This window comes from Corvus cornix, chromosome 6, assembly GCF_000738735.6.
Source record: "Corvus cornix cornix isolate S_Up_H32 chromosome 6, ASM73873v5, whole genome shotgun sequence".
In the NCBI taxonomy this organism is placed as follows: domain Eukaryota; kingdom Metazoa; phylum Chordata; class Aves; order Passeriformes; family Corvidae; genus Corvus; species Corvus cornix.
In genome coordinates this window covers 19,962,073-20,248,468 of record NC_046336.1, presented here as the reverse complement: position 1 = coordinate 20,248,468, position 286,396 = coordinate 19,962,073, and the positions used below count along the sequence as shown (strand labels likewise).

The 286,396-nt window shown below is 43.3% G+C and overlaps 6 protein-coding genes across 29 annotated transcripts in view; 4 read left to right on the top strand and 2 right to left on the bottom strand.

The window, feature by feature from the left end:
- The first annotated feature begins 63,216 nt into the window (after positions 1–63,216).
- On the top strand, positions 63,217–138,329 carry SORBS1 (sorbin and SH3 domain containing 1). 14 transcript variants are annotated; one of them, XM_039554117.1, is made up of 37 exons: positions 63,217–63,376; positions 72,061–72,116; positions 72,966–73,031; positions 75,018–75,113; positions 78,065–78,184; positions 79,677–79,703; positions 79,867–79,982; positions 82,199–82,999; positions 83,581–83,952; positions 86,895–87,036; positions 92,041–92,070; positions 93,255–93,430; positions 94,193–94,256; positions 95,387–95,461; positions 95,785–95,847; positions 99,552–99,599; positions 99,714–99,843; positions 101,830–101,944; positions 105,145–105,228; positions 107,459–107,473; positions 107,983–108,048; positions 108,623–108,724; positions 110,059–110,108; positions 112,978–113,153; positions 114,765–116,285; positions 117,011–117,096; positions 118,648–118,815; positions 120,262–120,308; positions 121,805–121,919; positions 122,027–122,152; positions 123,195–123,389; positions 125,296–126,024; positions 127,317–127,433; positions 133,059–133,118; positions 133,747–133,937; positions 135,205–135,317; positions 136,124–138,329. In XM_039554117.1, exons 1-37 carry the CDS (start codon positions 63,345–63,347, stop codon positions 136,189–136,191), a joined length of 6,558 nt encoding a protein of 2,185 aa, XP_039410051.1. In that variant the 5' UTR covers positions 63,217–63,344; the 3' UTR covers positions 136,192–138,329. The 14 variants fall into 14 exon arrangements, with proteins under 14 accessions (XP_039410051.1, XP_039410052.1, XP_039410053.1 ...); XM_039554118.1 differs by lacking the exon at positions 82,199–82,999 and having other exon boundaries at positions 63,218–63,376; XM_039554119.1 differs by lacking the exons at positions 82,199–82,999; positions 92,041–92,070 and having other exon boundaries at positions 63,218–63,376.
- A 2,291-nt stretch (positions 138,330–140,620) lies between these two features.
- Positions 140,621–184,974, top strand: PDLIM1 (PDZ and LIM domain 1). 7 transcript variants are annotated; one of them, XM_039553578.1, is made up of 8 exons: positions 140,623–140,786; positions 152,676–152,827; positions 162,592–162,676; positions 173,502–173,560; positions 175,654–175,950; positions 179,629–179,783; positions 182,657–182,774; positions 184,425–184,974. In XM_039553578.1, exons 1-8 carry the CDS (start codon positions 140,691–140,693, stop codon positions 184,609–184,611), a joined length of 1,149 nt encoding a protein of 382 aa, XP_039409512.1. In that variant the 5' UTR covers positions 140,623–140,690; the 3' UTR covers positions 184,612–184,974. The 7 variants fall into 7 exon arrangements, with proteins under 7 accessions (XP_039409514.1, XP_039409512.1, XP_039409511.1 ...); XM_039553577.1 differs by having other exon boundaries at positions 173,499–173,560; XM_019293367.3 differs by lacking the exon at positions 140,623–140,786 and adding an exon at positions 141,796–141,892 and having other exon boundaries at positions 173,499–173,560.
- Positions 184,975–191,549: 6,575 nt separating this feature from the next.
- On the bottom strand, positions 191,550–214,244 carry HELLS (helicase, lymphoid specific). Of its 2 annotated transcripts, XM_039554148.1 has the most exons (22): positions 214,183–214,244; positions 213,967–214,088; positions 210,332–210,454; positions 208,962–209,021; positions 208,437–208,473; positions 208,259–208,323; positions 207,733–207,774; positions 206,737–206,961; positions 205,094–205,276; positions 204,697–204,840; positions 203,930–204,126; positions 203,147–203,243; positions 202,050–202,211; positions 201,393–201,535; positions 200,107–200,245; positions 198,609–198,692; positions 198,403–198,522; positions 197,945–198,061; positions 196,859–197,018; positions 194,023–194,119; positions 193,730–193,806; positions 191,550–192,092 (listed from the first exon to the last, which is right to left on the bottom strand). In XM_039554148.1, exons 1-22 carry the CDS (start codon positions 214,238–214,240, stop codon positions 191,995–191,997), a joined length of 2,550 nt encoding a protein of 849 aa, XP_039410082.1. In that variant the 5' UTR covers positions 214,241–214,244; the 3' UTR covers positions 191,550–191,994. The 2 variants fall into 2 exon arrangements, with proteins under 2 accessions (XP_039410082.1, XP_039410083.1); XM_039554149.1 differs by lacking the exons at positions 191,550–192,092; positions 193,730–193,806; positions 214,183–214,244 and adding an exon at positions 194,394–194,457 and having other exon boundaries at positions 194,029–194,119.
- A 21,029-nt stretch (positions 214,245–235,273) lies between these two features.
- LOC104697091 lies at positions 235,274–266,865 on the top strand. Of its 4 annotated transcripts, none has more exons than XM_039554056.1 (9): positions 235,274–235,456; positions 245,331–246,181; positions 253,416–253,577; positions 256,117–256,303; positions 257,119–257,273; positions 258,560–258,586; positions 260,047–260,165; positions 263,958–264,082; positions 264,592–266,865. In XM_039554056.1, exons 1-8 carry the CDS (start codon positions 235,408–235,410, stop codon positions 264,052–264,054), a joined length of 1,647 nt encoding a protein of 548 aa, XP_039409990.1. In that variant the 5' UTR covers positions 235,274–235,407; the 3' UTR covers positions 264,055–264,082; positions 264,592–266,865. The 4 variants fall into 4 exon arrangements, with proteins under 4 accessions (XP_039409990.1, XP_039409989.1, XP_039409992.1 ...); XM_039554055.1 differs by having other exon boundaries at positions 245,328–246,181; XM_039554058.1 differs by lacking the exon at positions 235,274–235,456 and adding an exon at positions 235,569–235,681.
- Positions 266,866–270,147: 3,282 nt separating this feature from the next.
- ZP4 (zona pellucida glycoprotein 4) lies at positions 270,148–275,671 on the bottom strand. The gene is made up of 12 exons (XM_019293899.3): positions 275,473–275,671; positions 275,010–275,131; positions 274,829–274,931; positions 274,114–274,269; positions 273,554–273,741; positions 273,290–273,387; positions 272,824–272,954; positions 272,439–272,628; positions 272,218–272,365; positions 270,841–270,919; positions 270,412–270,528; positions 270,148–270,290 (listed from the first exon to the last, which is right to left on the bottom strand). The coding sequence occupies exons 1-12, from the start codon at positions 275,669–275,671 to the stop codon at positions 270,148–270,150; spliced, it is 1,674 nt and encodes a 557-aa protein (XP_019149444.2).
- Positions 275,672–280,404: 4,733 nt separating this feature from the next.
- The window catches only part of LOC104697085 (cytochrome P450 2C19-like), a 6,016-nt gene continuing 24 nt past the window's right edge, over positions 280,405–286,396 (top strand). Inside the window, exons 1-9 of the mRNA XM_010411664.4 lie at positions 280,405–280,619; positions 280,955–281,117; positions 281,582–281,731; positions 282,036–282,196; positions 282,596–282,772; positions 283,282–283,423; positions 283,754–283,941; positions 285,061–285,202; positions 285,870–286,396. The exon at positions 285,870–286,396 is cut by the window's right edge and continues 24 nt beyond it. Of these exons, the coding sequence (XP_010409966.1) occupies positions 280,440–280,619; positions 280,955–281,117; positions 281,582–281,731; positions 282,036–282,196; positions 282,596–282,772; positions 283,282–283,423; positions 283,754–283,941; positions 285,061–285,202; positions 285,870–286,051 (1,485 nt within the window). The 5' untranslated portion in view covers positions 280,405–280,439 and the 3' untranslated portion in view covers positions 286,052–286,396. The remainder of the gene's footprint in view (positions 280,620–280,954; positions 281,118–281,581; positions 281,732–282,035; positions 282,197–282,595; positions 282,773–283,281; positions 283,424–283,753; positions 283,942–285,060; positions 285,203–285,869) is intronic.

Here is a 286,396-nt window from a genome sequence, read left to right as displayed (position 1 = left end):
CTTGATTGGGGCACCATTGCCCTTGTCCTCATGAAATATTTTAGCCTTTTCTGATATCATTTGACATGCAACTGTAATAAAGGCCAGTTTCTGCCACTGAATATGTGTAGAAGTTGATGCCTGTTATGTTTGTGCAGGAACACGCCACAGTGACATCTATAATTGTGCTGAACATGGTTTCCTCCATTTTATGGGAATAAAATGATGCTTGTGCATTATTAAAAAGGCCTAACAAGATTTCTGGGGAGAGATGGAGAAATGCAGTATATAATAATATTTATGTAATTAATGCCCTGGGATTTGAATGAAAAATACTGCTATTTTGCAACCATAATTTTCTGTTTCTGGCAGCCTCAGAGTAACAAGGAAACTGTAAATTGCACTTTAATGTCCCTAAGCTGTCTCTGATAGGAAAGGTTGACAATTTTGGCTGTCTTGAAACAATGATTAGCTGGGATCTAATTATGATATTAGCATAGAATCATGTTCAAGTGTAATGTCATCAGTGTGTCCTTCCAAAGATGATGTGTGGCAAGAAACTTACTTTCTTTTCTCTCCTTTTTCATTTGAGGAAAGATGAAGGAGACTCAGAAAAGTAGCCTGAGGAGAAACAAAATATGTGTATTCCTCTGACTCCCCCCTGTGCCCCCGCCTATGACCCTGTCCAGGTCAGATAACAAGTCAGGTCCCAGGCACTCTGAATGGATTAACGTCTTGAGCTTTCACTGTACTTCTCAGTGTGGACTGCCAGGTTTTTTTGAGCTGTCTGTGGTTGTGGCTACACTGCTGTCCATAACTGAGCTAGCAAAGTGGTCAGTGTCCTATTCTTGATGATTGCAGCAAAGACTGAAGGGTACATGTACCTACAACTCCCTCTTCTTGACATTCAGAAATGTAATATACAAGCATGTTGTACTGATGGAGTTGTAGCCCTTCCTGAAAACCCTATCACTTTGTAGGGGACATCATTTGTCCTTTCCATAATAGGGTTGAACTGATCATAGTACCCTTGACCTGACTTAGTTTACACTATTGTAAAACAACTGAACAAAGTTCAGACCGTCTGACCTCCAAACCCAACACCACCAAAAGTCGACGTTTCTGTGGTGCTCAAAGACTAGCAAAATAATCTTCATTCTGTAGCATGTCCCTGGTGCAGGACTCCCAGCCCTCTCCAGCAGCCTGAACATGATTTGTGTTCCTACTGTGCTCTTCTCCTGACAGCAGGGTTCATGTATGGGGAAACGAACACGAGCTGTAATGGTCTCTGTGATAGTAGCTAACAGTTTGCAGTTGTCTCCTAAGAGAGCCCTGTCCTTTGGCTTCCTTACAGAAAAGAGTATGGAAAGATGAGGGGAAGAGCTAGTTGTTGGTGACCTAGGTGGGTAGTCAGGGCTCTCTGGAAATGGGCTGTGTGGACTACAGGCTGATAGAGCCAGAGCAGCCAGCTTAGGAGAGTTGCTGTCAGGTGGGATGTAAGTTGTGGAGGTTTGTTTCAGTGGAGGATGGTATGAAATTGTAAGCAGGCTAGTCTAGAGAATCTTTACAGGTCTGAAGTTATGCCTTGTACACAGTGATTACTTTTGAAATGTTCTGTGCATTCCGGCTCAGGATATTTTTCCTTCAGACCATATTTTCAGGGGGATTGCATTCCATATAGTGATAATAGGCAGCCTAGGTCCTTTTGGTCCCAAGAGATTTTCTGGGAGAGTTTCTCAAGTGAATGATTTCCTGTCTCTTGCCCTGTTCTTCTCCAACAGAGAAGAAATTTAATGACCTCAAAGCTAATGCACTCCAGTGTCTCTGGATGGAGACAGCAACATTTTTGCCAATGCAGTTTTGGAGCATTATTCTCTCTTTCATTTCTAACATTTTTTTGGGATGCTTCTAACAGAAATCATGACCTTAGAAGCATCTGCTGGAAACTAGTCACTCCAGACACACTGGAGAGATGAATTTTGCTCTTCATGCCACAGGACCCTCCCTCTGTGAAGTTGGAGCAGTTTCCTATGTGTAAATAAATGGAGAGGATGTCATCCTCTGGCTTAATATGAACCTTTATCTGTATTGTCTTAATCAGACCACTGAAGTTCTTTTATTTATTAAACTGTCTCCTAATCAGTGGCTATTGTTATATGTCAAAAGATTGAGGAACAAGTTTTGCATGTCATTTCATATCTGAAACTTTCAAAAATTCTCTTATAGTGAAAAAAAGTTTCATTTATTTCTTTACATTATTGTATTACTGTAGTTTTTTCTTCACAAATCTCTTGCTTATATAAACTTTCTCAGTTGATTATCGTAGTGTTGTGAATATAAGGACTGGATTATTCTGGTGTATAATTAATAGGATTTGTTTAAGTGACAAATAATTGACTCTGTACTGAGGTGGACAAAAGAAGGTGTCAGTTGTTGGCATTGGTGCATTTCCATTGCATAGGATAAAGAGTCAAATCTGCAAATGTGAAATCTAGATCATGCGGGCTGTACTCTTGTGGTACATTTGTATTGAAAATTGTGTTACCTGAAACAATTTAAGGAATTATAGAAATTACAACATTTCAGGTATTAATGATATTGCATCTAATTCTTAGTAATTCTTAATAATTAAATTGATGCACCTGGTGGATAGGTGACCTGCCTGATGGATGAGGGGGAAGGCTGTGGATGTTGTCTACTTGGACTTCAGCAAAGCCTTTGACACTGTCTCTTGGAAAAGCTGGCATCCCATGGCTTGAAGAGGTGCACCCTTTGCTGGATTAAGAACTGGCTGGATGGCTGGACCCAGAGAATCATGGTGAATGGTGCTGCATCCACTTGGCAACCAGTCACTAGTGGTGTCCCCCAGGGATCTGTGTTGGGCCTAGTTGTGTTTAATATCTTTAATATTAATGATCTGAATGAGGGGACTGAGTCAACTATTAGCAAATTTGCAGATGACACCAAGTTTCAAGGGGAGTGTTGATCTGCTGAAGGGTAGGAGGGCTCTGCAGAGGGATAGATGGACAGGGCTGGATAGATGGACCTAATTCAATGATATGAGGTTTAACAAGACCAGGTGCTGGGTCTTGCACTTCGGCCACAAAAACCCACTGCAGCACTACAGGCTGGGGACAGAGTGGCTGGACATGGCCAGGCAGAAAGGGACCTGGGGGTTCTGGTCGACAGGTGACTGAATATAAGTGAGCTGTGTGCCCACATGGCCAAGAAGGCCAATGGCATCCTGGCCTGGATCAGGAATAGTGTGGCCAGAAGGACCAGGGAGGTGATTGTTCCCCTGTACTCAGCACTGGTGAGGTCCTACCTTGAGTGTTGTGTCCAGTTCTGGGCCCCTCTGTTTAGGAAGGATGTTGAGATGCTGGAGCGAGTCCAGAATCCACCACCATAAGGCTGGTGAAGGGTCTGGAACACAAGTCCTGTGAGGAGTGGCTGAGGGAGCTGGGGTTGTTTAGCCTGGAGAAAAGAAGGCTCAGGGGAGACCTTATCACTCTCTACAACTCCTTGAAAGGAGGCTGTAGCCAGGTGGGGGTCAGTCTCTTCTCCCAGGCAAACAGTGACAGGACAAGAGGACACAGCCTTAAGCTGCTCCAGGGGAGGGTTATTCTGGACGTTAGGAAGAATTTCTTCACAGAAAGAGTGATTGGGCATTGGAATGGGCTGCCCAGGGAGGCGGTGGAGTCACCATCCCTGGAGGTGTTTAAGAAAAGACTGGATGTGGCACTCAGTGCTATGGTCTAGTTGGCAAGGTGGTATTAGGTCATAGGTTGGACTTGATGATCTCAGAGGTCTTTTCCAACCTAGCTGATTTTGTGTAATTGTGCTACTGTAAGTTTAGAGCCATACTATTTAGAGGGAAGGTACTGGATGCACTATAATGAAGATTAGAAGCTTGTGTGGAATCTATAGCTAAGAGATGTATTTGAAAGTTGAAATTCTTGTGTTGGCAAGTAAAAACAGAGGAGAAGTAAAACTATGTGTTAGTATTGGTATTAGAGTATTACACTATAAACTGGTATAAAGCCATTCACTTCAGAAGGTACTCTAACTGTACTTGTTGGGAATTCAGTCTTTTGAGCCTATATGTACTCCAATTAATGCTGTTAATATCATAATAAGTTATCTTAATTACTTCTGAAAATGTTCCCTTAGTTTTCCAGATAGTACCCTGGATATGATGGGAACTTCCCCAGTCAATTTTGCCTTCCATGGGCTGATAAGAATCTGTTTATTAAAGGTATTAAATCCTCTCTTTTTATATTCATGTTCTGCTTTAGCCTTGTTTATTCACAACTGAATGCCTCTGATTATTTTAGCTGTCATGTGCTCAGTATTTGATGCTTTGCGTAGTAGAACTGGAATAAACTGATGGTGCTGTAAGATGTTCAGTGTGTACTTAAGACAATGGCCACTTAGGTGTCTCATTTCCTTAGCAATATTTTAAAGATCAATCATAGAGAACAGTGTAAGCCAAGAAAAATACAGTTGACATAGATTAGAAATTAAATATTTTTCTTCATGGTGTTTTGCTTGGACTCAGTATTTTGATAACTTGGTGCAGGCTGAACAACAACCAGAATGATTTCTTCACGTGACTGAAATTTGGATGAGCAGCAATAGAGCAATTCTTAAATATACAAGGCTAAATTTGTTGAGCCTGTTTCTTGGCCTGTGATGAGATTGCAGTAAACAGTCAGATGCTTAATACCAGTGGTAGAATTGCACATGCTTCCCTTGGGATTGGAGGGGTGGCCACTCATTTGATAAACCCCAGACAGAGGCAAAGGTATAGACTTCCAAGCAGCTGAAGCAATGGGCTCCTTTGTGTTAGGAGGATTACCAAGTTGCTGGTCTCTTTCTGAAATGATAGATTGGTATGTTTTGTTTGGTTTGGTTTTTTTCTGACAGGCAATCAATCAGTCTTAACTGAGTAGCTGTGAATGAATGAGTCATGGGATCAACTAAACCTGAAGATGAGCATTTAGACTGTAGTTTGTGGTTTTGTTTGATTGCTTAGTAATACAGCAGGGAAGGACTGGGGTAATTTTCATTTTACCTGTTGTGGGTTTGACTGGGGTTTGGAGAGAGACAGCCTGTCATGTACGTGCTGGCTGTTTATAATCTGAACGCTGTGCATTTAAACCCTGGATGGACGAGATATCTGGGAGGGAGGACTCTGAAGCTCACTGAGGCTGGATTGCCTGTATGCAAATTAAGACAAATCCTTAGCAAGGTTGCCTAGCCACTGCACAGACCTTTGCCAGGCCATGTTTCTCAACAGTTATGCCTCAGCTGAGTAAATACACCCTTCGAACAAGGACCAGATTTGACAACTGAAATAGTGTTTGTCATGCTTTCAGGCTCAAGCACAAACCAAAGCCTTAAAACATGCATCTGAGATGTCATCAGTCAGTCTTGTTTCCCAAATGAATGGGGTTTGTGTTCTGTGCTGTTGCAGCTCTTCAATCCTCTGTATCTCCTTTGTTCCATGTACATTTTTTGTTACCTTCTTGGACCTTTTTTCTTATTGCTTAGTCTTTTATACATCAGGATGAAGAGAATATTAAATTCTGGCACTCTGATGTGGTGTCATTTTCATCTTTACATGAAGTCTTTGCATGAGATTATTCAATTATTTGTATTGTGATAGTGTCTTAAACTTGTCTCAGTCGTGAATCAAGATCTGCATGGATTTTCACAAATGCGAAAGTGTGTATTGCCAATTAGAAAAAAACCCCTTACACCTACTTCGGCCTATCTTGCTTTTCATGTAGAATGAATATGAAATTCGTATAGATATGGTATAGTTCCATTGGTTTTGAAAGTAGATAATAGTGCATCTGAGAGTCAGAGCAGGCATAAGGTCTGTCTGCTTCACTAAGTTATTCAATATTGCAGCTGGAGATGGGGAGGCCATATGCAGTGTGCTGTCCCTGCATGACACAAAAGATTTCATTTGGCTGGGGCTGCCTCAAGCTGTCACAGGTGTTCTTCTTTAATTTACAATAGCTCCATTAAAATATAAATGACTGCATTTATTGCATCAGCTCTTTTTCCATCTTTGGAATACCCCAGCTAAAGTTACATTACACATAACAAATGTTCTTGCTCCCTTGAGAATTAGTTTAATTACTGATGTAGGTGGGTAAAAGATCTATTGCGTCTGAGATGTTAATTTTATCATGCTTTAATTAAGAGGTCAAGTGTGAAAGGCTGCAGAATACCTCCCACTTAAAGATGCTGAATAGAATGGTGGGGGTAGAAGGCACTGATATGATGAGGCTCTTACGGTCTGTAGGAGTATAAACTTTCCCTGTGCATCTCATTACATTGAGGCAGGCTTCTGGAAATACATGCCAATTTCTATTTGCTCATTGTGTTTTCTACCATTAAAGGCGTTTTCTGTCAGAGTCCTTGAAGCTCCAAAACAGCTAGTCTCTCCTTTCTAAGGTGATGGTCACTCCTTCGTCACTCACCACCAGTTTCCATTGGAAATGTCAGGACTGTGTTCTCTTGTCCAGTGTGTTTAAAGATGGGACTGCAAGTATCCTATGCCCCTTGTGCTCTGGCACAAGAGGGGATGTGGGGCATGTGTTCACCGGAGGACCTCAGGTGCTACCAGCTCTGAACATGCAGTTGTTTCTTGCTTATGTCTCACTGTGAGCATGGATAGATTCCATTTGGCATTTGGTTTGAAAGTCTTGTTTCTAGCTAACTCCAAAAACAAGGAAATGGACTTGGAAAGCATTCAGGGAAAAAGTGGGCAGGCAGAAGGGAGTGTCTCGTAACAAGATTAGAGAGAACTAGACAATAAGAACACTCTTCCAGCAGGGCACCTGGGACATTCTCCACTGAGCTTATGTTTGCCCCACCAGCTGGAGCAGCAATGGCATAGACAAGAGCAGTTGTTTACTGGTTAATATTTGAAGATTTTCTTGAGAGTGACTTACTGCACTTTCAGAAAGACTAAGTGACCAAGTGAAGCAGTACTGTTGCTCTCTGAGCAGCTTTAAATATGCCAGTTAATGATTTTTATTATTAAAAATAATATTTTTCATTGCTTACTGTCTATATGAATTGCTGATTCATGGAGATGTTTTGTGATGTGTGATACAGAAAGTATCTTTTCAGAAAATTTCTCCTTTTTCTTGGATTTTTTGCTGTTGTTTTTTCTGTGGTGGCCACTTTTCTTTCTTTTAAAGGATAGTAAGAGTCCAGCTATACCACTGACTTCCTCTGGTGTAATACTGGAAAAACACAGAGTTAAATATTAACGTCCACTACTGAATGTTCCCACTGAAAAAATCAGGAACATTTCCAAGCAGTGAAAGCAGACTTTCCTTTCCTGTAGTCCAATTTCGCTGCTTAACTTTTAAAACTACAGCTTGCTTGGTAATTGTAAATAGTTAAAAACTGGAAATTGGGAATCCTCTGTTTCTCAAGTGCTCTCACCCAGGCTGCTTGTCGGTTCCAGGTGATAGGGGAAGAATCTCATGCAGTGAATTAGTGCTGAAATGTGTAGTAAGTTTTTCTAAGATAAGAGACTGATTTTTTTTTTTTCTCCTTCCCTTTGTACTTTGTCTTGCAAATAGAAGTTCCATTCTTGCTCTTTTGGTCAGAAATGTCATTTTAATAAATGTTGCAGTTTGATATTGAGGATACAGTAACTCCTTAAGGCATAAAGTGTATTTAGAATTGGGGTTTCTCTTGGGTTACGAATACACATAGCTGCCTCAGTTTGTACTAGCCGAGGACCTGATCAGCTAAGGCCACAAATGCAGCATTTCCTTCTGCTGACTTGAAATGTCACCACCAGTCTCTGCTGAGATAAAAAATGTGCACAAAGGAAATAGTTTTAAGGAAGATGAGGATTCTTTCACTTTCAAGAGTCCGATGTATTTAGAACATGTTTATTCTGTCTTGCTGGTTGTGTCAGGTGTCAAGACTTCTGCCTCAGGGCACTGGGAATCCCTGCTCAAAGTGTTCTCAAGGTGTTAAAGGTCTAATCTTTGTAGAGAGCTCAGGTATCAGCTGTGGTAAAGCAGAAGCAGTAAAACCTAGAAAGGGCTAGATTGGTTAACGTAATGTTTGTAGGGTGGTATTGCTGAAGCTTCTCTCTGTATATGTAAAAATTATGCTTGATGATACAGACTTAATCCTTCAGAAGTAAAATAATGCTTTTTGTTTTAAGTCTGATTCACTTCCATTTGCGCAATAGCATCCCAAAGCAAGAGCGGTCTTGGCATTTGCATGAGGCACGTGCTTCTGCCCACCAACAGCCAGTAAGATAAGTCAATAAAAATAAGCCATGCAAGGCATGAATTGCTTCGAGATGGAAGAGACCTATTAGGCTATCTAGCCCTCCTGTGTGCCAGTGAGGAATTGCTTCAACTGGATTTGCTTTAAAGGACAGGTGAATAGCTGAGTAAAACATGGGATCACATTTTCTGTATGATATGGCTTTTATGCTTCTGGCTTTACATGTACATCTAGCTTTGAACCTCATAAGCAGCAATATTCCAGAGAATTTTTTTCCAGGCTCTTTTATTTAAAGCATAACAGTGGTCTGAACAGAAACTGTTCTGATTGCACAGATGTGCAATTTTGCTTTGTGGAGTGATTTTTACCTCATCAAAGGAGAACAAGAAGAAAGGCAAAAATCTGTGAGTATGGCTATCTATGCATGTGTGTATTTGACAGAGCAAGAGGTCTATCCGTGTTAGATCAATTGTGAGAATAAATTCTACTACTCTGCCTGGCCATGGGAGGGTATTTTACAAAGGCTACCCATTGGGAAGAGAACAAAGGCCTCGCTGTGTTGTGGCTGTGTGTGACACACTGGTAACGCTAAAGCCAGCTCCCATTTCCTATTAAAGTAGTGTCTCGCATGTTCATGAAACACAGGCAGTGATGCAGCGTGATTCAGCTCATTAGGAGCTGATGCATCTAGTTCTGACACAGAGAGAGAAAGTCTCTCTCTGTGGTCAAAAAGGCAGAAAAATGTGTTGGTGCTGGTGTTCTAAGCAGCTTCATCTGGTGATTGGACAGGGAATTGCAGGCACATTTGTTTCACTGCTTTAATTTTTTGCATTATTCCTCTTTTGTCTGTTATCGTTCTCTTCCCGGTATTTGAATAGAAAAAGAGCTCTGCGGTAAATTATGTCCATGCCCCACTTCTTTCCAGACCTGACATGTTTATATATACAAAGAATAATGGAGGAATTAAAGAGAGGACCAAAGAAGCTCAGGAATTCTTTCGTAAAGCTTGCCACATTTTTAATAAATGGGCATATAGCAGAGGGAGTGAAATCTGTTGCTCAATACCATAATAGGCAGTGCAATGCTTTTGCCTCTCTCTGTCGTCCTTAACAGACGAATTTATTTTTGGTAATGAGACATTTATCTCTTTTGCATCTATTAAAAGTCAGTTCCAGTGTCCAAAATCAGTTGGAAATAACATGAAGAAGTTTAATGGTGAAAAGTGTTTCTTTTGGATGCTTGTCACAGCTCCATCAAATCCTGGGGATCCTTTTTCACTTTGTTTTGGTGTATTTTTGCCTTGCTACAGTGTGCATTTCCAGATGATTTAGCTAGTTTTCTGAGAGCATCATATAATAGTGTGAATATTTAGATTGTGTAAAGAAGCTTAAAGAAATTACTTTTGGGACAATAATTAACATACCATCAGTTTAAAGAACTGTTTTTCAACACTTTTCTGTGTGTGGACCCTTTAGGAGTTTTTGTTAGTGGCTGATCCCTCCCCACCTGACTTTGAAAACTGTCTATTGAAAGCAGACTTTCTTTTCTTCATGGTCATCCTTGAAGCAGTCCACAAAAAACCACATATAAATAGCAGCCTAGCTGCACTCCCCTGGTGCCATAGAGAAGGAGTCCACACAGAAGTAATTGTGGTAAAATAATGCTATTAGTCAAAATATATGGGCTCTGCATGTATTTCTAGTCCTGACACAATTCAGTTAAGAAAGTATTTTCACAATTGTGGACTGAGTAATTAATGTCATACTTGTGCAGGTCAACAAGCAGACCACTTTGCTTTATCTGTCCGTAGAGAAGCTTGTGTGGGTGCTAGATGGATGGAATGGGGCTTTTGCAGGCATTTTTTAAAATACCATGGGATTTATTAGATGCCTTTCAATGGATTTTCAAACTATTGTACAGCATTCTGCAGGTGGAATGTAATTTTCTTAGCGAGATTTGAAGTGCTTGACAACTGGTGAAAAAACAACTCCCTCCTTTTAGGTTTGCAAGTATGATTCCTTTAAGGGAGCTGTCTGGTGCCTTTATGCACCTCCATTTTGTTAGCTATAAAATGTTAGCATTTTGTTAATATAAAAGAGGGGAAATGGCCAGGATATCAGAAAGGCTTGCTGATGGGAATTGACCCTGAAGCTTATTCCAAGAAGTTTATTTTCAGAAAGTGTTGATTATTCCTACTTTGAGAACCCTTTAAAGTATTTATGATTCATACCAGACACTCCTTTCAGTCTTAATTGACACCCATCTCATAAAGGCGACATAAGACTAAATACATTGATGCAAGGAATGTTTTGACTTTTCAGCTGATAAAGTGCTAGTTATAAGAACCACAACCCATCTAGTAACAGAACTACAGATAATAAACATTGAAAGGTTACTATTCCAGAGGAGTTATGTCATCTAGCTCCATGGATGAAACATCTTTTCCATGGAAGAAATTGCATCCTACATGGAAGGGATTCTCTTCTGTACTGTACAAATCCTACAATTGTCTTTACCTACCCATTTCCTTTCACTCTTCCGTTCTTGCACAGAAGTTATTCTCCTCATTTGGCTCCTGCTGTACTATAAACAATGCTATCCTTTCTTCCCCCTATCGTCCTACACCCACTTTTGAACAACTATGGTTGCTAGGATTACAGTCCTCATAAGGCTGGGGGCGGGGGGGAAGTGTCCCTTCAGCTTCCTTTAGGGATCTTCTCTTGTTCTCTGCATTACATAAGTAATTTTTTCCAAAGGCATGTTCATGCTTGTTTTAAGACTTTTCAACAGCAACACTACTGCTGTTGTGCTCCTTGATGCTCTTCCTAGCTTTTTGTTTAAAAAGGCATTGAAAGTTAGTGATTAAGTTGGGGAAAATTATTTATTCTCATTGTATACTGTGAGTAAAATCTTCAGTACTTTGCACAGGGACTGCTTTGTGATTAAAAGGGACAAGTGCTCCAAAATGGCAGAGGCAGTGACACGGCTCTACTCCATCTCCTTCCTCCCTTCTCCCTGGCACTCAGGTTTTACAGATGCGTCACGTGTACTGCGGAACCGGGCACGTGTCTTTCACAGGCAGTGTGTGGAAAATGACAGCCATCACATTGTTTCAAGTGGCACAGCAGTCATCCTTTGATGCGCCAGACTACTTTCCGCGGGCAAGAATTGGCACTGTGTTAGTCTCCTGTAGGTAGATGGATGGATATACATGCCCTTTGTTTTCTAATTAGTGTGTGCTTCTGTATAGTGTGAGCACTGGAGGAGGGGGTTGTTTGGTGTTTTTTTGTTTGTTTTAAATGTGGATCATGTTTGGCAGTATGTTTGAACTATGGAGTTCAGCTCCAGAAAGTTCTAGTGATTATTCCAGGGCTCTCACAATTTCTTATTCAGCTTTGTCAGGTACATTCTCTTTGCCAGGTCTTCTAACTGGTTTATGCTTGAATACTTAACAGGTATCGTCTGTACTTAACAGAATTATCTTCTGAGAGGTTGAACAGTGCATAAGGGAGAAGTGAAAAGCTCACAGTGAACAGTAATTAGGAAGTACAGCAAAGGGTGGTTTGGTAGTTATGAATGAGATTTCTGCATGAGATGCAGAGAAGGTTGCCCAGAATATCTCCTCCTACCTCCAGCAACTTCCAGTACTGTATCATCTTTAGTGATGGTATTTAGGACATGTATTTTTGCTGCTTCTATGTGGATACCCAAACATTTCACATTTCTAAGTAATTTAGAAAATTTGCTTGAGCCCCATTTTGCATACTCCTTAATTTAAAAGTTAATAATTCAGATACTTTACTCTCATCTTGCTCAAACTGTTTGGAAGCTGCATGGTTGCCACCTAACCAAAAAGACTATTGCATTTGCCAGAAAGGAAATATCTGCATATTTTGCCCTCACCAGATCCTTTTTCAGGGAGCGGGTGGCATCCTGGATACTGTTTCTTCAAGCTGTAAATCAGTTTAAAAGCAGAATTTCATTTTGCTGTTGCTGCCTTTCCGGCTGTTTGGAATGTAGCTGCAATGTGTGTCTGATCTTCAGGAAGCATGTGTTACTGATTGAATTTAATTGGACTTTCAAAGAATTTCTCCTCCATTGCAAACCAATGGAAAGAACAGTCCTTTGCCGCTCTGAATTAACATTAGATAAGAATGGTTCATGTCAGAGTTACTTATCTATGGCAACACCTACTATTGCTGCTATTCATAATAATGTTTGCTCCAGTATACTTAGGCTTTTGGCTGTTTTGTGGTGCATGGAAAATCCATGACTTTCCTTGAGCAATTCCTGCTGGAATTGGTATATGTGTCTTACTTACTCTTCTTGGCCTTTGACTCTACATTCTAGCAAAAACCATCCAGGACTTTATTTTTTGAAGAGGCTTGAATTTTTTTGTCTTGCTTTGTTTCTATTTCCAGAGCCATTTATTTGTGTGGCTGAAGGTAGGGCATGACTTGAGTTTAAAAGCTTTTGTGCACGTAAACAACCTGTCACATTATAGGCGACCTGTAGTCAGCATTTGCCCCTCATAAATACAGGGTAAGGGGAAAACTGTGTTTTCCATAACAGCACTAGCATTAGAGCATAAGATAGGCATTGGATAGGTCTGATCCAGAGTAAGGATCAGAGCAAGGATCAGAAACTGAGGACAGAGTGATGAGGTGTTCCTAGCCCAGTCCTTACTTCTGGGTGCCAGTAGGCAGTGAGGCATGTTGCTTTCTGAGAGGAAGGAAGAGATAGGAAAGTTGAAGAGCATTTTACTCCCCATAGCAATATTGTGACAGGGAGGGAAAAATTCTTCACTGGCTGGAGTACCAATAAGAATATATCAACACATGCATAAGTCTTGTGATTGAAAAAAGGATCAGTAGGTTAGAAAATCTTAGAATCTTAGAATGGTTTGGTTGGAAGGGACCTTGAAGTTCGCCTAGTTCTGAACCCCACACCATGGGCAGGGACACCTTCCACTGGACCAGTGGCACACCCACTGTATCCCTACATTTAGGTATCTACAGGCTGTGTTTTGGCGAGGAAGAACGCACCTGACTAAATAGTAATGGCCAAAGTTCTGAAGCAGATTTCTTTGTATATGAGAACTTTTGTATATGTATTTCTTTGTATATGAGAACTGTAGTCCTGCCTCTCACATAACTTTGAATTAAACACAGCATAGTAAAAGTAATGTTAGAACATTCATATACATCAATCAAGCTGTCATTTATGTGGCAAGCTAGGAGAATGTAGCTATTTGCAAACTTCTGTGGTATTTTTAGAAAGTTTAGCACACTCTTGAAAAAAATTCAAATATGATGAGTAGAAGTTACTCTGCATAAGTTGCATGCAGAGTGTTTTCATGTTTGTCTCTATTTTAACCTGTTACGGAATCTAGTATTTTCTTGAGACCAAGTGAGTCTGTGTTGGATGTATTAGATCAAAACATATTCCTGTCTCCAAATGCTAACAGCAGCACAGTCAGTCCTCTGGATTTCAGCAGCTAAAGTAGGTGTTGCAGAAATTTGGCACTGCTTCTCTTCACAGAATGATAAACACACATGATGTTGCCTTGGATTTCATATAGACATGGAGGCTCTTGTCTTATTAAAGCTGATTCATAGACAAATGGTGACTCTTAGCTTTAAGAGATAACAAGGCTAGTTGAACTGGATGGGCTAGAAATAATTATCACATTTTCTTGGTTACCCTAGGGTGGTGGTTTCTTTTATTTTAAACTGAGAGAGCATTTTATTGTTCTTTTTTTTTTTCCCAACAGCTGCATTAGATTATTGTATTCTGTAACACTTACTGGTTTTTCTTTCTTTTCCAGGAGGAGTCCAGAACATACCTGTAGAGCTGCAGCTTCTCTTTCTCCGAGCTCTGCCAAAGGTATATTAATGTGTGTTACACACTGTTATTCTCCTCTGTGTTCATCTAAGTTGCACTATGGAAATTTCCAGAAAAGGGACATTCAAATCTCTTGGCAGGAGATGACTACTTCCTTGATTTTTGAATGCAGTATTTCAAACACAATACAAAAGTCTTCTCTAGAGAGTTGCACTGAATCAGAACTAATTTTGAGAATTCAGGTTAATACATACAACAGTGACCATCCCTCTTGTACACTGTTGCAAGTGGTGTTGAAGTTTAGGCTGCCTGATAATAGCTAATACATGTTTCAGATGCTGAAGAGCAAGAACAGAGCTATTTAGTAGCAGGTGTGCACTAGTTTCAAAGTGTCTGTTAATTAATGATTCCCCGTATTATACTCTAACTCCTGAGCAAAAAACGTGGCATAAGGGAGGCACTGTCTCCTTCCCTTGCCAAGTCTGGGAGTCTTCCTCTCTCTCTGTAAGAATGTCTGGATTTCAAGCTGGGCACTGAATCAAGACTATACTGTTCCTCCTCAGTAGCTTGGTACCTGAAGGAGTTTTACCAGGAGAACTGCCTGACACAGAGAAAGTGGTTTCAGCAGATGTGTAACGTTTTGACCTAAAAATAGGATAAACATGGTAAATAAGAACATGATGTTCAAAGGTTCAAAGCTGTCTTTGCTGTCTAGTTGGTTGTATAACTTGGAAGAATTGAAATAGCTTTGTGGTGATAATTATTAACATATGATTGCAGAGTTAAGAGTAAAGAATAGAGTTTTTCTATAAATGTTACTGTAAAAGCCCATAATACAGCATGATATTTCTTTTTTTTTTAAACGAATGTAAGGAACCATGTAGCCTAATGATTAATTTTATACATATATATATATGCATGCAAAATTCCTGAGTAAAATTCTAATGTCAGCTTGACAGTGCCTGCCTAGTAACAGAAAGCAAAGTATGATGAGGAACAGTGGGACTCTTTTTTGGGTTTAGTGGGTTTTTTTGGGTTTTTTTCTTCCTTTTGAACAGAGGGTGGGAAGTGGTTCCTTTGAACTACAGTACCACACAAGCTTTGACTGCAATTTCTACTCCTCTCTGTACCTTCTAAGCACACACCACCCTCTTGTAGCTGGAGCTGGTGGTGGCCCGGGTTCTCAACGTGCCATAGCCAGGGAAGGAGCTTGTTTTCTCTTTCAGTGTTGCAGGAAACATAAACATTTTCTAGCTCTGCATTTGCAAAGCCAGATATTCCCTGACCCTGTGTGAACTCACAAATGCTCTTCTGCCTCCATAGACCCCTCTTTTCAGTGTGGAAGAAAGAACTGAGAATGAGTCGGAATTAATTTCCGCAAAGTTTTCCCAAGTAATTCTCAGCCACCCATGGGTTTTCCTGGAAGACTGGTATACAATAGGCCTTTGTCTCCAAATGGATTTATTTATTATTTTTTAATCTAAATGCCTAGCTTGACCCCAGTTTTAAAGGGCTTTTTAGTCCCCAAGACTTACCAGTTGATCCTTGAAACAAAGCTTTTGAAGTTATGACGCTTCTGTGAATACACAAATGCATCATAAATCTGTTCATACCAGAATGAATGCAAATTAGTCAAATCATATCTGAGTCCAGACTGGTTATAGTTTAAAGGAACCAGAGACAAAATAAAACATCCATGAAAGCAGTTTTATGGTTTCTACAGAAATACATTGCTGTGAATTAGGTCTGGATTCCTTGACAAAACTAATTCATGGGTGGAGGGCACACTTCCAGCAACTGGTTCAGAGTTCCTACAAGCTGTGAGCTCTGAATTCATCATGTAAGATTAATTGCTCAGTTTACTATTCTTTTGGATATTTATTTGGGTACTTGAAACTGTGTTCTTTAGAGGCAATATAAAATAACAAACAGATCTCCATCTTCTCCTCTTTGTTTGAAATTGGTTTGCATTAAGCATGAAGGCATTGTACACCTGTACTTGTCCAGCTCATGATGTAACAGTTAATTTAACTTGAAAATAATATTCCTCAAACAATGAGGGCTTCACCAAAAGATTTACATTCTCCTGTGAAAATCCTCTCACATGTGAGCTCTGATATTTGATGAGCTGGAAAGTTCATGAAGATTATTGCATCTTCAGGAGAAATGTTCCTGACACCAGTTACAGCAGGTAGAGAGCTGGGGACAGGTTTTGGTGCAAGTGCTGAACATTTGCGACTGAATGGGAATTTCTGTAAAAGTTCAGCTTTCAGTCATATAGGGCCAGATTTTCTAAAGTGTTTCTGTTCTGATCTTTCAGAAAAAGTCTCTGTCCTTGACTCATTTGCACCAAGCAGACTTGCTCCTCCCTGCCCCTTCCTTCAGATCTGTAATAATCATCACTTGATGAATCATGCACACTTTTCCTCCCAAGCAGATCGTAATTTACACCAAATCTGAACTCTGAAAATTGTGTTGGTTGCAGGCAAATAGATGTTGACTAGTACTGAAATCTTGTCATGCATTCACACTGAGCCATGCCATAAATCAAATCCCTCCTGATGGGAGAGAATTTTCTAGAAGTCCTTGCAAGGTGTTTCAAAGATAAACCGAGACTTTTCCTTGAGTTTCAATGCTGCTGGATAGTTGTTTATTAAGTCTTATCAGAGGAACAGAGCCACTAGCGTGACCCAGGTACAGCATAGAGCACAGAAAGCAGGAGAGAAGTCTAATTATCAAGATTTGCATGGCCTTTTAAAGATAATTTAACCAATAGTTACTAAAAATGTATATTATTTTCACTTTCCTACCAATTATTCAGTAACACAGGCAGGAACTGCGAAATTCTCTATCCAGTCATTCCAAATTACTTTTATTGCAGAACATGGAGTAGTACAAGAAGGAGAAGAAGGTTTAGAGAACAACAACAATCCTCTATTTTGATATTTTTTACTCTGATCCATTTACTACAAAGAGAAGCCCAAAACCTCTAAATTTTTCACCCTGTGACAATCTTACATAGTAGTCTATCACCTAAGTCACACCACTGTATTGTCTAGTTCCTGTCTGATCGTTGGTAATTTTTTCCAAGGTTGGAGGTTAAAACAGTGTTGTTCAGGGGGGTAATAACCCTTAAAAACAGGCAGAGAAATATTCTCAGCACTCTGGGTTCCTACACTGCATAATCCTGAACATGAGAGAAAAGATAGTTATTAGCTCATCGGTTCTACTGCCGTGCTGATGTAGCTGTGGCCCTGCAATGTACTTTTGTACTGATTGGTCCACTCGCCTTTTAAAGACTGAAGTGGTGGCATATGTTTTATACCACGGAACAAGCTGTGTAAAGTCCAACAGATTTCACTGTTATGAGATTTTTTCCTAGTAGGGTTGTCTTTTGCTTGGACTTGCTTCCACCAGATTTAGCTCTTTTTCTTTCCTAATGCACACTGCCAGTTGGAAAAACCTTCTCAATTCATCGCTTGATCAAATCTCTTTCAAGGCTAAGACATCAAGAGAACTGTTACTGAAACTGTATTAAAATTAACAGGAAAGAGAACCTGATCCTAGGATGCAGTGTTGGAAGTGGATGGCTGGATGGGCACTATCCAGAACTCCTCATTTCAGAGCCCCTACAAACACACCACAACAGTGACTCTTTATATCCTTTGATCTCATGGCAACAGGGCACACGTTAAGATTATGGGATAAGACCTGTCATCATCAGTCTCACCATTAGGAACAACCTGATACAGAAACAACAAACCCCAAAGTTTGTACACAAATTGTGGAAATTTGTGATGTGGTTTGTTTGTCTCCATGAGTTTTAGCATGAGACTCGATGGCATGTAGGTCTGACACTCCTGCCGTCCTTGTTGGATTTTCTCCATTAGCATCACCATTCATTGGCCCCAAGGCCAAGACATCATACATTCCCTGTTTGCTTGAGCAATTGCTGCTTGTGTGGTGTGCTTGTGCTGATGAATCGCTCAGTACCTCTTTGGTCCCTGAAATAAAAACTATGCATCTGGTCTGCCACTGGGTTTTTTATTTCACAATTAATTCAACACAGGACGTGATACAGTCAAGCCCACAGGAAATTCATGCCAAGACCTTTGTGAAAAGAGGACAAGACCATTCTATAGTCTTCAGCCACTATTAAGGAGAAAGCGAAGATATGAATTATTTGTTTAAAATGTTGTGACCTTGAGGGTCTGGAGATAGATAACATAGAGGAGATAAGGTACAGTGGCTGTAGCTGAAAGCAACCTCACATCCATAGTGCTAAGCTTTCAAACTCTATCCTGTTTCAAACATGGAAAGAGCAGATAAGGCCATTTCCGGTGCTACAATGGTTTGTTAGACTACTTCAGCTGTTGGATCCTTTAGCTTTGAAACTGCAGTGTCACCAAAAACCTGCATTTTTTTTTTATTCCAGAAGCTTCTGACAGTCAGCAAGGATTGTATCCAAACAGTCCACTGGGTATTAGCACACAGCTTGTTCCAGCAAATGCATTAGTACCTATTAAACATTTATACAGCAGCATAAAGTTAGACAAGGATTCACAAACATAAATAAGACCTGTTCTTTGCACTGTAGAGACACCAGTCCCAGTCCTGCCTAGATAATAACATAGGGCACAGCTGCTTACAGGAGGAAGGGTGAGAAATGTTTCAAGGAAAAGTGATTTCTGAGAAGGTGGTGACTGGAGAAGGGGATTTGCAGGTCTAGAACTAACAAATCGCAAGGTGTAAAAAGAGTGAAAATGGGAAATGAAGCAAGGTAACAAGTTTAGGAGGTAGTAAAGAATGAGAAAGAAGTTGTTAACTATGAGATAAACTTGAATATGAAATGGACAGGAATGGATAGGAGAATTTTCTCTTGCCACTGTTTAACATTCAAGTGATGTATTCAGTATGCAGAGCTGATAGGAAGTGTCTTGCAGATACTGAGGATGGGACAGAATATGATAAAGTCTGTGTCTTTAAAAGCAGTACATATAGTTTCTTTGGTCTTTCCTGATCAAAATGCAAGTGTTCCTTATTACATTTTTGTCTTTGTAGCTCTACACTTTTTTTCCATCCCTCCACCTGGGATGCTTCTTTTATTGTTTTGGTGCTTCCAGAACTGAATTTCTTTTCCCTAGATTAATATGGAATTCTTGAAACTTTTTGCAGCTTTTTTTTTTTTTTTAACAGCAATATCAAGGAATTGAAAAACAAAGAGTGGTACAGATATTTCTATCTGTTGCTTGCAATGTGTCCTATATAGGAGCTACAGGAAACAGTGCATAATGAGCTTCCAGCCAAATGGAATCTCAATAAATCTCAAAGTCTAGTGAACTGTATAGGAAGAGAGAAATACTGATGTTACAACATAAGCTGCCACTGAGCAGAGCTGTCTAGGGCACTAGATAGCCCCCCAAAAAAACAAACCAAAAGCAAAAAAAACCCCAAGAAACCACAAAAAAATCCAAAAAACCCCAAGAAACCACAAAAACCCAGCAAGCAACAAAAAAAACCCCAAACCCCCTGATGTCGTCTCTGCTCTGTAAACCCAAAACTGTCCAAGTGAAAGTGTACACTTTCTGTAGCAGTGTACACTCACTGTAGCAGTGAGATAGATGGTGTTGAGAAAGAATTGCCATCACTTGCTACTTTCCTCCTTGCTTTCTGTTGGCAGTATTGGGAGCAGCAGGACTCCACAGCGATTTTGACACAGCGAGGTTCATCATTAAAATGCATACAATTTTGCCCATCTTGCTGGGAAGCTTTTCGCCTATTAAAATGAATGAGTGCAAGTTCTTAGTAGTTCATTAAAAAAATTCATGTCAGTGCTACAAAATAAGGCAGGTTTCTGCCAGTTTTGGTTGGTGGTGCCTTGAAGTTTCATCAGATCTGGGCATAGTGAAAGACTCTGAGTACATCGTTAATTATATGTAGCAATAATGTAAACTTTTGCCTGTTTATGAAATACCAGAAAGTGAAGTGACACAGCTCAAGTCCTGGAGAGAGACTCTGGGTAAGGCAGAAAATGAAATGCAGGACTTTGCCTAGGGCTTTTCAGTGCCTACGCACCCATTTTGTTCCTGCAATAAATCTGCATGTGGCATTCAGAAAGGAAAATTTTTCTTCACCCAGTGCTACACTTAATATTCTCGGACTATTACACTTCTTTTTGCTCTCTGTCACCCCCACAGTAATTTTTAATATACAGATATCATTTGGCTGAATGCAACAGCTTTTATCAGAGCCCTTGTGGAATGTGGGCAATCACATGCTGGAGATCTACTTGCATAAAGACAGCAAATTCAGGAGTAATGCTGCCAGAAAGGGGATGTCCTGCCACCAGCTTTTGTTCTCTGACATGGTTATCAGTGAAGCGAGGGGGCTGGTCACGCTGTCCACCCTGTCGCCACTCACCAGCTCAAGGCCATCTGTGAGGGACAAGTGTCTTGGCTGCAGGACACAGAGAAACAGCACAGCCACTGGCTACTCCCTGCTCAGGGCTGAGACCAGAGTCAGGACTTTAAAGAATGAAATCCCTGTTGATAAGTATTTTGTGCACTGTCTGTGGTTTAGACAAAATCTGCATGCCTTTAGCTTCTAGTTTCAGGTTTGTAGGCGCTCAGGTTCTTCTGCTGATCTTGGCAGCTTTGGCACTGTGTGCTCGGATGCTCACCCACTCCTTGTGGCAGGGCTGGCCCTCCAGCCTATGGTATGAGGTCACTGCTCCTTTGGTACACTGATGACCGTGTTCAGGACTTGGCCTAAAGCGAGCAGGCCTGCTCAGAGAAACATAACATTGCACAGGAGGGGATGGAAATGCTGCACCCATCCCTCTCCTGCAAAACCATCTCTACATATGAGTGACTGGAAGTTGGAGTACCTTAAAATGGGTGTTACAGTACTGGTCCAGCTGGAGTTTATTGGTTTAGGTCTGATTTACAGTTAACATAAGGTGACATAAGCTTGTGAAACTGGATTGAATTGGCCTGATACGAAACCAATTTTTGAGAGATGAAGCAGAGTTATGGTAGTTTGTATTAAAGTCTACTGCCACTGCAGGCACTGGTGCCAAGGAAAGACAGATGGAGAGTGGGAAATGTCACAGAGAAGGGGGATGGGACCTGTGAAGTACCTAGAAACTTAAGATTTGTACCTGTAAATAAGACTTCAGTGGCAGCTAGAAAACAGAAGGATGATTAGAAGGGAAAGTGGCAAGTGATATGGATATTAATCCTGCTTAACAAAGTATTTCCAAGAAATAAAATTTAATCCAGAAAGAAAGCCAAAAAAATACCAAAGCCAAAGCTGATCATCTAAAGGTGAAATGGAAACTAAAGGCTGTGCCAAGGTTAAAGCTTATTTTTGTCTCCTGCCCATGTATATTATTATAGAGGAAAAAGCAGAGACTTGTTTTTTGCCTGCCCCAGAACCAAGCTGGGCAAGTTGATTAAGGAATACTTTAGGATTGATTCTGAAAGGTCAAGGAGAGAGATATTTACTTGCCTTGGAAGGGGTGGGGGTGGGGAAGAAAATAGAGAGTGAAACATGTGGAAAACATCTGGTCCAAGGAGGCATCTTAGAATTAGCTTAGGCAGGAGGGAAGGAGGAACAGCTGTGCAGCATGCAGGGACCACCAGGGCAGCAGTGATAAACAGGAGAGAAAAGGAGGCAGAGCTGGGATAAGGCTTCATCGAAATCAAAGAAATAGGCAGAGGGGGACCCAGACTGCAACTCTGTGACCAAGAGACCTCTCTAGTCTAGAATGAAAGTGAAAATTTGGACTGTCTGTGGGTAGCGCACTGCCTTTAAGATAGAGCCATCTCGGGGAAAGGAACAGGGTGCTTTGGATTTGTGCTGAAAGCAGGGCAGGTGGTAAACATGCAGGACTTTTTATCAGAAATGGTGTGTCCTTCATGGAGGGGGAGCTATCACCCTGTAATCAGGAGGAAAATTATCTACCTGGAGAACATTAAGCCAGCCAAAAAGGAATGGTGTTAAGTTAGACCTTCCTCTCTTCCTTGGGAGTCAATTCAGATGTTTGTTTCTCTGTCTTTAGAAGGGCCAAGTGCATTGCTCTGGAAGTACAAGCTTACTTGTTCCTAAACACCTGGTTTCTTGAATCTGAGTTGTTCTCTTCACTTTTACTTTGTTGCACTGAATTGTAAAAGATCTTTTAAGTTCTGTGGATTTGTGGTTTCAGGACTGGTATAAAGTGATCCAAGTCCTGGCTGCTACTGAAAGAATATGGCCTTATCCCAACTTCACCCTTACTTTGTGTTACCTCCAGTGTTGATGTGACATGATCAGGTGAACTGAGAACAAATCCAGGTAAAAACCTACCCAGCAAAGAAAAAAATGGTGTCTCACAGACAAGGGGAAGCTGCTATGTGCCCTTGTCAAACAGGAGGAATACCCAGCTGCAGCTTTCCCAGAACTGCTGATTGGTTTCTTGTATGTGACCCTGAGGCTTTTGGTACTGATAAAAGCTTTTGCATTATGTAAATCCGTGATCTGATAATATGCAGCATCTCCCAGGTCCTTTTTTTCTGGAAAGCAAATTTTCCCCACACACACATTGCTGAAATTACACTGTCCTTGTTTCGGTAGGTGTCTGACTTCATATCCTTTACATGGTGCTCATGGGAGACTGATCTAAAGCTCATTGAAAGCAGTAACTTGATACATGTTACTGATAGCAGATTTTGGATCAGAAATAAATCCATTTATTATGCCTTGGGGTTGTACTGTTTATACTCCCCAGCTCAGTTTCTGTATCCCATGGTGTATCCTTAAAGACAAGTTAAAATAAAATTCATCCCATGCAGCCCATTGCCTCTATTACCCTTGAATTTATTGGTAGTTCTTCCTATACTTAGAGGACTCCTAGAATTGATCTAATTCCTTTTTTTGGATGAAAGCATCTCAAAGTGCTTGTACAATAACTACAATTCCAGTACAGCTCTTTCTGTGGTTTTGCTACACCACCATTCCCATAATGAGACACAAGAAATTGCAGTTGTGGGATCGCTTCCTTGCAAGTTGAAAAGAACTGTCCACAGACAGGCAGAGTTATTATACTGGATTTTGGTTGGGACTAATGTCTTTTTCCAGCCTAACTCGCCTGGAGAAAGAAAACCAGCTAAACTTTCCATGAACCACATTAAAAGAAAGTTTCGCTTCCCTGGTGAGAAAAGCCACTCCCAAAGCAGAGTGCTTTCAGGGTGCGTGGGGAAGGGAGCCGAAAGGGAGTGGCTTCACAATCCAGTGAGAAGGTTGAGACTGTTGAGGTTCTGTTCAGCATCTAAGATGCTTGATCACATTTCCTCAGACGACCAGTTTTCCAAGTTAGATCAATTTCACTTTGGTTCCATACAGCATGTGCATTTTTTTTTAATGGATCCTGAGAAATGTGAACTTCCTTTGCTCAGGGTAGGTATTAAAATACCCCATGTAACTTCAGATTAAGCCTTGCAGTTTGTGACCTCAGTCAAAATGAACCTTATCTTCCATGGTCATGAAAAATGCTGGGCATGGACAACTTGCTGCTCTGTGTTGAGAAAGTGTTTATTTTTTAAAAAGATAGCACTGCTGAAGAACGTATTAGTACATGTTAGGCTGAAAATGGGAATTGAGACCTTATCCAAAAGTATTGTACTTAGGATCTAGGGTTGTGTCTGATTTCTGAGGCCCATTGATTTGCCTGCAGATGCTAGCTGAAGAGCAGTAGCCCTTTACTGCTTTTTAGGGGTTTGTGATAAGAGATCAGTCCTCATAGATGTTCACTGACAGCTTTTCAGTGATCTTTGTCTCTGTTGAAACGCAAAGCTGTTTTTCAAGGCAGACTATAGAAATGGTTTGAAAAAGTCAAGTATGGCAGAATTTGGGAATGATCCCATGAACCCCTTGGTTATGTCATAGAAACATTGGTCTAAATCCAAAGTTAATAATCTTATGTATCTTAAATTAATAATTACAGATATTAATAAAATCACTGTGAATTTTCCAGAGAGAATAGCATCACTAGTAATACGTTACATGCCATTCCAGAACCAAAATCCAAAGATTGTTGTTTTGATGCATTTGGCCATCCAGTCCATTTATAGTACAACTCCCTTATCCCTCTCAGTATTGAATTTGAAATAGTTGTGAATGTTTCCAGAAGGAAACAACTGGTGATGTAAATTGTATAACAAAATGTGGCAAAAGAAGATCTTCAGTTTTAATGTCAGGAATAACTGCATTGTGTTTCCAGAGTGAGACAGAAAGTTTTTACTTTTCAGCTTCGAAATCCCTTCCTTTCCTTGAAAAATTGTTCTCCTTTCTTCTTTTTCCTCTTCCTTGATCTAAATAGATTTGCTCTCCTTTCCTTTTCATCTCTTTGCTCCACCCAATAGAAAAGAGCATAAGGAGAAAACAGAACTGGGAGAAATTCACTGGTATCCCAAACCTGATTTATTACTTAAAAAAAAATATGTATTTTTAAAATGAGGCGATGAAAACTCTGAGGAGCTGCACAGAAAATCTTGTTGGAATTGCAGTTGCTGCAATAATTTGTTATGCTGGTTCAGCTCATAACACAGGTGTAACTCATCAACTGAGCCTGCTGAAGGTTATCCATTTGCACCTTCAAACATGATAGCAACTTTCCTGATCTGTAAAAACACTTGTGTGTGAAGGCTTTGTGCTAAGATACTTGTTCTGAGGAAAACAGCATTTATTGAATGACCATTTTCCTCTGTAACACCTTAGGGACTTCCTATCCAGCTAGTGAATTGTCAGAAGTCTGCTTATTTCGGGGGATTTTCATAAAGCTGCTTTATGAAGAGGAATGCCTTTGCATACAGAAACATCCCAGAATATGTCCCATTGGTATTGATCTCTCATTCATCTACTGAACAAAATAAATGCTTGCCACTTGGCTGTTGTTTCGATAGCCAGCATTCCACTGAGTTGCACCTACTGCACTTACTCCATCAGCCATTTCCTTAATGTCTTCTTATATGAGGTGTAGTTGCAACTAAAGGAAGATAGTAAGATTTGCTCTAAGTCCTTCTGTATTCCTCTTGATTTACCATGCAACTTTTAATTAAAAGAGGGAAAGAAGGGTAAGGAAGAGAGATCTCATCAGTTGTAGTCAAGTTTTGAAATAGGGAAGGTAAGACCGCATCTAGGAAAGGATAATTGTCCCAAAGTTACTTTTAATTGTCTTGGTTCTCTAGCAGTAGGTACCTAAGAGAGTGAAAAGGAGAAAGAGTGGACCTGTCAAGAATAGGAGACTCAGAATCAAAGCTTGCTGCCACAAATGGGTCAAAGATCAGGACCTGAAGATTATTGATTAGGGCCTGTGCAGGAGGAAAGAGAACATCTGTTCTATCTTCCTCTACTCTGCTGGGGAAGGGATGGCACTTACCCTTCAGGTTGGGTGAAGTAAGAGAGGGGATAGGAGTAAGAAGTGAACCCTTCTTTACATTTGTCTCCACCATTTTTCGACCTGTTAGCACTGAAACACTCAGAATTTTTCCAAAAGGCTATTTCAGCATAGTGTGAAGCCTTACACAGGAAACATGCAGTTTCTCAGGTAGACCAAAAAGTCTGTGATTCCTTTCTGGTGACCAAATATCTTGTACAAGCATAAGGTCTTGCCCAGCTCAGGTTTTAGAAACCAGTTTTCTCTTTGTGCAACTCTCCTGTAGCCTAAAGGATTTCTCTGTCAAAGATGGCATCAGAACTTTTTTTAACATGAAGACAGATCCTGACCAAGAGAACAGGATCAGACAATAACCTGGATTACTTAGACAAGAAGTAACTGAAAATGGGCAGCATCTGTATTTTACAATGTGGACAGAAAGCAGTAAATATTTATCTGTCCTTTCCTTCCCTTTGAAATAAACACTTAAGATTCTGCTATCATTCAGATAATCTGTTTCTATACTAACCCCTCTCTTTAAGGGAGACATCTATTTCCTATTACAACCATATAGAGGCCCTGAACTAAAATATTTTGCATGCCTTTGCAGGCCTCCAGGAAACATTAAACACACTGAGACAGACAAAAAGCTATGAAGCCCCTGTTTAAAATTAGGAGCAGTGAAGAGAAACAGAGTTTCTGTCTGCTTTTCTCAGACCTGATATGAAAAGGGTCTCAAATCAATTTACTTATTTTGCATAAAAGTATCTTGTTTCTCAGTATTAATTCAGACAAGCTGTTGTATGAGCAAGGTCAGTGAGCAGTTACCCCTTTTACCACACAATGGCCACTCTGAGAGTATTTTTAAAGTATGTCTCTTATTTTAAAAAAAGCAAACAACAAAACAACAACCTTGATTGATAATCTATTTGCTAGTTGCTACTCTAAGCCAGCTTGCCTTACACCAAAAAATGCTATTTGATAATATATGAAAAGCACATATATATTTAAAAACAGTGTGCTACAGTAAGATTTCACTACCAGCCTGCATTAGTTTTTGCAACTATAGGCAAAGAGAGAGCAGGAAATAGGAATAATAGCTGCTCAAATCATTGTGGAAAATCTCCTGTTGGTGAATAACTTTGCCCATTAAAGAAGTTACACTGGAGTAGGTGTACTGGAGTGAACAGGCAACAGTCACAAGTGCAGAGGTTTGAAAGGGTGCTGCCCTTTAGAAGTAGAAACTCACTTCAGGATGACTTTTAAGGATAATACCTAACTTCTGAATTATGGTTACCATTCAAAATTTCCAAAGAGTTGTGCTACTCTGGACTTTGATGTACATAATTAATTCCCCATCTGTGAAGTTGACCTAATAATACAGACAATTTCTCATTAAGGAGCGTTGTGAAAACGAGATAAATGAGCATATGAGAATGGGCACTGTTGTGGCTCAGAGATCCTTCTAATGTAGACTGCTGGTCTGGCAGTGGTCAGTGTCAGTGGTTTAGGGGAAGGATTAATGCAGAGGGCAAATTCAAATTGTTACCACACCTGAGATATCCACACCTTCTAGTAACTTGTGGTTGATAGCTTCCCAAGCCAAAAGTTCTAGGATTAGGACCGTTCTTTCATTTTTTTGAATTTCGTTTTTTGAGTTTGCTCACAGAGTGGACTTCCACAAGATCCTGGGCAACAAGCTCTGCAGTCCTTTTATGCATGACGTGAGAAATAACTTCCTTTTGTTTGTTTTAAAACTTCTGCCTAAAGATTGGGTTCAGTGCCCCTTAGTTCTTGTTACCAGAAGGAATGGGCTGCCATTCCCAGATTAGCATTTTTGGTGCATTTCATGATTTAATGGAACACTTTCTCATCTCCCCTCTGCCAACTCTTTCTCAGACTGAAGAATCCTTGTTTATTCAGTGTCTCCCAGCCAAACAGTTGAAGAGCTTTCATTGTTCTTACCTCCTTCCTCTGTTCTTTATCTAGATTTAACTTTGAGGTGCTAATCTCTAAGAAGCATGCTATCAATTCTAAATGTTGCTATCAGTAAGCTTGTATTTGTTGTTTGGTTGGGACTTCTTGGTGGGAAGTAATTTGAGATGAATATTACATTGTGTTAAGGCTTAAGTGTTACAAAGCACACGTGTCCTGGTACTAGAGCTTGCATGGTGGAGAGGGAGTTCTGTTAGGGATCTGTTTTCCCCTAGTGAGATGTAATGATTTTGAAAACAGAGAGCTGACTATCTACTGTTATTTTTATTAATAAGTGGAGCTAGAGCCACTTTCTTAAAGAGCAATGCAGAGGAAGAGTGAAATTCAAAAGAAAATTATTTTTCTTACTGAGACTTCAGAATGAAATGAGTTTACACCTAAGAAAGTTAATAAAAAATTGCCTGGAAATCCTCTTCCTTTCTGCAGCAGCTGTTTCCACTCTGTATTTTAATGAGTGGGCTGAACTAAAATCTTTGGGGAAGGGCTTTCCCCTCCCTCCCCCTTCTTTGGTATCCCTATGTAAAAGGCTGCACTACAGTATCATAGTCTGTGCTTCTGTTGAATGAGTAAATGCCTATGGCTGGATAGTCCAAAGGAAAGGCTACATCATGTTCTCAGCTAGTTAAGCTCCTTAATGCAATCTTTTAAAAAATTTCCTGGATATTCCTCTGATGTGATTTTGGCTGCAAGAAGTAAGTATTTAAAGCCTCAGAAGGTTTAAGACCTTTCCAATCTTTTGTAAATTTTCTGCTATAAATAACTTGTGGAGTATCTGCTGGTTTTGGAGGTAGATTCTGTTTCAATTACTTCATTTTATATTTCCTGTTAACTGTTTGTGTATGTTCTGAATGATTTTTAATTTCCTTAAAGTTGCATACTGAGATTCTTGGAGGAAAGTAACTCAAATAGTGTTGTCCATGAAGTGTAGTGGAAAGTATTGATTTCCTTTTACTGTTTAACAAAATGAGACTGACTTACCACTACCGATGTTATTTCCAAACTATTTTTTGAGTCCCCTATTTCTTGATTCATCTCTGCCCGCTGAGTGGGTTTATTTTTTTTCATTCTGGTTGTGTAGTTTTATTCAGTGTCCAATCAGTCATTCTTATGTGTGCTGAGAACATCTGCTTTGCAAGTTTCTGTGTGCTTTCACAGTAATACAATAATTTTTCTGTCTTTTATATGATTTCTCATACGAAGCAGAACTGAGAAAATGGTGAAAGCAGCGGCACTTCTTTTTCCTTCTGCACTAGATTACATTCACTAAACTCAGCAAATAGCAGAATTCCCCCTGGAGTACTGGGAAACAGCCCAAACTCACTAGTTGCATTTTGCTGGACTATTCTTGTAGTAGGCTTTTCTTTTTTTCTTCTCTTTCTCTTTTACGGTCTGTTGAAATTCTTTCTGTTGTAACTGCATTCCTGATCAATTCCATTCTCAGATAGGCATCTCTTGCCTATTAAATTTCCCCAAATGAATATCCTGAAACAAAAGTAAAAGAGATGCTATGCATAAACTGCAAATTCAAGTTGAGATTTTTTTTTTTTACTGAAACTGGAAGTAAGGTGGGCTCAATTTCAAGCCTGCTTAATAATTAAATTAATTTGTGGCTTAAATTATTGTCTTAATTTAACAGAAAGTTGAGACTGACATTAAGCCTTTAAAACTTAAAGTTTGGGTTTGATTCTAGATTTCTCAGCTGCAGCTGGAACAATTTAGGGCCAGACTCAAACTTGATGATTTGACTCAATAATTAGTAGCACATTTCAAACATTTTGAATGAGACCTAGGGTTAGGTCTTTCTTGGTTATTCTGGCATACACATGGGAGAACTTCTTTCATTTCAAAAGTTCGGTAGTCTGTGAGCATGCAGGTGCTCGGACTGCGGACAGGCATTGTGGTTGATATCAGGGCAGGTTCTTCACTGTCATTTTCCAATTTTATTCTATTCCAGTAGTCACCTGCATCAATCCTGGCAATATTCACCTCATCTGAGATTGGCATGGCAGCAAACAGCCCTTGTGGTGTGACTGCACTGGGCTTTCCTATGGCCATAAGTAACCTGTGTTGTGGAGAGAGCCCAGCAACTGCTCTGGGGTATGGGAATTCCTCCACAACCTCTGGTTTAAGAAATTAAATTTGGATTTCATTCTGGCATAGCTCCATGCTATGAACAGCCCCTCTGTTCTAGTTGGGAAAACCAAGATAAAATAAAGCAGAGAGGTTATAGTAAATCCAGGGTCATTTAGAAACCACCTTGATTTAGGTAGATTTGGGTGATAGCTGAAGATAGTATCCTTGTCTCTTTCTCATGATTGACTTCAACTTTAAAGTTTCCTTTAGGTACTCATCATATTGCTTAGCAATTTATGGTCATTCTGAAAGGCTGGAGCTACATTATATATTGTTGCACATAAAGCAGCCTGCTGCTGCTCCCAAGTGAAGAGGAGTCCCACTCTGCAGCATCTATACGTACTTTCCCAGTTCTCCCATCAGTGCCTTGAGGTAGCTGCTAATGGCCTGAGTTGGAGGAGGCTGAACAGCTCTAAACACCCTGACTCGGTTTTCTATTAAGTTTTTCCTGAATATTTTCTTGACACTTAAATGACAAAGTTTGTTATTCCACAGCTTCCTAAGGCATACAGTTCAATAGAGGCAGTCATTTAGAGGAAGAGCCAGAACCCAGAGTGTGGCTAATAGCTTTTAAAGCACCTTGTAGAGAGTTTACTGCCTCCTCAGCAGGAGAGATTTCCCTTGAGACTCCTTTGAGATGACTGAATGGTCTCCTCTTAAGTACAATATCCTCTCTATATGGCCATTGTATGTGTGTTTTGCACACCTATGGTCCGTGGCTAACAAGTGAGAGAAATAACTACATGGAGGCATAACTGGGCACAGCACCCTTGTCCAGCCTCCCCTGTGGCAGATGAAAAAGCTTTGGCAGTGAACTGGGGCTCGCTAAGAGGAGCAAGTTTAATATCTAACTCTGTGTGATCTCTAGCATTTTATGTCATCTGTCTGCATTAAATTTCCCTGCCTGTGAATGTAATGATGCTTCATTTGTCTCTACTGGCTGTGAACTAGTCTGATAAAGTGTCTAGTCTTACACACACCTAGCACATTAGGGATAGGATTTGACTGGACCTTTAGGTAATGCTGTGATAAAAATACTGAAATATGAAAACATTATTTCAGGTAACTGTTTCATCTATATTTATCCATATAAAAGGCATATGCTGAATTAAAGAACTGCTGAAATCTTTATTAGAAAAGAGTCATATCTGTCACACAGAGCATGTCTGTTTTTCTTCTCTTCAATCAATACACAGAAGTGAGAGATTTGTCTCTTATTTTTGGTTGTAATTTCTGGTAATATCTGAAGGGACGGAAGCATAGATTTATATATTGATGTCCCTCACTACACAAGCTGCAGTAATGTTTAGCACATGATCATGTGTTAATATAACTTTTAAAATTATTTTTAGATTCCATTTCAATCTGTTGACTCTGTATGTGCTGGGTTCCCCAGGACCAAGAGCACATAACTCAGGGCTGTCCTGTTGTATAAGAAATCCCACCCAGCCCCTAACTTGATTAGCTATTGAATTCCCACAGTTGTATGTTCTGAGCAAACAAGACTTGTAGGACCCACTTAATTTTCACAGAGAATAAACTCTGAAGTCTGGGGGTTTTTGTCTATATGTCATCATTTTGCCAGGTTATGAGAAGGTTTTGGCACTCAAATCTTTGCTAACCTGTTTTGCAGCTTGCTCTCGGACACCTCTTCAGAGTTTTCATCCTTACTCAGTGCCCTAATATGTTCTATGTGAGAAAATAATTCTCAGCTCTGCTGAATCTGATGCTGGGGTTAAAAAATTGAAGAAAAATTGAAGAAAAATGGGTAAACAGCAAGTTTGTGTCCTCATTAATGATTAATGGACGGAGCAAAATAGTAAAAGAGTTATAGATAGTGTTATTTAAATATATGATTTTCTACTTCATATGGAAGTGGTACTTTAAAGATTTTTTGAAATTAATGAATTTGATGAAAAATAGAATACTAATTGTCTGTAATTATATACTTTGTGGATAGTATGCATAGAAAGGCTGTCATCCATGAAGTAATAAAAAGGCATAGGTGCATTTGTCTTTCAATGTATACAGTATTCTCCTTCTTCCAAAATTATTCATGTCAGGGAGTCAGGATGCTTGGGGTAGGAGAGAAGGTGGGGTTCTTAGAAGTAAAGAAATAATTAATGATGCTGTCAGAAGTCAAACGGCACTGAGAATCACTTAGGACCTGTGTTTTTCTGTGTTGCACTTCCTAAATTATTTTGTAATTGGACAGACAAAAGCACATTTTCTGTTTGGGATCTGTATGGCTGCAAGTAGTGGCATGGATCAGATTCCGTGATGAGGGCCACAACTTGGGTTTACAGCAGTAGAACTGAGACCTGGACTAATTGCATTTGAAATCAGTTATTCTGGGTTGATAGAGCAGTAAATCTCTGCTCTTGAATAATGATGCTGTGGTGGAATTGGTATAAATGTCATCTGGAATATTCTGGGAGAGTATGAAAAATAAATATCAAAATCTGGTTGGTTTCAGGTGGAAGGGCTGAGTACTTAACACAGTAATAGAAATGTAAAGCTTTTATGGGGTATTGATCAAGTTTTTAAGTGTTTGAAAAGGAGACTGGTGGTTTAGTTCTGTTTTTCAATTGAGAAAATGAGATGCGACTCTCTAGCACAGTGATTGCAGAAGGCTGGGAATAAACCTTAGATTTCCTGAATTCCAGCTCCTCAATGAGCTCTGTGAGAATCTGAGTCCCCTGAATTATCTTCAGGGAGAAGATATCACACTGAATTGTGATTACTTAGCAACTCTCTAAATGAGAACATCCTAAAAGGTTTGAAAGGGAGCATCATCAGAAAATCTGTTTTCTAAAGGCAAATCTGGTAGTCTTCTAAAATATGGAGAAAGGGGGGAAACATATTCATTCATTCTCTTTGCATCTTACAGTATTACCAGGAGCAGGATGTTGTCCATGGTAAATTCCACATGCTTCTGGGTAGTGTCTTATCATTGTGTAAGCTTCTATACAATGTTTCCTGTATCCTGCATCTTTTCTCAGTGTTGTGTTGGATTTTTTTTTTTTTCTTTCTTCAATGTCTGTTTCTTATAGGGAAAAGGAAGACTGCTGTAATGTTCTCCCCATAAATCATGTGCTGTGAGAAGAGATGTGCTAGAGGTTTTCTTGTGATCAACGACTCTTAAAAATGGCAGAACATCACTGTTTCATGCACACTAAAGGGTTGTAAATAAGAAAGTGTTCAAAAATAACCATAGTTTTTGGCATGTACAAGAATACTTGGCAGGAAGCTTGTCTGCAGATAACACACAGGATTACTACTTTAAGTGTCGGGGTGTAGGATTTTTTTGTGTTTGTGTTGTTTTTTTGTTTGCTTTGTTGTTTTTAATAAGATCAAAAGATCTGCGGGTTTTGATGTGATAATTTGTATTCAAACAGTTTTGAAGGCACACTATGTGTAGTTAAGTTTATAGACATGTCAGAAACCTCAGATTGTGATCTCCGACACAGAAATGGCAACACATCTATCACATTTTCAGTAGCAAGGGGAAGCAGGCTGTCTCAGAGCCATTTAAATTGCTTTTATTTCATGTTTGCCAAGTTCTTCTATTCTCTGTAGGTTTTAATGGCTCAGACCTCTGGCAACTCTTCCATACATGGTTAAAGTGTAACCAGTGATGGCAGGGAGGGGGGGTAAGGGGAGGATGGAGGGAACAGCCTACTGAGCCGATAGAATTTTAAACAAACTTGGGTGGTTTTCTTGAGACAGCATTTCAGCCCCAAGTCATACACATATATTCACATGCAGGGCATTTCTCAGTCTTAATCATGCTGGAAGCTAGAGGAATTAAGTATCCATGTAGAGTGCGTGCAGTGGGTTGGTATCCAGCGAGGGTAGATAGCCTCAATGCTCCCTGCATTCAGGCCCATCTTCTTAGCCAGGATTCTTTTTGGAATTCTATTTCTGTAAGATTCCTTCAGCCTTTCTGTCTTTGTCCATCTTTTACACACATTATTGAAATGACCTGGTTGATATTACCATCTTTTAATGGTGGGAACTCTTTGCATATCTATCTTGTTCTCCCCTTAAAGTAGCTTGTCATGGACCGCACTTACTTTTGAGCAGCTTGGTAACGGGTGATCAGCATTGGATCAAATGTTGTATACCATTTCTATTTTTAAAATGTCCTTTAAAATAATTTAAAGATTTCTGTGTAACTGAGCCCTCTTCCAAGATAGAAACATATTGAGGGACTGATTTGGTCTAGTGCTCACTAATGCCAGGCAAACTGAGTTGTACTGTCTGTCACACGCCTGTTGTGTCATATTGGTCAAATAATCTGGCTGTTTTGGGTAGAATTTTCAAAAGCACATGGCAGTTATGTAAATCCATTCCTATTCAAGCTGATGGAGGCCTAATTCTTATTTCCACTAAGGCTCCATTACACTGCCTGGCAGGGTCAAGATACTTAAAACTAGGCTCTTTGCCCTACCACAGGGGTATAAAGGGATCCAATGGAAATGCAAATCTGTGACTGACAATTTTTGATTGACTTCCATGGAAGCAAGACTAAACAAACAGAATAACTTTTTAATAATTTCAACCTTGGCTTCTGTGTTTTCCTAATACAAAAATAAGCCTAGTATCATGTACCTACAAATGCAGCTAAGCTAATTTAATGTATGCCCAGCTGTTTGAAGATGTCCAGGGCTGCCTGAGTGTAAACTTGCATAATTAACTTGAACTAACTTTCTCATCAGTGAAAATTCTCTATTGTATTTTATCTCTATGAGAAATATTCCTAAATCCAAGTAATTTAGTTTAGTAAGACAATGTGTTTTTCATGAATTTAAGAGCCTCCCATGTGGTGAGGACTTCTGCTGTGCAGGACTGTATCATTGCAGGAGGGTGTTGGGTCCCGTGTTAACCATGCTGTAGGTCACAAGACTGTTGGTGGGAGCCAATTTGTTTCTCTCCCAATGCTACACGAATCTATCAGTTGTTAATGGCATTTTGTAACAGATCCTTGCAAAAGTTCAAAAGGATGTGAGGAGCACTGTCTTCTAAATGTCATGTGTATTTTGCAGACTGATAGTGAAGCATTTTGTTACCACGATGAACTGCCTTTTCTTCTCCTGTTGACATTCTAGAGCTCAAATTAATACCACACTGTATCTTAGGATCACATAGCTCAATTAATATTAAAACTGTTAACAGGAATAGGAATAAAAGTATATTTTAAGCATTATTGTTACATGAGCTGAAATAGAGGTTATATAAATTCAGAGACTACAACAGTAAGTATTCAGTTTAATTGGAACATACAGACACGTACTAACAGGTGCCTAAAAACCCTTGGCTGAAAGAGAAATCTCTGCCTGCATGAATGACTGCCTTGCTGTCAGTGGACTTGCTTAGAAAAGGCTAAAATAAAGAATGCAACATGGTTATTCTGTGCAAATGGGGAGTTGCCTTGTGACACAGGGTTTTTGCCATCTCTTTAAATAGATGAGTACGGTGCAAAAAAGATCATGGTCTAAAATCTTACTTCAGGAAACAGCTCATTCCGTTTCCAGTCTGTAATGTTGTCTCTGGATTTATATGATCAATAATGTGCATAAATCTTTCATGGACATAATCTATATTTCTTTCTCTTGGTGTTGTATTTTTTTATCTCTCGACATCAGAATCTGTCAACAGGATCCACCAGAACAGCTTACTAAATACAGCTGATATTGACTGTTCCTGGAATGCAACCTGATTTTACAATTAGTTAAGGCTACCTTGGGTTTGTTAGCACAGGAGCAGTAAAACAGGTTGGAAATGAGTAAATCTGCACTTCTCCGGTAACTATGTAGCCAGCTGAGAGGATTCCGTACCATCTCTGGTGTCCAGTGCAGCATATGTTAAGCAGCTTATGTTTAAATGCATTACACTGTATTGGCGACACTATTACAATTTGTACAGCTGTCCAGATCTCCCCATACTCCAAAGTTGTTGTACCCAGAGACCACCAGTGATCAATGACAATCCTTCGGACTATGGTGGCAGCCAAGGTGCAGATTTTTTCCTCTGCGGAATATGGACCCTAACACAGCTTTTATGAGATGGGCCCTAACCTCATCTCTGTCAGAGCAGAGAGGGGTGCCAGGATTTTAGTTAATTTGAATGCACAGCCCCCATGGAAACTTTGGGAAGGTGAAAGGGTGACTCTGTTATGAAACTGCTGTTTTACTGTTCCAGACTTTCCACTTTCGCCAAGGAACTGTGCTGTTTGCCATTTTGTTAGTTATCTTAATGCCACAGGATCCTAAACTTTCCGGCATAGCCTGGTCTGTATTTTAAGTACAGCCATATGTCCAGTCTGGAACTGACCCCTTTAGCTGTGGTATTTCCCCCAAATATGGTTGGCTTCAGACAATCTCACTGCCAACACAAACCACAACTTTAAAATGCACACATTTAAGTCTATTACAAGCTGATGCTACCCAGCTATGTATACACTGTTTTGATGGGAGAAGAAATCTGCATGCTTGTCACTGCCAGTTGTTCCCTTTCATTTTGTAAAGTATTAAGCATCACCATGCAGCAGGGAATGAGAATAGCCCTGCAAATGGGGGCTGCTGCCTGTGTGCTGTGATCCACGTCTAGCTAGATGTCATGATCTTGGCTATTGCCACCTGAGGCTGTGACAGAGATTTTATTGCTGTGATTCCTAGGGGAAACTCACGCCTGTTAAAAACCCCTAGGTTTCCAGGCTCTTTCCATAATAAGTAGAAAAAGAAAAGCACTGCCATGTGGTGATTTGTTCCAGCTTATGTGTTCGTTGTAGGGCAGGATTATTTGTCCCCTCAAAGCCGTTGTCGCTCACCATTGACTACAGAGGCAACTGTCTAGATGCCTGACATTTTAGTAATTCCAGTTAGATGAAGTGGATCCTGCCATTACTATTTGTCTCTCGTTTGTTCATGTGAAATGTCCATGTTTAGAATCAATAGCATCTTGAATGAGGGTTTATGAAGGTCCTCTATGTGTACGTGCTGATTCGCAAGCCACACTTCAGCAACATGGAGGTTTTTTTGAGGATTCCCACTGTGGGAAAGCAATGAGTAGCTGGTCAGGTTTGGAAATAGAAAGTACTGGGTCATGAAGAGATAATGAAACTACAGCTTTCTGCAAGATCTAAAATTTCTGAGTATTTAAAAACATTAGATTTTTTGTGTTACAAATGCTTCGAGTGCATCTTCAGTGGTTACTTAGAGCTGAGTGGGATTTCACCTTTTAGCGCGTGTAAAGTTGTTAATTAGGAAGGGGCTGTTCTGCTCTGAACACATTACATTGTTGCGAAAACTTAACATTAGGAATTTTCAAAGAATAGAAGTATCCAGAGCAAGCTGGGGTAAACTTAAATCTATTTAGTAAGGTCCAATGGGACTTGCATAACTGGTGTCCTTGTTCAGAAGCCTGTAATTTGCAGCTGTTTACATCCTTAAAGTTACAGTACTACTTAATTCTGTTCAGTGAAAGACATCATGGACCCAGAGCTAAATAGTTGCAGAGGTGAATTCTTGTTTTCCAGCTTTTTGAAACCTGTACCTGCTGGTATCCAAGCCATACTGTGTTTTCCTTAACATAGAATGTCAGGAGACCCAGTTTATCATTCCATCAGGAGGGCTGGTGTTCTGTTTTTATTAATTTATTGGGGGGTGGGAAGAAGGAGTTGTAGTAAAATACTGTGTCCTTGTCTAGTAGCAGTGGTGGATTTCACTCTGTTGCCTGCTGAATTACTTCACTGGTGTGACCTGAGCTGTTTCCTAGTAGGGCCTGTTTGGATGGAAGGTGCTTCCATGCGTGTATGATGAGTTCCTCTTCACGAGACACTGGGCAGATAACTTGTTTCACACGGTCCAATAAAACTATGATATAGAGGTGACTTCTGCTCACTCCTGGACTGGCTTCAAGATCCTATTGTCATAGAGAAGTTATTGTGTAGAGAGCGATTCTCTTCAGAGTCATCTAATTTCTTCATTATGTTGTTTATGTGCTCCTCTAGGCACACTTGTGGAGTGTGTCTGTTGAAGGGAGTCAACACTTCTCTGTATAAGCATATTAATTAACTCCTATTATCTTTATTGTAGACATGAAACCCCAAATCGCTTTGCTTATTTAGAGAAGCAGAGCCTGGAGAGGGTTTGCTGTGTTATTAGGGATGCTCTTTGTCATTCCAGGAGTCTATTGACAATTGAGTGCCCTGTAGACTCAGTTCACTGGGCCACTTGTGGTTTCCTTTGGGACTTGAGACAAAGCATCCTGCTGGTGCTTCAAATTTCTCCCCTGACAGAGAAGGACAGCTTTTGCTTAGTCACAGCAAGAGGGACTTTTCAGCTTAGAGTTGCTATGAAGTTGTTGACATGACATATGTTACAGAAATATATCATTTTGTTATGACTGAAATGCAGCATTGCCCTTCTCCTTGTAATAATCTTTAAGAAAAGAGTTCCAGGACTTCAGCACTTACAGCAGTTCTCTTACCACATCTCTATGCAAGTTCTTGCTATTTGTAACAAAATAGTTTCCATTTGTCATGACAGACTATTTCTAAGCTTTGCTCATTAGTTAGGACTGGAATATATCACTTTATTTGTTTCTGTGGATGCTTTCATCCGAAACCAAGTCCAGATGTAGCGGGTTGGCAGTAGATCAGGTTGAGCTACCCGAGGTTTTGCTGAGACTAAATAAGGCTTAAATATTTTCATTCTGTTTCCTCTTCACCTTACTTATCATGCTGGCATTGACAGAAGCAAGGCTGCTTTCCTGAGTGCTGATCACCCTTCTGCATCGTCACTAAGTGCTGTTAGCAGTGTTTAAAATACAAGACACTTGTTGATGCAAGAGAGAGACAGGGGTTTGAATAGCTAATGCTTCTTGTTTTGGCAAGCCTATTAAGATGTCAAGTGGCTCCTACAGTGGACAGGATTCTGAGACCTGCAGTAGCACAGTCCTGACAATTGGAACTGGCAGCCAGCCCTGAAGGTGACAGTGCACTCAGTCTGTTTTCACAGTGCTTCTTCTCACAGGTCTATATCTGGTAATAGGCTGCCTGCCGCTGGCAATTTGCATGGCGATCCCTACTAATTGCCAACAGTGTTTTCACCTGTCAGGAACAATTCCTAATCAAACACTGCCTCTCTGCAGCTCTGGGCAATTGTCATGTGTGTTACAGGATGTAGTATAGTGTATGGTCATTGGTAAATCACAGCATTGTCCTGACTTTTGCCTTCTGCATCCCGAAGAATGCTGGTAGAAGGCAACTTGCTGCAAGATGCTGCAACATGGCTGTTTTTCTGTGTGCAGGAGCCAAGAGTGAGCAATCGTTTACACTTGGAGTGGAGTGTGTCACAAAATACTGCTTCAGGGCTGCTGATGGCATCAAAAGGGCCTCACGGTGAGGCAATTAACTTTAGGTCACCCTCTCAGAATAAAAGACACAACGTCCAACCCCTCCAACTAAGGTCTTGGAGCAATGTGGGCTTTATGGAAAGTGCTGTTCTAATTTTCAGCAGCTGAGTTAGTGAAACAGCATGACTTGGCATCTATGGCACCAGTTATAGAAGAGGCTGGGGAAGGATATTGCTTGCCAAATATGCAAAGCATTTGTGTGATTTACTTCAGCAAAGACGTGAAATACATCCTACTCAGTCTGAGCTAAGGAGGAACCCTGGGGCTAGGAAAGCACAGAGTTCTGAATGGCAAATGGAGAGTGGAAAAGCTGTGAACTCCCAAGGAGATGCCTATTGCCAGCCTGTGGTGGTGACAGACCTACCTCTGGATCAAACTCCTAGGGCAGTTCTCTATGTGACACAGTGGGATGATAAGCTTTGGTAGAAGATGAAAATGAGCTTAGGCTCCTGTTTCAGAAGAGCTCCTGTGGTGTTTTGTGGAACATGGAGTGCTGTTGAAACTTCCAACTTGTAATTAACTGCAGATACTATTTTAATTACCAGTATCAAATCTGTTGAATCATCTATGTATGTACTTTTGACTTCTGAAAGCTCTAAATTAGAATTGTCCTTTGCTTGTCTGGGGTTAGGCTTCCTGAATGCTTTGCCATGAATTATGCAGATGATGAGGAGAATAAAACAGGCCAGAGTACATCCAAATTTGGTTCACCAAAGATACCAGAGTAGAAGTTGTTTGCATCGTAGAATTTTGTCTCCTTCCAGGAAATGCATGTACCAGAGACCTCAGTGAATCAGTCAGTCTTCTATGGAAGATCTCATTCTGTACAACTGAGATAACTCACTCTGAGATATGTAATCTAAACTGCATTAAAATATGTTAAGTCACCTTCCTCTTCACAAAGTACATGCAGCATTCCTCTTTCCTTCTTGCTACATTATGATTTTCTGCTAGCAAAACAAGAGAGGATTAATTTGTACAATGTTAGGTCATGAGAAGAACATTTAATGGGTACACTGTGACAGAAATGTGTGCATTCTGTGAATGTAAGTTATGGAAAAACTGCACCTTCTGGACACAAATCACTCCACCTTCCTCAATCTCTAAAAAGAAAGAGCAGGATCCCAGTGCGTGGATATAACTGCACTGACACAACCTTGGTAAAGTTAGTAATGGATCATATTTCATACCAGTTCCTCAGCAGATCAACTTTCATTTCATCAGCTCCCCCCTTTTTTGAGGGCCTTGGTCTTATCCCTGGCTGCTGCTTTATTGCTTTTGAAATGGGGCTCAAGGATTCACATACATAAAAATGCCTTGAAATCAATGGATGCTTTACCATAGAGCATGCCGTGTTCATCTCCTGCACACAAAAGATTTATTGTCACTACATCATCAACAAGACAAAGAGGTGTGATAATTGCTAGCTCAAGGGGCTGTGGAAATCTGTGGGCCTGGTTAAGAAATTCTACCAGCGGGGAGGTGACTTTGGGGTGAAGCTAAGGCTCAACAGACAGAGTGTTCAGGTAGTTACCTCCATGGCATGCATGTGTGTGGATGGTCTAAGCAACTTCTAACTGTTACAGAGCCTCCTAAGACTATTCTGTTTGACCCTCACTTCAAAAAAACACAAGAAGTGTCTGGTTCAATAAAAGGTGGGAAATGAAGATAAAATTTTTAATTACTGTGAAAATTCATTCAGCTTCTTTTGACATGTAATACAGCTGGAACTCTGTAATGTATGTGAGCTATGGGGAATCTAGAATGAAATAGTTCTTCTTTTAAACTTTGAGCTTGTTTCAGAAGTACATTGCAATGAGCACACATTTCAAATGACAGCATAACAGTTCATCACAGTCACCTTCACTTCAAACAGGCCTCACAGATTTTAGCTGTCAAGAAACAAACAACTGAGCCTGGAATACTTTGTGCCTCTTGATACTGATCTTTGGAATTGGGATATCTTCCTAATTCATTCCATTCCTGTCATGATGGGAGCAGTTCTGTTTACTCTAATTACTGGGAAATGTGATGAAAGTGCTGGCTTATGCTTGCTGAGAACAGGAGTACAGTGCAGTGGAAGTTCCCAAGATCCTGGCTTAGCAATTGGACACTGCGTGTCTTTGTTAGTGTTTGAACATCTGTTCAGTGAGTAACCCCCAAGACAAGTGAGTACCTTGCTCTTTTCAGGACAAAAGTAATAAAGTTTGAACAACTTGTTGAAAATGTTTTGGCCCAGCATTGTTATAGATAGCTGAGCTGTGCTCTAATCAAGCCAAGTCCTTTGTTATCTGAATGGGTGGATAGAAAAAAAAATTTCTCTTATTATAGCCAAATACAAAGCAGATGAGTTACTGGTCTTCTGAAACGTGGATCACTTTTACTGTGAAGTCAGGTTCCAAAGGTCTTTTCAGCCCTTACCATCCAGAGGAAATTGTCTGCTTGAGCCAAAGCATTCTCTGCTTCTGAATGCACATCCAAGCTCTACTTAGCAGCCCCTTTGCTAGGGTAGGTGAGCTGCTTACATGGGGAGTGTCTGCTAAATCCTAAGCCAGTGTTAAAAAAGAGCAGGTGTGATAGATGATGGATGGGTGAAGGGACACTTGATTTTCCACAGAACTGATTTGATCTCTCCAGTGAAGTTCCATGAAGTCCAGGTTAAATTTCAGTTCCTGGGTCTGAAGGGGAAGAGGCTCTGTGTAAAATCTGTCACAAGGTTAATAGAAAATTCATCTAACCAAGATGTAGTCTCATAAATGGCAACACTATCTGAGGCTGAAGTTTTGACTTGTATTAAATGTATAAATATTTGCAGAGACATCAGTAAGAGTAGCTAGAATCTTATGCAGCACTGAATAAGAAACAAGTTGAGTTTGATCTGGATATGTAATGCCAAATAAGTTACTCATGTGCTTTTCTCAGGTTTTAATACTTTTCTGATTTTTAAATGTGAAAAAATGGAGTAATGTCATCTCAGGACCATTTTAAATATCACCTGAGTATTGGATAATCTTGTCTTAGTCACTCTTCCGAATAGTATCCCTTTTCCATTTCAAAATTCTGCAACCATATTTGACAGCTCTGTCTGTGCTATCCTGGACGTCTTTGCTGCTCTCATCAAGCATGTGCCTTAGTTGTGTCTTGGCACCAGTTTGTAATCTGCCATATCTTTTGTCTCTGTTTTTTTTTCATGATAAGTCTGAAGAGTTTATAGTTCATTTGAGTTTTTGTGAGGTGTCCTCATCTCTTAGATATTTAATGACCATATTAGGGAACCTCTGAAAGCCCAGAGAATCTAGTTTATAGGATTAATTCTGAAAGTTTAGTATGATAACAGAATTTGAAAAACAACTTGACTTGATGGCCTTGCATTTTATGCAAAGCTGTAAACAAGAGGAGAGTAATCAAAGCTTAGCTTGTTCACGGATATGAACTTTACTATTATCTCATGGGAAAGACAAGAAAAGGCCACTTATTCAGATTCAAGGATAGCATCTATTTTGGCAACTAACTCTTGGAGTAGGTACAAAGATACATAGGTCATGCTGTCGTTGTACCCTTTGACCATGTAAAATGTAAGGGGCCAACATGCCAGTGTAGGACAAGGAAGCATTGATGTTCATGTAGACAGAGAAATTCTAAGGGATGTTCTGTACAACCTGAGCAGATGTGCTCTGTTCTTAACTGTTACCATTATATCCCACGTTTTATGTGATATTTAGCTATGAAATATATGTCTCTCTGCATTTTGATAGAAACCCAATGAATAGAAGGACTTTTAATGCAATAGCAAGGTTGTCATGTGTAATCTGTTACTAGGTGTGTGGATTTTTAAATAGTACCGGGATCTTTCTGTGCCATTTTGGGTTTTTTATTTCTTCTGAGTTTTTGATAATGTTTTTCAAACTTATTTTCTGTAGGCACAAAGAAGCCTGAGGTTCTTAAATATTTATATGGTCCACTAATTAAAAAGAAAAATCAATTATTAGCCCTTTATGGTGGATGGCTATACCTACTCTACAAGAGGATGGAGCCATTGAAGCCCTTCTGCAGTGGAAGCACAGTGCTCACTTTTGCAGAAAAAGCAGGTAGTCATTGGCTCTGAGGCATGATGTCCAGCCTGGGCATTCACATGCAATAGAAAGGGCCTTTAAGGGGAAGTCAGCCTGTATGAGTGTAAGAAGCAAACACTGCCTAGACCATGTGTAGATTTATGCAGGAAATACCCACATGAAACACTTAATTGATCTCAACTGGGACTGACAGCAGCCTTCCTTGTGCCCAGGAGCATGGTGCTGCCATAGCCAGTTAGCAGCTAGCTCAGAGCTTGCTCACGAGTCTTTGTATAACCCTGCACTGTGCAGAGTAGGCATTCCCAGAACATTGGTTTTTTGTTTAGTTGAAACCTAAGATTCCTGGTTACTGCATGAGATGCAGATTTTGCAGAAAAACCCAGCTATTGTGGGAATCACAGTCAAAGCACAAGAGTTGGCATGGCTGCACCTTCTGCATTCAGTCCACATTTGACCTGCTATGGGTTAGTATGCCCTGACCTCACAGGGAAGGAAACCCTCCTGCGAGGCAGGATCGAATTCTGTTTCATGCCTGCTGCAGAATAAACTGTGAAGGAGCTGGACCAAGGAGAACTACTGCTTTATGCCACTTTTTGCTGAGCTCAACACCCCATTCTCATGTTTCTCTGGCTGACCGAGGCGCATCCTCCTGCATCAGGGGAGGACAAAATTTCCAATCAAGTATGTTCATGAAAGACAGATGGGAAAGCAAGTGTGAGGATTCAACTCTTCCTCCTCTTGAGCTGTTGAAATTACGCTGGACACCACAGTCTCGGTGATAAGAGGCCGAAGAGAACCTCTGATTTTGTTCAGGTTGAGCTTTTTCCAGCTGTGCCAAACACCTGGCAGGATGCAGCAGCAGTCTGACATGTTTGCTGCTCTGACTCTGTGTGCACAGACAGAAGTGACTGAACCCTGCTGAGGGATCCTCAACTGAACGCCTTGTCCCAGCACCTAGAGAACTCATGTGATGGTCAGAGGAAGGCAGCGACTCCTGAGAAACATCACCAAGTATTTAGAAAATCATTCTGCTTTGCAGTATTTCAGCTTTTTTACTTTCCCCTCCTTTGTCCTTTGTATTGTAGGCCTTTGTCTAAAGTAGGATCTGTATTTCCCAAGAGTGAATGGCTGGAGGACAGTGTGAAGTCCTGTGTTCTATGTTCGTGGTATTGCCACTTCAGATGTTCTTGAATCAGAATGTGGGTTCCCCCATCCCAAATTAAGCTATCTCTGTTTATTATGTAAGAATAGACATTAGAACTACTTTTCGTTGCCTTCTGGTTCTGGTCTTTCCTGGTTCTCCCAAGTTTTTTTTCCTCACCATGAATTTTGTATTTTGGGGGTTGTTTTTTTATTTGTCTTACATGAAAGCTGAGAGTGTCATGCAATGTCTCTTTTCTATCAGGTGTGGCTTTATGGAAACATCACACATTGTAGGAGCTGACAACAGCATACTAGATGTGCAGGGCCCAAGGGTGTATCAGACTGGGAGGTGGCACTTTGTGCTGTACCCATTCTTAACTAACTGGGAGATTGAATATGGTTTAGAGCAGCTCTGTTGAGGGCAATTCTGAATGAGTTCAAGCTTCAAGAGTTCCTCAGGAGAGTTTTGGTTAAAGACTGAATGTTGTTACTTGACTAGAGCTATGTGTGAAGAATTCATATTTTTGCAGTGACATTTTGGAATTATTTCAGTTATTGGAAGAGTGGATTTTAAAAATCTGGGCTGTTTTTTAGCATGGGGGCTTTGTTGAAAACAGGGTGGCTTTTAAAGCCATTATATGAGAAATGAATCTGTCAAATCTTGTGGACTTCAGGGAGGTCTGAGTATGAAGACCAAAGATGAAGTTTTTCGGTGCTCATCTTCATTCACAAGAGCAGGCTGAGTCACAGCTAGGGCAGACTTTAGGGGAAGGATGCTTGAGCTAAAGTAAGCTGCTTGCTGCTGTGCTCATTAGCTTTCCAGCTCACTAGAGGAGTAGAATTACCAGTCCTTCTACCAGACAAAGCTGCAGCCTTGCTCACTGGCATTGGCACATCCCAAAGCTATTGAGAATCCAAACCCATGGCTTGAGCATCCATCACACACAAAACCATGTAAGGGCCAAATAGGAATTTTACAGCCTGTTTAATTCCAACGATGATTCAGAAAGAGCAGACCTTGCCTGCAGGCACAAGTACAGGGCTGCAAATGGAAGAGAGAGGTGCCTTTGGGCTGATTATTCTTGTAACTCTGCATGTAGCTCTGCCAGCTGTAGCTATTATATATGTTAATATAATTGTCTAATCATTTTTGAAAGCCGGTAAAGATATTTCACTACAGTGTTCCCTTCTTGCCCTGTGGTAATGAATTTTTCAGGCTGATTTTCATGCCACCTTTTAAAATTTATTTTTATAAAAGAATATCTATTACACCTAGTGCCTTCTTCTGGCATGGAGTAGGATAAATCCATGCATCCCGATTTTGCTTCACAATTACTCATTCATTACTTGACTTGCAGCCTGAAATTAATCAGCTTTTCTTCTATGCTTCCATCTTTTTCAGCTATATATTCCTTTAATCCTTCTTTGTAACCTCAATGTATGTTTGTCACTTTTAAGGATTGATTTAATTCAATTGTCTAATCTTACAAGGTTCCTTGGTATTTAATTATACATTGGCTAATGAGTCAGGTTTTCTGGGCTGCTGCTTCAAGAGTCTGCCTGATTCTTACTGTGGCTTTTGCTTAGATCATTATGAATCCCAGCCCAGCTAATGGTGTGGTCCCTGGACTTCCACAGTTTCCACATACCTGGTTCAGGCTGCTCCTTCCATTATTCCCTTCTTGTGCTTAAGACAAGGAGGAATTGTCTTTCATCATGTTTGTAAGACCCTGCCACCCTAGACAGGGTGGTGCATTGTCCAGCAGAAGTAGCAGCCTTGAGATTGTCTCCTGTGTTCTCCCTTCAGGATCCTGTAGTAGTACCCTGCAGTGTGAAGTAGCTGTGACTTGTCATGCTCTGGCCCAAATGCTGACTCTCTGAGAGCTGCTGTTTGATCAGGGTTAGACTCTTAGAAACGTCTGTCTGAGCAGATGTTTCTTTGTGAGTTGTTTTCATCCATTTTAAGGATGCCTGACTATTAGCATTGCCACAATCATACCTGATGTAACTTTGCCAGCTACTTGGTCACTTGTACTGTTCAAGCACAAAATACAGAGCTGGAAGGGAATCTGATGAGAATTTTGCCCACAGCAGTTACAATCAGTTTTCTTCTGTTATGTATAAAGACATCAAAACAATGTGAGGTTTAAAGAAATATGAAACATTAATTTTTTCTTTAGAACAGGAAGTATTCTTTTCCTATAGACCTGATCAAGAGTCTTTTGCCCTTCATTTTGCCAAGAATAGACCATGCTTTCAGGGTCTGAGTCTAATTTCTGAATTACAAGAGCAACAAAAAGAACTCAATTTTTAAAGTCTCAGCAGAAAAATAAAATAAGCATGTGTGCAAACACGGGGGCAGTGGTGTGTAAGCACACTGGCAGACGGGGATAGAAGCAAGAAATGTCATGAGACACACTTGCAGTTTCATTGCAACATGGAGCCAAGGTGTAGAGAAAGCAGAGGGGCCTATCACATCAATTATGCAGCTCGTGGACTGTGTGTCTTGTAGCTTTTCTGTGAACTGATAGTGACCCCGTACAGTGCATTGTTCCTTTTCTCCTTTCCATCTGTTCAGTATATCAGCTTCTCAGATCACTAGAAGCCTGCTATTGATTTTTAGATGTGTCCTAAGTTTGCCATAAATTTTATATAGTGACCTCATACTGCCAGAAAACAGAACTGACACACCTTCACCCCAAAGTATACTCTTAAATAAGTGGTAGATGTTTGCAAATCATGACAATCTATTTCTAGCCCTCTGGGAATGCCTGAGCTGAAAGAGAATCACCACCACCATGGTAGTTATTGATCCCTGCAAGGCAGATCTTTCTTTCCATGGGAGATTTCAGCCACTTTACTCTTTGTTCTCTATATTTTGGTATATGTTCATCTCTATTTTGTTATATGCATGGCAGCACCAGTAACAGTTGTGTCTGTCTTTGCCCAGCATGTTGTGATTTCATTTGCAGGCAATGCAGTTCCTGTGTTAGATCAGACAGATTCTGCTCTGGCAATGGTACATCTGCCTGACATGCCCCATTGCTCCTGCAATCTATGGCTGAATCTTCTTTGTCATTCCACTGTTTCTTTTTTCATTTCCATCTGTTTGTCGTTCCAGAGTTTCTTGAATAATGGAGACACAGTGATTGCTTTTGAGATGTGTCATAAGCTTGTCATAAGCATTTTCTTTCCTTTAGTAGTCCCCTTTGCCAGGCAGTGCAGTTGGAGGATACAGTAAGGGGAATTGACAAGTTATTCCAGCTGTTCAGCTGAAGCAAATGCCAGTGGCTTTTTTGCATGTTTCCCTGCTTGCTCTCCACATTGATTTTCTATTATTCTTGGCAAAAATAGGGAGGCCTCTTTTTTTAGCCACTGGAATTTAAGGGGAACCTCATTGCTTGAAGTGTTAGACCACGAGAGATTAGGAAGATGTGGAAAACAAGTGCTTTTACTTTAAAGGATTACTGATATAAAATCTAAGGCAAGAAACTTTCTCCTGTTCTCAATTTTGCATGCTTCACCCTTTCTGTGTTCATTGAGGTAAAATTCATTACCATAGTTGTTAGCTGTGAAAAATTATATTCACTATGGAGTTAACTTACATGGCTGGATTTAAAGTCCCAGCTTTATCTACAACTTCCTAATGTTTGCTTCAAGCTGTGATAAAGATCTTATAACGTAGGGCTCCAAGTGGTTTGCAGAGACATCAGATAGAAATAAAATGCTGTCTTCTGGTGTGGCATCTTGAGACACAGAGGGATGATACACATACAAAAGGCACCTGCTTTCCACGGGAGTGTTGGGTGCTGGCTGTAGCCCTGAGGGGTCAGAGCACAGCAGTGCTGTGACCAGACAAGGGTGGGATCCCTGCAGCCCCGGAGTGACGGCTGCTGGCCCCCTCGCCGTGCAGAGCACGTCTCTCCTTCCGGTGAGTATGCCTCACAGCGAGTGGAGAGCTACAGTCTGAGGGAAGCATTTTCATCCTTGTACAAAGCCCTTCATGAGTGGCATTGCAGGGTGAGAAGTCTTTCCCTGCTTTCTCTTTCTCTCTCCCTTCCCTGCTGGTGTTTCATTTTTCTAGTCAATTTTGTAGTTCTCAGCCTCTTTGAACCAAACATGGTGAGCGTGAGATCTCGGTGAGATTTTGTTGCATTATTTTTCCCTCTCCCTGGAATGAAGGGCTATTGTTTCCTCCTAGAGAAGTGTAATCAATGCAGTGCCTGTAGGCCAGGTCACTGTTCGACCCTTTCCCTTGGTCACTGACCCACATTTCATTCAAACACATTGGTAAATAGTGGCACTTCTTATGTCTCTGAGATTTATGTAACAGACAGGAAAAGATTAGAATTGGAGATATCTCTTACTATTTTGGGGCCCTGGGCTGCCAGCCAGTTTTACTTCTAGAGAAGCAAGTGTGTGGTTTTGTGAGTATGAAGGTGTGACTCATTCTCCTCCTTGACATACTTTAGAACATGCACTGAGTGATGATTTACATGGGGATGCATTGAGGCTCTGCTTGAACTGACAGCACTTGGTGCACTTTAATCTTACATGTGGATAGAGGAAATGAGTTAATCTGCAGTTAAATATAGAGGTGGTGAAAGAGTTGGGAAGGGGAGGGGTTGACTCTAATCTCACTTAGGTTGGGGTCAGTCAAGAGTAACCTCTGTATCTGGATGGTATTACTCTGGGGTAAGTCATATCTCACCTCTCTGGAGCTGACAATATTAGCTAATGGAAAACGGTGACAAAGTGAGAATGTGCCCTGAGCTCTAGCATCGCTGTAGGCTTGTTCTTTCTGATCACCATCTACATGTTGGTGACACCTTTTTTTTTTTTTCCTTTCAAGAGGTAATGAGTGAATTGTAGGGGTAAGCAAATGTGTGTTGCTGAAATTACATCTTAAGGTTCAAATCTGAGAGCAGATCAGTGTTCATCTACAAGCTTGGTTCTCTGTGATTGTTCCTTTGTATGTTTGTTTTCTGTTTATTCCTGACCTCAGTTTCAAGCTGGGGATGTAGAAGAATTGAGAAGCAGGGATGCCTGTTCTGCAGATACCCACTTCTCTCTCCCTTTGTGTGCAGATGTGTCCTTAAACTCTGTGTTAGACTGAGAGCTGCCATTTTATCATTCTCTCCAGCTTCCTGCATGCCTAAATGGATATTTTTTGGGGGGAAGCCTGCATTAATGGTTTGTATGTATTAGCTGCTTCTGGGCAGTTTTTCTTCTGCAAAATGCTGCTGGAATGCTGCCTGCTGGTATGTCCAAGCAGAATGAGCCACACCTGAGCAAACAGGGGTGCTTTGCACCAGGCTGGCCCTGCTGCCTGTGCCATGGAGGTGTATGCTGCCTGCACTGTGTTGGGCAAGGGGTGAAATGGATTTTGCTGTCTCATTTGGACAGGTAAAAGCAGTCTTTCGGGCATGGACTGAACAAACCTGAAAGAGGAATTTTGGCAGCCCAGCTCAAGCTAATCTATTATGTGCTGACAGTGTTTTCTCAACAGAGTTGAACCCAAGTAGTCCATGTAAGGAATTTGCATTTGGCGGTCACATACTATATAGGTCATATTTATTGAGCAGTGGGTGAAGAAAGCCACTGGTTTACATAAGCTCACTAAAAAGAAAGGTCTATCAGGCAAAAGAGTTCATTTTTATATTGGAGAAAATCTAAGCCAATCTTGAGAAATCAAGATCTACCCTGGAATGTATTTTTGCCTCTTTTGTTGACTTCACTGAAAATGACATGCTTTAGCAGGATTTGGCCTTGCATGTAGATTAGTAACAGCATCACTGTTGTCTTTAGTGTTTCTGTTGGCCCAAAGCAATATTCTTTGAGCCATTCTAGTCCATAGGGACAGCCTGAACTCTGGCCATCTGTCCCTAAGCAGTCCATATTCATAGTGTATTAGGCAGTTTGTTTTATAAAATCTAAGAAACTATCCAAAACCCAAGGATATTAGACATGGTTTATCAGTAAGTTTAATGGTGATGATTATGATTATTATTAATTTTAGTTAGCAAAAATATTTTCAGAATTTGATCTTTGCTGCACTTAGCTGAGGACGGCATTTTTGTTGTATTTGATACTTATTAAGCTAGAACTTTCATGATGGAGTGGCTCAGGTAAGAAATTTTCAAAAGATCTGTTGATATCTCTTCTTAGCTGAATGACAAGCCTTACAACTTCCAGAGTGGAAGAGCATAGCTATATCTGAGACCAAGGACAAGCATCGACTTAGCAAACAGTTGCTCAGGTTGAAGACAGTGACCCTTGTCTTCCCTTCCACACTGCTTCTTGTTGCTTTACCAGTACTGGTGGTTGGCTTGACTTGCAGCTTTGCCAGCTGAAGGGTGCATGTGAGCACTGTGTGATCAGCATTGAGAAAATAGATCAGCTTAATTTATCATCACTGATTGTTCAGTTTAACTTGGTGGATTCAGCCTTCTGTGGATTATGAAGTGCTCACTTGGACACCTCTGCTACAAGCTCTGTAGGGAGTTGTAACCTCCAGCAGGTGGTATGGTGACAAGCAGTTTTCAGTGAAAACACTTTCAAAAGGTGGGTGTCAATTTTCAGCCTTAGAGGCAGTATAGACCATGAAACGAGCATTGTGCTAGGAAAGCTGGAGTCACAGTTTGTTCCTGGCACTGATTCTGGTGCGATCAGGTCAAATCACTCCTCATCCGTGCATCTTTTTCCCCTTCATGTGTCTTGTCCATTTAAATTTCTTGAAAAGGGGATGCCTGTTCTTATGTGGACAATGGCAAAATACAATATTTTTATCCTGCTAGTCTTACTGAGCTGCTTGAATTTGTTGTTTTCTAAATGGCCTTTAGATCTGTGTATTGTTTGTTGATCTTAGTTTCCAACTCTTTGCTTTTCCATTGCAAAGCTTGTCCCACACTGATGTGTTTGATTATGTTTTCATTGCCATTGTACTTGCTTTGATTTTGCAGCTCAGTGCCCAAAGCACAGGGCGCTGTACAAACAACATGATAAAGTCAAGCAGGGTCAGCCCCTTTCTCTTTTTACCTTGAAAACAATGTGAAACTCCTATGTTTCTTTTGCTTGGCACCTCCAGTTCTTGAGCTGGAGGCTGTGTGTGTGTGCTGCCCTCCTGTTGTGTTCAGGTGTGAGATCACTTGGAGAGTGTTTTCCACTGCTGCCTAAGGGGGTACTGGAAGCTGTTCTGTCTGCTTGGTTGTGTGTGAGCTCAGGCTGTGAAGTGTGGAAAATTACTGCAAGAATAGCAGCATGCTGTGCTGATGTTTGTGTCTACAGTGGGTTAGTTGGGACTGGGTATCGTTACCAGGGCTCCTAAGTGTATTCATAGACTTATCCTGCTGGATCATGCCTGGCCACTGTCTGCAACAAGAAATTTTCTCGTATATCTCACCTCTCCTTTTTGCTTTTGGCAGCATTCCTTTCTCCATAGAGATGTGGTTTGAATGTGGCCTGTGTCCAGCCCTTTTAAGGTGTGCCTGACTGTTGATCTGAAAAAGGGAGGAGCAAGAGAGCTTGATTCTGCACTATTGTAGTATTGTCAGCCAATGTATCAGTCCTTAGAATGGAATAAAAAAGCCTCCAGAAACATCCATTTCTGGATGGACCTTGTTACTTTTGTACTTTAGGCTCATCCCCGTGGTGTTCCTGCCTTTCCCTTCCCATGTCATTCTGAAAGCCTCTTATACCAGATTTGGGTACCAAGACAGACTAAGGCTGTAGCTCCATGCATCAGAACTACACAGTCTGCAGTTTGCTCTAAGCCACAGTAATTTATTTGTCTCTAAACTCAAGATGTCCCTAGAGTTAGGGAAACCCTTAGTTATAAAAATTACAGGGGGAAAAAAAAAAAGAAGGATGAAAACTCTAAACTCTGCAGGGTAACCTCCTTATCAACAGTGTGGTGAGAAAAATTTTTGGTTTGGTGTGGTTTTGTGGTGGTTTTTTGTTTTCTTCTCCATTTGCTTGATTTGCTCACCTGCTGCATTCATTCAGAGTTTCCATGTGGAAGTTGCTTTTTGTAGTTCGCTGAGGAGCTCAGTTACCATTGGTGCTGGTTGCTGGCTTCTTGTGCAGGCAGAATTCAAGTACCTTTTGTATTATTAGAAATTCTTTCATCAGAATTTTCCTTTATGGTGGAAATCAAAATCTTAAAAACAGATAAAGCCAAAACACAGCTGAGTACTAACATAATTAAAATTAAAACATGCTGAAAACTTCTTGGTGGTGTCCTTTCTCTCTGACACTCTCAGCTCCCTAATTATGCTGCTGTTGACAGAAAGTGAAGTTTGTCTCTAACAGCAGTGGGTATAAAGTTTGTCTAAACTGAATCTTTCTGTGAGTCCTGCATTGATTTTTCAGCAAAAATAGCTTCTTATGGTCCTCCAGGAGCTAAAGTGGGGCGTATTTCCAAGGGGAAAGTTTTGGTGTCGCTTCTAGACTGGGGCACAGACCAGTTATGACCTGCCTCTGTATTCTCTTGTCTTGCTGAGCTCCCTGGCTACATGCCAGGTTGGAGCCTTGCTTGTAACAATTCTCAGCACCAGAGAAGTTTCTGTTGGTTGCATTTTGTGCCATTTACTCTCTTCTCCCCCTCTCAATCTTGCTTTTAGTCCTTGTGATAACAGCTCTCTGCTTTGGGTGGCTTTTGGTAGTTGGGACTCTGGCCAGCTTCAGCCTTTTGCCAACTCACAAGGACAAGGCAGGTTGGGAAAGCAAACAAACTGCAGTTAATGCCAGCAGGGCAGCTTCTTGTGTTGCAGGAAAACCTTACCACTGGAATATTAACTCTCTCTTGGTGCATACTCTGGACATCTTTATAGGAAATTTTCTTTCCAGTACTAGCAATACGCCTTTCAAATGTGTGTGCTTTCACTGATCCCTTTCTACTTGTTGGAGATGGAGAAGCTATTAGACATCCTGGACAGAAAACTCTAATTTGTTTCAGCTTGTGTTTTCGTAGGACTATTATAGTTTTATTGAAAACTGTCCTGGTTCTTCTAGGCTCATTGCTTGGGATCTTCATGGGTCTTGAATGTAGTCTTGAGGCTTGTAAAAACATCATATTATTGGAGCTCTGTAAGCATGGTCTGAGATGGCTCCTGTGCAAGGTCCTTGATACTCCTTATGAGTGCTTTTATCTCTGAGCTTCACCTTCTGCTTTCTCTATGTCGTGTTTATGCCCCATGTGTACTGCCATGAGACTATCTAACTGGTGAGGCTTACTGGCTGACAGGCTGGTTGTACAAGGCCCTTGGAGGTCCTGGTCTTCCATTGCTTGTTGAAAGAAATGTGACTTCACTCCCCTCAAAGCTTGAATAAAACACACATGCCTAACCAGCATAGGCATCAAACTTTGCTAGCTGGTCTCCTCAACTTCTTCTTAAAGTTGTTGAATACAGAGAAGTATGAAGAAGGTAGTGTAGAGAAAGGTTACATTGCCCTCTGGAAGAACTGCTCTCTCCACTCAGTACAGCAGGAGCTCAGGGTGACCGAGTAGTTCAGCCCGATAAATGACATGATTAAAGATGAGGGCTGTCAATACTTACCTTGTAAGTCAAACTGCAGAGGCATCTCGCTACAGCAGACTGCTGTTAATGTTACTGAGTGAAACAATAAAGGTGCACAGCCATCTATCAAATCTATGTCATGTCTTACCATTTAGACTTAATATTTGACTGGAGTTAAATAATTTCATTTAGTAACCATCAATGCATGCAAAAAACCATTAATGTTTTTCTGTGTGAATTCTGCCTCTATGTCTGTCTAGCTGTGTATCCTAACTAAGGAATTTGTCTGAAGACAACCTAATGTGTATGTTTCTTAATATACATACATACTGCCCTTCCTTCTGAGGGTTTTCATTCCTGGCAGTGGGGAGTTACATTTCATGGCCGTTGTTACTCCTAGTTCCCAACCCAGGCTCTGTATCAGATGAGCCTATTCACACACCAGGGATAGCAGCATAGATATGTGTTTACTTCTTTTTTTTGCATTTTGCAAACTAGTATACTAAACGAAATCAACAGCAATTTACATTGGTAAACAGACTGTAGGTTGTAAGGAGGCATGAATATTTGTGCTATTCAGCTTTCCTTGCTGCTTGAGGGGGAATCTCTAACAGAAAGGCAGGAAAACGGATGTGGTTTTAGCCTTCCCTAGAGACAACGGTAAACATTGGTTCTCACACAGAGGATGCTAGGATGCGGATCTGAGCAGAGTGATGTTTGTATTAACTATGCTATGCTTCCTACATGGTAAGCAGAGGTAATTGTTTCATCTAAAAGTAGCATTATTTCTGTGAATGACTTACTGCTTTGGTACAGCCTTCTCTGTAAATGTGTTGGACAGCAGGACTAACAGCACCAATAAGCATTTTCTTTCTCTTTGACTTATGTAGGTATGAGCTGTTATGTAGCAGTTGCATGTGAAGAGAAGACAGAGTGCAAGTCGTCGTCAGAAGATCCTGTCCTAAGCTGGGCCTGAAGAGTTCATCCAGCTGACTGCCGTGAGTAGCCTGAGAGGGAGGGGAAGGGGCACATCACTGGGAGACCTCCTGACCTGAGGCACCAAAATCACACTGGAAGAGCTTATCCTGACTTGAGGCACTAAAATCTCATCCATCTCTATCACTTGCAGTGAAGGAGTTTTCATCCTAGCATCAGCCTAGCTGGGTTGTGCAGCAGAAAGCTATATGGTGGCAAGAGTATCACTATATTACAGAGGCTTTTTTGGTATGTGAGCCAGTCAAAAGCTCCAGTTCTTGAAAGACAGTCAAGCTCCAAATCACTTTTTTTGTGATTCATGGATGCATTAGATAAAACATAGTAGTCCCAGAGAGGATTAATTTCACCTTTGCCACTGTCAGATGTGTTCCTATCTGAGTTTGTGACATAATGTTTGCTATCTGCATTTGTTCCATCCTCCCTGTTTATTATCTGCATTTGTGACATCCTTTTCTGTTTATTTTGATGCTAGTGCCAGTAAATATTCTGTGCCTTGTTCTAGGTTAGAAACAGATGGAGGTAGTGGGATCTTGGAATTTCCCCTTAGGATGACTCTTCTGGGGAGCCTCTTTGTGATCAGGAAGGCAAAGGTCAAAACAGCAGTTACCAAAGACTGAATTTCTGGCTTCACAGAAATGCCACATACAATTCTTTTTGGCTACATCTTTCTTTGTTTCTAAAAAGGCTTAAAGCATCAGGGGAAAATTCTATGCTCTCTTTCCTCTTCCCTTTTCTCTGCTACAGTGGTCTTAAATTGCAGCTTCATAAATGATTATGTCAAGTCCTTTCCTGTATAACATTGTACCGTATGTTTGTCTCTATGCCAGAGTCACATCCATACTGACATTATGATTCTCAAGGGTTGCCTATGTCTATCTCCTTCGGGGATATACAACCCTTCCAGTGAGGCTGCATCGGCCTCTTGTATGCTGAACATGCAGAGCCTGTTGTTAGCCTGATGGTGCTGTCTTTTATGAATTAGTTCTCTCTAAGGAATTAAAGTTCAAGCTGTTGGAGAGGAAGCTGGAGAAACTTTTGGGATGTATCAAGCCAAATTTTATGTCATTCTTCTACTACTGCCTTATAAGCAAAATCACATTGACCCCACTGTTGAACTGGCACAATGGGCTATTTTACACCCGGCCTGAATATGATCCTGTACTCTGGCTGCAAAAGGGACAGAAGCTTCCTCTCCTCAGTTTGACTGCCTTAGAGGGAAGAGAATGTGATTCTTGGTTCTCTTCCAGGCAGAAAGATGCAGTCAGGCATTGATCTGGAAAAAGAGTGTCTCCAAGAAGCCTTGATTCTCATAGACATGCCTGGGAGTCACTGTGCCTCATGCTTGTGCTATGGCTGACCTATGTCATTGGTCAAGTGATGACATTTGCATTTCTTTCTTCCCTTATTCTTGATGCCTGGTCAGTCCTACTGGCTGTCATGTGACATCAAGGCATGGCACATCTGTTCTTCAGGGCGTTCATAGCATTGAGTACCAGGGCCTGAATAGCCCATATAGGAATTTGGAGGAGAACAATTTACTCTTAACCCCTATTCCAGCTTAGGTGGAGCTCTAAATGGCCCTTTTTACATTACCTTTTTTATATGAGAGAAAAATGCATACTACATCAATGCATCAATGTATTGATCGGCAATGCATACTGTAGATCAACTATTTCCTTCAGACTTTTAGTGCAGACATCTGTCACTTACTGGAAACAAAACAGTTCCAGGCCTGTCAAGATGGACCAAAGGCACAGAAGGGGAAGGAAAATATCTAGTCAGTGCACCAAGAAACAAAGTTAATCTGTGAAAGCACAGTGGGTGTATATTGACTGAGTCTTTTGCTGTCGTAAGTGAAGGAGTCAAAGCGAGGAAAATGCTACAGTAGGTCCAAGGCTCAATAACTGAGAAACAGTGCCCTTAATGTACACACAGACCTGTTGGAGAGTTGCTAAAGAGTTTATATTCTTACTGATGGCCAGATTTCCCAGAGCCTGCTGGTCAATAGCTGATGCCTTACTCAGTTCTGGAATTTGTTGCTTCGGGTGAATACTGAAGGTTATTCAGACAGGCTGCTGTCAGGTGTAACAAGTTTTCTTTTCACAACTTTCCCTTGGGTCAGAGCAGAATGTCTTCTAGAGGAAGGTGTTGCCCAGAATGTAATTTTGGTTCCAGCTGGTTGGTCACACCACCTCCACACTGGCTCTGCTCATCTGAGACTGTAAAAGAGGTTTAAGTGATGCAGCACTGTGCCAGAAACCAGAGCAGTAACAGTGAGAGTGAGTTTAAAGAAAGCAGGAAAATGGAGTTTTCATTTTTTCCGTTGAATTTTTTGGGAACAGATGGAGAGTCGATGAGGCAGAGATTCTGGAAGGGACAGTGTGTTTCAAACGTTTTCCTTAATGTCTTCCCAATCTGCTCATGCATTCATATCTCTTGCCTGTTTGGCACAGGGCAGTTAGTTAAGGATGTGAATATTTCAACACCCCCAGGCTTCCAGAGGTGGATGTTCCCCATGGCCTGTTTAGCTGTGGTTTTTGGGCTATGGAACTTTTGATGTAAAGGGTCGTGGGAGCAGCTCATGGCCTGATGGGCAATGTCTTTGTTTACTTTGTTCCAAGTCACTGAAGTGAAGGATCTGGGCTTTCTGGACAGACAATGACCCTGGAACATCTTAATTGAGCACTGTACAGATCCTATTAGGATCAGTCCTGCGTCTTCTAAATGGCCAATGTGTTTTCTTAGGGTTTTGGGGATTTTTTTGTGTTTTGTTGTTGTTTTTTTGGGGGGGGGTTGGTTTTTTTTGGGAGGTTTTTTTCTTGGTTTGCTTGTTTTGTTTTTTGGGGTTTTTTTACATCTGGTTAGAGGCCAAGAAGAATCTAATCAGAGCCCAGCAGTGCACTGAGCAGCAGTCATTATCATTACTTAGTCATCCAGTTGCTGTTTCTTTGCTCTGACGAGAAATGTTTGTGTGGTGGGAGCCAGGGAATGAAGGATGATCATCTTTTCTCTTCTTCTCTTGGAGAGGTTCAAGCACTTTTCCTCTCAATACGCCTGTACCAAAGTGTTGTCCTTTGAAGACAGATTTAAAGTAAGTAAGGCCTTCAAAACTCTGTGTACAGCCATGGTTTATGGGAGAGAAATCAAAAAGAAGGGGGAATTTAAACTGTTATTAACTCCTAAAGGAAATGACTTTCGGCTGTGAACTGTGAAATATGATTACTCTCTCATTAGCTTTCATAGTTACAAATGTAACTGGTTAATAATTCCAGCCAGCTGGCCAAGTTAGAATCCAAATTTCTCCTCAACCTCGTGTTTTGGGCTGGATTTTTGCTTATTAATGACATACACAGCAAATACATTGGACAGAACTGCTGGGGCTTAGTTTCTATGAATGCCCAGGCTTGTCTACTGGAAGACATGTTGCTTCTTTTGGCTCTGCAGTTCTGTTCCTGGACAACAGAAGATCAGTTGTGGATAGCCTGATTTGATAATCATTTGTCTTTAGCACTTAGGGTGCAGGGAAAAGCATTGCAGGAATATACTGAGATGGAGAGAGTCATGTTTGAATTTTCTTTGCTGCTTCAACAAGTTCCCTTCTTTACTGCAGTCCTGTATCTCCTTTTTTTACCCTCAGCAACTTAGCAAGTCACTGTCATTGGAAGAGGCAGTAAACTCAGGTGCTGGCACAGAGATTATGCTAATATCTGAGTATTTTGGGTCTAAAGAAAAATTAGAGAATTTTACAAAAATCAGCTTCCCTTCGTGTCATATACGAGGTGATTTTTGTCCTGATGGTACCTTAAGGTTAATTTAAATTCTACAGCACAAAGGTTAAGAGCAGTGGTAAACAGCTGGTGCCTTTACAGAAGCTTTTCATATTGATTGGGGTGTGTTCTGTTACCTTCACGGTTAGCAGTGCCTTTCATTGACTGAGGTGCTGGTTGGATCAGTAAGCATGGCTCTGGCCTAAACTAAATTTATGAAGTGCCTTTGATCTTTTGTAGTAGAGGAACAAAGCCTGGGTCTCCTGCCACAAGCAATCCAGCGATCATTGAGTGTAATCCTTGTGTCCCACACCCCAGTTTGGCACATATGCCACAAATCCCAGCATGCAAGTTTTGCTTCCATTTTGCCTGAGTGTAAGTGGCAGCACAGGGTAGAGAAGGCTGGAGATGCTTATGTGTAGGTGAGGATGCATGCTTTGTCAATTGCATTCTGTAATGGCCATTAATTTCCTTAGGACTTTCCTCAAAGTAAACATAGCTGAGCCCCAAGTTTTTCCCTGTAGTGTTGCAGTTAGCTGGTCCTGAATTCCACAAAACTGCTTGGACCAGGGTCAGCAATTTCAGTGTAGAGGAGCAAGGTTATACTTTCTTTTATGCATGAGAGTTAAAATAGGTCAGCAGATCAGTAGGAGGTGGGAAAAAGTGCTACTCAGGTGCCTGCTAAACAGCTGATCACTCCCAGCTTGTGCTGGTATAAGACAGTGTGTCCAGATCCTGTGAAGTTCTGCAGTCAGAAGACAAAAAAGCAGCAGGTGCCATGCCTCTCACTGAAGTCTCCCTTAAGATGCTGTAGATCCTGAGTGCAGGTAAACTGTGATCCAACCAGGCTGTATTTCATTCTGTTTTAAATGAGGGATCACCAGTCTCCAGTACAGGCCTTATTTTCAGCAGCCAAAAGGGACACCAGGACAGTTATTCAGTCTTCAGCAAGGAAGACAAATTCTGCATTTGCTTTTCTTACCCATTTGAGAAAATTTTCTAGCACTTTGTCTTGTGTTCTGTACTCTTCTCTCTTAGCAGGTTATGAGCTTTCAGTGGATTAATTAATACCTTATTGTTACAAGAACCTCTTGCTGGCCCTTAACTTCTGTCCTGAAGACTCGCTCCTACTGACAGATTAAGTTCCTATCTAGAGCTCTTGAAAGACCTGTATATGTCTTTCATGGAATTTTGCTCAGTCTCTGGTGACAGTCTGAACCCCTCATGCCATACAGACTCAGCTGGAAGTGCTTCCCGAGTCCTTGTGCAGTTGGAGGGAGCAGCCTGGCAGGTTGTAGGGGCTGCTGATGGCAGTATTTCATTCTGTGGTGGTGCTGCTTCCCGTGGATTTCAGCTGGGCAGGACTGAGCTGCAGAATTCAGGCTCAGGGCAAGGGGATGCGGGTGTTGGGACCTTTGGGGCAAGGTAGGGCTTATCTTTTATAGCAGGGAGGGTGATGTAAAACCGTCCTAACCAGAACCTGGGTGGTTGTTTTGTAACAAAGGAGGAGCTCCAGCCCAGCTGGATGAGGATGTTGGGTGAATGAGTTTGTGCTCATTGACAGTACTGGGTGGAACTCTGGCAGCAACGTGTTATTTTGGCTGAGTTTTGTTTTGCAATTCAAACCCTGGAACTGAACTAAAAGCACTAATGTGATGTAAGTTTGCTTGCCTTCCTCCTCCGTCTGCAGAATGAAGTAACTTCAATCACTTTTGTTTAGCATTTCCCAGTCTATCAAAAGTACCTCCTTTTCTAAACTGCATGTCACAGCACCTCCACCTTCTTCTGGTAGCTGGAAAGCCTAGTCCCATAGCATATTGGGGTGGTGTAAAAGAACTAGTATAGCTGTGTGACATTTATCAAAATAAAAAAGCTGTATGGATTGTGCAACAAAACTTTCCAGGGTAGCTTATAACAGGGAAAATTATTTCCGCCAATGAAAGCGGGTTTGTCCAGTGGCTACTAGAGCAGGCATCCAGAACATCCTAGAACTGTCATCTGCTTCTGTTATGCCAATGACTTCTTTTGTTGAGAAAATTAATTTGTTCCTTTTGCTATTTCCTTCAGCCACCGTGGTGAAGTTATCTTTCACAAAGATATGGTCTTATGGGGAGAAACACAGCAGAGATTCTGCAGCAGCAGATGCCAGGAAAATTGCAGTGCACAGTACATTAGTACAGTGGGTTGGTTGATGGCAAAACAGCAACACTTCATAAAGCTTTTTATCCTGCACTCAAGGTTGACTTTAGAAACAACCAAACTCTGTGGCCCCGCAGCCAAGCAAAGCTTGCTGCTTTTCACCCAAGTGGAACTCCCTGAAAATTCAGTTTTCCATTCAAGTGGTGTTCTGTAGCAGAAACTCCTCCCTCCTTGCCAAACTGTTTGAAGGTTCTCTAAGCTGGTTTCTGCAAAGACCAGAAATGTTTCATACCCCATCTTGATCCAACCATCCTAACTTTGGACCTGAGCTGACTTCTGGATCCTTCCTTACTTTTCCTCTCCTTAGGTGCCATGCTTTCATTCACTAGCTGTTCTTTTTACAGTATGTTTTTTTAATCACAGTCATTTTTATTACCTGAAGACAAACTATCAGGGGCTTGTTTATAAGCCCGTTATACAGCGAATAGGGCTTCCAACTGACATGCTCTCATGTGGTCCAGGCTCCACAACAGACTTGAAGGAGATCAAGGAGGTTGTCTTTGGGTTGTGAGGGGTATCTCCTGTTGCATACTGTGTAAACTGTGTTTCCTATTGTGTAAATGTTTCAAGTAATTGGAGTGATGACTGCACAGCTTACTTTGGACGATGTGGGGGTTTTTGTTGGCTTTTCTGGTTTGTTTTTGAGAGCCACATGGGGTTAGGGTTTTTTGGTTGATTGGTTTGCATTTTTTTTGTAAAGAGGAGAGTAGGATCTGACCACTGAAAACATATTGTTTTCCATCATCCTTTATTCTCACTGTTGATATGTCTGAAACCAAACCCAAACCAAAACACGCCTCAAATGTAAAGGGACTAGAATCTAAACCTAGATCCAGGCCTGAATTTTGCTAATAGTGTCTGGTATCTGCTGTGGTAGATGAAATCAAAAGCCAAGGTACAAGCTCCCCAACATTAGTCTTTGGGACGTGGTAGTAAATGTGGGCTCCAGAGCCCTTTGTTTACTCTAATTAGAACTACCAGTGCCATGTTCACACTGAGGTTTGGGATTGGTCTTAAATGAAGTAAAATAGAGCAACGTTTCCCGGCCATTTTTGGCTCCTTAGCCAATATACCAAGTTAGAGTTGTGCTTGTTTTGATTTACAATTAAATGCCTTGTTTGGTGGGAGGTAAGTATTGGGATGCTAAAGGATGTATAGGGGAGGAAAAAGTAAAGCTTGTGCTGCTGACCAAACCTCAGTCAGCATTCGACAGCGCATCAGTACGGGTTTATATGTGTGCAGGTATTTGGAGACCTTCGTTCTGTGTCCTTTGCTAGCGTTTTACTGAAAGAATTGGTAGTGTAAGCTTTGACCCACAAAGTCAACTTCGCTCTATGCCCTTCTGCAATCAGCAGACTCTTGCCATCTGTGTTGCTTTCTAGGTATCATTTGAATGCTGAGATGCTTGTCTTGCAATTATTTTCTGTACATTTTATCAGTCTGTAAGTTTGGCAGCAGATCAATGCCTGTACATGTGTATTTGAGGAATCAAAATCCAGAGACAGGCTGCAAATAGAGACACACTGGAGTTTCAGTCATGAAAGCCAGTGCTGGTGACAAAGGATAGTACCGAGAGACTTGGGGGCCTCCTTCTAATTATTTCCACTATTCAACTACCACTTGGTCTTGCATGAGCCAGCCTCCAAGGTCTGAGTTGAGGAAGTCTTGGTCCCAGTTATTTGTGTTGTAGACATTGGCTGTGGAAGGAAGGGTGATTCTGTGCTGCAATTCGCCTTCCTCACCATCGGGCTGCCCAGGCCTGGGGATGTGTGTGTATACCCTTGCTCTCCTAAAAGCTGGCACTGCCTCCGCTCCAGGGCAAGTTTTAGGTCGCCTAAAGGGAAGCCAAGCTGCACTGTGGTGGGGACACTTCACTCTAGGGACACCCTAGCACAGCTGATGGCTCAGAAGCTTCTTTGATGCCTGTTACGATGCTCGTGGAGTGGGCGTAATATGTAATAGCCATGCAAGCAGTTAAGTTTCCTCTTACGTCATGTCAGGTATTTATGCTATAAATCTTAACTGCCAAGAGCAGAAACTTTAGCTGCCCCTTCAGCTCCTAACCATTGAAATAGGATCTGCCATGTCTAGTGCTAATGAAAATTTTCCTTCCTTGACAAGTAGATGCTGCCTGATTTAGAAAAAAAGCAGAAAAGTGCTTTTTCAAGTACTTTCCCTGTAATTTAACATCCCTTCAAGGTCTTTCTGTCACTTCTCAAGTGCATCCCATACTAATGCTACCCTGGAGTGTCACTGCCAACCTTTTTCTCTTTCCCTTCCCCAGCTCCAGAGCTGCAGGAAGAGACAGTGTCCTTCGTGATGACAGTGGCAGGGGAGTGACAGGCAGGCTGGGTGGGGGTGGCTGTTGGTGCGCAAGCCTAGTGACAGGATGGGGTGACTAAGAACCAGCTGGCTAATTAAAGCACAGCAGTAGGAGGAGCGAAGTATTTAAGGGTGCCAGAGAGAAAGAGAGATGCCTCCACGAATTTCTTGTTACACTTCAGCAGCCAAGTGAGTGGGCAACACAGTGAAAGGTTTTCTTAACTCTTTCGTGCCTCTCATGGAGTGAAATCAAGAGACTAAGAAAATGGCTCCATTGACTGAAAAGCCTGAATCGAGGTAAGGACACCAGTATGGTTTTTAGTCACAGTTAGTCACATCTACCTCTGCTAGAGCTGCTGTAGCTGAACTCCCAGGACTTTATATGACTCTGGCATATGCTAATATACACTGAGTGGTTAGGTCTGGTGGGGCAGTGCACACTGATTTTCAGAATGCTGCTTTCATCTGGATAGGTATTTCCAGTTGCTGATTGAAAAGAGGCAATGTCAAGAGAGGCACCACATGGGTTTGTGTTCTCATTAAGGAAAATGGGCATGTCCTTGCCTCCTTACCCTAGTGACTGGATCTTTCTCCTAATTATTTTTATGGGAAGGGGAGATTCAGTGGAGTTCCTGAGTGCTGATTCTGAGGCAGTTACTAAGAGGAAAGTGAAGAGAATGGATGAAGTGGAAGTCTCAGTGATATATGAATTTGTCTCCTGAGGCTGGAGGAGTCAGAGAGAAGTGAAGATGAGGACTGGCTTCTGGAATGTAACTTTCTGCTATTTCTGGAGACACTTGGAATGTCAGACTGTTGCTTCACCCATCAGTTTGGTTTTCTGCAAGTGTTTTCAGTAGTGAGTAGAGAAGCAATCACTGTGTCCTTCCTTCTAGCATGTAGGTGACTCTAGAGGTAGCACAGTCCAGCAGGACTAGCAAGCCAGCACTCCAGCCTGAATTCCCTGGCAGGCACAAGTTCGTAGTCTGGCCTTGGATGTGTGACAGTGGCTAGCCTTCTGAGTTTTGCTGAGACCATTTTGTGTCTGATATCCAGGCAGATGAATCAGTCCCCTGGCAATTTTTCTAGCATAGCAATACTTCCAGGTTGGCAAAGGCTAAAGAAAATGATCCTGTCTCATTTCAGCTGACTTTCAACTGGGCTTGTCAGAGGTGTGCTGGAAGTATTGTATGCCTGGCTCCCCATGTGCTTTGGTTAGACTTAGCTCTATGTGGTTCTCTTGAGGTTGTTGCAGTTGTGTGTAAATGAGACTAACTCTCAAACTGATTTTTCTTATTCTGAAACCATAAAAAACCAACCTGTAAGATGGATACCTGTAAGGCCCTGTTACACTATGACAGAACAGCTGGTTTTGGATGTTGCGTAGAATAGAGGCCCGTATCTTCCATCTCTGTATAAAATAAGACTATCACTTACATGTCTTGGAAAGTATTAGCTGTTGCTTAGGGAGTGTTTGTACAGAGCTTCTGAACAGCTAATGCTAGGAGAGGTCATAATTAAAAATTAACATTTGCTGTGGTTGCCACAGTGAGCACTCACTCGGGCCTGTGCAATTCCTCTGCCTTACACAACTGGGAATCTCAGGATGTGTCTGGGATGGTATAAGGTGGTCTGTAGCATTAAAGTATCTATAGTATCTGGTTTATATATCAAAGGTGTATCAGAGTCTTTGCTCTACCCTAATTTTTGTAAAATGTTTGTAAACTGGATTTGAACTTTGAGACATTAGTCATTCTCTAATCAGTGTATCTGCTTAATTTAATGCAACTTCCTCTTATTTACTACTTTATTGTTTGAGAGTGCGTGATAGAGGTGAAGACAGCCTTTGTAGTCTTTGTTATACAAAATCATGCAAGAGAAGCTGCTGGATGTTGTTTAGATGATCTAATTGATTTGTATTTATAGAATGCCATTCACTGTAGTAAATGCAATGCAGTGTTTGTGTCCCTCAATCCTGCAGTCAGCTGAATGGATTCATTGTTATACATAATTAGGGCTTCTGGAATTTGGGTCTGTTTATTTACAGCAATTGTTCTGAGAGGCATAAGTGGCCCCATATCAGAGGTGTACAGAGAGTGAGGTGCAGTACCCACAGCACCCCAGCTGCACAGCTCTTACAAGTACTCTCACAGCAGTTTGAACTCCATGAATCCTCCATTTCTTCCAGCTGAAGTATAAAACCAGCATCCTCTTGGCTAGGTGTGGTCATTGCAGATTGAAAGATTTTCCTATTGCAACAAAGGTAAATCAGGTGTCATGGAAATAATTAACCCTTTACCTGTAAATAAATTCCAGTTTCAGTAGTTGTGTGCTCCTTGCTCCAGTTCCTGTGTGAATCTCAGTTAAGTGTCCTGAACAGTCCCAGGTTGTGATATGCTGTTAAGTCATTTACAGCCTTCCCTGGAGCTGACAGCCTCAGAGCTGTGCCCAGTGAGCTCCCTTTTATAGGATGTAAATCAGCGTGTTTGTAAAGTTCTTCCATCTATGAGGTGTGATCATATATATTGCAGATAAATTTGAGCAGAAATCTCAACTTCTGCTGCTGTCACATGGTGTGCTTTGTGTCTTCTGCTAAGATGGATATGAGATTTTATTTAAAATGTCCTGGAAAAAATTGGTTTTCTTTCTGGAGTTTCAAAATGTCCGTGTGAGTTGCTTGGTCATATGGGTGTGGCAGAAAGGCATTTGTTTCTTCAGCTGACACCCATGAGACATGGGCCAGGGCTACTGTCACCATATCTCAGCTGTCAAATACTAAAGACAGAGGGTAGTCATGACAGCCTCAGGAGGAAGTCAAAGCCCAGTTACAATGTATTTAGAGTCTATTGTCAGGAGAAGAAATGTTTTTGACTGTAAGGCAGGGATATGAGCAGTTACTTATCCAGGGGGAATTGGTGGCACACCGCATGTCGAGTCTGCTCTGAGCCAGACAACCTTCTGGATGGCTGTTTTTCAAGCCCTGAGTCTGCAGCAGAGCAGGAGGCTGATGGCTCAAGCAAGAGCCACCTTTCACCCCTACAGTCCTCCAGGTATAAGTCAGTGTTGCTTAATGAAGCTTTAGCGGCTGGTGTGAAATTATTCCTGTCTGTTTCTTTGCCAGGAGGTTCCTACAGGCATCAAATCACTATCTGAACTAGCACTAATCATGGAATTCATTTTAGTATACAGGTCAGAGTTAGAATGGACAAAATGAACTGATGTACCTTTTAAACCTTGCTGTTCAGCTGTTGGGCATGTCGGCTGTAGGCTTCGCTCGCTGGCTTTGTGACATTAAGTGGAATTTAGACTTTGGCCTGCCGACCTTTTAAAGTCTTCCACTGTTTGCCAGATTTTAATGAGATGGGTGACAACATGCTGGCCAATTTCTGGAAATGCTTGTTTATGGGCTTGCAAAAGGAAGATTCAGAGGTGCAATTGTTTTCTAAAAATTCATGGATAGGGGTGAGTGCAAGGAGGAAGAGCTGCTTAAACAGAAAAACTGTGTTGGCGCAAAACAATTTAGCTGTAGCTGTTCATGAATTTAATTTAGGTTGCAAATGAGGAACAGCATTCATGCCATAAGAGGAATGCGTTCTGGAGCAGGCTTCCAGGAAGAGCAGTGGAGGTGGGAAACTTTAGCAGTTTTAAGCTGGAATGTGAAGTGTTCTTGCACAGGATTGTATGACAGAGTTGCCTGCAATAGCATGGGAGTAGGCTGGATGACCCAGGAGATTCTTTTCTGTCCCCTGCTCCACAAGTGGTGACCTTGAACTGAGTTAACTCAGGTTGCAGTAAACTTTGTTTACTCTGAAGTTGATGACTTGTAAGATGACTTAGTTCAAGAGCATCTCTGAATTCTTAAAGCCACATCTCCTAGTTTACGTTTCCTTTTTAACTTTTATTATTGAGAGAGGCACATTCCTCATATATTGCACGAAAGCTGGCACCTATGTCCCAGAAAACCTAATTTTGCCCATTAGGAAGGCAACAGATGAACACTATATTTAAAGAAAAAAAGGAAGCAGTACTGCATTTGAAATGTGCTGTGTTGTTTGTTTATTGTAACAGCTGTAAGTTCAATTATTTATAAGAGCACTTTATCCAAGCTGGTGTGTAATGAAGCCATTTGTTTCATTTAGTGAGCTTTCAGTGCTCTCTCAGCTGTCTTAGCACTTGCTGAAGAGTGCGTGGAGGCTGTTGCCTTGTACAGAATTCTATGTGCACTACTTGCTTACTCATAGTCTTTTCATGACATTTATTCTTAGGAGCATAATGCCTTCTGAAGGAATAACAGGATGTTCTTTAACCCTTAAAATAAAAATGACAGACAACATATTTCAGTATTCCAGAATAAAAGAATAATGATAGTTGAAGAGAGAGCTGATTGCCTGGGTTAACCTGGGCTGCCTGCTCTATTCTAGTTATTTTTTTTCTTGTCACATTTTATGTGATGCAAGGTGAGAAGTGCACAGAACATGTGTTTTCCAGCAAGTTCCTTTAAGCAGAGGAACCTGCTGGTGGGAGGCACTGGCTGCAGTGCAGCTCTTTGCCTGCTTTCCAGATTTGGGACTCCACATTGCTGACATGGCTCATTGAGAAGAACATTTGGGTCAGGGACACTGATGGCATTGTGAGAAAGGGACTGAGCTGGGGTGAAACAAATGAGTGTTGTCAGTGATGTGTAAGACCTGACCAGGTGAAAAGCAAGTTTTGTGATTGCTAATCATACTTTCAGTCTGAAAGCTTACCATTTTTCTGAAAGCCTCAACTCCTACTTTATATTAGTATAAATAAGAATTTGATTTTTCATTTAAATGCAGCCACAAAGCACTTAATTGTATATATAGAGAGAAAACTTTGAAAATGTGAAAAACCTGAAACTGATAAAATAAAGGAGGAGTCTAAATCTCAGGAATATAAGGGACCAGCACAATAAGTTTTGAATGTTCATCTCATGTCTAGCAATTGTTTTAAAATCCTATGTGAGTCACCGGAGCTGTCAGTAATAACAAGGGAAGAAAGGAAAGGAAGTTACTTTTCCCCACATTCACATTAGACCACCAAAAATAACCACTGCATTCGACTCTTAGCTGAGATACCAGTGACTTAAGAGCATGTGTCCTTGCTCAGAACTACTAATGAGCTGTTTGTTACCCCCTGCCTTTGTAGGGGGTGTATTCAAACCTTTAGAGCATGTGAGATAATCCAGACAGGCTGTACAGAAGTAGTTGCCACTTATCTGCATTCCTCCTAAACAGGCTTCTGAATGCACTGCTCTCTTTTCCACACCAAGTAGGGAAGGGACTGCAGCCTTGGTGAAATGTGCTGGGGGTGAAAGGCAGGAAGGAAAAGTTAAACATCCGTCTAGAGGTAGGACTGAACTGACAAGGAGTTGGTGGATGTTACGTATGGACATTGGCATGTTCAGGGTTACAGTTGCTGGCTCATGGCCTGAGGTATTCGTTACTTTTCATTGTGTTTTGCATGTGTGCAGCTTTGAAGCCTTTGTTGCTATGTCTGTCACATTTCAGGAGAGGTACTAATTCCAGTCTGGCAAGGACACACTGGTTAGCTGGTTGGAGCAGGGGGCAAGAAGGAGACACATGGTTGTTTTGCTTTGGAGTACTTTTTCTAGTCTTTTTCTTTTTTCTTTTGCCTGATCTGGCAGTAGCGAGTTCTCTGTTTTTAATACTGACATGAGGGACCTCATTCTTGGTTCCCTTTGAAATGCTCTCTTCTGAAGTACTGCTGTGCATACTGTGTGTGTCTACAGGAATGGCTTGGTCATGTCTACAGAAAGTTCTTGAGGGCAAGTGGGAGCAACAAATAATTCCAGACCCACCTGTTTCCAGGGATAGCCTGTCTGCCCAACCTGACAGGGACTAATTTGTCTAAGGATGTGCCATCCAAATGTTCATAGCACACTGGCTTACAGCATGTACCTTCCCAGCTTACAGGGCAATACTTTGCTGCACCGGCGCTGTGGAGCCAGATGTGTTATCTGTCTGGACTGTCCAGCTGATCCCAAGAGCAGCCTTAGGACTGAGATAGGCCTAACAGGACTTCAGTATGTGGTTTGGGTCAAGTATGTGGAAGACAGGTAGAATAGCTCTGTCTGATGCAATAAGGTGCCAAAGCATGTTCTCAACTCCAAACATGCGCCATAATTTTGTCGATCTAAACAGGAGTTATTTCTACTTGCATGCAGCAGATCTGTGTACAGATTCTCAGCTGATCAAAATCAACTTTCAAATGGAGTTTCTGGAGTTAGACCAACGCAGGGGCTCAGGATTGGTTACTCTCACCCTGACCATGTTGAATCCATTCTGTGTATGGGAGTGTGCGCTAAACGTGAGTTTGAGTGCTTGAAGGAAGCTGATTCATAAGTGGACTCTGGATGCTTGTTATTTTAATTGAATTCTATAATTGCTAGTAAGTGTGGGGATATGTAATTTTTCCAGATTCAATCTAGAGCTAATGAGTTTGTGCACATCTTCCATTTAATTTTAGCAATCTTCTTTAATTATCACTTCATTTTTATCCTCAAATCGCTTTTTTGTAAAAAGTAACTTGATCTATTAATGCTAAATAATTATGTTTCTTTTTGGTGTGAATTCTTTCCTAAATGCTTTTCTTAAAGCAGTGAACGTCAGTGTTTCACACTGTAAGCAATGTCGAGACTTGAATCAAAAAGACATCACTGAAATCAGTTTTATGGCAGTTGTGATGTCACTGTTTCCAAACAAATGAGACTGTTTAAAAAGGGTGAAGCATGTGGTCACGAGTTTAATCGCTCAGATACTGCTGTTGTGGAAGGGGACATGTTGCTCTGGCACAGCAGCAGTGGACCCTGCCTTTGCCCCTTATAGCCAGTAAATCCTCTTTCCTCTCCTGAAAAGGTAATACACTGAATTATTTTTTCCCACTCCTTTTTAATCTTGTGTACCAGAGGAAAGCATTGCAACCTCTTGGGGATGCTTGGAGTGGAAGAAATTTTGTGTTGACTTGCATGAATCCCATGGAAAAGGCCAATGCTGAGTTAAAACATCTGGGATCAGCTTCAGAGAGAGGTTGATCCTGAAGCTGAACTGAGATTTACTACAGTATTGCCCCTTCTTGTGGTTTTCTCCTGGCCCTGTGGAGGGACTGGTATTTATCCCAGTGAGTTTAACATGTAACATTTTTCTGTGTGTAGAAGAGCATGATATTGCTACAAATCTCCTTTAGCTGGATAACATATAATTTTAGACTGTTTCTTTCTGATTTGCTTGAACTAAGGAATCTTTCTGGAATGGAAAAGTATGGAGATCAGAAAGACCACTATTACTAAATACATTTGTCTACATTTTCAGGCTGTGTTAACCATTACTATTTCAGAGACTCACTTCTAATATGAAATGGTAGAAACAAAAAGCAGGTACTGTGTGGGCAGGCAAAATCGGGCAGCAAACCTTAAACTGGACTCAGTTTTTGTTGTTGACTGGTTTTATACTGCACTCCCCACTCTACATTGTATTTTACTAGGATCAACTTGTAGTTAGGCTGAATCCTGCTGAGCCTTCATGAACCCACCATGTATACTTATGTGGGTATTTTAGTGAAGAAAATATTTAAATAATTAAGTGTTGGCAGCTGTTCCTAGGGTGGCTTGCTGGGAAGCCCAGATATTGTCTCATTTTATAGACTCTTCTGTTACTATACTTGCTTGTTGAGTTTTCTTTCCTTTTGAGTGTCTGCTGAACATGCTTATTATATTCTGGCTGGCATGAAACAAATGCTGGTTAAGAAAGGGGATGCTTGAGGCAGGAGAACAAATTCAATTCCCTGAAGGGAATTTCCACCTCTTACAATGTTCCACTGCTGCCTCCAGTTCATGTAAAAGGAAAAGTATCTCCAACTCTGTTGTTTAGTTTCTTGTTTCCCCAAGCAATTTTCCCTGTACTTCTCAGATTGGGGTTCTTGTTTATGCATGATTTTGTGATTTCAGATGCATATTTCTATTTGTGTCATGAAAGCTGTTAATGGTCTGGAGCGACACTGGATCTCACTTTCTTTGGGGCTAATTTTTTCGGGGGGGAGAGGTGAAGATTGAAACACAAAATTAACAGTCTTTTAATTCAACCTAGGACCTTTAGAGAGTTGAGATATCTTGTCAAACACAGACTTTTTCTGTAGAAATGCTCTTTGGCTATTCAAACCAACATCTGTGACATTGAAACCTGTTTGCTGCAGGTGTCAAGTCCCACAGGAGTGAGGACAAATAGGCCTCACAGTTGTCCTCCACAGACTGGGATCACCATGAAAACTGACTTTTTCTTCTGATCCCCATCTGGTGTTTTTTCTCTTGGGTTGGCAGTTTCACTGCTTTTGGTACCAGGAGAATTAAAGCTTCCAGTTTTCACGTTTTACTTACTGGAGTCTGATCCTGAAGATACCAGCGGCATTGCATGACTGGAAATGATTGGTGCAGAAGTTCATATGCATTTTGACAAGTGCATCTCCTCTGTATTGTTGTATCTTTCAAAGGAGAGACCAGCTTTGGAATGAGCAACAGAGTGCCTTGAAATATGGAAAAGATCTAATTTGAAGGTTTTTGTTTAAAGCTTTTAGTGTCACTTTGATTTTTTTTTTTTATTCTCTTGAAAGGTGATGCACATTTTATATATTAGAAACTAGCCAGTCTTGCACTTTGCCCTTTATAGACCCTTAGACTTAAGTGAGTATCTTTCAGTTTCATATTGAAGATTAGTCTTGAAGTCTGGAAGTAGTGCTTGTATTGGTGGAAATAATCTTTAATTTCTGATAATTATCAGCAAAAAATATACTGGTGCTTGACATGAATCCACTTGACATTTGAAAGTAATTTTTTTTAAGAAACGGTGACTGTTACCTTGGCTCTTGTGTTGAATGTTCAGCATTGTGTCTAGTGCTGTCTGGGTAGACATGAAACATTATGTAATCATTCTGCTTTTCACTTTAAACAGACATAAACAAAATCCAGAAGTGAAAAAGGCAAGTCCCTCTGCCACAATGAGCTCTGGTAAGTCTGTGTTGTTTTCTACTTGCACTCACTGGCCTTCCTTGTTATTACTAGTAATATTCCTGTCTGTTTCTGATGCAATTATTCACATTTGTTGCTGGAATTTGGCCCATAATGGTCAAAAAATAGCTAGAAACATCTTGAACTGGAGTAGGTCACTTTAGCTTATTTCAGTTTGGAATATAAGAATTCATAATTACTGATAACCTGAAGAAATTATCTGAATTTGATATATTTTAGTAGACATGAATACATAGTTTGACATCTGGATCAGAAAAATCACCTGTTCAAAGAAAACCAAGGGATCAGGAAATGGGAGCTGGTTGGGAAGAGGAAAACTTCTGGGCTTGTCTGGGTTACGGGCTAAATCTGAGTGAAAAATAAAGCAGATGCTAGGCTCGAAGTGCCATATATAAGATCTGTAGAATAATATTCCCACTTAATTTTAGCATCTTAGCAAGTCTCAACTGGAGTATCATGTCCTGGTTGGGGCACCACATTTTGAGAAAAATGTGAACTATTTGAAGAGAGTCCAGAGAAACATGACCTGGGAATTCAGTGTAATCGCTGATAAGCTTCCAAGCTGGGAAGCACTGGAACAGGTTGCATTAGGGTGATGCTGGAAGTTTGGAAAAACTCATTAGGCAAACATTTCTTGGCAGTGACAGAGGTAGATTTGTTTCTTTCATGGTTCAGAAATAGGGCTTTAGATGACCTTTGGAGCTCCTTTCTAGCACTGTCTCCTGTGTTTCTCTGAGTTCACAAGAGCCAGTTTTATTCATGTCAGCTGAAGACATGACAGATTTGAAAAAATCTTTCTTGAAAACCACTTCTTCATTTGTCTTTCAGAACATGAACAAATCGATGTTACAAAAACTGTTGTCAATGGGCTGAGCAGCAATGGACAAGAAAAAGGTGGGTTAAGAGCTCCAGAGACACCTCCACAGCTCCCCCCGCATGTCAGCCGGTGATGTGCTTGATTTTCCCGGAAATTCACTACAGCGGGGGCTTCCAAATTTAGTTCACTTGGCGACTGACACAAGAAAAGCCTTGTACTGCACCATGCTAGTAGAAGCAGCATTTCTTAGCTCAACAAGTGTTCTTTGTCTCTTTAAAGTGGCAGGCTGGACTTGCCTCTTTGTATATTTTTAGTGCTGTTTTGAGGAAAGCTGTGCACTGCTTGTGGTACTTGTGAGCACCTGCGAATCGGTATCTTAGTGAGTTGAAACAGCATGGGTTTGTGGGTGCCTGTGTGTGAACTGTGTTAATGTCAGGGAGAGGTGAAGGTTTGAGTCTGGGATTAAAGGGCAGGAACTAACCATTTAGGCGATGAAAAGAAATCTAAACAAACCAGTCTTCATGTTAACATCAGCAGGTTTGCAGTGTGCTTTATAGCTTTCAGTTTAGTATAGTGACTGTGTCTGTTTTGGCAGGGTGATAGTATGTGGGTATGGGTTGCTTTTCTGTTGGTTTAATTTCCTTTCTTTTCCTTTGATGCCTTTTTATAGTGGTTAGTATTTTGACTGCATTGTGGATGGATGAATTCAGTCAGTTTCAAAGCAGAACAGAATCAGGATTGTTTCCTAAACCACAGGATGTTTGATTTGGGATCTGTTGTATTCGTAGGGTCTCTGCTCAGGAAGAAGTATAGAAAGCAGGGTTTGATTTGGGTTCCTCTTTTATAAAAAAAAAAAAATTAAACAATCCTATCAAATTAAAAACTAATGATTTTATGAGGCTTGAAAAAATTCTGTCAAGCTTTTTGCCCATTTTTTTGCTTGAGACTCCTTTTCTAGGTTGTGAAGTCTGTGCTTTCCAGTTTTGCCGGGTATCAGAAAGATCTGCCACAAGAGGGGGTGTACACACCACCCTGATGTCAGTGCCTCCCTCAAGCTGGCCCAGTGCTCAGTGTTAGTCTGTAAAGCATTAGAAATGTGGTTCCTCTTACTCCTGATTTTACAGGCATGAAAGAGATGGCATGGAATATGAGGAGACATCTGTCATTTTCCAGCTAATAATACATAGAGGAAGCAGGTTTTAAAGAAGAAAATCCTGGCTCTGCAGAAATCAAGAACACTGGTAGAAATTATTCTGGTAGAGTCATGATATACAAGATGTTTATCTTGACAGCTCCTGTTGAGCTTCCCCTCTGAATAGTACTGCCGTTTTCACAACGACCCCTCTTTGTACCCATTGATTTGAACAGTTTTGTAACAATTGCTAGAATTTTGCATAGTGCTATATATGGTTTTCTCCAATGTTACCACATTTAGTATAATTAGTGTGCTAGCTGATGAAGTCCGGTAGAAATCTCTTCAATTTACTGTTTATATGGATGGATTTTTTTTCTGAAGTAGCTATATGGATGCTACCCTTTGGCATGGGACCTTTTTCAAGATTATTTCACTTCCTTCTGTTGTTGCACTTGTAAAAAATAGTGATAAAATTCAGAATTCATGTAATGTAGCTAGTTTAGTGTTCTTCTCTCAACCTTTAAGTATTTGGGTTTTTTTGCTTTATTTTGTTTTACTGAACCATATTAATGTCTTACTTAACAGTTTTATTTTTGCATGTAGTGTACCTGAGTTTAAACGATTACACTAAAATTTTTCGGTGGCTTCTAAAAGCTAATGCTTCCAGATTCTTTTTCCTGCACCATAGTGGCAATCAGCAGTTAGTCCATTCAATAAGCCGTTCTGTATGCTGCATAAAACAGACACATCCTGAATTAGGGCAAACGAATGGATATTTTTAACGGTTGCATCATTGCTCTCTAGACTGCTTTTGTATTTGAAATTTCCTGCTATTGTGTCTCCAAGTACGTTAGAGAATTTTGTGGCATGCTTCCCAAATTCTGTTCTTTCCTTTTTGGATGTGCCATTTACACTTTTGTGTTTGCAGCTGTTGATGTCCCTTTATGTACACGTTCTATTTCTGCCGTTAAAATAATCCCTGTGAAGAAAGTGAAAAGTTCTCCTCACCTAGTGCTGCCTACAGGTATCTTCTTCCTTCCTCCCCTGCCATGCATTAGTTAGTGATCATTTTCTCTCTGCTTCACCCATATGCTGTGGCTAATTCTCAGCTTCATGTTCCTCTCACTCCTCCCAGAGCTGCAGATTTCATCAGTAGGTAATGCAGTTAACTCTTGATGGCACCATACACTGTTCTCAATTATGCTGCTCTTCTGCAGACATGACTGTGTCTACTTGAATCTGGGATCATTGTAAGCTCTTTTACTAATGCTTGATTGTGAAAAATATTATTATTATAGACTCATTTTGAACCAAACTCCTGAAGAACCAAAGAATGTTTCCTGCGTATCATTGGTCTTTATGAAAACAAATGGTTCAAGCATAGTTCAACATTGGTGGCATGGTTTTGTTTTTCTGTACAGGCACTGAATTTAATCCACATGTGAAGAAGTAAGGATGTTAGGCTGTCATGCCCTCCCCAAGCACATGCTTCCCCACTAGAAGTACAAGATTATTCTTGTACTTTGCTGGATTTGGACAGTCAGAGTAGTGTAGCTGATACCTCTTGTCTCTCCTAATCTGTCACACATGTACTTTGTTGGACTAGTACAGTGCTAATGTCCTGTTTATTACTATCTGCTGGATTTCTATACTGAGAGATTCAGATTCTTGTTTTCTGTCATTTCACCTAAATTGTGAGGGAATTCATCACTCTAGGCATTTTTTTTTCAGCTCCCAAGGTGAGATTGTCTGGCAAGATTTTATTTTCAAATATTTTCAAAGCATTTTAATTTTTTTGAGTTCAGAGCATTTTTTTTCTGGCTCTTATTCTTTTGGTTCAGTATGCAGGTTTAACCTCTTGTATGGAAAATAAAAAGAATGCATTGATTCCCAAATTTGATTCTCCTCCCATATAATGAAGAGTGTTTTTACATGTCACACATGTTGAGCTCTGTTTCCATTTCTCTCCAGTGCCTGTGAAGCAAATGTAGGCATGGGGTTGTAGGAGGGCAGCTACCCTGCACTCTTTGTGGATGTTTATATCAGGCCCAGTAACTCCCAACATCGTGTCCGTGCTTTACAGTTACAGCACTCTTAGAACTGGAGTCTCGGAGCTTAAATCTTTGTCCTGTGGTTTGAAAGTGAGTCCATAGAGTCCTTGGGCTGTATGTTGTGCCATGTGGATGGGAATGATAGCCAGAACTGCACTCTTGGGCAAAAGGAATCCTGACCCTACATGAATCATGCAAAAATCAGTCAGAGAAGTCGACTTCTATTTCACCAGGAATGTGGGTGACCTTAAGTTGTGATCAGTTGTGGTATATTTAAGGATCAAACAGCTTTTGATACATCTGGGTGGAAAGTCTTTCCCCTCACAGAGGCTGCCTCAATTAGCTAAAGGCTAAACTATAGGAAAGTATCCTCTGACTTCTTACTTACTCCATCTTTTTTGTAGTCCTAAGTACGGGTCTGAAACTGTACTTTTTGTGAAATCCCTGAAGCATTGGAAGCCCATGTAAAGGCTTGAACAGTGGAGATGCCAGCACAGAGGGCTTTCAGTGAGAGCAAGGAGTTTGGCATTCATTGAATTTTTCATCTTACTGCTGTTGTCCATCTGGCATATTGATTTTTCTCCATATTGTGGCCACACTGGCCATGGTTTGCAACCTTAGCCAAGGTGTTACCATGGTCTGTAAGCACTGTACTGGTATGGATTTGATGGGGCATTACCTTGCTGAAATCAGCCAGGGAATACTGATCTGCACAGATGTGGGCTGTTGCCTGGACAATAAACAACAGCCTTTGCCCCCTCCGTCCAGTCTGAAAGCATAATTTTTGTTACAATAGCAGTTCCTAGAGAGGAGCTGCATCCTTCCCCATGCAGAGATAGCATGATCCTCAACCCATAAAAATAAAAATTATTGTGTTGTCCCTTGTGTAATGCATGCACTCAGTACCTCTTCACGCTCCCTGTGCAGTCATGGTAGGGCTGGTATTTCTACGTAGGTAAGTGAAGTCTGATGGCAGCTGCAGGGCCACTAATGGTGCATGAGGAGAGGAGGTGATGTGTCCTTCTATGGAAGTAGCCTAGAGAAACAAGACACTTTTTAGGCTTATTATTTCCAGAGGTATCTTAAAGGAGACAACTCTCCAGAAGCATTTTAAGTAGGGGGAGAAAGATAGACAGCTTTGAAGTACTGGCTTGTTACTACTTAATAGGATGACAGGAGGAGAAAACCCAAATCATGGACTGAAATACACAAAGGTAAGCCTGCACAGAAGTTGTGCTGAACTGTGCCTCAGCAAGGATGCTGGCACGATCTGGTATCTGGCTCACAGGTTGATCTGAATAGGCATATGTTAAATCTCCTTCTGATTTTCAGGATTTGGCTTCCTGTGTCAGAAGGTGCAACACTGCCATGCAATGAGGAGATGGCAGGGCGGTGGCTTGCAGTGCCTTGCTTTTAAATGGTATTCAGCATCATTACAAGATTTTACCTTCCAGTGGTCATAAGTATTTCTTTTTTCCCCCCCTCTTTCAGTGCTCCACAAAAGGCATTTTTAAGCTTTGGCACACAAAGCGTGTGCATTATGCCACTGGGACATCCCTATAGAAGAGCCACAGATGTAATGGTAGATTGTCCTTGCTAGCACAATGTCTCTGTACAAAGTAGAACAAAAAAAGCAAATGGACCTGTGATATTTGGTTCAAACACTCATTTTTTCCCCCTACTTTCTTCGCTCTGTTGCACCAACTCAGAACTTAACTGCTGCATTCATTGATTACATGAATAAAAAACTGCTTTTATTTCTCAATGCTTTAAATACAGAGCTATTCTTCATCTGCACAAACATTACTAGATTGATTCACCTGGAGGCAGCCATGCTAAAATTACTCTAGAGCTCTGATGGCTCCTGATAGCTTTGCATCATCCCTTTCTATGTGTTTCTTCTGTGCATGTGCATTTCCTGTAGAAATGGATCCCACGAAAGTCTGCAGTGGAAAAGGAGCTGTAACCCTCCGGGCAACTCCATCCTATGAAGGGAATCGGAATATCACTTCACCATGTCCTCAGGATGTTGAGCAACCTGAAAGTAAGTGGTAGAAGGTTAACTGGAATCTTTTACTCATAGTAATCTCAAGACAGGTCAGTCCAGGGTCTTGAGCTTACTTTATAACTATGGTTTAAAGCCCAGAATTCCAGAGCATAGTTGGAAACCTCTTGCAAGGACCAGACCAGTAGAGACTGACTCCTAGTGCAGGTTTCATGACCACTCAGTTATTGACTTAAGTTTGTCAGGAGCACCAAAACTCTCAGTTCTTTTCTTTCTTCCCCTCCCCCCACCGGTGCCCCCGGCTTGCCTATGTCACCTCCTTTTATCCCAGGCATGAGGTGGAGCAGAAAGAAGCTGAGGGTGCTACTGGCACTGCAGCATTCAGCTGGGTTGTCAAGGAAGCGGGGATAGCGTCCCCCAGACAGACAGCGCTGCCAGAGAGCTCTGCCGTCTTTCAATAGCAGACGTGTAATTACTTAATTGTAGGAGACAGGCAAAGCATAACAAACCTGGCCAGTGTCGTGGGTCTGGCAAAGAGAATGAAATCCCAAAGGCAAGATGCCGTTAAGGGGGAGGGGGTAAAACTTGCTCTTGAAAGCAAAGCATACATCGTTTCTGACTGTATTGTTCAAGAAAGGGCAATTCCATTAATTCTAGCCCTAATGTGCCACTTTCGGCTCTGTCTTCTCCCGTTCTGCTCCACCCGTGACCTACCCTCTCTTTATGCTTGCCTTTCTCTGTTTCTTCACTCCTACCCCCTACTGTTGCCTCTCTCCTTTCTGTTGATGGCTTCATAAATTTCTAACAGCTTGAATGGCAATAGGCCCATTGCTATGGAAATCAGCTCATTAATACTTCTTTTGCTTACTCTCTCAATCACTTCATGAAATGTACTTTGGAGCTGCAAGTGATTTTGCATATAACTTAAACAGCAAAATAGGTACAGGGTGGGGAGGAGCCCAGTGGGAAGTGGGTAAATATGTGATGAGACCGCTGCACATAGCTGCAGGGACTGTGTTGTAAAGTGGTGTTATATCTTATAGCTCCCTTCATGCACTAAGTCTGCAAAACTTGATCTATTTGTTGGTAATCCTTTAGCTCAGTCACATATAGTGATATTGTTAAGGATAGATATGTCTTTATAATCTGAATACAGGGTCCCTACATTTCCAGTAATTTGTGGTGTCTGGATGTCAAGCTGCAGCTTTAGAAAGTAGCTAGCTGGGCAGCCTTTTTGCCTCTGAAATAAGAATGTCAGTGAACAATTGTTTCTTCATTGCTCTGAATGAATTGCCTTGTGTTTACAAAGGTCAGAAACAAGGAGGACATCATGTTTAGGGTTGGTCTCTATGGTAATTACACAGCCCTGTCAGAAAGCATTTTATGTGTGAAATGAAGTAGCTTGACTCTTAACTTCAATTGATACATGTTTTCTGGAAATGTAATGGTTTATTTTTTTCCCCCTTTCTTTTCCTCTATGCCTATCCTCCACCCCTATCTTCTCTGTCCCTCCTTTCTGTGAAACACTTAGGTCTGGAGCCAGAAAACTCAGAAACAGGTATAAACATTGGCTACTTCTGTTGCTTTATTGGAATTATTTCTTGTTGCCTGGGGGAAAAAAAGAGAAAGAAGGGAAAAAAGGAAGAAAAGAGTCCCCTCCTTTCACTTATCCTGCAGCTGGAGGGAATCCTTTGTGATGTGAGTTTTCTTTCCCCTCGCAGATGATTGGAGGTCATCGTCTAACACTGATGCCAATGGGGATGCCCAACCATCATCTTTGGCTGCCAAGGGTTACAGGAGTGTGCGTCCAAACCTTTCTTCCGACAGCAAGCCACAGGTAAGTCTTTCTTCTGTGACCCTGAGGGTGATCATCTGGGTTCAAGCACTGGATTCATGATCAGGAGTCTTGGGTTGAACTCCAAACTTGGCTGCAGATGGGTAAGTTGCTGTGCCTCAGCTTTTTCTGCGTTTAAAATGGGGGTGACACTGATGTCAGCAAAGTGTTGTGGAGCTCGTGTATTCAGGCACACCACAGCATTTCCTGGGTGAACAAAGGAGGAGGACAATGCAAGAAGAAAGGTGAAGTAATCATCTATAATTATTTTGTATTTTATGTTGGTTTATTTCCTAGAAATTGCTGCAGGCTGAAATCAGAGTTGCACCCGACATTAAAAATAAAATATTGGGAAATGCCTTTCAGTTTTAACACTGTAACTGATAGACTGCGACCAGGGAAAGGTTATTTGTACCTGAAGCTAAATTGTTGAAGTCAATCTGCTAAGAGAAGTGCAATGTCATCCTTTTTTTTTTTTTTTTTTGGGGACTCAGTCTGCACAGAAGCAGTCTGAAAGCTGGTAAGGAAACCCTTCATTGGAAACTGAATTATTGTGAGGAACAGAGTCCCTTTAAAGCCCAATCCCCTATCAGTGTGACTGCTCCCATCATCAGGATCCCTTTAGCAATGATACAGACCAGGCACCTTAGGTGAAAGTGGAAGACGGAACAGCTCCAATGAAGGTGTGGGAAGGAGCAGCACCCTAAAGAGAGACCCATTTCTGCTCAATACTTACAGCTGTCCTGTAGTCCTTTCCTGATCTTGTTGATGAACAGAGAGAGCACTGGTGCACATAATACTTGTTACAGAAATCCCCAGAACTACTGTTCACGCTGAGCTGAAATGGAAGAAACTCCAAAAGGAGTTCGGAGGCAGAAGCCCTTCAGAACAGCACTTACCAACCCACTTATCCACTCCCTTGTGCTTCAGGGAAGGGAGGGAAGGGCAGAGGAGCGGCATGAGGGCAGCAGATTTAGGAACAGCAGCTGTAATTTTATGAAACTTTTCTACATCTATATCCATGTAACAAGAGTAAGTGCTTGCCACAACTTGTCATATGTGGATGACTTTTAAAGGACATCTCTTTCCAGATTTGAATGTTGCAAGCATCTTCATTCTCTGGTTTCAGCATTTTTAGAAATAGTTTAGGCAGCCTTTGCCCATAAAGATATGAAAACAGGGTGTGGTAAAACCTACTTTCACAGTCTCCAAAGGGTTAATTTGCAAAAATGCAGGGAGCTGCTGTTTGCCAGGTAGGTATTCTCTTCTTTCCAGTAGATCATAGTTTTCAGCTACTGGCAACAAAGCAATAAATAAAATGAAACCTCTGTATTGTTATTTTATCTCAAAACAGTTTGGCTTTCAGAAAAAATTCACTGTAATTGGAGTTGCAGTAGGCAGGCAATTTAGAATTAGCAAGCTATATGTTGCCAAGTACCAAAACCAGTAAAGCTTTTCTTATTATTTACTAAAAGCAGGATTTCTCTGTTGGTGATCTTGATTCTGGAGGCAAATTCTGATGATCTCAGTTCCTCAAGAAACATGAATTATTCTGCTCTTCCTGAAAGCATTTTCAGGATAGAAAAATCCTAAAGAGAATTGAAGAGCTGGCCTTTAGAATGAAGAAATGTTGACTTTTTACTTAGCCAGCTGTGGTAGGCTACAGCACTCGCATGATGTCTGCTTTTGTTAGCACTGGTGAAACTTGGCAATGTTCACTTTTCAGCAGTGCACTCAACATGCAGAGATGGCCTAGAGCTCTGAATTTGGCTTTGCAGTTCAAATGTCCCCAGTGCTGGGAAGTGTTTAGTTACGCAAGCATGAGCCTGAATTTAGTTTGCTATGATGTTAAATCTTGACTGAGGCTTTCCCAGGGGCATGGTGGGTGTTGCTGTGCAAGCCTCTTAAAACAATACAGTAGTGAGAATTATTGAGTGCAGAGAGAGAAACATGTAGGCAGGGACTTGAGGGCTGGGTTAAGTTTGTGTGCTGCAGTGAGCTGTGCTAAGAAAGAACGTGTGAGACAGTGTATGTGAGTGAGTTCTGCACTGGCCTTCCAGATACTGTATTTGCTTTTTATTCTTGCTGTATTAAAACCTGCTTAACCCAAGTCTAATGATCAAATTCATTCTCAGAATTTAATTTTTTTTCCTTCCTTTTTCCTTTCATTTGATGCTGCTTCCTTTCTCCTTCCTACTTTCTTGACTCTGCCTGATCAGGCCCTTGCTCCTCCCCGTCCTCCTCTTCCCAAAGAGGAAAGCTTTGCATGGCGTCCTCGCACTGACACTAAAGCGACCAACCTGTTGCCAGTGCCCATCATGGACTGTGTGTACCTGAATACACCGAAGCCTTATATGCAGCGTGCATCACCAAACACCAGTGCACGCTGTTATTTGTCATCACCTACCCCCTATGGCACCAGTGGGAAGCAAGGCTTGCCGGCAGGGCATTCTCCCTCTTCAGACCCCAAAGATGAGGTGCATGCTGGGCAGCCACTCTTGGAAAGTCACTCCTCATTGGGTGCATCATCCATGCAACGCAGCCCTGACAGGGCAGATCCCAGTAGTAAGTCTGGAATGAATTCCAGTCATGAGACGAAGGCGGATAAAAAGGTCACCAAACTATATGTAGCTTGTTTATCTAACAGCACTTGCTCGGGCGCATCTCAAAATTCCACTGGCACCACACATGACCCAGCAGCCAGCACCAGTTTGGGCGCTGAGCTCATTCAGGCACCAGCCACCAACATTGTTTCCTCTGTAACAGACACTGAAAAGTCTCTTCCTGCTGCTCCTCCTCCTCCTATTCCTCCCAGGCCGTACTTTTACATTGTCCTCAGCAAAGATGCAGTTAGTTGTGGTGCGGGCCAGCCCTCCCGGACTCAGTCATCACCTCCGCAAGCTGTGAGGGACAGAGTGCTCGAGCCCCAGAGCACAACTGCCACAGAGGACAGGATGAGAAAAGAGCCTTACCTTACTCAGCAGCGACAGCCACCATACAAGGCAATGGGACGCAGCATGGTACATGTTTTCTCCATAACCTTGTTTTCTTCCAGCCGAGCAAACAGTTCTTTAATTCATTACAATGTTCCTTTAATGCTTTATTCTCCTCCAACCTAATTTCTCAGCACTTGTTGTGCTACCCTGAGTCTTGTGGTCTTCTACTTGATAATGTTTAACACCCCATGTGTGTCCCCTCAACGTTGATCTGTGTGTTTGTGTGTGTGTGTGGTGTTTGTAGGGAGTTGGGTTGGGCTGTTGAGGATCTGTTTTAGTGAGATGTGAAGGAAGCAAACTCTGTAATATGTAATGGTTAGAGCTTTTCAAGTGATGGTAAATGCTGAGCTGTTCTTTGGTTTGATTTAGCCTCACTACACAGGACTGGAGAAGAGGGGTGGTGAGGGTGAATGAAGATTTTTGTGAAAACATGTTGTGTTCACAGAGGCCAGGGCTGCAAGCAGAAGTAGTATGTCTCTTTAAGGAAAGATGATCTGCTGGGGCTTTGTATCATTTTGGGTACATTCCTTGCATGACACAATATGGCTGCATTAGACTAAAGTACGGATCTCCCCCAATACATAACAACACCTTGTTTCCTACAGGATGCCACTGCCACCACCTCAGCTCAGCCTGGAGTTATAGTAGTCCCCCTCCTCCAGGTTAATCCAGACAGACAACAAGAAGGCAGCTCCAGCACTCCACCACCGCCTCTGGTTCCTTTTGGGCAAGGCTCCGTATTCCCTGAGATTGTTTCTCCTGGCTCACCCTTGACTTTTCCAACTCTAGACGATTTCATTCCCCCACATCTCCAGAAGGGCTCCCACCATAACCAAGCACCCTCCACATCTGGCACATTACCCTCTGTTTACCCGAAACTGCCATTCTTCTCATCACCACCTTCACTTGTCCCTCCAGTCACAGGGGCTTTGCACAGGGGCTTGAAGCCTGAAATCACTGGAGTCGTCTCACATACAGTAAGCTTGCCAAGTACCCTCCTCGCCCTTTTCCTAAATTTGTATTCCTGGATTAAAATTACTTTCTCCTTGCAATACTAAACTTGAGGGAGGAGTGATGACTCACTCCCTGCCAGCAGCATGACAACTGAAACCCTCTTTGCATCCTGTGCTAGTGCATGCAGTTTGCCTGCCTTGTGCAGCTTTGAACTTTCTTTTGACTTCTCACAACATTTGACTGTCTCCCTTTGTGCCTGTTCTGCTGGGTGATGTACACCTTAAGGGTCTTCACAGGATTTGCTCAGAATAATGAACTCTGCATAAACGGGATAGCTGCAACTAACTGATCTCTTCAGGCTCTTTTTATAGCATCCTTAATTGTGTTTGAATAACATTTAAAGCAGAAAACAGCAGACCAGTTAAAGGTTAGGGCTGGCTTTCTGTTCCATTTGGAGCCACATGACCATATGGTCTCCACACAAATCCCTGATAAAATCAGTGTAAGATTGCTGCCAGTATCCAATGACCTACAAGTTATAAGATCAGTTACTGTACTAAGAGTCTTCCAAGCATGGAGTTGCTATGCGGTAGATTAGGCAGAGAGTGTCTCTTCATTTTGGAATTGCTCATCTTTTAAAATTTTGAATAATTCAGTCCACAGGAGTTTGAACTTGGAATTTACGGTGTTCTTCTTGGGTTAGGTTTTGTTTCTCTTTAAGCTCATCACTTATTTTAAAAAGTCCTTAGGGACAAGGAGGAAAAGTATCTCTCAGTTAAAATTGCAGAGCAGGCAAAAACTACCCTACCCTCCTCATACTGAAAGTCTTACAGCCACTTTTTTTTATGCTTGCTTGTCAGGACAAGGAAGAAGTTCACCAGAAACTGGATTCTCTTGTGATGATGCTTGCTCTGCCCTTTGACTCTATAGGGATCTAGCAAACAGGCACGTGGGCTGGGGGAAAGAAAAATAACAACCAAGGATGACATTTTCAAAAGTTCTCAGCATTGGCCTTTCAACTTTTATTAAAATTGGTAGGGTTTTTATTGTAGAGAGCAGTGAATGAAAGTTTGGATTTGTTGTTTTGGTTTTACTTTGTTTTTTGTTTGTTTGGTGTTCTTTGTTTGTGTTTTGGATGGTTTTTTGGGTTGTTTTGTGGTTTGGTTTTTTTTTAATGGAGCCTATGTGCAGACTCTAGAAAAAAAATCAGGAGGTATCCAAGTCATAGAGGAGCAGTGGAAATTTTGTTGTACCTGACTTTCTTAAGATGAGAGTTTTGAAACATTTTTGGACATGCTCACTTCAGGCATGTGGTCACAGAGCTGTTTTCCACAATGGTTTACATGGTCTTTGTTCACCCTCTTTGGTGACTTCTCTGGGGCTGCTGAGCCTATCCTGATCCAGCATTCCTTTTCTTTGAGGGATTCTTATTTGTGTTTTAGTTATCAAAGTGAAGCTCACAGCATTTTCTCACACTTTTCCCTGACTCTTCCTCCTTTTCTCTAATCGTATTGTTATTGTTGTTACCGCAGTCAGAAAGATGGGGCTGGGTCTCTCTCGGGTCTGTTTCTGAAGACCATTGGTTCTTTTCTGTCCCCATGAAATATCTATGGCCTGACCAGCTGCTGCTTGAAGCAAGATCACCTTTATCCAACAGAACAAAATTGTTCTTCCCCATTTCCCCTCAAGGTTGGAGAGGCTGTAGGTGCTTGTTCTGGTTATGGCCAATTGTCACTATGATTTGTCTGTGAGCTCTGTTGCCAGGCCTCACTTTGGCCCCTGTTCAGTCCCCTGCCTGATGCTCTTTCATCTGATTCTGGTGTGCATGAAGGGCACTGAGTTGCAGTTGCACTTATGCAGAAAATCTGGAAGCAGGGATTTTTCTGGAGCAATATTCTGTGCATATTTGGGGTTTTTTTAATAGTGATGAAAATTCCCTTGACTAGTCAGCTGATTTTACAGATCCCTGGCTTGCAGCTTTTGAGTCTGACAGTGGAGCAGCAGGAATACAGGAATTTAGTTTGCTGTCCCATATTCTCTTTGTTTGGATGCTCAGTCCCCATTAAAGATAATTGTGTGTCCAAATTCCTTAAGATGCTTTGAAAAATCTCAGTCTAAACTGATGCACACACAGTCTTTAGTCGTCATCCCTTCTTTATCTTAGCCACCTTACCACCACCAAAAGTCCAGTTTCCATGGACTGAGGTTTTTCAAACGTGAGCTAGTTTTCAAAGTCTCTCTGCTGACACAGCCTGTATTTCTACAGAGCAGCCAGAGCTGTGGTGGTATCAGAGGTGGCTTTGAAATAAGCAAATACTGCACCTGGATGCTTTAGGAGAGCAAGAGCAGCTTGCTATCTGTGCTCCAGTGGCAAAGCCGTCTTCCTTACTAGAGTCCTACTTTTTACCCTCTGTCAGTTTTGGAGCTTTTTTATGTCATTACTTTAATCAGGTAGGTATCACACTGTCTCCTGAGTGATGGTGCTAACTTAATTCCTTAGGACTTTTCTTACCAAACCAGCTGCAGTAATACTGTTTCACTCCAGAACTGCATGAGTTTTGCATGTCTGACTTGCTGTGAAAGGAATACTCTTGGATCAAATGTTTGTATGTGGATGTATCAGGGGAAAGATGTCTGCATCTTCCCCCCAACCAGATTTGCTCATTTCTGACACCTTGTGTTTGCTCCAAAGAGTCTGCTAGATGAACTTAGTGCCCTATTTTGGGGTTGGAGCTGTGAAACCCAACACCAAGTAACTATAGTACTGCCTTAGCAAACTAATTTCATTAACAATGGGCAGGGTATGTACAAGGAGCCAGGTAATACTTGTGCTTATGCCTTTTTTACTAAAATTTGCTATGATTATGCTTCTCATTCAGCCTAAAATGTTAGGGGTTTTTTTCCAGATTTTCCCAGTGTAGCAGCCTTCTGCACGCTGCTAATGATGTGTTGCTCTTCTTTTCAGGACCCAGGTCCTGTGCTAAATGAAGTGCCCCAGCCTGGCACTGACTATCCAACCTCCATCACTTCCATCAGCAAGTCTGCCTCTGCCTATCCTTCTACCACAATCGTCAATCCCACTATTGTCCTCTTGCAGCACAATCGAGGTAAGGAGACTTGCATATAGATAATTGTGGCTCAAAATGAGCAAACGACATGTTAGGCTACAAGGAACTGGAGAATGTGTGTGCTGTGGATAATTAGGTCCAGACTACTAAGAGCTAACAAAATTGTCTCAAAAAAGTCTTAGTGACTGGAACATACAACAGGCAAGTGAAAGTGGTATGTTTTTTCTAATTAAAACCCGTGGATCAGAAGCTCTTTGAGGCTGGGGAGAGGTTTTTAACTGGGCTGTGGACATATGAATAAGCTGGGTATTGCAAGGTAACAGCTGTCAGGTGTCTTGCTGTGGTGAAAAGGGTGTATGCTCCCACATATCTGTAGACACAAAGAAACTTGAGGTAGCTTGAAAAGGTAATATGCTACTTCTCAGCTACTGCAGTGTGAAAGCAGCTGTATTTTCTGTTACAGATCTCTGTGGGAGAGATTTGACCTTGAATTCGTAGCATGATTTGCCCAATAGTAAATAATCTGCTTGCCCACGAGTTTGATCTTGGCAATTTGTTCCACTATCAGTAACTGGATCAACTCAAACACATACTGCAGTAATCCTTGAGCTCTGGATTTGCATATGAGCAAAACAGCCTTGTTTGAGAACTCCCAGTAATCAAAGCCTTTCTCACAGAGCCTGAATGGATAGTTCCATCTCTTTACCTCTGGGTTTGGAGGGAACCTTCGCTTGTCCTTTTTAGTTCTCCTGATGGCTGGCATTACCACAGCTTCCCAGTTCCTTGTGCATCACCAAAGACTGTAGCTTGTAACAGGCCACAGAGATGCAGTCCAGTTTGCCTTGATTTCTAGTGGGCTTGGGAAACTCCAGGAATCTAGCCACTAGTGCTATGGCTTACCTTTTGCAAAGAAAAAAAATAAAATCAGATAATAGGGTCAAGGCCTGAACTCTCATTCTGTAGCCATTTTAATTACAGCATTGATGTGCTCCTTTGCAGTCCTTCATGAGATTCTTGTCAGTGCCTTTTAAAAATAGGCTTCAGTCTTTGATCCTGAAGATAGTGTTCTCACTGTAGCCCACCAGATTAAAAGGGTAATGAGTGGATTATCTCCTCCTTTTTGCTAGCATCTGAAGCAGCTTTGCTTATGTGCTCCTGAATGAGGATGTCTGGATTCCTCAGCTGCATCAAGAGGAGAAAATATGATTTGAGGCAGCCTTTTTAAATCTCAAAGCTTTTTGTTGACTTTCTCGAGATGGTATATGCTTCTGGTCATTTTTTTTCATCAAATTTGGAGTATTTCAGTGTATACAACACAAGGATATTTTCTCTCTATAGACTTTAAGAGCACGAGAGACCAAGTTGTATAATGTGATGATAACATTCACACTGGCTCTGGGAGAACTGATGTGAAATTATTCTATTTACTAATTACCTTCATGGTTTTGTCCTGTCTGAATATTGCTTTTGGCTATTAGCACTCATGATACTTTACCCTGATAGACTGAAGAGCCTTCTCTCATCATGTTTTTTTGTGATACAGATCATGGCTGGATATGCAATTTGATCATGTCTGTGAAGTATATCATTCTAATCCCTGTTTTTCAGTCTGTATTAGTCAAACTTGTAATTTACATGTATCATGTTGGTTTGACAAGGCATCTTAGTCGCAAATTTGTATTGATTGACACTGTTTGTGTCCGACCATGTATTTATTAGAAGATCCCATGTAAATCATTTTTATGGCATTATTGCTGACTTGACAGACAGATGTCCCAACCATCAGACTAATGTTTTTCAAAGGTTGTCACAACATTTGCTTTCTTCCTTGTCCTGTAGAGTTTCCTATGTGTTCCAAGACATACTGAGGATGAATGGTCCAGTCTCCATAACTGCTCTCTTTAGAGCAGAGAACTATTCTAAAACTCTTAACTGTGGTTTATATGAACATGCTCATTTTTGTCTGACCTCAGTTGTTCTTCAGCATAGTCCTTAGTTACTGTTGTAGTGGAAAATATTTCTCCATCAGGCAAAGTGAGACATCATACTTCTTTTTTTCTGCTTTTTTTTTTTTCAAATGCAGAATGGAAATAGTAATCAGATGTGTCATCTTTCCTGCCCTTTTATTAACAGTTCCATCGTGCCTATTTTGTAAAAGAACAAGATCATTGCTAGGTTTCTGTTTATTCTTCTTGTGCCTCAAACCTATTCTTGAGTCTGAGACATTCTGTTAATGCTTTTATTCCACTGTAATTTTCTTTCATTTCCCAGCATATGTTGCCTTCTTGTAGGTGTACATTTCCCATCTTTTTATGTGTTGAGGGTTTCCTGCAGTTCCTTATGCTTCCATTCCTATCTAGGATTTATCCCAGCATAGCATTAAAATTTCGATCTGCTAACTTAGTATTCTTGAATGGTTCTCAGATCTTAATTATCTATTGAATTTCTGTCCTGGCTGACATGATTCATATTTGGTTTCATATTTATGAACCTTATCTGCTCAAAACTAGGTTGCTCTCATGGCAAATAACAAATTGTTACTAGGTTATGGTCCACCTTCCCCTGAATGGTTGATTATGTTTGGTACTGAAATCAATTCCTTCATGTCAACATGATGTTTAGTAAAAATTCCTTTTGTATGCTCTGAAATACCCTGTAAATTAGAAATTTCAAGGTCTTTTTAATGCAGGAAGTCTGAGGTCTCTAGTAGTTTAGTCTTCCAGATGGATAATGTGACTTTCTTTCTCGTCAGTGGATTATTGATTGCTTTTTAGGGAGTTAGTTCTCTTATTCTCTGAAGGGACTGTTGTACCAGACATCTCCTGCTTATTACTATTACTTCTTACTATTTTGTGCTTTATTTGCTAGTTCATTGATCTGCATTTAAGACCCTTTGGTTTGGAACTATCAGAGACTTAGAAGCGGATAATGGCATTTGAAACACGGAAAGTACATTATATCCTTTTTTGTCTGCTTGATCTCAGTAAGTTGTGGTGAAAGATCTCAGATGTTCTTCTCCTGGATTTCAGTAATATCAACTGAATAAAACTCGTAAGCAAGTCATTTCAGATCCTCTTGTTTATTTCTAGCAAATTTTCTTTTCAATGCCTTTATTTTGCACTAAACGTGTTCTCAAATACTTGGTTCTCCTTCCCTTTTTTTTTTTTTTTTACTGGTTTCAAATCTTAGTCTCCTCCAGTGCTACCTCTTCTGGGGGACCTCCGAAGGCATCTGTAATCATTCCTTCACTGTTCCCAGCAGTTTTATCCCTCGGCTTGACCCTTTCTCTGAGAAGCCTGCAAGTTTTTGGCCTTTTCTTACAGTCCCAGAACACAAGATATCAAGGGTGAAAGCCTCAGTTAGCTGGTGTGTGTCAGGGGCTACAGTCTGGCTCAGGTCAAGCACGAGAGTGAAACAGCAGACACCTCCTGCTGCTTCTGCTTCTATCCATCAGCTGCTCCCTTTCCTACACAGGGATACAAGAGAAAAGGAGATATTCCCTTCATGTAAAAAGTACATTTGGGTTCTTTCATGAAAAGTCTATTAATTCATGGTATTCTCTCCTCTGTGGAAAAGAGGAAAAAACTCTCAGGCATTGACTCCTTAAGCTACATGTTCTTGTCAAAAGAGCTCAGTGATTCAGCACAGTTCTCCTCTGCGAAACGATGGCTGAAGCTGAGACCATTCTCATTTACATTTTTCCTCCCAAGTTTCAGAGATGGCCATTGTTGCATTTCTCACTTGCAGTTTCTCATAGTACAGCAACCTGTTCCAGGAGGCCTGCTTACCCTGCAGCAGGTGGTTCCCATCTATTCTTCTGGCTCAGAGTGCTGACTCTTCCTCTTATCCGGTGCATGGAGGGTTTTTTTTCCTGTGTTGGCAGCTATTGTGTGAGCATGATGAACAGGAGCAGCCTGCCATCAGTGGTCAGCAGAGCAGAGAGCTGGGGCTAAAGAGCAAAGTTCAGAGGTATTGATCAGGGAGCTACACTGAGGAGAAATACCAGTCTCCCTTGCTGAGAAGATCCACTTAGTACAAATATCTAGTGAAGGTGGGTTCCTCTAGAAAACAGCACATACCTGGAGGTTTGTTACTACTGCAGACTTGCTTGGCGAGTGTTCTGTGCCACCCGAAAGCACACTTATTTCCCGTGCAGGCATTGCATGGCATGGTTTATCATTAATATATAACAGGTGTGTTTAATATATTAAAGTTTTTTAATCTTTGCTCTAACAATATGAGCTTTCAAAAGTGTTTGTACTTTTTATGTCATTAAAGTGTTTTATTCTTTTCAAATGGCTTTCATGCTTTAAGGAAAACAGTTAATTGCTAGGGAGTAAAAAAAGCAGAGAACAGAGCTAAGCATTCTTGGTTTATTCCCAGCTGTGATTTGGGTAAGTCATTTGGGCGTCCTTTTAGAAAGCACTAACTTGAGGGTGGTCAAACCTGCTGAGAGATACCACAAATATCCCAGTCTGGGAACTCATTAATGAAAAGCCTCTAACCAAGGGGACCGTTTTGAGAATCAAAGCCTTCAAGCTGTGTCTGTGCACAAATCACTGAATCTGTGGCTCAGTAATATGTGATGAGATTCAGCAAACACCCACAATGACTCGATCATTTCTTATATCCTTTTGAAATGCTACAGCAGTATTATTTCAAAATGTACTTTATGGTAATGATAACAGAGTTAGGTGTCAAGTTGCTTGACTCCGAATTTTTACTGGTTTTCAAATTGTCTCCTGTCCAATGTATCATTCTCCGATGTTATGAAAAAAATGAAAATTTAAATAAAAGTGCTCTTTTCAAATGTGTTGGTCACTGCATCATGAGATTTATGTTACTCCATGAGGCTGCTGTGTGGAGAAGGGACTGTGGGCTGTCACTGTGGCAGGGTATTTGAAAACAGATTCTCTCCAGCAGCTGCTATCATTCTACAGCGTATTTCTTGCCTGTCAGAAATGCAGCACCAGAGCACTTGCTGTTTATGTCTCACACATTTGTTCTGTATTTCTTTTTGTTTTGTTTCTTCCTTTACCACAGAACAGCAAAAAAGGCTTAGTAGCCTGGCAGGTATGATGTGAAAGGTCTACTACTCCCCAGCTGCTGCCTCTGCTGGAGCAAAGCTGCTGCTTTGATAGCTTGTGGGGTACCTTTAGCAAACACACTGCCCAGGAACTGCAAAGAAATGTACCAAACAACTAAATTACTCATCTGTTTGTCCTAAGTCATAAAATTTACCAACCTTTTAAACACAAATCCTTCAGTACTGAGTTTTGCAGGGCATAGTTGTGTTTGCTCAAGGTGCCAACAGATCAATGCTATGCACGAGCCTTTCCTCCACTGTCTGCCCCTATCAGATTTCTACACTTTTAATGGCTTTGGGCAGGATGGTAATGTGCATGTGAATAAACATGTCTTTCTCTCTTCAATGCATGCAGTGATGTAAAAATTATCGGATTTGCAAAAGTCTTGATGAGGCAGACTAAAATTGCAGGTGTTTCCTCTCCAGGAAATCCACATAGAAAAAGTCCTTGACTAAGGGTTGCTGTGCTACAGCTCTGCAGAGCAGAGTAGAGCTTCAGAGCAACCTGAAGTCCCTTGGTGATGCCTGCTGCTACCTCTGGGTGTCAGTTGGGCAGTGTCAAGGAATTCCAGTTCAGAAGCAAGGCAATCTGAAGAAATTAGTTACTTCCCTCCATCTTTATGCAGACTGCTGTACAATCATGTCCTATGTGTGCTTAAACAACATTTGTTGTTTACACACTCTGATTAAAGCATGGAAATGAATTGGAAACATCATATACTGTCTGCAACAAATGGAATTGTCAGACAGGTGAATGCAAGCTGTTAAAAAGTAGTGCACCACTACCACATACCATGCGCCTTCAGGCTGAAATCAGCAGAAAATGATGTACGGGAGACTGTATCACTGGTGCTTTTTGATGAAGACTGACATTGTAGAGTTACTAATTAGTTAAAAGGAACAATTCTTGATACCAAAATACTCCACTGTCTTATATGACAGCTGAGACTGTCGTGAGATGTGTGATGGTAACCTGAGAGATGCTTGCCTGCTTTGGCTGGCATCAGGCATTTTCTTGGGAGATTTCCTTCAGTCTAGCTGCTAAGCACAGCCAGCAGTGACACAGTCTGTCTCATCAACTACTTGCTAGGATTTTTGCCTTAAAAGAGCGGAATATGGTGATGTTGTGAAATGCTGGGATGAGGTAAAAATCCCCCATTGTCCTTTCCAGATTCAGTGCCAGACAGATTAGTTCCTGATAAAGTTGATTCAGCACTTCTACGGGACAAGCCGGTTCAGGAGACAGTGCCAAGTGAGAAGAGGGCGGTGGAAGAAAAGAGAAGCACTGTCAAGAGCCCTCACCACATGGCTGATACTTCTGTCGATGATATTGGGATTCCACTGAGGGTAAGACAACACTGAGCATGTGGTTGATGCGAAAAACCTGAGCTAGGTTCTGCCTACCTTAGGACTGAGGGAACTCACTACAGCTGCAGAGATTTAAGGGAAGATTAAATTCTAGTTCCAATATATTTTATGATGAATTATTCCATTTGCTATGACCCGTTTCAGCTGCCTCCAGGAAAAGAAAATTAAAAATTAGTATTTCTTCTCACAGTATCTGAAAATTATGTTTTCTGCTCCTCTGTTTCCTTCCCATCTAGCAGCTAAAGGAGAGTTTTGTCTCATTTTAGCCATCTTAGAGGCAGATACCTCTTTTATATGTGGTTACGTTCATTCAGTGTTCAGAGGAAATTATGAAAAGAATTATTAACCTGTTCTTACCCCTAGTGTCTGGAATGACTTAAACACTCAATGTTTCTAACTGTCCACTGAATACTTAGGAAATTGATATGTATGACTAAAATAGGCAACATGTTTAATTTTAGATGTCAAACCAGATTAATATGCAAAACATTTCATACAATCTGCAGTTCTACAGAGGTTACAGCCTGCCTCTGCAAAGCTTGTTCATTATTAGTTACTTGAGTGAAACCTCATATGAGATGATATACCTGAGTGAAATAATTCATATTTTGGAATATTAATATCATACAGCTTTCACATAGCAGAGTGTAATTTTTTTTCAATGCTGGAAGATTTGGAATAACTTTGAAGGCTGGTAAAACCATTGTTGATTATTTCTACGTATATTTATTTTTCCAATAGAATACAGACAGATCAAAGGACTGGTACAAGACGATGTTCAAACAGATCCACAAGCTAAACAGAGGTACTGTAGCACAGATGGGTTTTTTTTACTTTAAAAGAACCACCTTGATGACATTTTGTTTCATTCATATGAAGAATTGTACTGAGTGTTAAATAAAAGCATTTTATGTTAATTAGTGTTTGCTCTGCACCACAGAACTCAACCAATGTATTTGAAATCTTTGAAGTCAATGGTGAGAGAACAGTGAAGTCCAAAGAAAGGTCTGAGTTGTTCTGAAAGGTGAACACGAAATCAAGTATACTATTTGAGACCAGAAAAGCCAATAATAATTTCATACTTGGAGAAAATAGGTCCCTGAACTCCAATTTTACCAGCTAACCCAACCCACACACTTTTAAAATACAGTAGGTTATCCCTGAAACATCTCTGTGCATAAGAGAAAACTTTTTATACTGTTAAGCTTTAGTATCTGCACAACAAAGCATGATTTGAAGTTCACTGAAACCAGTGGAAAGGTTTCCACTAATTTTTGGTGAATTCAAAATCTGAACTCTGCTTTTTCAAAACCCCTATCTTTCTCCTTTAAAAACCTAGAATTGTGGTGAGGACTTCCAAACGTTCTAGTGGTGCACTCTCAAGGGATTCCCACCTTGGCGCACTTCTATGCCTGACTGCTGATACATTCACATTTTTCTTCTGTGTGAGAAATGGCTGCAGTAGCATTTGCAAACTGAACCTTCTGAACAGCCTGACACGCAGGCAAGCGCAGCTCAGATCTGTGCTTCTGTAGCAAAATGTGGAGCATGCCAAACTGGAGCTGTATTTGCTGCTGCAGGCGCTGTCCTGATGAGCTTTATGCATAGATAAATGCTGTGCTGTAGCGGATGGAATGAGGAGGGGTTGAACTATTTCCTAATCCTGCTGCTCCTAACAGAGGTTCTTTAGCTCAGTTTGAGCCCATGCTCAGATGGAGGAGATGAGTTCGGTCCCCTTGGCTTCCAGGATCTCTCACAAGGCCCAGACATGCAAGGCAGCAATGAACAAAGACGCATTCTAGGTTGTGTCAAGCTAGAACATCAGCACGAGAGGGACTGTTCTGCAGTCAGCTTGAATGGATTCTTGGCTCGCCCTTCTTCCCCGTTAAATCTGTCCTCTCTGTTCTTTTTTGCAAATCATGTTCCTCTCCTTAGACAATCCTGAAGAAAACCCTTATTGCCCTACCTACATATTTCCTGAACTTCCTGAAATCCAGCAAAAAACTGAAGGTACCAGAAGTTCAGTCAGAGTATCTGTTGTCTTGTGCTTTGAGTTAACTGTACTGTAGTGCCCTAATAGTAACTAGATTCAGGTTCTAGCTCTCTGTTACACTGCCTGGAAATTCAGTTATGCCCAGCATACCTTCGTGTGTGATGCATAAAATAACTAAACCTTTGCTAATCTATTAATCTTTTTTTAAAGTCTGATACCATCTATCCTAGTGTTATTAAAGTAGGGAATAAAATCATATGGTGATAGAAGTTGGGGGATGAAGCATAACCTCCACTTCCTTGTGGATAGTCTCAAAATCCACTGCTTTTCTCTGCTGCAGAAGACAATCCTTATTCTCCTACATACCAGTTTCCTGCGTCTACTCCTAGTCCTATCTCTGAAGGTAATAATAAAGGTCCATGTATATTTATCTGCACAAATGCTGCCTTATCCCTTTATTTTCTTCCCGGAGTTTTTTCTAGTTGCTGAGCATTATGCTGCCTCATAATGATTTGCTGCACTCTAAGCCTTGCCTTGACTGTATGATGCCTTTTTGGTTTTGCAGTGCTCCTCTGCCTTTGTAACTAGTATTTGACTAATGCTGCAAACTTGGGGTTTGCTTGGTTTTATGCGCTTATCAGTTGCGTGTGCAGTGATTATTTAACATGTCTAGATTGCTGACTTTTACATGTAAAGATATGGTTTAACTGAGATTTCTCCCCCTCCTTTCAAATCAATAAATTTTATTAATTATTTGCTTCTGGTTTTTAACATTAACATAGTATTAGGGCCAGATCCAGAATGTCACTGAAGCATATTGGTAAAAAGGCTGCTTGCTTCAGTGGGTTTTGGATCAGTCCCTCAGTGTAGTCTTTTAAAATAAAAATAACTTGGTAACATAGGTTCAGGGCTGGTCTTAGGTGCACTTGGCATATCTAGGCAAGGACAGAGTTTGGTCTCATCAGCACATCTTGCTACTTGAAATAACACTCTCTTTACCTTATCTCTTCATTTGCTCAGCAGATTCACTTAAACTTTGTATTCAAATCAGAATACTTTGCAGTCATATTTCAGGCATGGTGAAATAGCATCTGTTGCAGTGATAATTGTGTGACTGTGCAAAATACTTATATATGAGAAATACTGGAATCTGCTGCACACATTGGATGTACAGACATCTACCTGATTGGGAAGTTGTTGGTGACAGCCTTGTTGACCTGGTGCTTTGGTGACACTTTAGATCCTGCAATTTAGGAACTTGCCTACTTAGCCTGTGCCTCAAGCCAACCCTGGTGAGACTATTAATTAACCATTTTATTTAATGTTTGTTGTAAACATCTGGTGGGTATTGTGTAAGAAGAAAGCATGCAATATGAGCTGAGATGCTTGAAGAAGGCAAGGAAACGTAAGGTGCATTTCATTGTTAAAATGAATGTGGATGAAGTGTCATACAGGTATCTAAGACACTTGATAACTTCCTGGTGAAACATACTAGGTGAAGGGTCCTGCCTTGCAAATCATAATGTAGGGTAAGTTATTTTCTCTTGGCAGAATGGTATGTGGGTATGGGTGAGAGAGAAACAGTTTCAGTAACTAATGGATAAAAGAGTTTTACAGAGAATATTTCATTGTTCATAATGAGGTTTGAAAATCTATTTTACTCATCTGGACTAACATAGTTTGCAAACCCAATGATGATAATATATTAAAGAGTCTGTTTTCCCATAAATGTTTCCTATGCATTTAGAAATGTGCATATGAAAGTAATTTGCTGGTTTATATAGTTGAAATTTTATTGGACCAAACACTAATTTTTATTCTCAATATATTGGGATACATTGCTCTAATATTTGCTTGGATTCTTTTCTTGAGAAGAAATACAAAATATTTGATGTTGAGTTGGAGGGGTTGGAGTACATGTGTCACCCCAAGACACGTGTTTAGAAAACATTTCAAAGATAGGTACTCAGTGGCAGTGTTTATATAGAGATGGGTTGGAGCCTCACTTTCATACAATTAATGTCAGAATGGATTGATGCATAAGATCTCCTAGAAACATCAGGATTTGTGCTCTCTTCAAAAATATATTCAGAGTTTCTAGAAACATACAGAATGTGTGCAATCCATGAAATGGAACCCAACCCTGCAGATTCTCTACCATCTAGAGGGAAACAGTCTCTCTTCTTTAAAGGAATCAGATTTTGAAGTTACAAGCTTGTGATTTTCTGCTCTGTGAAGAAGAGTCCCATAGATAGAATGCAGCTTTGAGAAACAGATGTTGTTTTAATGCTCAATGCTGATTTACTCTTTAACATTATCAAATCGTTCCAGATTTCTGTGTTTCAGTATTTCTTATGTAAAAAGGAAAGAAATGTAGACACTCTTCTTTATAAGATACTCAGAGACAAAACATACCTATTCTCCTCATTATTGTAGATATTAGAATATAAGAAATTGGAAAATAGCAATTATCTGAAGTGAATTTTTTATTGTATGGTTTTCTTGTTTGAATGATGAGCTATAATGAATATTGATATTTCTCATCAAGTAAGTAAATAAAACTATTTCTTATTGCTTACCAGCACTAAATAAGATTATTAGAGGTGAATGGCTGTGAAGGTAGTTCTAGACATTTATTCATCTGTATTTTTAGGGACTGCTGAGAGTTTTATGATTTACCAAGTGTTTTTCTATCTGAATAAACCAAATATATATTTAAGAATAACGTCATTTTTGTCAGCAATTCAGTGTAATATATTTGGTTTGTGTCATTAAGGTTTAAAATACGGAAATTGGCCTGAAAATTGACCTTTGCTTTTTCTTAACCTGAAGGTTATGATAAGCATACCAAGAATCAATAATCATCTTTTTGGAACTTTAACCTTCTAATTCATTCACCAAGAGAACTAAAGCAGATAGGCTAGAAGTTTAGACTTCCCTGAGTCTTCCTGAAAGGCTTGATGAAGGCTTGACTGCAACTTCAGGTCAGCTGTGTTAGCCAGGTTGTTTTTTTCCACCAGATGAGATTGGCTGTAGTATCTGATCGGTGTCCTTGAGAGAAAATTTGGAAATTGTTTCAACCTGTTGATTGGCATCACTAAATTCACATAACACTTTCTTTAAAGAGTTTTTTAATCTAGTTTATTCTAGCTTCGTCTTCTTTGTTTTTCTGTCTTTTTCTCTGTCACATTTAGTAGCTTCCTTGCAGAGGTGTTAGTAATACTTTTGCTTACAAATCCCTTTGCAGTCACAGCATCACAGAATATGCTGAGTTGGAAGGGACCCACAAGGATTATCAAAGTCCAACTCCTGGCCCTGCACAGGACATTCCCAAGAGTCACATAATGCCTGAGAGCATTGTCCAAACATTTCCTGAGCTCTGTCAGGCTGGTGCTGTGACCAATTCCCTGGGGAGCTGTTCCAGTGCCCAATCACCCTCTGGGTGAAGAAGATTTTTCTTATATCCAACCTAAATCTCCCCTGACTGAACTTGATCGGTGTCTGCCCCTCCTCTTCCCCTTACAAGGAAGTTGTAACTGCAGTGAGGTTTCCCCTCAGTCTCCTCCTGTCCAGGCTGAACAGACCAAGTGACTTCAGCTGCTCTTCATACGGCTTCCCCTCAAGGGCCTTCACCACCTTCATTGCCCTCCTTTGGATGCTGTCTAATAGCTAAATACAAAAATCATATGTGATTGGCAGCAGGACTCCTCAGCTCAATTATTGTGTTTAGCACCTAATGAGTTATTTTAATCATAGACTATGGCTTTTGGATTCTCTATCTCTCAGCTTTTGATAAAGTGGATCTATTAACCCTTGATATAGAGGAGTTTTATGATAAAAAGGGATTATTTTCGAAAGTTCTTTGAGAGCCTTGAGAAAGGTATTAGTGTAAGTAGTATATTAATATTTATATCTAATCTAGGAAATATTTTCAAATGCAATTTAAACCTCATTGGAATTTTATTTTTTAGGATACTCTCCCTGAGGTAAGTATTGGGCATATCACTCAAATTATTGTCAATGCATTAGTAGAAGAAATTAAAGGGTCTCTCCTGCTTCTTCTTCGGGGATTTCTCAACTCCCTTGCAAAATGCTTTTGTCTTTCAGATGAAGATTCTGATTCATACTCTCCTCGTTATTCCTATTCTGAGGACAGTAAGTAATTCACATTTCTTGTTTAATTTGTCAAACAGAAAGGGCATGTAAAGCATGTATTTATTTGTCTCCTATCCAGTTCACCAATATTCCTATATGTGATTTATCCTACAGGCAGAACCCAGCTTTCTGTTCCCCGCTCCAAGAGTGAGATGGACAATATTGATTCAGAGAAGGTTGTGAAGAGGTCTGCCACTTTGCCACTGCCAAACCGTACTTCATCACTGAAATCAAGCCCAGAAAGGTGACCTGAACTAAGTTGTATATGGATCAGTTCTGGAAGAATATCTGAAAGCTGCCAATGGGAAGGGGATAAAAGTGGAAGCCTTAGGTCCACAACTCCAGTTAAACTCTTTTGGAAGTTGAATGTGTAGTTTTTGCTCTGAGTCTTTTACTAGGCAGCAGTGAACTCCTTCATTGTCACAGCCCAGTCCCTCATTCTGTCTGTCTTTTTTATGAGGCCTCACACAGTCTGTTGCATAGTCTCCTGCCTGGGTGAGGAGTGTTTCCTTGGGTATCGTGTCTATACAGTGCCTACCACATAGGCACAGTGGAGACTCTTGGCTCAGTGTGACACTGTAAAGGCCTCAGAATACAAACAAGTAGTGATAATTATAGAGAAGCAAAATTTAGATTTGTGTTGAACCTTGGTAAAAAACTTTGTTACGTTTTCCATCTCTGAGCAGTCTTACCCATGTGAACTTTATTGGAAGTAGGTTCTAGTCAGCAGTGTCATTTCTGATCTTTAGGATTACTTCCCTCCTCATTTTTTGCTTTATTACCATGTATTTTAAACCTCTTTGTAACAGTAAAAATGCATTTACCAAATGAAGGAAAAGCAGAATGACCAAAGAATATTTTATGTCCTGCTGAATTTTCCCAGCTCTTGAACTGCTCCTCCCTCCTTTACCACCTTCTACATGCTCTTAGTGTTTTTCACTTGCTGCCTCAAATGAGCAATGCTGTAATTTGAGATTGATGCTTTAGCGAGCATCTGAGGTCACTGGATCAGGAGACAAAGTTTATTGATAGAATGTGTCTTCCTTATGTAGGAATTGAAGGCATTCGTGTATTTGTTCTCTGAGAAAACTCTTGCAACTGAAAGGATTACCATAATTAATGCTTCCTATTATCTAGTGGCAAGCCAGTGCCTCACCAGAATTTTCTCTGTGGTTGAAGTCTTAAGCAATCAAGTTATTCTGGACAGCAAAGTTCATTCTTGTTGAAATTTGTACACTGTTTGTATGCCAATCATTTTGACTGTCATCTTGCCTTACTTTAGATAGAAAAAAAAATTAAATTGGTCGTCTCTGTCTCTCCTCAGCCAGTGGAGAGAGTTTAGGCAGCTCAGTGGTTTGTTTCTACCCTAACCAGATCAGAAGGGTAAGGGAGAGGAAACCTGGAGCAGCAGTTTCAGATAGATGCTTCACTTTTGTTTGGTGAATTCTGCGTGAGATCAATCAACATACACATTGCCCATCAAAGAGAACATGCCAAGAGCAAAATCAGAATTAGTTCATCATCTTAAAAGGGCTGCTTTCTGGGCTTTTTGGAGAGCATTTGTTATTCTGCATGAGGTGTTTGATTATACCAATTTTCAGAGCAGCAGGACCTTGTAGGATATGGACCCTGAATGTTTTGTGGCTGTTGTTGTTTGAACTGTGCTGGTATAGGCATTGCACAAAATAGTGATTTGGATATGTTAATGGACTGTTCTTAGCCATCTTAAGATAGAGCAGCCTGAGATAATTCTTTCATGTCTCTAGGAGAAACCTCCTCTTGGAATCCAGAGTGCCCTCAGAATCCAGAGCAGTGGTAGTCAGGTAATCAGTGATGTGGCTAAAAGGCAGAAGTTTAGCAAAAGGAATTTAACCTACGTTCTGCCCAAAGTTGGGACATGTTCATATTTGTGAGTTAAGCCCATCATTAAGCTGTTTCCAGTGAGGAAAGATACAGAAGCCTGGAAGTTTACTGAAAGTTCTTAGAATAACCCCCCTCTGCTCCAATTGTTTCAGCAGCTGAGCTGTATCAAACTCTGCCTGCAACAGATAAACAAGTAGGTGTCCAGACCCCAATCTGAACTGTTCCTCTTGTAGCAGTCTCCTTTCCTGGGTTAAGGAAAAGTACCCTGATTAAACCATGATTAATGGGGTAAAGCATCTGTCAAAATGGAGTGTTTGTCTCCAAAGAAACCACAGTATTTTGGGTTAATTGATTTTTGTTTCCTCAGGACTGACTGGGAGCCTCCAGACAAGAAGGTGGACACCAGAAAATACCGTGCAGAACCCAGGAGCATTTATGACTATCAGCCAGGGAAGTCCTCCGTTCTGAACAACGAAAAGATGGTAATGTTTGATTTATCCTAGTTTGTGGCTTTATCCTGTGATTATGAAATACTCTCTAAATGCTGGTGTGGTTCTATTTGGATGGGATTCCTTATGCTTACATTGCAGTGCTCATGTGATGTATTTTGAAAACTGTTCTGCATAACTTCCTAACATTTTTGTTCTCTCTAAAGCAAGGTGCAGGGGGATTGAGAGGCTTCTTTCCTTTTGGACATGTTGTTTTCCGTGTTAAGTATGGATCACTAACCCTAGTTTTTAATCCATGTTTGACACTGTGACCTGTTCAGCAGCTGTTTTGCCAGCTGTACTTTTTCTAGGGCACAGCATTAGCTGATGCAGGAGGGTTGAAGGCATTATGCAACAGAGAAGGCAGGTTCAGTTTCTATGTTCCTCTGATGCTTTAAACACTGAACTAGTTTTTAGAGTGCCTTTAGTGTGCCTCCATGGATGCCTCTGAGGTGCGCATTAGGATATGGCCATCTTCCCTGGGCTGCTTTTTTCCTCAGCTGGATCTCACCACTTCTGTGGCAGAGGTGGCAGGACTGAATGTGAGCTCCCCAGCTATGGTGGAATGTAACCTGCAGTATTAAGTGAGCTGTTACCAATTTCAGTCGTTGGTTTTCAGTTAGTAAGTAATTTCAATTAGTAAGCAGTGCTGTGAATTGTGACAGCTGGGGACATACGAAAGTCTCTTTCTGCAGCCTTGGCTGAGAATACTTGACAAGGGACCAGGCAGAGAGATGATGCTAACCTCATCAGCTGGTCCTGTATAAATCACCACAGGTGTCCTTCCATGGTGCACATGTGACACTGAAACTGCTAGAAAATACTGAACGATGTCAGTACTGTATAACAAACGATAGTGCATAAAGATATAATTGTTCTATAAAGGCATTAATTTGAAGGATTCAATTAGAAATGCGAATTGCAGTGAGTTTCCAAATGTAAACTGGACTTTGTGCCTTAACAGCTCAGACATTGATCCATGCATGGAGTAGATAAAGGAATGCTCCTGAAAAACCTGCCAAGGATTTTACACAAGAGTGAATAGCAATTTAAATCAATAGAAATGTAAGAATCAAGTCTGTTGTGGGACCTGATGCTTCTCCTTAGTATTTTGGTGGGTTTTCTTTTTTCCTTCCAAGTGTAATCAAGGTCCATCACTTTTTGAAGATCCTGCAACCAACTTCTTTTCACACCCGTGTCCCTTCACTGACTTCAACAAGGTTGCTCCTGATGGGAGCACGATCCTAGTGCCTATTGCAATGGGCGGTGGATGACTCCCTCTTGATACTACTGGGCGTTGGCTCAGCCCATTAGAGAAGTGCCAGTGAGGAGTGGTTTGAACATGGTATGACACCTCCATTCCTGCAGTCCATCCTGGAGCCAGATTTCTGCTGACTTAAACATCAATTTTGTCTCACGGTAAACAGACAAGATTAAAACCTGTGGCAAAAGGCCGGCTTCATCTGTGTACTTAAACATTTGCAAAAGGTCTGTCATCACCAGTGGCACTGTCTACGTGTTCAGGCTTCATCAGGTACTAAATTGAGCTGTGGAATCAGAGTCTAAAAGCCACAAGCAGAACCATCATCAGCATAATTGGAAAAGATTGTATGTACAGAACTCATCAAAACCAAGACAGAAGTGATAGCTGTGTTACTTCCAATGTTATTTTAAGAGCTTTAATTTAAAGCCACAGACCAGAGAAGAAAGGTCTTGAAGTAGTAGCTTCACAGTCTCCATCAGTCTCATTAAATATAACAGTGATATAGTGGTTAGTGACTACATCTTTCAGGGAGGTGCCAGAGTTTTGAGTATCTCCTGGTAATCACACCTACAGCTGTGACTATCAGAATCCCAACCCGAAACCATTTCAGAGCAATGAATAGCTTCCTGTTGACATCAGTGGACATTGTTTTAAAGTAAACACAGTTATATAAGATGAGTGCTTTTAGTTGGAATGCAGTAAATAAAAAATAGATGTATTGATTCTTTCGTGCCTTTAAGAAATAGTCAAATCATTCTCCAGGCCATCAGGCATTAAACATGATGTAACTATTTATCTTGCATTGCCTCTCATTCAGCATTGATCCTGAGCTCTTTTCCTAGAGCTTTTTTTTTGTGATGCTAATGGCTATGGCAGCATCTGGGACATCCAAGTCCAGCACTGTTGTCAACTGCCTCAGTAACCCCACCACAAAACGATTTCCCTGAGGATACTGTGCGTCTGTGTGGCTCCTTCCTCCTTGTGATGGAGCACTTGGGATCACACTGGCACAGCAGACATAACGTGTTTATATTTTTAATGCACTGAGATCCTCTCTGTCTTATACTAGGTATATTGAAATGCAAGAATTAGCTAGATATCTTTTGGGGATTGGTACCTCAGAAGCTTTAGCAATGGACTTTTATTCTCTTACCTCATTATCAGTATTTTCAAACAGCTACAACTATTTCAGTTTTTTTTTTGCATTGAAACAGATGGTATGAATGACAGGGAATTTCCTTTTCAGCTGTACTGTTTTCTGTCCTGTCTGATTTTCCTTCATTATAGTTTTGTCTGATACTCTAACATTTATTTGTGAAGAAACATGTAATATTGTCGCTCTATCCATCTTTCAGAGATCTTTCAGGGTGCACTCTCTCTGACATGTGTCTTGTATGATTTAGAAAACCACCTTCCGCTCTGTTTGCAGTGTATAGAACAGGGTTTCTCACATGTTCATGTGCTGTTAAAGATGCAGTATTTGAATCAGGTCTCACTGAGTCTCTCTTTCTTTTTTTTTAACCAATTGAAGATTAATAAAAGTAAAGTTCATGCAGCTTTGGACTTGATGGAAGTGTCTGACTGTACGACAGAGGGACTGCTTGACTACCAGCTCTTCCATTCAGTCTCTCTGTGACTCTGGGCAAGCTGCATAATCTCTCTCTCTCTACGTGGGTCTCCTGACCTGTAAAATGCAATTCATTCATATTCATGTTGCTCACAATGATGCTACTAGGCTTAGCTGATGTTTGCAAAGCAGTTCATGGCCTTTATGAGAGACATGCTATAGAAATTCCAAATTATAAGACTAAATATCTACATTTTAGAATGGAAGTCATGAGATCTGCATCTCTAACAGTCCCTTTCCGTGTATTCTTTGCATAATGTTATCCTTCTCTTTCTTCCATTCCCCTATCACCAATTCCTTTAGACTCGGGATATAAGCCCAGAAGAGATAGATTTAAAGAATGAACCTTGGTATAAATTCTTTTCGGAATTGGAGTTTGGGAAACCGGTAAGTTTGATAGTTGCAATGACCAATGAAGTCAACCTGCCTTTTTTTTTTTTTTTTTTTTTTTTTTTTTTTTTTTTTTTTTTATGATTGTCACATCTCTTTCCTAGGCCCTAAATCTGAAACAGCTGCCTTACTCATTTAAAGATGTGATTGTACATAATGTCATCCTGGTACTAATATAAAGCAGCTGTTCTATGGCCACTTTTAGTGTTTTGAAGCCATTTACAAACATTCCCCACCTTCCAGCACTATGTATCAACAAGGTAATATTTTTTCACACACCATAGTTCAAACTGCATTTTTGTTGTTGCTGTTAGAAATAATATCTTGTTGTCATTCTTAAAAGTCCTTATTCAAAGCCATTATTCTCCCTCTGCCTGACAAGATCTAGGATGGCTGATAGGTAGCTTTAAGTCAAGGAGAATTATTTATTCCTGTCCCTGGCTTGTAAACTGTAGGTCAGTGATTTCTAGCAGTCCCTAAACAGATCATGACCCTGTTTCCTGCTTATTTCCTTATGCATGTAGCTGCCCATTGCATAAAATGGGGAGCATTAGTCTGTGTTGGACAGCCCTTGCCCTTCCCTGAAACCAAAGGAGTCTGAGAACAATGTTCTTTCTTTTCAAATGGAGTTGTGTTGCTATGTGTGGAAAGAAGGAAAAAAAAAAAGCCTTGATTTCCTCTCTGGAAGAAGATGAACTAAAGCTTAATTATTCAATAGGACAAAGAACATTTTGATGGAGGGAACACATCAGTGGTCATGGCTACTGGAAAAAAATGTGACTTTAAAGCATGTAATGGACTGGTTCTTACTGATTAAAGACTGTTAACTTAGTTATTAAATACTGTTTAATAAGCTACTGTTACTTCACCAGAGGGTCAGTATCAGCCTCTCACATGTATTCAAGCATAGTGATGGTTTGTCATTTCTGCTTTCCCCTTGAGGTCAGTAGTCAAATGCCCATGCACACAATTTTTGAGTGCTGCTGAGATTCCATGTGTGTACAACAAAACAGAAATATGTTTTAAGGTTTAGTACTGTCTTCAAAGGCAACTGCACATGGACACTAGAGACCAAGTTTCCTTTAAATCTAGTCTTTGTTCTGACAGAAGTGACAAAGTTCCTCTGCACAGAATGTAGCTACCTGGAGTTGTGTGCTCAGTCTGATCACATCATACAAATAGCATAATTTTTGCTGAAAAACAAGCATGTACAGTGGTTGAGTAGTCCAGTCTTTCATAGAAAACTATGGACCTTCCATCCTAAGCTAAAGAAGGAGTTTCAGCAGTGGTTTGAGATGACCCCTCCTAATGTTTAGGCAGTAAAAGTCAGATAAATCTCACCTCACTGAGGTTGTAAGTGTTGTCAGTATAAGGATTTGACTCCTTAAAATTTGCCGTGAGTTATCCACAGTGTCATGTTTCCACAGTGAGAAGAAACCTGTTTATCTTTGCTGCCGTGTAATTAATAGCCATCTGCTTTTGCAATGAGTGAAGGTTTGTCATCTCTGTGGTCCTTTGAGTTAGTGTGAGTTAATGGAAAAATGTGTCAAAGAAAGGAGACCATTTATGCCCTTGGTTCTTTCTACATATGGGGGTATACCTGTTCTTTAAAAGTGTGGATTTGTGCTTTTAGTCATGGAGCCTTGGCCTCATTCCAGAAGAGGGTATCTCAGGGCAATCTGTCTCGTGTTCAGCAGAGCATCTGTTCTGGTGACAAGTTCCCGACCTTGCTCAGGGCACTTTTGTTAAGTGCTGCTCTCTTATGGCTTGCCTTGAACTTGGTCCAGTTCCAAAGCTGTGCAGCTCCCCAAGAACTATGCCAGTTCCTGAATGCGGAACTCCATAAACAGTGCTTTGGTGTCCGGCACTTGAATTCAGGATGCCATCTCAGACTTTTATAGCTGGCAAAGCCTTCTCTGAGCTTCATTGCCACAGCCCAAAGAACATGCTTTTTGTAGCTTTGCTCACTCCAGTCATGGGAGTCCAGTCCGGTCTTTCACTCTGAATAATCCTGCCTGATATTTACATGTGCATCCAAACAGAAAAAAATCCATTTTGAAATCGGCACTTTCAGCTGTAGGATGAACTTTAAATAACCAGTTCCCAAACTTTCTTGTGTCCCACTCTGTCCACCAAAAATCCCCACAAACCAACGCCCAAACCAGTAACATAAAAAATAACAACTCTGCATTCTCATTGCCCCACAATGCCACCTCTGGAAAATCAGCCATTTGTTCACATGGTATGTATTCATACTCTGATGGGTGTGAGAAAGATTTTCCCTTTTCTTTATCAAAGAACATTGTTTTACCTTTTCCTTTTGAAAAGAAGAATGAGCAAAACAAATGCTTTTTATGACTGTGTGGTTTCCCCCCCCATTTTGTTTTTTTGGTTTTTTTTTTTTAAGAATGCTTTAACCAATATCTGTGGGCTCCCTCTAGAGAGTCCAAAATCCCTTAGAGCACCGTGCAAAAAAAAATTTCTGAAAGCATTACTGAAAACAGTCCCTTCCACACTGCATGTATATTCCCTTTTGCCCCCCATGATTTCTTGATATTTATGCTATAGCAGATTTATCCCTCCTTCTCTCTCTCTTTCTCTGTTGTGGTTTGTTGTTATTTTATAATTTCTTTTCAGTGTTGATGCAAATTCCCTGTTGTATTTCCCCTCTGTTCTAATCCAATTTCCATATTCTCTGTGATGTCTTTCCTTATCTTCATTTCCTCATTTCCTTCCTCTGCTTTCCATCAGCCTCCAAAAAAGATTTGGGATTATACTCCTGGAGATTGCTCTATCCTTACTAGAGAGGATAGAAAGGTAATTGTGTCTCACATACGTTGTACTACAGCATCTAGTGCGTATATATGTGTGTATGTGGTTTTCTTTTTTTTTTTCTTGTAGCATTGCTTGGGTTTTGTGTGCTTGTGAGTGATTTTTTTTTTTTTTAATTGGGCTTGAGCTCATTAGCCTAACAATTAAGTAGCTGGTAAATTCATTAAATAAACAGTTCTTAAATCATAATCAGCCATAATTTAGAGTGGTTGTTTTGCTATCTTGACTTGCAATGATAATTATACTAACAGCATATTGCATATTGTTACAGTATCTTTTTTTTTTTTTTCTTTACAGGTGGGTTTTATAACTTTATGGTTTGTAGAAATAGATTCTAGCAGGCCTGTGCATCTCTTGATTTGAATGTTAATTGCCTAAAACTATTTCCTCTATAATGATTGAAACATGATTATTACTAGTGATTTTCTGTGTATTGTCCATACCACCTTCCTCTTTTTTCAATTAAAAGGCTCTCTTTTTTTTTTCAAAATTAACATTCCTTTGGTTTCCCCTAACCCTAAGCATTGTTTTCCCATTCTTCTTCTCCTTCTTTAACCAGAGTGATCTAGAAAAAGACCTCTACCTCTACCAGACTGAGTTAGAGGCAGATTTAGAAAAAATGGAGAAGCTTTATAAAGCACCACATAAAAAGCCACAGAAGGTATTTCCTATTCTTTTCATGCTGCCAATCCCTGTTTCCAAACTCTCTGCTCTATTCACTGCTGGATGATTATTAAATGAGGTTGGGATAAATAATGGTTCTGAGTGTTCTGACTGCATGGCTTGCTGTGTTGCTGTCAGAAATAATAGAATGTGATGCTGAGAATCCAGCTTGAAATCCATTTCAGATACAATGATTTCCTCTCTCACCCACCACCACATTCGCTTTCAGCTGCCCCCACCCCCATCCCAGTCCCTGTTTCAGGTTTAGAGTTCAGTGTCTGCAAAAAAACCCCCTATTTTTCACATGAATAGGCAGCAGCAGCAATCAGCTTAAAATTCTTGGTTGGCATGTCACGTCATCATCTCGTGCCTTTCAAGCGTGTTGCCATCTACTCTCCCTTCATACAAGCCCCGCTCTCTGCTTGGAGCGCACGCCTACCCAAGATTTTGGATATTCCCGAGAGATTTTACACAATTTTCCTTATGCTGCACCTTGCCATGGCCTTCTAGGGCAGGTCAGCTGCTGCTGCTTCAAGAGTCTGCAGGACTCGAACCATGAAATCATAGATTAATTGGTAACACGCCATTTTTTCTTTTTTTTTCTGTTGCTGATTTTTTTTGAAGCTGCGGCATTTCACCAGGACTTGGAAAAGCTGCTTTTTCAAATCCAAGATTTGTTTTTTTGTCCTAGATAGAAATCCTCACATAGATGAGGGGACACCAAATAGAGAATTGCCTCTAAAATTGCCTTCAGTTTTTAAATAACGTGTCTAAGAAGCGTTAGATGGATTTAAAGCAAGCGGCTAAGAACTGGCTTTTGCTATTGAACCTGTGCAGCTGGCATTGCTTCTCTTAAGTAAGGAAACTGAACTGAAACGTTGCTTTTCTTTTTAGAGCTTTGATATTTTTTGAACGCTGAGGAATGTATTGTGCTGCAGAAATGTAATACACCTTTAAAGCAAAGGCGGGCAGTGACCGGTTGGGGGAAAGCTTGGGGAAATAATTATGAGCATGTGTCTCCTGGTCATGGCCCAGCTGGTTATCTCTTCTTGCTTTTGGCTTTATTCACAATGACTCATTTGCAGACAAAAGAATAGGCACTGCGAAAAGGCATCGGCTGTGCTAAAAACCTGTCACTGCCCTGAAGGAACTCATGAAAATTGTTGCTTTTCTGCAAAGACATTGACAGCTTAAATTGCGTTTAGATTTAAACCTCAATGTCTCTTATAGGCTAATATTCAAGCAATAAATGGAAAATTACTTAAGCAAGCCTTTTTCTTTCTCCTCACATGTAAGGGCTTATCAATGACTCCTTTGTTTGGACTTTTGCAGAATACAGCAGGTGTTACTCCTCTGGAAACTTCCACAGACCATTCTTCCTAGTAAGTTTTTCAATTGCTTGTTGATGTCTCTTTTACAATCTGAGGTCATGTAGGACAGGGTTTTGGGCGTTGGACATGGGTTGGCTGTTTGGGAGATGGATATAGACATATGCATGTACCGTAAGAATTATATGCATGCTTTAGGTGAGTCCTGGTACAATGTCTGCTTTTTGATCCAGAATGAATTTTGAAGTGATTACATGAGTGATGGTATTGTTTAAATAAGATTTGCTGATTGTGCTAGGCAGTGGCTTTAAAAAAAAAGAGACCTTTAACTTCATCTGATGAATTTTGCAAATTGGCTGTGTCTTCATGCAAGTAACATTATTGTGTGGAATAAAAAAAAAATTGTTTGTTACACGTGTGATAGATTGGCTCCTGCTAGATATTCCGTGTTATGTGCACCAGATTAGATGGATGCAGTTGATGAAAGGCAGTAATTTTCCAGCCTACAGGAAGGGAACAGTGGTAGGAGTAACAATATTTCTCAAAGATTAATTGGGCACCGCTTTTTCAGCGGAATATGTAATAAACAGTATATTCTGTGTAAATGAGCTGTACATGGAGTTGGTTTGTTTTAAAAGAGGAACACAAAAAAATCCAGAGCAAGATGCTGAGCTGTGTTGAGTTACTTTAGTCATCCTGAGTTATTTGAGCCTCAGAGCCAGCCCCTAATGTGAGCCTGCTGCTCCTTGTAATTGTACTGAATACTCAATGTTGTCCATAGGCACAGTGATCCCCTCTATGAGGATGGTTCGTTAAAAAAGGCAGGTTCTCCTCCAGATGCCCACTGATACCACGTGTGTTCCCTGCCCCTATGGGGGCCTTAGAGGTCTCCTGTACTTCTTTCAACTCAATTCCCTTCTGTGTTCATTCTGCTGGCAAACCCACACAACTGCTGCAACTGTTTTGTTTTGGAAGGAAGGAATAAAATCTCTGAGATTAGCATAAATATCTTATATTTGCAAGCAGCTGGTAAGATTTCTGCCCATAGCAGCACTGTCTGTGCCACACAAAGCATTCAGGGATGCCAATGGCTGATCCAGTGGAGAGGAAGCAAGCTCGGTATGCTGGGAATAGGACACAAGAGTGAGGCCCAGTGGAGCTGCACGTTCTTCCCTGCCTTGCCGTTAGAGAGCAGAGAGAAAAAATATCTGGACTTTACTGTCTTCTTTTTTTTGCAGTGTTGCTCTCTCTTCATTCACCTGATCTTGCAGACTGCTTTGGCCCTAATGCAGTACTGCTTGCTGGTCTGAATAAGAGAGCAGCTAGTAAAAGGATTCTGCCAATAGCCTCCTCTATCTCTCCCAGGTTTATTCTCAAAGGAGGATTGTTTTAACCCTTTGTTTTTTAACAACTAGGCTAACAACTAACCTCAGGGCAGTCATTATTCCCTGCAGCAACCGGCTGGGGTTCCTCAGGTACCTGACAAAGAATGCACTCTTTATCAAAGAGATAACCCTGATAAAAAATAGCTTTGTAGCTATGGGTCTGTTTGGGCTTTGTCTAGGTTGAAAAAGTGACAGTATTCTCTTTCTCTTTTGTGGTGCTTTTCAGGAGCCTCCAGAAAGTAATTTATGGGACTGCACATGATCTGGTTTTCCTTGTCCGGAAATGAAAATAATCTTTGTGATCCAGACATTGTGTAATTCCACCTCCATAGCCAGTCCTCTGATGTGTTTAAAGCTTTCTTTTTACCCCAGAGCATCTATCCAAAATAAACAGATGCATGTACAAATTTATCTACAACAACCAGATACAATCACAAACATTTCCAAATTCTCATAAATTTGAATCACTCTTGGACATCAGGATGTCAAATATTTCTATGAATTGGAAAATCTGTATATTTTTATTTTTTCAAATTTTCCAGCAGTCGTGCTTTGGCCCCAGAATAGCTTTATGTGAGACTCCATCTTATTCTGCAGAGCCTGGTTGAGCACAAGAACTGGTATCAGATGAGCTTAGCTTTTAGGAAAACAGTCTGCCTGATTGCTTAGTAAGTTTTTTGCACCTGGAAAGGCCATTTATACCATGGCATTGTCAGTTATTCTTTTAGAGAGAAAACAGGGAAATCTAGAAATCAGATGTGTGAACATACTTGTGCTTAGGTTCATACTTGTGCTTAGGACTAGAAAAGGGATTTGCAATAAATTTCCAGTCTTTAAAAGCCTAAGAAATTAAAATTGTACTAATTTTAACAGTATTCTGTTTATATATATGCATGGTAGACCTACAGTCCAGGATTTTTTTATTCCCTGTAGTAGAAGCCTTGGGCAAAGCTGAACAGAACTGTGCATCTGGGAATTTCTTTGGCAATTAAAACAGTATAGAATCTGTAGCCCTATACTATTGCTTCTCTGCACGGTCCCTCACTGGTGGGCTTCAGAAACTGCTCAGGGAATCTTGAACTACAGTGTTGGCTGGGGGGCTGAACTGGATGAGATGACCTCCTGAGCAGCTGTGCTTTGTAAGCATGGGACAGGTATGGCTGGTGTTTAAGGAGAGAGAACTGGAAGCTAGAAGGTTTTGTGTAATTTCAACTAGCCAGTGAATTTCATTGTATCTGCAAAGAATTAATGTATCAGCTCTGTGACTGTTATCTTATCTGTAAAATAGAGGAGTGCTCTGTCGCTGCCCATTTCTGGGAGGACTAAGCCTGCAGATTTCTTGCAAGTGGAGGATGCTTTGGTAGTGCCAAACCCAGAACATTATTGCAGTGTATTGATAACCTCTTCATTCAGCACCAGTTCTTCATATACAGTCTATTCTCTGTTCACAAGTGTGGTTTTCTCTTACTTTACATGAAGCTCTCAGCAAACAGGAGTAACCTCCTGGTGTCCCTCCCCGTTTTTTTTGTGTATTCCAGCTCCACCTATTCACCCAACTACCATGCAGTGAAGAGGGAGTCAGAGTTAGCTCTGGGGGACCCTGCTGCCTTGGAGAATGAAAGGCAGATTTACAAGAGTGTGCTGGAAGGTGGAGATATCCCATTCCAGGGGTTGAGTGGTCTCAAGCGACCTTCGAGCTCTGCTTCCACAAAAGGTAGGTGGTTAGAGCACTAACCTCTTCTCCATTCTGCACAGTGTTAAAAGCCAGGTGATATGGGGTGAACTGTTGCAAGGTTTAGAGTCCTATTCAAGCCAGTTGAGATTTATGCTGTCCTTCCTCTTTCCTATTCCCAGTGTTCTCTCCTTTTTCCTCTCAGACCACACTGGCCAATATTTTTCATGATGCCTTTAACTGATCCAGGTTCCTCTTCTCAAGAGAGACCAGCTCCCTCCATCCAGCACCTCAGCCACACCCCACACCCTCATGTTCTTCCTCAAGGCTGCTTAGGCTGGCCTTGCTATCCATCTGCTCCAACTGCCTTGCCATTCTAGAGCCCTTCCCTGCCTTTTCTGTTCTTCCCGCAGCAGTATCTTAGCAGGCCACACCAGTCTGCTGGCCTGGCTACCCCGGTGTAGCTGGTACCACACAGCCTCCTGCCTGCCAGGGCTGTGCAGAGAATGCACTGACACTGAACCCACTCACACTGAACCAGCAATTGCTGGCTGAACCAGCCCTGCAGGCTCCAGGAATGTGAGCCAGAAGAGACTGATCTCCTCCTCTTCCCTACCCCTATTGCAGACTCTCTAAAAGAGGCAAGGAAGAGCATGACTCCCGTCGGGGAATTGTACTGGGGAATGTATCTCTGAGCCAACTTCAACCTAAAAATGGCTTGAGATGGGGAGAGGACTGGAGAAGGAATGTGCTGGGTTTCTGAACTGCTCTCCCTAAAAATAGTACATCACACCAGAAAGGTCTCTCTGTCTCCATCTTCCAGCTGTTTTTCAGCATTTTGTCAGGCCTGTAGGGCAGGGAGTCAAACTGGATCTGAACAAAAAAAATCTGTTCAAACAGTTATTATTCCCCAAACTGCAATTGAACCTGAATGGTTATTTTGACATTTGAATTTGAACTCAAATCAGAAACAGACCTAAAAACTGCAGTCTAAGCTGAAACCAGACTTAATATTTAATCCTATTTTAAAAAAAATATGATGTCCTGGTCTGACTCCTTGTATTTTAAAGCAACCATGGCCAACCACATTGTCTGAAGGGCACTCAGCTTATTCCTAGTATGGGGAATCTCTAAGCAGGCATCTCTTGGGCAAGGTCAGCTGTGTTGTGTGCTTGTGCTAGCACAGTCAGCCTCTGAGTGTTTTCTCCCTCCCAGGAATAAACTGTTTGGCAAGCACTGTGCTGAGACAATAGTAGGTGTGATTACAGGCTTGGTATTAAGCCATTTTGCAATGTTAGTGCCTCTGCATTCTTGCTGACACCCTGATCCTGCCCAGAGTTCAGCTGCTCTTTTCCATGGTGCCACAGCTTCCCTGGAAGCTCATGATGCTTAGCACTTTTTAGGAGGGTACCTTAAAAGTGCTCCAGATTTGCTTCTGGCCAAGCCTCTCATTTTAGAAACGTTAGCAGCACTTCACCTATTCCTGTAAGCGTGGCTTGTTTTGCAATTTCTTCCTGCTTTTTTATATGTTTTGGAATTTTGTTTCTTTAAGGTGCATTTTATGAAATCCAAGCATGTTCTTTCTCCTTTCTCAATAGCTTTCTAGCACTTAAGCTAACAGGTTGTATTTATTTTATTCTGCATGCTTACCAGTGGATCGTAAAGGTGGGAATGCTCATATGACTGCACCCTCTTCAGTTAATAGCCGAACCTTTAACACTAGTCATACCGGTATGTTAGGTCACGCATGTAAACATAAGAAGCCCTTATCAGCTGCCAAAGCCTGCATTACTGAAATCCTCCCTTCTAAATTCAAACCCAAACTAGCAGCTCCAGCTGTTCTTGTGCAAGACAAGACGGGTATCTTGCTGTCTCATGAGAAAGCTCAAAGCTGCGAAAACCTTCGTAGCTCCACTGCCTTGCTTGATAATAAAAAGGCTTTCATGGTAGACATAGGGGAAAGCATAGAAAACATCTTGATGAAGTCGAAGCAAGAGTATGCCATCAAATCCGGCAGTACCATGAGCCTGCAGGAGTATGGCACCAACTCTAGGAAAGGCTGCTTGTTCCCTGCCTCCAGAAAGAGTGGTATGGAGTTTACAATGCTCTATAAAGACATGCACCAGATCAACCGGTCCAGGATCCATTTGGACACAGTCTCCTCCTGCAGCGTGAAGGATATTGCATCTCAGTTTGAGAATGAAGCAAAGGACAGGATGGAGCACAGTCTTAGTCGAGAGGATTCAGAGCAGATCCCCAAAGACACCGTTTCCTCCCGTATCAGTGCCTTTGAGCAGCTGATCCAGAGATCCCGATCAATGCCCTCACTTGACTTTTCTATTGGGCTAAACAAACCTACCACTTCTCTTCAGTCTAAAACTTTGCTGAGTGCTGCATACTCTGCAGAGATTCTTCTGGATTTGTCAAAAGCACACCAAGAAGAGAAGGATGTTGCCAGCTTTGCAGATAAATCCTCCCGCTCCTGCAGCAATGTGGAGGACACGGCTTCAGATGTAAGTGATGTCATCCCTATGGACACACTTTCAGCTTGCACTGATGAGATAGATCTTCTCTCCAATGCCTCCAATGACAGTGGCAGCAGCAGCAGCAACCTCAATGGGCCTCAGAAGCATAAAATAAACAGATGCAAAGGCGCATGCCCAGCTTCCTACACCAGGTTCACTACCATCCGAAGGCATGAACAGCAGCAGGCCTCCAGGAACCCTGATTCCAAAGGAGATGTCTATGGGGATAGGCACATGCTCCCCAGAAATGTCTACCTAATGAGCCCACTCCCGTTCCGATTGAAAAAGCCCTTCCAACACAAATCCTGCAGAACTCCACCCCCAGACTGCCTGGCAAGCCTGGCAGTGCCCAGCCCTGACAACCCTGACGACCCCATACAGCTGCAGGGGAGTGTAGGAAACAAGAGTCACCACTCCCAGCACCAACCTTGCTCCAGAAGCGGGCCTCTTGCTCCCAGGCGCCGGTCCTCCTTTGACGTTGTGGAGAGGCTTAGCTACTTCCCCACCATGGGATCTAGCCGGGATAGCTTCGCAGGCCAGGCTGGCACTCCTGACTCCTTAAACAATGGGAACCCTGTTTCATATGCCCTCTATCACAGCCTGGACACAAACAACAACCCGCAAAGTGAACTTGGGACGTACCTAGGAGGTGGTTTTTGTGTTCTTTACCAGTGTCCCTTTATTTGTCTTCTTTCTTCCATTCTCCTCCTCTTTTCTTCCACAACCCTTGCATTTTTACGTCCCACCTTTACATCCCCTGACTCTCTGGTTTTTTCCCCCTAGTGTGTCTAATGTCCTTTGCGTGTCTTGCTGAGCAGTTTTGTTCAGGGCTTGTTAACAGCTGCACTTCTGAGAAACGATTTCCGCTGCGTTTCTAATCACATCAGGTTCAGTTTCTCTGGAGCAGCTCTGGGGATGCAAGAATCTCAACATGAGATATTTCTAGTCCTGTATCATTTACACACGTGGGAATTATAAGCCAAACGCAGATGATTTGCTTTAAGGAGTAGTTTCTCAAGGTCTAGTTGTGTGTGTATGCGTGTGTGTGTGTATTAAACTTTTCTCAACAGTAAAATGCCAAATCATACTTTGATGGCACTTTGATTCTTCACAAAGTCCTTCTATGTCTTTACACTTTCCTGTATCATTATTTTCTCCCTGTTCTTGGATCTTTGTTCACATGTACAGCCCAAAAGGGAAAAAAATGAAAATGGATAAATTATCAACATCTGATTGGCAATTTGGTCAATGGCAATTGAGAATCCTTACTGTCATAACGGAAACAAAGTGTTTAAAAATACCTATTTTTTTCCTTTCTGGTTATGCTAGGTAAATCCATGTGTATTTTAACTTCCTTATGTTGTTTTGAAGTAGATTCAGAATCACCAAGGCATTTTGCACCAGTTGATTACATGGAAACTCCAGAAGAAATTATCCGCAGGCGGCATGATGATAAAGAGGTAATGCCCTCCTTTACGACCTAATAACAGTAGTAGCAGCTCCACATACGAGCAATACAGCATTTAGCCTTATGTAAGGGCGTCTTGTATGTCCATGGCTATGTGTCCTGGAAGTTAGAGTAGCAAGCAGTAACTAGTATGTTTTACTTTCAATACTCTCTGCCACTGATTTGCTGTATAATGTGTATAGTCCAGTTCAGCTTGTTTCAAATAAACCTGATAGTTCTTATCAGTTGCACAAAATTATGTATAGGGACTTTAAATAATATAAGAAGTTTGGGAATGTATGGGAGATGTGGTATAACACCCCAGTACTTGCAGAAAAAGATTGGTAATCTGTAATTGTTCTTTATGCAAGCCACTTGAGTCAGTATTAATCAAACTAGTGAAAACAGTATTTTTCCTGTGGGGGTCCTCAAGTCTTGAGCAGCAAGTGTAAAATGTTTTAAGCTATCAGAAAGTGGGAGGTTTTCCCCCAGTGCAAACTAGAATTCTTTATGGTGTCTGAAGTTTTTGTTGACAGAATGCAGCAGTCCTTTCTGAAATGACTGGGCAACACTGGGACAAGCTGAAATAATAGGAAAGCCATATAGACTTTTCAGCACTGAGTGTATTCAAGCTGGGTTAAAGAAGTTATAAAATGATTGCTTTCCTGGAAGATGGAATTAATTTCCCCTGCCTGGGAGGAAAAAAAGTTTTACTTTTAGTGTTAATGTTCGGAGTTCAGATAATGTTTATGTGTGCTCTGAAATATGGTAAAATCTGCTCTTAATTCCTATGTGAAAAATGTTTTTTTGCTGTCTTCTCCTGTGAAAGTTAGTACTTTCCCCACTTCCAAAAATCCAGCATGAAAACTTGTGTAAGATCAAAAACCTGAATTCAGTAAGACTTTCTGGTTTCAAATTAATTGCCACATAGCTGAACTCTTCAGCTTAAAGTCAGCCCCAGAAGGTGAAAGAATCCTTCTGCCCTCATACACAAGAATGCATGTTTCCATTAATGTGCCAGAGACTTTAGAAATCCAAATTAATTCTTAGATGTTTATTTACTTTATTTTACAAAGTGTGTTACATGAGCCCAAAAGAAATACGGGAGAACCTGAATGGGGTTAGGCACTCTCCCAAGCTCCTTGCAAGGCTTAGGAGAATTTGGTGCCTCGGAACTTACCAGTGGGGCTGATTCAGGTCTCTTGGAAGTCAATGAGAGAAACTCCTTTTCGGTTGAAGGGGATTTGGAGCAGCTCTGCATTATCAGCAATCTTCTTAGAAGCTCCTAGGACCTGCCCAAAACTTAGAAGAAGTCCTCATTGACTTCCATCAGCTTTGGATCAGATCCTCTGTATGAGCTGGATTTCAATTATGCCATAATGATGATGTACCTTCTGTGTAAAACGAAAGGGCATTGTGTAGTTAGTAGAAACAGTATTTGATACTGAACTGTAAAGCCCCAGCTATTTGCAGGGACCTCAGGAATTTTAAGTCACATTTATGGCAGCTTTTGAATGCCTTTAACTAGATGATTTACTGCCCATTTTATGCAATTTTATGGCAGAAACTTTTAGAGGACCAGAGACGGCTTAAACGTGAGCAAGAAGAAGCTGATATTGCCGCTAGAAGGCACACAGGGGTTATTCCAACGCACCATCAGTTTATCACTAATGAGCGCTTTGGGGATCTCCTAAATGTAGACGATACAGCAAAGAGGAAATCTGGGTCAGAGGTCTGTTTCAGTTACCTCAGTCTGCTGCTTGACCCAAAGCAATAATTGCCTCTCACAATGTTGCGCTTTAGGCCGACATTAGCTCTTCAGAGAATGTCGTTTGTTGTTTTTTTTTCCACCTTCCCCTTTCCCATTCCGGCTTCATTTAGATCTGCTTTGACTCTTATGCCTGGTAGATTAATTGATATCTCTATACCAAGCTGCATATATTAAAGCATGCCTGCTGAGAATTGCTGGTGCACACCTGTGATGCATGCCTTTAAATATCAGCTACATAGTCAATCAAAGGCCTTCTACATCTTTTGCATCATATTGCTACATTGTCTTCTTGTCTGTGCCTTATGCTTAGAAACTTCATGTCTTGATCCTGACCATGCGGCTATCACATAGGTTTTTTTAGAAAGACATTGTTTCTTCTCTTGAAAAATGCTTAATGTCCTTTAGAAACAATCAGAAAACAGTCTGAGCATGTTTCACTGTGTACAACCTGGTTGGACTTTCTGAAAGAGACAAAGGAGGAGGTACATATTTTTCCCAGGAGCCCAAGGCACTTTTCTGGAGCGCTGGATGCTAGTCCAGGTGTTGTGGCCAAATGCCTTTCCTGCCTCACATGGATTGCTGCTGAGCTCTTGACAGCCACTCTGTTTCCCCAGAGGTGCTGCACTGTGGTGCACCACCACTGTGGTGGTGGGTGAGGTGCTCACCATGTGGATGGAGTACACCTGTCTGCCCTTCAGTTTCAAATGCTCTAGAGCCTCATGAATGCGACTGCTTCTTATTTTATGCTCTGTTACCAAAATGACTTTAAAATTGTCTGAATAGTTTGTGGCCATTAGAAAATCAGCCAAGTAAACCTTTAGAGCCTAGGCCTGCTGTCAACATCCATTTTGGCTCTTTAGCCACTGAAGACTTTTTTTTAGGTATGTCCTTAATTTATTCGTATTTCCTCTTCACCTTTGTCTCTTTCTTACCAATTGATACAGAGTACATGGGTCACATTGCAGTATTCAGCAGGGCCAGGTAATAATCAATAAGAGCCACATCAAATAATATCCTACTGTTTTTCCCAGCTAATAAATTTTGCTTTTCCATTCAAATGTCAAGAGAAATTTGGTCCTGGAGCCCCAGTAACTGTAGTTACTGGAGCAGCTTTCATTCATCAGGGTTAGTCACATTTAAAAGTTGACTGCTGTTAAATCCATTTCCTGTAGAGCTCCTAATTACGGCTATACCAGAAGTTGGCACTTTTGTGTCCTGGTGGGAGATGCCCACGCAGCATATGTGGACTGTAATACCAGTTGCACACAAGCTTGTAGCAGAATACCTGCATACAATTTCCTCCCCATGCTAATGTTAGCTGTAGAAGAGTTTGGGTGATTTTCCCCAGCAGAGGGTTGAAAACCTAATTATTATTTTAATATATTGATTTTCTTTTTTGATCTTCAGATGAGACCTGCTAGAGCCAAGTTTGACTTTAAAGCACAGACGCTAAAGTGAGTACAGCTTGTTACTCCTACCTGGAGTGTTCTTCCTCTGCTTTTTCCCCTAGGATGCAGCATTTTTGAAGTGTCATGTACTTGGATTCATGTTTTGGGATGTCTTTCCAGCGACTCAAAGCAAAATTGTCCATAGTAAGTCAGGGAAAAGTAACATGAACCTTGCAGGTCACAGCATCTAAAAGACCTTTAGGAAAATGTTTTCTTTCTCAGTGCATCTCTATCCCACATGATTTTTAGGACAAACTTGCATTCTTAACTGCAACAAGTGAGTGCTCTACCCGGCAGGTGGGTGGAGCCACAGGAGAAGAACATCCTTTTCACTGTACAAAGCATAGCCCAAGGGCAGAAGGGACTTAAACAGATACCTAGCTTTAAGCGTGTGGGCCCCTGACTCAGGATTTTCCTGATTCAGAACATGTGAGCGTGCAGAGTGGTCGCTGCTCTCCTGGCATCTATGGATACATCAGCGGATATTTCAGATGTCATTGTTGTACCTCCAAGCCCTGTTGTGGTCCTTTGCGTGAATCCCGCGACACTACTTGTTCTTTTTGGGAAAGACTGCTATGAAGAGAAGGCCTGGAAAGCCTCTTTCTCTGCATGAGCCTGGAGAAGCTCTCGTTTTAACATTGCTAGGGAGGGAAGAAAGAATTCAGTGAAGGACCTGTTGGCTTTTGTCTCAAGTGCTAATGTCCTGAGAATATTTTTTATATGTTCTATAGGTGATGATTTGTAATAATTTAAATAGGCTCTCCCCAGCAACTATAATAAAACTGAGGCAGGTTAGGTGTAGCTGTTTTGTCCCTTGAGTAGAATATACCAGGGTGCCAGACAAAAGTGAAGCAGAGCTTGTAAAAATTGTCTTAGAAAAGGCTGTGTTGTTTATCTTCCTCTGGGGACCCAAGTAGTAAGTTTATGAGCCTAGTGCAAGCTGGCCACAGTTCTTCAAGCTGCAGACATTAATAATTTTAGCACTAAAGCCTGTCGATGGAAATTCCAATTTTTAGCCCAGTTGAGGTCAGTAGTTGCACAACCACAGGCTGACCATCAGTGCAATCACTGCAGGATCAACAGCACCATGTGAGGACGCTCTGCTAATCAGCAAACTAGCTCACATTAAAATCATGTGTCTCTTCGGAAGGCACTTGTGACATGATTGTTTCAAAACAGGAATTGAGGGCTGCTCATCCTATCCAACATGGAAAGTTGGCAGTGTCATATTTGGCTTGAGTTTGACCCCATTGCTTCTGGAGCGTATGTGGTTATTAGAGCACTCACAGGCCAACTTTTTTGACAGGATGCCCAAAGAGCAAGAGAGGTCTTGCACATCACAATATGAACAGAGTAATCCTCAACATTAGCTTGTGCTTTGGGTGGAGCATGATGTGTATCAACATGCTGATGCAGACCTTGGTACCTAGGGATTGCTGGACAGAAAAAGAGCAGGTCTGTTCTCTGGTGAAGTTCTGATGGAGTGCTTGTGTTGTTAACAGGGAACTTCCTCTGCAAAAAGGAGATATTGTTTACATTTACAAGCAGATTGACCAGAACTGGTTTGAAGGTGAACACCATGGCAGAGTTGGCATCTTCCCACGATCATACATAGAGGTAGCTGCTTTCCTTGCAGGTGTTCTCTTTGTCCACTCCCTTTCTGCCAGAGACCAGTTTATGGGCTTTGTGTGTGAGACTTAGCTGATTCTGTTTGTTCATTCTAGCTCCTTCCACCAGCTGAGAAGGCTCAACCCAAAAAGCCATTACCATTGCAAGTATTGGAATATGGAGATGCTATTGCTAAATTCAACTTCAATGGAGATACCCAAGTGGAAATGTCCTTCAGAAAGGTAGGACTTCTGTTGTGCTGATGAATTGAATCCAGACATGATGATGTTTTTTAGGTCTAGTAACTTGCAATTTCCAAATGAAAGCTCCAATAAGATGAGCTCTGTATTCAGGAAGGATTCCTCTTCATCACCTATGTTTTTAATCCGCAGTCATTATGCAGTGCATTGCAGTTATTGTTGCAGGTAGGCTAAATCAAAAAGTGCCAATTGCTTCCTTAGGTCTAATTGAGGAGATACTTTGAGCACAAGTGCTGGAAACCTGGCTCTGCAAGGCAAATTAGATACTTGGTGACAGGTCTCTCCAGATTGATTAGATTCAGTGGAGGTGCACACAGTTACATGATAATGGTGATTTAGAAGAGAAGGAAACTGGATTCACCTTCCCCATACTACAAGCCAAACCACTGAGCAAGCTAAATTCTGTGGTATTGAAGTGACTGGCTAGACCTGACTGCAGAGTGAAGGTAGGGGAACGGGTTGTGTAATGGCTGTTCAGAGCAAAGTCAGCTACATTTAGATTAAGTAGCAGAATTTCTCCATCTCAACCAGCTTTCTGTTTTGCTGCTCAGATTAGATCTTCTCTGTCTTCTCTTTTAATTATATATGAAGGCGAGGCTTGCAGTGTATATTAAGGATCTGGAAGTCACTTTATTTGTTAGCAAAACAGGAGAGACCATAGGGAGACCTAGGTTAAACTGCAGACCTGTGCATACTTTCTGTACACCTCATACCCCTGAGAGTCTCGTGGTCAGCCTGAAACTTCTGGTTTCCATTTTTAACTGGCTTTAGCAAGTAGGGTCTTGAAAATGTGAGCATAACTGAGTCTGCAGACAGACCAAGTCAGCACCAGAAGATCTGCAATTTTTTCCTTCTCTGAACTGAAAAACATAATTCTCACCCAGAGTTTAGGGTTAGGATAATTGGAAGTAGGCTGAGAACCACCAATTATTTTAGGTTGGCTGCAGCAAGATTAAAAATGTAATCTGCTTTGGAATGATGAAACGTGTTAAAATCAGAGCTACATTGCTATTCCATCCCACAGGGTGAGAGGATCACGTTGATTCGACGAGTGGATGAGAACTGGTATGAAGGAAGAATCTCTGGCACCAGTCGCCAAGGCATCTTCCCTGTCACTTACGTGGAGGTGCTCAAACGGCCAGTGGTCAAGAATGCCATTGACTATCCTGACCCACCAGTGTCCCTCTCCCCCAGCCGCAGCGTGACAGCTTCACCACAGGTATTGGGACTAGACGCAGCCAGGTTCAGCACCTTATAAAACAGAGGGATATTGCCATTCTTGTGCAAGAAGCAATAGCTGGAAAAAAACTTTATTTAAGACTAGAATTTTGTGCCATAAAAGCCACATGCTCCCTTGCAGTAAGCTGCAACTGCAGGAAAAGGTGATGTTTCGTTTACCTGAAAGGTTAATGAGCAGATCATTTGGGGATTTGGAGACTCAGCATTTTATCTCTGATGTGTAGCTTGAATCCAGGCCAGGTTGAAAGGGCTGCAATTCACAGCCATGTAATTAAATTTCACTGCCGGAGATGGAATGAATTGGTGATCCAGCTTCTCCTGAATATGTGTTTACACTTCACACACCTTTTCTGTGATGAGGGGAATTTTATATTATGACTATTAGAAATGTGTCATAGACTGCTGTAGTCTGTAAGAGTCATTATGTTGATCCCAGTCAGCTTGAATTAAGCTGTATATCTGCCCCTGTATGATCTAACTCATGACCAAGGTTTTTGGAGACAGGGTCAGGAGAACAGCCTGTATTATTTGAAACTGGTGCTAAAGGAACTCAGGTTTTGAGCACAGGTCAGTCTGGAATCTTCCATGAATATTAGATTCACTATAAACCATACTGCAGTTCAAAGCAGAAATCAAAATGGCCCCAGGTAACTGTATGGGGATCCCAGAATGTTTGCCATGGCAAACTTATCAGGGAGATAGTGAGTCTCTAAATCCCTTTGTTTTGCTCCCATCCTGCAAATACTCATGCCAGAAGAAGGTCAGCATACATGTCTGGGTCATGGCTGTGAGGTTCTGGTGCATCTCCCTCTCAATCGTGGGACCAAAACAAGACCAAGATTGCAAGAAACATAAGTGGAGAATTGGGATTGGGAGGAAGGGATACAGATATGATACCGAAAGGATGGGGAAAAAAACGCCATGACTCATGCCTGTTGTCTCTCTGGATCTTTCCTAAAAGGAGTGTTTTTAGTCTTAGTCACTGTGTAAAGAGGAAAAACTTGTTGCTTGTTTGGGATTCTCAGTCAGAGTGGACCTCAGCTGAGCTTTTCTGTGAGGTTGGCAGCCTCTCCATAGCTGTAGCCTATCTTCCACAAGCTCCCTGCAAGCTTCTCCCTTTGATGGAAGGGATCATATCCACCTTTTTTTTGTTTCCTTTGCTATTCTTTTGATTCCTCCCCTAATAAGTCAGTACTCCCCCTAGTTTTTTGCCTGACTTGGCTGAGGACTGAGAAACAGTCTGACCAGTGCTAATGTAGCTGTTCTCTCCATGCTGCTGGTGGTAAAAGCTAAGGGCAGGACTTGGTAGTGTGTTCTGCCCTTATAAACACAGGACCTATTTTAATCACCTGAAGAGCAAACAGCCACAGCTGACTTTTTTGATCCCTTTCTCCTGCACAGCTTCCACAGTGCATGTTTCCCAAGGAGCAGGCATTGCTCATGCTAGAGTTGGATAAAGTCAAAGTTCATTGCAGCAGCACATTCTGGCTGGATCCACAGTGTGAACTGCTGGGGCCCCAGCTATTGCTGCCAGGTTGGTCAAATGCTGCATTCTGTCATCATGATGGTGGCTTCACCTGTTCCCTGAGGGACTTAGAGCTTATGGTATGAAGTCACAGGTCTTCCACAAGGTGTTTCGTGTCTGGAGAAGGCTGGAGAAGAGTATTAGCAGCACAGATACAGGCTGGACTCTGTGGTTGGAGTAGCTGTGGACAGCATGTTCTCCAACACAGCACACCATCCGTAGAAAACTTACGCATGTGGTCACAGATCTGCTTCTCTCCACACTTGCTCTCCCTCCTTTTACTTTTGCTTGGTTTTGTATTTCCTTTGTTATTTTTTTGTTCACTTCTTTCTTTTTCTCTCCTGCTTTTGTCTCCTTCAAGTCTCCCAGCTCTGAGCTGCTCCATACTCCAACTCCTCCGCCTTTGCCTTTTGCGCGCCGCGCTTTGTCTCCAGAGGTGCAGGCGGTCACATCCGAGTGGATTGCTCTGACCGTGGGAGTGTCTCCCAGCACCACTCCTGCCATAACTCCTCCATTGCCTCCTCTGCCTGAAGCCTCCCTCTCTCACACTGACTATCTCTCGCCTTCTGCTGCAGCCAGCCCTTCCCCCACAGTCAGCCTCCACCATTCTCATCTCTCTGGCTCCTCGACTCCCAGGTCCATTAAATCCCCATTGCCCTCTTCCTCATCCAGACCTCAATCCTCTGCCCACAGTTTCTACCAGGCCACTCCACAAAGTGAAGAAAAGTTTGTTGACTCCCCTCCTCCCAGCATGGCCTACTCTAACTCCTCGCGCTGGGCAGTGGAGAGCCCCGAAAGCATCCTCGCAGAGCAGCGTGACACCACTGCCAGCCAAGCCTGGCTCCAAAAGACAGGAGAGGGCAGCAGCCACCCCGAGCAGAGTGCTCATGCTGTCCCCAAGATCTCTGCTGAGCGCTGCCTGAAACCATCCCAACTAGACATGCGTGCGAGCCCAGAAAGGAGACCTGTGGGTTCCTCTGAGGACAACCAGTTGTGTCAGGAGCTAATGGCTATTGTTCAGGGAGGTAAAACAGAGAAAAGAGACGTGAGGAAAGGTGATCTGGGAAAGTTTCAAAGCGGGGAAAAGAAGGTACTTCTCCTGCATGTGTGTGTGCTGCTCTGAATCGCTGATTTTTGTTTAACTGGTGGGTTGAGGTTTGTGCTGCTCTGCTGGCAAAGCAGAGCCAGTGGCTGCCACATGTCATTTTGATGATCCTAAGACATTCTTTCAGGGGTCACTAGTGGCATTCACTTGATAGCAGATCAAAAAGTTTTAGAAGGGGCTCAAGAGCAGTGTAGAGAAAATTATTTTAGAATAGACAACACAGGACTGACACAATCAGTCACATCTAGTGAGGTGATTGTCCCTGATAGTGTCTATTACCAGATGTGTCAGATGAAAGCATCACACAGGCCCCACTGTGTAGAATACAGACTATTTCATGCTAATCAGAGATTTTACAGTGTGCAGTGGATCATTGGTTATAGAATTTGTTTTGCTAAAGCCAAGGACCAAAAAGCATTTTACACATCAGCCTGGCTCCTAGAATCACAAAAGGTGTCCCTGTTCATCCTGGAGCCTGTGGTTTAGTGAACCTTAGTCTGGGATGTACCTGACTAAGGGAGTCTTGATTGTTATCTATGTATTGAGAGGAAGTTATTACCTTCGCATTTCTAAAATTACGTGAAAGGCTCTAGCCACAAATGAGAATTAGACCTAGTGATGCTTTCCCCCAAGAGTTTTTTAGTTATATATAGCTGTATGTTACAGTTAGAGGAAACACAGAAGGAACTCTCCAGTAGCTTCTGCAACATATCTTCTGCCCTCAGTCTTTGTATAGGATACATGCCTTACTTTGCAGCTCTCTGTTGCCTTGGGGCCCGTTGTAGGGTACAGCTAGTCCAATTACATTACAGCACCCCAATGCGTGGAAGTTTGGAGAATTTGAAATCATAGAATTATAAGTACTGTCTTGGATGCACTGCAATAGCCTCCATGACATACCCCAACATCTAGCCAATATTAAATACTGAGAAAACAGGGTTTCCAAGATGACATGTTTCACACTGGGAAAACTTACGACAAATAATTTGATTTCTGCTTGAATCATAACCAGAAGTCTACTGGGAGCTGTGTAAAGGCTGTACTGTTTACCATCTAGATATATTTTTAGTAGCATTTTTTAGACTTAACCTGCATGTTTAAAACAGAGTGAGGTGGTCAGCTCAGACAAACCAAGTGGAAACTGCACTTGTCTTTGCATGGAATTACTGTTGCTCTGTGTGCTTCAAATTTACTGCATAGTAGATGCTCTTATCACTAGCAGTAATGGTGCCAAGAGAGTGTGTGCCAAGCTGACCAATTTTTCTTTTCTTCAAAAGACTGCAGACTCAAAAGTATTCTCTTCATCTGCTCCTCTTTCTTCCTCTACCCTCTCTTCCTCTACTGTCACAACACAGCCACCTCCCAGACTTACACGCAGAGTCAATAAGCCACAGGTAATCATCTTTGTTGATTACTCTTCCATTACTTAGAGTTGTTTCCATGCCATGCTATTGTTTTGTCATATGCTTATTTAGCCATTCATCGATTACACAGGTGAGATAATTTTCCTCTAATTTAGGATTTTTATTAAAAAAAGAAAATTACTTCCAGGCTGTGCAGAAGGGCAGGTATGGGCGAAATCTTCAGCTGCTGCAAATCTGCATAGATCAAGTCTAGGTTTCTGCTTGTTTGTACCAGCTGAGGATCTGTTTATCAGTTCCTCCAAAAGATTAACTCAGGGCTTACTTAGTTCTGACCTTGAGCTCCTACAGCTTGATTGCGTTATAATGCAGTGTCAGTGGCCTTCTCAGTAGGAATGGTATAGCACAAGAAAATTTGGTTCAGGTATTGTTTAACTGCCTGAGATAGGGATTCAGGGTTTGAGCATCTCAGAGCTGGGGATAAGGCATACACAACTTTGTATCCACAATGGCAGTGGCCTGCTCTGATCTCAGGGAGGATTCTAAGCTCTATTGCTGCGAGCTACAAACGTTTTTAAAGAGGGATGCAGTAGTGTCTGTGCAGCACTGTGTCTGGGGTGCCCAGGGTGTGGGAAAGAGCAATGCTTACATCTGCTGGTGCCTCATCAGTCCTTCAAGGCAGCTTCCACAAGATGGCAATATTTGAAACAGTAAGTTCATAATTAGCAAAAACTGGACTGAATTTGTAGTGATGGGTATTGGGGAAGCAATCTTTGGCTTGATCAGTGAACCAGGCAAGTTGCTCATGCAGGGTGAATGTGGGAAGTAGTTGCCAATGTCACTTACTTTCTTGATTAGATTGAGAGAGAGAGAGCTTAAACCCTGAGATTTTCCTATTACCTTTCCTCATTTTCTTCCACTTGTCAGCTTGCACAACTTTCTACGAAACAACCATCTCCTGCTTCCCTTTCACTTTCAATATCTGTGTCCAATAGAATACATATTCTGCTTCATGTTAAAAATCCACCGAAGTTTCCTGTGTTGGCCTTTCTCCTGAGCTCTGACCTGCTTGGTCCTGCTGGTGCTTGCACTGAATATATGTGATCCAAAAGAGCAGGAGGAAAGAGCCACGTTTAGGCAAAGATGTTTCTCTCCAGTGATGATTAGCACACAGTTCTATTTTGGGTGTTCCACCTAGCTGTAATAAGACCCTGTGGCCTTTCTTTGGAGTCAAAGACAAGTCAATATTTATATTTTATATGCCTTGACAATCAGAGCATATTGTCAGTATCAAGTTAAAACTGTGTGACATTAGCAGTAGTCTTGACATCCTTTCCAGCTCTAGGTCTACAGTTGTTTAGGGAGCAGGAGTGGTATTTGTATGTGCAAATGACTTCTCATTATCTGTGTGACCCATACAGAGGCTGAGTTTCAGCAGAACTTCAGGTAATACCCTGGAGGCTTTTCAAAAATCTGTACCTCTCAACTGATTTTAATCAAATGAGAAAAGCACTTAGCAGACATGGAAATGAGACATTACATTTGGGTTTTCTTTCCATTAGTGTCTATCCCTGGTGTTTGAGGTACTTTATGATTTTAAATTTTAGTTTTCTTTCTCATTATAGAGAACCTGTCCAGACATGAAATCCTGACCCAGGGTTATTTGCAGGTCTAAGACCCCTTTGGTATAGGACTGGTGTAAGGACTGTGTTCTTGCCTGTTCCATCAAGTAAAAATATAAATTGCATTGGTTCTTTAAACTGTTCTGAGGTTCCCTTTTGTTTGCTTTCACAGTCCAAACTAAAAAGAAAAAAGAGTTACCTCACAGCATGTGAAGATTATTTCAAGTATAACTTACAGATAACTTGTTTCGATATTCTAGTAAAATATGTTATTAAGGAGTAAGATGATCTATCAAATTAATTTATTTCAGGGAACCTGCAGGAATTTTCTAGTCTAATTCCTGTTCTACTCTGAGATCCTATTAGCGCAGTGTGACAGTCAGCAGTGGTGCCAGCAAGCGTGAGCAGTGCAGTAGCTTTGGCCCTGGGGCTGGACTGTGGCTGGGGAAGGCAGGATTGGCTGCACAAGGGTCCCTGTATCCCCAACAGGAGGGATGTTGGTGGGGACCCATCTGCTCCTTTGCACGTGTACAAAACCACTCCGGCAGAGTGGTAATTTCACCTGCTTTTGGCTGGTAGAGGGGAGAGTGTATGAGGTGGATGTTCAGACCCCATGTTCTCCAGCACAGACCAAATACCTTTAGCATGTTCCTTGCTTTGCACCATGTTCAAGGTAAACTTTCACCCCTCCAGTGGTTTTCTGTTGCTCCACAGATTCAGCACAGCAATGTTTCTGCTGAGTGCTTGCTGTCCAAGGCAGAGCTGCCCAGCCTGAAGCAGGCATTGGGACCTGCTTCCCAAGAGAAATGCATTTTTCTGCTGTAGACATGCCCTTCTGATCCAGGGTCCAGGGAGTCTTTCCACTGACTATGACAGCCTTCAGGTTAGGCTGCAGCCTTTTCAGTGTCCTTTGTGAGAGCTCTTCAGCCAGATCTCCAATCGCTTTCACCAGAGCTGGGCTTGGTGTGTGCAGGGTTTTTCCTTTTGTTTTGCCTGGGCTGGCGAGGCCTCCCTGCTCTTTGCATTCTTTGCATTCACATGTGGGAGCATCACTGCTGATGAGTGCCCTCCTCTGAGGGAACACCAATTTGTCTGTCTGTCTCGTGTGTCTATTAGTCTGTTCTGTTTAGCTTCATCTTTGCTAATGTAGCTCTTTAACTCCCACCCGAAATGGATGGAAGATGCATAAACAAGAGCTGCAATGGATAGATGCACTGATGACCTTGAACTTTACAAGGAGCAGGGAGAGCACTGTTGAGCAGTCCCAGCATCTTTCTTCCTAACATTTAAAACCTGCCTTAGGGCTTTTCTAGGCTCTTAATGTAAAACCTTTTTCTCGTAATTTTTCAAACTTGTGATGCTCTTTAGATCCCTCCCCAGAGTCCGTATGAGGTGGAAACACTGGCCGGCTGTACTTTAGGACTGACTGTACTGCATATTTGTATATACACTCTGTAGACATGGAGACATAGAGACTTAGCACTTGCTTAAGTTTATTCACTTAGTCTTAACAAGGCACATAGTGTGGCTGAGCAGGTGGAGGTTGAGATGCCCTCATGTGTTATGAATACTTGGTCACTTTTGGAGTCTTCAGCAGTAACAGGGCTGGCTCAGTGTTTTGGGGGAAGTCTTTTATACTTTGGAGCTGTGCCAAACACTTCCCAATTCCTCAGCCTCCTCTGGCACAAGGGAACCACCACTGTAGGTAGTACATGGACTGTCTAAACCCACATTTGAAGAGCATTTGGACATATAACGCTTTTTTTCCCTTTAACCTCTTCCTTCCCTGAAAGAATAATGTAGTGTTTGGTTGGTTGATTAAAAAAAAAATTTCAAAAGTCACATAGATCATGCTATCAGGGTCACTTGTTTACATCAGTGGGGTGGTACATTTACAGCCTAAAACTATGGGATTTGATCTGGTCAGGTTTTCATCCTGTTTAACTAATACTGCATAGTTGCTTACTGTGGAGTGTTTCACCACCTCACTGCAGGGCTCTGCTGTAGACCTGGGAGTTAGTGCTTTGGTAGGAGCTGCCAGGATCTCTAGAGCAGAGGCCAGAGGGGATCCACTTAGTCATGTGTCTTGTCAGGAACTGGAAGCTATCGGAGGGCAGGGGACTGCTTGGCCTTTGCCCTTGCCCAGCTGCCTCATGGAAGTCCCTATGAGTATCCTGCCAGGAAAGGGAATGTGACCAGGGTTCTGATGCTGCGCCTCCTGGTAATACACATTAAAAAGCCTGCACTGTGGAATATTCAGAGGCAGTGTCAATTTTTTTTAGCTTTCAAATAACTAATTTAATTCGTAGTTATTAATGCTTTTAGGAGGAAAAACTGCTCAGGGAGGTCACAAGTAATCAATGGGAAGTGGACCATGTGGTCTTAGGAGCTCATGGAGCAATTTCAGCAGTCAATTTATTGGTATGGAACAGAGAAGCACTTCCTTGAATTAAAAAAAAAAACCAAAAAAACATTCTTACAGCTGCCTCAATATTAACTTTAAATTTTTTATTTTTTAATTTGCCTTTCAGGGCTGATGATAGGCAGGAGGGAGTTCCAGAAATCCTTTGAGGATTTCAGGCTCCACAGTAAATGCTTTGAATGCAAATTCCACTGCAAATAGTACATTGAACTTACATTTAAATTTCTTTCTATAGAAATATACATAGTAACAGAGCATTGTTTCATAGGGCAGTGATCCCCAATTCCAGCACCAGACAGTAGAGCTGACTACAAAGGAGTTTCTGTGGGGCTTGGTTGGCCTAGAGTGGGTCACAGTCCTTGAGAAAAAAGTTGGTTTGCTTTAATACAGTGATGAGCACAGCTCCAGGGATTCAAGATGTGGTTCAGTGGAGCTTTGAGCTGAATGAGCTCATCACCCTGCACTTCTCCAAAGTCTTTGAGCATGCTTGTGCTGAAGGTGTCACAGACCTCTCTACTCTCTGCTTCTGCTCTGTCTCAGTGTGTCATGAGAAAGCAAGCTTTTTACTGGAGGGCACTGCTGAGGTGAATAAAGAGGAGGACAAAAAGCTTAAACTTGAGGCCTTTGAAATTTAGTTTCAAAATTGTGTTGAATGATCACAGAGCACGGCCATGCTCTGTATTTCATCCAATCCACTTTGCCAAGCAGCCCTGCAGGCAGTACACTAGCTCAGACATTCCATTTGCTCACAGCATGCACCTTGCTTTCAGTAGGTGTTTGAATATGTCAAAATGTGCAAAACCAGGCTGTGGATACCTGTGTATCACTTTTTCAGTGATCTTCCCCTTCCCCATAAAACCTCCAGCCTCAAACACCGATTTCCCTTTATGTGTCCTGGGACACAGTCCCTGTGAAGAGTTTTGACTGGGGAGTGAGTCAGGGCAGAGTCCAGCAGCTTCACTGGTGGTGGTGTTTGGAGCTGGGTTTTCCAGTCAGGACCTCCTCTGTCCTGAAGCTCTGCCTTGTTGTGGGAATTAATAGAACATTTCATATGCTTGCTTGGTACAGGGTAGAGTGATTTTGCTGGGGCGACATGGCATTGTGCCTTCGGAGGACCTGAGCTGTTGGTTTTTTTTAAAAAAGGAAAGCAAGTTGCTTTTCTCTTCATTGTCAGTCATTGAGGATTTTTCTAAAAGCAGCAGCAGATGCCTTCCAGCATGCTTTTGACCTTCCAGTTTTGATCCTCTCAAGTACATGTTCCTGTCCATGTTCCTTTTCCCCTACAGGAATGCAGTTTTCCTATACTATTGTACCATTTCTGGCTGTAGCAGTGTCCATAATCTTCCACTCTGATTCACTCCCCTAAGCTTCTGTTTTGCTGTCACCTTTCCCTTGCAGCATTCTGTGTGCTGCAGTGCTGTTGTGTTACTGTAGCCTCAATGTCTCTTGTGAAGATGAAGGATCTTGCTGTCCAAAGAGTATGGTGTTGGGGTGGGGAGGGGAAGAGTTGTTAATTTTCTTTTGTTGTCTGCACTCCATTTACATTTTTTAAATTCTGACCAATATAACATCTGCTAAAATGTCTTCCTTATCATTTGCTTGGTGATCACACAGCCTTCCCACCATTCATTGAGAGCTGGACCAGATCTCACAGAGTCTGAAAAGAGCTATGTGGTAAGGCCCCTGTTTAACTCAGATGTGTAGTCCTAGACACTCTTCACCCAGACAGTAACAGCTCAGTAGAAATAAAATGCCAGCACTATTTTTAGTTGCAAAGTAGGTACGTATTTATCCCTTTGCATATATTGTTTGTTTGCAACAGAAGGGGAATTTAACAATTAGAAAAACTGTCACAGCCAATGAGAAGTTGGGCTAATTGTGCTGCCAGACCCTGGGTATAAGTTAAATGAAGCCAAATGCATGAATGGAGCAGGCCAACCTCACCTTGCATTCTTGAACTGACTTCATAGTGTTTGGAATGGTGCCACTGCATAACTAATTGCAACGTCTTATGCTGCTGCTTTTAAAAATATGTGTAAATGTATTTGTTACAAATCTTCAAACTAAATGCCAAATTCTTCTGTATCTTGCCTGTTTTTCCATGCTTACACCTGGATCCCTTCTGCACTCCACTACCTGGATATTTACCTGGATCTACAACTCTTCTTTTGTTTTTGTTTTTTTACCGGACTTACATGCTGCAACTGGAATGTCCCATCTCTTCTTATCTGTATTTCCCCTCCCTTCCCCCTGTTGACTGTCCTTTGGGTGTTCTTGGATGTCAATGCTGCCTACCACACAGGAAGCTGTTTGCAATGAAATCATAAACATTGCAGAAAAGTCTGTTCATTACTGCAGTACTATTTCTCAGCCTCTTGACTCTCGCCACAAGGTGACCTCTAATGACCATAAATCATCTCTCATCATTTCTCAGCAACCTCAAGCACAGCAGCAAGGAGCCAGCCCTGAGCGAAGTCAAACACCACGAGACATGTAAGTCCTTTTGGTTCCCATCTCTTCCAGGGGCCTTACTTCTGACTGGTGGTGAAGATAGGGAGGTAAGAGACCTCTCAGTGTTTCAGAAGGTGAATTAGAATTATGTGAAAATGTCAGCTTTGCTTTAAAGAACAAAAATAGCCACATATCATCATAATGAGTTTCAGACTGTGCCCTTTCTGTCTGTATAGCACCTGAAGCAATGACTTCATGATCCAGGGCTGGGTCACCATTACAGAGACTGTCTTGGTGTATTTGTATCTTGAAGCTGGTAACAAGTTAATATCCACTGACTATACCTGATCATATGACATGGATCAATGTGTTCAATCCTGTTCTTAGCTTCTCACAGTACAGTGAGAGCCCAACACCGATGCCACTCGGTGCATTGCTGACCAGTTCCACAGGTGAATTGGTAGCTGAGAAACCAAGGCTGAGATTTTCAAAGCTGTTCAGTGGAGCTGCCACTAAGCTTGGTGAGACCTTACACTGATGGTTCTGAGAATAGCAGCCCGCACTGCGTGCTGGGCTGGAGCATCAGCTCACAGCAGTTGGCTTCTGAAAGGAGCCTTTGCTTTCTCTTTATGCAGAATGGGAAGTCTCACATCAGCTCTATTTTCATGCTCCATAGGCAGGGGACCCAAGCCTCCCTAGATTTGCCCAAAGATTGTTTCCACTCCCTGAGGATCCTTTCTAATGAATACAGGGTGCCTGTGGTACAAGTGACATCTCAGGGCAGGATTCAGCCTTGGGTTTTGTTTCCACTGTACCTCCTCAGCCATGATTTATCCAGCAACCTTAGTGCAGGAGTAGGCAGTATCTTTTTCTGAAGTCCTTTGCTCTGCCATTTGGTCAATTATGGCTCTGCCTGTGTGCATGGGCAAGGGAACAGTTGTCTCATTTAGCCCAGGAATGAGTGTATCCAGGTTTTGGCTTGCACTCAATAGGGCGTCTGCAATGGTATGTTCTCTAGGTGCTACATTAGGAAGAACCTGGTTGGTTGTCTGTGCAGACAACTACATGGCAGAAAGGGAGCAGAAGCTCTCCATATATCCCACACAATATAGGCATGACATTTTTTACTACCGTGACCTTTTGATAATAGCGAATTCAATGTAGTTGGCTTCCACCTCTCAAAAGGAAAACACAGGTTCAGATTGCATTGGACAATATGTAATAGGAATTAAGGGATGGGAAACATCTCCTCCTGAAGGGGTGTCAAAGAAATCCAATGGCTAACATGTAGTATCTTTCTGGTTTTTAGAGTTAGCTACCAAGCCCTCTACAGCTACACTCCTCAGAATGATGATGAGCTGGAACTGAGGGACGGTGACATTGTCGATGTCATGGAGAAATGTGATGATGGCTGGTTTGTAGGTGAGTGTGACACTTACCTGTCAGCAGAGCTTTTGGGGATGAGCAGTTTTGCAGAGTGTCTGGAAGTTGCCTTCATTTGTGGGGTCAAAATGGTGAAAAAAATTGACTCAAATTTTTCCAAAATTTCCCATCTTTTCCCACCAAGAACATTAAAATTAGGCTGCAGGGTGGTGGAGCTTTGTTTTCCTTGCTAGGTCTCTAGTACTTCCTTCTTTATCTTCTTAGTACCTCCATTGTTGTCTTTGTCCTGAACCTTCTTGCTCACACAGGTTGCAGAGCAACAGGGGGAACCAAGAAAAACTGGATTTCTGTAGTATTTCCAAAGCTGAGGGAGCCATGACTAGTTACAGAAAGTGGCAAGTAACGAGGTGAAGGCAACACACGGATAGGAGTTGCAATCCATGAAAATCCAGCCTCAAGTGCATGTTTAGCAAAATCCTTTACCTTCAAGGAGTGCAAGTCTGGACAGTGTTCTCCATCTCAACATTTCAAATCTAGGTTTGCTATCTCTTCTTAAGGGAGATTAGCTCATTTACACTGAGAGGAGCTTGACTTCCAACCTATAGGCCCAGGAGCTTTCATCAGCACCTTATTAATTGTTAAAGGGGAAGACCAAAGATGATTAATAGCAGAATTAGTTGTGATCTGGTCTGTACCAAAAGGCTCTTTGATTAGGGCTCCTATTTAGTACTAGGAATCAATGTCTGCAGGCCAAAGAGGTTGCCACCTGTACCTTTTTAAATCCTGGAGCCTTCCTTGCATGTCTCCATCTTACTCTGTCTTCCTTGTGTTTTATTTTGCAACAGGTACATCCAGAAGAACAAGGCAATTTGGCACCTTCCCAGGCAACTACGTGAAGCTTCTTTACCTGTAAAATAACAGTGATCCCACCATGACAATGATGGGATTCCTTTCCAGATGGTGTTTTTAAACAATGAAGAAACAGACAATTTATGAATGTAATAGACAAGAGGTGAGAAGTGTTAGGAGGATGTGATTATGTGGTACACTATTGAGTTGAATGTGTAAGCCCTGCTTCCATGGAGTCAGGGTGTGATTTGTTTGCTGAAGAAGAGACAGTTTCTAGTTTACAGTGCTGCCTTTGTGTATTCCTCTCCCTTCCCCAGCAAGAGTTTTGATGATAATCTTAATTTGTACGGAGTACTTACCTCTGAGAAGGCTTCAGGGAAGCACATGGTATAGGTTTTATTTGTGTGTTGAGATAGGATAGTGCTTTGGGGCAGTACTCAGCCCTGCAGCTGCTCACGTTTGTTGGAACAGTTCAGGAGGCCAGGCTTGCTGCCCAGTTTCTGCCTTGCTGAAGACTCACTTTTCTCTGCCTTCCAGTTCCATAGAAAACCCCTCCTTCATGTCATGCATCTTAAGACCCAGCAGAGGCAAAGGACAGCTGATACAATTAAACTGCAGAGCTCTGTGTGGAAAAGGAGTTTGGGACTGGTGGTTTAATCCAGAGAGGTCAGCCAAAGCATAATGCAAATGTGCAAAAATCCCAAACCCTTGAAGAACGTATTACCAATCTCTGCAGGGTTTTTTCTTTTGTGCAGAGTGTGTGTGCGTGAGTGTATTGTGTGCATCAAAATAAACTGAGTCCTGTTTTTTTAAAGAGAAATCAGCCTAGCTTTGACATTTTTCTGCACAAAGAATAGAACCAATAAACAGAACATCCGTGAGGGCGAATCCTGTTTATGTGTCCTACGGCTGTTCACTTTCTCTGCTCCTCCTGCCCTGTTGCTGGCCCTAAAGGATCATACACCTTTTGCAGTATATGCTTTGGGATGAAGACTTTACTTCTTTCCCAGCATTAAATCTTAGAGGCTCTGATAAATCTGAGCAATGTATCACTGAGGGTGCCTTTTTTTTTCATTTTGGTTTCAGTGTTGATTGTAGGTCTCAAATAAATACATGCATTTTGGCTGCCTCTTAGTCATACAAAAAAGTCTAATCATTTTGGAAAGCTGTTCCCAGCAGTTATTACCAGTTACATAAATTTGTATTTCCTTAAGGGGAAAAAAAAAAACTACCATGGCTTGGCTGTATGTTTGCCTGTAAATCCACTATGAATACTCTTTTGATAGACTTTTTGTTATTAAGGAAAAGCATAAACAATACCAGTTCTATCAGACTCTGCTTCCTACAGTTACCGTACAAATAGCAAAGGGTTAGATTGCTATTTTGTCATAAGCCGTATTTAATAATATAAAATGCCTATTTTTATGCTGATGCTTTTATACAGATTTATTAAGAGTAAACTACAACTAACTGTTAGCACGACTTGCAATGTTTTGATAAACTAGCCATGCTCCTGGGTTTGAAATCAAGTAGGCTTGTCTTCCGTCTCAGCGGAAGAGAAGACTCTGTGTCTCAGAAGTTTGACTGTAAATATGTATATTTAACTTTGTACAGACAATGTACTTACCTTGTATAGAGAAATAATTTAAACACATTGAATGAAGGGAGGGACAAAAAGGCAGTTGTGAAAGGTTGGGATTTTTTTTCACTTTTATTTAAGTGATGGAATTCCATGTATGTTCACATAAAGAGTTTTAGCACAAAATATTCATTATGAAAGGGTTTCAGATATGACACAAAGCACCACTGTTTATTTTCTGCAGAAGATATCTTGATTCCTGCATCTTATTTATGGGGTTGTTGTTCTGCTTTGGGTTTGCCCTCCAGTTATTTGCAACAATGTTTAGGTCTGTTGCTAAGATTGGGTAACACCAAATAAATCTATCCAGCAAAGTAACATGTTGATATTGATTGTATATAACATACTCATTTAAAGGTTAATTTTCTGTTCTTGCTCTTGCCAGTTTAAGTTAAACACACACACACACATAACACACGTATCCACACAAACTGCAACTTACTTTGTGTTGATTTTTTGTTTCTTATTGCAGTGGATTACTATTTGACAATTAATAAATGGAATTATTGAATTACTATTGTGTTTCTTGTACAAATTATTAAATAAAATCTACTCTGGTTGTTCCTGTAGCAATGCACTTTTATACTAGTGCCCTGCTGTGGCTGCCTTTGTATCCATACTGACCTGTGCGTGTTTGCCATGGGCTTTCCCACTGTCCTGCACCTGAGCATCCTGCTTGTGATTTGGCTTGAGCTCACCAGTTTTCCTTCCTGAGCTGTAGGCTGGCTGTGACTTTTGCTTAAACAAACCAAGGTGTAGAAGCAGAGGAAAAGCTGGTTTTCACACAGATCTTGCTGTAACATGGTGACAGGGTACAGTTGCTGTGGCATGCACAGGAGTGTACTTGGGAGGTCAGGAGTACCCCCCAGCCCACTGGTTCACAAAGGCTCTGTGTGACCTCAGATGAGAAGACCACCCAGGTTAAGCCAGACAAGAAACTCCAAATGCCAACCTGTGTAGGAAGGGGTGTCGGTTGATGTTGAACTTACATGCCATGTGCATTTTTAACTCTGACTTGGGTCAAAAGCTTAAAGACACTGCCTTCTGGTAGCTGCACCCTGACATGGTGCAGGTATGGCTACAGCATTAACTCATGGGGCTTGTGCAAGGTCTGTGGTGATCATGTCATGTCTCCCAGCCCTGCAGCAATACACCTATCTGGGACTTTTTGGGTGTGCCTTGTGTAAGGGAACAGTCCCTGAAGGAGTAGAGTGAGGGAAGTGCTGAGCTGCCTGGGTGGGCTCACTGGGGCCCAGTAACATACGAGTACCCAAAAAATGCATCCTGCACCTCCACACGTTTGTCTCCTGCATGGTGCCTGTGCAGATCTGTGCTCACCTTGAAGATCGGTATTTCGCAAGGAGTTTTAACTTCTTGGAGACCTCCATCTCAGACTAAGCCAGAACTGGGCAACAGATTCAAACTGTGTGCTGATGCAACCAGATGGCCAAGCAGATAGATAAACGTCATGGCTGCACTCAATGATTTTAGGAAGTCAAACTATAAACAAGCCAATCCTAAAACCAAACTACCAGGACAGCAAAAGCCTCAAGCTATTTTACATGTTTTTAGCACACAGATACAAGCCCTTTTTTGTTTCACAAGTCACTTTGTATAAAAGCCAAAGGGCAGCCTGATCATGGCTTTGCTGCAATGACAAGCACTGCTTGCCTTTGCTTTACAGCAGCCTGGACAGGGAGGGGAGAAACTCATCTGTATCTGCTGAACACTGGTATTTACTGATGTCACTCTCTAACCGAATCTAAGGTAAGGAAACTAGAGGTGCTAGTGACTGCAGAAGCTGGGCAAGCAGAGAGGAGAAGATGACCCAGCAGTGTGCAACAGCCCTCTGGAAATCCCACACACCCTGGGGCAGATGAGCTCTCGGTGTCACTCTCTTCACTGCCATGAGATGTGTAATGATGTGGTGGAAGAACTACTTCTCTTTGCTAGAGATGAGATTAATAGTCTGGACGCATGGACCCTGGAAAGAAATAGCCTGTGAAAAGACAAACTAATGCAGGAAAAAGGGTGCAGCCACAAAAGGGAATTGCAGAAGCAAGCTGTGCCTTGTGATGGGATCATTTGTGGCCGTGTCTTGTAGGACCAGTACCTGGGTGACCTGCATCATCCCTGTTTGCTGCCTGCTCCATGCTCCCCTGCTGTGGCTGAATCCCAGCTTCAGCTGCAGCTTGCTGCTGTTCTGCTTATGGGTGAGTTGTATTCATAACTAAATAAGCAGCAGTGCTTGCACGCCAGTTGTAAATACCAGTGCCGTTGCTGTGACCAACCTCTCCCACTCGTCCACCACCAGATTACTGAGGGCTTAACGTGCAACTGGAAGAACTGTATTTCCTGAATCACAGCTAAGAAGGTTGGCTGAAAAAGCTGTATAGAAGAATTCCTTTTGTTGGTGGTACCGTGCTTAAGGGGCTAGAGATTAACAAAACGCTACCTAAATCAGTGAACATGGGATAAATTAGCAGAAAGGTAATACCCTTCCCAGGCTCCGCCCTCACTCATCAGATCCTGGCGAGGAAACTGCAGGGCTTATTTCCATCGCCCCCATTAGGTTTCGGAGTTAACATTGCTCTAGACTGGAGAGTATTTGCCTGGGAGATGCCACATCGGGGCACTCCTACGTGCGGCTGCCTGCCGGACGCTTGTCCTGCCTGCCAGCAGGGAGCGGGCGAGGGGGCGTCGCGATTCCCGACCCCGCCAGCCGCCCTCCCTCCGGAGGGCCTGACCCCGAAGCGCGGTGGAGCGGCTTCCTACCCGGGAAGGCTGCGGGGAGCGGGCGCTGCTGCCCCCGGGGCGGGCCGGGAGCCGGGGCGGGGCCGGGGGCGGGCCGGGCCGGGCCGAGCCGAGCCCGGCCGGTGCGGGCGGTGAGGCGGTTGGGGCCAGCGGCGAGGTGCAGCGCGCACATGGGGACGCACCGCATCGTGCTCTCGGGCCCCGGGCCCTGGGGCTTCCGCCTGGTGGGCGGCCGCGACTTCGAGCAGCCCCTCGCCATCTCCCGGGTAGGGTGGGCGGCGGCGGGCGGTGCTGGGGGCGGCCGGGGTCGACTCGGGCTGGCAGGTGGCACAACGGCAAAGCCGGGGCGGGGGATGGGGTTGTCTTTTTCTCCCCCGTTTTTTAGTTTGTTTGGGTTTTTTATGTTTCTGGAGAAATCAGTGGTGGCCCACGCAGCCCCTTCACCCGTAGTAGACCAGGGTCTTTGCTCCCCACCGAACCTCCCTCCTCAGGCTGTCCATAGGGACCCTGCAGGCAGCAGGAATCCCCTCAGCCCCTGGTTCGGGTTTGGCAGCCCACCCTGTGGGAACCCGTCTCACCGAGGTGGCTTGAATGCTCGTCCGCCTTTGCTTGCCATGTATAGTTAAGAGCCTTTGTTAACAGAAGCCGTGTTAAGGTGTGTTTATTGCCTCTGCCCGTCTCTGTTCAAAGTCCTTCTTGCCCCCCCTTAAAAAGAAATTAGTTAGGAAATGACAAAAATTTTGCATCGAAACAATTTTAGCGTTGTACATGAATTTTCCCTCCTCTGCTGTAGCGTTTGTCTGTAAGACGCCGGTGCTCACTGCCTCACTGTCCTGTCCACGTCCCCACCTGCACCCCAGGTGCTCGGCCCGGCCGGGAGCTGGGCCCTGCCCCGCCGCGCCCTGCAGGCCCCCGGAACCACGGGCTCGTGTGTGGGGCCTGAACCCCAAACTCTGTCCCTGCACGGCTTTGCGTGGGGTGCACTGCACAGAGCCTTGTCGGCGCTGGCTGCAGGCCTCTTCCAAGGGAAGGGGAATGAAAGAATTGCTCCTCTTTCCAGCAATCCCTCTGCTAAACAAGAGGCACCCAGCGAGCTGCTGGCAGCCGTGGGCTCTGGCGTCTGCCACCACTGCACAATTTTTAAGTGCCTGCATGCCCCAGGTGAGGAAGGGCTGTGGGAAGTGGAATATATCAGAACTTGAACTTACATGAACTGCCTTTAAAGAAGACCAGCATGGTCAGGCTTGTGAATTTTTATAAATGCCTCCTGCCACGGGGTCTCACTGCCTGAAGGAGCCCGGGTGCCACGGAGGAAGCTGCCAGCTGCAGGAAGGGCAGAGCTCACAAGTGCTGATAAATCCACAGAGAGGGGGTGAGCTACTAGTTTTCTGTGTAATCTCTTTCAATTACAGTAATAATGCCTCATTTTTCTAAAGAATTTTTGGACATAAAAGCAGCTTTACTGTAAGGGAAGTGATATTTACTTCATTGTTATGGTAATTACCATTTCCTTCCAGCAAAAGACTCTCAGGCAGAAGGGTGTCTAAAGCCCTACCTCACTGCTCTTACCTCTTCTTGGTCGCCTTTGTCAATGCTTATAGGCACATACCAAGGGACATAGATCAGCAAAGCGGCAAAAATAACCACCTCATGAGAAATTGCGACCCTGGAGACTAAAATGTAATAAAATAGCCTCTCTGATGGTGGTGACGTAAGTGCTGACAATTAGCAGCTCTTATCAGGGCTTTCTCTTGTGGCCCCTCTGACACTTTTAATTTCCCCTCCCAGACTTCAAGTCATTAATCTTTCCTGTGGTTTGCTCGTAAGGCTCCTGGATTTGTCTCCTGGGCATGGGAGTGAAGTTCTTGGCAAGTCTTCCCTTTACCATGTAAAAAAAGATCTGATCCAGTTTTGACCTGTTTTAAAGAGTCTGATCCTTCTTGTGTGATGACTTTACAGGGCTGTAACTTTGGTATTCTTGCTTATTTCATTTGATACCTGTGTTTTTACCAGAGACCTTTCTGGGCACGGAGCCCTCCTTCCCTCACAGGATGGGATGAGCTCTGGCCGTAGGACTGACATCTGCCAGGGGTTGTGAGGGCCTTGGTCCCACTGTGATATGGGATAGGGGAGCTACCTGAGGGCAATGAGAGGGTGGGGAGGCTGTAACCCATGATAAGAGCATCACCCTGGGAGCATGGGAGGTTGCAGCTCTTCCCTCCTCAGCACTTGTGTGTTTGCTTTGTGCTGCAAGCAGGTAGGAGGTGGGCGGGTGCACGGATGTGCTCATGAGGAACACTGTTAGTGGGGGAGCACAGGGCTGGGCTGTCTGCCCTGGGTGTGGGGAGCAGCATCATCCTGCCACTGCCACTGAGAGCGCTGTGATTTGGGTGTGCTGTGTGTGGGGTAAGTGCCCTCCCATGTAGCCAGTGGAGCTTGTCTCAGAGATGCACTGATGCGGTCACCGTGCTGCTCCATGTGCTGGCATGGTGGGACACCAGGAGAGACATCCATCCACTCGTGGACCTGAACAAGGTGTCTTGCAGCTCTCTTTGAACCAGGTGCCTAAATTTGGCCTGCATTGCCTGCCAGAAGCTCAGGTTTGGCTTCTGGCACCATCATCCTCATGGTGTTAAGCTTTAGAGCTTATCTTGGTATTTATGGCTCTCATCACCATTGTACCTCAGCTCCTTGCTAGTGGCTTTTGGCTTCTCAAGCTCCCCTGTCAGTTGGGGAGCAGCTGTACTTAAATGTAGTCGTGTCGGTGGGAGGCAGCACGGTTGGAATTGTTCTCTGGAGGAAGTCATTGAAGCTTGGTGTTGCTGTCCTGGGTCTCCAACAAGGATGAGGAGCGCTGGGGTCATGTGCATGGCAGCCACCAGAGCAGCCTGGCCGAGGCCTTCTGTCTGACAGGGACTGCATGCTACCAATGTCTGGTTGTGCCTTGGAGGAGCAGCAGAAGAAAGATTGTGGCATTTCCACAGCTGCTCTTACCTTGTCTTTTGTCACTGCCGTACCTCACTTTCCACTTGAAATATGTGTTCAAAACTGCTTCAGCCTCAAATACATCACAAGTGTCTTGTTGTGAGAACACTTCTGGTTTCTTGGTTGTGTTGGACCAGTCTTCCCTGATGAGAGCTGAGTATGGGGATTTCACAAGTGCTGCTCATGAGACTTTCTGGTGGAGTTTCCCATCTCTTTAGAGGGATGCTTCACAGATGTTTCTGGCTTACATTTCTTTTTAAAACTGCAGGGTTCTTGTGGATGCTTTATTGCAGTCTTTGTTCAGAAAAAACCCCAAACTTCTGTTGATCAGTGTAATGAACTCTGGGCCAAAGCCTGCTGGATTGCCCTACAGGAGTAGGAAAGGCCCTTGTCTTTACTGCTCTTTGGGTGATACTCTGCAGTGAGTCAGTGGGGTAGAATTTGAGAAAAGTTCTTTCTGAGATGTGAATGAACACAATAAATAGAGAATAATAGTTTCTGTAGAGCTGACCTATGCACAGGGTAGTTCCCAGTTAAATCCCATTGAGGATGGGGGAGCTGATGGAGGAAGCAAGCAGCACGTTGTTCAAGGAGATGCTGAAGTGGAGCTGTCTGAAAAGCTGTGCAGTTGACAGACCCCATCCCCCTCCATTCCTCAGGTAACGTGAGCTGTTGCCTGTTTGATTGCATTCGATTTTGATAAACATTGAGGCGTTTTATTTCCAGTCAAATACATGGAACTGTCTGATAAACCTTGTTATTGAGATGAATTTTGGTTTGTGGTAGTGATCTTGAGCAAATGACCCAAAATATGCGCAGAGTAGAACAGAGCTTTGCTGTTTTGTCATGTCAAAAACCTCCCAGCCCCATTAAGGAGGGGTGTCTCTCTGAGTCTGTAAAACTGGACATTTTCTTATAAAACCAATTTTCCAGCAAAAAAAATGGTTTTAAGACAGACAAGTTATGCAAATACATCAAAAAGATGAAATCCCAACATGATGCTTGTTGCTGATTTCAACCACTGTAACATGAATTCATCCCTGCTTACTCTGATGTTTTATCTATTCATGGTATTTTAAAAACTCAGAATTTATATAAAATATGGAATTGGATCATAGTTGGGTGTTTGAGTGTGTTGGTTTTCTTTTTAAGCATGGCCCTCTGAACCAGCTTTATAAACTTAAAGCTTGATTTAGCGGTAAAACTGGACTTGATGGTCTGAAATCAAGCATGGGACTGAATCCTGTGGTGTGAAAAGAAATCAGGTTTAGCTTTGGTACTGGCTGATGTCCTTACCCTGTCAGCCAGTCACCCTTGTAGGAAGCAGCTGAGCAAGGCATCCCGGAGCCGATGTTGAGGGAGAGCCCTGCTGGTAGGGGACACCCTGCGAATGGGCATCTCTTGATGGGGCGGGGGGAGACTGTCCTCCCTTTGGCACAAGTGACTGCCCTGGGAGCTGGGCTCCAGCCTCTTCCCCAGGTGGAAAGAGACTCTGGCTGCAGGTTATTTTTCTGAGACGTGAAGGGAGCTGGGGCTTTCTGGGCAGCCCTCTGCTCCCAGAGTGGAATTAGAATGCCTTCCCTCTGCCAAAGGAAACATGGGGTGTGGTGGATGTGATAGGATTTAGGGTTGGGCTGGCTTTTCCTCTGCCTTGGCTGGTCCCCACCGTGCATACCTATGACAGCAGTTCCTCTGCCGCACAGTCCAGCTCTTGTGCCCGTGACTGCAAATCCCAGCATTGTGCTTGGGTCTTGTTCTGAGGCTGGCTGGGCAGGGGCAGGCAGCTGGGGAAAGCTGCTGGGCTTTATAGGAAGGCGAAGGCGGCTTTATGTTTCCTGCTCAGATTTTACCTGGCTGCGGGTGGGGTGGGGGCTGTGGCAGCCCCAGCCCTGCTGTGCCATGCCAGGCAGAGCTGCTCCAGAACTACTCAGCTGATAAGGGCTTGTGGAACACATTAGTGTCACATGCCAAGAGCTTCTGGCCTTGCAGAAGTGGCTGGGCTGGTGTTCAGAGGACGTCAGGTTGCCTTGTGCCTTTGCTTGGAGGGAGTCCTGTCTGCTGTGTCAGAGCACACCAGGTGTGAAGAGCAGAGGTTATACCCCTACAGACTTTGAAATCCACGTCAATCCTGGCAGTTTCCTGAGCAGCTGCTGGAAAAGCCTGTGCTTCAAAGGTACAAATGGCTGCTGAGAAGAGGAAAAAGACTTTTCTGATCTCCCTGACTGCCAGGGTTTGGATGAGAGGAAATAATCCTTAATTGTAGCAAGGGCAAAGCAGCAGAATTTTCTCAGGGTAAAGGCAGAGTGCTTTGGGGCACAAGACAGGTTTCATCTTTTCCAGTCCAGTTTCCTGAGTCTGGGGAGCACTTTTGCCTTGAAAATAACTTTTACAGTTATTGGGATACTAATCAAATGCCTTCTACCAGAGTTACATGCAGGAGCAATACTCTTGTCTTTCCTAGGAGCCAGGGTTGTATTTTCCTCAGTTCACATATTCAGACTAATTTGTCGTTGGTTATGTAGCAGCTTGATGTCACCCAAACTTTGGAGATCCCTTTTCTCTGTGCCTCTTCTTTGCAACCAGTATAATCCCTTTTGATGACATCTGACCCACCTTTTTGTGGACAAGTTCCCCAAAGAACCTAAAGAGAGAACTCTACATTTGGAGTGAATGTACCAGCCTCAGCATTATGTGAGAGCTTTGAGCCCTAGGACTTTACGTGACAAAAGTAAATGTTGGACGTTTTGGGAGAAAGAAAGTTCATTTTGTTCCCTGATCTGCTTGTTCCCGGATGTCAAGTTATGTATGGCTGCAGGCTCCTTGGTACCTTCCACCCTCAAAAATCACTTTGTTCCTCAAGAAATGTATTTGGTATGTAGAATGAGTTGCATTTGAAGGGTGCAGCATCAAAATAAAAGGAGGAATTTTTTTTTTTTTTCAGTATAAACAGAAATTATAGGAGCCCTTAACTGCATAAATAATTGATGTTGTTCTGGACTACAGTATCTTAGATGGTTGCTGATTACTGCATGTGTTGATTTACTTAGTGGATGAAATGAACCATCAGGAAAGGCTCAGCTGTTTTTGAGGTCTTGTAAAAAATCTCTTGTTTGTTTGTTTTGATATGGGGCATGTTGCAAAAGAAGCTGTGAGACTGAGTAACTCCTCGACCACCATTTGAGCATCTGTGAGCAAATCCTCTCTCTCACCTATGCCTGTTTATACCATCTGGCTGAGGTCAGCCCTCTCTGTGCAGTATCTGATGCCTTCTACTGTCTAGGTTAACAAAGCTCCTCTGGCATGAAGGCAGGCAGGAGGGTGAGGGCTGGGCTGCCAAAGGAGCTTGTGCTCTGGAAGCCCAGACCCCACTGGGGTGGGCTGATGCTCAGGGGTTTCACCGGCCAGAGGTATGACCTGCTTCTCCTTTTTGTCTCCTGGTGATGGTGTGATCTGGGCCAGCACAGAGCAGCCAGTGAGATTTGGGCTGCAGCCTTGTCCGACTGTAATGGTGCAGAGAATGGGAGCAGTGTTGAAGGGAGCTCTCCTGGAGCCAGCTGTAAGGAACTGACATATCATTCCCGCTCCCCTAAAGAGAAGGGGTGGGGAACGTGCTTGTCTGAATTTTCTCACACCCTCTGATCTCTGCTGACCCGGCTGCATGCTTTTGCTGGGAGAAACTTTGACTGCTTAGCATAGTACTCCAGCGCTGAGGACATTACTCATGGTAAAAGAGCAGTGTGTGTGGGTGGGGAGGATTAAACTGAATGTCAGAGATGTCTGGTTGTCACTGGTGGCCTTGGAAGTATGTTGCTTCATGTCTGTCCTTTCCAGCAATGACCCAGCTGGGTTTTCCTCTCAAACAGACGTAGGTGCAGTTTCTCTAGATCTTTTTCTTGGCTGATGCTAATTTTCTTGTTTGTTATCTCTTCATCACTTCTTGCAGTGTGTGTTTAGGTGTGGAGTGATGGGTGATGCCGGAGGCTGTAGGGTCTGTGAGAAACTGTGAAGAGCTGACAGAGTGAGCATGTAGGGTGCCGGAATGGGTGAGGGGAGAAGGCCGGAAAAAAATTGAGTGAATTTTAGACCCACCCAGCTATCTTGACTCACATGGAGGTGAGTTATGCTGCTTTTCATAAAAAGGCTTCCCACCCTTCCTCCCTCTCATTTGCTGTGGGCAGCAGCTTCCCTCAATATACCCACTGCTTCCTCTTGTATCCTTGCCTGCAGAGGGAAAAAAGGCACCGTATATCCCTGTCCAGGGACTGCAAAGCTTGTTAGGTAGCATGTATGGAGGGGATTGCATCAAATGTAAAATGTGGTTGTGTTTGGCAAGCTCTGGGACAAACAAAAGTTTTATAAAGAGGTCCTGGGAGCTGAATAAGCAGCCAAATGTTTCTCCCGCTGCTAAATCAAAGTGTTTTCTATTGTAAATGCACTTGCCCAAAGACTGTCTGAAGACTTGATACTTCATAGCTCTTTGCTGGCTGGCCATCAGTGCAAGGAAACAATAGCAAGCAAGCTGCCTGGGAGATGGTCATCTGAGCTTTGCAAAGTCCTGGTGGTGTTGGCAAAGTGGAGCCCAAAGTGTGTGTGCAAGGGGGCACATGTGCACAAAGTTTCACTTTGTAGTGTAAGAAAGTAAGGTAGTTTCTTATTCTATCCCAACCAATCCTGAATCTGTGGGACCTCTTTTAAAAAAAGGGGTTGAAGCCTATAACTGGTCTAAACTGTTATCTACTACACTGAGTTTTGCGTGAATAAAGAGTGCACAATCAAACCCATGAATTGTGGGGATTATTTGTTTCTTCCGTATGCTGGCACGTGTGTCAGAGCTGGTATCAAGGACATAGTTTGATGTGTCTGGTTTTAAGTATCTAGATTGTTTCTACAGTAGCCCAGATTTCTTACACAGAACACCAGCCAAAGAGAGCATCACCATAAGCACACTCTGGGACCTATTTTGGACACAGTATAAATCAGTTCTGCTCCGCGTGTCTCAGAATTGTCTGTTCAACAGCAAAATGGCCTAATGGCAGTGTTACCCAATCACCTGGGAGCAATCACCTTGAGGTAGGGCATGGCTCCTTTCCAAAGGAAGCCCTTGGACATGATGTTACAAGGTGTGCAGAGCTTTATTCACCCGACCATGGTGTCTCTGGAACTGGGAGGTTCCTGGTGCCTTGTGAGTCTGCCCATGTCCCCATCTGCTCAACCCCAGTGGAGGAAGCCCAAGCCAGTCAGGGAGCTCTTTTGAAGGACACAAGAGAATATGCATTTGCACGAGCTGTGACTTGTGCAAGGTTGTGTTTGCCCATTTTGTTCTTGCAGTGTCTTTCTGCCCTTCTCGGCTTTCCGTGCAGAAGTGCAGCTTTATCTGCTCAGTTCTGTGTCACCCACCTGTACAAGGTGTGCAAGACACTGCCTGCTGGCCCCTTGGCTCCTGCTGGTCTCTGCTCCATGCTCAGTCAAGAGGAAAGGGTAAGGAGGCAAAGCTGGGGCAAAGCTTTAGATCATCTGAGAGCAGGAGCAAAGCAGTTTCAGGTGCAAAATTTACTGGATGCCTGCTAGTCTGAAGCTTTTGTTCCTTTTCGGATTCCTTTTGTGTAAGCTGGCTGGTAGCTGCCATTGCTCTGAGCACCTCTGCCTGCTTTTCCCCCAGCCACATGCCTGCCCCTGCTGCTTCCCATGGACCAGGCAGGGATGTGACAAAAATAAAAACAGGAAAATGTCTTCCCACTGGCAGACATTTTCTTCTCTGTGCTCCTCACTTAATAACAGAAACGCCTTTTGCTTGATAGCACTGACATAAGCCCAGACCTTACTGGGAGGGGGGAAGGGAACATTATTAGTAGCTATAAATCATCCTATAAAGATGGGGGATGGGTTCCCTCTGTACCTTGCCCTTGTGTAGACATGTTTGCTGTGAACGGTCCTGGCAGGCAGTCTGAGCTGGATGTTGCAGGCAGCAGTTTGTGGAAGGTTGCATTTCAGGGCAAGTTATTTCCAGACCTGAAGCAGCTGGATTTTAAGACATGTTTACTTTTGGCAGATACACTTCTCTTTTTTATTACTGTGCATCCTTGTAGCTTGTCCTTAGGGGAGAGGGTTATGTGGTACCTGAGTGGATGTAATAGCCCTTGTGCTACTGGTGGCTCTTACCTAATGGAGAAGAGCACTCACACTTCAAATTCCTGTGAAGTGGACGCAGAAGGGAACTGACACCACAAGCACTGGCAATGCACTGAGATGTCACTGTGAATGCCGGTTGCTCTTCCTGGTGGCTCGTGGGGGTTCTTCAGGAGGCTTCAGTATTTCAGTGTCCCTGGCTGCTGTGGCTTAGCTGTTCCTGGTGATACAGGATCATTTCTACCAGCCTATCACATATTGTGTAATTATCAGTCTTGAAATGCAAGCTGTATGGCTGAGTCTTCAGCAGTGTTCCAGTGCTGGCATTAATCCACTGTTGTTCCTGACCCTTTGGCAGCTTGTCTGATTGAAAATGAATCATGGTAACAGTGTACTGAGCTTGGTGTTCCTTACAGGGCTGAGTAATGTGCCTCTCTCCCTCCTTTGGTAGCAGAGGAAATAAAGGCCCCAAGAAACCAAGTGACTCAGTTAAGGTCCAGAGGCCAGGAGAGGACCCACACTGTGTTTCCTGCAGGCTCCTTTTGTTTTAATTATATCCTTAGGGATATGTCTTATGGTTTTTATAAGGACAGCTCCCAAATCTGATGGGACTATAGGCAACTTTCAGTGCTCAGGATTTCTTCAGAGCTGTAAACTGTCCCTGTGTGCTGGTTTTGGCTGGGGTAGAATTGTTCACAGTGGCTGGTAAGGGGCGGTGTTTTGGATTTGTGCTGAGCACAGGGTTGATAATACAGAGACGTTTTTGTTATTGCTGAGCAGGGCTTACACAGAGCCAAGGCCTTTTCTGCTTTTTGCACTGCCATGCTGGTGAGGAGTCTGGGTCCAGCCGGGACAGATGACCTGAACTGGCCAAAGGGATGTTCCAAACCAGATAACATCATAGTCAGCATGTGAAACAGGGGAAAGAAGGAGGAAGGGGAGATGTTTGGAGGGATGGTGTTTGTCTTCCCAAGTAACCATTATGCATGATGGGGCCCTGCTCTCCTGGGGGATGGCTGAACACCTGCCTGCCCATGGGAAAGAAGTGAATTAATTTCTTGTTTTGCTTTGCTTGTGTGTGTGGCTTTTGCTTTCCCTATTCAACTGTCTATCTCAACTCAGGAGTTTTTTCGCTTCAACTCTCCCAATTCTCTCCCTGGCCCTGCAGGTGGGGGAGTGAGTGAGCAGCAGCGTGGGGCTTGGCTGCTGGCTGGGTTTGAACCACGACACCCTGTCATAAGGTTTACCGGAGGTACTCTCAAGGCAACGAATCCAGTGGAGTGGCTGCAGATTGCACTCAGTGGCCTCGATAGGTCACCAATCGGCTGCAGCTTGGCAAGTGATGATCTTCACATTTAAATCAGATTTTCTTTATCCATCTGGTGCTTTGTCTGGTGTTTTCATCAGCACTTCCTCTCTCAGTTCAGAGACTGTTTACAGCATTCAAAGTGGTGTGCAGGTAGACATTCATTATTGGCTGACCCATCTGAAGCTCTTTGGATTAATGTTGAGCACCTTGGTCTGTGATCCACGGCTGTGTCCTTCCTTTTTCCATGAAACACTTTCCTAGTAGAGAGGTGAAAAAAGAAAAACATCTTGTGATCTTTCTTCTGGATGGGGAAAATAGCCCACTACAGCTGTGACGAGATGTGCTGAACAGCCTTAGTTTTGGCCCGGGGAAAACAGTGATTGCTGCTAATGTGTGACACCCCTAGAAGGGGAGTGTTTCCCTGAGGGCAATGATTTGCCAACCAAACCCTAGTAAGGAGGGATCTCTAAATCTTGTGAAAGATACTTATGTCTGAAAGGTCTGCTGGGTTTGCTCAGCTGCTTTCCGGCATGCTGAAACCTAGCATGAATGTGTAGAATGAATACCAGTTGCAATGGACTCATAAATGAGGTATGTCTCAGCTGCGAGGCATGTTTTAATCTGTACTCATGTCTGGGAGCAGTCCACCCTTCTCATTTCCTGGGCCTATTAAATAATGGACGAAAGCCCATAGAAGTCATTACACTCCTTTCACAAACTCATTAAAACTGCACAAAATCTTATGTAGTGTTTGCAAAGCCACAAACATGACATTATTCGCCCTCTGCCCAGGCAATAATTTTGGCCCAAAGAGGTCTCAGTTGTTAAGAGGACACCTCTTTAAAAGACGTAGGGCAAAATGAACAAGCCATTTAGTTGATTTATTTGAAAATGCCAAGTTTTAGCTGGAACCTTTTTCATGAGGAGTGTCATACTGACAGCATTGCTGCATAGCGTCTTCTGTCTGGGATCACATGGAGAGGAAAGGGAGATGCAATATGGCAGAAGGTATCAAGGTGAGCTGTGGTCAGTTGGGAGGGTTGGGGCTTCTACTTTTTCAGACACTATTGGCAGCTTGTGGTTTAAAGATGAAGTTTCTGATGCCTTTCTCCCTTCCAATATGCTTGTTAGATCATGCACTGCCTTGGGATTGATCTTGCTGAAGTCAGTAAATGTGTGTTGCACCTGTTCCTGGGCAAAACCAGATTATTACAACTAAAGAAGCAATCCAAAATCTTGAGTCCAAACCTTTCCTTCAAGGAAGGAAACAAATGAGATTGTGATGCAGGCAAAGGTGTTTGTGATTGGCATTGATTGTATTGCAATGACTCTGATACTCTTTTCTGTCACCTCTGTTCTTAGAGACTTGGACTTCTTTCTGTCTGTCCTCAGCATCTTCTGTTTCAGAGAGCACTTCTTTGTCCAGGAAAGAACAGATTTACTTTCTGTATGATCTTGCCCTCCAGCATGAGAATTGTCTTGAGTGAAAATACTATTTTTGTTATTTACCTGTTGTCCTTTCTCCAGATTTCTATCTGTGAGTGCCAAAACAAAATCCCCTGTCTAAAAGACCTAGATAGATTTCTGCTGAGAATTTACTTTCGTTAATTTTAACTTCTTTGCTTCCAGGTACCAGTCAGAAAAAACACAACTTCTCCAACTGTTTTTCAAATGCTGCTATGGAAATCTCCTCCCTGGAAAGTCCATTCACTCTTTTTGTTTTGTTTTCTCTTAGGTGACTCCAGGCAGCAAAGCTGCAATAGCCAACTTGTGTATAGGAGACCAGATCATAGCCATTGATGGAGTGAACACAGATAACATGACACACCTTGAGGCACAAAACAAAATCAAGGCTTGCACAGATGAACTCACTCTGACAGTCAGCAGGTACGTAGCTGAGCAAGACTGGGCTGGAGAGAGGGAGGGTTGCAGGGTGGGCAGTAGCTGTGTTTTGGTTTGACAGTAGGCCTCTCTGGCTGGTTTAATTTGACCTCTCAGTGCTTTGTCTGGCAGGTGCTGGCTAGCAAGAGGGAACTGCATTTCATCCTTTAATCCTGATGCTGCTTGCATTTGCTGCACTTTGACCTTATGAAAACAACTTTCCAAGTGAGGAATTGGCTGATAATTTATGCCAGTCTGTCAGCTTATTCTGTGGCTCCTGACAGCAAGAAACCAAAGATGGTCTCATGAAGACTTCACTCATAGCAGAGAAGGTGCAACCAGAGATGACCTTCCTTCCTGTTGCGCTCATTTAGCAGTTAAACTATACATTTACGTGTTATTCTGAGTGATTAATTGCCTGGCTTCTGCCATGCACGGACTCAGAAATGTTGTGCATTTTGAAGCCTCTTGATCAAACAGCCCTGTCAGTCTTAAACAGTGACGACCCAGGGTGCAACAAAGTTTCATCTTAGGCATCAGTCTCTTCAAGTCCTGAAAAACTAAAGGAGGGTGACAGCTGAGACACAATTTCTGTCACTAGTGTAGAGCACAGGCTGGCTTCAGCCTTCCCACCATGTTGAACTGCAGAGCAGTGGACAACTTCATTCCTTTCCCTAGCCGTGCTTTGTTCTTGGGCCATCTTTGTACAGAGAGGAAATGGAGATGGGAAGGCAGGACTCTGCTTTGCATTGACCTGTTGCTACTTAAAAGAACAGGAGCCTGATTTTTTTGAAGGTGCTGGGGATTATCCTTCCTTTTGATGTGAATTGCAGCTGCAGGTACCGCCACTTTTCAAAGTCAGATGGTAGATGCATTGTGGCATTTCTGGTTGCTCTGGAGCAAGTTTTTCCTGTGCCTGCTTTCCCTCAGAGTGATCATCCATCAATTTCAGGGCAGATGCAGGGGAACTGCTTTCAAAAGGAGTGCAAAAGTATGTCTTAAATGATACAGTGGTTCAGTTGTTCAGGGCCTTTCTGATAAACAGAAATCTTTACCATAGCTCAGACAATGCCAGGAGTTCAGCAGGCATATCCCAGTTTAGGAAGAAGCGATGGGTCTTGGCCAAAAAAAAAAGCCTGATGGTTCATTAAGGGAATTCACAGATGGAAGAATGGAGCACAGTGCAGGCAGTGTGAATGGGCAGTGAGCATTGCAGCAGCCTGTTAACCCCAGAGTTTCTCATACTGGCCTTGAACTTAGCAGCATGCAATCTTCCTGCAAAGGAGTGTTCCTTTTCCTCTCCAAAATCCAGCTGCTTGACTTGGCAAACGAGTGCCATGTGGTTCTGGCTGGGAAAGAGGAAGGGAGGCAAGGACTCTTTCAGCCTGCAGGCAAGTTCACTCTTACAGATCATTGAGTCTGTAAAATGTGTTTGCTAATGTTAACTACAAAGTCGTTAAGTTTATAGCTACCCTCTGCACGTTTCATTGCCTTGGGTGTGGAAGCTGTCCAGGGAGAGATTTCTAGCTGGATCTACAGCTGTATAAAACTGTGCAGGGGCTTTGAGTTTACAAAGCTCCTTCAAGACCCCCTTTTAATGAGGTAGCATGAGTGTGTGTTGGATGCTTCTGCTGCTGTTCTGATCACTGAGTTCTGCTGACAGAAGGCCAAGAAGGGTGTCAAAACTGCAAGGAAGTGAAAGCAGTGATCTCACTTCTTACCACTTTAGGGTTTGATGCAACTATCCATTGCTTTGTGTAAAATCTGTGTGCATCATCATGTGTTGTCTTTCCTGGTTGTACTCTGTTGAGAATATTTTATCCCTAATGCCCAGTGTCTCCTTCTAGGCCCCCATAACTGTGTTGGTCTAAATGCAGCTGGACTCAGTGGTCAGAAGTGCTACATAGTCTTTATTGCTGAGGCAGGAGCACTTCTTTACTTTGCAATCTAAGGCCTTAAAATGAAAAGCCCTAAGAGGATGCCTAGAGAGGTGACAGAGAAAGACCTGGAGCCATGCTTCATCTTCCTGCTCAACTTAAGGTAGAGGAAATGGGTGAGGAAAGCAGACTATGGGGTAGTTGTGAGCCATCCTCTGTGAAGAAGGGAAGGGCATTGCCACAGAGGTGGAGAGGTTGGAAGGCTCTTGGGGAAAATGAGTGCCACCTGGCCAAATGGTATGGCTTGGGCTTCCTGGGCCTTGGTGGGCACAACTGTCGCTAAGGCTTGACCATACAGTTGTTAAGGAGGGCTCACAATACATTCAGGTCAGAGCTGGAAGTTTTTTCTCTGTCAAAGTAGCTCTGTAAGTAGTTGGTTGAGTATGAAAAGGAATGTATATCATGTACACTTCAACACCACCAAACCTTGGGTCTGGTCTCCACGCTGTGCAGTTGTAGCTTGTTAGCTGAATTGGTTGTACCAAGGAGCTGTGCTGGCACAGATCATTGCTCTGACAGAGTAGCACCTCTGTGGGTTGGAACATCACAAACTGGTGTGAGCATGTCCCAGCTGTGCTAGGTTTTCTGGCGTGAGAAGTCTTCCAGTCCTTTTCTACTCACCATCAGAGAGATGTCTTGTGAAAGCATAAATCCTTAGTGATTTTTAAATTCCTAGCTGATGAATTTTTAATGATTACTCATTTAAATGTTTATCCATGCTAAATATTCTCTGACCTGCATTCAGTGTGGCAGCAAGGTTGTGCCAGGTGGGATTTCATATACAGGTCTGAGCTCACACCAGGTGTTTCAGTTTCACCAAAAGATCAACACCATTGTGACAGTGGAGACTTCTTTTGTGTCTGTGCTGTAAATGTGATGAGTCTATGTGGCTTGAAGAGTCTAGTGAGTGAATTAGTACAAGAAAAATCTTTAAAGGATGGAGGTGTCTCTGCTGCAGAAAGCCTTTAAGCTGCAAATAGCTGGAGGCTCTGAGAGTGTTTCATAGCAGTATTATGCTTGTCTTTTTCATGTGCTCTTCTGTGAACCAAAACACACTTTGTACATGTGTGTTCTTCAAACAGGCAACTGTCTTCTCTTTTAATGATAGCCAAGTAGTTAAGATGTCTTCATGTTTTGCTTACTAATGATTATTTAAGAGAAGTGTAAATATAGAGAATGGAAAGGACCTAAACACTTCTGGTAAAGGAAATGCTGTTTGCTCTGTATGCTTGATTGTGTATATCAACAGCATTCCAATGTTTCCTGTTTCGCTATTTTTCTTAGCGATGGTAGCAGTCCAAAAATATTTCAGATCAGATTGTAGGCAGGAAATCTAGTCTAACACAAGTCGCCATTAAAAATGTATCGGCTTTCTAGGTGAAGAAAACATGCCTGGTCTGCTTTTTCACCCAAAAGGGAAAACCTCTTAATTTCCTAGGGTTTAAAACCCGGCCACAAATTGCTTTCTCTGGATACTCTTTTCTAAGTGGCGCTGCTAGGTCCTTTGCTATTAGATTTGTGAACAGAGTTTGAAAGGTCTGTCTTCTGCCTCGAAAGTGGGTGTTCAACACTCTTGCCGTATATAACGAATTCCCACTGAACTCACTGTGTCTAGCAGCTCCCGCTCTTTTCTGAGCCTCTGGTTGTTTATTCATTTTGCTTTTTGTTTCAAGAGAAATGTAGTTTCCAAGAAACCAAAGTAAAGGTTCCATTATTGTCTTCAGCAGTATAAAATCAAGCTCAAGACAGAGTGCTTCAGTCAACTCAAGCCCACCTGGTTGCTGAACTGAGAAATTCACAGGGAGATTTTTGTCTCTCCATAGGAAAAATGAAGTTTTGAATCTTTGAGAAGTGCTACTCTTCTTTTTCCTGGTGTTTTGTTGTTTTTTTGGTTTTTTTTCAAATTAGGGTGTGAACATCACTGCGCTGACATATTAGGGTTGAGCAAAGCCTCGCCTGGGGCTGCTCTCCATTAGTGGGTGTAAGCAGCAAGATGTGTCCAACAGATTGGAGAAAGCTATCAACTTTCTTTGGGAATTTATTTGAGTAAGATGCTTCCCCTGACAGAGAACATTCAAAGAAAAGAAGGTACAGGAGGAACAAATGCTACCACAAAATTTACATAATAGTCAAAAGATCCAGGCATCACCCATGTCAGTGAAAGTGCTCATGATGAATTTGACACACAGTTCTGTTGTAGCTGCAGATGTACAAAAGCAGATAAATATTCATTGCAGCACAGGTGAAAATTACTTCTAAAACAAATGCCTCTTTGCCTGTGGCTATAGTCACCAGATGGGTGGTAGAACTGTGCAGCCCTCAGCAAATCAAAGGTAAAGTGTATATGTAGGTGTTTTTTCAGCAAAGAAAGTGTTCCTATAGTGAGTCCTTCCCTTTATGTCTGGAGGCAGTTTGGGGGTGGTAGAGGGGAATATCTGTGAAAAAGGGTTGCAAACGTGTAATCTCTTGTTCTGCTCCTACTGTCATTTTCCTCAAATTTCAAGCTGCTTTTTTGCCACTCTGCTGCCAGCTTATAATACATTAGTGCACCTTCTTTGTTTGCAATAGTCTTTTAATTTGCTGAAAGTGCTGCCAAGGAGCGAAGCTATGTATTTGTTCTTTGAAAAGTGCTAAGATCAGGGAAGTCAGATCTGCTACCAGGACCTGTTAAATGGATTGTCAGAAAGGATTATGTGTAGATGCTTATGAAGAAGAGGAGGGCACATGTATGATGTCCTCTACATTTTATGTGGTAGGTTTGGTTGCACTCTTGCTTGCTCCATGTGTTCCCAGGTCTGAGCTATGGGGAATAGTTGCACAAAGCCACAATAGGCTTGGATTTCTGTTCTAGGAAGTTGGTGGAATCCGTTGACTCATTTAGGTTTGCTTTTTTGCTTTCCTGCCAAGAAGAGTTTTCCAGTTCTGTCATCTTACTAATAATTCCTTTGGCCCTGGGAAAAGCCAGCTGCTCAATGTGCAGCTATATAAGGCCATGCAGGTTGCCTGGCCCTCCGTGGCCGCTCCCAACCTCTCCATGGCTGGTGTGGTGCTTCCAGCCCTTGTGGGTGCATGCCAGCAGCTTTTACTAACAAGTGACACATTCAAAGTAATTTTGGCAAATCAAGATTGGTATTTGTTGTGATTTTACAGCCTCTTTGGCGGGGCAGTAGCAGTTAACTCTGCAGCTGGCTAGTGCAAGAACAGTGTGAGTTTGAGCAGTCAGGTGTGTCTTAGCCTTTGTAGCTGTCATGAACCTGCTCCAGATAAGCTTCTGTTGTTTCGTCTGTGTAACTGGAGTTGCGTTTTTGGTTCTCGTGGTTGTATAAAGAGATAGCTGAAACACAAGAGGGCCATGCATGGAGAAATGCATTTGGGGCCTCCTGTCTCTAGGAAGTTGTGACTGTCATTGCTGTTTGAATTGACAAGAGGCTGTATGCAGCCTGAGTACAGTTTTGCTTACCAAACTGAATATGTCCATTAATGAATGGTTGTTAAAAGTGACTATTCATGTTTAAAGCTAAGGGCCTGTATTTCACAGCTGTTGTAGCTAAAAGGCTCATTAAAAGGTACCTTCCTGGTAGCCTGAGAGCTCTTGTAGTTAGTTTCTAAACATTATTAAAATGCCTGTCTAAAACTCTGGTGAGAGGATTGCGAAAGATAAATTCTTTAGGTCTTTCCTCATTTTCAGCTCAAAAACTTTTGTGCTGCACAAGAAACTTTTCAGTCTTTTGGGGTTTATTTCCTACTTTGGTATCTTAGTTGTGTCTATCCCAGTGTTTGAAATGAGAATGTAGATGTGCCTTTCTTCTTTATGGAAATTACACAGTTCTTGGCACAAAGAATTAGACCCTCATTTTCCACCTCTGAATTTTCCCTTGAAGCTGTGGATTCCCTTGAATCAATGCTTTTGCATGCAAAGCACTGATAGCAAAATCCAGGCTCTTGTAATGTTTATGTTACATCATGTTCAAGCCAAGCTGCTTGAAAAGTGTTGTTTCACAAATACCTTTCCAGATTCCTGCCTTGACTTGCATACAGTTTCCTTCCTTCTTTTCCTACCAGTACCTCTGCATCCAAACTAGCATCAGAGAAATTTCTTTCTAATCTTGGGTCTTGGTTTCTGCCTGTATGAAACAGGAGACGCATGGCTCATTCCCTGGCGCTGTCTTGGTTACTCTATCCTGTAGTAAGGAAACAGCATGGAAATGTAAACTGCAAACATGATGAAGTTTGTATATACATGTACATGCAATTAACTTGCCTGACCCTCATTTTCAGGCTTGTTTGTGTCATGTTTTTGTCTCCTGCACCATTTGAGTGTTGCTCTTTGATGGAGTCTCATTTGAAAGAATATGCATTAGAAACTATATTATAAAATAAATATTTATCAGTTTATCATGAATCTCTGAGATCTGACAAGGATGCCAAAGCCTCTGGCTTTCACCAGACAGGGTGGGATTCCCCAGCAGGCTGTTGGACATCCAGCCCCTCCACCAGTGGAGAGGCAGGTCTGGCAGCCCTGCTAGCATGGCCGTGCTTGGTGGCAGGGGTACAGCCTTGCCGAGGGGAGCATGGAGGTGGTTTTTTGGCTGGAGGCCTTCTCCCTCAAATTTGGGGAAAAAATCCTCCAAAAAGCCATTACCAGTAGCAGCCTGGTGTGGACTGAGGGTACTGTTACCAAAGCTGGCTTTAGCTGTCTACTGTGACACCTGTTCCCTACTTTGTAAAACTAAGATATGAAAACATACAGATAGATCCAAATATGGTGAGTCTAATCTGCCCTGCTGTCTGTGCCTGGTGCCCACACTTCCCAGTGCTGCAGAAGGTAAGCCCTGGGCCACTAGTGGGGCATAAGGTGAACTTTTAGGTGCTCTTTTTCTTCCTCCTGCCACAGTTCAGTAGAATTACAGGCATTGACACAAGAAGCAGAGCCAGGAAACCCTTGCTGAGAGCTGGGACCATAGTGGTCCTACCTAACACCCACCGACCATGGGCTCCACGTGTGGTGGATGGCAGTGGGATGGGGCATGGGCCTCGAAGGGTCTGCTGGGTAAAGCCAGGGAGAGCAAAGCTGTGTCCTTTTCCGCTTCGCTGGGGCCATAAATGGGCTGCTGAGAGTGGCTGAGGGGCTCTGCTGCAGCTGTTGTGAAGACAAGGGAAAGCTTTATCCTCCCTGCCTTAGAGGGACAGATGCATGGCCTATTTAACATTTCTGTTTGGATAACTTTTAGACTGGATTGACAGTAAAGCTTGGAGTGACCTTGCTGCTTCCATTTATATCCAGTGACAGAGTAGAATGGCAGCAGTCTGGGGAACAAACTTGAGCTATTTGCCTTGCTTATAAATAAAGGTGAAAAATCTGCTCAAAACCACCTGTGGGCTGCAGTAGTTGGCCATAATTGCCTCCCCTCCACTGAAGACTAATGTGCTGTGTCACCAGCACCTCAAATGCATTGAGTGAGGGGCAGTGGGATGAAAACAAGTGCCTGAGGGGAAGTTTCTGTTCTGTCTTCATTCACTGGCCTGCTCTAGGCTTAAATTTTTCAGTCTGAATAAAGCCTTCTGGTGCTTCTGAAAGCTGATAGTAAACTGAAGTAAAAGAAAATGCTACCTCAAAAGTTCTTCGATCACTGCTGTGAGAACTGGCACAGGGATGCCTCATGCTAGAAGTCAGCTGAAGTGTTTAATGCTCTCTGAGCTGCTCTTTCATCTCCAGCCAATGTCCCTTTGCTTATAGCCTGGCTGGCTGGGTGTCTCATTTCCATATATTTTGCTGTGTCCCCTGTTTTTCCAGAGGAGATGAAACTTGGTCATACATGATCTCCAAACATTTTCAAGGAATAAGGCTTTGGTCAACAGGCTTTGGTCAACAGGCTGCTCCCCTATGTGCAAACAGTCTTCAGGTGTGGAAAATACAGCTGTCCAAGAAATGGGTGTGTGAGGCTTGATAGCCATAATCTGGGTGGTATTGTTGGTTCCTCATCATGGGTTGCCAGAATCAAGGAGAGAACGGTTGTTTTTTATTCACCTGAGACATGCTGGACATCCAGTAACAGCAGCTGTTGTGACAAGACGATGATCAGATTGGTGTGGATCTGATACCATGCAGCTGTTACAGTCATACTTGTCCGTGTGTGCCTCAGTTTGCCAGACAGCAGCATTTGAGTGGCATAGGTTGTCAGGTATCAGCTGGGCTTGCACGATGCAATAACCAAGAGTCAAAGGTTTGCTGTACCTGAATACCCATAAAGGACATCCGGTGTGAGCTGTGTGTTTGTACTTTTCCTGTGAAAGGAGGTACAGCGCAGCGCACTTCATTCAAGTTTCTTCTCTCTAAAGTCCACAGTGCAATAAAGGGAATAGCAGGTCAATAAAACTCTTCCTCTTCCCTGACTGAGAATGCTGCCTCCCATCTCCTCCCATTGAGTTGCACTCCGAATGCAAATATTAAAATACTATTTATGCAGAAAATATCTGGGATGTATGTGTGCATCTCAGCTAAGTTTGGGCTGTTTAAAAAATGTTATGACTTTGGAGGGCCTTTAGAGGAATGGTGCAGACTGGACTGAATATGTGTGGATAGCTCTGTTTCTCCATCCTTTGTCAGTTTTAGAAGCCTTTTATTTTTCTAGTCTCTTTCTCCTTCTTTAACTGGAAAATCTCTTTCAGTTAATTCTCAGTGGAAGCATTCCTGTTTTGCTAACTAAGTACTTAAATTATAGCTAGTCCTTGACCCACAAATACCTAGGAAGTACATCTATCTGCAGTTGCAGATTCCAGAAAGGACTCCTGTCAACAGCACAGGACATGGTTTTCAGACCTCATCCTGAGAGTTTATCGGCCATCTGTTTGCTGCATGATGCGATGTTTAGCACTGAACAGCAGTTTTCATTCAACGGTACTGCAGTCACTCATTCACTACTATTAAAAAATTTGGGAAAAGTGGCACTGTTTGGTCCATCTGAGATGCTAACTACTGTCTGTACTTCTGAGAAATGTAGGTACCATATGTTTCCCACAAGGTATTTCAAGCAAATCCAAGCACTCCACTTCTTCCTCACCACTTGTTTGTCATTCTTTGGGACACAGCAAAATTCCACAATGATGATGGTAAAATCAGTTGGTTTTAGTTGTAGATCTTGACTTGTGTTTCAGACTGCTGTGAGTAATTGGGGCAGACCACAGGTCAGTAAAGGTTATGTAGACATTCTCTGTCACATGATTTTGTCTCAGTTCTTAGTCCCATTGTAGGCTGGGATTTTTTTTTTCATCGTTCCCAAAAGCTTCTGTTTATTCAACATCTATATTACTATAAATAAGAAGAAAATTCTGGAGACCCAAATGTAAGAAATATTTCTAGCTTATCTCCAGGACAGTCCAACCCCAAGAACAAAATGTTCTCTGTATAGTCAATACAGACAACAATCATTCCTTTTCCTGGCTATCCATAAAAGCTGAAACAATCTGAATTGTCCCACTTAATTAAGGGATCTGCTTCTAAGGGATATCTCTAGCTTCTGCTTTTGGGTAACCGCCAGCTTGACAGCCTGGGTGGGAGCCCATGCCTGTTGTGTTGCCTGCGGGGTCACAAAGGATAAGCCAGGGCAGTCACTGCTGAGATCTTGTCTTGCTCCAAGGACCTCATTCATATCTAAGCCACCTATGTTGTGTACCTAAAATGAGGCTGTGAAGATTGCTCCTGATGTGGATTGTGCTATATGTACAAGAGACTGTGGAAATGTTTGAGAAATTGATGAACTTTGAGTCTTTTAATAACAATAACAGTGCTCACTGATGGAAACAGATTAACTACTCAAAATTTTTATGTTGCAGAACGGAGGCAAAAGTCTGGTCACCACTTGTAAATGAGGAGGGAAAGACGCATCCTTATAAGATGAATCTGGCCTCTGAGCCACAGGTAAGTACTGGAATAACTGTCTGCTCTTGTTCCTGCTTACTCCTGTGAGAGAAGTTCCTGGCCTGATCCTCCAAGGAGCTGAGCATGTGCCACTCTGTGAATCATGTTGGGGATAGCATCATGCCCCATACTATCAAGAGGTCATACGGCCCTTGGAGGCCTTGAGAGACAGACTCCCTCATGGTGAGAAGCCTGCTGCTGTGGAGAGCTAATCAGGTACCATGCCAAAGGTAACCTGCTTGGGTCAGAGGTGTCTCCTACCATCGGCATGCTCACACCTACCACAGGGCACAGACAGCACTGTAGAGGTGTGGCTCAGGAAATCATTGCTACTGTGCTAAGCCAGTTGATTTTCATAGAGAGAAAAGTCTTGAGGGGTGAGGAATTTTATTCACTCTTACAGTGTTTTCTGTTGGTTTGGATTTTTTAATTTTACTCAGCAATCCCTTAGCAGTCTAGCTGTGGAGAAAGTGGAAGAGAAATACACCAGCATCTTACATTGTTATCTGTATGGCAGATCATGCAGCCTCTGTCTAGGAAGTTGGGTTTGTAACCTGTTGGCAGCCTGGCTTCATTGGTCTGCTGCCTCTGTCAAGTAAACGTAGTAATAAGAGTGATCTGTGCAAGGGCACTGCCAGGGCTAGATTTACTGCAAAAAATCTAAAATAACTACACTAAAATCAGTGGCATTCCTCTGGATTTTCACTGGGGGAATGACATGACCCCAGTGGATTCTGGCCCTAGCATGCAAGCCATGTGAGTCTTTCTAGCAAAATAAGTAGACTGTAGAACTAGTTTGACCCTGCAATTAATTAAGCATTAATATGGCTGTTTCAGTTGGAAAGGACCTGAGACTAAAGCAGCACATGTGCAGCAACACCCTGCCCAGACCTTGGCCTGGGATCTGTCCATGTTCTCTTTCATGTCAAGCTTCTCTGTGTTGCTTGGCCCTAGAATTCAGTACGGCATTCTCCAGGTATTTCATAACTCTGCCAAGGCACACTGTGAGACTGAGCCATTTGGACTTGGTTTGAGCTGGAGCCATGTGGTGACACCTGTCTGTGACACTGTTGAGCTGAGGTCTGGTCTGTCTTCTGCTGCTCAGATTTTGGAAAGGCTCTGTTTCAACCTTGGGACTTGGGCGCTGTCTCTTGCCAAAGGAGCGGGGCAGAGTCTGCACTGAGGCTTTGCTGCAAGGATGCAGAGAGCTGTCTTTTAATTCAGCAGGACACACAATCCTAGAGATCAATTTCCCAATGCAGCCATTAGCAAGAATTTAGCTAAATGCCACAAAATTAAACATAGGGCACAATACATGCCTTAAGCAGGATTTTAAAGTAGCTCACTAATTTTAGTTAACTGCATCAAGAAGCCTACTGCTGCAGCCCCCTGTCACTCACTGCCCCACCACACTTTTCTTCTCAGTCCAGCCTGGATAGATGGTCAGGATTTAGCAGTAATGCTGGTGGTGGAGCACATCCTCTCCTAAATCCTAACCTCAGTCTTAGTCCTGGTTCTAGCTCTGGCCTTTGTATAGATATCATGATACTGCTAGTTTGTAACCATAGTACAACTGAATTTATTGGTAGCAACCTTAAACTGACTTGAGCAGGAGAACTTGATGTACAACTGAGTGTGGAAAATTTGTGTTACAGAGTTTATCTCTGAGCAGTGACCATTGTCTTAATCTTGTGCTAAGAATCAGCGGTTGCCTGAAAATTAGGCTTTGACCCCTTCGATGGCTGATGCTAGAAGAGTTATTTCCTGGTGTAAAAGGAACATATAAACTCACAGAAGTCTTGCCTTTTCTTATTCCCTTCCTTTAAAATAAAGCAGATTAAATCATTTGCAGTTGCCTATGTGAGTGGGGCTTGCTGCTGTTCAGAGCACTGGGCTTAACTTCAAAGGGCTTTGCTTGCTGCATACTCAAATGGGAGTTCAGCAGTGTGAGGGGAGACGTATCATGTCTCCAAACCACAAGCTCCTGTTTACTCTTACAGCATAACAGTGCCTGAACATCCTAATCTGCTGTGCCAAAGTGTCATGAACACCATCAAGTTGTAAGGTTGCGGGGTTTTTTGTTTGGTGGGTTGTTTGGGGTTTTTTTCCCATTTCCTTTTTCAGCAGCTGACTGCAGCAAGTAAGTTTTGTAGCAAGGTCTTTCTGCTTGGAGCATGAAATCAGAAGAGCATGCTGATTCCTGCCGGAGCTGTGGCAAGTGTTGGCTAAGTCACTCTGGAGCTGTGTCTTTGCAGCATCATCAGGGGTTTTGGCCAAGCCTGCTTCAAAGCAGCAGTAGCAGAGTGCAGAAGATTATGTGTGTATGTATACCAACATGGCAAACGGCTATGAATTTTACCACAAAGATGCTGATCTCATTTTTCCAGCAGGACTGGTTGAAGCTGTGAGTAGAGCTGAATCTTCGAAGGCAGTGCTGAGCTGTTCAGGTTTTTTTACTTGCTGGCCAGTGAAAACAGTATATTTGCTTTTCTTGGCAACAGTCTAGTGCAGAACACTTATTAATTCACTTACCAAAGAAAATAGGATGTGCTGAGTCCAAGTGGTTTGTTTAAGTCTTGATCCAGGGTCCTCTGACAATGGTTCTCATTGGCTTTGCACATAGCCCTTTGAATGCAGACATAAAATCATACATGTGAATAGCCTTACTTCAAGCTCAAAAAAAAAAAAAATCTTTAAAACCCTTGCTGTAGAAATTGACTTATTCAGATATATTACCATCTTTCTTAGAATTAGTTTGTTAGATGTTGCCTCTCCTACCTTTGGTATCTTCGAAATTTTTCATGCTTCTCCACCTTCATTTCATCTTCCTATTTGATTGATGTAGCTACTACAAAAAATCTTGCAAAATAACTTAATTTTCAGTTTTTCTCAGGAACTAGTGCTTAAGAGCTTGTCTGTGATTAGCTACATATTTTAAGATCCCTGCTTAAGGATTTTTTACCCCATTTGTAATGGACTATTTGTTTACTGCTGTAATCCATTTGGAGGCTGGTATTTGGTGACATACTGCATCATGCCTGTGGAAGTGTTTTCCCTTACTTGGAATGTAAGTTCAAGATACTTTTATTTGCCTTTGGAAAATAAAAAGGCATTCTACAACCTCCCATGCATTCCCCGAAGTCCTGAGTCCAAAGACTGACTTCATTGTCTAAGCTGATCTTTGCCCATGAAAGAGCTGCAGTCTTACTATTATTTCATTGCCATTATCCTTATCCTTCTAAATTAATTTAAACTGAGGCAAGAGTGATGACAAAATTCCATTTCATCAAAAGGTGCAGCAGCTTGTCGGTGGTGATGGCTCAGCAGCTGACCTAGCTTTGTTTTGGTGCCCATGGCAACATTAGAGGAAGGAAATGACAGTCTTCTTAGCATATTTACTCAGTTATTTCACTTGCACTTCTAACCCAGATCCTAAGGGTGATTGCTCAGTGGCATTTTCCCATCAAGAGCTTTTCCTCACAACAGTGGGAAAGACTAAAATAACATGTCTGCCTCTCCCTTCTGCTTAATGTCTCTTGAGAAAAGCAATCACAGCAAGAGAGAACAAGTTACTTGGTGACTAAGGTAGCTGTAAGGCTTATGATACTGACCAGAGGCCAGCCTAACTTCGAGTCAGCCATGCTCTCTGGTGATCTTGGGCCAGGCAGTAAGATCAGTACCTATGTGCAGGGCTGTATTGCCCCTTGGTACAATAAAACTATATCCTCTGACAGTGCTAGGCCTTGTCAGACCTGGGTTCTGTCTTGTTTTTCTGTTTGTTTGAGTATTTTTGTCTTGTTTTGGGGTGGTTTTTTTTGTAAGACACAGATGCCAGTGGGGTCCAGGTCTCAGTTTTTGCTGAGTGAGCTAATGTAGGGAAAGAGCTGAGAGAGTCCACCTTCAAGGGCAGTCAACACCAGGACTGTCTCCAAAAACTTGTCCATCTCCCTGAAGGCTATATACCTCCTTGCAATAAGGCACAAATATTAACATCACACCTTGAGAATGTCATTGAAAATTCTTGGTTTGAGGTGGATAGTTCAGCTCTTCTTAATCACAAGAAGTAAGAGCTTTCAAATATAAGGATTTTTTATTTAATAGAAATAACCTTCAGACAGAGGTTAGCAGCTGGAGGAGCTCTGAGGGTGAATCAGGGTATTTTTAGGATGAGAGAAACAGACCAGCCAATTCTGTCTTCCTTCTTAAAAGTGCCTGTCCTGTGCTCATCCTTTTCCTTGCAGAGTGATGTCATTGTTTCCGTCTTGTGTATTTTATTTCCTTGGATACGAAGCAGGCGGGGGCTATAGAAGCTGGGTGTGTGACTGGCTTGGCCTTTGATAAGGCTGTGCATGTGTGGGCAATGCATGAAGCAATAGGTATATAAAGTAACAACACTGTTTGAGACTGGGAGCTGTGCTGGCATATCGTGACCTGCTGGTTTTGGTTAAAAGGTGTTACTGCATGGGAGTGGAATGTGTCAGGGATGTGGAGAGAGAGGATGTGGGAAGCCAGTCTTGTTGTTTTACACCCCTACAATAACAAAACCCCAAACCCTTCCTAATTTTTAATCAGATTTCAAAGCATTGCAAAAGATCTTTCCATAGCTGAAAAACCCCAAACAATAACAGAGAGAGAGCTGAAAGTAAAGGCACTTCTTAATACTTGTGATTGCAGCTGATGAAACATAGCATGGGGTAGAGTTTGCCGTAAAGATGTCCTCTCCTGAGCTGTTGCTGCGTGTTTGGCACGAGTGGCCTCCCCCAGACACGTCAGCTGGTCTTGAGTACAGCCTTTGCTCCCTGGATGACTTTGCAAAGGCAAGGATGGAGCTGGGGGGGTTTGCCTGCTGGTCTCTGCTCTCCTCCACTGCCCACAGCACCACAGTGCTCTCACTCTCTGGTTTGGTCAGGGGCCCGTTTTCTTAGAGCTGAGTAAACATTTGTACTGAGAAATGTTTAATCTTGTTTCCTTTTGGCATGGCTCTCGAGGTGTGCAGTCCAGCATCGCCTGCCCTGAGCTTCTGGGCTGTGACTTGGGATGCAAAAACATCCCATGTTTCTGAGGCCCCGTGAGGCAGCGAGTTTTGCTGGCTCACTTGGCTGCATGGGGCTGTGGGGGCTTTGCTTTTCCCTGCAGTGTCTGGGTGCTGATTTTTTAAATTGTTTTTTTTAGTTTGGGACATGAGGTCAGAGTGAATCCCCTGACTCCAAGAGCAGGAGCTTTAGGAAATAACTCTGCTGGCCAGTCTCTAAATCACTACTGCACACCTGAAACTAGTTTTTGGCTTCAAGCAGCCCCCTGCTCCATGTTTGACCTCTCTTTCCTCCAGAGATTGAAGAGAGGTCACCTGGGAAGGGGCAGGGGGCAGGCAGGGGAGTGAGGGTGCTGTAGTGTGGTGGCAGCGGGGGATTAGCCAGCACCTATGAGGGCCCAGCCCAGCTGGATGCCTTCAGGCCATGCTGTGGGGAGAGGAAAACCCCACTTACGGGAGAGGCTGTCTGACCCCTCACATCTTGGTTTAGTTTATTTAGTGAGTACAAAAAGCCTCCAGATTTTTCCTGTTTCTGGTGGTAGTGAGGTCAGTGCAGGCCTTGCACAGGATGGCCTCGGCCACGTCACTGCAGGGTGGAAGGGACCCAAGAACCCACCCTCACCCCAGTCTGCTCCGAGCCTGCTCAAGGGCATAAGGCCATGGAGGTGTCCGGATGGCTTTATGCCACTGGTGCATAGGATGAGTCCCAGCTCAGCTGATAGAGGTGGCTCATCCTGGTCTGGCTGTCTGCTTCACTGACAGCGGGGAATTTCCCTGGAGTCGCATGCCCTGATCAAACAGGTCCAGTTGGTGAGGGGGAAGCCCGTGCCACAAGCCACTGGCTGGCTCCAGACACAGAAGTGACAGCTGATGTAGCTGTGGGGATTTCACAGCCTGGATGTCAGCATCACTGAGGACGGCCTCATATGAGAGGGAGGAAAGGGCCATTGTTTTCCCAGATAACTCCCCATGACGCAGCCTGCAGCTGGTGCAGTAGGAAATGCTGATATGCTTCCTGCCCTGGTACAGGGATGTTTTCCCCATCCTCACAGCATGGCACCTTTGCTGGCAGCTCTGTGCTGGGAGGACAGTGGTGGGACCCCCTTAGCACCCAGCTAGAGTGGCCCTGTTGCAGCTCCTGCAACACACAGCTGTGTCCCATCTGCCCCTGGAGAGGGCTACTGCCACTAACACCAACACCCAGAAAACTCACCTGGCAGAAGATGTGCATATCTGACGTGAAGCTAGGGTCCTACAAACGTTGTTTGTCTTTGGGATTGAAAAATAGCTTTTTCTGTGAGATGGGGACATTTGCAGTGGGAGCATGTGGGGTTGTGCTCCAAAGCCACTTGGAGCTTGTTCTTATAGATGGTGTAGTTTCAGGTAGGGAGGGGTCTGTTGAAGGAATGGCTTCATTTTCAAAGTGAAGCCGGAGTTCGGAATCAGCTGGCAGAGAAGTCTGTGCAGCTGCTAATCTAGTTTAGCTTGGTCTAGTCACTCTGCTGGTTCCTCTGGAAACATAACCCCTGCAAAGGAAGGAGGGGAGCAAGGCTGATGTCCGTGCAGACAAAGCAGTTGAAGTATCATGGTATCAGTTTATAGTGGTAAAATACTGCTCTTGAATATCCTACCTGGTGGCTTGTGAGCTTCCGTACCCCAGCTTCAGACCAAAATAACCACTGCTGGTATCCCTGCTCGCTGCTGACAGGGCTGGTATAAGGGGACTGAGGAAGTGCCACAGCTTGCAGGGAGAGTGAGGCAAGTGCTTCCAGTTCTGCCTGCAGGTGCCAACAGAAGGTATCTCTGAAGAGATCTAACATTGGTCACACTCCTCTGTACTACTCTCAAAGAAAGAGTAGGTCATGTCCTGACTAGATAAGATCATGCCCTTTTAGCTGATTGCCAGTTCTTCCTTTGCAAACAGACCATTGCTTACTGCTCTAGCAGTCTGTGCTCCAGCCAGGGATGCTGTTTAATGCTACTTGCCCCCTTTTCCTTGTGTTGGTCCTGGGATTGCCACAGCCTTAGAGATGCTGCAAACCCTAGGCATCTCAAATGCATAAACCAGGTGCTGTCCCCACATATATGCACAGTACAACTGGGTTTTTGCATTAGCATTTTCCACTTGCCTGTTGGTAGACAGGTTTTTGGGAGTGTCACTTACCTGATTTTTTTCTAGTATTGAGTGAGAGACTATCACATAAACACAACTCCATGATCAGGGGCTTTAACAAAACTGCTGCACAGCACAGGCCCTAGATTGGCAGTTTGGGAAAATCCCTAGATAAATGTATTTGACAGTGAGAACATGTTATCTTTTGATCTTGGGATCATGAAGGCACTTGTTCTTTGCAAATTCCTTCCACAGCTCGAGCAGAAAGAACAGCTTGGCGTAACAGGAAGTGCTGGAGAATTTGGATTGTCCAAATGCCCTTTATACTGTTAGTGCTCTTGTAATACTTGTCTGTAGACACTTGGGTTTTTCACCTTCTGTGCTGTTCTCCAGATGGGATTTTTCTAATCTTCAGACATCAGCTTCTGCACCAATTTCTCTATTTAACTGTTATAAACTCCCTTATAGTCAGTGACCTCTCTACACCTGAGAGCTCCTGAAGATGTCCCAACACTTTGGAAAGCTGGACTTACGGTCTTGGTGTTACTGCACAGCAGAAAACCTACCTGGTGGCCAAAAGTAGGACAAAAGGTCCTATGTGGATTCTGTGCCGGAGTGTGTGGCAGTTCTTGGAGTCAAGGTACTAATGTGATGTCAGTCTCTCTTCTCCATGTAGCTGCCCTATTTTCTCAACACTTGCAGGAAATTAAGGATCCTTGAGGCCTCCATCACTGTTCAAACTAATTTGGGCTTGGCTGACACATTCAAAGATTCAACATGCCCATGTGCATGTTGGCTATGTAATTGAGACACCTTACTTTCTTAGGAAGCCAGAGTTAAAAAAAGCCAAACCAAACTGTAAATTACTTCCCTTTCTCTAATTCTTGGTTAATGCTTAAGTGTTTCCTCAATGCATGTTGTGACATGATTTCAACTTTGAGCCTATTTGACCTAAGAATATAACTTCCTTAGCCTAAACCTTTTGCCTCAGTCTTTCATGAAGCTGACTATTTATGTGCACATCTGTAACCCTCTCCCACTCATGGCCTCTGCATGGTGGTCTAGCATGTGTTTTTAGTGCTGATATAAGATAACTGTTCCCCATGGTTTGATATACAGGCTAAAGTAAATTTTTTTTTTGCTAAAATCCATGGGTTTGCCATGGGAAAGACTATTTTCACAAGTCCTGTTATGTGGTTTGAATGAGATTGCAACAAAGGGAGATTAGCTAATTACTCCAGGGTCTTTTTTCCTTTGGTATGTGGGAAAGCTTCATGGCTAACATCCATACATATTGGCCAGAAAGCCATGGGAGAGCAGCCTTGTCACTCTGCACCTGAACATCTTGATTCAAATGATTTCAAATGACTTGTAATTCATGAGGGCCTTTGGATCCACGCCACTCTTCTCCAAGGCGTCCTATGCTCTGCTTGATGCCATAAATAGCATTTGAATGCCATGAAGTGAGATGACTCCCACCTGTCAGTCTGGGAAGGCTGGCCAGCTGCCTAAGGAAGTCTGGAGACAAAAAAGTGATTTAAAGAAAGATCTGTAGGGGGATTTAAGTCATACTTTTTTCTAATGAGTGTTTATCCTGTAACTATATCAAACAACTGCTGTGAGATGTTCGTAGGGCAGTAAAAGCTCACATCATTGCTGTAGGGAGTCAGTGCCTATATAGAGTAGGAGTGAGAACTAGGTGTGTTAATTAGAGCTGGGACCCATGGGCCCAGCATGCCGAGAAGTGCCCCGTTTCATCCTGTGCCATTGGCTGTTAGCTGTGTATTGAAGCCATGCCCAATCTCTACAGCTGGCTGAAACATTTCAAAAATCATGGTTTGGTGCCATCTCTTAGCCTTCGATATCTCAGCCAGCCCTGTGGCTGTTAGTCCTTTCTTATGCCTGCTCTAGTGAGGCTCCATTATACTTTATCCTTACTTTGGTCAAGCATCTTCTCTGGGGAGAAATAAGCCCTGGATGTTATCTCTGCCACAAGGCTGCTAATTCCCAGGTGATGGGGCTTAGAAATGTCCTCATTTTTGTTAGCACTGCCTGTGGTTAAGGAGAGTCTTAGCTCGAGTCTTACTTGACTTGGAATTGCCCCTGTTCTTATTAGATTGTAGCCTGTGTTTCTAAGTGTACTCTCCTACTGCTGGAAGCCTCCAGTTTGCAGCAAACCCAGAACATCTGAGTGATATCTTGTACTTCTGACACTGAAGAAGTTGCTAAAAGTTAGCTGTCACTGCCTGTGGACGATCTTTTGTAATAACAATGGTCATCTTCACACCTTTGTTGTGGGAATTTTGTTGGCAATTGAATCTTGGACCCAGACTGGCAGGGAATCTGAATCATTTATTCAAAGGAGTGAGTTGGTTTTATACACCTTTCCAAGGCACAGTATTTCTTTATATGGCATGACCTATCTTGTGTTGCCACATCAGTAACACATTTCCTAAATGTCCTTTTATGGGGTGATCACTCGCTGTTCACTTGTCCGTCAGCTCCCGGCAGGCTCCTCTCTGGGGGGGTCTGCCTTGTGACACCTCCTCCCCCCAGGGTCCGGTGGAGACAAGCCTCTGTGTGCCTCCATGTGCTCCTTTGTGCTGCCATGTGCCTCTGCAGGCAGGTTTTATAGCTCACAACCCAGTTTTACCTTATAATTCCCCATAAATTTCTTCTTCAGAAATTCCAAAGTTGTTCATCAAAGACAGCTGTGAACCCCAGTCTTAACTGAAGGAGCAGAGATGCTCCAGAGCCCTTGTAGTAATGACAAATTCCTTCTTTTTGGGTTGTCTTATCTAAAGGAAGCCAGACTTTCAGATGTCATTGAGAAGTGCTCCTCTTTCTGCCTCTCATCTTCACTTTTCCACAGAAATTAACCCTCTCAGGAATTGCAAGGAATGCTTAGAATCTGTAGTCTTGGATGAGAAGGTCGGTCCCGTAGCTTACCATAGGCTTGCAGGAGCTCCCAGGTGTGTGGCACCTTGAGCTAATAGCTCTGGCAGTGTTTCTGAGCTCTTATGTTCCCAGTGTGTCAACTCTGAAATGTCCTGAAGGTCATCCTGAAGCCATCCAGGATAGGCACTCACGACACATGGAGGATGCTCACTTGCTTTGGTGGTCGTGGTCACCTGCTCCTCAGCTGAGACCACACATGAAGGCCACCACTGTAGTGGCTGTGGGGCTGCCCTGTCACATCCACCTGCATGTCTGAGCACCTCTGATTGTTGCCTCTGCTCCTTTGCATGCAGGAAATAAGGCACATAGGAAGTGCACACAATCGGAGTGCAGTGCCCTTCACTGCTGCCACAGCTTCTGCCCCCAGGGTGATCACTGCTCAGTACAACAGCCCGGCAGGCCTCTACTCCTCAGAGAACATCCAGACCTTCAACAGTGCGGTGGAGACAAAAACAGCACCTGGGGCCCTGGAGCCTACCAAGCCGTAAGTACCTCCTTCGCCTCCCCTCCCTCCCTGGGCCTCCAGGGAAAGGCTTCAGGAGACATGAGTTCACTGCGAGGGTACCTGTTTGTTAAACCAAGAAAAGTTCTCTTTCAGGACAAGGGAAGTAGAAGAGGCACGAGCGTGAATGGTGTTCCCAGGGACAGGGTTCGGAGGAGTGGGGAACGTTTCATGAGGTGCAGATATGAAATTAATGCTGTTGTGTTTCTTTGTTTAGCAGAGACCGACGCAGTTTCCGCGTGCGTTGAGCATGACCTACCAGCCTGCTGGTCTGAACAGGTGCCTGATAGCTTGTTACAAGCACTCCCTAAAGTTAGGGTTTTGTGCCAGCTTCACTGCAATGCTGGGCAGGAAAGGCACCAGCTAGTGCAGGAGGCACACCTGTCCCTGTTTTCAGCTGGCCTGGGATTCACAGACAGGCTGAGCCTCAGTTTGGCTGTTTCTGTATTTTATTATCAAACTTTGCTTTTCACAGGAGTTTTGAAACATAGCTGAAACATTCATTGCTGTGTGAGGGGTTTTATGTATGAGATTGGAAAGGGTCCCAACCTTAAAAGGGCCTGTTCATTTTTGTGTTTGCAGCTGAGCCTCACCAAAGACATTATTTTACCCTAGAATTTCAAAGTTCCCCTTTTTTCATTGGAGATAATAAACTAGGAGCTATCTGAAAGCTTTCTGGCTGTGGCTGTAATGGTCAGGTTGCTTAACTGCCCTAAGTCTCTGTATAGCAGTATCAAACTGCTTTGGCTGTTTTTATAATAAAAGCTGGAAGACCAGTGCTTTTGGTAATACTTGGCTAAATTTCTGACTTGTGAATGGGGAAACAAAAGTAACTTCAGCCTCTGCTGTTGCAGGGTACAAAGACCTGGAATTGTGGTTTAACACAAGCCTGGAAACTTTCTCGTGAGTGAAACCTCAAGCTCAATGCAAGCTCCTTGCATTGGCAGCCATGTCTGCAGCATGGTCCTTTCTAGGCAGTTACAGTGCTGCAGCTGGTAGACGAGCTGACAGATTGTTCCTCATTTGCTTCTGGTAGACTCAGCAGCCTCCTTCAGGGTCTGGGCAAAAGCAGAGCAAGGACAAGGAAAATCTGACTTTGCATTAACCTGATGGGACCAGGTTAATGCAGGTCTGGCAGTCAGACACCATCTTTGGTCTAGTCTGGAGTCCCCTCCGTGTGAGAGCACTCCCTGGAAGCCAGGTAGATTTGGCTGGAAAATTGTAGCTGATCCCTTTCTCTTGCTGGGATCAGCAAAGAGGTGGGTTCCTTCTAGGGCTGTGGCTCACTCTGCTCCTCCTAGCAGGAAGGTCCATTGCCAGCCCTGCTCCATCTTGGATACATGGCATCTCTTTCATCTTCTCCTTGCTGAAACACAGCAAGTGGCAAAGGAATGCTGGGGAAACTGTGGATGAGGCCTTTGATGCTAATATGCTTTTGTTTACAGAGTCATCAAAAGCAATTAAATTACTGCTGGTTTTCAGTGGGAGCCAGAGACCTCAGCTTGCCATTAAAAACTCACTGTAGTCTCCCCAGTGCACAAGCACAGGATGTGTAGGTTCTCCCTTCACACACCTTTCCGGCTGCCTTTAAATTCCTGCCCATCTGTTTTGCTGAGTTATTTGGTACATGGCTGACCTTGCTCTGGGTTTACTTGACATTTATCTGCATCCCCATCCTGAACCCTGCAGATACACAGCCTATCTGAACCCAGCACCTGATCCTGCCACTGCACATGGTGACATGACTGGAGACCTAGTCTGTGCTTCATCCTTAGAGGGTGTATGGTGTAAATGCAGGGCTGTAGTACATAAAGAAATAAAGGCAAATATCTCCACTGGATGTGATGTCACAAAGCAGGTGGGGAGGGAGAAGCGCCACTGCTGAGCACATCTGGTTTGGGATGGGAGGTGAGATTTCTCCTCAGTAGGATGCCCAGGCTAGCTTTGAGAAGAGCAGCAGTGAAGGTGGCATTTCTTGTCTGGACAGTGGGACCACAAGTGTGTGCACAGGGAGTTAGCGTATAATGAAACCCCTGCTGCCATTTCTTCATTGCTTTTACAGCCCATGCATTTGCTTATCAGTAGAGTGCTTGATTTTTAGTTTTTGTGTGGACACCCCTGGAGTGTGAGACCAGAGGCACAGCGTTAGCCAGAAGCCTTTAATGTAAAGTTGTGTATTCAGTGGTGTGTCCTTCAGACAGTATTCTGCAGCTGCTTGATGGCTTGAAATATTTGGCTTTGTCCTTCATTAATTTCTTTCTTCTTTCCTTTCTTCCTCCTCTGCATTTTCCCCTCAATTTGGCAATGTAAACCCCAAACAAACCTTAAACAACCCCGCCTCACACTGCCCATGTGGCTGCGTGGGCTGGCAGCCGCCTGTGGCCGGGGGGTGCGATGCAGGCTCCCATCGCCTCCGTGTATGACCCTCTGCAGAGCTCCGAGCCGCGGCGCAGGCACAGCAGCGCCTCCAGCCCCAGCCAGCTCCGAGTGGGGCCCGAGCAGCTGAAGCACGCGGCCCAGGTCTGCCCCAACAGCCCTGTGGAAGTGGAGGTGCCGGGACTCAAAGTGCTGCACGTGCAGTTCAATTCTCCCCTGCAGCTCTATTCGCAGAGCAACATCATGGACACCCTGCAGGGGCAGATCTCTTCTGTTAGCCCTGATTTCCCCAGGTAACCTGCCCACAACCTCTGCAGCCAGCTCAGCACATCTGCTCATCCGCATTTCGGTGTCCACGAGTCCCTCGTCCTCGTCTGTGGCTCATGGCATTGTCCGGTCACAAGAAAACAGCATTTACATTTCACCCTTCCAATGTTAGTGCATGACTCTTCACAAGAGCTTTCTCTGCCTCGTGTCTGTGCCCAACACCGTGGGGAACACCCAAACGTGTTTTTAGCCTGTCAGTATGTCCATTGCCCCCTGCACACCCATACAGCGGGACCTGACAGCAGCTGGTGGCTTTTCTGGAGGAGCTACCTGCAGCAGATGGCTTTGCTAAGGGTAGGAGAGCACTTTATCCTGAAAGCTGGTGTTTTTCCTGCACTTGAAATGGCTTTTGTTGTTTGTGACTGACAGGTGCTGCCAGTCTTTGTTCTTTTGTTTCACTGGCCATGGGTGTGTGCTGAGCTTGTTTCATTTCAGGCTGAAGCAGGTACCCATGGTCTCCATCTCTGGCTGACAGCACTCATGAGTTTGGAGCAGCCTGGCAGGCACCAGGCACATGGAGGGACAGTCTCTGTTCCCACCCCTGCCCACTTGTCTGCAGAGGTTCCTGCAGCACAGGCTACCTCTGCACGAAGGAGTGGAGGATGCTCAACATGCTCTGAGGTCTGTAGACGTGTGGTGAGCCTCAGCATCGCAAGGCCTGGGTCCTGTTTGATGTCTTTGTGGTACTTGGGAACCCCTGGCCCGTGCCTCTAAGTGACAGCCTCTGGGTTTTACAGGGAGGACCTCAGTGTCAGGATGGGTGAAACAGAAAGCACATTTATCTGTCTCGCAGGAGGGGTCTAGTCAAGAATGAATTGTGAACCTTCTCCTATGTGACCAAGCAGCTTGCAGGTGTGTGACTTGTGGTCCAGGCACTGGTCAATCCCAGGGCCTCCATGGGACAGAAAAGGACACAGCCAGATTTCATGGCTCCTGGACTGCTCACAGTTCCCTTCTGGGAACCATGTGCTTCAAAGCAGAAAATCTGGTGTCCTCACCCCTGCACCCACACAGCCAAGCTTTGCCATGTGCCAGCAGCCAAGACATATCGGGAGGCTGAGGATTTACTCCTGCCTTGTTACTCAGTGCAGTTACTTTCTGTAAGTCACTGCTCTGGCTTGTAGTCAGTGCCATGTGTACCAGAAGTGGTCACACTGCCAGCTCTCTGTGCTGGCCTGGAGAGCTGAGAGTGCTCACAATGGAGCCTGAGACACCAGCAATTGTTTCATAGCAAAAGGGAGTGCTCCAAGCACTGGGCCTTCCTGTAGCCTTGAGATCCTTGTAAACTTTGCAAAATGGGCTGGCATAAAATAGTAAAATATCATTAGTAAAAAATAAACTCTGCTTTCTGAAAATTCTGTGTAATGCTATGTCTTTATGGTTTTTATTACCATCTTCTCGGCAATATTTAAGGCTCAGTGATCCAGTGTTATTCAGTGTTGCAAGTTGCCCATGGTAGCAGCAATGAGATCCAGTAATGTGTGTGTAAGACCCAATAAAAGTAGTTGGGGTTGTTCCCTACAAAGTTTCTACATGAGGGCTCTCGAGTGCATGGTAAAGGACTCCAGTTGCTGGTGATTGCTGCAGATGAAGTACTTGTGTAACAGGAGGTGCCAAAAACCAGCTAGCATACAGAGACTCACCATCTTGCAGATAGAATTTCTGTGCCTGTGGCCTTGCATTTTCAAAAGATACACATGCTTTCTGGTGATGTTTTTTAATTTAAGCAGCATAGCCTTCTGCCCTGAGGTGTTCTACTCCACTGGTACAAATTCAGGTTTGATGCTTTTTACAGTCTTTTGGAAGTCTTGTATGTGCAAGTGTACGTATAGGGTGCATACCTGGGAGGGCTGATCTGTATGTTTCACACTGCCACAATGCATGGTTGAAATGTGATGGCTTTCTTTGACTCTAGTGCTTTTTAAGATGATGTAGCCTTTGCTTTTTGGATGCATGTTATTGAAACATTCTTAGTATGCAATCTGCAATGAAAGGCTTCTTGCATAATGTTTTTATGGGTGGATAGAGCAGTGGAGTATTGAGTTTACATGAGATGAATGTGATGTGGAGCATGGGACATCTTCTGTCTAATAGAAGGCACATAATTATTTTATTTTGGGTTCAGTAACTGAGATTCGGGCTTCAAAGGTTCAACTGCTTGCATGTCTAATGTGCTTCCTGCTCCACTGAAAATTGCTAAAGATGGAAGCATTTTATGAAATTCTTTTTATGGAAATAGCATTTTATAACTCATGTGATGATTTTACTTCTGATGCTTGAAAAGTTTATTATGTAGAGTAACTCCCGGATGACTCAATTGCTCATTGGCATGGAAAGTATGCAGTTGCCTCCTCAAGAAAAAGATTTCCCTCTGCAATTTAGTCTGAACCTCAGGATGTTTATGTACTTTTCATGCAATCACAGAGTGCAGGAATGGTGAAACTGAGTAGACCATTTACAAGACTGCATTATACAATTGAGCCATCAGAGGAGATTTGTCAGCTATTTCATTTTATTGTATATGTTTTACTGCAGCTACAGAACACAAGGCAGGCAGGAACTCCCTGTGTCCTTTAGTCCATCCCTTAGTCCAGCATTTGGCAATTTAAACCATTGATTTAAATAATTCCCACTGTATATTTGTCCAAACTATTTTCAAATCCTTTAGTTTGGAGGTTGCTCACCTGTCCATGATAATCTCCTCTGGTATTTCAGTGTCAATAGACATTGGAAAGCTTTTCCCAAGGGATATTCTAAATATCCTCCTGGAGTTTAAGCCTATCCTCTACGCACTGGATGTGGAGAATATCCTAGGTACTGCCTCCAGACTCTTTTTTTTATGCCCAAAGACCCTTCCAGTGGCACAATGACCCTGCACTGTAAAAAGCTGCCCCTGAAGCACCTTGGGCTCTAAGTCGAGGTGAGGGGTGGCAGCAGCACCTCGGGGCAGCTGCACTGAGGGCTTAGCCTTAGCAGGCAGAAATCTCTGTCCTTGACCTGCTCATTAACCTTAGTGAAGTACTGTAAATGGGCTGTGCCTCAGAGCCTCCACCTATGAAATGGAAATAGTAATACTCACTTGGAAACCAGACTAAATTACTGCCAATCAGGGAATCTTCTAGTTAGATCCTACAGCTGTTACCTTGTGAAGGTGACATTTACAAGCAATTCATAAAGTACTTGCAAAGATTTCTTTTTAATGGAATAAACTTTACTTAGTTTGGGATTCACCGTAGTGTAAGGTAGTTTATGCATGCAGGGAACATGCGTGGATGGCACAGCTACCACGTGGGATTGCCATCCCAGCACATGAATTCTTTATCTTCCTATTAACAGAGCAGTGATTTCCCAGGCAGAAGGTTTTAGTTGCTGGAGTGTATGGTAGTTGTGGAGCAGGGAGAACCCTTGGGCGACCGGCTGGGGGCAATCGGCGAGCAGCTGCTGGCAGTGGCGTGCACAGACAGCCCAGCGTGCCAATCCCAGCCGGAGCACATCCAGCACCTCCACGTTCATGACCTCTTGTCGTGCATGTGCTTTGCACGTTCATTCTTCAGTCATATGATGCATTCTGAAAGGTTTGCTGGAGGGATTGGCTTTAGTTTCATCTGTTTAACAAGCGTATTTATTCTCTTTTCCTTCCTCAGTTTAGATCAGCATAACCAGACTCCAGGCAACATTGCCATAGACAAACAATCTGAGGTTTACAAGATGCTGCAGGAGAATCAAGAGTCAAATGAGCCACCCAGACAGTCTGCTTCGTTTCTTGTGTTGCAGGAGATCTTGGAGTCAGAGGAGAAAGGTGAGTACTTACTGCACACCCGATCTGAGTGCACTCTCTGCTCTGCCATTCTTTGGGCTGAGTAGCATTTAAAACTTTATTTTCCTTTTAGCTGTTGATTGTTCAAGGTAATGTGTAGGTGGTTTCTACAAAAACCTACAGACCCTGTCACTAATTTGATTCCTTAATATTCTCTCACTGATTAGTTTCAGTGTCTCTGGGCCCATATCATTGCTTAATCATTGAGTGCTCCAGAAATAAACCCTTGCAACACTGAGTGATCAAAAAGGAATTTTAAAAGTCACAAAACCTTCTATAGTTTCTGAAGTTTTACCCCCTTTAAAATAATATTCACTGATTAAAGACCATCTTAGATTCAAGACTTTGGATGTTATCACAAGATACTGCTCTTCAGGGAGTTCTAGTGCTTCTGAACTCCATCCCCCTACGCAAGAAAAAGTATCCACTTGTGCAGCTGAATGTAAAAATACAGAAGCTGGGTTAGAGTGAGCAGTTCATAGCTTTTAACCTCTGAAAATTCGCTCTTCTTGGCATTCTTGATCTGACATCTGAACTTGTGCGGTTCAGAGCTATAGACTTAAAGATAAAAAGGCCAATTAACTTACTGGGGGCTAAATAGTGCTCTTTTCTCCCCTTAAATAAAATAAAATAAACAAATGAATGGGAAAAGAATTCCAAGAATGACCTTTTTTTGTCCTTAGGCCAGTTGAGACTGTCTTTTGTGTTATTAGTTTGGCAGTGGTGCATTCAGTTTAATCCAAAAAAAGCCTGGTGCTGAGATACCACAAAGAGAAACAGATCAGCCAAATGCTGGTAGGTCTGAGGGATCTGTAGGGAAACAGCAAAATGAAGGAAATAAGGAAACAATAGGAAGAAAGAAACCAGGATCGTGGAGTCTTTAATATGCTGTTAAAATACCTACCTGAAAGCATCTTTTAAATATTGAGTGTTTGCAGCTTGCCCTCAGGGTTCAGCTCCTGCATGGAAGGAGTAGCCAGGACTTCTCACGAAGCCAAGGTCCTCCCCTGTGCTTAGTAGTGGTGAAGAAGATAAGAAGCAAAAGCCTCTCTGTTTTATCTTTCTTTGAAGATTTGCAGCATTGTTGGGATTCTCTGGCACAAGGTTTGCCTGTCCTATCACGGGCCGGCTGGGATAGGCTCTGGCATTATTCCACAGTGGGCTGATAATGCCCCATGGCCCAGCCTGTGTGCTCCGGCCAGCATCAAACACACGCTGCTGCGAGTCAGATCATTCCGTGTGATAAATGGCACATTGGATGGCGGCTTCTCCCAGCCTGGCTCCAGGCAATGGCTTGTGAATGGCAGCTGTGAGCCATCCCCAGCTGGGACAAGGCCCTTGGGGCATCACTGACTGGGCTTCGCTGACTCACACTGGCTGAGAGCCTGGGCCAGACGCAGCGGCCGAGTGTGGGTGTCTGGAAGCACCGCGGCTTGTCTTTTAAGACCGGACCTTGTACTCAAAAGTGGAGTGTTCCACTGGGTGGAACATGCCATGTTTCCTGTGGGTGTTTGATTAAGAGAGATTTTAAAACGTGCTGTCAATGTTGCTGATAAGAGCAAAGTGCTGGTTGAGGCAGAGGGAATGAACAGAAGTCATAGGGAAGAGTCTGAAAATGTGATTGCTGCTGCTTGCTTCCCAGTGAGGGTCACTTGCAGCAGCTCTTGGAGGGCAGGTGCTTCTTGCTGTGTTCGGAGGGTTAGGGAACTTGCACCTCTGGACCAGCATCTGCACGGAGCTGAGTACAAACCTCTGAGCTGAAGGCTGCCCTAAAGGCAAACCAGTGCAGCATCACCTGCCCCACAGCTGAGGTAGGCATTTCCTCCCTTTTCCTTCAGCTCTTCTATCACTGACGCTGCCCTGGGCTGTGGTGAGTTCCTGACCTTGCTGGTCACCAGGGTGTGTCTTTGGAGGGTGTTTCTACCGCTTCACTGGGAATGCCCATTGTAAGTGTGCTCTTGGTTTGACACTGGTCAGAAGGGTTTCATCAGTGTCCCTCACAGTCCAAGGTGTTTCTGACAAAATATCATGGGAGTCTCAGCAGCCTTCTTCCCTTGTTAACTGTGGAACCCCTTGGAAAAGTCATATAGGTAAGATTAGTCCCATCATTGGTGTCATTTTGTAAAAGGCTCCTTTTTCCCTGCAGATATTTAAAGGCTTGCCTCATATTCCACATCTAGGATCCACTGCTGGTTTAGGCATCCAGGTCAGCACTCCTGTGAAGACCCTGCAGGAATTCCCTGCCCCAGAGAAGTTACAATAGGGAGATACCTGGAGCATGCTGTGCAACAGCAGGGGAGTGCAAGGTTATCCCCAGTGTCCCAGGGCTCTGCAAGAAGGAGTTTGTTAACCAGATCTTCCAGGAGTCTTGGGAAAACCAGCTCCACTGTAAAACAGACAGCAGACTGGAAAAGGACTTTGTCAGTCCTCTCTAGCCTGCCAGGACACCCACCTCTTTCTGAGCTCAAATCTGGGAATCAGCTTGACCCTAAGTGTGCGATCAGGACACATCAGGCAGACTCCAGTGCCGCCAAGGCTGGGGCTTTGCTTTGCTTTGTGCATCTGTGCATGTGAGACACATCAGCTGAAGTCTGATGGGCTTTTAAGATGAGCAGATACTCTCATCTGACTGCCCACCAACTCAGGCCCTCACATTTCCAGGGCCAGGTTCAGCTGTGTCCCTCCTCTCCTTCCTCCCCACACATCCCTAAATCCCTGCCCACTTTCTATGCATGAATCCCCACCTCAGAGCTGGGGTTAAAGAATGTCATGCCCCCAGCAGAGCATCTGCTTGGGAGGAACAGCCTCGAGCCACGCATCTCACATGCTCTGAAGCACTCTCCTTCCACCCCCAGGGGACCCTACCAAACCGTCTGGATTTAGGAGCGTCAAAGCCCCTACCACAAAGGTGGCCTCATCGATTGGGAATGCCCAGAAGCTGCCCATGTGCGACAAGTGTGGATCTGGCATTGTGTAAGTAAGCCTGTCCCTGGGGTTGCAGGTGAGCAGCCCATGCCTGTGCCAGGGGCTGAGGTACTGCACCCAAACAACTTCACCTACCCACACCCAGTGCAGCCAGGAGACTCGAGGCACATTTATTCTCACCAGCTTTAATAACACTAACTTTGCAATTCCCTGCAGTGAGGCAGGAGTTTGCATCTACAGATCTGTATCAGTGGAAACCAGAGCAAGTCCCTGTGAGACAAACCTTGAGGCAGTTGTTGCTGCAGTGTTTTGCTTCTTACCTGAAATCCATTTACAGCATTTGGAAACAAAATGACCTTTCCATTCAGGGCCTGTGTATTTAATGCATTTCCTGTCTCAGTGCTCCCAGGTGTGGCATGGAGACTTGCCTTGGTGGTCAGAGGCGGTGGGGACTGCAGAGCTGCATTCTGGTCCCCACTCTCCTGTAAGACCTTACACCTCCACTGTGTCTATGCAGATGGTTTTTTTGTCTTTATTAAAGTGGGTAAAATCCAACTCCAGCAGACCTGGGGTTTGGGTTTGATAGAGAGCTGCTGCACCCTAAGTGTGACCACATGAGGCACCCGACCCATGTCTTTGAGTTGATCAGTTTTTCAACCTCAAATTCTTCCCTGCAGCCCCCTTAACTTAACAGTTTACTACACAGCAGTCAAGTACTGGTAGCCAAACCTGCATTGTCATGGCAGAATTCTGATTTCTCAGATGCTGCCCACCACAGGCTATCAGATTGTTGCTGAGACCCAATACACTGTGACTGCATGGTCCTGGCATGCCGGAGCATCTGGACCAGCAGAGATTACAGTAGAGGCAATCCATACCCTGTAAAATATGAATCAGAGACAAACCCTGTAATTATTCTACCAGCTGAGTAGGTCTGGAGAGAAAGCACAAGGCCTTGAATAGCACTCAAAACTAATGAATTACAGAAAATAGAGACGGCTGCTGGAACAAAATAATACTGGAAAATTGTTGTGTTGGGGCTGATGGTAGTTAACAAATTGCTGTGTCATTTTTGTAGTTTTCGTAGTCATCTGTTGGGTTAAGCTGTGAAGTCTTCCAGTAAGAGCTGGCCCACATTTGGCTGGATCTGTTCACTGCAGCTCCCGAGCAGCTGTGTCCGAGATGAAAACCAGGATTTGGTCTCTGTGCTTCTCCCACATGGACCTGGCATATCAGTCACTAGCAAAAAGGGCAGTGCTGGCTGTGCAGCCTTCATCCCTGCAGTTCTCCATTTGTGTTGCCATCCACTTGGTTTGTACCTGGATTTTGCTCCCCCAGATGGTCAAGCTACTGCCTGCCATTTGATCCTGGGCATTTGAATGCTGTTGTGCCATCTGCAGCCACCAGCTAAAGATGCCATCACAGTAATTCTTGCCACCACAGGTGGCTGTCCCTGTGAAACTTATGCAGATCAATGCTGGGAAACTCTTTCTAGAGAAGAGTTGCTATGCCAGCACATGCTGGGCTTCTAAAAGCGCTGTTAACATCTGCCTGACCAGAGGTAGGGCCTGTACTTTGACTCGTCAGGAGCAGAAGAAAACTTCACCTTCAGGACTGGTGTGGGTCTGGGCTGAGCGGGAGGTGGCTGGGGAGAGGGAGACAGTGGTGGGCACTGAGGGGTGCTGGTTCCTTCCCCAGAGGGATGTTTGTGAAGATCCGGGACAAGCAGCGCCATCCTGAGTGCTACGTGTGCAGCGACTGTGGCACCAATCTCAAGCAGAAAGGACACTTCTTTGTGGAAGACCAAATCTACTGCGAGAGGCATGCACGGGAACGGGTGATTCCCCCGGAGGGCTACGAGGTGGTCACCGTCTTCCCAAACTAAACCATGCTGCTCACAAAGCCAGTGTGGATGGGTTATTCTCTGCTGATTTTCCTTGGAGAGCATTATCCCTACCCCCTGCAGAATCTTGTTTGCAGTAAGGAATGCTAGGCATGGCTTTGAATTTCCTTGTCATTATTAATCTTCCATCTGTTCACATGAGATGTCACTGATGTCACTAATTGTTCAACATTCTTTTAATCCTCTCACTGTTTTTTTTTTTTAATACACAATTTTTTTTTTCCTTCATTGTGGTGTCAATCACACAGGAAAATCAGAGGCCAAAGTCAGATTACAACTTTTCTGTGTTCCAGTTATTTGCCATCTGTTTGCCTTCAATAAATGGGGTGAATCCACAAGGCAGAAGTGTCTGCTTTCTGCTGTTTTCCTTGTGCACTGGACTGGGGATCCCTGGGCAGCAGAAGAGGTGCCCAGTCCATGGCTCTGTTTATCCTGGACAATAGTGGGAAGGATTTAAAAAGTTGAGTCAGACTGGTCCTACTGCCAGCTGAGCTGTGAGCAGCTGCATGCTGGCACCCAGCAAGGGGCAGCTGAGCACAGCCAAGCCTCAGAACAGACTGGTGGCCTGTCCCCCGTGCAAGGCAGCCGAGAGCTGCCTCCTCTGTGTCCAGCACTGCTTCATGATGGGACTGGGCACATCAGTGTTTCCTGCTACTGCATCACCCCAGATGCGCCTTTGTTCCACACAGTCACAAACTGAGCTCTATGAGAAAAATGATCACTTGATGCTTGCTGGAAACCAGGGAATCCTAGAGCGAAGGTCTGAGTGGCCACGGTCCCTGTTCTGGCTCCCCCTGGGGGAAGCACATGTGGCTGCCCAAGGCATCACCCTGCTCCTAGTGCTGCTGCTGTGCACAGCTGCTGGAGGGTGCCTTTGGGGTGATGTGGAGAGGGGGGCACATACCCCTTGTGCCCTGGACAAGGGGCTGATGGTGCCTGAGCAGAACCTCCACCCATGTAGAGAGGAGGCCTGCAGTGGTTATTTCTCTCACATCTCTAAATGAGATGCTGGCTGTTCTTAATGGTGTAAAAATAAACGGATTCTAAGATGTGTCATCTTTCCTTTAAAATGAATTGCCAATGGTTGAAATCAGCAGGGTGGGTTTGTAGCTGCACACAGCACTCTCTGGCCAGCACAGGGCCCCTGGAGTTAGTGGGTGCATCTGCAACAGCTACAGGACAGCATCATGTCCCTGCCCTGCAAAGTCCTGTGTGTGTTCAGCAGTGCTGTCTGTACTGCTGCGCCCTGTGTTTCCTTCACCACAGCACAGCTGCCTTGCAAAAATAAAACCAACAGAAGACAAATAAAGCAAAATATCCAAGCTCAAACACAACCCCAAACCCAATCCTCATCTGAGGTAAAGCTGACCTGTCACCATGGCTCTAAGCCTCCCACTGTTCAGATAAACTGTGCAGCTTTTGGGCAGGTTGGGGAGAGGACTAATTCACCAACCCAGCTAAATTTAGTTCATCCCCTCAGGCTCCTTCTATGGGCAGAGGCAAGCAAGGCTGCCATAGCTCAACCAGCATTTGTTTGGCTCATCCCTGGGAAGCGCTTGCCTTCTCTGTGCCACTGGCACACATCAACACACACCTGCACAAACTCCAGATAGGTAGCACAAGCAGCTTTATTTTCCAGGGTAAGAGGGGAGGGTTTTTTGGCCTGCTGGGATGACATCTCCCCTCACTGCTGCTAAAGGGGGTTTATTCTCTCCCCTCCACAGCACACTTCCCTAGGGAAAGGCTGTCTTCTGCTGTGCTGCTGTGCTGGACTGCACAAAAAGCCAGTGCAGTGGTGGGAAGCACAGACCTGCAGGGGTGGAGTGACCCTGTAGGCACAAACTGCTCTGGCTGCATTGTGAACCAAGTCTCCTGTCCTGCTGTGGGACTGTGGCAGCTCCATGCCACCCACTGTCTCAGCAGGCTGGGGGCTCACGGCTCCCCCAGGAAAATGCCGGCTGCCAAGGCCATCTGGAACACCATGTCCCGGCCCGGAGCCTGGGCTGAGCCCTCCAGTGCCTGCAGTCACTACATTCTTTTGTACACAAATGTCTGTCAGCAAAACAGCGCTCGTCCCAGAAAACCTCATGATTTGCTCTTGTGATGGGGGCGAGGGCATTCAAGCCTGGCCCATGCCTGGCCCTGCCCTCCCACCCAGCACCGCACTGCAAACAGGTGACAAGCCCTTCTTTGTGCAGGGCCACGAGCTCTGTCACTGGCCTGAGCTCCTGCAGCCAGGCTGGCAGCACAGCTGGGAAAACTGTGTGCGGCTTGACACAGGAGTTGGGGACTACAAAAGATTTGTGCAGTAGTCTGGGTGTGTAGGTTTCTAACATGGATCCCAGAGCTGATCCAATTTATTATGTGGGAACAGGTTAGCTGAGGAAGTTCACATTCGTTACTTGAGGACTTCGATCGTTCTCTGCTGTATCTGGCTGAGAAAAGGAATGTAATAATCTTTTATGATGCAGGGCAAAATATTTGACAACTGCAGTGTTCACTGTAGTCTGACTTTCTAGTTTCCTCAGGAGTTTAACAGTTGGCATCTGCAGTCTGTCAACAATAACAAAATAGGTTAAATAGGGTCACCCATGACTTGCAACCACACTGAGCTGCCTGCTATAGAAATTATGTAAGGAACACATAAAAGGTTCCTATGTGAAGCGTGTCAGGCAGTTGGTGAGTGGGTGAGCATCCTGCCAGAGGGACTGTCTCACAAAGGTGGGCAGCACAGCACAAGGCACAATCTGTCATTTTTAACACTGATTACTTCAGTTTCCATTTGCAATCCCTCCCTGCCACTGCCACACATCCCCTTTCTCCTTGTGCAGTGGAGTCCGTGCCTTCTGCTCCCTGATGGGTCGTGGGAGCCCCCTCCTCAGGCACAGCCACAGCAGGAGTTGCAGGCCATGGCAGGCTGGAGAAGAGGGCTGGTGTGGGACGCAGTAGCAGAGCTCCCTCCACAGCTGAACAGGAATCACTATTTTTAAAACTCTTTACACAGTTAAAAAGACCCTGCTGGTGGCAGTGACTTGAGTGAGCTGGCCCCCCAGAGATAAAGCTGACAGAAGATGGTTAAAAAACCCAACACTATCATCAAGACAGACCTTTCTTATTTTCGTCTTCTCACAGGCCACACCATCACTGTGCCAATAAAACAGCACTGAGCAGCGTGGCCAGTTGCTCCAGCTCACACATTTAAGTTGCATTTGCTAATGGCTCAGATTTTTGTCAAGGTAGAGTCTTGGTAGTTCAAACATCATCTCTGCTAAGGCAGGTTAATAAGAGTACCCGAATGATGGCATGTGCAGAGTGCATTTCAGTGCTGGTGAAATGCCATTAAATAGATTCTAACGTGTGAAATTAAGTTTACCACACATTATCTTGTCATCACCTGGAAAAACTTGAGAAAAAGAAAACCTGCAAAAAGACACACAGTAGCAACACACTACCAAGTGAAGACCACTTCTTTCTGTCCAGACATTTGGTCTCAGCACTCAGATATCCGCGAACACCAACAATAGAACAAGAGCTGGATCTATCTGGATGCCGCAGGGGACAGAAGCGCTGCTTCCAAGCCACCAGAACAGATCTATTGTACCAGGGTATCTCACCCCCCCAAGATCTTATCTGTTGTAACAGATCAGATAAATAGGACAAGCTGTTTTGTAGTGAGTTATGTTGGCACCACGGAGTTAGGTTAACACTGGCCTGGCATCTCCCAACTGCCAATAAACATCTTGCTGTCAAAGTGAGATCTGGAAAGATAAGCTGGATTTCTGACTGACAGGCACCTCACTTTATATATAGAAGTGACTTTATATGTAGAAGTGACTATAGAAGTGACACCAAACTTTCACAAAGCAGAAATCTATACATTTCCCTGGAAATCTGTGGAGTTTCTCCCATGAGCAGGGATGCTGCTTCGCAGTTACTGCTCGGGGGGTAAGTGAATGACTCTGTGCACATTTATTGTCATTTTGTGTATAAATTACATTTCACTCCTCATCAATACTATTTCTTGTGCCAGCTTTAATATAGGTACCTTGATATCATGCACCATGTTATGCTGTAATCTACTACCAGTCCTTTAGTTTTATACTGTGGAGTAATTCTGATTAAGATCTTCTGTCTGTTATCTTGCCTGTTTAATAAATAGTTAATTTTTATAACTAGATCTGTCACTAGAACTCACAGGCAAGAGTGACTCCTTAAACTGTTGCCAAAATCTGAGGCTAAGGCAGGGCCTGTCTGAAGCTCCTACTCCTTCTGTGACATCTATGCTTCAAGAATTTGTCTTGTATCCACTGAAATATTTTCTCTATGGACAATCGAGGGAACATTATTTCATGCAGAGCAATTTAAAACTGTCAGCACCAGCCACCCCTTTGCCCCGAGCATCCTCACATTGTCATTCCTGCATTTCCTTGTGGTCTCTTCCCCACGTATCTGTAGGAACAGGCTGGAAGGAAGGCTGCGTTCTGAAACACCAGCACCCTTCAGAGCACACCCCACTCTGCCTGTAGGCACTCAGTGCTCAAATGCTGGACTGCTCCTTCAGAGCTTGGGTGTACAGCAAGTGCACTCATTCTCTTGCCTGCAGGAAGAAGAAATGCAAAATCATACTAAGAAGGTACCATGCTTCTTTTAATCAGTGACATTTGTAGTACTTTTGGAGCCAAAAAATAATAGGGATGAAGAGATGGGGCTCCTCCGTGGCAACAAGCAAAAAATATGCATTGCTTCCACTTTCTGAAGGTGGGCTAGAAAAGCAGCCACAGCTCTGCCAAGTCTCTAAATAACATCAAGCCCCACACACATAAACAGTGATCATTTCCCCAATGCTACCATTAGCATTAATGCTAGTTCATGCATTTTTAGGAAAGCAGCAATTATTAAATCCTACTTGTGCTGGCTCTGGGGTAGAAACTCTTATTTTGCACCATATCACCCTGTAAAAGGCAGGTTAAGCAGGGTAGATCAGTCTTCAAAAGTCACGTAGCCTGTGTGGGAGCAGCTGTCACTTATTAAATCTTTAACAAGATTAGGTTGAGATAAGGACAGTTGAATAGGGAAAGCAAAAGCCACACACACAAGCAAAGCAAAACAAGAAATTAATTCACTTCTTTCCCATGGACAGGCAGGTGTTCAGCCATCCCCCAGGAGAGCAGGGCCCCATCATGCATAATGGTTACTTGGGAAGACAAACACCATCACTCCAAACATCTCCCCTTCCTCCTTCTTTCCCCTGTTTCACATGCTGACTATGATGTTATCTGGTTTGGAACATCCCTTTGGCCAGTTCAGGTCATCTGTCCCGGCTGGACCCAGACTCCTCACCAGCATGGCAGTGCAAAAAGCAGAAAAGGCCTTGGCTCTGTGTAAGCCCTGCTCAGCAATTACAAAAATGTCTCTGTATTATCAACCCTGTGCTCAGCACAAATCCAAAACACCGCCCCTTACCAGCCACTGTGAACAATTCTACCCCAGCCAAAACCAGCACAATAATGTATTCTTAAATCGTGTAGTAGATCTTCACTAAAATTAAAGGATGCATGAAGGAGACTAGCACAGTGCGTGAATGTAACGTGAAGACAGCACACGCTGGACTTTGTGTTACTCAGGCTAATAAGTAACTGAACAGAAAAATTAGAAACTTTTGTCTTCAGCAATTACCAACAAAACGGATCTTTCACCAGGCAAAGGTCAAAGCCAGCCTACTCATTAACAGATTTATCTGTTCCCTTAGAGGGAAGCATAAATATCTCTTGCTACTGTAAGATAGCTTTCTCTACATCAGGCCAACAGAGTAATAATGATCATAAAGTGAATGAAAACGGGCTTCTGAAGTCTGAGTAGGCAGAGGGTTTTTTTCCATGTCATCTATGCCATGTTAACTAGCACGACTGCTAGTGACAGCTCCAGCTGCAATTCCATGACTCAGCTTTTAAATGACACCTAAATGGCATTTCCACAAACCAAAGCTGAAGGTTTAAAAGCTGCCTGATTCATCCAGCGCTGTGTTCAGTTCTGGGCCCCTTGCTACAAGGACACTGAGGTGCTGGAGTGTGTCCAGAGAAGGGCAATGAAGGCAGCTAAGGGTTCTGGAAAGTGCAGAATGTCTCTGTGGGTGCGTGAAAGCCAAGGAGTACTTTCTGGGAATGGAAGGACAAAAAAGAGGTGAAGAATATTACCTGTATATTTAACCTATAGGAGTTAGCTGTCAGCAAGAGTTTTCAACTTTAAAGCGTAAAAGCATTGGGACTTTTGAGACTGAGTCCAACCATTAGCATGGCACTCCTGGATCCACCACTAAATCATGCTTCCAAGTGCCATATCCACATCTTTTAAATACCTGCAGGGATGGCGACTCCATCACTTCCCTGGGGAGCCCGTTCCAGTGCTTGACTTCTCTGGTGAAGAAATTTCCTAATATGCAATCTCAACCTTTCCTAGCGCAACTTGAGGCTGTTTCCTCTTGTCCTATTGTTACTTAGGAGGAGACCAACACCTAGTTACAACCTCCTTTCATGTAGTGGTAGAGTGATAAGGTCTCCCTTCTCCAGGCTAAACACCCTCAGCCCCCTCAGTCATTCCCAAGACTTCTGCTTCAGACTCTTCAACAGCTTTGTAGCTCCCCGCACCTGCTTCAAATGGGCAACTCAGCTGCACAGGGTAATCTCAGTCAGTACAGAAGTCATGTCTGCACCAGAAAGATTAAGGCTATTTTAGGCTCACTGCTTTTTGGTTTCTGGTTTTTTTTGGTTTGGTTTGTGTGTGGGTGTTTTTCTGTTGTTGTGTGGGGTTAGTTTGTTTTTCTTTAAATGTATGACACTGGCTAATGTGCTAAATAAGTAGGAAAGTGTGAATTAATGGACACAGATTGGCTTCGCTTACTTAAGAAGCCAAAATCCACAGAGTTTTAAAAACAAACCAGATATTTATTTAACCAAAATACTTTGCAGAAGTTGAAAACAGAAGCTACACAAATGGCTTTAACAAAGGCGCACATTCTCCCCCTCCCAAATAAAACTATAATTGACACCATATTTAAAAAAAATAACAACCAAAAAACGGTGGTTTAGGACTTCCACAGGAAGATTTTTTTAACAAGTTTGCCAGTTTATACCACTGAGCACAACAACTAGCTGCAAATGTGAAACATACTCATTTTCTTAGTTCTCTATGAAAGCCTACTAAAGCTTAAACTATCACCTGCACTATACTCTAGAACATGTTAAAATTCACTGGAATAACACAAGGGATTTGAACAAGGCCTTAAGGAAAGTCAGCATCAAGGACCAGTAAGCATTAAGTGACATCTCTGGAAGATCTGTAAGACTACTTAGAGGCCACATTTGCATATTAAAACACACATTCTGCATTGGACTCTGATGACTCTTCTAGGACTTTGAACACACCCATTTTTTCCTTTTTCATTTTTTCAGAGGTCTTCATTTGATCTAAGATTAAAACAAATCAAACGTCAACAATAACATGTAGTAGAAAACAGATGTGGAAAACAAGCTGACATTTGGAGAACAAGTTGATAATACCATTTTGCTCCTTCATCAACAGTTGGCTACTAGAAGTTTGTGTTTGAAAATATTTTTCAGTTGTATTCTTTTAGAAAAAAATGTCAACATCTCTGGCTAAATGTGAAGGGAGAAAAACGGTTCTAAAAGCTGCCTGAACTAGTCTCATTCCCTGAGAAAAATACACAGAAAACCTTTTTAGTCAAGTTACCAGGAGAAACATAAAGTTACAGCTCTGATAAGTAATATTCTTTCCAAATATTCAAAGACCTGCAACTTGTTTTCCTGGCACTTGCAATCACTTTGTTGCCCTTCCAGTGAATATTAAGCTAATGAAAAAGTATTATCTTTATATAAATGTAATAATTATGGCTTACCAGGGTGGGAGCTGGCATTTCGCTTTCCAAAGCATTAACTGCAGTTAGCTATAGCAAATATTCAGTACATGATGCTGGACTAATATCTTTGTATTAACATTTTTTGACAACTTTATTGTATCAATTTTGCTTATCATAGCAAAGAAGAAAAAAAGCAACCACAAAAATATGATGCACACTAAGAACACAAAATAAACAGCACCTTCTTCAACTTGAAAAGAGGAATCAGATTGTTTCAACAGTCTAAGCATGTAAAGATATAGTTACTATATTACCCATGCATCAAGAATAATTCTCTATATAATCAGTCAGTCAACTGAAATAAGCAGTTTTACAGAACAATGCCTTAAATTTTTTTTCCTAAATTATCTAAAATGCAGCAAAAGTTTCCTACGGCAAATTCATTTTACACAAACTACACACAGCACACTTATTTAAGGCTAAAATTTTTACTTCTAAATTCTGTAATGACTGGGGTTTTTTTCCTGTATCTATGCTTGGAGTCTTGTTCTGCTAAAGATGCTGAGGGAAACACGGCAGACTAAATCTACTGATCACACAAAAGCATTCTAAATCTATGAACTGGACAAGAATTTTTCCTCTCAGGAAAGTTAAGGGGTTTTTTTTTTAATAATATCTTGGCCTGATCAAGCACTAGAATTTGCAGACAACCTCAAAAAAGAGTTGTGGTTTGGTTGGGGTTTTTTTGCTAAATAACCATGGCAACTCTGAAAAGCTTGATTTATTTCCCCCAAATGTTAGACTTGACTTCTTTCCCCAAAAAATGTTAGATAATGTTAGACAAATGTATTTTGAATTGTAACAATATCAAAATATGTTTGGAATAAATCTTTCCTGAGGATAATTTCTATTTTGATCAATTACAGCAACTCTCCTTGAAAGCTGCTTTGCAGAACACCTCCTAATCTATGCTTGTGGTTCACAGTATGCTCAGGGCATGCCATGCCTGAATGTGGTTCTCTGGAATACTTTTGTCTAAGTTCTGTTATTTCTTCTCCAGCAAACCACATTGAAAATGTCAGCAAGGGGAATAAAGGGTCCTTTGTCAGATGAACAACACAGCTGTAGGGAAGTGAAGCTATGGCAGCTTTCTACATACAAAGACACTTTACAAAATATGAATTTACTGTTGAACAGAATAAAGAAAACATAAAAACTCAGACTTACCAATAAGATCACTTCTATCCAAAAGTAACTCTAGATCTTTATCACTGATTACTTTTTCTTTAGATCCTTTAACCTCCCTGTTAAAGAAGAAATAATCTCTCAATACAGATAAAAGCATGTCCGTATTGCATAATTGCATAATTGCATAGTTTTCCCACGTAGCAGAATCCCTAGGACATTCTTTCCTCTATGCAGATCCACATACCACTTCGTAAGACAAGAGAGCTCTTGAGAGCTGCTTGCAAGTTACAAGTTATAAACTCATGGTCCAAGAAAATATGAAATCTGCATACCTCTCATAGTCTCTGGATTTCAGCAATTCTATTAATTCCTGAGGGTCCAGGCAGCTTTTTGACTGTGCTAGACCAGATTTTCCACCTTTAAACTGATCTGTAGAAAGAATAAATTTTAAGAAAGCACACAGAGACTGGAACAAATTACTCTTGAATACCAAAACTAATGCTATGTTTCACTGTTTTAGCCTCAGATAAACACACCTTACACTAATAGTGACAAACTCAGAGGTACATGAGGCTTTGCATGCAGGCCTTTCTATAATGTGTATGTATGTAGATATGTATGTAGTATGCAGAAGAACTGATTGAAACACCAATTCAACATGCACACACGCACAAAGAGCAGAAAAGCCATTAGTTCTACTTACTGTAAAAACATTGTAAATAAAGTTAGATGGTGGATGCTGAAGTTTGTTCCCTTTGTATTGTAAGCTGGTTAAAACAAAGTAAGTACTATTAACCACGAGACAGGAAATATGTGAAAGATGTGTGGTTTGCAGAGAGAGCAGCCTCAGTTTAATGAAATACAGACATGACAAAATAATACCCCTGACACAGGCTGCTTTTTTGAGACTATGCTAGCACCTATTTACAGCAAATCTGGATGTCAGTCCAAGTATAAAAAACATTATACAAGATTATTACCTAACCAAAGCTGAGCATGGATGAAGTCAAATTCAGTCTTGCACGTTTCAAGGAGACTGGCAAAGACTTGCCATTCTGTGCCAAGTTTCCTCAGTTTTTATCATGAACACATGTACCCATTTTATTAATGTGTCTTCACTGATTCCTTTCATCACACTGCTCTTCTTTCCTGTATCTTGGTATCAGAAATCCTCCCTACATCTTTTCCCATCTCCCTTCAAGAACTCTTGAGTTTATGTGTGAAGTGCAAATCAGATTCAAGTTCCAGAGTGGTCTGAGCTATAGGACTCTTTCCCCCATTAACATCTACAGCAGTGACACACAGGCTAGGCTGCAGGTCTTTTCATGCATTATTAGTGATGCTGTCTCTCCCTTTTAGCTTTCAGAGTTTCACAAACCATATGGTATTAAATTAGTGCTGTGCAGGTCTCAAGTTGCCATAATAGTGACACAAAGAAAAATACAGTTTCCTAAGCAAATTTCTTCAATGTAACAGAAGCACAAGATGGAAAGCCAATTAAAAAAAAAAAAAAATCATTATTTTGTAAACAATTCCAGTTCTTAAGCTCCAGCCTTTGTACTGTATATATACACCCTACACAGTTAGTTTTGTGATACTGCTTCCTCATTTACTTCTCCAAAGTTCCAGCACTCTTTAGATATTCAAGGTAACAGGATCCATAACATCAGCTTTACACTTACACAATGAATCCAGAAGTTCCTGAAGGGACACCCCTACCTAAACTGCAAGATTTACATGTGATACACCAATAGATGCCAAGATAAATATTGAACTCATTGCAAAACTGAAGGCATTGACATTTAGCTTCCTTCAGTACAAGGAGTCCCAGGCACCAGTGCTACCTTAGCACATGGCACTCATCTCTTAGAGACCACTTCGTGCTCATCTTGCTGCTTGGGTTTTAACTTCAGTTTGGACCATAATCAAATCATTAAAAAAACCAAGCCAAACCAAACAAGTATATTGGTCAATAACATGCCTACAAAGAGGCAGTCCTGGCAGTCCCACCAAGACAACAGTGGCAAAGAGATGACAAAGAAAAAGGCTAATGCTAGTGATGCCTTTTCCTGGTCTTAAAAATCAAGAGTCAAACATGGTTAAAGAGGAAAAAGGGGTTTTACCTTGGTATTTATTTTAAGGATCCTTAGGTGCACACGTCCAGGTCGAATGCACTGAAATGCATACCATAATGCACCCCCAAAAGATCTGGTATAACATTACAGGTCTTACTAATTAGCATATCTATCCAAAATTCCCCAATGAGAGGCTTGAATGAGCGCCCCCCCCTCAAGGAGCCTTCCCCTGGATGGTTCTATCTTAGTTTACAGAATGTGTTCTGGAGAGGACCTTGGGGTCTGGGGCACCCTAACCCCTACCTACGAACCTTCTAAAATGTTTCATCTCCTAGCTGAACAAACAAGTCCAAGAATGTAGGCAAAAAGCACTAAGAATACAGAAGTTGTAAAAAGGTACAACAGGGGTATAAAAGGAAAGGCAAAAATCTTCATGGCATCACTAGGATAAAGTAATTATCAAAGATTAGTTAACATCATCCAGAACCAGAGGCAAACCTCAGTTTAGGCTTGACAAGCAGTGCACTGTGCAGCAGACAGTTACGGGGGGGGGCCTTTTTGCCCCTTTATCCCCTCATGAAAAGGCTTTTTTTCCCCACAATATGAGGATACAAGAATGATGAGTAGTTTTTAACCTCCTTTGAAGCTTAATATAAAACTAGTTATCATTCAGAAACCACGTTATAAAAATTGCAATTCTTCAAGTAAGCTTAATGTTTGGAAATTGCTATATATAAGGAGCTACAGTCCAAATGTCACAAACAGAATAAGCTACAGAAGCAAAGCAGGATTCCTATAGGATCTGTACAAGAAAAATTCATCCCCAAAAGGGACACTTCAAAGCAATTACATTCTAAAAATTTCTGAGCATGACCAGCTATATAATCAAGAACACCACAAGAATCACCATTGTTCTGCACATAAACCCAAGGACTATTGTTCTCTTCAGGACTGGCTAATTGTTCAAACAGGACTTGTCTTCTGTGGTTATAACATACTGGACAGAGGCGAACAGGATACTGGAATTTGTTACAGCTTGAGATTTAAAGAGGTGACACATGTTGACACGAAGTCCTAAGAGAAAGATACTAACTTTTGTGGATAATCAGCTTCTCCAGCTTCCTCTTGGCAGCAGCTCTCTCCACAATCTTCTGGTCAATAGTATTGGCTGTCACAAGACGATAAACAACTACTGGCTTTGTCTGACCAATTCTGTGACACCTGTCTTGGGCCTGCAAGTCTGACTGGGGGTTCTGAGCAGATAAAGAAATGAATTAGTAACAATTTAGTTACGCCATTATCCTTTTTTTAAAGGACATACCACACACAACATTTTTAATGGGGAGCTCAAAGTCAGTGCAGAAGCAGAAGAGACATGGTATAATAGAACTCTATCACTCTTGACTCTTAAGCCTATCCACAAGAAGCTCTGCTGCTATAGCTGCACAGGGAGAGAAACCCAACCGGCCTGGACTGCTTCTGCACCATGTGCTGCAGTTTTCTACAGATAGACATGGTTAATATGACAGATTTAGGTGAGAATTTTAGTTGTAGGTTTCTTTGTGTTGAATTTTGTGTTGGGTTTCTTTGTTTGAGGATAAGAAAGTGTTTTAAAAGTTTTCAGCCATTTCTGAAGCTGCTTTAGCTCTTCTGAAGCTGAAAACAGCAGCACTGTCTACTAAAATAATGTGAAGATGCAGAGGTCCCTCAGTCATTTCTTTCCATACCTCTCTTTTTCCTAGCCTCCAGACTTACAGGAGCAGCAGAATCCTAGCTAGCTAAAACACATGTGGCAAGTCACAGAGGAAATTCAAGGAGCTGGTACTAATATGGCAGCTGCTGTAAACAGGGAACCTGTAAAAGGTCCAGCAACACTCATATTTAAGTAATAAAAAGAAGGAAATGTATCGACAACAGAAAAAAACCTCCTGCTTTTGGTAGCTCAGGGCCAAACTCAGAAACCAACTCTAATGTTGTATTCAGTAACTCAGGACTTTTCAAATGAGGCTGTATTATTTCACATACAAAATGAATGCACACACTACCATTACTTTCATGTAACACTTCATTAAAGTTATAGAAATGATCTATACAATAATGGGTCCATAAATGGTTATCAAAAGCAGCAAGAGAAAGCATTTTTGACATGTATCACTAGGTTAACAATCTGTCAACATACCCAGTCACTGTCATAGATGATAACTGTGTCTGCCGCAGTTAAGTTAATGCCCAAGCCTCCAGCTCTCGTACTCACTAAGAATAGGAAGACTTCAGGGTCAGTATTGAATTGACGCATCTGGAAGAGAATTCATCTATTAGAAAAAGTAGATGGACCAAACATAACATTGCTAATGTTTTATTTTGAGAGCCCTGTTTAAAAAGATAAACACAGAAAATACAACACAGGCTGTCAGAGGTTTTAAGAAGCACTGCATTTTAGGCATACCTCAAGGCAACGGTTAGCAGCACACTTTGCTGCTTCAGTATTTCTGAGCCGCAGTTACTAAGGCAGAAGACAGTTTTCAACATAGAGGTGTTTTGCCTATTAAAGGCAAAATGCTGTGCAAAATCATATCCCAGTGTCACAGCAGAAGCAGAATTTGCAAACATGCTCGTAGGGCATGTCCATCTACTTACATTTTCTTCTCTCTCTGAGTAGGACATAGAGCCATCCAATCGACTAAATTTGAAGTCTCTCAGGTAACAGTAATCCATCAAAATGTCAAGCATCATAGTCATTTGTGAGAACAACAAGACCTACAAAACCAGAAAGACTCCTTAATAACATTTTTTGTTCATAAGGAGATGACTGTATCTCACCCCTCCAAAACCTTCAGCTTTACCTTATGTCCTCTCTTTTTAAGTTCTGGAAGCATTCGGTCCAAGAGTAGAAACTTGCCTGAATTCTTTACTAAATCTTCATCAACCTTGGAACAGGGAAAAGGGGATCATATATTAGGAGGGAAAGAGACCAGTGGTTTCCCCAACTCAGAAGCATCAACAAAAGCCGTCTGAGATCTCACTGAAACAAGCGTGCACCATTTTCTTAACTAAAAGCTGTCATATTGGAAGTAATGTTAATTTTAGCACACAGCACTGAATCACTTAAATCATGATGAAACTAAATCGAACCCCACCATTTCATATGCCCAAATAATTATTTTTAAAAACTAATTAGTTTTCACTCCATTTCTGGAAGGAGAAACCCTCATGTTGTTAACTTTTCCTCATGGAATAGTGCTGCTGTTTCTTTCCCACCTTGTGATTAAGACACAAGGCTTCCACCTACTGGACACAAAGAGGCATCGCTGAACAAGTTACTACACATCAGCCAAGTGGTAAAAGTTCACAGCAAGTTTTCACACTGCTGCCTTAAACCCCTCTTCAAGAGAGCTTGTTAGATCTAATTCTTGCCATGGGCTGAGGGCAGGGATATAGAAACTTCTACGGTCTGAAACATACAGCAGCCACCTTGGTAATTATGAATACATTTTCCTGAGCAAGTACTAACTCCTGCAGGTGGTGTCAGTTGTCAAACAGTCTCCATTTTCTACACGCTAACTAATTTTCCTCATCTCCCTGACTGGGGAATCTGCTTTTTATGCACTGACTTTACACTGATACACTTCAAAAGCTTACTCTGGAGTACAGCAGGCTCTGTTATCACTCACAAAATAGGAAACATGACTACACATACCTACAAACCTACATCTACACTTAGAATGTACAAGCAACTTCCAGGTCTTCAAGATTCTTTCAATTCAAATTAGTTCATACTTTCCTATATTTCCATCTGCTTTGTGTAGATTGAACTACCAGCTGGTCTTTGTGATATAATTTGGATTTTTTCCCTTTTGAGGAAGAATGCTGTATTCTCTGAGCAGACGGCTCTGCTGTACTTGGTTCTTCAACAACTCACACTTCAATGTTACCACTGCACCTCCTGCAATGTGCACAATTTATCTCATGAACAGTTCACCAAGGTTAGCATTTGTTCCAAAAAATAACCCTTGTGAGGAGACCCTGAGGCAGCCCCTAAAGCACCTGGAGTCAATGGAAGCCGGCAACTGTTTGAGTAACTCTCCACCAGCGGAAGGGCATTGTCACAATGATGACCATCACAGCATCACCATGCAAAGACTGAATGGGCACAGCAGCTGAGCAGGTCCCTGCAACTGCTGCTGCAGGAAGTTTCAAATAATGATTCAGTATACTGCTGGAATTCAACAGGAGGCATATGCCAAATACATTGAAAAGGTCATTCTTTACTGCCATCAGCTCACAGTCTATTGCTTTTTAATGGCTGGAATAAATTTTCTCTAATGCTTTTAAAATATGTACCTTGAATTGTTGTGTAGCAGGATCCAAAGGATATTCAATAAGATAGGGGTGATTACAACACTTCCTCAATAACATCATAATATTCTGCAGTTTAAGGTTCACCTCAGAATCCATAGGAATGCTCACTTCTACCACTGGCCTTGAAAAGACACAACACCTTATTAGTACTGAAAGTGTCCCCGTATTATGCTACAAATATTTAAGAGAAAAAAACCCTACAAAAAAAGCAAGCAGTAGAGTCACATGCTGTGACATCTCAAAATCCCTTATAGTTTGTAAAGCTATTACCAGACAAAATTTCTTAAAGAGTGCCACACTTGGCAACGAGGGCACAACCGTTTGCCGTTACTGATTTAAAATATAAAGGGCAGTCAGTAATAATTAGAAGTAGAATTTAACTTGTGCAAGTCACCATCAGAAAAGGGGACAGCAGCAAGACCTCTCCAGACCACATGGTCAGATTTCCTGTGGAGCAACACCCAAGATGTTCCAGAATCAGCTCTCTGCCTATCCCAATTTGGCCACATCACAGGAATCACAATGAATACAGCTATTTAGTTCTTCCACATGTAAGTACTGTGTCCAACATAAGGGATCCATGCATACCATAAAACTAACACAAACATGTATTTGTTCTTGCAGGCTACACTGAAATACAATAAAAATCTAACAAAATAAACACATTTCAGCCTGAAGATACTCCTTATGCACAAGGGACTTTCAACCAATTTAGAGCCATCAACAGAAGGAAGAAGTGGAGGACATTTGGAGTGACATTGTTTGTCTTCCAAGCAACTGTTATGCATGATGGGGCCCTTCTCTCCTGCGGATGGCTGAACATCTGCCTGCCCATGGGAAGCAGTGAATTAATTCCTTGTTTTGCTTTGCTTGCATGTGCAGCTTTTGCCTTCCCTATTAAACTGTTTTTATGTCAAACCGCAGGTTTTCCAGCTTTTACCCTTCTGATTCTCTCCCTAGTCCTGCTGGTGGAGCTGAGAGCGAGCAGCTGTGTGGTGCTTGCCTGCTGCCTGAGGTTAAACCACAACAGTGTCCTGAAGTTAACTATAACTCTAATGAGCCAGTCAGTGATGGTACAACCTAATCACTGCTATTACGGCTCAGTGAATACCAGGTAAAATCAAAGAAACAAACCATAAAGCTACATGGATAGTGAATAACTAAATGCCATTCTTCCTGATCAATTTCAGTAAGCAAAGCTCTGGAAGCAAACTAAGAGGGAGATAAACAGTACAACAAGAAAAAAAAATATCTTTCAAGGCAGGCACCTCTCTTTTTCTACTTCCTCTTGCATTTTGCTGATTAATTTTTCCAAGTCATCAGGTGAACCATTATGTTCTTCACAATAATCAACCACTTTCCGACTACGGCGTTTTGGTCGGCCTGTAGAGCTCAACTCAACTACTTCTTCCTGTGGGAAATGAGAACATTGCCATCAACAGCAGCCAGCTTCAGAATCAAAGGCCTGTGCTGATCCAAGAATTCTCAAAACAGAAAAGAGGCCTCAGTGATGTGCATCATGCAACACTTATCTAGATTCAGCAGCTTAAATTTTGGCTATGTAGAATACGCAGCCAAATTGAAACGGTCTGCAATTGTAGATTATGAAAGTTTCTGTTTGATTTACAAAGCTACATTAATACCTTACTGATTCTAAGCTGAAACTGTCAACTCTAGGAAAACAGTGTTCTTTCCCCCAAAAGCTACAAGTAATCAAGAACATATTTATACTTATATTGTTCTAGTTCTGTGCCACAGGTCTATCACAGTAACTGGCACTGTTATAGTAGATAACAAATAGATCAGACTACAAATTTAAGCAAAAAACCAGGTTTAGTTACAACGGTAGTGAAGCAATACCAATGTGGTTTTGCACACAAGCTATTAATAGCAAGCACATTTCTAACATCCTTATCAGTAGATACCTCATTATTTCCAAGCAGTTTCCTAATGGTGCGATTGACAATGGCAGTATAGAAAGTTTCCTGCTTCTTTGCCAGTGGTGCATACACCACAACTTCTCGTTTAGGAGGAACCTCAAGAGCAACATCCGATTTCAGCCTTCTCAGTAAGAAAGGTGTCAGAATCTGAAATGGTGAGCAGATGTCACAATTACTCAAAGCTGTCAACACAGCTAGTTTAAAAAAAAGAAAACAGGACAGCAACACAGACACATGCCTGCTGTAATACTATTTTGCCAATTTAAAGCAAGAGAGTTAATTTGCACATATATTTAGTTTTTTAATATGGATGCCAACTCCAAAAGTTTCACGCACATGCTAGTACTAACGTGTTGAAACAACATATCCACTGACATTTTAAAAATTTTAAAATGCTTGGTAGGGGTGCAGTAGTAACTACATTACAGACCCTTCTTACAAATTCCAGTAACTGAAAGTAATCTTATTACAAAACTGCTCATTTTGTTATATTTCTTAAATCAAGTTTTTCTGAAAATGCCCAAAACCTTTAACCAAAGTAAGTAAATTGTCATCAACAATTATACATAGAAGATACAGTTTAGATCCCTCACCAGCAGCTTATAATGAAAAAATGATAGGTCTGTAAGCATTTACCTCCACACACTCTTAAAAAAAAGAGCTCTAAGTAAAAATTTGAAGACAGGCATATTATATAACTAGTTTATCAAAAGGTATTTTGTTCAGCACCTGAAAGTTCCACAAGTTCTCTCCACGTTATCTTTGAGCAAAATAAATACACCAATAAAATCTCTTGGTGAGATGAAGTCTGTAACTGCAATTAAGTTTAACTAAACTCAATTCAGTTCCAAGAATAAAAATGAGTCGCTATCAAAGAGATAACATTTTCCCTTTACCATTTGTAAGTGCTGTAAAGATTGAAAAAAAACACCCCACAAGTCTAAGGAAGTCCAGAAGTGCCACAATAAAAACCTCAGACCAGAATTCGGCATCACAAACAAGATTTTGACATGTTTCACAACACTAATGGTCCATGTTACAACTAAACCATGAAAAATACAAAATGAAGGATAAATGAAAACCTGATGCAGCATATGCAAGATGTTTTGCTCCCTTTCTTTAGCAATAATATCTTCAGCAGTTTCTGTAATGCTGGTAATATCAAACCAGGATTCAAAGCTATAAAAACAAAGCAAGGAAAAACATAGCTTACTTCATAGCTATTATTCTTCATTATTTTAGTATCTATTCTTCTCTTATCCTGTGATTTTAAAAAAAATAAAGCACTCACATTCATCATGAATGGAAGATGTACAGGAGGAATTTCTGAAATATACCTGTCAATTCAGATGCTTAAGGTTTTAAGTGGTTTGTAAAAATACTTGTACTAGTTGGAATATTCATTATTGTCTATTATATTCCATCTAGGTTATAACATTTTCAAAAAATTAGTCTAAAGACTGTTTTGGCAATGCTCTTCCACCTGACTCCCTACTGCTGCAGAAAAGGATCTGTGGGTCCTGTGCCTGCCAGCCTCACACAGCTTTATCCAGCACCTTTGACAATTTCAAAGCAGCACCCAGCATTTGTGGTATGACAAACATCTCTCACCGCAAATGTTCACGTCTTAGCTCAGAGCTGAGCTTCCACTATCCAGGGAGATGACAATTAATTCCTTCCTTTCCAAAACAACTTAGTGTGAGGCAAGACACATTTCAAAGCCCTTACCACCAAATAATCATACTGAATTACAACCATGCCATAAAACGGCTCTTCACATGCTGATAAGTTTAATTATTAAAGAGTCATAATAACAGTCAAACAGAACAAACAGAAATAGTTTCCACGATCAGATTGCAACCTACCTTTTCAAATCATCAAACACATCTGGTAAAAGGAAGTTAAGCAATGACCAAAGCTCTGCCAAGTTGTTTTGCAGAGGAGTACCAGTCAACAGGAGTTTATTGTCTGCATTAAATCGTTTCAATTCTCTGATAAGGCGGCAATTCATATTTTTAATCCTGTGACCTTCATCTACTATCAGGTATTTCCAGTAGCAGCTCTACAAAAATAAAGGTTATTTCAGTAAATTTTCGCTTTATTCCATCAAAACAGATGTCACATTAAATAAGAAGCACTAATAAGACTGGCTGATATTGCCTGTTACAAAGGTTCTATTTACTGTTTTTCACTTTGCCAGACTAATAGAGCTGAGCCCAAACAGTTAATGTCATACATCTGCTTCATGGTGACTGCCTTTTAGAAAGCTTAGGTGGTTAAAATAAAACTTCTACAAGAAGCTCATCTTGCTGAAACAACCATTGTGATGTTAACCACAGTATTTACACACCAAGTATAGTTTTTACTCCAAGCATCCTTAACCACCATCTACAGAAAGGCAACAAAAAGAGCAGGTATGCTGTAACTATCTGCTTTTAGAATAATGTTCTGTTTGAAGAACTTAAGCATTGAATTGCGGAGCTACTACTACCAAGGAAACAGAGTGAATGCCAATATACATGCTGCAGTATGAAACTGTATAGGCAGCATGTGGGTTTTTTTACTGTGTTCAAAAGCACTGCTATCAGTGCTGAGGCACCACACAGTCCTAGGGCTAAGAGAACTCAGATACCTGCAGGGCATTTCTGTCTCGCATTGCTATTTCAAAGGAAGTAATGACCACAGGATGGATTTGGAGTGATCCTTGTCTTCTGTGAATTTTATGAACCAGTTTACGACGTTCCTGCTGAGCTCCATGATAGAGCATTAGTGGAATCTGTAAAAAAAGAGGTTACAAGTCAGGACAACAATGCCCATTTTAACCTAATGGGAAGAGAGTAGAAATATTGAGATCTCTTACAAGAAGGCTGTAAATACATAGCAAGTCACGGTACAGCTCATAGTAACCACATAAACAACTACAATTAAAATGATGCTCTATATAGAAAGTTTCAAGGCAAAGAATTAGAATAGAAATTAAACCATTTGTGCTTTTAAACCTAAGGAAGAAAAGTCTTCATTTCTTTTACCTCCGGAGTAAATCTCTTGAATTCAGACATCCAATTTGGAAGAGTAGACAAGGGACCACATACTAAGAATGGACCAGGGACTCCTCGCTCCACCATCAGTGCTATTGTTGCAATACACTGGATTGTCTTCCCTAGCCCCATTTCATCAGCTAAAATGCCATTAATACCATTTTCCCAAAGCATCTGCATATGCAAAAGAAAAAAAAAAAAAGTAAATGCAAAATAATCAACACAGATTTGGAAACACAAAGACATTTAGGAATGTAACAGCCATGGAAACTCTCTACTAGGCCCATTTTATACTACAGATGAAGATGATTCTCCCTATTATAAAAGTAAATACAAGCATCTTGTAAATGCTGGATATTCTCATGTAGATGTATCCCTTCCTAGCCAACTAAGCACCTGACTAGGGCACAAAAACCAGACCAGTATCAAAGGAAAGTATGTAACTTAGTGTTGCATCAGAAGGCACTTTACCTGCAAGCACAGCTCACATTATCCAAGGTTTTACTTGTCCCAGCACCAAAAAATTCACTTAGCTCCGCTCTCTAAAAGACCAAATGACTGTGCTGACATTTCAGTTTTATCTATTCAAGGAGCTGCTGTAGGCATGGAGCTTCTGTAGCTACCTCACCACAAGAAAAAGGTGCACTTCCTGGCCAACACAGCCACCTGCTCCAGCCAAAGCTCTTTGTGCAGACACTGCCTACTCTGACAAATGACAGAGCAACCTCTCACAAAAGAGCAGAAAGGAAGACAGAGAAGTGCTCTTTGGCCACTCTCTACTATTCATAAAGGTACATAAAAAGGTTATTATAACTGAGGGCCCAACTAAGAAAGCTGGTTTTCCCTCCCAAGGAGGCGTGTCTTCACTAGGCACTTCCCAGGAACAGAAGTGAGTGAGCAAGTTTAAGGGCACTCACTTGAGGGATGAGTCTAAGCATGTTGAAACAGACTACGTATGCTTGTAGGGAGGAAAAACAGAAAGAAAAAAATCTAAGAATTATGAGATAAGTAGCAAAATTAAAATTAGTTTTGACTCTTACAATTTTTGTAATTTTGTAATTCAGCTTGCATGCTGAAACAGGTAGAAGTTAAAAATATATGTGGGTAGTTTTGATGGCAAGTTCCTATAGTTTTTTATTTCAGAGGCTAAAGACATAACATTTTTAACACATTGTGTTAATATTACTAGTTAAGACTCCAAGATACAGAGAATTAACTCATCTGTGTCAAGCCTGCAAAGGTAACAGATCTTTGAATACCTATGGGCTAGGTATTGAAGCCCTTGAGAGAGAAAAATCAGACTGTCCCTCAGTAGGATGTGCAGTCCTTCTGCTTTCACAAACTCTTTGTAAGGAGAGGTTGAACAAGAAAACAGATGGAAAAAGGGAAGATGGAGAACACAAGCCAGAAAGTCTAAAGGCTTAGAAACACCAATATCCTTCCCATACTGAAGTATTTTATCTGCTGTTTGACAATTTTTTTGTAACACCAGATTCTTGTACCATGAGAGATCATAAAGAACTCTCTCTCCTCTTCACCTTCTCCATACCAACTACAATCACAGGCTTCTAGTATCTCGTCATCTCCATGCCTGTTTCACCAGCAATTCTGATCAAATTCAATTGCATCCATACCCTTAGCCACTCCATGCCTTCCACTTGGTACCACCTCATTACACCACCAGTAAAAATCTTTGGCTGCTGAAAAGGCACTGGTTGTCCATTAAATTTTCGCACTGGATCAAGAAATTGCTTGGCACTGTGTCGTACAGCTTGACACAATCTGTCCTTAATGACGCTATTTGAGTCTCCATTTTTCTGCAGGTCTTCTGGATGCAGGTTGTCAGCAGAGCTTTCATCCTATAGAAGGAAGGTCAAGGAACATGTGACAAGTGGAATGCACATCAAAGCCTGCTAAGACATACTTCCTCCCAGTTTACACCAGCCTTAATGTGCAGTGAAGTAACTCAGTCTCTGACACTAAGACTTCTTTTGAGTTAACTGTCAACTCAAGAGTAGACTTTATAGATTCTTTTCTCCTTTAGAATTCAAGGGCAGCAACAGCTATTGAAGCTATCTGGCTTATAAATTTCTACCCATAAAAGTAAGCAGACTTAAAACCTTCCTCACAGAAGCTGGCATTGAATGCAGCTATTTCTCTTCCGTAAGCTGAAGGGCTTTCCCTTCTGTAAGCTGTACCAATGTCGGGAAGCAATTCACACTGTCCATGTAGCTCTTGAACTACAGTACAAGCAAAAAAGAGACCTCACCTGTCATCTCCACACTTGAATGCTTAAAAATTACTGTCTTAAGGTCTTAAACACCAACACAGATGTTTTTTAATAAATACCTATTTCCTTTATTTCTGAAACTACTAGCATTCTATAAAGTATAAATACCTTCAAATTCAGTTTTTAAAAAAATAAACTAAAAGTTTTCACCTTGGATTTCTGAAATAAGTATTTAAGTGCATTCACTTATGCCACCTTTCTAACCTTTAATTCAGAACTTCAATAACTAGCAAAGATGTTTATTTACAGGTAAAGTTTAGAGATACACTACAAAGTATAAAAAGCCCTCCCTTCCGCTGGGCTTAGCGCTCTTAAACTGCAATAATTTGTGTCAACATACCTGATTTTCCACTTTACTTTTTTTTGCCACTGATAATATTTCCTGGAAACAAATGGGAAAAAAACATGCTTATGTGCTTTTCAACCTTAAAGACTACTGTAATTCGTATTTCACGTAATCGCTTCATTTATCTTTCAATCTAGACATACTTTAAGAAGCTTTCCATACAACATCCTTAATCATACAAGTGACTCTAAAACAAGATCACAAACCACATATTATATTTCAATTACAAAGGGTAGCTGAAAATTCAACTGGCAATGTAGACTCTTCACAGCTTGCCTCCCTAAAGACTTAAAAAAACAAAAAGAGTATCCAGCCTCTACAGCTGTGACAAAACTGCTTGTTACATAGATCTTTGCTGGAAGAAAGTCCTATCTCACAGACAGACTACTGATGGCTGATAATCTCTGATACCAGGGTATAAGAATGGAGTGTTTTAAAATATAGATGTCACAGAAATTGGCTCACCCATTAAAAGTTGTGTTACAAAAATCCAGACAACCTATTTATAGTTAAGGCCTACCTCTTTGGACATAATTTCTGATATGTTGTATGTCCCATCTTCTCTCCCTCTCTTCTTTTTTGCACCTGTAAGATATTGAGTTTATACAATGTATCAAACATTAAGGAATTCAAGTACTGAAGTACTTGAAAAAAGTACTGAAACCAGTACTGAAAAAAGGCAAAGCCTAGTACATTACCTGCTTTCTCCTCTTTGCCATCAACTGGATTTTGACCCTAGAAAATGAACATAGGAAGAGGTTCATCATCTTATGCATCTCTAACTATCATGACACAGATAAAAAGATGTAATCAGACTCCAACCATTACCTTTGAAAGCTTCTTGAAACACTTCTACTATTAAACAGTTTTCAAAAACACAGGGAAAAAATTCCTGCTTATTTTTTCTTGTTATTTATTCACTATATTGGCTGAATAAGCAATCATTGCTAAATGAAAAAATTCCTCAAGACAAATTGAAACCATTTTCTCTAATAATGATTAGTCAAAAACATCCCCTAAAGATGACTGCCATGGTATGCAATTTTTAAGCACTTTCAAACAGTCCTACTGCAGTTAAAATAAATATAGTACATGAGATAGATCCTGCAAGTCAAATACTGGATAATCAAACTTACTTATTTTACTTACCTTGATCAAAACGAACATTGTAATTTCTCAGACTTTTATCCAGAAAGCTGCATAAAGTAGCTACTTAAACTTACCTTGGCAGATTTTAACATCATCTCTCTCTTTTTTTCTAACTTCTCCTTCCTTCTCTGCTCCTAAACAAAATAAAAACCACACATGCAGTTCTTATCTTTCCATAACACCCACAAGAATACTATCCACTACAGAAGTGATAGATTATGTTGCTAATACTGAGTTCTACGTACTCTATAGACTTTGTTTTTGCAACCCCACTAAGTCTGTTCTGATGTAGTTTAAAACAATAAAGCAAAATTTGGACAAGAAAGTACAACTGCTCTGAATTGCGTGTCAGTAAATACTTCAAATACTTAAATACAGTAATTTAGAAAGATTTGAACGAAAATATTCCCAATTGCAAACTCCTGAAGATTACATCTACTGCAGTAAGTTTTCCACTTATCCAACTTATACATACTACATATTCACTGCAGAACAGACAGCAATGTATATAGCCTAGAATGCCTTTAACAAAGAAGTGCTTTCATGTATTGAAGAACTCAAGATTTTCATTCTATCTACTATTTTGACTTGCTGGAAGCAGAGGGATCCTGAAGGAAGACATAAGAGACCTTGGTATTTATCAGATGGAACAAGATTTAATAGTGAAATACGCATTCTAGCAATACAATAACCATGAATTCAAGCTGATGGTTCAACTAGAGAAGTATTTTGGAAAGGAGGTTCCTGCAGTCCATCAGTGACCCTTTTTGGGGAATGTTGTTGTCCTTAATCTTTTCCTGCTCTTCCCTCTCTCTCAAGCATAAACTCTTACAAGCTTACCCTTAAAGATACAGTTAAGGAAGTCAAGATAAAGCTAGGCATTAACTCAGCAGCCCATGGATAAAAAAAAAAGAGAACATATAACACTGTTTTATGGAAGCTCTTGTTTGGGAACAACATGGCCTCAGATCACTGTAATTTATTGATTTGTTTGAGGGAGGCCTAAGTTAGCATCTTGAAGGTACATCTCATCCTCAGCTTTCAGTTAGTAACACAAATAGGTTACTCAGCTTCCTACTTGTCAGTTCTTTGCACCTTCTATCCTCCTTCCACGTTTTCTAGCTCCCTTAAACTTCAGTTCTTATTTGAAATACTTTTTTTTCCTTGCACTCAGGCCAAAAGAATTGTAAAGGCATCAGTGCCACCTTTACACTGTGACTTTAAATTATAGTTCATGTTCTTCCATGTCTAATTCATCTTTTAATTTATAGAACAAATTCTGAATACTATGTAAAGCATCACTTCACTCATGTGCAGTAGGTCCAGCAGATTTTAATGTTACTAATGCAATCTTAAAAACACTTTTACTTTGAACAACTGGATGGAGAAAAACCCAAACAGACAGCACCTTAAGAATCCCCACTGCAGAAAAGAATACACCTACCTCTAGCTGCTGCTGTTCCATTTTGGTTAGCAAGAATTTGGAATAGATGTTGCTTTTTTCAAGCAAATGTTGAAGCCTCTTATAGCGCATTTCACTTGATTCCCTGTCCCAAGAAGTGCGAGCCTGGCCGACAAAGAGAGATGTCAAGCATTTACAGATATAGCTGTGGTTATACTAAAGAACTGCTCCTTGTGTTAAACACATTAACTCAGAAGTGTCTCATACACAGACCCTTTTCCTTCCAGCCATCCTACATCTATGATTTGTGAGTGTATGGACTCACATGTAGCTGTGTGAGTAGCTGCAAGATCAAAGTAACTGAGGGTTGCATTCACTTGCTTATGCACCATACACACCTTCAGTATAGTATCACGTGGCATTCAAGGGCTCAAGGATGCCTCAACTCTAATTCATAGATTTAGAGCAAAATGAAATCTCAGTTTATTTGTAGTCTGCAAAATTTGTGAGGAAAAAAACCCTGACGAATTTCAGCACAGCTTCCCTAGCATTATTATATTCCTTCATGTACATTTACACCAAGTTAGTTTCTCATGAAGAACGAGATATACAGACAGCTAGGAAACCATCATGCACAGTTCACAGAGCTCAAGTCAATTCCCAATATGAAAACAGTAACTTCTGCTCACTTTGCTTACAAAATCCACCCATGCTTTTCACAGTAACTGCTGCTGAATTAGTCAGGACTGTACATTCAGAAGTTTGCAAATTACTCTTTAAAACTCAGATCAAGATACCCCAAAAAAGTAAAAAAACAGTAATTCTGCATTCATCTAACACTGCCTGTAAAACAAGTCACAGAATCATTTAGTTTGGAAAAGACCCAAGATCATCGAGTCCAACCATTAACCAGCACTGCCAAGTTACCACTAAACCAAGGATGCCTCGAAATGTGACATCTATGCACTTGTTGAGTGCTGCTTCCACACCTCCCCAGGCAGCCTATATCAGTGCTTGATCATTTCAGTGAAGAATATTTTCCCGTGAATTAAGTTTCCTCTTGTCTTGTTGCTCTTTACCTGGAAGAAGAGACAGACCCCCCCACCTGTCTACAGTAGTTGTAGAGTGAAAAGCTTTCAATTAGCATCTGCAAGAGAAACCCTAGAGAGACAAGATGCAGAGCTTTACAAGATGCTTATCTATGTCATTGTCTTCAGAAGAAACACAGGGGAAGGGCAGCTAAGACACAGAAAGACAAGGCACTCTTCTGAAACTAAATACACTAATAGGCAGGGAAATGGGATATTTCCTGAATCATGGGACAAACTGTGAGACACTGAAAAGGTGAAGAATGTCTGTCCCCCCAAAAATCAAACCTTGATTTTCTCCAAGTAATTCCAATCAGGTAGCGATCACACTTTGTTCTTTTATGAGAGGAAGATGAAGATCTATCTTCACAATTTCTCTAGAGAAGATTGCATTCTCATGATTTGCTTCTGCTCTCCTCAATCCAGGTTTTTACCTTCAGATGACAAGTACCTGAGCTCAGAAAGATCAACTCTTGATGGCAATGCCAAGAGAAAATGTAATTAACACTAACCTACTTTTTCAGCAAATTGCTATTGTTCACTTTTTTTTTGGAGTGAACACAGCACTCTTAATTGGTCAAACTGAAGGACTGTTGTCTTGACCAACTGCAAAAATTTCAAGTGGAAAACAGGAAACTCAAAGATGAACAGCACTGAACGCTAATGATACCTCCTCTGTCTTTTGACTCAAGCCTTCAACCCTCATGAAAGTGTTTTTTTCCCCTTTTTGACTGAAAAGGTCAAATATTTGCTACTCTTTGTCACCACTCTACATTCACACATATTTGCACAGTGGTATTTCTCCATTAACCCTCGAAAAGAACTGGCAACTCCTTTGCTGTACAAATCACCTGGCAGGGGGTTTGCCGAAGTGACAAGCATAAGAAACACCGAAGCTGCCCCCAGTAAGCCTGTGCTCACTACAGGAGTAAATCCCCTTGGTCTGACAGGCCCCAGACTGCACAGGGAAAAGGTAATAAAGCACACAGGACAATGGAGCGATGCCCTTACTAGAGGTAGTTCCATGGATTCTCAAGAAACGGAGAACACAAAAAACCACCACATCACAGCATTGTTACAGAAGTGGTTGTTGTGAAAGAAATTAAAATTCTAAGTCTTTTTCTCAATAGTTCCTGTGCAATGAGAAAATTTGCTCTACAAGGATTTCCTCCTTACCTTCCAAAAGTATTACCTCCAAATTTTTAGTTCCTAGTCTGATCAAGGAATACCTGAAGTTCAGACAGGCTACATCACCACTTACTGTTTGCAACAAAGAATATTATGAGACTTCTGGGAGAATTAGTATTTTCTAACTACAGTATTACAAAATAATGCATCCTTAAGACACAGTTATAAATCCCAACTTGTCTCAGAGAAAGGAAAAAGGGTCATCACAGTTAGCTCCAGGTGTTAGAGACTGGCATTTTTCATGCCATTAGAATAATGCTTCAATTTTTAAGACAGGGGAAAAAAAAAAACTCACTCTCCTGATTTCTCAATTATATTGAGTAATAACACTAGTTCCCTGAACTACATCTCTAAGATCCCCTCCAACCTAAACCATTCTATGATTCCTTAGAATACAATCCCCAAAGAGCATTTAAGAGAACAGTTCTTTCAAGCTGGTATTTCCTTATGTCTGAAACACAATGCAAATTATTATGCTATCAGAATACTATATAAGGGATCAGCACAGTTCTAGCAGCACCATGCTTTCATGTTCTCACTCCAAAACATACTGGTTAGTATCAACCAATGCTTAACATTAACGTTTGAAAACATTCTCAGCAAAAGGGAAATGAAGCATAGTAATGATTACACCACTTGCGGTGGGGAGGTACCATTTCCCTGAAGCAGTCTTTATTTCCTGTAACATAGGCAAGCCGAGGTATGCAAACCAAACATCGACTCCCAGCTTGATCACATGTACGCTTCTCCTGGCAGCAAAGCCAGGTCACAGGCAGCTCCTGCACAACCGTGTGCAGGGAAGAGCAGGAGTGCAGACCAAGATACTGACTGACATAAACCTGCTCCTTTTTAGCTGGGCTTTTTCAGCTACACTACTTCATCAATTCTGCATAAACTATACCTGCTACTGAAAGAAGGTTATCTCTGGAAAGGATCTGCAGAACTCTACTCAGGCGTTTGTGTGGTGAGGCTTTTTTAACCAAAGAGGGAAAGAAGTGTTAGGTATACTTAGAGAAACAAAACCAGAAAAGTTTTGTCTTTAACGTTTCAGACAGAAATTCAGAAAAATGTGAACTTTGAAATCAGCTCACTTTAAAGGCGTTATACCTTATATTTTTAGGCTCAGAACGACAAAAGCAAAGAGGTAATATTCTCACTGCAAATTTCAAGGCGTATCTTGCTAAGTGCAAGAGTTCACCGCTAGCCTTGAAAAACAAAAAGAAAAATCAAAGCCCCCAGTGGATGATCAAAAGGCGCTTATGCACCGCTGCACGGCCTTCAGCAACCCCTCACGTTTGTTTGTTTTGAAACCCAAGGAGCTGCACGGCCCCCAGACAAACCCCGCCGCCCGCGGGGACCCCTGCCGCCGAGCGGGGCCGGCCACCCCGAGCCGCCCCTCACCTTCTCCAGCATCTGCCGCTCCTGCTCCAGCCCCGCCGCCTCCAGCTGCTCCTCTTCCTGCAGCATGGCCGGCGTGATCACCGCCGCCTCTGCCTGCTCCCCCATCTCGGCTCCCAGCGGTTCTGCAACGAGCCCACGGTTACTCACGGTTAATCGCGGCCATCCCCGGCCGTGCCCCGCGCCCACCCCCGGCCGTGCCCCGTGCCCGCCCCTCACCGCCGCCACCACCGCCGCCGCCGCTGCCGCTGCCGCTGCCCGAGTTGCGGGCGGGCATTGCCCCGCCGCGACCCCGCTCCCGCGCGCGCCGCCTCACCGCCCGCCTCGCGAGAACAAAAACCGCGCGCCGCCCAAGCCGCGCGAGAAGTGGCGCCGTTCTCGCGAGGCCGCCGCCCCGCTCCCGGGCCCGGCGAGGCCATCTTGGCTGCTGGCAGGTTCCTGGCACAGGCGGGGCGCGGCCGGAGCCGCCGGGAGCCGCCGGGAGCCGCCGGGCCCCTTGGAATGGGCGGCCCGGGGAGCTGGTGGAGTCGCTCTCCCTGCAGCTGCTTATGGAAAGACTAGATGCGGCACTTGTTGCCATGGGCTAGCTGCCAGGGTGGTTGGTATTCAGTCACAGGTTGGACTCGATGATCCCAGAGGTCTTTTCCAGCTTGATGGATTCTGCGGTTCTGTCCCGCTCCCCTCTGCCGGTGCCCGTCGCTGCAGCGGCACCTGGAGAGCGGGACATGGCACGGGCTCGTCGGCTCCAGAAAGGGCTTGAGGACTTCTCTGGACACTGCTGCCTGTGCCACGAGAGGGCAGCGGAACGCTGGAAACCCGGACAGGAGTGCATGTGCCCCAGCCGACGGAAAACCCTCTTTCCAAACACAGGCACTACGTTAAAATAAGTATTTCCAGTGTTCAGAGCACAATCACTTTCGCTCCACCTAAATAACACACAACCTGTCAAAATACCAGGGCTTATCGCCTCAGATGCGGTGCTAGTGATTGTCTACGCCTGTTTGTCAAACGAATCACTATTTTAAACCTGCTCCACACATATGCCGACCTGTGCCAGGAGGAGACCCGGAAAGGGGGAGGAAAGAAGAAGGAGAAGGACAAACAAATCTAGTAATAACTGAGGTGGATGGCATTCTTCTCATTCCCAAAGCCTGACAAGCCGATTCTGGATAATGTGGTTTATGAAAAAGTGATTCTGTTCTCCGAGGCATAGTTCAGAGGTTAACCGGAGATGGTTCTGCATCCCTTTGAGGGAGTGTTAGCAGGGAGTAAAGTAATTAATCCGCAATAAAGTTATTTTATAGGCATGGTGACAATCAAATGCACCTTTTTCAAGCCTCTGTTTCACTTGCAAATATTCTCAAGACATCATAGTGAATAAACAAAAAACCCCCCCTTATTTTCTATGGCACCCTTCATTCTGTAAAACTGAAAGTACTTTCCAAACTATACCATTAAAGTAGAAAAATCAAGTAAATGACAACTAAAAGGCATCCAAGCTGGAATATGGTGGTGGCTGTAGTGGTTCTCAACCACTGCAGGCAGGAAGCAGGGATGAAGATGCAACTAGAATTTAAGAAGCACTTCAGAAAATTGCAAAGATTTTGTCTGAGATATGAATGCTAACACTTCTACTACTTTAACAAAAAAACACCATAAGGTCTTGCCTTCCCAGAAATTGTTCTTATCCAAAGAAAAGAAACCTCTCAGTAAAATACATAATAGAATACAAATGTTCCATCTAACTCCTGTGTCCATACACGTTATTTTGTAACATCATTTAAAACATTTTTAGAACTGTGAGACACAGATACTCCTTACCTCAGATTATCACTTAAATGATATGGCTTTGTTCCAGCCATTTCCTGCTCTGCCCAACACCTTGTCTGCAAGCAGTTTGGGATGGGATTTGCCTGTGGGTAGTGGCATGGCTCCCTGTGGGTGGCTCAGCATCACGATTGCCATTCATTTTTGCAGGGAAAGGCTGTGTTGCTCTGTAGGGATGCTGATCCTCCCTCCCATCACAGCTTCTGTGGCTGCATCCACGTCTATGTGCCCATGGACGACCCCGCTATGCCCTGCAGCAGGAGAGGGGCTCTGTGAGCTTCTAGGAGACTACTTATTTGCCTCTGTGTTGTAATTTAGGTCTAGAATATTATTTTCCCGCTTTATTGGTAAAAGTCATCAGGAAAAAAATTATTGAATGGTAATTAGCCATCTCTTTGGTGACATTCTTATATCCAACACCCACAAAACATGATGCAGTGAAAGCGTTGTAAAACATGCCTTTAAAAAAAATATTTCAGATAAATGCTACCAGATCAATCGGTTGTGGTTGAAACCTGTTGGACACATACCATTGTCTGTTTTTTAACATCCCACAGACAGACAGACACATAGAAGGAGAGTGTGCAAAAGATTCATGTCCAGTCTTTCAGACAAGGGCAATTAGCCTGGCTTAGCACCCGTGAGTAAGGTGATGTCGACAAACATCCTTCTCCAGATCCACCAGATCCCACTACTGTGGACTGAGTATGTGCTGCTTGTCACTGCTCCTCTCCAACAGCTCTCAAGACTGAGACATCAGTATTTGGTATTAAAAGCCTGAGGTAACAAGGGGAATAAGGCAGTGCTTATGTAAATTGTTCATGGGGTAGGTTCTTAGGAATTTGAAATAGGGCTAGTTCTCCAGCAAAGGATATTGAATGGACAGAGCTGAGAGCACCTTCCACAAGTGTAGCAAGATCCAAAAATTTATATGTCTCCATGGCATATATCTTCATTCACTGCTTAGCCCAAGCAAAGAAGTTGTAACATGTAGCTTCCATCCAGAAGCAATTGATTTTACCTCATTAGTCAGTGACTTATTACTGCAGTGCAGAAAGTCACCGGTCCATCTACTTTTGTTTCAGAAGATGAAAGTCCCTTGTAACACACCTGGACACTGCTATAGTCTAACACAAGGTGCAGAGAAAGATGAACTTAGTGGCACAGAGGGGGCTGGGGGAAATTACAGTGCAAGAGAGCAGATAAGAGTTAGAAAAATGCAGACTGTAAACAAAGGTGTTTCTGTTCTCAGGTTGGCCAAGTGGCTGCTGCTAAGTCACAGTAACCCTGGGCTGTCACCTTTGAATTTTACTTGTCACTCTGGTATGCAATACAAGAATGTGTGTTGTTTCATCATGCTCCTTGCCTTCGCAGGTTACCTAATTAATTTATAACAAACTATAAAAGTAGTTCCTTGTACTAATTGCCCTGTCTGCTGGATGACCAAAGAGGAAGCTGGGTCTTTGAAACAAGATGGTTTTCTTTAGATGAGAAAAGTGAGACATACAAATTCAGGCTATTTTGTCCTTGTCTTATTCCTTCACAATATATGTACAAAGCTTTCCTACTTCTAATAAAATGAGAAAGTCTCCAAAGCACTCCAGCAGATAGCAGTAGCATCCCTGACATTTCCTCACTGATGTTCAAATTTAAATGTTTTTTTTCTCTTTTTTCCATTCTTGTTGTTGTTTGTTTGTTTGTTTCCTTAAGAATTAAAAACTGCTAAAACACAGCCAAGGAGACTGGTTGTTCTTCCTCATAGTAACAAACATTCTTGTTATGACTAAAAGAAATACTGTAGCAGGATTCTATTCTCCATCCACAAGCACAACCTTCAGGTGGTCAGAAATTCCAGAGATCAACTCCAGTGGATTGGCAAGTTTAACTAAAACTCCTATAACTAAAAGTTATAGATCAAGCTGGGAGATGTGTAGGAAAAAAGTAGGGAAGTGTCTGGGGTCTCAGCAAGTAACCAGCATGCTGTATATACAATAACACTAGATGGCTGCACAGTCTCCAAGAAACTTCTGTTGACTGCAAGTCTGATTTTGCAGCTTGTGCACCTGAAATACACACGGTGAGACATGTTGATCAGCAGAGTGTTTTGTGTGCCAGCCCCTCTCTGTTAGAAGGCAATCGAGTTCTCTGAGCTGGCAGGCAGCGCTGCAGGAATGGCATTTGCTGACAGCTGGACTTAAGCATCCCACCAAGTAACATGAATATCACACTATGGTGGGGCAGCCGTCCTCCAGATTTGCTATGTCCCTATCACCGGGAGCTGAACCACATGTGAAGCAACTCCTGAGACGACTCATTTCCAACCTGGCCTTTTGAGAAATCTGATACCCCATAACTGCCAGGCAAAGGGTGAGGTATGCAGAGGGAGGCAGAAACCTCTGTGGCCATCCAGCTTTAATCAGCCATATTTGTTTGTTTACAAGGCCATCTAAATAATACCACCCACCATTCTGTTCATCAACATCCCAAAGATTTCCAGCATACAGCTCTCAGGTTTCTAGCTCCTGCTGCAGCATGCAGCCCAGACCAGACAGAGCAGGATTAAGGTTGTCAGGGAAAAGGATAGATAGCATGATGTTACGCTTCAGCAGGTAATCAGTTCTCTTGGGGGGCAGGATCCTTCCTTAAAAGATGCTGTGAAAGTGACAAAATAATTACCACATAAGTCTGACAGTTTCAGTGAGCCCTTAAACTGTGTTTGAATACACAACTTTTATTCATATATTACGTGAAAGATTACTTGTGTTTTCTCACCATGACCATGTCTGGATGTTTCAGCATCTCTGCTTGCAACTGACTATACAACATCTGCTAAGAAACGACAGTTTTAGCCAGCTCATCACCTAGTCCAAATCTTTCAAGCATAATTTCTGTCAGCAGTGTGTTCCCTGGCTTACATTTGTGTAACTGTCACAAAATCCCCTTCTAGTTCCTCTGCCCATAATTGTTTGGCTTTTTGCAATGATTTGTGCCTGTGCATCCACACAGGCACCAACTTTCTGCACAATGAGAAACAGTAGTCACCCTAATATCTTCGGCTTCAAAATTACATTCTGCTCCCATTTGGCATGTATACATACAAGGATCAGAGCTTAGATCTTGTTTCCAGGCACCCCAGGAAGGTAAGGTAGAACCAAACCCTGGAAGGCACCTAACCATGTTGCACAAAGCTCCTGCCTGGTACGTAAACCACTTCTTTGCTTATGGCTGCAAGAAGTTAAAATGTTACAGCTGAGGCCGAGAGGAAGAGCACAGAAATTCTTCTGTGCTTCAGTTTGCTACCTGCCCATCACTCTTGCCAATTTGCCAGTAAAGCCTGGAGATCCTAACATCCCTCCAAGTGCAATCTGTGACCCACTGGATATTGGGAATTCACAAGCTAAGGGATCTGGAAAAGCTGACCACAGGATGCAGCTTTGCATGTGCTGCACAGCAACCCACAGAGGTGTGAGCTCAGGGAGTCCTCACCTAGGTTTGAACATGCCAACTCCCTGCTTCTCCCCACAGTCAGAGTCAGCTCCAACCAGGAATGATTACATTTTTGAGTGTCACATGAGACAATGGCCTCTAAGTCATGGTGAAAAAAAAACCCTCTTGTGAAATTTTTGCTGGCAGGCAAAGGAAGAGCACAAACATCTATGAGCTCAATGTATACGAAACATGCATGTTGAAATCTTACTACAGGTTGAGAGCACAGAGTGGGGAGACATATATGTACAGGCAAACCCCAGCACTTATGACATACAAGAGTGATCGAAGCACCGCAATGTTCACAAAACTCTGTCCATGGGTAATAAATCAGCTCCTTTTGTGGCTTTTGATCACAGGGATTCAGCTGGATCCGATGACAGCTGGTTTGCATGAGATAATCAGTCTTGTCTTTTGGTAACTCCTTCAGAACTGGGCTAGCTACAATATTTATCACCAGCTAATGTTTTTTACTCATTTCACTGTCATTAAAAATATCAGGAAATGCTGAACCATTTGCAAACCCATGGTTTAACCCCAGCAAACAGAAGGCCAGATTCACATTCACACTGCCTTCTCAAAGGCTTCTAGAACTACAGCCATGGTGGTGAGGGATGTCAGTGACATTAAGAATTTTTTTTTTCCCAGGGACAGTCAACACCATTAATAAGCTTAGATTGTCTCCAGAGGAATCTACTTCGTACAAGGTTTGCCTGCAATTGTACTTACTAACGTGATTTATTTGTGTTTTGCAATATAGGACCAAAAATTCACTTAGTTCACAGCAAGCAGACAGCACAGTTACTATCTCACTTAAAATCCCATTCCTTCTGATTCCTCCATGCTTAGTTTTTGCTGACTTATAGGCCACTTCCACTATGCAAGAGTATGTTGATCTTCAGCAACAGGCAACAGCATACACAGACACAGAGTCTCCAGCCTGGTAAGTCTAGCATGTGTCAGAGATGTGGGATCAGGCAGCCACAAATGGCTCCCTGCAACCTTGGTGGGGTGGAGAGCCCAGCCCTTAATACGTGCTTTTACCATATCTGCTGAGAAGTGAAACTCCCTTCCTTCACACTCACCACAGCACAAAGGTATTTTGAATCCTACAAAAGGCATGCCAAAAATCATATTTTTTCCATCAACAGAGAAAATGAGGAATGTCTGTATCTGATCTGTTGAGCTCAAAGGGGGAGATGATTAATCACCAGCAAGGGAGGATAACGTAGATGGCAAGTCAGCATCTCTAAGTATTTTGTTTTTCCTCCTCTCCTCCCTTTCTCCTTTTAAAATGAATTTTAAGAGATTGTTTACAGTAGAGTCCCCTCTGCATGCTTTGGCATCTTGTCTGAAGTCAGCAAATCACATCCTTTCTGCCAGCATTCGAAAACACTGGTCTAGAAAACAGACTGTACCTTAAAGACAAACCAAGAAGTACAGTGTTTCAGGAGTAGCTGTAGGTGAGGCCTTGGAGAGGGACTGAGATGGCCCATTAAGGGTAAGTGGATGGAATCCCAACCTCAATGAACCCACTGAGTATTTTGCCCCATCAGACTATATTCTTTCCTCACCAAATTTCTATCAAAATTCTCAGGATTTCACCAGAAATTTTTTGCACCTCTAGAGTCTGCTGTTGATGAAATCTTCTTTTGTGATCCAGTCAGGCTGTACAGTCCAAGAATGAATGACTCAACATAAGGGATGAGCAGAAGGCAAGCCATGGTAAGTGGTAGCCTAGTGATGCTCTGCTTTTTTAACCCCCAAGGCACAGAAAGTATTACAGTAAAAACCACATATGGAAATAACACAGGATAAACTACACTATGCTGGTGGACATACTGCACTTGGATTTAAATGTCAAACTGAAGTTTTTATGCAACTACAGTCATTAAGAGTCACATAGTATTCACTAAATAACAGAGTCGTTAATGTTTGCACCCAGACAAAAGTCTTGCTCAGATCAGTTCCTGCCCTATGGTTTCAGTTGGACACACTGTTTTCCATTTTGTCTTAAACTCTTGACTGGAAGTGAGGTATTTCCTTTAATACTGTTATATTGAGACCAAGATCTACGTCATTTATAAAGAATTCCAGATTCACAGGGAATGGGAAACACTATAAAAGTGTGAAAGGGCAGCCTTTTCCTCTTTCTTTTAGGTAAGAGAAGAGGCAAAACCCACTAAAGCATCTTTCAGAAGATTTTATGCTGTGGCTTTGATCCTGAACAGGCAGAAATAGTAACACAGCCAGTGATTTTCCTCCAAAGGAAGGTTTTTAAGTGGTTTTGATGAAAAGTGTACATACAGCTGGTTCTCTGGTACAAACCTGTTCTTTAACCTTAGTGCTGGGTACATGGGGAGAGCACCCACATGCATTTAATTAATACAGACATCGCAGAAGGGAGTAGTGCTGGGTAAGTAGTGGTCCACTATTGATCAAGGGAGCTCACCCTCTGTGGTGCATCCTAGGGTGCTGTGCAATGTAACACAGGAACTGCAGGGCTAGCACTGACCTTTCTCTCTTCCAGAAACACTAAACATTCGCCCTAGGACCTAAGCAGGAATCACCAGGAGCCATGAACAATTGGGACACTACTGGGCAAGTCATATGAGTGCAGCTCATCAGTCACTATAGTACTGCTCATGTGGAAACACCCTCACATCAGTAAATCTGGCTTACAGCAAAAAGACAAAGAAATCTGAGCACTGGGGACTGACATAAGTAGGTGCCAGTAGGAGGGTTCAGGACATATTGTGCAAACTATTTGTAAAGACATGTTTCTGGCATTCTGAGTCCATAAATAATGTTTGTGAAAAGGTATTAGGTACCTTCCCCAAGGGCTGCTAGAAAAAAGGAATAAGCAGACCAGAAGGAGCTTAGGCACATTCCAGTTTGGGGAGGAGAAAGAGGCTGCAAAGACAACTCTAGCAGACTTATTATGGTACCTTTATGAAACATTTGCCTTTTTTACCCAGAGGGCAGGGGTGAGGGAAATATGATTCCTTGCTCTGACAATAGTGGAGATCGAATGCTGTATCTGGATGGACTGCACTCTCTTCTCTTGGAGCCACTCCTGCAAAGGTGTCCTAAGCCAGACTGACAGCAGCCAGAGGGGGTTCTGGCAGCTGCTCATACCCCAAGGAAATGGCAGGCATATGAACTGATGTCATCAAACTTAGGAAAAAGTGGAGAATGAGGAAAATACTTGGATTTGCACAAACAAATCTTACCTTGCTCCATTCTTATTTATAAGGTTGATCCAGGACAAAACATTACCTCTTCAACCCAAACAAAGCAGCACCATGCAGAGAGCACTGCAAGGCTGCTGATGTCCTTGCTGTGATCCCGCTGGGGCTTCGAAGTGCACTCACAGTTTAAAGAAATGGATTGCGATGATAAAAGAGAATTATCTTTGCTTTACCCTCATATGCTTAGTAAACTCCCATGAAAACTTAGCAAATTCCCCCTGCTGCTTCCCCAAATGTCTGTGCCTCAGGCCCAAACTCAGTTATTCCTTTAATCCTGTGCAGGAGATGCAAGATCAAAGTTGGTGGGACTTTGTTTCATTGTAGCTGTTCCCAGCACCATCCATGGAATTCAGACAGCTGCTGGTTTTCATTCCTCAGCCATGGGCTAGCCAGATCTGACAATTCAGTGTTAACCCTTGGTTTTGGCACGAATTACGAACTGGAACCTTGTCTCCTCAAAACTCCCCTGCTCTGCAACAGATGATTCACCTTCACTGTGGTACCCCATGGAACAAATTCTTCACTGGTGTTTTTTTCATGGGTACCAAAATTCCAGTGCAGAGGAGGGACCCCTGTGCAATCTAGAATCTTCTGAGATGGAAGGTGATCTCTAACTATTCATTATATTACCTCTGGGAGAGGGTGAAAAGAATTGAAAACATGAAACATTTACTGGAAAAAACAAGACCAGCCCTGTATTTAATCAAAACATTTTGTTTTGTTTCACTTGTAATTATTTCCATCCAGTGAAAAAATACTTTAACAAAGAAAATGACAGTTCCCTTCTGTGGGCAAACAAAATAAGAAGTCATGTCAGTTCCCGTACAATGCTACAGTGAAGGTGACATATTTTAAATGCTGTGATGAAATTGTCTTTACTTGTATGGCAGTAGTACAGAACACATCAATTTAGGTTTAACGATCTATTTTCAGGGTTTGTTAGGGTAGTGGTGAGAAAACCAAAGATTTATGGGGAAAAAAGCTGAAGTGACACTTTATTTCCCCTGAAACTCATGAGAATGTGAATATGAACATTGACTACACCCACATGGCTGACTGGGGGCAGAGGTTCCAAATAGATGAAGACCAACCTGAGAGCCCAGGGCATTATCGCCATTGCCAGCTATGCTGGTACCTTGCATTTTTTTTTATTGGAAACCCTCGTTTTCACATGGTGGAAAGAGGTAAACAGGAAAAAAAAAATTACCCATTCCTGTAGAAGACACACTCTTACACTCAAATGACTGTCCCAAAATCAAGGCAATAAATTGCAGGTACCTTGGTTGTAGTTTGTTGAGATCTCATGCCAGGCAAAGGCTCTCTGTATGTTTGTTTTAATTATCATGTTCCTGAAGAAGGTAACAGTTTATGCAGGTTTACTACAATGCCTTACTGTCCTCCCTTCCCTGTGCCTCAGGTACCTGAACTTCGTATTCCCCAGGGAATAGTGGAAATAACCTTGGAGACTTCTGCTTCAAAACATATTGAGATCTACTGGTGAAACAGCAGTAGAAAAATATTGTCACTTCCATATGCTGGGACTTTTTTTCCCCAGAGCTCTCAGACATTGAGCATCACAGCTGCATTTTCCTGCCTAGAGAAGGCCAACCATTTTCTCTTCAACATTGGCTGACTATCAGTGCCCAAGTGAAAGGGAGGCTGTAAGTCATGGACATCACTATTTGCTTTTAAGTGATTTTTCACCCAAGAACATTATGCTGGTTTCTGCACTGTCTTGGTGTAAGTCCTGCTTCCTGGCACTGTCTCTGCACCTCACCCATCCAACTCAACAGGTATATTTTCATACCCTCTAGCAACAGATACTTTGTGGAGGACTTAGTGTCTTCCAAGTGTGGTTTAATACTAATTAATGCAGGCTCCTTGCCATTTTCTCCTCCAACTCAAAACTGAGAGCACACCAATCACATATATTTTTCAGCAGCACATCATCTGACTGAGATAAAAATATCCCACTGAGATCCATGTGCATGGCCCTTTGCTGCAGCACAAACAGAATTCAGCTGCCTCCTTCTCAACAGGTGCGACATTTTAGGACCCACCTGACATTGACTTAAACCCCTGTTAGTGTGTTTTGCAGCAGAGAGCATGGCTAGTTTGTGTAGTGGTGGGGGGGTCTGAATCTCTTTGTGGGGAGAGAGTAGAGGTTGTCCAAGATGTACCTACTCAACACAGGAAGAGATGTCTGGGAAGCACTACTATAAGAATCAGGAGGCTGGTCTGCCGGGTGGCTTGTGGGACGGACCGAGAACAGGGATGTAAAGCTCTCCCTTGCAGGAGACCAGCATCTTAATAACAGAGGAAGGAAGATTATTCCTTTCTTTTTGTGAGAAGAAAGCAGGGTGCCCAGGTCTTCACCAAAATACCAGGATGAAATCACAAATTTTATCTGCGATACTTAAACCTGCTGGTACCAAACCTCATATGACTCACGGAGAGCTCCACCTCCTCCTCCCTCTGGGTATTACTGACATTGCAAAATCTTTTGTTCACCACAATTCTTTCCACATAATATTTTCTGTGCCAGCAGAGAAGTCTGATCTAGTCTGGGAGGCCAACACCATCCTTCTAGAGCTTTCAGCTACAAGTATGATGGCTTGCAAGAAACCAGCAGTTAAAACTGATCAATTAACAATAAAAGTTTATATCTATGACAAAGAATATCCTAAAAAAATCACAGTCAGCTACTAACCAAACTCTCTATCTTGTCTACTAAACTAAACTAAGCTTGTCTAGCTTTGTCTGTCTTATATCCCTTTTTCTCCACCCACGGCTTTAAAGATTACCTCTCTTTCTCCTAGAGCTTTCTCAAAGTATTAATGAGCTACCCAATCCAAGTCTGTATTAAATATCTGAAAATATTCAGTTGTTCAGATATAGGGCTTGGGTTATGTTCATGTATCAAAACTACCAGGTCATTAGCTCTCATGTATTGGGATCATGCGTGAGTTAGAAAATCATTCGTACATGTGCCATGACAGATTTTCTCTAATTCCCTTTTTCTGAATTCTGATGGTTGTGAGTCATTGCAGGCAGGAACTTATATAGCCAGAAAGGTTAAATATAAATATATCAATCTATTGTCCAAGAGAGAGACTAGCATATGAAGAGAAAGGCCAGGGATGTTCAGAGTTAAGGAATATTTCTATTCCAAGTGGACAAACACGTAATGCTACCTGCTAGTCTTGCTGATAAGAATGCGCAGACACTTCGGTTAGTGCTGGAGCCAGGAACGTTACACCAGATCTGATGTGGAGTGAGGGTGCACTGCTGTGGCTGCTCTGCCCTCAGCACTCAGGAACACCCCAGCCACCCAGTACAGCTCAGCAGCTTCCCAGCATAACCACTTGTGATCCCCTGAGCTTTTTTCTGTGCTGTGGAATTACACTGCTCCATCTTTTCAAAAAGCAAGAGTTCTCCATTAAAAAACCCCCTCTACAATATGATCCTGTAGATCTGTTCTGTCTTCACAGGAATATCCACAGCATCTTAGAGATTTCCACTGACTTTCACCTTTGCTTGGGCCAAGTCACCTACAAATACAAGGACAATGACAAAGGCTTGCTATTTCTGAGGTTCCTGGTGGCCAGGATGAGTGACTGCTGGCAGTACACTGTCTCCTGTTCCTGGCATCAGGGACAGCTGAAAGGACACTAGTCAGGGTATCTGCTTCATCCATAAGAGTAACAGGGACATCCCTCAGTGCAGCAGTTCCCTGTTGTTTCAGCTGTAGGTCCCAAACCTGCCTTCAGCTTGGGGAAACAGGGAGACAGTGGAAAGGGGCACTCCTGGTTTCCCCACACCCCCTCCTTTTCCCTGCTCATTCCCTTACTGAATCCACCCCCAGCCTTATCACATTCCCTCCATTCCTCTCATCGCCCTCTGATCTTGCCTCTGAAACGCTGAGCCTGTGCTGCTGCTGTGCACTGGCTTCCAGATCCCCTCGCTCAGACCTGTGCCATGGGGTTCCTGGCCACTGCAGTGGGAGGGGTGGGGGAACCCTCACCTCCCACTCTTTGTCTTCTGCCACAGCTCTAAAAAATATGTATTCGCTCCCTTATCCACCTCTGCTCTGTGCAGCACCACACAAACCCCCCTTATTCTTGATGCTATCTATTTACAATAACTCAGTTTCCATAAAATCTCCTCCACTTATTCCTCACTGAAGCACTCTTATCTTGCAAACCTGACTTGACAGCAGGCAGTTTGGTGTTTATATGAAAAAAGGGTTTGGCTTTTAAAACAGTTCAGCAGCCACAAACAGAGCTAGGTCTTCAGAACAGCTTAGCCTGCACTTTTGGGCACTAACAAAGAAGCCAGCTCTTCCAAGAGGACTCTTTGTTATGGTGTGCTTTGAAAATATTACTTTAAATATCCCTTGAACAGATGTGTAGCCTTTCTGAAAAGTCAGACTGTAGCTTGGTGCCTCCCTGGAAGCCAAGCTCACGTGAAATCTGCTCTGCAGCCCTTTGCATCTCTACTGAGCCCTTCACTGGTTTCCTGCTGCCTCCTCAACCTGCACGGTGCAGGTTATCAGGGCAAGGATAGGGCTCGCCCCTGATGATTTTGACGGACTGGAACTTGATTGATTCAGTTTGCAAACTTGGGACAATACTTTGTTGTGTCTTTGCCTGTTCCTCTACATTGAAACTATGCTGGGAGCAAGCATATTGTGCTACCAAACTTTAGTCCACCAAACTTCAAAGTTGGTCATCTGGAGGTCAGTATTTTTTTTTTTTTTTTTTTAAAGAGCACTACCAAGAACTCGTGGAAGATACCAAAGAAAGCCCTCTTTGTACAAAACCACAAAAAATCATATGCCCATTATTTTTACTTGGCATGGAAACTCGTGTGTCAGTTCAATTGTATTGGCTTTCAAAAAGAATAGTTGTGCAGTGACTGTTCTGGTGTACAACAGTTTAGTGACATCTGTCCTCCATCCCATGAGTCAGGGAGCACCGCAAAGTCATGAAATGATCTACCACAAACCTCCTGTTTTTTCAGGATACGGAAATATCTCCCAAGCGCTGTATATAGACTATGGATTCATCATGAGCCAACCTGGAAATTTCAGTCTGAGCAGCAGTCTTAAATTAGTAAGTGCAGGGAAGTCTGCAGTAAAACAGCAGACTGTCTCCAGTCATCCCACACTAAACAACCCTACAAACAGAAGTAGAATTTTATAGATAAAAGCAAAAATAGCACTGCTAAGATAAAAATCACAAAGGTCCCAACCCCTGAAAGTCCTTGGTAGTATGTAATTTTTTACAGTGGGCTTAGATCAGATCTGAACAGAGGGAATATGAATATATCACTGGCATTTGCCATCTGGACCTAGAAGAGCCCTGCTGTGGAGTTGGTTTGGAGGGGAAGAAATGTCTCTTCATGATGAACTTGCTTTAGTTACTCTGGGCAGCCATGGTCACTTTCTGCTCATAGAAATAGTTTAATACAGTTTTGCAACTTTAATGTTCAAGCAGCTTTACAAAAGGGAAACAGTTTACTTCCTTTTTTTCAGGTAGGGAGATGAAAAGCACAGAGCACTGAACCAATGTGCTGAGGAGGCAGAGCACCTCAGTGCTGGTGCCATATCTGAGCTCCTGTGCCCATTCTGTCACATGAAGAGGTGCCAGATGTGGGGACACACAGCAGCAGTCACTTGCTGCTGCACACAGGCATACACAAACTGTGGTGTAAGATACACAGTCATGTTACCAACCTCAGTTCACAAACAGTGGAGCCACAGATATCCTCCGGGATGTCCAGAGGAAATACACACCCAGGAACTGGATATCAGAGTTGTACACAAATGAAAGAGCATTGATTTGGCTTCAGCAAGAGATTTTTTAAATAACAGGTTTGCAGAAACACATGCTATTGGTAAAGTACGTCCTGAGGTCATCCAGACAGGTCCTTGACTACTGAACCTATCTGCTCATCAAGGACAGTTGTTTTAAACATTTTTCAGCCTGGGAAGGCCCTGTATACTTTACCAGTGGAGGTCAGGTCTCATACAGGGCACTTAAATCTGCTAACAGTCAGCCTGCTTTCCTCAGTTACTCCTCCCCAGTACTGGAGCAGCCAGATCCACAGGAACTGACAACCGCTGCTCAAGGCCAAGCTTACAGTATCTTCTTTTAGTGAGATCCCATGTGGCAATTCTTAGTGCTTCTGTTGAATCCTGGGAGAAGTGAGCTCCATCATTTCACTAAATGGGGGAAATCCAAGCTCACGTACTGCATGTCAACAGTTTTCTGTTCCCATATATTTTTTTTTTAGAAAGTGTACAACAGTGTATACCCCCTCCAAGCAGGAAACAGTAAACTCTGTAATCAAACTGTGAAAGTGCAATTATGAGTGCAATTAAGGTGAAATATAGCTCTATTGAAGTTGGTGGGAGTTTTACTATTAACTAAAGTTTCACCTCTGTGTTTCGGGTGGATAGTTATCCTGTTCAAGCAAAGAAGCCATTATTTAATCAAAATGACATTTATAATGCAGTATTACTATCATATTCAAACATTCTGGACATGCTTACTTTAATCAGTTCTAATTAAATTGTTATACAGGAAAAAGATTTCGTTCTACTGATGAGTGCACATATATTCAGGGGAAAAGCAATGCAAATTGTCCAGGATCTCATTAAGTGCTTTTTGTACTTCTTTAAACTCTGGTGATGTTTTAGCAAGTCACATCTAACTCTTCTGTTGTACTTAGTTTTACAAGTGTCCTCATGACAAAGCAGAACATGAAAATACTCCATCCTTCCAGAGTGACCCTGATCATGACTTGTCCTTTGTCAGGGCCACAGAAGCAACCCCCTGGCACCCCCAGGACACCAAAATCCCAGCAGAAAAGTAAGGCACCTCCTCCTCAGAAGCTTCCTTCCTTCCTTCCTTCCTAGGGGGTTGCCACTGCTCCTCAAGTACCTCTACTACTTTTCCTGCTGCCCACCAGCTCTCTAGCATCACTCCCCTCTTCTCCTCCACTCGCACTTGACTGCCTCACCAGTGTGTGGCCCCAAGGTGCTCACCACTTCTCTGCTGCCCATCCTGCCCCAAACCAGGCACCGTCCTCTCTTGGCTGAGACCTGGTGCATACTGACTCAGACAGCTGACCTAAAACCACTGTTGGAGAGGGGTGCAGGGGTGAGGAACTGCTGATGGGAACTGCTCTGTGCCTGCATTGCCACCATTCAACCTGCAGCATCACAGAAGGAAAACAGAGGGTTTGGGTTGTGCCATAACCCAGAAAGCAGCCAGCACAGCACAGTACAATGCAGCTCAGCCCACCTTCAGAAGGTGTTGATGAGGTATGCCAGCTTGTCCCATGGCTGAGAAAGGTGTGGACCCTGAGGGCAGGTAGTCCGCAGGAAAGCAGAAAGGGGAGCGGTCCTTGCTCTGGAGGCCTAGAGAGCAGTGACAGGGTTTAAGCACTTCTAACAGCTTTTGAAGTTGGCCCTTCAGCCCAACTCAGTGAGCACAAAGGTGCTTCCATTGCACACCAGAGGAAGTAATGTGCCTGGCAAGCCACTGGCCCTGACTTCCCAGGGCAGTGTTCTGGGCGGCTGCTTCCCATGTGGTTCACCAGGGCTTCTTTCACAGCAGGGTGGAGTGGGGACCACAGACCTGCTCCAGGATCCAAGCACACCAGGCATTTGAGCCTTCTCTGCTCTGAAAAGGCTGGTGGACACACCAACAAGCAGAACTAGTACTGAGCTAGGTGGCAGCTTTTTCTCCTGCTCTGTTTGGGGAATTGCCTGGGGCAGCAGCATCCATAAGAGAAGCAGAGAAGATGCAAAAGGGTTTTGCTTGTACAGACAGGGTTTGCTCATTTTGAGTATTAAGTGTTAATAAGTGTGAATTGAGTATATCAGATGCCCTGAAGGAAGAACAAAAACTGAAATGTATTTAAGACAAGTGTCTGGAACAAGACACAAGATTTGCAGGAGTTAACACATTACCTCTAACAGAGTCAAGAGCTGCTCACTACCCAAGAAGCTATTTTTTGCACCATAAGTGCACTGCAGTGAAACAGCTTCCTCTTATGTGACCCCAAACCTTCACCTGGACAAGCTGTACACATGCAGGCCACTGCCAAGTTAGCAAGAGAACCATTTCACAGGAAGCTGGAGTCTTCTGGAAACTTCCGTTTACAGGAATGCAAATGTCATGCAATTCCTCTTGGAACCCACACCTCTTTTTTTCCCCTTGACCTGTTCCTCCTGTGAGGGGCTGCTGGCTGAGGCAGCATGGGCTCCCCTGAGCCATGCCCACAGGCACCCTGCCTGGCACCAGGCTCTGCAAGGCAACAGCCCCACGCTGCCTCCAGACTGACACCCTCATGCAGAAGGTGCTGCAAGTCCTCGCTTACATGACATTAATACTGTGCTGCTGGTATGGCTGATCAGGCAAAGGCAGCTAAAACCCAAAAAAGAGAAAAACCCCATACAGTCATCCACCGGGGACAGGTCCAAACCAACCCTGATGGATGCTGCACAGAACATATCCTCCCTGTCATTTCTCTGCGGCTGGGGAGCGCCCCCATAACACAGCATTAAATACACCCCTTTTCCCACACTGTCACACAGATATCCAGTGTCCCTCTGCCTGCTACATCCCAAAACCTTGCTTGTACCAGAGTGAAAGAAAAGATATTTAAGTCAAAAAGGTGATTGCATTGCACAGAGTCCTTTTGTGCCACACTGCAGGTGTACAAACCAAACCAGGAGGTAATCAAGCAATCTGTCCAGATCCAGCCTTTAACTAAGGGATCAGGGAATGGGATGGAAAACAAGGTCCAATATATATGTATGATGAAAAGTTGACAGTTATTTCATTGTGTGCTTCAGTGTGAAAACCACAGTGACAGTAATACTGGAATGTGTTTTTCGTCACCACAAATACTTCACACCAGGTGGAGAGACTTCTTACATGCATGAGAAATCCTGTGCTTTGGGGGCTGCACAACTTAAAGAAGATGGGCCCTGAAACTACTTGCAAAAATCCTGTTCTCCCAGACAAGCTGTGGCAGAAGGAGGTGAAGTTATTTTCATGTGGGGCATGCCTAAAGCCAAACAGCAGAGGAACACCTCTCCCAGCCAGGAGAGCTCACCTGTGCAGAGCTGCATCTGCTCAGGGATCTGTCCTGCTACTGCATAATTTGGCTCCTGGGGAGTTTTTTGAAACAAGGCTCACATTTGACAGGCATCCTCCTTTGCAGCTGCAGAGCATCTCAATGGACACTGTAACAGTCATTTTAATGGAAGATCTGGGATTGCACAGTAGTAATTGGAGCATGAGGGAACAACACAATGGCCCAAAGAACACAAGAGTTTTAGGAGTCACCACTAAATACATCTCTCTTGCTTTACAGGTGCCTAACTTAGGAACTGTAGTACAAACAGACCTTGCCCAACCCCCTCAGCCACCCGCCTTGGCGTGAGTAGCTGCCTGTGAGCTTGTGCCTGACTTCTCCACAGTAGGGAAGTACCCTCTGCTCTGAAGATGCTTCCCACAAGCTCCAAGTTGACAAAGATGACAAGAAACATAGGATGCAGCTGTACACCCAAGGGATCCAGAGACACGACAACTTTCCACACTTGTGGACTTCTTTGGGTGGAGAGTTTTCTCATGACTGAGGAAATTGATGCATCCATCAAAAACGAAGCTGGTGCTGACTAAGAGGTTTTTCCTCTTCCTGTTACATCCTCTGCAGCTCAAGAGGGAATTTCCTGCCCAGTTAAGATTTGGAGAACCCATCCCACACTCTCAGCACATGGGTGAATGGGAAGGAGACCCAGCACAAGGACTGGCAGCTGCAGGAAAAGGGCAGATGTAGTGTGGGCCAAAAGCCACAGGGCACCTGGTGACGTGGCCCCAGCTCATTTCTCTGCCTGGCTGGTTCCTCCCTAGCCTTGTGCTCTGCCCCAGGACAGCAATGTACAGCTCAACCCCAGCACCCCACGCTCCCCTCACTAACGAGATGGACTTTAAGGAAAAGGAGTCAATCTTCCTCAAAACTCCCAATTAAGTGGTGAGATCTGGCAACACTTTCACTGCCAGATGAGATGAAACTGCAGGATAGAGGCATCTTTCCTTTCTTGTTGTACTACAGCAGCAACTGGGCTCAATATACACAAGTAATATGACCTTTCCCATGTCAAGGGTGTTCACAAGGTTTAGACAAAAGCACATTCATAATCAGTTTCCCTTTTCTGCACTTTTTTCTAGCTCGGACACCAAAACCAAGCATCACTTTCGTTTCTTGCCTGTTGGCTGTTTTTGATGAGGGCTGGAATTGGCGGTGTCCACCCTTTGGAAGGTTTCACTGCTGTTCATAATATAAACAAAATGGTAATATCTCCCGTCAGGTAGATGCATTTACACTGGCACAAAAGCCCTAAGCATGCTAATGCTTTTTCCTGATTCAGTGCTAAGCTATTCAAGTGTAAAACATCTTGATGCTAATATAGCAAATAAACCTGAGTTGAAAAAATACATAAAAAACAGTCATGCTACTAAAACTTTTCAAGAGTAGACAAAAATAATCACAGACAACAACTAACAACAGCTTTCTGGAGCCCTTTAGACTCTGAACATTGTCATATATTGTGTCAACACAGGGCATTTCCAATTTAATTATCAGTTTCATACACACACTCTTGTGAGAGTACCTAGAGCATTAAAGTCTTGTGCTCATTGCCAGGCATTTTCATTCCATGTTTGCCCTAGCCCAGGGCTAGAGTACTTGTCTTGTACACATTCCAGGGGATATTTTATTCTTGTTCAAAAGCTTACTGTCAGTGGGTTGTTTTATTTATTATGTTTGGTAACACAGTCATTTCTGTTGGCCTCAAGCATTTGTTGAACACAAGGGGGTAAACCAAGCTTAGAAACAGCCAGCTTGAGACTCCTTAGGAACTTAGATTTCTGACAGCATCAAACACTTTGCTTACTACAAATTAGATACTTTTCAGAACACTTTGGGTTGCAGCTATTTACAAACATCAGCATTGTAGCTTTTCTTCTTCTCCAAACTAGTTATTAAAAAAAAAGAGCCTCCAGGTAGTATAGGAGTGTGCTCAGCAGTGTACAAAACAATGGAGCTTAATGGCAAGAAGAAAGGAGAGCGCAATGGTGTATGGGCAGCAGAGCTGAAGGTGAGAGGCTGATACTTTGTCCCCAGAATTCCCTTGGCTGTGCTGTTGAATTCATGCTAAGGCATCTGTAACAAGTCTCTTGCTGCTCTAATAATTTAAGTCTGTGCACTGCAGCTGGGAGCCGAGAGGGGAGCCTGAGCTGGTTGCATGGGTACAGCACAGCAGCATGTCACACACCAAGCACACAGCACTAACCACAGCACCGTCTCAGTGCAGGAAACAGGAACCTCCTTCAGAACCTACAGCTTTCCTTCTCACCAGGCCAAAGAAGAACCTGGCTCTGTCCACACAACAAACCACACTCTTTGGTTTCCCAGAAAAACAGGAATAGGCACTGGGTGCAGTGAGTACCTGGAGTGTTTCAAGGAAATCAGATGCAGCCCAAAAAAACTCTGTCTCACAGCAGTGGGAGGAAAGGGGGGAGCAGTAAAATCCTCCCAGCCTGGGGAGAAAGGATGTCTTTTGTTGGATGACACAAATTTGGGAGCAATTAATAATTAAATACAAGAGCAATGTGGTGGGAAAAGGGGCCAGTTAGACACCCTATCTTTAAATTGTGGCTGGTGCCAATCAGCAAACTCCAGTGACCGCTATACCAAAAAGTGAATTCACTTTAGTTGATACTTGGCCTGAAGTGTGTGTTGCAGAGGCACAGGAGGGCTGGCACCTGCAGAGCAATGGAGCAGCTGGACTGATCTCCCCTGACAGCTCACCTCTCACTCAGTTTCTCATTGCATTTGTAGCACCACTGGCTCTGTGATCTCCTTGGGGCCACTGATCCTATGGACAGCTGAAGCCCACTGAATTAGGCCGGTTTAACCGGTGGAGCAGCACATTTTCTTCTGAGAGTGCTCATGTCAGCAGAAGTCTGGATGGGGGAGCCATACAGGGACTGGTGCTCTCTTAGCAAGCAGAGACCCCGCTTGTTGTAGGGAACTTGTACTCTTCAAACCTAGCCTAGGAGTAACTTCCCACACGTTTCCCAGGACAACACTCCAGTGGGCTCAACTGTGCCTAGGGCATCCCAGAACACTTCACGCGAGTTCACTCCAGTTGGGTGAAACTGCGAATCTGCCCATGGGAGTTTTCACCCAGGACAGTCCTGACACTTCGTTCTTACCCTTCTTACCCATAGTCTGCATCGCCAGTGACAACCAAGGCAGTTTTGCATTGTAAACACATAACATGCAATTTAAATAAAGAATAAGAAAAAACCTGAAAAGAAAAAAAAAAACCCCAAACAACCAACAAACCCACTCTACTCTCCTACTCTCTCTCGTCCCCGCCCTAAACATTCCAGCCTTCCCTGCAACTAGAGAGGGGAGTTGTTTATTGATATTATGCAAGTGCTGAAATATTTTTCTTTTTCTTCTCTCCTGTCCTTTTTTCCCTCTCTCCCCCTCTCTGCTCCAGGGGTTGCAAAGGTAGTTCAAACCCCTCCAGTCATCTAGGCTTATCAGCCACAGGAGATACATTCCTCTGGGCTGCTCCCTTTATAAGTCACTGCTGGCCGGGCGCCCGCCCGCCGGTCCGCAGCCTCCGCGCCGGCAGCGCTGCCCGCTCCGCGCTGCCCCCGCCATGCCCTAGCCCGGGCCCGGGCCCGCTCGCCGGGGGACGCGCAGCAGCTCGGGGAGGGTCGGCAGCGATGGCACCCCCGTCCCCGTGCCCCGCCCGCCCCTGAGGGCGGCTGCTGCCGCCGGGATGTTCGGCTGGCATCGGAGCTTCACCCTGGGAGCGCCCTGGAAGAGAGGTGAGTCCGCCGCCCCCCCGGGGCCAGCCGGCGGCTGCCAACACCTCCCCAAACCCGCACCCCCGCCACCCCCTTCCTTCCCCTCCGCGGCCGCGCAGACGATACTTAGGACAAGCCCATCCCGGCCCGCCCTGCTCCCGGGCCCCTCCGGACGGGCACCGCGCCGCTGCCGCCCCGGCCCCATGCTGCGCTCGCTGCTCTCCGGCTGCCTCTGTCCCCTCGCAGGTAAGGCTGCCAGAAGCGCGTCCCCTCTCGCTTCAGCCTCCGGCCCGTCAGCCCCGGGGCCGGCGGGGACAAAGACCGTGCTTTAGGAACCGGTTTGATTTCCTCTTAAAATGGACTTATTTCGCCTTGGTAAGCGTGGCAAAGCTTGGGAGAGAGAAGCAGGGGAGACGGGAGCACTGTGGCTCCGAGCGATCCGTGCTGCCCAGGGACCGGCACCCACCGGAGCGGCTGCTCCCGGCATCGCGCGGGTCCGGCACCACCGTGAGGCGGGTCGGGGCTGCCCTCCGCCCGTCACGGCGCGGGCGATGGACATCGCCTTGCTTCCTAGGCTACTGCATCCCCATCCTGCAGGGATTGTCTCGGGTTCGAAGTGTTTTACTTGCTCCCTCCTGTGCAGATGAGGTGACTCTGGCTGTGGTCCTGCAGTTGATCACCTGTAACTTTTTAAGCCTGTTGTGCAAACAAATTTTGTGGTCTCAGTATCCCTTTTTCAGGCATAATGGGGTCACTGTTTTATTCCTTAGCCAGAGCTGCAGGATCAGCTGCAGGATCACAAGCCCCATGTAGCAGAATTCTCTTAGCATCCCTGTTTACCGCTTAGCTTGGTTTGTGGCAGTTGTAAACGAGATCGGCAGGTTCTGTCTCATTGGCATCACTGCACTGGGCTGGTTTGCTTGGCATGGAGCTGGCTACAGAGAGGGTTTGTCAGAGTGTAAATGTAGTGTGCAGTGCAACAGCAGGACGGTAAAAATGTTGCAAAACACTGTATTTCGGGTGATTATACCTGCTGGGGTCCTGATTTTGCATCCCTATGCCAAACTCCTGTCTCCTTGGATTGCTTGCAGCAATTGTTCCCATCAGAGCTGCCACATTCTTGAGCATCCACTCAGGTACTCTCTGCTTGGATTGTGCTTCCCAGCTATCCTGGTCTGGGGCAGCTACTTAGAGCTCAGTGTGAGCTGGAGTCTCTCTGAGGTGCCCTAGCAGGTAACTGCTGGGCACTGTTGCCAGCAAGGCTGCTGAAGCAGGTTTCTCTGCCTGGGTTCAGTCTGGAAGCTGCTACCCAACAATACAAAGGGCTCTAGAGCAATGCTGCTGTGAGAACATGCCAGTATCTCCATAAGATGTGAAGGGTGGTTGAGGAGTCTTTTACAGTATGGTGGAAACTGGTCCTTTTTGCCCTGGATGTAATTTGACCATGAGCATGTTTCCTCCATGATATATAGTGCAAACCTGATGACAGGGTTAGGAGGCAAAAAGAAGCTTGCTCTTCCACATGGAAGTGTCTCTCACCACCCAGACACAGCAGAATTTTAATGGGGTAGGTGAAAGCTTTGGTGGGGGAACACTTATACAGAGCACCAAGGGATCAAAAAGATGTTCAGCTAGAATTTCTCCAAATAAGAAACAGCACTCTCTAATCACCTCAGCTAAAAAAGGCACCAAATATTATATGCGTCCTGATTTGGACCCCATCTCTATTCAGAAAGAGCATTCTTGGCTCTTTCTTGAAATCTTTGTGGCAGGGACTTAAAAGTTGCACCTCCAACAGCAACTTAAGATAGAGAATATAAACTAGAAAAAAAAAGGTTTGTTCAAGTGGCAGCTCAGTAACAGGGATTTAGGCTGGATGTTGCCTTCCTCCTCCCTGAGGGGGCTGTTAAAGCAGAAGTATCAGGGTGGCAAGGACCTCCTGTACCTGCAGGTTCAGTTTACTGCAGTTACAGAATCACTCTGCATCACCACCATCTCCTCATCATTTCACCAAGGGCCCTGTGTGGCCCCAGCAAGTGCAACAACCCCAAAAACCATCACCATTCTCACTGCAACTATAAAAGATTTCAGACACACAAGGGTATGGTTACACCTGTCCAGTGCTACCTTGTTGGAGCAGAAGCAGCTCTCCAGGGTTTTGCCAAGGGACAGCAGTGACTGCTCAAGGAGAATGTATTAACACTGACCTTTCTAACACAATTCTCGAGTTCCTTTGGCTCCAGTTGAAGCACTGGTGTCTAAACGGCCTTGGTCTTTGGGGCTATTGAACAGTTGTTTATCCAAGCTTATTATAGGCAATAAAACCTGAATTACTACATACCTGTCATCCCTGGGGGGCATGTTACATCCTTCCAAAGGGCCTCCTGTCTCCTAGTTAATTTCTGGCTGAATAATTCTCTCTAATATAAGGCAGCCTGCAGATCAGATGTACAAGGAAAAGATCAAAATTAGACAGTTTTTGCCAATGTGTGATATATTTGTTTCTACTGTTTTAATTTTCTGCTCAAACACATCAGTGAGCTCTGTGCTAAATAATCTTTTGCTGTTATACAGGGCTGCTCATGAAAGCACTGTTGCCTTTATGTAAGATTTTGAACCTTTCTCCTGGAGGAACACATGGGAATTTCAAAGGAGAAGGATTTGCAGGTCTTTAGTGACAGCTGTCATCTCCCTGACAAAAAATCTCACAAATAAGCCCACAGGTGATTGTAGGAGCTGAACTTCTTCCCTCCCCCAGCCACCATGACTAGTTACTTTGCAGAGCTGGGCACTGATCCTTGTTCACCGAAATTATCCTTGGCCTGGTTTTCCCACTGGATCATAGATACAAAGAAATAAGTTGCAGGGTAAATGCAGAGATGAGTGGGAGCAGCGCTTTTGCTGGTGCTATGCACAGGGTCAGGTGTTGGTCTAAAAACTGGTGACTGGCAGCCTACACAAGTAACTGATAAACCAGGTGGTCTGAGGGGGACCTGCTGTGCCCCGGGACTTTCTGCCAGAGGTCACTAATCTATCAGACCTGTCGTTTGGTTTCGAAAACTTCACAGGTCACTTGGAATGAATAGGAGCAAGCTGTAAAAGTGTCAAGTGGCCTCTCTACTTGGAAATCCATTTCCTCTTTACTTCACCCAACTATATCAATCAGTAAACAATCAATCTCCCTCTCATTCCTCCTCAAATGCTTGAAAAGAGCTATAATTATCTCCTCTTTTTAAAAACGTGACTACTAAAGCAATTAATGTCTCCTCAGTCAGAGTCCTTGAACCCTGTTATCTCTCGGCATCTACTTTATATGGACTTACCATTACCAGCTGCAGCTGTGGGACCTGTAACATTTCTGGTCACATTATATTACCAAACTAGGATCCTAAGGAACTTCACATGCTTAACTATCATTGAGACTAGAGACCACCTTGGAGCCAAAAGATCTAAGTACTTTGTGCTTTTTGTTCAAGGACTATCTGAAATCTCAGCTTTGTCATAACTATTCCTTTGCATTCAACATTTTGAGCAAATCAATTTGTATATGTACATTCGTGAAATCCACATGCATTTCACTTCTCCAGTTGAATAAATTGAAGTTTCGAGAATCGGGTCTCATCATACAAATATTGTTACAGCATGGGAGCATGTGAATTTTTCAGTCACAGCTCCAGTAAAAAAACCCCAAAACAACAAGCAAACCAAGCAAAACAAAACAACAACCCCTCCCACCTTTCCTATGGCAGTGATTTTCAAATCTTCAAAAGTTTCTGCTGTTGTAGATAATTGTAACTGGTGCATTGAAGATACCAGACCCTGCGATAAGCTTTCCATATCAGTTTTTCAGCTCATGATTGTCCTAATTATTTAGGAGAAGCCTTGCGCAGATTGGGCAGCCCAAGATCCAGCAGCACACTCAGCTTGCATTGCTTGAAAAGCATTGGGAAGGCAGACAGTTTGCAGACTTTTGGTGACAAGCAGCACCTCTGCCATTGCCAGGACTGGGATCAACAAAGCACCAGGTAGTCGGGAGATCCCCACCCCGTGGAAATCCATGGCAAAGCCATGTGGAGATAGATTTTTCTCACAGAGGGTTACTCATTTTTTGGGGTGGGGACTTTTTTTGGGTTTTGGGTTGGTTTGGGTTTTTTGAAAGCGTAAGAGTAATTCAATCCTTGTGAGCACTGAGGTCCTGTCCATGCAGCGCCTGCCTGAGCCCACAGGGCTATGCAAGGGACAGCTCTTTCCCAGCCAGGGAGGTGACACGGCTCCCGCAGGCTCTCCGTGGGGGCTGCTGAGGAGGTGCCAGCACAGCCCCAGCGCCCAGCCCCACCTCTCAGCACACAAGGGGGAAAAGTCATCAGCAAAAAATGCCTATTGTTTCAGAAAGGAAGTGACCCCTTCTCTCTTAAATGCTGGGAAATTGAGACCTCATCATTGGTGAGAAAAAACCCCACCTCTTCGAAATGAAAGGGAAATACCACCTGAGCCGTACTGCCAGCAGTGCTAGAGAATGTGGCACAGTGACAGAACTAAGGCAGTTTTTTTGTAAGGGAAGGAAGGAAAATGAGGGAATGCAAGGACTGAATGGGAGAGGCAGCCTTTCATTTCTAGGTCATGTGTTTGACTCCAGTGCATTACTCACTACTACCTAATAATTCTTCAAAAGGCAAAAATGACCTCTTAGTCTGTTACTTGGAGGCCACAGCCACATCACAGAACCAGTCCTGCATGGTAGGGTTTAATCCTTGGCACAGCTGGAGCCAAGGGGAGTTACTAGGCAGGCTGTGTCCTCTACAGGATGCTGAAAAACCTTTTCTGGCACTTTGCATGTGTACCTCGCTCCTGCACTCAGGGCTAAGTAGATTGGTAGGAGTGATGTGTTTGACTTTGGTCTTCCTTTGCAGGGCAGCTGTGCAAAGTCCCTGCTACTCCAGCAACCCAAGTCATTGGTGATGCCCTTTATTTTTGGCGGCACAGTAAATTTGGAAAGTACTGGCCTTATGAACTGCAGTGTGCAGGATGTTCCATGTGCAGGATGTGGCAGAGAGTAGTGGGGAGAGGAATAGATTCTCTAAGTAACTCTGAGCTGTTCACCCTGCACAAGCCTGCCAGCACCACCCACTGTAGATGGGTTTGCTGTGCACATGGACCTTGCAGCAGTTCTGGGGACAAGCAGAAGACTGCCATGGCTCTAACTCTCCTATCCTTTGTAAGATAGTGGCAGATGGAGACAGGCAAAGCTTTGGCTCCAGTTGTGCCATGTTTAACAGAGATTCTCCCAATGCCAAGTAGCCTACAAATCAGGATGAACATTTTGAGGAGACAGGTGGGCAGAGACTGGAAGGGAGGAGAACAAGAAAAGGCAGTGCTGGTATGGCATGTCTCTCTACCGCCAGTAGCAACACTCATTCCACTGCCAGCCTGGCCTCTTCCTGTCCACCAGTGCTTCCATTAGTTGCATACATGAGAAGACCATGTGCTAGGATACTTAAGTCAGTGCATCAGAGGCCAAGGACCCTCTCAGGGATGTAGCAGAGCTTAACAGGTCTTGTGCTGAAGGAATTGCCAGTGAAACACACCTTTGAGCCACAGGCATAGATGCAGAAAAGAAAAAAAAAATCAAACATGGGTTTCTGTACTTTGGAGCACAGGGATTTGGATATAGACTTTGGCTTGGTTTACTAGAAAGGTGGGAGCTTTTGCTGGAATTGGGCTTGAGCAGGACTGGAAATGCATAGGAGTTTTGCCTGGGCAGTTGTTTGAGTTCATCTCATGCATCCAACTTACTTGGGATAAAGAAATTGCTTGAAAGTAATTTTATGTTTAGGTATCTGCTCTCCTTCTCCTGTTCAGAGATCTCTGTACTAATACACCAGGCTGAGTCCTGGCAGCTGCTAGTTATTGTGCAACTGGAAAAATGCAGTTGGACTGAAAAGTCCCAAGAAAGGGAAGCCTTGGGACAGGAGCTGATGGGAGGGTATTTACCTTTGAAAGATTTAAGTTTCTCTATTAGGCTATGCTAACTGCAACATAGAAATATCCTAGAAAACAATTCAGAAATGATGCAAAGTTCTAGAGACTTAGGTGGGACACATCCATTCCGTTCACTCCCTACTAGTTACCTTCAGGTATTAGCTAGTTCACTGTCACCACCTCCTTGTGAGCTAGGAACCAGTCTGATTCTCCAGCTTTACAGGAACAGGAAACCCATCTTCCCAAGGCTACACATGATCACTTACCATCACTTACAGGCATGGATTTCAATCCAGGGAACTCTGTTCATCTCTAGGGTGATTACAGAGCCATATAACTCTTTGAGAGAGCTATTAGGCAAGTAGCACAAGCTAACCTGAGACAATGTTTGGCTTGGGCACACATGTTGAAGATGTTTCAGGAACCTGTACTGATTCTGAAGCACACACACGAAACTCCACTCCTTCCCTGGCTGCCACACCAGCGTACCAGCCAGCTTCCTAAAAGCTACAGCATTTGCTACCTTACCCCCACCCCGGAGGGATGTAGTAAATCAGTCCAGGGGAAAAGAAACAAAAAACAACAACAAAAATCTTGGCTGAATTCCCAGGAACAGCAGTGTGAAATCTGGCTGGCCTCCAGCGCAAGTAAATACATCTTACCATTGTTAATGCCACCGTTCAGGTCTCTGAAGTTCTTCACACCTCCTTTCAGAAGTGTCTGTGCGGGAGTGTTTGTAACCATACCCCTGCAGCACGCTCCCTCCAGTACCAGGCAGGAGCTATCTTACTTCCTTGCTTTACTCAGGGCCCCTGGTATTGCTGAACAAAGCACTTAGAGGCCAAGCCCTCAGCGAAAATTAGCTGACACAGTTCTGTTAAGGGCCCTGGAAATAAGTTAATTTATAGCAGCTGAGGGTCTGGGTCACTTTTTTTTTGTAATTGCGCAGATGAGCTTTAATTGCACCATTCTGATGTTTGTTAGCAGTATGCTTGAAAGAGCTGAGTGGTTTTGTATGCCTCTTTTGAGATCTGTAGCAGGAACAATCTGCTTGTTGGAAGCCCCACGGTTTAGATTCTATAATCCAGCTAACAGGAAGAAGAGAGACTGTTCTGTCAGTGAGGTGCAGCAAGAATAACTTGAGTTTCAGGTCACTGCCTTAATCACTGGAGGTCTTTCTGCTGTAGCACAGATGACTTCACTGACCACAGGAAAGTATTATTGAATGAATGAGGACGAGATACCTAAGTGTGTTGCAAAATCCTGTTGTCCTTTGCCACTATTCTGATCTTGTGGTAGGGGGATGATAACATTTTGCATCATCACGGGGTGTTGGAAGAATAAATCAGAAATGCTCAAACACTGTGGTTAGCAGGACCTGATAGTGCTGACAGCAATGGTTTGCAGCCTAGAACAGATAAACAATTTTTGTGAAACATGTTGCTAGTGATCACAGTAAGGGGAGAGCAAAGAACTGTTGTTGGCATCAAGGCAGCCATCCCACAGAGGGTCAAAGATTTCATCTTATTTCCTACTTTTTCTACTCTAGCCAAACCTTCTTGTTCACATTGCAGCTTTTGTAGTCATAAAAGATACGCATTAAAGCATCTGACATCTCCTTCTGTAAGTAGCAAGACCTCATTTTAATATGCTGCTTCCTGATTTTAGACAAAGAAATATTTGTGTAGGCCAGGGTGAAACCAGTTAAGCAAGAAAAAAAAGGGGCAGATTGAAAGAAGTGAGAGAATCTCCAGTCAAAGGAAAGCATGGCATGATTAATAAGTGAAAGCAATCAGTCTGTGGCAAGGAACTATCATTGCATATAGTAATTCCTGGTAAGAGTGACAGCTGTATGGTTTGTTCTTAAAAATAATTGCAGGAATGCAACTGCTCTCCTCCTGACTCTCAGTGGGTTTTTTGGCCAGCTGGGGTAGTGATGCCATCAGAAGAGCCTGTAAGCCTTGTACTTTTCATGAAGATGCAAAGTTTTGTCTCTCGATGCCAAGAGGTGTTTGCAGCTGAGCAGGTAGATCCTCTTGACTCCAAATCAAAGTGACTCAGTTCCACCTCCTCCTTCCAAGACCTGGCACACAGCTTCCTCTTACAGCTGGTGTTTTGCTGTGTGTGAAGCTGCAGACCAGCCACCCTGTTCCCTCTCCTCAGTTCAGGGTTCCTCATGCTTATCCCAAAAGTGGAAGAATAACAACACAGCCCAGCACAGGCAGCTCCTGAAGAGCTTTCCAGGGCAATGTCTTTTTCTTGCTCCCTACCACAGGAACATCCTGGTGTTGTATTGCTGAGGTCTGGCACTGACTGTCCCAAACATGGCTCTTTGCACTGGGAAGATGCCTGTGAATCCCACTAAGGGAGGCACTGCAATTCTGTATATGATAAACAAATCTTATATAAGGGGTATTAGCGCTATGTGCCACAAAAAGCCCATCAGATTATTTATCATTCACTGCCCTTTATGAAAATCCAGTATAAAATATTAAATCAGTGGGTGTCTGTGAACAGCAAAGAGCATGTTTCAGTGGTATCCCAGGAAATTCTCAAGATCAAATGAAGGGAATTCAAATAAAGTAGAAAATGATCCATGTAAGAGTTAGCTTGGCCTTAATGAGTAAAAGTCTCCCTTGTCTGAGTGCATTGCAGAAAGCAAGCTGGAGGAGATAAAGCTGGAAAATGGGTTATTTCTGAAATTCAGAGCTTCTTGGGTTACTGTGAAGGAGAACTGCACAGCAGGGCTCTCCATGATCCACCACTGGTGGGGTGGATCCCAGGCTTTCCTGCCTACCTAGGGACAGTTACATCTCTGGGAGCGAGTTTGCGAAGGTGCTGATGGTTTGATTCAGGCAAAAAGAAATAGAAGAGGGGAATTAAGTAGAAAGTAAGACATCCAGAAAAGTGCATGCATTGTAGCCCTCTGAGGTGCTCTGGGTCAGGCACTAAATAAGGGAGGAAATACCAGAGAAACTGAAGTTTTGTTCTGCATCAATTCCCTGTTCCAAATCCACAAACATATGTATTTGGAACTGAGATTTGTAGTTTGCTAAAGGGTAGATGCAGAACTTTCACACTGGCTCTCATACCATCGTGATCCAGAAGTCTGCACTATGAAATATTATAGTCAGAAAAACAGTAAGAAAAACCTGGGGGCAGATCTTTGCCTGCTGAAGATCAGCCTTTGATCCAGAGACTGTTCTATCACATTACTGTGTAAAATAATTGTGATTTGAAAACAAGTCCTCTTTGTCCATGTGCAAAAAGCTCTTGAACAAGACTGCCCCCATCTCTTCTGTCTTTATGAATAAGGTAAGAGTTCACTTAAAAATATTATTTCATAGCTAAAACCATAAGAAAAAGATCTACAGTGCCTTATTTGCTTTTCTTATCAGAACTTGATTTTTGTCACCTGTATGTGAGCAGAGAATACTGGAGAAAATACAAAAGAGTTTGCAAATTGCTTGTTGCCACCGAAAATTCACTTAAGCCCATTGAAAGACTGATTTTATTTTGCTCTTTTTTCTGCTGGTTCAGAATACATTTAATCAGAGAAAATATTTGAGCCTTAAATTAATGTCTATCGGGCTGAAAGAACATGTACATCTCTCCATCTATATGCAGGTAATTACTAAAACGTCATCTGGCTACGTTTGTTGTTTTCTACCTATCTACCAAATCAGAACTGTGCTTTTATGGGCCCCCCTGAAGGACTCTGAGGCTATGAAACACACGGCTTTTGTTGCAGCAAAGCCGACAAGAAAGCTTCATATAGCTCAAGGAAAACAAATTAGGGCTGTCCCCCTCTACCGCCTTGGTACAGGCAGTTTTACATTCCACATCCCTCAGGGGATGCATTAGACACTGCGTTTTGTAGCCTCCTGTGACCTTCTACTTGTTTTCTTTTAAGCAGGTAAGAAGAGCCCACCTGCTGAGGACAAAGTTGTGTTAACACACATGAAGATACTGAGCAATGAAGGAATTCAAAACCCAGGGTTAATCCCAGATGCTCCAGCTGACACAGCCTGCACAGAAGAGTCCCATCTTCCCAGTACCAGTCTCCCACCAGACTGCCTGGGAAGTCCAGATGCAGCAGCTGCACCAGCAGATCCAGACTATGTGGATGGCCTGGCAAGCACTGACTATGTAGCCACCCTGCCTGACCTCAGTGCCTTCGAGTCCAAGTGCCGGCTTCACAGATTCTCCAAATTTGAATCTGAGGACTCGGGGGTTGAGTTGCCAAGTGGTGCTAATTCCCCATCAACGCCGACGGGCTCAGAGAAGAGCTTTGTCCTTCCCAGCAGAGACTCGTTTTGTGACTCAGGCGTGCTTAGCACTTCTTCTTCTCCTGAAATTGACCATCAGTTAATGAGAACATGTAAAGAACATGCCAGAAAAGTCAGCCTCCAAGATCCAGAGAGCAAAAAGCAAGCTGATTACTACAGTCAGGAGGCAGATGCTGTACAGGATCCTACAGCTTCCCTTGAAGACTTCATCGTCCCTCAGGAAGAAAGTCCTGATGAACATTTTGACCAGGGAGACAAGCAGTGTCCAGAAAAGGAACCTACCCCAGAGATGGACCTTTTCAGGGAAAGCACTCTTTCCACCCCAGGTCCCATAGAAGAGCCAAAGACAATTGCTGACAACTTCCCAGAGAATTTTGGCAGCATGCAAGACCTTCAGATCCATGAACATCAGCTGAAGAAGTACCCCACAAGTGACAGTCTGGATGAATACATGGATGAATGCTGTAGACTGAGTGAGGTGAGAAACACCCAGACTGAATCTTAAATCTAGGCCTGTCCAAACACCCCAGTTAGTGTTCAAGTCCTGTTTGTCACAAACTAAACACATCTGAGTGAGTTTAGAGTATCTCCCCTGAAACTGTTTTAAGCAGTAAAAAATGGTAATTGATTTTCAAGATTTCTTTTCATACCAGTAAAATTCTGAAGTAATTTGTAAAAATCAGGTCTGGGTGAGGATAACAAATTACTCATGGAGATCTGGTGTTCCAAAAAGCCCTAGATTAGAGCATGGACTTGATTCTGGTCTCAAAATGAAGATTATGAAGTTAGTCATCATCCTCTGATATGCGGGGTAGGGGTCAGAACATAGGTTTATTTTCAAGACCAGGTTATTCTTGTCTCTGGGAACAGCTGGCCTGCTTTTCGGGCCCTGAAATTTGTAAAGAACTTGTCTAAGGGATAATTCATTTCTGTCCAGGACTGTTGTGTCCTGTTAACTGTCTCAAATAATGCATAAGCAGGAAGCTAATTCACATATTCAGATTTTTGTTGGGCTGGAGTTAAGAGTTGCCATTTTAACTTGGCAACATAGCTGTGAAGGCCCAAACTGCAAAGACCTAATTTCAGCAGGAGGTCCCACTCCATACTCCATCTCTTCCCCCTTGCTGGGTACCCTGCGCCACTGTCAAGAGAATAAAAAGCCCTTCTGTGCACCTTCTCCCATAGCGGGTGCTGGTAAGCACTCCCCCCAGTTCTTTACCTGAAGCCTCATGCTGCTGAAGTGCAGACAGATCACTGCCTTGCCTGCACACTGCAGTGGATTCCAGGAACCAGCAAAGCAAAGATCTCAGTGGGGAGCTGATTCTTGACAGAGACAGACCAAAGAACCCCATGAGCAAAGGGAAAGGAGAAGGGCAGACTAGGTGAAGAGGGTCACACAAACACACAAAAGCATCAAATGGTGCCTAGTGGGGGTTTCTTTTTGGGGCGTTCATTGTGGTAATAGTGATGAATTGGAATTGGAGATGGGTGGGAGGAAGGCAAGTAACAAGTGATGTGTGCTGTGCATATAATTTAACCATGACCTTGCTGCCCTGAACAATCGGGCGCTGGACTTCCTCTGCAGCATGCCAAACCCTCTTGAGCAGTGAGGAAGGTCAGAGATGTCCCCTCTCTGTTAACATTCCATATCAAAGCAATACAAGCAACACATGATCCATCTGAGCAGTGTTTTCTTCCCCAGAGCTGTCTCACACATGGCAGAAGACATATGTCTATTTTGCACAGATCCCAAACAGACCTGGCCATGTGGCAGAGAGTTCAAGAAAGGATCAGAGCAGCAGAATCTGATAATAAGGAGACTTCATAAAAAGGTACCTAAATTCTCTGTTGCACTCTGGAGAGTTTGCAGGCAGATTTGGTTTTGTCTGACAGCTCTGTATGCCCATGAAATTCCTTTAAATCCTTGGTGAAATGAAGCCTCAGTTTCCCAAAGCAGAGCATTTAAATAAACAAGAGAATAAATTAGAAAGAAGCTGAAGAGGAAATGAAGCTCTTGGTGGCTTATCTCCCCTCCTTTTTAATATCCTCACTGGCTGAGTGCTAAAGCTCTGTGCCCTAGAGCACTTTTCTGTCTTTGTTTTTTGAGCTGTATAAATACAGCTGTGACCTAGATGCTGGGGAAGTTTGCCCCTCTTCACAGCACACTTCCAGGCTGCTGTATCTCAAGAGCAGCACTCCTCAAACTGCTGGGATGCCAGGTAGCAGCAAAGTTGACTGGGACAAGAAATGCTCATGGGCTGCTGCACAGCCCTGCAGCTGCTGCTGCTCTGTGTGCTTCAGAGCACCAGGACAGCCTCTGGTAGTTGCAGAGCCTTCTGCCCTCACCAAATCTGCACCAGGCTGACCTGTCCTCACTGTCATGCAACAGAGACCTGTTCAGAAGTGATGTACAGATCATCCTCTGGTCATCATACAGCTGACAGATGCATCTTGGTTCATCCCATCTGAGGCTCTGCTCCAGGCTTTCTCTGTGGTTTTCACATTTGCCTGTAACCTGTCCAAGACACAACGTGGTACTTAAAAACCAATCTCTGCTATGGCCTGTTGTCTTCTGAGGGACTCAGATACCCCTGGAAATGAATCAGTGTGTTGTCTAAAAGAAAGCAGGCCAGCACAGCATATTCCCACCCTGCTTGGCAAGAACATGGCAAACCAAATTGCTCCATCAAATCAATTCCTGCTGCATTAATGTTGATAGAAATGCAAGAGTGCTTACACTGGCTTATAATTAATGCTAGGTGGAAGCATTATTTAATTATAGGTGACACCTTCTTCCTCAGTTTTGTTGATGGTTTTGGGAGCTTTCAAGTAACAGAAGAGCAGTTGAGTTTCCCCAGCCCAGCTGGCTGTGGCGATGCCAACTGTGCTTATTGGCTCACCACAGCCAAACAGGGACTCAGTCTCTGGATGAAGCTGTCCCTTGATGCCCTCCTGACCATCCCTTGCTGTTGAGGCCACTTCCAAGAGAACATGAAGGAAAATGCTGAAAAAGAGAGACTGGAAATGACTGAATGTTTTGACCATTTGGATTCAGTTGGTGAATGGCTTTGGCTGAAAATATACATCAAATCATTTCAGTCCAGCACTTTTAGACAAAGCTTTCTGATCTTTTGTTTTGAACTGTTGTTATTTTGAAATTTGCCTACATTTTGAAAGATGAAAGAAAATGGAAGCTGTCAAACAACAAGAGAAAGAACTTTGAAGCCTAAATAAAAGCATTTCCTTTTAAGCTTGAAGATACATAGCTTTTGATGCTTTTGCCTTACAAACACTTCCTCACACTCCATAAAGTTTACATTTAAAGTCAGCCCAGCCCATATGGCTAGAAGAAGAAAGAGGGTGAGAGCACTGTCATCATTAAATGAAAAAATAAATCGTTATTCATGCAGTGCTATTTATCCTGGGCCAAAGCAGTCAAAATGTTTCTCTACAGAGTGGTACTGTTCAGGGCAAGGATAGGGCTACCTGTGATGGTCAGCTCCATAGCCTGTGCCAGAGGAAACCAGAAGCTATCAGCAAGCACAGCCCCTCCTGGACAGCAGGGTGGAGCCGTCAGAAATACACAGCACGATCCCTCTCTTTCCTGTTATTCACAAGCCTTTTGGTGCTGTCAGCTGCCAGTGACAAATGCTTCCCGCTCAGCCTGTGGCATCACCAATTGGTTGCTCTGAGCCCGTGATGGGAGGTTTGTAATTATGTTCCCTGTCCAGTGGCGCAGTGACCGTGCTGCCTGTACTGGCCATGCTCACATGGCAAGAGCATGCAGTGAGGGATGTATGGCAGGATGGAGCATAGTATAACCCAAAATTATATAACCCAAAACTATCCACAAGAAAAGCGAAGAGCATTGTGTGAAGCACAGAAACCTAAGGCAATGCAAGATACATCAGTGAGCATTTGTCTGAACGAAGAAAAGCTGCCCCTGCAAACTGCCCGTCATCTTCAGCTCCTGCTGCCAGGTCTAGTACAGGACAGTTCTCCATTGAGCCCGACTGTAGAAAAGCACATCACTTGCATCCAAGCAACAGATAATGGCTGAAATGAGGCAGGACAAAGTGATAACTAGATGATCAGACATGCAGATTTTGATTATACATCGGTTGGACTAGAGGCTTGAAAGCAACTCTCATTCTTGCAGCTCCCACTGAACTTCAAATCTTTGTACTGCTCAGATGCTGCAGTGAGCACAATGTTCCCCAGAGACAAGAGCTCAGGCTCCCGCCTTTGTGAGCTGGCTAGCCTCAGAGGAAAAATGTGATTTACACCAATCAAAATATTGACTAGAGAGCTCTTGATAAGCCAAAGCTCCCAGTGCAGATGCTGATCCTGTATTTTTAAGCTTCCTAAGAAATCTGTGGGCCAGCACAACTGTCATGGTTTATTGCCAGGGACACAAATACTGAAAACCTGTCCCCAAAACTTAGTCAAGTGAGCACTGACAAGGACAGAGATCCCTCTTTAGTTACACAGTCAATGTAGTGCACCTTAACTCCTCACGGTCAGACAAACGTAATGTGAGTAACTGAGCATAGCATAGCTGGGAGCCTTTAACTCTGTTTCTTCCAGATGAGGGTCTGGCTCATTCTCATGTACCTAAAAGCAAAATCTGGCACCTATTATATATTACATTCTTACTTTCCTAGAGAAGCTTTAACCATTTGATTCATAAATTGTCTGTATGATCCTTCACATCTTCACCTTACAGAAAAGTAGGCAAGATGTTTTTCCTTCTTCATAGGCTTTATCAACTCAAAAATGGGCACACAGCTTTTGTTCCAAAACTATTTGACAATTCCCATGTGGAGAATAGGACAAATTTCAGTCATGAAGCTTCAACTGGGAGGACAGAGAATGGGAGAAAATGTAAAATGTTTGCAGTTTTCCTGTGGTTGCTCACTCATCACTACTTGCATAAAACTGTCTCACAGGTGCTGAGAGGAAAATATTTAGACCAGAACAAGACAGACCAGAGTCTATGCTGCACTTGGCAACACCAAATGATAGCCAGGGTTCTTCAGGTATTTCCAGTCTATAAAAAGCCAAAGTCCTTGAAGGGTTCCTAGAGTGACCCTCTCTGTGCAATTGTTTTGGGGGCAACCAGCTAAATTACAGCTAAATACAAATGTTCTGTATAGAACACCTGCCATCTCTGCGCAATCCTGATGCTAACAGGCCCTGTGGAGGGTGAGCAGGGTGAAGCACACCCCTAAAAATTTTTACCATTGCATTCTGTCCACAGAGGAGGCTGGCCCAGCAGGAATGTGCCGGCACCGGAGGCTTTGCCTGACTTGTTCTTTCTGAGATCACTTCAGTAAAATGCAGATTAATTTGCTATTAAATAGCCCAAACTGCCCTAAGCAGCCTCTGAAGGCTGGCTGTGAAACAGGGATCTTCAGCATATTGAGTCCAACCTTCAGTCTGGTTTAGGTCCTTCTACAGGGGTAGATCCACCTTGCCCCAAGACCTGGAGCAACTACTCTACACATTTTCCCTCTCATTTTCTGGGCACCTGTATTTACTCTCAGGACTTAGAGGTTCTCTCTAACTTTTGCTAAAAGCCAGATTTTCTCCATGCTTGTCCCGAACACACACCTTTGCTTTCCAGTGCCTTCAGCCCTAGACACAGAGCACAGAAAATCAAGGCCTCTCCTTCTCTTCTCCTCCCCCTGCCCGTTTTGCCCTACAAACCCAGCAGCCATGGACATGAAGCAGGACCGTACAACATTAAGCACAGAACAAATATGGAACAAAAAGAGGGTCTCTAACTGAAAGAGGTCACAGTCTCTTCTTTGTTCTTTTTCTCCAATCTAAGTTAGACCCAAATGTTTTACTTCATCCTATTCTCCAAGACCTCCTCTGTCCCTTGTAGCCTCCCCTTGTGTTTCCATAGCTATAAATGGCTTGGATTTGGCTCAGTGTCTCCTTAGGGCAGTACAGACAAGCCACCAGTCATGCAGTAGCATACTGGCAGGAAGGGGAGTTGCTAGATGTGCAAAAAGAGGATACAGTGTGGCAGAAAGCCTGTATTTTCTGACTATCCATTGGAACAGTGTACAAAAAATGACTGTTCATTTTGGGACAGCTCAAAATGGCCAAATTTTCAGAAGGCAATACCCATGTACTTTCTGAAAATTATGCTTCTGAAGCTGGGCACGCTCAAATCCCTGGTTGCTTTCAGATGTGTTGGTTATAGTGCTTTTGATTCAAGCTTTTCCCACCACATACCACATAGGTTTTGTTCTCCCTTTGGGTCCTGGGGCTGTGCCCCTTACCACTGCACAGCCCTAGTAAGTACTCAGTTTTATGGCTGAGTAACTTTTGTCTTGCCACCACTTCTTGCAGGCTCTCCTTGAGAGGAAAATAAAAGTCATGAAATGAATGACTGGTTGACTTGGAGTCAACAACCTCTGTCCCAACTTCAGACACAAAAGCATCTGGATTTAATAATACCTGTTTATAAATAACGTTGTATCATCATTTGTTTAAAAAGAAGTAAATCCTAATGTTGATTATTTTTGAACACACCATGAGCTTTCTGACATAATGAAAAGACAGGAAGAGTCCCAGGGCTGGCATTTCCCCAAAAATGTAGATTGTTGTGGGAAAGGAGACAGAGTAAGCTTCCTGCTTTTGTAGAGGGAACTTATTTTTTGAAGTAAGATAAACTTAGAGCACTGCTTTTGTAAAGATCGAGGCTTATTTTACTCACTGATATCACACGCACATCAGCAGGCAGCGCCAAGGTGGAAGTGAGCCCCTGCATGTGTTTGTTAGCAGCACGTTCAACACAGTCTGATCACGGCACAGGGGAGGACACTCGCTGTGCATGGGGAAGTCCTGGCACCAGAGACGGTGAGGTGCAGAGCAGGAGGCTGGGAAGCATCGTAGCTTTTCTTCTGCCATAGGATTACTTTGTGTCTCCAGCACTGCCCTTGGCTGAGCAGCAGTGAGACGCTGGCAGGTCCTGGGTGAAGAGAAATAGGTGGTAGAGATTATCCTTCCACAGCCAGACAACAAAGTTGATCCTGCAGACTTTCTTCAGGCATCTCTTCAAGACTGAGAAAGCAGCAGCAGGGATGTAAGCTGGGATCTACTAAAGACTAGAAGAAAGATGTTCTTTCACTTTGGCAGCTTGATTCAAGTACGTTTCTCTCATAGACACACCAGTGATGAGGGTCTGAGTACAGCACACAAAGTGTACCCCCAAGTTGGTCACAACTCAGCACATTAATGCTACCTGCAGATATGTGCCTTTGGGTAGGAGCCGAGCTCAGCTTCCATACACAGGAGTGTACTCTGCACAAAGGACTGTGGGCTTAGTGAGCCATAATAACCCCAGCCATCTATAGCATACAGTAGAACCATATTTGTTTGTAAGGCTTCTGCGGCCAGGAAAGGACAAAAATTAGCCTGGGAGGTGGAACTAGAAACAGGCTGTCATGAGGTTTTCCTCTGCATCAACCTGTGATCAGTCAGAAGAATCCCTGTGACAGTGGAAATCGCTGAGTAATCAAGAAAAGAGCTTCAGCAAGTGATGCTGTAGCTCAAATCTGTGGTAAGACCAAAGCCCCTTGCAAGAGGAGGCCTGACTTTATCACAGCACATGACTGTAAGGAGCGTGTAGGGCTCTCAGCTCCTAGTAAGAATTGCTCTGTTGTTACTCCATGGTCCAAGATGCATTGTCATTGCAGGTGAACCAAAGTAACAGCAAAGCCCTGGGATCTGGTCTGGGATACCTGGAACACATCTGCCAACTGATTGAGAAGATTGGGCAGCTTCAGGAGCACAACCTACGTCTCCAAAAACAAGTGTGCAGCTTACAGAAAGAGCAGAAGATGAGTCAGATAAAAGAGGTAAGCAGACACCCATAGTATCTTCCATTGAGTAATAGAGTAATGTATCTTGAGTAATAAATTCAAGGCCCAAACAGAAATTTCTGTGTGAGGGAAGATGCCCATTTACCACATCCAACACCCACCTGGTATGGGTACTCCGGTCTTCAGGGAGGCCTCACCCACGACAATGGGTTTAGTTTCCTGAGGCTGGGCTTGAGTTTCTGTTCTTCCATTTGGTTTCCCAGATGTGCTTGCTTCTGTTGAGTTAAAAAGCATCCCTCTCACCTCATGCAATGGCCTGCTCTAAGTCAGTAACTTTTTCTTCTCTACAGCTGTAAACTTCCCAAGAACACATCTCTCCTCAGTGCTGTCAAAACAAAATCCACAGAGCTCCTTAGCAATTGTATTTAGAATTATAAGATCTTTCATTTCCTTCTGGTTTCAAACTTTCAAAATCCCAGAATTCCTCACAAAACAGACACAAGGGGAAAGAGAAGCAGTGATACCATGACGCGGCTCCATGCTTTTTTTCCCTTCCTGTGCTCCTGAGCTGCCAGCTGAAGAATCTCTGACATGAAACATTTCAGTGTTCCCATTTGTCATTTTTATCAGCCAGAGCTAGCTGGAAAATTTGACTGAAATTTGCAAATAATTTCAGGGTCTTCCTAGCATTTCTTTCAGCATTTTTTAGCCCCTGCATATTTTGTTAAGCTCTACCCCACCTCTTCTTCAGCAATCACACCAGATTTCCATCTTTTTTCCTCCCCTGCTTTTTGTTTATTTTATCACTCCCCAAAGGAACAGAAAGGGTTTGTCACACTCAGCTATTTCTTCCCAGACGTGCTGTGGCGACTCTTTTATTCTCCCGATAGCGTCACTGTTCCCCTGGTGCTGCTCTCCCACCTGCTGGGACTGGATCTGCAGTAGGTGACCGACTCCTCCTTAGAGCCAAACCCAAGTTGTGAGTCACGTTGCAGAGCAGAGTAGCTTGTCATTTCCATGTGCCCATCTCTCACTAGAGGAATGCAGCCTCCTACATAGAGCCTGGGAATTGTTAACACATTTCCTGAAGCTTTACAACTGTGAGTCATTGCTTGAAGTAACTCTTCCAAGCTGCAAACTCATCTGGTGTACATGCCCCCTCCCCAGCTCCCACTGAAATGAAAGGCACTGTGCTTTCATTTAAATATTTGAAACTTTGATCTTTTTGGTACTTCTGAAGATCTCTCAGCAGTGTCTTCTCAGATGCATTTGTCTCATACTGTTCAGTGGGGAATTGGATCCTCAGATGTAACATTCAGCACTTGCAGTGTAGTCTACAAAACTGGGCGCTCTCAGGTATCCTGTGGTGCCTGCATCTCCAATATGTGAGCCATATAGGAAATGGCTCATCACCATTTTTTCTTCTGAACAGCCCCTCTGAACAGAAGAGGAATGCTGCTACCCCATTTGCCATGAAACGTGAAGATTGCCATCCACAATTTGGAGGGTGTCCAAAGGCTCCTTTACAAACCGTCACCATAGACTACGAGCATGGAAAGGTTTCCATGTCCCAGACATGGCTAGGGAAGACACAGCCCCCGAAACAGAGATGGCTTAGCATGGTATAAAGAGCTGGCTATGAGGGTTGTAGATAACCAGTGCTCCTGATGCTGTTCTTGAGAGATGCATAGACATCACCACTGAAATGATAGCTTTCGTCCTGGGACACAAAGGGAGCACTGCTGCTCCACATCCTTTGCTTTACAGGGAAATCTATAATAGCATGTGTCAAAACCAGCATGTTTCATCAGATTTGCAAAGCATCTGCCAAAGGTATAGGTAATGCAAAGTTCCACACTGCTGTGACAACGTATTTCAGATGAGAAGTGACATTGAAACTCTAAATTGCTTGGGGGTCTCCAGAGGTGCTAAACCAGTGTTGGCCTGTCCTGGTTCCAATACCAATGAACAGTCTGGTTCCCTTCCTGCTTCAGCTGGATAAAGCTCTCCTTCCTTCCTGCCCTACTAAACTCTTCTGCAACATGGTTGTGCAAGGTAGAAAATCTCCCCTTCCTCACCCCACCAGCAACAGCAGAAGTACACTGGCTGACGTACCACATACAGTCAATCTGGCTGGTAACACACAAGAAAACGATGGCATCCCATCAATAAAAATACAAGATATTGTTGTCTGTGTATGCTCCAAAACAAATAACATCTTAAAATATGAGTCATTGTTATAGCTGATCTGTTTGTTTACACTAATGCCTTAACTGAGCAGCTCTCTGTTTAGAAATTTGTACTCAATTCCTTCTGGGAAACAAACTGAAAAGATGCTGAGTATTGAGTGATATAAGTTAAATGTTAATGAAGCCATGAGAGCTCTGTATTACTAACTACAGGCTGTTCAGCCTTTTAGAGAATTAAATAATTTGTCCAGGTTCTGCTGGGCCCCAGGACAAGGACAGACATCCCCGGGCTGGAATGTTTACAATTTCTCTGTACCATCGCACCACCCATTACCTTGGGCTGTTGCAGCCTGAGAGCCTGTATACTTTCTTTTTGTCTGGTGTAGGAGTACCTTCTGCAACATTGCTCCTGTGGAGCTGCCAGTATCTTCCTTAACCCATATCAAGACATGAAAACAAGTTTTGCTGGGAGGAGCAGACCTCACAGCCTCTTGGTTCAGACTGGAAACGCTTCTGATCTTTCCATCATCCCAGAAATAGGAGCAAACACCGAGAAGCTGAGCAACTGCAATGGTGAGTTCAAATACCTCTAACCTGCCCTCCCGTTTGCCACCACTTGGTCAAACAAGCTGACCAGCCACTTTCTTTTCCCCAGGAAAGACAGCTGGGGACAGAGCAAGGTTTTAATAGAACTAAACCCTAGCTGAAATCCAAGAGAAGCAATTTAAAATGCTCTGTCTCTACCTAGGATTGTAACACTGGCTGCTTCATGTGTGTGAGTTGGGGTTTTTGCTTTGCAGCTGTGTCTGTAAAGATTAGGACAAATGCATTATATAATAGCTCTATTGGAAACTTAGCATGCCTGAATGGGACCATCAGTGGAGACCCCCTCCCCCACGCAACGTAGGATTTGATCTAAGATGGAAAGCCTTATGCCTGTTGTTAGTCTTCTACCCTCTCAAGTAGGCACAGAACACATTCCTGGAGGATGACTTATTCCATAGACCAAGTGGAAATAAGCCCCAGCTGTAAAGCTTGGATCCAGAAACCAACTTTTCCAGAAGGCTGAGAAACACTGGGCTCAGCCTACTGATGATAAAGCCAGATGAAAGGTCTGGATCCAATGTTAGATGTGAACTGGCTCACTAAATGAGACTGATTAGTTTGTTTCAAACCTTGGACTTAAGCCTGTTTCTAATACCTGGTGAACCACAGAACAACTTCCTAGCAGGATTGAGTCAGAGCCTTTGGGATCACATGGGGTCTTAACCCATCTTTAGGTCCTTAGGGTTCTCATCCCATCTGAAGTCGTAACTTGCTGACAGCACTGCCCAGAGACCATCCTAGCAGGACACTGCTAAGAAATAAGTCCTTGCATTTCATTGCAGGAAGTGAGAGATACCCGGAATCAGGAAAGAGCCAGCCAATGGTAGGGCTCAGGAAGTCATCAAACAATAGGAACAACAAGGAGAATGAGTTCAGAGAAGTTGGGAGTATGGCTGAGGGACAGGCTTTTCTGTCAAAGGACCCTGCAGTAAAAAAGGTGAGTGATAAGCTTGGAGCCAGACTCTGAGTGGAACCCGTGGGAGAAGCAGAGAGAAGTTCTGCTCAGGCAGATCAGAGCGAGGTGCCAGGAGAGCAAGCCAACCCTGTCTGCAGCTGAGCGGAGCTGGGCCAGCGAGGGTCAGGGGGGTCTGTGTCTCTCTGCTCCCAACCTTAAATGAAGAAGGACTATGCCTTTATGCCAAGAAAGGCACAAATGGATCACTGGTGCAGGGGAGAGGAGCACTGCAGTCAGCAGCATGGGGTTTAGTCCTCACCAACTCCAAATAACTCATTGTGTGGAATCTGTCATAAGTATCTCCACTACAGATGCTAGTGAGATTAAACCAAGCATTCACTCCCACTTACAAAAATTTTAGTGGATCAATCCTTAGCTGGCCACACTTAATTACCAGACTGGCAGCATATCAATGTAATTAGCTCCAGTCCTCAAAGCGTGTTCCAGGGAATATGTTTCAGCAAATCTGTACCACTGGAGGCCAAGGGAGCAAGGATGAATGCTTTCCTCTCCCTTTCTTTCCCACTGTTTGTGTCTGCCTCAGCACTTTCATGTTCCGGTGGGGATCAGAAGTGCTGAAATGCCAGAGCAGAGACTAATCAGAGTATTCCCAGCCCAACAGGAAAGAGGAAGGAGTAGGTCTCTCACGGGAAAGACTCACTTCTCTTTGAAATTCTGAAAGAATTTAACTTCTCATGAAATTTCCACCCCAAAGTTGCAAATAGGTCAGAAACACTTCAGTGAACTTCAGAACCCAAATTAAGGCTGAGTCGTGAAAGGTGCTCCATGCTCTGCCTTGTGTCCGGCCAGCTTCCAGATTATTTTAAGCACATGGGAAGTTCTGATGACTTCACAGGACCGTAGAACCAAGATCCATGCTCTTTAAACTGAATCCTCATCCTCTCTTGTTAAATCACACCTTAGTATTGTTACTTACTATTGGATTTTGTACCCTGAACATGAAATGCTCCATTTATTCCTACAGTGCCGGTACTGTATGGGAATTCTGTCCATTACACTCATCCCCAGGCTACTAGGTATGATACACACGAACTGGCAGTTTAAATACAAAAGAGAGGCAAGAGGTGGAAGGAGAAAGAAGGGATTATCACATGTGTGAGGGACTGAGTCTAAAGAGATAAAGGACTCGACCAAGGCTATGGGTACATTCCGAGGCAGAGCTGCGAACAAAGCCTAGTCTGTTGCAAACTCTGGGAAATGGTCTCGCTGTCTTGTTATTTATCAATGTAATTGTCTTTTGTTTTTAGGCTCTGGACGTCAGCAAGAACATCTCGGTATGTACTGCCTTTGCAGAATATATCTAACTTGTGTCTACATTATCACAGAGTAAGCCCGTGTAGTGCATAGCACCGTATGAACAAAAGAGGTTTGCTCACCCCCGAAGTTTACTCTCATGGAGGACAGGAGCATCAGCTCCTCAGGCTGTCTGCGGTATCAGCAGTGCTTGCTTGTCTGAGACAACACCAGCATAACGAAGGACTAACTGCTGAGGCCTCAAACCCCTTCCACAGCACACATTAATCCTAGCTGTAAACACAGAGGTTTGCTATTTCCATGAGTTAACAGTCTCGCTTACAGGCAATTAACTCAATAGCACTGAATCAGGTGTTGCAGTTCTCAGCTGAGCCACGACCTTATCTGAAGTTTTGAACTGAAAACTTTTCCGATATCCCCAAGAACAATTGCAGTAGGCATTGCTGGGGCTTGTAAGTGTGGCTGGGCAGCTGCCAGCTTGTGCTCTCAAGGTGGCCACAACTCCTGTAGTAATGGCTCTGCTGGTGGCACACCAGCGCCAGCACACAGGGAGAAGGAACCTCCGGACAGGGCAGAACAATGTCAGGAACGTGACAATGGTCTGAAAACTTCACTGAAATGGGAATAATTTCTCTCCATTGTGCTAGTTCTGGGACATGATAATTTTTGTTCTGTTCCCCAGGTTTTCCAGTCATAATTTTAGGAAATTTAAAACAATATAGGAAAAAAAACCCATTAAATTTTTTGATTCACAGCTTCATTTAGTTAGGGGTCCAGATAGCCGGTCCTGGAGAGAACAAACATTAGAGATGCCTCCTGAGACTCCCTGACCTCCTGATAATCTCTATTAGCATTTCAAATGTAAGGGCCCAATAGCTGTAGCTTGCGGACGTGACCGGGAAACAAAGGCTTGATCTCTTCTAATTCATGGTCCACAAAAGTTACCACCTTAAAAAAAGCTGATACCAATGCACCTGGCCTAATAGAAAGGATAAGAGAGTCAAAGTGCTTTTTTGGGCTTTGTTGTAAAGGCCCCCCCACCCCCGCGCGCATGTGAGTAGGTAGGAAACCAAACCGATCTTCTCCTTTAGTACAGCATAACAATAGGGTAAAACGTGCCCTTAGGCAGCTACTCAGCATTCACCAGTGAGGTGTCCTCACTCTCTGAAATCCTAAGGTCAGAAAGAACAGCAGTCCTAGGCAGAGAAATGTTACCAAACAAAATACAAAAAAAGATAGTATTAACTCACAGTTCATCAATCCTGTCTCCTTGTGTCCTGTACAGGCACAGGCTGGCCACTGGGCATCATTGCACAGTGTTGAAAATTCTTTTGTGGGCCCTGACCCCTATCTGTCTGAAATAAAGAAACTTTCCTCCTCCCACCACCCTGGAGTACCCCAAAGTATCATATGTCGGCCAGGTGACTTGCCAGCAACTTGCCTCTGGTCCTTTAAGTTGTGGTTTCTTTTTGCTCCCTAGGGTGAGAGCCATGCTTGGAGGAAAATGAGAGATCTTATGAGGAAGACACGGTTGACAAACCAGAACAAGTTGGGGCTGTCCTCTGCTGCTCTGAAGAGGTCCTGCCCACAGTTGTATAGGTGAGACTATGCTGTGGGAGATTTTCACTTAGTGTTGAGAGGAGGTGGTAGAAGGTTTACCTCTGGTTGTTGCTGCCTGGAGAAGACCACTCCTTACCTTATTTCCATTGCATATGCTGCTCCTGACTAGCAGCAGCATTTGCTTCCTTAGTACCCAGATGCTCCCAACTGGATGTTACCTGTGGAAACATTAGGGTCCCTATAGCAAGGCGCTTCTCCCCAGCAGGGCAAGGGGATGATGACAATTAGCCAGAGCCGTTCTATAGCCTAATTATTTGTCTTTCTGCTCCCTCCAAAGCATTGCAGTCAGGATTTATGCTCTCCTTTGTCTGCTTTCCCACCTTTCATCCAGTGGGGCAGTAACCATATTGTAGCTGATGTGTGTTGGGATGGGACAGTCAGGATCAGCTGGACAGTTTTTGTCAGAGGAAGAAGAGATGAAGTTTGCTGAATGTGTGCTCATGGGTGGGACCTGTTAGTTGCTGTAGATGAATGTTTGGGTCAAACATGAAGTCTTATTTCTATTAAGTGATCCATGCTGCTCCCTTGGGCAAGTCTGTCTACCAGGCTGGTTATAGCCTTGCCTCTGAGCTAAACCGTGCTGTGCACATCTATCTGACAGTGCTGCCAGCTACCCCTTGCACAGATATTCCCTGTGCACTTGCCAAATCCTCCCAGCTAGTGTGGTGAATTTGGAGTGTTTTGTGTATATAATCAGGTAACAGGAAGAGCCTGGGTATCTTAGTCACCAAAGCTGGAGCATTAGATGGAGCTGTGCACCTCCCTGGATGTTTTTTCAGCTGAGGTCTCAGTAACCTTGAGCAGAACAGCTCAAATGTGCTTAAGCCCTCCTCCGGTTTTAGAGGGGGTGATGGTGGGGAAACAACGTTTAAGCACTCAGGAATGTCCTATTGTTCCCCTTGAAACAGCCTGTACCTACCTTACAAAATCCATAAGGGAACTGGGAATCTTGTAATTACAGCTGGAAAAAAACCTGTCTGTAATACATGGAGTGATTTTTCCAGCTGGGAAAGTTTGGTTGGGGCCCAAGTACATGTAACAGGAGAGCTTCCTCCTATTGTTTGGGAAACTGAAAGAAACACAAAGCAGAGAGAGATCAAACAGTTCCATCTAAAATAGATGGTGAACCAGCTGGGGAAAAAATACAAACTCCTGTGAGCCTTCCTGCTAAACCTTAATAGAACCAGCACTTTTATTTGGGTTTCAGAGAAGTTCTGTCTCTCTAACCCTCTGTTTGCCCCATCTCTGTAGCGCAGAGGACAGCACCAGCACTCCCTGCATGAGAATTGAAGGCTAGGTCCTCAGCTGCTTAAATTAATGTGTTTCCAATGAAGGGTCAGCCCAATAGCTCCTAGCAGAAATTCTAGCTCCCTAGAAATCAGTCTCCTAGAATGGACAACTGTCGTGGAAATGCTGTACAATGAGGTGCCAAACGGACAATTTTTTGCCTGGCTGTATCCAGGCATCTTCAGAGCTCTTGCACATTGATTTTTGTAGGCTGTTTTCTGTAGCTGATGAATGGCCTTTTCTTCTACTAACTTTCTTCTCCTGTACATTTACATAAACCCCTTGCCTCTACTCATGCACCTTATCTCCCTCCATTTCCTTTTCTCCTGCATTCTAGCTCTTATTCCCCAGCCCTATATGTATTTGATCTTGCTCTTTTACCCCAAACCCAGCAATAGCAGTGTACCAACCCTGTCCTTTTCACCGGTGCCTGGAAAACTTGGGCACCTTCTTCATATGGCAGTTTGGATATGCAGTTGCCCTCAGGCTCCTATGAAGTAAAAAGTTAAGCTTAGTGGATCAACGACAGACCAGCAAATGCTGCTGGACAGTAACACAGACCCTTCCTGCAGCAGTACCAGAATGGTAAAGCAAAAAAGTCTCACTCATCTGCAACTCTTGGCAAAGCAAACCTTGAAGCCCTGCTACTCACAGCATTTAAAGCCACTGTCTTTGTTATAATTTATGAAACATGTTTGTCCTGGTTCCTGGTCCTGTTTGTACATGCAGACATACGGAGTTGGCTGGCTTTTGCTTACCCAGGCTTTCTTGGGCTCCAGGTCTTGCACTGGAACAGGCTGGAGCCTGGTGCCCTGTATTAGCATACAGCTCTGAAGGAAGCAGAGATTTGTTGCTTTTGACACCCAGTCCCACTTGAGTCATTTGGGCAATTAGAGAAAGTCTCTTTGTTTTTGTAACTAGGTCAAAGCAAAACCCCTTTCATGCTCCCACTCTCTGTATGATGAATGATCTGCTCCAGGGTGGTTGTTTTGCTTTTCTTTTCTGACTTTTTTTTTTTTTAACATCCACAAAAGAATTCTCATAGCAGAGAGAACTTGGTTCTTCTTCCAGCAGGAGAGAGGGGAGGCCTGCCAAGGTAAACAGACTGGCACAAGACTCAGTGGTTTGTCATACATTGTTCTAAACAGGCTCAGGTTTTCATTTCATTTTCTTTTTCCTGCTAATACATTTGCTCCTGCAAAGCAACATCTATTCTGTGCAAAGGACCAGAACAAACTGATGACTGACTTCATTATGGTGTTATGAACTTAGGCAGCACATGGTCCTCCACTTTCCAGGGCAGGATCTAATGTAGGAAGCTTTGGGCAATCCCCTCCTGACATTCCTGTGCAGATATACCCACCTGGGTGTCTATGGGAGCTGCAGCTTTAATGCAGATGCACGGGCATGAATTAACCTCAAATACAGTATTTTTCATGATAAAGATGATAGTTTCAGTTTGAAGCCACCACAAGCTTGCTGCTGTATGACGCCTACTTTGTGGTTAGGGTGACATAAGCTAGGAAGGACAGTGCAGTTCTAACATTACAAAACCCCATCTTCAATATTGTATAGTAAAGCCTGAAAAAGGCCCGAGAACCTCAGACCCAGGTCTGAATGCTGCTTCCACATGGAATATTAATACTAAGGTATTCTCAACACTGTGCTCAGGGTTGAGAAACCACCAAAGAATTAAAGAACGTCAAGGCAGAAGTTTGGCCAGTCCATTGTAAAAGAACTAAGAGCAGAACAAAACAAAAATGTACAACATTTAGAAAAAAACCTGAAAACAGTAGTTTGCAAAATAAAGAGTCTGCACCACATTAGTCAGGACTTTGAGTTGAAAATTTTTCAAATCAAAGATTTGAAGTAAATAGCTATGAGCTATTTATTTTCTGTAAATATCTTTCAAATATTGCTTTAAACCCCCCCAAAAACAAACTACAGCTTTTCTTTCTTAAACAGAACCTATTTCAAAGATGTGTTTAGAAAGTATTTCAAAAGGTTTGTTATGTCTCTCATAAGTCCTGGAGGCCTGAGCTAAGTAAATTCAACCAAACAGGATGTATTATACTCATTTCAATCATATGTAATACATAACAAACAAAAACTTAAGCTGGAGACAGTCTACAGCAGCTAGCTTAGTGTTGCTCTTCAAAGCACTTCATTTCCTAGTTACTATTTTAGGCCAGAAATTTTAAGCTCCCTGTGACATTCAACCATAAGTCTATCCCCCAGCTTCCAGCTAAGCAGAAAATACTGGTTACTCTGAACAAAATGATGTTTGTGTCCATCCGTTACAGTGTGGCTCTCTCTTTTTGGATGCTGCTACAAATATTTGGACAGCATCTGTTATGGAATCTCAGACTGGAGAGGGGGAAGCTGCATTGGATATAGATACATATACACAGCATATTAATGTTAAAAACACAGCCATGCATTCTGGCCCCTGTCAACTTCAGATGTATTTTTCCATTTGTTAAGGCCAGATATTATGTCTTCAGAACTGAGGAAAACTGAGAGGAACTCCATGATTGTTCTGGGACAAAATACAAAGAATGAAAACGTGTGGCCTTTCTGATAACCTGAGTCAAATGGAGCAAAGTAAAGTAAGTACAGCAGTGTGTGTTTCTTTGTGGGTTGGCTTGGGGTTTTTCACTTCTTCTTGGCACAAAAATGAGGCAGTCCTGTTCCTTCATCCAGACACACTCCAGCATGCAAAGACAGCAACATGTCCAATTTTTGAAGTTCAAATGATGTGGATTAATGCCTACTGAGGACTGGCCCATATAACTTCATTTTAATAGTCACCCAGCTTTTGATTTGTTGGGTTATTTTTACTTTAACCCACAATTTTAAAGGCAACCGTAGTCATACAGGCTACATCACAGCCTTTTTACAAAACGTAAACGGCAGTAAATTCATTTATCTGCAGTTGGTTGAAAGACTTCCAAATAATAAGCCAGTGAGATGTCTTGGGAAAGAAACAATCTGTCCATAATAAAGACTAAAAGAAAACCAGCCTCAGCTTCATCTTCCCACCTTCCCAACTCAGCCCACAGGCTAAATGCAGAGAAACTCTCTCTAATCTCACATTCACTGCATGTTTCTGTTTCAGAAAGTCAAGGCAAGAACACCAAAGGACACAAAATCAAGAATCCCAGGGTCACTCTGTGCAATCTACATCCTACAGTTGTCAACAGAGCAACTCTGAATTGAGGTTTGGAAGGGAAAGAAGTGCAAGACCTGGAGCCCAAGAAAGCCTGGGTAAGCAAAAGCCAGCCAACTCCGTATGTCTGCATGTACAAACAGGAAGGGAAAGAAGGAATGTTGAGAAGGGTCTGTGAGCAGATACATGCTCAGCTATGTACGGCTTCACTCCCGAATCTGAAACGTACTTTAAAAAGTCTAGCCACAGATGAAAATTGCTGAAAATCTTGGAACACAACCAACAGAGACTTTTAAGATTTGGAAATTCTTCCTCCTCTCTGGGTTAGGAACAGAATTACCTGAAACACTGAAACTTTTAAACTATCATTACTTTTTGGGGACTTCTCCAGCTGAACTAAACATTAGCTTTATGGGGCACAGCATCATCTAGAGGAGTGCCAGGGACTCCTTGCCCTGGACAGAGGTGGCTGTTGAAAGGACAGCCTCCTCCATCTGGGGGACATAAACTGCAGTCTTTGTTTGTCCCCAGCACAGCTCCTCCCTTCAGAGCAGCCTATGGACAGCTGTGCCATTTCACTGGAATCCAACAGGAAAACAAAGTGTGTAAAGCTAAGGTCATTCCTGAATCCATCATTAGCTTCCTGTCCTGTGGGCCTGCTCCTTCTGCAGAGGCCCCTGGACTCCAGTGCTACGCTGCCCAGAAGCTGGCGTTGTATACCCTCATTGTAGAGAGCAGAGCAAGCAGCACTGCAGGAATCAGCCTTTCAAGAGACTGGAGGGGGGCATCTAGGGCAGCCTCTGCCCTACAGGGCAGCCCAGCCACTGTGTAACCAATCTTCTCTTTTTTGAGGGGGGACAGGATACCATGCTTGAATTCCTACTTTTAAGTTCCATTTAAGTGCTCTGTCCGTGCAGGTGGGGGCCTGAGGCTGTAGGTGGGGCACTCACGTTGCTGTTTGGCTCCACCTGCGCTCTCTACTGGGAAAAGGTGAGAAGGAGAGCAAGGCTGCAAGGGAAAGTAATTCAAATATATCCTTTATAAACTGGTGCTCTTTGGGATACACTAACAACTGTGTAACATTATGACTGTGCATGGTGGCTGCTTTATTGCCACATGTCCACTGCTTCCTGACTCAAGGAACAGGCAGTGCATGCTTCTGAACATCCCATGGTTGCCACGGTCTCTGCACACTAGCTCATATTGGTACTAGCAAAGTAATTAATACACATGGAGTAAAGATTTAAGTAAACTAACATTGCCACTTGATAAAGGATTATCCTACCCTATAAATTACAATATAATTACAAATCAAGTAATTGCTCTGTAAAAATCTCTCCCCAACCCCAACGTGCCTGAGAACCAAGATTTGACAAGCTGACAGGAATGATCAACTTCAGCAAGCTTAGTCTTTCAGTAACAGATGCTTCTCCCTTGTTCATCCACATCAGCTGGAGCCACTGGAGTCCTCCAAACCAGAGCAGGATCGTTTCTGGGATTCGGAGCATCTCAGCCCTGCCATTCCAGGGCCAGTATAGTTTGCAGGGATGAATGAGGACAGTAGCCCAGGCCAGGTTCTCAAAGTACTCAGAAGGGTTGCTGCTGCTGTTACTTAGCATCTCAAAAAACCTACAAACACAATGACCAACCCCCACAAGCCGAACCCAAATCTCCATTAAAAAGAAAAGGCTGTGCTGACGCAAGGTTAGCACCCTAAAGTAGCTGCTGTGTTTAGTGTTTCAGCTCTAGCTGCTGCTGCAGGACTTGGTTAGTCACTGTATATCTTGCTAGCTTCATCCAAAGCTAGAAAGATTTATGACTTGATTATTCTGTGAATAGTCTGTATATCTCCATAAATACAGGGGACAAAAATCCTGCATTAACTTACATCCTCCATTATCCCTCCAGCTTTTTTACAGAGACTGTACAGAATGTGAATCAGTGCTAACTGAAGTTTAAGTGTTTTAAGACATAGCATAATGAACTGGTATTTTCTACAACCCCCTCTATTCCTGTTAGAAGTTTGTTGGGTGTTTTGTGTTTGCTTTTTTTTTACTAAGATAAACTAGCACTCTTCTTTATTACAGCATTATATTAAATATGTTCATGTATTTTCAGAAATAAATGTATTTATAATGTGTAACATACTGTATAGTTCTCTACTCCAGGATCCATTGTAATACAAGCATAAGAAATTTAATAAAAGTATTACTATTATGATAATTGTTTTCAGATATTTTACTAATGAACACCTGGCTCATAGTATAGCAGCTGCCATACCTTTAGGGTGTCAGGTGAGCATAGCTAGTCAAAAGGAATTGCTACCTCCAAGGTTTTAAAGAGCTTCTTTAGCTTTGGCAAAGCAGCAAGTTTGCTCTTTGGAAGCAGGTGCTGTTCTCAAAGATCTAGAGGGTGAGGAGAGCTTTTTGAAAGTTCAGCTATGACAAAACATATGTGTTAATTTTGAGTGGCCCCATATTGGGTGCTGTTGGTGGGCTTTGCTTCTACTGACAGGCAGCACACATAGCACGTCCAAGAAGAATCAATGAAGGCACTGGGACAAAGTGTGCTGATGCTCAGCACTGGGGTTTCTTTCTGAAAATCTGGATTCAGTAGCAGCACTACACAACAGCCACAAATGACAGATCTTGGCTGGCCTCAGGGCTGCTTTTCCTCAGTGTCGGGGTCCCTTCCCCCCTGCCATGTAGCCCTGGCAGAGGGGCCCTGAGGGGAGGCACGGGGTTTCCCTGGCCCTGCTCAGCCTCCTTCCCCGTTGGTTGTTTTGTGTTCCCCTGAACGGGCAAGGACCCTCGGGTCCTGTGATTACCTCAGTTCCTTGGCAGATCCCAGCCATGCAGCTGGAGAAATAAACATCTCTCTGAAAATACCTATCAAGAATCGGTCCATATCTATTTCTTTTCCACAGACTTCGTTGTCTGATACATGTGTTGCGGTATCCCCACTGTAACACCTCAGCTCCTTCATTCCCAGCCAGCAGCACCCTCCTGGACAGAGCAGCTTCTCTTCACCTGCAGATGTCTAACCAGGTGGTATGGAGTGAAGCTAAAGAGGGTGCATACACAAAGTCACACACAAGTATTCAAAAGAAAGTAATGGTGAAAAGTCAGTGAGACCCAACTAAAGAATGTAGAGGCCTAGAAAAAAAGTAAGCCAGAAGCACACCCGTGAAGATAAAAAGAAAAGAATACACTGCTTGCAGAAGCAAATATTGCATAACAGGAGCCAGGAGAGCCACTAACACCCCAGTGGTGTTGGAGAACAGGCAGTGAACACAGGGCCAATGCAGCAGAGGATGAGACCTGCAGGTTGCCTTTGCCCCTGTGCCAGTGCTTCACAAGAACAAATCTCATCCCACAGCTGCTCATGCCCTTCCCACTGGCTGAAGACCAAGTAGCAAGCCTTAAACACAGAAGACTCCCCAAAGTGGATAAGAGAATTAAGTTTGTTTCTTTGCTCACCCACCTCCACTTAGCACTGCACATACCCTACACTAAGCATCATACCAACCTCCTACACCCAGCTCTGCACCAAAAGGGACAGTCCCTGCAGGGGCATCTACACAATTCCCATATGCTACACACCCAAAGCTCCCTGCCACTTTGGGATGGTTCAGTAACTCCACGAAGGGCAGCAGGGACTTGACTCTCACAGCCCCTTCAGCATGCACACAGGCACCTAAACTCTCTAAGCAAATATTTCTGTCTCCCTTACTGAGGCATAGGAAGGCTCCAGTAGCAGTCAGGAGGTCTTTAGGTCTTGGCTTACACACACACACTCTTAAGACCAGTGCCAGAACACGCTGCTTGGTGCACTGTGAAGGTGTGGTTTATGTTACTCCTCTAATTGCCCAGTTAATTAACATTACAGACAGCTGCTAAAGACTTGTCACGAGGCACATTATGAGTTCACACTCTGCTTTCCCAGACAGAGCTCCACCTGTACAAAGGTCATTTAGTTGCCAGAGGCCCACTCCAAAGGAGGAGGCTGTTTGACCTATCTGCAGATGATGATTTTTTTCTGGCCTGTGATCTCCTTCTCCCTCCCATCATACAACTTGGAGCAGTCTTTTCTTCTGGTTAGATTTTGAAAGCATGCAAGACAAAGATCACTGGTTATCCTGACAGTAGCAGGGAAAAGCAGTTCTACTAGAAAAATAAGAATATAAGATGACTCCTGAAGTTTGTTGGAATAGGAAAGGAATTAAAACACAGATCCCACCGCTTGTTAACACCCTCCTATCACACAGTATCAGCAAAAACTAATTAAAAAGAACAATATCTGCTACCTCAAGCAAGCTACCGATCAGTTCTTTGCTTCCATGTGTAAGTGCTACCCTTCCCTTTTAAAGGCCCCAAAGCAGTACAATTAAGACTCCTCTCCTGTCCTTAACAGGGAGGATTTCTAATCAAGTCTTAGAGGAAAAAAGAGAAAAACATCTTTCTTTCCCCTCAAGGACTACCCCCCAGCAGCTGTAAGCAGAACTCAGTGTGAGTGCAAGCACTAGAGCTCCCCAGGCTGGGCAGGAAGGAGGGGGTGGAGCCCAATTTCCCCTCTACTAACTTCAGAGTTTTGCTGTACTTTTTTCACCCAGGACCTCAGAAAGCTAAGAGGGATGCTGCCCAGCTGCTAGGACTGACAACATCATACTGAACGGCTCCTGATGCTCAAAATGGCAGGTTTTATTTCTCATCTAAAAGAAATAAGTTAAAAAATTAAGAAAAGCACTGTTATGCCAACAGTGCTGTCAAATTAGCTTTAATCCAAGACCTTTGAAGACTCCTAACTGTCTGCTGTCACATGAACGCTTAAGATTAATCTCTAGGTAAAGTTTGATTTTTTTCCCCTGAAGTTCAAACCACCTAGGCCCTTTTATTTTTTTCCAGTTGGAATGATGTTTCCGTATTCTCATTCACCAGAAAAATGCCACCTACCCTTTTCTGTTTCTAGGACAAGAAAAGCAAGTTCATGCACAGCATCACTAGGAAGGCCCATTTGTGTAGTGCTTTGGCATCCTTGCTTTCCAGTCGTGCCACAGGAGCACAGTCCTAACTTACCTAGTGCCTTAGGGACAAGTGTGCAATTCCCAGCTCCTCAGCACAGTCAAGATACCTGCTCTGCATCCCCAGAGAAGTGGCTGCAGGATCTCATTTTAGTGAGTTTTGCTACACTTCTGCTCAGTGTTCGAATGGAGCCAAGGTCGCTACTTTTGAAAGCCACTATAGTCATTAACAGAAATGCCAACACTACCTAGCATCAATCCTGCCTCAGTCTGCACCCCAGGCCTTGACAAGGTCTCCAGTTTGTCCAAGGCAGGCAGTTAACACCAAGCCTAGAGCAGAAGAATTCCAGAGTGAGAAGAGTTTGGAGCATTTGGAAAGCTTTGCTTTCACAGCTGTTGGGATAATTTTCCCTTGCAAATAAAATCTTATATCTAGGGTTGCCAGGGGAAGGGATACCACCAGCCAAATGGGTGTGACAGCCACTTTATTGCAATCCATTGAGTTCATGTGTTGCTGACACCTTCCTTTGCCACAGCACAGAAATCACAAGCACCACACACAGAGTTGCCCCAGTTGCCACAGCAGCAAATCCCAGAGCCCAGGGGGCTGGAGCATGCACAGCTACTCCTGTGGGGAGAGACACCCCAATTAATGCTCCCAGTGGGGCACAGGGATGAGCTAGGGGCTCAGCCTTTCTGTAGAAAAGCCTTAGACTAGCCCCCTTCTCCTGCTCTGCTGCAACACTTACCAAGGTCATCCTTGGCTGTATCCTGTCTTAGCTCATCCTGGAGGAAAATCACAGGGCCTTTGCTGGACACATGGGAAGTACCTTCCTGAAAAGGATGCTCAGCACTCCTTTTACCCCCTACAGAGCAATATGAAGGTTGTAGGTAAGAAGACCTATAGCCCTGAAGGTAGTAAACTTTGTCAACACACAAGAAGCTCTGAAGACCAAAATTTCCATGTCAGTCCACACAGAGCTAAGAGCCTATGAAGACCTCTGCCTTTTTGGCACAAGAAGAGCCCTTAGTCAGTGGAAAGGAGCAGGAAATGCCTTGTTAAGCTATCCATGGCTCAAAGGAATTAGTGCATAGGCTACATATCTCCTACTCCCCAGCCTGGAGACTAGGCCCTTGCTGCCTCTTTGGATAGGGAAGCAGAAGGCCAGGACACTTACTGACTCTGGCAGGACAAGTGGTGGTGCAGGACTCTTGTACAGACTGGTGGCACACTGAAGCGCTGCAGTGCAGGTACACCTAGAGAAAAATGGAACACAGCCTGAAATCCCTCAGGCAGTGTCTGGAGACTGGTGATATCCTGGTGTGGTGCATTGACCCCAGCCAACAGCTAAAGCACCCACACAGTTGCTTCCTCACTTCCCCTATTCTGCCCCAGCAGGGCAGAGAAAGAATAGGAAGAGCAAAAGCAAGAAAGCCTGTAGCTGGAGAGATAAAGACAGTTAAACAAGTGAAGTAGAGGAGAAGAGGGAAGATAAAACCTAAAGCACAAGCGATGCAAAGGCAAGTCACCTACCCGGCTCCTACAGACACAGAAGTGCCCAGCTACACTGGAAGATTAAATCCCCCAGTGTTTACTGCTGAGCATAAAATCGTGCACCATGGAATATTCCTTTAGCCAATTTGAGTCAGCTCTGCTGCCTCGTAGCTTCTAGCCTACTCCATGCTGACTCACGTGGGGTTGAGAGACAGCAGAATAAGGAGAAAGTCTTTGTGTTCTGCAAGTGCTATTCAGGAAGCAGCAAGGACATCTGTTTTCAACACAGTTTTAGCAACAAATCCAAAGCCACAGCACCATATGGGCTGCTATGAGGAGAGTTAACTCCATACCAGAGCACCCGGTCACAGATGGGGAAAGGCAGGAAAGTCTGTTCGGCTTGTTTCACATCCAGGCTGTAACCTTGGAGCCCTCTGCTGTCCGCTGCAAGGCAGGTTCAAAACCTTTACACCATACGCTTTCAAATTCGGTCAAATCCGGCATTACAGCACTTCTCCCTGACACCTGGAATACGGCTGCCCGAGCACCACTGCACTGTGAACCTTGTTAGGTACAGCTGAGACCAATTTTAAGTATTAATTGATCCTAGGAGGGCTGAGCAAACAGTAAAAAGCAGGGTGAATTTCATGTGACTTAACTGGAGAAGCTCAATGAGATTCAGAGCCCAAGATGCTTCAAAAAGGTACTCAAAGTTATTTCCAAGTAATTTTGGCCAAGAAACGTAGTTTAGAGAATATTAATCAGCATAACTAGAGCACACACCTTAAGCTAATTCACGAGACAAGATAGGATTTGCTTAAGTAAACTACTACCCTTCTAGTAGTCAGATTTTCTGTCACACATATAGTGATGTATCTTCTCTCTACCACATTCACCTCAGGGAATAAGAGCATCAACCTCTCCCCTTCTGTTTCAGGAGGTGATTTTTCTAGTCTTTTCCCCACTCCCCCAAGAGTCTCATAGTTATGAAGTGGTTCTTACTGCTCACACATTTTACTTGTCTTAAATATGAAGCTAGGCAGTCAGAACAGGATCTTACCAGCCCAGAGAGTTTCTCTTGGGAAGTGGAGTCCACAAAGGTGAATGTGTAGAGGGTGAAACGCTGATAATGAGAGGGGAACAGTAGTCCTGAGGTGAAACTCTGAGGCATCAGCTGAGTCTGATAGTTGTCCCCTGCATAAGGGCACCTGAGGAGAAAGAGTAAGCAGTGAAAAAAGAGCAAGTTATTCCCCGACCCAAAGTTGTTTACAAGTCACTTACCCATTCACCAAAATTGGCCACTGCAGCTGTTGCTGGGGGTTGGTGCTTGGTGTGGCCCAGCAGTGGTGCAGAACTAAAATCAGGTCTGGGTCTGTTCTCTGAAGGAGCTTGACTTCTGCATAAACAGGGTCTCTCAGAGTCTTCACAACAGGATAGTCACTGTCAGTATAGTAGGAAGTATAGCTTCCATCTGGGACAGAAGAAACCCAAGAGCCATTTAAGAGCAGGAAGAAACAGGTACAGGCATCCTTTATAGCCATATCAGTAAGTTCGCACCATGGCAGGGAAGCAGTGCTGGGTTAACCCATCAATACTCCACTGTTACTCATCAGAGACCAGAGCCCTGCACTGAGAGGCTTGAGTAGGTCCTGCAAAGCTCTCCTACCTGAGGCAACACGCAGCTCCAAAGACAGAGGACCTGGCTGGGACACAGCAGGGAGTGGTGGCAATGTGAAGACCCGAGCACTCAAGGGAATGGAGCTCCCACTGATGGAATAACTACATCGGACATGTAGCCTGGTGGGAAAGGAAAGCTCCAAATCAGGAAAAGAAAAGTCACTCTGATACCTCCTTTCTCCAATATGGCAACATACCATCTGCTTTAATTAGTTATATCCCCTTTCTTCCAACACTTCCTTTTAACAAATACTTGAAATTCTCTTTAGTGTTTCAATTTGAGAATCTGCAGAGTGTCACTGGTCAACACCAGCTTTATTCCTACTAATTAGAGACATACCAGTCTTTAACCTACTCCAGTGCCCTCATGTGAATTCAGAGCTTGTGACAAGCAGGAATTTCTCTAGTGACATTGAACACAGCGGCACCCAGCAACATCAGCCCCAGGGTAATACCTGAAAATGCTATCCCTAGTGACAGAGCCAAAGCTCCCAGTCTTCACATCCCTGCTTGCCACCAACTCATTCTCATATATGGCCTGGTCTCCAGTCACCTGGAATGACAGATAGGCATCATCACTGTGGTAAACTCAGGCTGGATCAATATGAGGCTGGAGAACAGCATTTGGCCTCTGGCAGTCTGTAGGATGTCCATTAAGCAGCCAAAGACATGTCAGGCTGTTCCAGCTCTTCCAGCCTAGTGACAGCTGCAGGTCTTACCTGAAAAGTAGTGCCACAAGCAGAGAGTGGAAACTGGTACACAACAAAGGCATTGTTTTTCAGGACAGGGACACAGCCAGTACCCTGTCCACTGGCCAATTGCACTGAGTCCAGGGCAACAGGTGGCAGGGTCACATCCCGAGAAACAGCAATGGAAAACTGGCCATCTGGTGTGCAATGAGCTGTCACTGGAGGAAGAGTTATAATCAGTCTTGAGCTTGGACAGAAGAGGGATGGAAAGGAGGCCCTAACATCACAACCAAGACAAGGCCAGCAAGTCCTGCAAGCTGTCCTGCCTTTAACCCACAAAACAAGTGCTAAGCATGGCAAGACAAGCACAACCAGCTCCAACAACAGGGATTCTGGCCATAAAACCAGGTCTGTGGCAATATACTGGAAAATGCTGGACACATCACTGGGACATGATATTCTTGACAGACAAAAACATAGCCCTGAGCCACCTGCAGGAGTGGTACACACCAACCCTGCCCTGCCAGCAAAGGGAGGAATCCTGTTTTGCAGCAGCTCAGGAAGAAGGGAGGACAGCTGCTCAGGCTTACCTGTATTACCAAAGTAGCAAGGCTTCACCCTGTCTCTGGGGTCATAGCAGCAGCCTTGTGCTTCACAGTCTCCTTGGCTGATGGGCAGGGAGGCACACAGAAGCCGGTCCTGGCTAGGAACGGCTGAACAGACAGTACTGCTTGGAGCATCCAGGGCTGGAAAAAACAGCAGGACTTTGCAGCTAAAGCACAAGAGCAGGGGGACAAAGACATGAAGGACACTGGTGGAAGGTATCCTGGTGACTCTGCATATGAATCAAGGGAAGTTAGAGTCAGGTGAGGGTCAAACACATGGCCTGGATCTGTCGTAGAAGCCTGCTCAGGAGGGAGCTGCCTTTCCATGGAACAGGGACTCCCCCCAAAGCCACGTACAGGAAACTGGACTTAAATTGGATCTGTCAAGATAAAGTGTTCTAGATCAACCCTTGGCAGTTAAGAAAATCATTGTACCTAGTCTCCAGTTCAATCCTTGAACTTGCAGGCACTCATGTAGCCAGAATATGGCTGGGAGACACAATGAACATGTTCACCTGCTGACCCTGCAGAGAGGCACAAGTCCCCAGGAAGTTGGTGGCTCCCATGTCCAAACCCTCTTCCATGGAGTTTTCTGAACAGCAATAAGTCCCCTCTCCTAGCCCCAAAACTGACTAGGAACAGCCATCTGAAAGGAATGGCACTCATCACCACAAGATTCTGACAGCTGCTTGTATCTTACCAGGAAGGTCCACAGGGCACCTGAGTAGTGTCTCTTCATGAAGAACCTTTTGCCCATCAGCATCTGTTCCTTCAAGCCCAACCAGTATAAGGTAATTGCCATCCTAGGGGAAAACCACACCAGTCAGGACAGCCAGAGCAGCAGTGGTTATAGTCCCAGCAGAATCCCTAAGGTCACTCACCCACTCAAAGACATAACAGCCAGCATAAGAGACCAATACTTTCCTGGAGCCATCTGGAGTCCCAGATACCAAGAGCCCACAGTCAGAGTCATTCTGGAGAGTATGTGCCTTCCCTTCAGTATCTAGGGAAAGAAGACACAGCAGCAGGGGCTTCAGCATCCCACATTGCAGATGGGATCCACTACAACCCTACCTTTCTGTGGGAAACAGGGACCAAGCCAGCATTAGGGTCTGGAACAGCAGTGAGAGGATCCAGCAGCCAAGACCATCTAGATCCAGGCATAGCCCTTTGCCAAATCCTTGACTGCTGTGTCACATAAACAGCCCCCTGATTACACAGGATGCACTGAAGCTGTTCAGCAACACTTCACATCAGAACCTGTTTCTTTCTTCTCATTCCCTTCACCTCTGCATTTGGGCAAAGATATGGCTAAAAAATGCTACTTGACATTGTCTCACTTACCCCAGGTAGTCAGTACAAATGACGCATTCCCTTCCCAGCCTGGAGGCAAGGTGAGCTGTAAGCTTTCTTGGCCACAGATCAGCAGGGTAGGATCAGAAAAAACACTGACATGAGCCCCCATAACCAAAGCCAGGTGACCAAGAAGCACCCAGAAGAGCATAGCTCCTGATGTAGCCCTAGACTGCCCTACAACACCCATCCTGCTCTCTTGCTAAGGCCCATAAAGTAGCTATCCTTAGCCTATCCCTTTTAAATTGTGGAGCCAGCTGGGACCAGGAATCCCTGAAGTGTCCAGGTGGACCCAGCCCAGCAGTTTAACACCTTCCATTGCTTTCACCTGAACTCAGCAGAGTCTGCTTGCACTCTTTGAAGAAAACCAAAGGGCAAGAGTTGAGCTTATGTCAAGAGATGGGTCTCTATTCATACTGTGGAGCCCCAGGAGGGTCTTCAAACCTTGTCTCTTACCCTGAGCTCTTCCCACAGCTGGAACATGCAGGAGATCTGTCTGCTTCTTCCCATGCACCCTATTGCTGCTCTAATTGCTCATTACATGGCATGAGTGCAAGAAACTTAGTGACAATGCTCTTTTACTCTTTTAAAGATTATATTGGTTCAAATGCCAGACACAGGATGCTGCCACAAAAGCACAGAAATAGTCCTCCACATAAAGTCTGTGGGAAATTATGGAGCTCAGAAGGCTTTGCACACCTAAACAGTGGTAATTCCCTGTAAACACTCTTGGCTGCAGACTTACAGCCCCGTTTGCAGTGTGGTTGTGTGGAGATAGTTGCAGGACTGGTTCAGGCCTGGCTGCTAAGTGGCAGGATGGTGTGCTCTCTGGGACCCCTATCCCAAAAACTGGCAGGTGGGCCCCTAAGATGGGCTTGAAACACAGAGAAATGGAGCCTCTGTGATCCCAGAGAAAACTCTGCCTGCCAGCAACCATTGCCTGCCTGAAACTGCAAGGTCTCATGGAAAGCCTTTTCCCCAGCCACACATCAGGCAGCCACACTAAGTGAATGCCTCATTGTCCATCTTTCCATGCACGTTTCTGCATTCATGCAATGGAACTGTGAATGTCTTTACACTTCTGCCCTCAGCAGACCCTCCAGCTCCTGGATGTCTGCACACCACTGTGCAGCCATCAGTACACTGGCCCAAAACAGCCCTCACCACAGTCATGGTGGGCAGCATCTGAGTCTGAGCAAGGCATTTCCTTTGCTCTTTCACCTCAGCCCACAGCCCATCTTTGCTGCACAGCTGTGCAGAATGCCAGGATCCCAGCTGGTGAGCTGGTGAAGAACGTCATGGTGCCTGCCTCTGCTAATTTCATGCACCAACCAGAATGGCTGTTCCAAAAAGTGTAAGGCCTTGTCAGCAGCTCTGCACAACAGGAGATGAAGGCAATGGATCTTGACAGGCTGCCTGTGTGGCTGAGGCTTGAGCAGCCCTCATGAGCCAGCTGTGCTCCCCACAGTGCCTGCCTGGGCACTGGGCAGCAACAGTGGAGAGGCACTCAGGGAAAACATTTGGACTTTGGCAGGGAGGGAGGCTTCATCTCTTTAGAAGTTGAGCATTGTGCATGCCCAAATCATATCATCACTGCATGACTGCTGAATGCTTCCTTTGATTGCATTACATGCTGATAATTGGGTAAAAATCAGTGAAGTACTTTGGAGCTATAGGGAAGTACTTTTATTACACTTTAACCCATCAATATTTTATTTATGCTGACAGCAAACATGTCTACATGGACTTAAAGGATGATTCTACATGAAACAACCCCAGAAGTGCTGTAGATCCACTGAGGAGTTATGAACTGCCCTTTCCTAATTCCTACACAGACACTAAACAGCTGTGTTTGATCATGTAGGGATGGGAGGCACTTCAAATGAGCCTGAAATCCATGGAAACAAAACACTTTGTTTGAAAGAAGTTGTTATGGAAAGTGGAAAGCAGCCTAGCTGAGATGAAACAGGCAGGTGTCTCTTCCTCAGAAATCTTTTCCTTGCCCATTTGATAGTTCTCAGCATTACAGTGACCCAGCTGTAAGCACCAGTTTAGATAGCACCCAAGGAAGGACATGCAGAGGATGAAGGTAGGTGAATGAAACATCTCTGTGGGCCACTAGTCTGATCAATGAGTGCCATGGGAACAAGGGAACTTTGTAGTCAAGGTGGCAAGGTCATGAACATTGGCAGCTGGCAGCCACCTTATGTGGCAATGCAAACTCTCATGAACTTTACTTTCATCAGGTAAAAGTCCATAAACCTACCTGAACTTCCATGAACTGGCCTGACAGCATATGAGCTGATGCAGGAATTTGGCCAGCAGATCAGCAACTAGCCAAAAGTTGTTGGCAATTCAGTTTTTCCACCAAAGTATTGAGTATGGCTCTAAGAAGTAAAAGGAGATTTGAAAAGAACAACTAGCAAATTATTGCACCTATGCAAGAGAACAAGGATGACTTAGAACTCCCTTCTGTAGGGAAGGTACAAAAACTTTTGCAAGGGATGGAGACCTTCACTAGCTCCTTTGAGTGAAAGGGAAACTCACATTAACACACTGTTGTACAGCAAACAGCACACCCCCACCAAGCACTCAGTTCACCCAGGCCTCTTGCTAATTCCCACCAAGTCACAGAATCACAGAATAACGAGGTTGGACGAAACCTCCAAGATCATCAAGTCCAACCCATACCATAACACCTCAACTAGACTATGGCACCAAGTGCCATGTCCAGTCTTTTTTGAAACACATCCAGAGGTGGTGATTCTACCACCTCCCTGGGTAGACCATTCCAGTACTTTATTATTCTTTCTGTGAAAAACTTTTTCCTAGTATCCAACATGTACCTTCCTTGATGCAGCTTGAGACAGTGTCCTCTTGTTCTGTCAGTTGCTGCCTGGTGGAAGAGACCAACCCCCATCTGTCTACAACCTCCTTTCAGGAAGTTGTAGAGAGTGATAAGGTCACTTCTAAGTCTCCTTTTCTCCAGGCTAAACAACCCCAGTTCCCTCAGTCGTTCCTCATAGGGCTTGTGTTCCAAGCCCCTCACCAACCTTGTTGCCCTCCTCTGGACACACTCAAGCATCTCAACATCCTTCCTAAACTGAGGGGCCCAGAACTGGACACAGTATTCAAGATGTGGCCTCACCAATGCCGAGTACAGGGGAAGAATGACCTCCCTGTTCCTGCTGGCCACACAGGATGCAGGCCAGGATACCGTTGGCCTTCTTGGCCATCCAGGCACACTGCTGGCTCATGCTCAGTCGGCTGTCGACCAGCACCCCCAGGTCCCTTTCCACCTGGACACTGTCCAGCCACACTGTCCCTGGTTTGTAACGTTGTAGGGGATTTTTGTGGCCAAAATGCAGAACTCGGCACTTAGACTTATTAAACTTCATCCTGTAGGACTCTGCCCATCCATCCAACAGATCTAAGTCTCTCTGCAGAGCCCTCCTTTCTTCCAATAGATCGACACAGGCTCCCAGCTTAATGTCATCTGCAAATTTACTAATGAAGGACTCAATACCCTCATCCATGTCATCAATAAAAATATTGAACAAAACTGGTGCCAGTACAGACCCCTGAGGGACACCGCTGGTGACTGGCCGCCAGCTGGATGCAGCACCATTCACTATCACTCTCTGGGCCCGACCATCCAGCCAGTTCCTGACCCAGCAAAGAGTGCTCCTGTCCAAGCCGTGGGCTGCCAGCTTTTCCAGGAGTTTACTGTGGGAGACAGCATCCCACATCCCCTATCCTTGCAACACCTTCTGATCAGTTTTGCCTGCAAATGTGTCACAGTTCAGGAGAGACAGAGGGATAAGGCCAGACCGAACAAGCTGAGCATAGCCCTGAGGGTTGTTTCTAACAGCCACACCACTGCTGGGACCCCGCAGGTATGCAGGCTCTGGAGTAGTCTTGGGCAGGAAGCCTCCAGCTCTTTTTTAAGCCCTTGCAACACACCAGACATGCTCTGCTCTCTCCCAGAGCACCCAGGGAACTTCCAGGGCACTAGTTCTTCATAGTGGAGTCAGACATCAACAAAACAAGAACCTGTGCATGCCAGCTTCCAGCAGTAGGTAGGATGAGCTTCTTTGGTAATTGCAAGTGCAAGGACTAGTTGCCAGGTTGCAATAACCTATACCCAGCCTTGGACAAGTGCATCTCTGTCCCAGCTTGGGAAGCCATTCCTCAGAGACTCTCACAAGTTCTGGATTTCTCTCCTCTCTGCCTCTTTTTCTCCTCTATGAGACCTTGAAGAGGTCAGAGTCTCAAGGTCTTGTCACCTTTTCTTACATCTTTGTTTAATCTCACCCAGCAAGTCCTTTCTTGTCTATTGTCATGTCTGGAGACCTTTCTGCCCTTGCCAGATGGATATTTTTTACTTTCCTCTCTCGTGAGGCCAGATACCCCTAGGGAGAGAGACCGAGGCTATTGCTGTGCACTGAGGAAAATACAGTTGCATGTCCTTTGGCAAATCACATGCAGTTCAAACTCTACTAATAATGTCAGGAAGATTTTAGGAACAATGAAGGATGGCTCACACCACTGAGGGCTTCCACAATCAGTACTGATGAACAGAAAACCCAAATGGCACTGAAGTACTTTTAAGTTGCTCTTGTGACAGTGAATTTCTGTGAGTGCCTCAGTAGGAGAGTGTGCCCCTAGCATGACCTCTAACAACTCTAGGTGAAACAAACCAAGTTTTATGGGCACATTACAGATTTCTTAATCTCTGTCGGTGTCTGCAGTTGTTTGAGATAAGGTGTGTCTTCAGTGAATAATGAATACCAATAAAAGACTTAGTTTCATAACACAGGGCAACCTAACAAATGATTGACTAGTAACATTGACTCAGCCAAATAACCCAAAACCTGCTCTTGAGCTAACACAGACCTTTGGTATATAAACTCAGATTCTGGCAGCCAGAGTCACTCCCTCCTGAGCCACAGAAGCAAATGGAGCTCCTGGGAGGAGCCACTGTTGTCCTCCTGGTTTGCATTGCTTGCCTGCTCTCCTTTGCAGCATGGAAAGGAAGGTCTGGAAAAGGGAAGATGCCTCCAGGACCAGCTCCCCTTCCCATTCTAGGTAACCTGCTGCAGGTGAAACCAAATAACTTGGCCAAAACCCTTGAGAAGGTAAGGCCACTTCTTCTCTCTTTCTTCTGTGGGTGAGAAATGTGTGGGACCTGTGCATGGGGTCAACCTGTGGCTATAGCTTGATGACTTGCAATTCCAGGGGAGCAGAAAAGTCATGGGGATTGCAGCTGTCCCCTCTCATTGCTGTTGCCAGGTTGTTCAGGGCCTGATAACTGGGACCCATCTCCACACCTACATTTACCATGAGAGAACCAAATCTTGATGTTACCAGTGTGTGAGGCTAATTGTCTGCAGTGGGAGGCAGCAGCAAGGAGACTTTCCCACTCTTCCTCACTATTTGCTCCATGGCCATGTTCTCTCTTGCATTTTTACAGCTCAGTGAAGAGTATGGACCAGTGTTCACAGTGCACCTGGGCTTGAACCCAGTGGTGGTGCTGCATGGACATGATGTGGTGAAAGAAGCCTTGGTTGATCGCGCGGACGAGTTTGCTGCCAGAGGACACATGCCAATAGGAGATAGGACTAACAATGGATTAGGTATGTTGGCTGACTGAGCTCCTTCCGAGGAGAAGGGAAGGGCTGAAGATGCGTTCAGCAGATTAGAGCTGGAGTGTACCTTGCATGAGGGAAAACTGCACGGGGTGGGTGGCCAGAGAGGGCTGTAATTGCTGACTTCCACCACTCAAAGGGGTGAGGTAGCAGAGAAGGGGAGCCAGATTGTTCTCAAAGATGGGCAGGGAAATGGCAAGGGGCAGCAGCCACCAGCTGCAGCAAGAGAAATTGTGTGTGGGTGAGTGATGAATTATTCACAAGGAAGTTGGGTCAGTAGCGGAGAAGGCCAAAAGCAGGCAGTTGGTCTACAGAACCTCCAAACCACAGTATGTTATGACACTACCATGTCAGTGCTCTCCAGGGACAGGGCTCACCGTCACCATGAGCCACTGTTCATCTCGCACCCAGCATGCCCAAGCCAGGTCTTCCCTCTCCTTCTTCCTCTGCAGGGATTATTTTTAGCAACAATGAGCCATGGTTGCAAGTCCGGCGGTTTTCTCTCACCACTCTGCGGAACTTTGGAATGGGTAAGAGGAGCATTGAAGAGAGGATACAAGAGGAATCTGACTACTTGCTGGAAGAGATCAACAAAACAAAGGGTACAGTCCATGTTTAATACATTTTATGTTTGAAAAAATAGGCTGTATTAAAGGGAGCTCACATCTTCAGCAAGGAATGAAGTTCCTATGGATTTGGTCCATGCACCAGCTACCTCTTATTACAAAGCTGTAATAATTTTGTGATCATGTTCTGTTCTGTTTGGAGGACCCTTCTGTGTCACTCAGAGTCTGTGATCTGATATTTCCAATAACAACCAGAGTTCAGATTACCCACAGTAGAAATCAGTAGACATAGAACATTTTGTGGCTTTTTTTATAGTCTGTAACTTTTCTGAAATCACAGGAACACCCTTTGACCCAACCTTCATGCTGAGCTGTTCTGTGTCCAATGTTATATGCTCCATTGTCTTTGGGAAACGATATGATTATAAAGACAAGAAATTCCTGGCCCTGATGAACAACATGAACAACATCTTCGAGATGATGAACTCCCACTGGGGACAGGTACATTCAGTAGGCATTTCACAGTGGCAACATCCTCCCAGGAGAGCAGGAGGCCTCCCTCCCAATGAAGTTCCATTTCAGTCTTCTATTTAGGACCCCATCAATGCTCTGCTGCACAGAAGGGATTTCATTCAAGAGTGAGACACTCCCTCACCAATGGAATTGGCTTTGCCAGCTAAGTGCAGCTTCCCAATAGTCCTGGATACCCTTCTTTCCCACTTATAAGGTTCCCACTACTACTAAGCAAGCCCTGTCAGACTGCCCAGCCTCATAGTCCTTCTGCTTGCCTCATTTCACAGAGTTGAGGCTTTTCTTGGCTTTTTGCTAACATCAAAAGGATGGGGCAAATTTATACATATAAAAATCATACGAGGCACCTTCATGTTTCTTTCCTTCCAGCTGTACCAGATGTTCTCAAATATCCTGGATTACTTGCCTGGTCCACACAACAATATATTTGCAGAATTTGATGCTCTAAAAGCCTTTGTAGCAGAGGAGGTGAAGTCGCACCAAGCCTCCCTAGATCCCAACTCCCCTCAGGATTTCATTGACTGTTTCCTCAGCAAAATGCAAGAGGTAAGGAGACAGATGGCCCCAGCTCATCCCCAAACACACCTATGCTGAGTCCTTCCCTCTCATAAGTAACACAGACATTGGGACAACCCCTTCCCAGTCAGCTTTGCAATGGGAAAACAGCAAATACCCCAGATATTGCCTGTATTAGAGGTTATAGCCCTGGGTCTGAGTGCTCAGCAGCCACCACTACCTGCAGCTGCTTGGAGAAGGAGAGCTTGCTCTGCTCTCACCAAAACACAGGGACTTTTTAAGTCTGGTCTTGCAGTTCTTTCACTGGAAAGCAGTTGGCACAGCAAACAAGCAGTGGAGTACTATTAAGTGCACAGCTCAAAAGAAGGTTGCTCTGGGATTGAGTTTACTGCTCAAGGTAGCATTGCAATGCCCCAGATGGCTGCTGCACCTTAGCAGAGAAATGCAACAGCTCTAGGAGAAAAGGGAGGCCTGGGATGACATGAGAAAGGGCCACTTCTCTCAGCTCAGCCAGAGAAACAACAAAGCCTTTTTCTTAGGAGAAAGATCATCCCAATTCCAGTTTCCACATGAAGAACCTGATAACAAGCGCCTTCGACTTGTTCATTGCTGGAACTGAGACAACGAGCACCACTGTACGATATGGGCTTCTGCTTCTTCTCAAATACCCAAAGATACAAGGTATCAGTTTGCGAGCTCTTCCTCTCTAGCTATTCCCCTGGGCTGGGCACATGTCTAATGCCACATCATTCTCCCAAATATCCCCCTCATACCTCTCTCTATCCTTCCCTCTCTCTCCCTCTCTCTCTGTGGAACCTGTGTCCACGTCTTTATTTAGCCAAATCAATAGGAGAACTTTCCTTGCATGGGCAGCAGTGGAGCTGTGTTCTAGTCAGCACCAAAACCAACATAATGCTCCTGCCATCTATGATTTGTAAACAGCTTAGGGCAACCTATTGAGATAGGTTTGGTTTTATTTACCCATTTGATGGTTTGTGCTTCTCATGACAGAAAAAATTCAAGAAGAGATTGACCAGGTAGTAGGACGATCAAGAAAACCTTGTGTGGCTGACCGGACCCGGATGCCCTACACAGATGCGGTGGTCCATGAAATCCAGCGCTTCATCTCTCTTATCCCCCTGGCTCTCCCTCACACTGTGACCAAAGACACCAGCTTCAGAGACTATGTTATTCCTAAGGTTAGCTCCCTCAAGTTCAGCAGTTCTTAGGCTGTCAGTTACAAGCCACGAGTTAGAACTGTTGTGGCCTGACCTTGTTTTCACCCAGCCCTTTGTGAGGGTTTTATTCTCAGGCAGCTGTAGCTCACTTGCCCTCCCTTGTTGATGCTCCATGGGCCAAGACTAGAACAGGAGCTCTGACCAACACCTTTGTTCCCTTGCTCTGCATCTTTACCTATCTGCAGAAGCACAGTAGGTTCACAAAAATGGCAGCAAAGTTGAGGAGCTGCTTACCACCATCCAGGACAGCCTGTGCACATGCTTGCGAGCAAAGTCAGTTGCTGGTTATTGAGCAAAGAAAGACCTTGAGCCACAAAATGCTGTAGGGTATGTCTGCATTCAGTGGAACAAACCAACCTGTTTACTCTGTTCTAGCACACTTCCTGAGGCAGTCTCTGCTGGCCACTGCCAGAGGCAGGCTGGTGGGCTAGAGCAGCCCATGGCTTGGCCTGGCCCACTGCAGCACTGCGCGTTGCTCTTCTGGGTGACTGTGGGCAGCTGGGAAACAGCAGTACATGGGCGGTTGGTGGTGTGATTTCCAGCTGTCTGTGTAAAATCATATGGCAGGACCCAGAGAACTGCTCAAATTCCAGCAGAGAACTCTTGTGACATCGCTGCTGATTAGTCCAGCCCCTGCTAATGGCTGGTCGGGAAGTGGGAAGGTAGAGGATTGTTGCAGGAGAAATTTGTCAGGAGAAAGGAACTGAGCTTTTTTTCCACAACCTTGTGTGCTTTTGACTTTTTGGGCTCACAGAAAAGAAGGGACATGGTGCATCTACAAGGTCATTATTATGAAATACCAAGAAAGAGAAGAATTAGGTGGGGTGTCCCCTGATGACCAGAGCAAAATGAGGATAAATGTTCTGGAGGCGAGAGGGAGCATTCAGGAAGAGCAGCCAACAACTGCTGTGACATTCAGTAGGGTCTCCCTAAAGCTGCCTCCTCTAAAGGGTCCCCAAAGGGAAACCAAAGGCAGTGGTAGGGTTATACACGGAAGCACAATCTCAACTTGGCAGGCAGTCAGGTTGAGTGATTTAATTTGCCTGCCTTTCATGTTCTGCTCTTCTTGTGTTGCTTCAGGGCACCACGATTTTCCCCATCCTCAGTTCTGTCCTCCATGACAGTAAAGAGTTTCCAAACCCACATGAGTTCAACCCTGAACATTTCTTGAACAAGAACGGCACATTTAGGAAGAGTGACTTCTTCATGCCCTTCTCAGCAGGTAAAGCACAGTTTTGCTTTTTTCCTCTCTCTGTCAGCCTCCTCCTCTGGAGACCACCCTGCCTTTCCCTGCAACACACACTGCCTCTTCTCAACAAAATCCCACTGGTGCTTCCTTGGGGCTCACTGCTCTCTGGATAACTCCTCCCTGCTGCTCGCATCTCCAGTGGCATGTCCCATCTTCTTCAGGCCTCATGGCTTCTCAAATCTCCTACTAGGAGTTGTCAGTGTAATGACATGAATGGGACCCACTGACACTGTCTAAAATACCCAAGTTGTCCTGAATGAATCTTTTTGTGGTAACTCTACTTTTCCCCAGTAAATTTGAAGTACCTCTTAGGCTATGTGCAACCATTCACCTACTGATAGGCCCAATCTTCCACTTCCTCACCCGTGCTTTATGTCACCCTGCTCTCTCTCATCTTAACTCTTGTGGTGTTTCCTCCATGGTTAAGTCTTCTCCTGTTCTTCCTTCACGCACCCATCCGAACTGTCAAGGGCCTTTTGCCAACAAATTCTTCTCTTGAAAATATCCTCAGTAATCCTGACAGTCATCTCACTGCTATGGTTGTGTGTAGTAAACAAAGCTGTGCAACCCAGCCGCTTAGTACAAACTCTGGTCAACTCAGAAACACCCGTTGAGTACTATTTGCTGCTTTCACTTTCAGGAAAACGAATATGCCCTGGAGAGGGCCTGGCACGAATGGAGATATTTTTACTCATAGCCACCATCTTGCAGAACTTTACCTTGAAGTCTGTTGTCAACCCCCAGGAGCTCAACATAACCCCAACTCTGAGTGGGACAGGCAACGTACCTCCTGCCTATCAGCTCTGTGCTGTCCCCCGCTGAAAAGCACTGAACCACTCTCCCCAGTGTCCTGAAACTGGCTGTTCCTTTACATCTCCTTTACTAAAATCAACAGCAGGAATATTGGCCCACCTTTCCCAGGCCTTCAGGAAGGCAGTCCAAACACAGGTACACGCACAAAGCAGAGACCACTGAAGGCTCACGGAACTTCACCACACCCCAGGAGGCCCTGGGTGACATTGCAGCCTCTTGCACTGGTGCTCTGTCACAGGATCACTGAGTGCAGTGGCTGCATCAAACAGCGCCAACACAGCTCCTGCAGCACATCCCACCAAGACCATGCTTTGCAGATGGATAGCGCTGCATGTGTGTACCTCAATGATTCAA

Excerpts from the sequence above, each read along its gene's own strand:
- SORBS1 (XM_039554117.1), top strand. The coding sequence starts at position 63,345 with ATGGCTCCATTGACTGAAAAGCCTGAATCGAG. Across the intron at positions 79,704-79,866 it reads GCCAGAAAACTCAGAAACAG|ATGATTGGAGGTCATCGTCT; the intron begins GTATAAACATTG and ends TTCCCCTCGCAG. Across the intron at positions 99,844-101,829 it reads CTGAAATCAAGCCCAGAAAG|GACTGACTGGGAGCCTCCAG; the intron begins GTGACCTGAACT and ends TTGTTTCCTCAG.
- PDLIM1 (XM_039553577.1), top strand. The coding sequence starts at position 140,691 with ATGGGGACGCACCGCATCGTGCTCTCGGGCCCCGGGCCCTGGGGCTTC. Across the intron at positions 173,561-175,653 it reads CAGCCTGCTGGTCTGAACAG|CCGCCTGTGGCCGGGGGGTG; the intron begins GTGCCTGATAGC and ends GTGGGCTGGCAG. Across the intron at positions 175,951-179,628 it reads GTTAGCCCTGATTTCCCCAG|TTTAGATCAGCATAACCAGA; the intron begins GTAACCTGCCCA and ends TTCCTTCCTCAG.
- LOC104697091 (XM_039554055.1), top strand. The coding sequence starts at position 235,408 with ATGTTCGGCTGGCATCGGAGCTTCACCCTGGGAGCGCCCTGGAAGAGA. Across the intron at positions 256,304-257,118 it reads GAAGCTGAGCAACTGCAATG|GAAGTGAGAGATACCCGGAA; the intron begins GTGAGTTCAAAT and ends ATTTCATTGCAG. Across the intron at positions 257,274-258,559 it reads AGGACCCTGCAGTAAAAAAG|GCTCTGGACGTCAGCAAGAA; the intron begins GTGAGTGATAAG and ends TTTTGTTTTTAG.
- ZP4 (XM_019293899.3), bottom strand. The coding sequence starts at position 275,671 with ATGGGTGTTGTAGGGCAGTCTAGGGCTACATCAGGAGCTATGCTCTTC. Across the intron at positions 270,920-272,217 it reads AAGAGAAACTCTCTGGGCTG|GTGTACCTGCACTGCAGCGC; the intron begins GTAAGATCCTGT and ends ATTTTTCTCTAG. Across the intron at positions 270,291-270,411 it reads TACAGCCAAGGATGACCTTG|GAGTAGCTGTGCATGCTCCA; the intron begins GTAAGTGTTGCA and ends CTCTCCCCACAG.
- HELLS (XM_039554148.1), bottom strand. The coding sequence starts at position 214,240 with ATGCCCGCCCGCAACTCGGGCAGCGGCAGCGGCAGCGGCGGCGGCGGT. Across the intron at positions 201,536-202,049 it reads AACTGCTTGGAAATAATGAG|GAAGAAGTAGTTGAGTTGAG; the intron begins GTATCTACTGAT and ends CATTTCCCACAG. Across the intron at positions 198,062-198,402 it reads ACTCAGAGAGAGAAGAAAAT|ATGCGTCAATTCAATACTGA; the intron begins GTAAGTAGATGG and ends ATTCTCTTCCAG.